The following is a 288,358-nucleotide window of genomic DNA, read 5'->3' on the forward strand; positions in this document are numbered from 1 at the left end:
TTGTAGTCAGATTTATACATTTGTGAGAGCGAGGACAGGTCCATGATCTCATAATGAACACTTTTCTGCAGGTTGCGCACGTCATCTCCACACCATCTTAAATTGAAAGAGTGGATTTGCCAGACAGGTTTCAGATTTGCCAGAGAATTGTCACATCATTCATCCGTGGAAATGAGGGCGTTGCTGTAGGTGCCATTCGTGGCTGTGGTTAAACGGCATCAAAGGAATTCCAATACAGACGGTCACACTTTCAAAAGTCTGTCTATGCAGCGAGGCACTAAACGAAGCCACAGAGCCTATTGTTAATATTATCTTGTTGTACTGCATATGGAACTCTTAAAAGGATAACACAAAAAAAACACATACAATGATCCATTTCAATTGACAAAGACGATTAAAGTGAGCAGAAATAAAGAGGCAAAACTGAACATTGCTCAAAAGTACTTATTCGCCAGGATTATGAAATCACCGTCTCTTATTGTTACTCACCAGCGTCTTCTCTTGACAATTACCTCGGTCGTTAGTCAGTATTAGCAGTCGCTACAACAGGACGTGTGGCTCGACGCGGACCCATTAAAATGTTTATTTGTATAAAAGCCAGTAATCGAGACTAGCAGCCCAGCCCACCAGGTCATTATTAGACCAATTGAGTGCATTAGGCTCACACAAAACTTCCTGCACCATCCATTTACAGTGTGTTGATGGGGCCTTGATGGTTTACTCCCAGGCTCTTACGGTGGATCTTGGTCTCTTGTTTGCCTCACGTCATACTGAACCTTGTCTCCTAGAAATGACGCTTATTTATTACGAGTATACTGCAAGAACAAACCTGCTTTATGTGAAATATTAGTTGTGTATCTGTCGGTCCACTTTGTCAAAGTATTTGCAGATTTATTTATTCATTTATTTGCGTGACGTTGACAAAGACGAGTATCAGTATCACTGACAGGAAGTAAAGGGTCCTGCTCTCTGCGTCTGACCGATGTGGCAGTTTTCCCTTAAGTGAAGCATCGCTGCAGCTTAAGCCTGAACATGCCTCTCATTAAATCCCACTGGGATTCAACAGCGCTATGCAGTTTAAGTTGATTTTGTTTTTTTTCTCCCCTTATTTGCTTTGCTTCCTTTGTGTGTCATAAGTCAAACGTATTCTGCGTCATTGCTGCTTTAAAAGTACATTCAGTGTCTTAACCTTAACCTTCTCGTGCACATGGTTCGAGCATGTGTCCATGCTGGTGATCCTGCTCAACTGTGTGACTCTGGGGATGTTCCAGCCCTGCGAGGACGTCGCCTGCCAGTCGGAGTGGTGCCGCATCCTGCTGGTCAGTGTTCCTGAATGCTATGCTGTATAATGTGTTATGAATATGTGGGTATTCATGAAGATGATGTGACTAATGATACGCAGAACATTTCACTTTCAGTCTTAGGTTGATGTGAGGCGACTGAAAGTACAGAACATTTATTAAGTCCAGTTTGTAAATAAATGATGTTTATTTAGATTTTAAATTGATGTTTCACTGAAAATGTTTAAGTCTGGGCTCACATATGTTCTTTTTGCTTTGGTAAATGTCTAAATTATTAAAACATGCTAAGACCAAGCTATTTCCTGCAGGAATAAAACATTAAAGTAATGGAGACAGGAACAGCCTCCGCCCACACTTGCTCAGTTTAAAATATGAATGACTGAAACTTAACACCAAAGTGAATTCTAACCTATTTTTCCTTATCTTTATTTTGTTGTCATGCGTTATCAGGCACTGGACGACTGCATCTTTGCTTTCTTTGCTATGGAAATGGTCATCAAGATGGTGGCCTTGGGAATTTTCGGCCCCAACTGTTACCTTGGTGACAAGTGGAACCAGCTTGACTTTGTCATTGTCATGGCAGGGTTAGTATCCCACAATGCTTTGTTGGCTCAATTTTTTTTTTTTATCCATCTACTTATCCACTGATAATAACTGTTTAGCCTGAAATAACGTTTCATTTATCCTTGTTACGCTGATGCTGAACATGAAGCTCAACAATCAGACAAGCATGGAAGCAATTTCTTTCTCATACACTCAGACACACACACACACACACATAGTTACCGGCCTGGGGAGCTGTGGCTGACGTATGACAGAGATGTATGATAGAAGTGCTTAGTTTGTACCTGTGGGTGTGTTCATGAATACAAGAATAGAAATGTCCTTTACATTTTGTAGGTGGTCTGTGCTTTCAGTTTCTTGGGGAATAAGGAACATCGTGCTGCCTCAGAGCAGAACGCTGCAGATGTACATTTACATTGCAAATCCAGTCTTTAATGACATCTGTTTTGAGCAGCTTTTACCTCTGGAATAAACCAGTGGCCTAGAATTATAAATTGAAAAACATCAGTTCATCTCTGTCAACCCTCATGTGGGAGGATACAGTGGTAGAAGATGAATGAATGAATGCTCATTTCTGTGCATATCATACTATTCATTCGTCTGTAGAACTAGCAGTGTCAAAGAAAGCCCTGAAAATTTGAATCTAGTTATATTATTACTACTATATTATCTACCAATACTGTCACCTTTATTTTAAAAACAAGATCCATTTGTCCTCAAACTCTCTCAAAGCACATTATATGTTGGTAACTCCCAGGTCCACACAAAGCTTAGGAAAGAAGCTTTTATCTTTTATTTTGCACCAAACAAGTAGAACAAAGCACAAATCAAAATGAAATTATAGAGAGTTGTGGTTTTAGAAACATTTTGATGATTTGTTTGTTGCTCACGGCTCCTGCTGCTTTTAAGTAGCTTATTTTAGACATACACCTGTCTCTATGTTGTCTTTTATTGTTTTTTTTAACTCACTGTTTCACCAGACCTGTCTGGCCTGTCTCCCCTTGTTTGTCATTTGGATTGTCCTTTTTTTTAATGATGTATTACCTTGTTTTGCATCTTCTTTCCCCTGAATAAACAATGGCGTGTATTTTTAACTGCAGAGTCTCAAAATACAGCTGTCAGCAACCATTCTAGTGCTATGTCAGAAACTAGCGGACTAAATGCTGCTACTGCTGTGGGTTGGAAAAACATGAAGGTGCACTGACACTCTCTCTCTCTCTCTCTGCTTTTCTCTGACTGAAACTGTGGCTTCAGGATGATGGAGTACTCTGTGGATGGCCATAATGCCAGTCTGTCAGCCATCCGTACCGTCCGTGTGCTCAGGCCACTGCGAGCCATCAACAGAGTTCCAAGTAAGTCCATATTAAGCACTTTTTCTTTTACTTTTTTTGTATTGTTTTTGTGAACGGCAGAGTATCTCCCACTTGATTAAATAAGCATGTTTACTTTTTTGCTTGTGTCTGACACCAATGAGGACCAGAATATACAATTTATTCATAAAGAAACAATATAAGCATGGACTAAAAAAAAAACGCCGGAAGATTTAATGAAAGTAGCTGGTGTTTGACCAGAGAGCCAATAATTATGCAGATTTTTATCACAATATTTAACATTTAAATACTAATGCAACTTTATAAAATCCTCTACAGACTACTGGGACTTCCTGAAAGTCTAACCTTTAACTTAACATCATGTCAAGTTTGCGTAGCCTTGTCAAACATAAACCTACAGGTAAATATTATATTTTGCCCTGTGTATTCTTCCCACTTAACAGTCAGTTGACCGATTAACTCGGACTCGCCGGTCGCCTTTAATCTCACTTCCAGAGGTTCGGCTGTGCCAATGCTGTGAGTGAGAACTCGCACATGATTTGTCATTTTCCTAAAAGCTCAGTGACAGCGCTGGCAATGAATCCACAGCTAAAGAGAATCACGAGACAATGGTGTCATAACAACGTGCAATATTACTAACCAGCATACATTAGGCAAGAGGCCAAGCTGTTTTCCAGACTCGCGCTCGCGACCCACCGCAGTCATTGTCTTCGGCACACCTCTCAAACAGGTCCATAAACAGGGATTTCTGTTTGTTTTAGTCTAATATCAACCGGCTAGAAATGAATCAAACGCAGTTTATGTTGTGCGCACTTGACCCCACTTTCTTAGATTAAGACATTTTATAGGAACATAAAATAGCACTGATTTACCTGTCTATATAATGTGTTTTTAACTTGGTTCATCATTTTCAGAGCATTTTGACCAGTTCTCACAACTTTAAAGGGCTGTTTGGAGAATTAGGACTTTACAACTATGGGATGTGTGCGTGCTGGGGGTGGCTTTGGGTGCTGCAGACAACCCAAACACAATCACAAAGCACAGCAGCAAACCACAGTCTCACACAGAGGGACACACACACACACGAAAACTGATTGTTTACGTCTATGAGGACAAAAGACAACAATTTCACATTAGCTTTGACCTTATTGCTAAACTAACAGCACCCCTGAGAAAACAATCTTCACAGCCGTGGACAAGGTGAAGCAAAACTTAAATTATTGTAACAAGTTTTCAGTCACTCCCCGAAGCGAGGTAGATGGAGAGAAGGACGAGGGAGAGAGAAGCAGCAGCGATGGTGACAATGGGTGGTGTTACCTTAGGCTACGTATTCAAGGTTACAGACGAGCACAAACACACCTCAAAGCCTTCACGCCAAAGTAATCACAGGTACACACAACTAGAGAGACCTGGTGGGCGTTTAAGACTGGCTTTCTTCCTTTGTTGTCCCCCTCTCGAATATTTTACCTCTTCTTTTTGTTTTATTTATTATTATTTATCAGAGATTGCATTTATGGAGGTCACAAGCCAGCTCAACTAACCAGGAGACCGGTTCAAGTTTTTCCTCCCAGCTGCTTAACATCTCTGTTTGTCTCTGACCAGTCCGCGACCACTCTGCCCTCTCTGTTTGTCTTTGTGCTTAAGTGGTTAGGAAATATTTGTTGGACAGAAGTGAAGTGCATTTCTTTGCTGTAGCCTAGATACTATAAGCAGAACTTTTTGTTTATTTCATGTGTGTAAGGCTGCTTCTTGAAGGAGTTCTGCTAAACGTCTGCCAACTGACTAATGTACACACACAGTCTTGCACATATTTTCCACCGGGGGTAAAAAAAAAAACACATATTTTTTCACTTTTTACTGGGTAAAAATAATGTTTATTGTTTTGGATATACTGTATGTAGGTAAATCAATTGTCCCAGTGTATGACTTCCTCAATAGATGATCCTCCTCCATTGAGCCTGTCACTTGTGTGCCATTCGATTGAATTAGTTTAATTAAGCCTAACTTGATGGAGTGCACTGTCACTGTGGGAGTAAATGTCATGCCGCTCTATGTTTGTTTTAAATCCCTCTTTTTGTGTTGTTCAAAGCAGTGGATTTGAGCGTATCGTTTTTACTCAGCTTCATACTGCGCTACTGCTTTTAGTTTGAGATGTCTGTGTCTTACCTTGATGTAAAAACATGCAGATCTGCCACTTTATTTTAAAAGTACAGAAGACGAACATAAAAAAAGAGCATAATCCTGCTGTGAGGCTGCGGGTACCACTGATGTAGAGAAAGAGGTCAGGGTCTATACTTGTGTATAGTGTGTCATTTAACTGTGAACAAAATCAGGAAAATGTCACTTCTCCACACGTTTGTTGATATCTTAGCGTTTACGGACGGACTCAGACTCATATTCACGCTACCAAAGCAGGTGATCATTGAATGTTTGAGTGCATTTATGTTCATAGTCTGTACAAACACTGATGAACAGTGACATTCGTGGACTTTGGTCTTAGCCAAAGCGTGCAGGTCAGTGTGTGTATATGAGAGCGCGTATAAAGCGCTCTCGTATAAAGTATAAAGTACCTTAAAGGGATACTTGAGTAAAAGTACAACTATCTTACCAGAAAATGACTTTTGTAGGAGTTGAAGTCACTTAGTATGTCTTTCAACTGGAAGGTTGTGGGTTCAAGTCCTGGCTCTGCAGGCACGTGAATGAGTCTGAAAGCTGTGTGAATGGGTGAATGGCAGAACTGTAGTGTAGTGTAGTGCACACACAGTGAAGACTACGTGCATATTTCCTGCTACATCACTGTGTAGAAACGATGTCGTTAATTATATCTATATTAATGATCTGCATTTAAAAGCTATATGCTTTTATGCATGCTGACTTACTGGAATTGTGTCGTAATAACGTTCAATTTCAAGGTCAAAATCGACTAACAGCACATTGAGCTTAGTGCCGATTGTGCCTGCAAATCCTTCAAACTATCGCTATCAATACTCTACTGTATGTGTGTGGGTCAATGTGACCAGGCTGTGATGTCCTGTATGTGAAGGCGAACAGAACACACGTTGATGACTCCAGGGACTGGATCCTCTGACTCTGCTGATGCTAAACACATGTGACAACTGGAGATGAACGCTGAACACATGTGGTTAGATAACACTAGCCACGGGAAAGTTCAAATCAGGCAGGTTCAAATCCCAGAGGATGAAATAATGTCAAACTGTCACCTTCAGTATTGTCTTCCCCTGTAATTCTATTGGCTGTGGGCATAATTTAGTGGGTTCCAAGCTCACAACACATCAGTGCCGGTTTTTGTGAGGATGTGCAATATGCAAAGGAATGGTAAGACTTCCTGCTGCATCATCTGGGGCTGAACAATTCAAAATTGCAATTTGAAACAAAGTGATTAGCAAATAGCCAAGGCTACAATTTGTTTTATTGTTGATTGTTCAGTGTTCTGTGCTAAAAAAAATACATGTTAGAAACACTTCATACCTCTAACTTCTTATCCTCGCGTGCCATCCCATCTTGATTTAAATCTATACAAAAAAACATATTAAACTGAAGCTTGACTGTAAGTCAGAAAAGTTGCAATTAGATACTTTCCCAACAAAACATTCAGTAAGGAGGGAGAAAGAATTGTTAAAATAATGATGACTGATTTCAGTTTTATTCTGTGTCCCTCTGTGTAGGTATGCGGATCTTGGTAACACTGCTGTTGGACACCCTGCCCATGTTAGGAAATGTCCTCCTCCTCTGCTTCTTTGTCTTTTTCATCTTTGGCATCGTGGGAGTCCAGCTGTGGGCAGGACTTCTGCGCAACCGCTGCTTCCTGGGAGAGAATATCATAACGTAAGTAATCCGGTCCTATGTGATGCAGTGTTTTTCGACGTCCTTCAGGTTGGGAGTAGTTCCCAGGTCATTTCCAATGCACAAACTTGAGCAAGAGATGACTGAAACAAAGTATTGAAAAAGAAATTTGCTATCAAATTTGAACCGCCTTTGATTCTGCCCTTCTTCTCCCTCTTGTATCTGTGCTGATTTAGCTCAGTTGCCTTTAACTAAAATACAGAAATTACTCAAATACATACACATAGATATTACATACCAATGTTATTTGATAAATCTCATATTGAACTTTAATTTGGAACAGACGAATACTTGACATTTTTCCATCAGCTAAACTAAGATATTAAATTCCTCCTTTTTTGCCAAGGATGTGACATTCAGAATGAAACATTTATTAAGTAAATGGTCCATGAACCTGGAGGTTAAGAACTAATTAAAGATACAGCCTAAAATGTATCAGCAAAACAAGAAATGACTACATCCTAGGTAACACTTCACACTTTGTGAAATGAAGTGAGTTTAAAAGCTTATCCTGCTCAGACCAGACAAAACCACTGAGACCCAGAATTGTTGTTCAGTGAACAGGGTAAACACGCTCTGTCAACAAGTGAGTAGAAAGTGTTTGGTACGGACTGAACTGTCGCTTAAAGAGGACGTACTGCATTCATGCAGAGAGCTTGAGACATATGGAGGTTTTTATTGGATTTTAATATTTTAAACCCACAGAAAAAAGCACATATGATAACTGCATAGCGGCATTTGTTGTAGGAAAAAGGTTGCGCTTCCTTCATTTTCTTCGCAAGTGATCTGATTTGGTCTTAGGGTTGAAAATAATGAGAAGAAATGTAGATCAGAGACAAACATGAACAGTCGCTGCAACCAGACACAAGAATACTTGCACAAACAAGCATAAAAACACTCAGAGATCGAGAACATCACACTCTGACTGACACGTGGGGGGTGAACTTGTACAATTGTTGTGCTTTTGATGGAATGGTACAAATTGTGCAAAACCCTTTTCTGTGATTAAAAATAAACAATAAACAGAAAGAGAGCTGTAACTTAATAGTTCATAGCCAGGTTTAAAACGTTTATAGTGTCACTCGCCTCACATACTGTAGGCAAGGAAGGCACAAACCAGAGCAACTTTAAAAAAAAAAAAAAAAGGCACTTAACTTTGAGCAAAAATAAGGCCACTACAGGAAGTCAGAAGTCAGACAAAACAAACAAACACTGGAGAGTAGAGACATAAACATATTGGCAGCAGGTCAACAGGATACAAGAATAGCAAGAATGGCCGTGGAACAGCGTGGGGTTGAGGGTACAGACAATCTGACAGTCTGAGTTTGTCCCTTAAAAAAAAAACTAAACAACACTGGTCGCTTCCCACTGGCACTTCACTCCATATAAAGGAACACTTACCGCTGTGGAGGGCTCTTTAGTCCAAGAGGAACTTATAAATAAGCAACTGTGGGATGTATTTACCCGCTCTATAGAAAACAGCTGTCACCATGGATACTGGCAGATGCCTTGTTCACAGAAGGAGTGCATTTTGTGATTTTTTTTTTTTGAAAGCAAAATGTAAGCAAGGTATTATGAAGTGGATAATTCTGCTTAAGGCAAACTGTATATTACTGTATATTGTGGAGGAATATGAGGACAGAGTCTTTCTCCTAGTGATATTTGTCACACTGATGTTCACGTCATCACCCCCCTGAAAGAGAATATAGTATAATATATAATATATGACTCTGAAGACAGATATTCTGCTCTTTCATCTGTACTTTCTTTGAACCAGCACTCTTTGAGGTAATGCATAAAGAGAGGCAGTGAAAAGGATGATAAAGCAGTGGCGGAAATTGGATCTAGCCAAATAATGTAAAATAAAATGTATGAGTTTTGGGTGAAGAAAATAACCTGAGTGTGACCTTAAAAGGGCGACTCAAATGAAAGCATGAGATGCTCGAGATGACAAAGTTACCTCAAACCTCAGCTCAGTGTCTCACACTTTTGTGACGATTCTTTCTCCTTCCAGAATGTACAACTTGTCCCTGAATTCTTACTACATGTCTGAGGAGGGTGAAGACAGTCCATTCATCTGCTCAGCCGCCCGCGAGAATGGGATGCTGCGCTGCCACGACGTGCCGCCCTACTCCGAGGGCGGCGCCGAGTGTTCACTGGAAGCGCCGCATCAAAGCTCTTCGCCTCTAATTGGATCGCTCCCCGTGGTGGGAGGAGCCAGCGTAAATGGCTGCGTTAACTGGAACCAGTACTATAATGTGTGTCAACCTGGAAGCCTCAACCCTCACAAAGGAGCTGTTAACTTTGACAATATTGGCTACGCCTGGATAGCCATATTCCAGGTAAGCGGCACGTGAGCGTAGCGTTGCGTGTGGGAACATGTCCAGTGTGTATGTTCCATTTTTTTACTGACAAAATATTTCTCATCCATGCAAAAAAAACAACTATTTAATTCGTCCTGTCAGAAATTTCTCCATTTAGAGGTCACGAGTCATGATCTGAAGCCTTTTCCTCTCCACACACTGGCTTTGAAAATGTATTCCCCCACCCCCCCCCCCCCTTGCTGATTGCCGCTCCCTTGGAGACCATGGCGATCTTTGTACTGCTGCAATATGAATTCTTAATAGATTTGGCCGGAACTGGCTGATAGATCTGTCTCTGTGTGTGTAATGGGCTTTGATTTGCACAACATGACTTGCTCCAAAGGGTCTTACCTACATTTCCCCCAAAAGCACAAACACTGACACACTAACAAATATACGCACACACACAAGGGACAAGCAGGGACACACAGCTTTTCACTATATACCTATATATATATATGTATATGTACAAGTTGCTTGTGTTTGAATCCCAGGAGACAAAGGTCTGAGCAAAATGTACACACATTTCCATTGTCAGTAAACGACCACCAGCAGCATAAACATTTAAAAACATTTGACTTAACTTTCAGAATAGTTTTTAACATGGAATCAGGGATGGAAACTGAGAAACAGACGTGATGGAGATACAGTTGCTGTGCCATATGTAATGTTAAATTACTTATTTGGCTTGTTGTTCCACTCTACAGCTTCATTCCCTCTGGATCTGTAAATATAAAAAACATGAATTATACATTTCAGATCAGGGCTTTGGAAAAATGTTTCAACCCGTGGCTCCAAATTGAGCTAATCCAGAGTTACCCTGGGACTCGAACTGCGGAGAACAACAAGCCGTTAAAGTGGCACTGCAGTTAGCAGGTTCATTTAGGGTCAGTGTGAGCGCAGCAAATAGGGTCGTTGGAAACCTGATCATTGGCTTACTAAGGTTTCTGATTGATTGATTGATTTTTTTTCTTGACTGCGGGACTAAAATTCTAAAATGATTACCTTTGTAATAACTTTTGTGTTCCAGCTCCACCCCTTAGACTCCGGCTGGAGCTCCGCAGCCTCCTGCTGGGAAAGGGAAAGCAAAAGTATTGCGAGGGAATGCAAAAGTTTCTCAAGGGAGAGCAACATTTTTACGAGGGAAATCAAAGGTTTATTCTAAAAATGTTCCCATCCTTTCCCTGGATGGATTATTTGGAATAATAAGACATATAGGAGTTAAAATAAAGAAAGACGAAGGAATGGCACATGAAGGAGGACGTAAAGAATGACTTGAGGACTCAATGCATCCAAAGGTTATCTGGCTAATGTTTCCATTAGACCCGTGGTTAATGACCACTGAGCCAGAGGCACATGTCGTCCATTAGAGTTCAAGAACAGCGTGTCGGTCAAATCGTTCACCAATGACACATGAGGACATGCTCTTCCTGCATGTCACTGAACATCAATTACCAGTCTAAATGCTTTACTAGCTTTCTGTGATCCTCGAGGTGGGTCAGGAGCAGAGGACAGAGGGGGTTAGCCTGGCCTCAGCTCGTCATTTGTTCAGGTTATCGGCTCGGTTCTCCCTCTTTGCCTGGTTGAAGAATAACCACAGTGAACACTGTCCTCCTGTTCTTCATTTACATTTTATCGACTTGCGAATGCGGTGTGTGTCCTCAACGACCTCAGCCACACCAGGATGGAGTAGCGTCCCGAGCTGTGAGCGTTTTATTGGCCGAGCGAAGCCTCTGCTCTCGGGGGTCAGCATCTCGACTGCTCATCAGTAACAGCATGAAATAATTGCATCAGTCCCCTCACACACACACACACACACACACACTGTGGGTGTTCGTCCCATGTTTTTGAAGAGGTAGCAATGGTACGTTTTTTTTCTCTTCCTGTTCATTATCATTTTTGTCTTTGCCACCAGGTCATCACACTGGAAGGATGGGTCGATATCATGTACTATGTCATGGATGCACACTCCTTCTACAATTTTATATATTTTATACTGCTCATTATTGTAAGTACAACCGTTGTTTGCTTAATTAAACTTCATGATATTCTAATATGTTGGAGCATAACTCTTATCATGTATAGTTTCTCAAAGATCCCAGTTGAGGCTGTATTTTACAGTGAGCTCTGTTCCTGCTTGTCATTCAATGCAAAATAACTTATTATGCAGCTCTGCAGGAAGGAAACTGGCCGACTTCACATGAAAATGTCAGAGAATTCTTTTAGATGATGGAGCCTGTCCAATTTCCTTTTGCTTATTAAAGTTTTGAGATGTTGAATAGATATTTCATCAGGTTTTTATAACTTCCTGGTAAGGCTCTCTCATCAGATTATGATGAAAATCTTATAATTTGAAAGTAAATGTAGAAAAAAGCTTTGTCATCATAGGATCTGGGCTGCATCTTAGAAATGCATAATGTTTCTTCTGTTATTACACTTTAAGGCCTTCAAGTAAACAGTGAATTCTCCCTCATGTAAAATATTGATGGAACAGCCTTTGTGTTGCTTTTCTACCCACCACACATTGTGTTGGGTCACTTTTAAGATAGTTAATGCTGCTTTGGTGCAATTGAATCATTTTACCAGGTGGGCTCTTTCTTCATGATCAACTTGTGCCTCGTGGTCATCGCCACCCAGTTCTCGGAGACAAAGCAGCGGGAAAATGCCCTGATGAGGGAGCAGCGTGCGCGCTACATGTCCAACGACTCAACGCTCGCCAGTTACAGCGAACCGGGTTCCTGCTATGAAGAGATGCTACGCTACATCAGTCACCTTTATCGCAAGTTTACACGCAGGGTGCAGAGGATATACTCTGGGTGGCACAGGTGAGATATGAGCTTCTTGACATGACACGGCAGTAGATTTCACCCCTTATGGTTTGTTGAAGTTAGTTGTTGACTAGTTCTTTAGTCTTCTTGTCTTCTTTTAATATAACCCAGCAATACAAAGTCAAATATGACTTGAACCTTGCACACTAATGAATAAGAGAGGAAACAGTGCTTTCTTCTGTGCAAGATATCAGATTTTTGTTTCTATGGTACCTCAGTAAGTTGTGTTGATTTATTTATCCAGACCCGCATCCACAAGACTTGGAACTGCATGCACAGTAGCAGTTGTGACACACGCAGGCATGAAAGCATGAAGTAGTTGTTTAGGGAGCACTTGATTTGATCATCATTTGATCAAGCAATCTATTGGTGGAATGTGCATTTTCAATATCAGGCTATCATGGTAGGTAAATTGGACACACTAAATTGACCGTGAGAGTGAATGGTTGAATGGTTGTTTGTCTCTATGTGGCCCTGTGATGGACTGGTGAACGGCCTTTGTCAGCTGAGATTGGCACAGCACCTCCCGTGACCCTTCTGTGGAGGATAAAGCAGTAGAAAATAGATGGATGATGGATGGATGCACGCTATCACGTTCGTGAGAAGCCAAAATTGTGATCGTGATTAAAGTATGATATGTGTAGCCCTACTTAAAGTCCCGGTTTGATTTTAGCAGTAGAATCCATTTCTGAATATTTTCCTTGGTGCCTCTTGACATTTTTAGCAATAGTCCATCTTGCATCTGACTCGCTTCACTCGCACTTGCCTCCATGAGTCGAGACATAAAATATGTCACTCAACAAAAACAAAACACTGCTATACTGAGAAACACAGACTCGTGTGGAAGTCATAGGCATTATCAGCGATGCTTGAACTCATCTGCACCTCTGTTGTAGTTTTGCAAAGCATTGCATATATGTTTGTACATTTTCTTACATTATAAGAACATCAAAACTATGGGGACATTTTTTTCCTTTATTGAAATTATACAGATAAATGTTCCACCAGGTTAAAATAATCATGGCCAAAAACACACACCAGAAAGTAACAACTTCTTTATTCTCTTCTATTTTTCCTGTCACCAGTAAACGACGTAAAAAGGTGAATCCCAATGGCAGTGGTGGAGGCAGTAATGGTGGGGGTAACGGACATGGCCACGGCTCCAGCAGGGGCTGTGGAGGATCAGGCCCAAATAGTGCATTTTGGCTGAGGCCGATCCATAACCTACTGCAGCACCATCAGCACCAGCACTGTCGCCTCAGCAACGGCAGCCAGCACGCCATTAGTGTGGAAGGTACTGAGGACATGGACAGAGAGGGAGGCATTGGAGGAGGAGGAGGAGGAGGAGAGGAGCTGGAGATGAAGTCACTTTCTGCCCAGAGAGGAAGTACAAATGAGAATAACAGCGGTAGCGGGGGAGCCGGCAACTCATCTGTTGTTACCCATGGCGTGGGTGTACTGCTCGGGCGGCTGAATGGGGGGATGAACTACCCGACCATCCTGCCATCGTTTGTGTGCAGCTACAGCAGCAAGACGCCACCACCTCACTCGCAGCAGTGCAGACCCAGTCCAGAGCAGCACCCACCGAGTCACACAGCGTCTGACCACACAGAGACGCTGAACAAGCTCTACCAGCTCATGGGACAGCACAGTAAGTGTGTGACATTTCATATAATCCCGCAACTAAAGTACATGCGTGAAGTTTGTTTTACTTTTTCCCCTCGTCACATTCTCTTCTGTCACCTGTTTTCTTTCTCACTTATCGCCGCTCTTTTTGTACCCGTCCTCGGTTTGACCTGAGGTGTCAGTGTGTGTTGTCTGCCTGTATTGAAGCATTGAGAGTCCTGACAGGAAATCCATGCCTCAAGTGTCACTGTTATTATTGCAGAGAAGGTGGATTAAGGGGAGAACCATGGGAAAAATCATACAGGGGTAGAGTAGTGTGTGGAACTACAGCGGCAAGAAAAGGAGTCAGTTGTAAAGTGACCTGAACAAAAAGACAAAAAAGTATGTGGTGGTCTTCAGAAAAGACGTGGACGATGAAAGGCAGGAACGGACGACATTGTGAAAAGTCGGCAAATATATGAAAATCCTCGACTCCGGAGGGAGAGGCTGAGAAAGGCCTTACATAGAGGAAAAATAAATGACATCAATAGAGCTAAACAATCGAATGAGCAGACAGAGAGGAAGAAAAGGAGGAGGTTATCTCAGGGGAAGACGGGAGGCAAAGAAAGGAAATGACACAGAGGAGACAAAATGCAAATGAATGAAAATTAAAAAGGCAGTGGCAGTGTTGTAGCCTTGTCTATTTAGTCTTAAAGTTTTTACAGTAAGTCATTTGATATCCGTAAGGAGATGTAACAGTGTGTTTAAAAGCCCGAAAACCATATCCTTGAAAACTTTCCTATCTCTTCACACTTTGCTGTAGAAAGAACACTGAAGAGTCTGCAGTCTGAGGAGCGCTATCCCTTAACTGTGCACGACAGTACATCATCGCTGTACTGCGGCGCAGTGCATGAGGATAAACTGTGAACACTTTCAGTGATCAATCACTGTAATCAGTTGTCATTAACACACACACACACACACCAGTGTATGCGATCCAGCTGTAAGAGAACTGTACTGTCAAACTGAGAAGGGGCAAAGTTCCATCTGTCGACCTCAGAGCATTATAGAGCCTCTCCACTTTCAGACTCCACCCCTCCCCGATGTAAACATCCCGCTACAATCAATCAAGAAAGACGACTTTAGGGTAAAATCTCATCTTGCCACAACGAGAAAACGCTCTCATTATAACGAGAAACAGCTCAGATATTTGTTCCTCCTTTTATATATATGTCTGTGTTTTCTGTTTTAAAACTGTATCTTAGTGATATGTTGACGGCTTGAAGTTTAATTGTTCATAAAGTTGAAAGAACAAAAGGAAGAATGGACAGTGGGTCCAGGTGCAAAGGACTGACATTGTGAGTATACGTCTGAGGGCACTGTATATTTGTCCCAATTGTGTCTTTTAGGACACAGCTTCTGAGTACAATCTCGAAGAATTCCGATGTGGATTAAGAGTTTGATACTGAAACTATAAACGCATCATAGAAATCTCACTGTCCTCTATAAGGGACCGTTAATGCGGCATCACTGCCAGCACTTGCACACACTCCATATATAATTGAGCAGAGGAGTGAATTAGTTTCTTACTAGAGTGAGGAGTAAGTGTTTGTCTGTGTGTGTCTTTGTGATAAATGCATTAAAGACAGTGTTGAGGACGATTGCCAAGAAAGAAAAAAGGCTTAAGAACACCACACGAGTGTGTTCAATACACACAGTCAATACACCTCTGGCCTGAACACAGTCACCTGAGAGACTAATGTATACTGAGGATTGGACAAATGAAATCTTCCATTTGTATCAAAGCTAAAATCTCATCTATAATTGTGTATTGCTGCTTTTGGTCCAGATTTTGTGGATGTTGTGAGAATTGTGTCAAAGTTTAGTCCAAATGCTTAGATGTATATGCTGTTCTAGGAAATTATAAAAGACCATGAAATATGAGAGCACATTTAAAGGATAGCTTGAGGTGTTACAGTAGACGTGATGTGCTGTTTGAAGTTGATTTTGAAGGGCTGATGTTACCGTGTTGTTTCTGCAGCAGTTTTCAGCCGTGCTCTGCGTTTGCTTCACATTGATTCTTTTTTTAATGCTTCATACCGATTTTTAAGAGGATGTAGTCAGAGAGCAGAGGGTGAGAGGAGTCAGCCAGGCTCCCTTTGGCGTGAGTGAGCGCTTAGTGCTCGCTGCAGAAATTACTTTTGGCTCTCTACTGAGACAGCACCTCCCGTGAGGATTGTCATTGTACAATAATGTCTTACCACTTCATATGTATCTGTCTTTATTATCCTCTTGTGTGATTTTTTATATATATATACAGCAGTATGTTTACAAAAACAAATCAAACAGTCCAGGTGATAAGTCCAGTTTAATAAGAAAGAGTAAATGCTTTGCAGTGAAATGTTTTCAGGCATTTTTGCTCTATGTTTTGCCTCTTGGGCTGCATCTGTACATCCTGTCCTACTTAGTTAGTAGAGAGTGTTTGAGACTGTGTGCAGCTCATGTAGAAATCCTCAGGCACAACTCGGCGCTGAAAAAGTAGACAGTGAAATCTAACATAAAACTTAACATAAAAAGCACAGTGTTTTTTGTGTATAAAGATGCAAATAATTACTGAAAGCAGATTTCCAGTGTACTCATAGTGCATAGATTAAAATACACATAAAACCTAAAAATGGGTAGCAGGTTTTAGTTTTGTATACGTCATACATGCATACATCGCTGGCTGAAAATGTACCTTTAAGTCTGCATCAAACGACTGTCCAGCAAGTCAAAGGCTGACCAACAACACACGAGCACATGAGGTGAGGCAAACAATCCTTCTGCAACATGTGACCGTCTCCACCCGTTTCTCCACTCAGGTCGCCAGCGGCTGCTGTACCAGCTGGCCGGCGTGGTGCCCAGCCCTCTGCTCCTGGAGCTGCTCAGCTGCCCTCTATGTGCGCGCAGCCTTGAGACCTTAGAGCTGGAGCTGGGAGACCTTGAGGGTGGCAGAGGAGAGGCGGACGGACTGCACGACTTCCCCCAGGTCAGAATGAATATTGGATCACGGATGACGTTAAAGCTCGCGGAGCTTGTATGTGTGTGGTTTGATCAAAATTCAGCTTATGTCATTTAAATAAGTGAAGCCTTGCAGTAGGTCGTGCGGGACACTCAATCTATGAGTCACAGTCCAATCACAGCCGCTCTCACACCAAGGTGGACAATGAAATAACACTCCACCCATTTCTTGCTACACCAATGCTGCTCCACTCTGCTGCATCTGTTTGCTAGAGGCATGCAAACATCAGGAATATAAAAAATAAAGTACACAAACTGCTAAATAAAAGAGTTGTTGCATTCAGAATCATCACAATGCACAATAGGCTTTATTATTTGTATTTTATTTTCATTCTTGGAAGCCTCATTTTAAATGTATCCTTTCTTCAGGTGGGACATCTGAGAGGTGGAAGAGGTCGAGGCCGTCGGCAAGGGGTGGTGGATTATAAAAACGGAGTGGTCCGCGCCTGGGTAGGGTTCAGGGAAAAACTGAAGAGGATTGTGGAGAGCAAATACTTTAACCGGGGGATCATGATCGCTATCCTCGTCAATACTCTCAGCATGGGGATAGAGTACCACGAGCAGGTAAGAAATGGCCAAATCAAAGCTTGAATCGGTTAAGATCAAGGGTTCAATCATAAAAGGGACTGACTGAACGTTGATACGTGAATTGGTCGACAAGTGTTGCCTCGGGGTAGTGAAACTAAGCACGGTGCGCTCACTTAATGGCAAATTCTCTTTTATGGAAACAGTTGCACACATTCATGACCTGACTCTGCCCGGTGCAGCCAAGACATTTGTGGAAATGTCATTTAGCTGTCAGAGAATCTGCACGAGAGGAAATTAGGACACCAGTGGTGGAGGACGTGGGGGTCGTCACCTGAAGAACACACTCACACAGAAATGGCAATGCACAGTAGACGCTGTCACATTATTATGATAATAATAATAATAATAATAATAATAATAATACTGATGATAATAACACATACAATACCGTGTTCCACTCGCTTCCTCTGCTACCACACATTTTGTGTAATTGCACAGAAACATTGATTTGTGGTGTTTTCACGCCCGAGTGAGGGTGTTGTATATGGACATAGAGGCATGTGGTTTTTTTCATTTCCTACCTGGAAGGCAAACGGATAAGACCTCCAAAAGAGGATTCTTCTGTGTGCGATCCACTCGCTCCCCTCCTCTCTGTATCGCTCATATTTTCTCTCCAGGGTGCAGTGTGTGTGTGTGTGTGCATGTGAGCCTGTGTGTGTGTGTTCTTTACTTTGTGGTATAAACATAGGGAACAACTGGGAGAGTCATGGCCTTATTGGGCCAACAGTACACACACACACACACACACACACAGAGAAAAAGAGTGAGAGACTGAAGTGTTATGTAAGTGTTCCTCATCCCATTTTTGTGACACCTAGTCAAACTTTATGAGACTACAAGTGCAAATGTGTTAAGCGTTGCATGAATGTAGGAGTGAAGACTGAGTGAGAGAAGAGAGAAAGACTAGGTGGGTGAGAGAGAATGAGGGAGAGAGAGAGACATTTGGAGAAAGAGGGAAATGATTGATGTTTATTTTAGCTGTGCTTATACTCGTTCCAGATTGGAAGTAGATTGTTTAAATCAACACAGAACTAAAAGCCCATGTGTGAACTGATTGAAACAAACTAAATTGTTTAGACCACGTCGTCGTCTATAATTCAGATTATTAGCTCATTAAAGCTTGAGTTTGTCTTTTCTTTCCAAACACTGCAGTGTTTATTTTCATTGTCATAAATCCTCTTCATGTCTGGATAGCCATCAGTTAATAAAAGTTGGCATAAAGACATAGAGAACACGACTACATCGTGTAAGAAAACACTGAACATTAACATTATTGTCCATGTGGATTAGGAAAACATGTTTGAGAACAATACATAAAACAAATACGAATAAAAATAAGAGATATAAGGAATTAGGCCGGTCAGTGAGTGACAAATGCCTTTGAATCGATCTTTTTGGTCCAAGCACTGATTATTTGGTCCTTATTTCATTACTTTTTCTTCTTTTCTTATTTATGGCTCTCAGGAAATTAAGAGCATTTCAACAAACAAGATTTTACAAACTATGTATATGAACTATAGATTTAACTGTATCAACTGTAACATAAAAATGTGAATCTAAGTTCATAAATGCAACTATATACGTTGTTTATGTAATTTAACAGTGGCTGATGCTTGTCCGAGTTGATCATTCACAAATAAAAGTATTGGTTAATCCTAACTTAACTTAACTTTTATGTGTTCAAAAGTTGAAAATTCTTTCTTTAAGTTTAGTATTGAGCCCACACATAAACACAGAAATAAGTCGAGGTAGAGAATTGAAGTGTTATTGTGTTTTATGCATGATTAACCGATCCAACACGTTAACTTAACAGTGAAATTGCACAGTAAATATAAAGATCGTACTGTAATAGTGTGCTTTGTGTGTGTGTGTGTGTGTGTGTGTGTGTGTCTCTTGTGGCTTTGTTCTTGATATTCTTGAGTGCAAGGTCAAGTTATGCAGTGTTTTGTTCACATATACAACATCAGAGAGCGTCTTTTGTTTATTCTTTTGAGACCACAGTGGATTACATTATTTTTTGCCCATATGGTTAAGGACTTAGTTTGGAAAGAGTAGAGCTGCTACAACAACTGGGATACGGATGACATTTATTAATATCTTTTCATTTTCCCCCAATATTTCATAGTGACAGTATAAGGTTTGGAGAGAACCTGCTTCTTCAGCGCTTGGTGTTTTGTGGCTAAGCCAGAATTTACCTTCAGCCCATGCCAAGTTTTTTTGTTTTTTTATTACTTCAAACCTTCAGCTCCAAGGTCCATTCCCTCCAGCTATGGCTCTATTTTAATTTGGATTATTTTAACATATCAGCAGTATAGAACAGTAAGTAAGGATGATGTGAATTTATGAGGCATAAAATGGCTCCGGCGGTTCAAAGAGGTAATGGAAATCCCACCAGTCCACTGGTATATAATAATATACTCTTTCTGAGTTCAGTTCTGTGTGTGTTTAGAATACAACGAGTGGTTGAGAGCTCTATTAAAGCTTTGTTGGAGTGCTTTTAAGTTTTTATGTGCTGCCTCGCCAGTCAACAGGTGGCCTTTCTATTGTCTGCCCAGCTTTTTCCTTTTTTCTTCTTCTTCTTTGCAGTACAGTAGTGGTTGCACTTGAGTCTGCTGCCATTACATTGTGTCCTTTTTGATTTTTGCACAGGTCTGTCCACTTCACAACAATCCCACTTAATTCAAAATCACATCAGGCAAAACATACAAAACAGAGATGTTGCATGCGTTGGATTGCAAACCCTGTGTTTCACTGTATACTAGATAGACTTCACAAACAGCAATAGCAGGAAAAAGTGATGTTTGATGTTTTATACACTTGAAAGGCAGCATTAAGAAGCACTCTGCCTCTCTGAGGTGGTGTAAGGTGAGGAGTACTGTGTAGCATGGCGCCCTCTATCTGTCGTCATCATCATGTTCCTCAGGAAGAAGCATCAGTGTCCTGAATGGGTTATGAAAGTATTATATAAGTGTTTGATGATGCAAACTGCAGGACTCATACGAGGTATGGAAGACACCATATGCCAATGCACACGCGCTGCAAATTGTGCAGTAGAAGTGGAAAAGGAAACATGATAAATGATCTAGTCATTTGATTGATTAACACAGATTAAATTAAAACAGTGGTGACAAGATGAACACAGAGCCGCGTTTAATCGTGTTCCTGTTCATTATACAATATTTAATACATAACTGTCATTTATCATTGCAGAGAAGTGGCCTGAAGGTTAATACTGAAAAAAAACAAAAGTAGCAATGATGAAATGAGAGTTAAATCAAGTGATACATTGTCAAATGACTGGATCAACTTGACTGTAATTTTGTTTTGAAATACAGCGTTGCTGATAATCAGCTGGCCTTAGTTTCCCTGTACTGTCGACCGGCCGTCATTCACAATACTCAGCAGACAATTTGTTGTTTACGACAAAGCAACTCTTGGGTTTTTTTTGGCCAAAATGTCAGTCAAAAACTGCACCCACTGCAATCAAAAAGCCAAAAAGGCAATCCGTTGTCGATGGAATCAGCTCAAGCTCCAAATGAATTAAAATCACCTGATAATTTACTCCAATTCACCTTAGGTTTTACTTTTATTGGTTAATATTTACTTCCAACCCCTGATGCATTGACTGTATATAGGATCATTGATTCCAGCTTCATTATTTGATTTTATGTGGTCACAAAGGCAACACTTGGCGTAAAATAACCCAGGAGGAAGGTTAACTCCATCGCTATAATCATGTCAGTGTGTTTATTAGTCCAGAATATGGTCTGCCTGCTTTTATATCCACCATGGGCCACAATACAAAATGGGCTTTAGGCCTGTTCTCAAACACACACACACATATACACACACAATTAGATTTAATGGCTCTGTGTAATTGTGCAATATGAGACAAAGTTTTCCAATCATTTGGCAGAATACAGTCAGTCATTCATTGTTTGAAGTGAGTGAGACATCTGGGCATCGTAATTGTAAATTTGGTGTAAATAACAAGGAAGAATAGCATTGTATAAAAGAGTAAATGGAAGTAAATGAGAGGATAATGTCCGGACACATCTAAGAGCATATGGTGAAGGTTCTTGTTCTTATTCTACTGCATTTGGCACAAATGAATGGATCATTTAATGCTTTGATTTATAAGTGTAAACTAAGTTGTTGTACATTGAGACACTTCACACAGTGAGTACTCATGTGTAGGGCTAATCAAAATATTATCCAAATTGTAATACAGCCTCCTGCAACTTTTAAATCGCATGAGGCACGATATTTGTTAACCCTTTAAGACCTAAGTCTCAAAATGTCCGTCTGGACTTTTTTTTTGGGGCTTATTTTAACCATAAAAGAGCCAGAAAATGTCCTTTGAGTAAGGGCTTTTGCCCATTTTTCCAGAATAACTTTCAATACCTGGCAGTTAATTACAATTTACTGCATGTTAAAGTAGTGCACTAACAATTTAAGTTTTATTTAGGAAAAAACACTGTAGTAAATTTGAGATTTCAACAGTATAAAGTTTTGTCTCAAAGTTCAAAAACTGCTTGATCACGAAAATGTTATTTTATTCTACCGACTGAAGGGAACATCTTTGTTTCTCACAGATCTGCACAAAATCAGACAGTAATCGTTTTAAATATGTTTTTCAAATGGAAATGAGAATAATGATATTCCCTCTGATATCGCAAATCATATCACAGTCGCAATTCCTGTCATTAGAATATTAAAATCGTTGGGCCCTAGTCTTGTGTGTGGACTGTATTTGCCGCATGAAACAATGTCGATATGTTCAGGAAACACAGGTAGAGTCACATTTAGATGATAAAAATATGTCGTGTAAGGAAAGGCTGTGGCTGCATCATGTATTCACCCGAGCACAAAGCTGCTGCCTTTTCCATAAAAGACTTGACTGTATGCTTTCTCAGGGGGTCTCCATTAAATCACTGACTGTGCTGTGAAGTAAGTGGAGTGGGTCAGCACTGATAGATGGGGGCTGTTGGTGCCTTCTGATTGATTGGCCGTGACTACAGCTCTGAACTTGATTGATCTCAGCTCTCGGCACAAAGTCCAGAAGGGTGTTTTTTAACAATTCTGGAATAATGGAGATATTTACTCTCTTGTTCTTATTCTGTTTTCCTTCTCTATTTTCTCTCCTTCTATCTCTTCTCTTCTCTTTTGTCCCCTTCCTTTCTTCTTGCCTCTGTCCTTGCAGCCTGAGGAGCTGACTGACGTGTTGGAGATCAGTAACATCGTCTTCACCAGCATGTTTGTCTTGGAGATGGGCTTCATGCTGCTGGCTTTCGGCTTGTTTGGATACATCAGGAACCCATACAACATTTTTGATAGCATCATTGTTATCATCAGGTAATATGACGTCCAGACTTACAGGGCTGACAACTCTCACGCATTTCTAGGAATTCAGCCAAGCACACGCCCTAGTTTCCTCCGATTGGATGATTTCCAAAATTGACACGCACCACACGGGTGCACCACCAACCGGCATTATTACGGCATACTACTTCTTTTGCGTCTTTTATTCTCTTTGTAATCTGCGGGCGAAAACACGTAATCAATTGAAATTGTGTCATTTTCTTGTGACACGGACTATAAGTGAGCATCATTGGTGACCAGGTGGTTAAGGAAGTGGATTTGTGTCCCTAAAGTCGCACGATCAAATCCCTCTGCATGTCATGTTCTTTGTTTTGCCTCTGTGTACTGTAAGTACATTATTTACAGTATTATTATTTGTATTATTGTATAAAGCATTACGAGTATTAAGCATTAATAATAGATAAAGCATACTCTATAAAGTATTCATGAGTGCTTACAACTAATTATTGTTTTTAAAGTAGATTATAATGCATTATAAGCTTTGGATGCATAAATAAATATATTGGGCACCTTAAATTTGCTTACAAGATCTGGCAGCCCTGTACTTACTTCTGATTGTCTTTGTGTAAACATGCTTTAAACATTGATTATATAGTGTATTTATACATATTAATGACTCCTCGTGGAGCTGTAGTGGTAATTCGTTAAAACCTAAAGATCTACAATTCCTGCAAGGTGACCACCATTTTAATTGTGCGCAGAAACAAATAGTTTCACACTGAAGCGTCCCAAACAGCACGGGACGCTTCAGCTTTGATTGATCTCTTCTTCGGCTTGTCAGTCATTAACCTGAACGTCAGATTCACTGCTGCCCCAAATCCATCTCGACAAGAATGTGAGATTGTCAAAGTCGTGATGGATCACACGGGAGCTGCATTTGCTTGCTGCCACAGCAGATTCCCGGGGCTGTCGGGAGTCGAGTTCTGCTGTCTGACTGTTATTTTTGTTGATGTGTCTCGAATTGGATCAGGGGACCTTGAAATGTGTGGTTACGTAACTCGTGTTACATCTGTACCATTTGGGTAAAAAGTCTAATCGGGAATTTACTGACATTTAATGTGATTTGAGTTGCAATATAATTATTTAAATTAAGCTTCAGAACAATAATGACTGTATTATAGATATAAAACAAGATTTAGCATTGTGACATGACATGCCCTCAAAATATTAGCTACTTTCTCCAGTGCAAGAATGAGAACATGAACATGTGAATAGTTTCTATGATTTTTTTTTAAACTCATTCATTAAATTGAAGAGTGTGTTTGTTTGTGGTTGTCAGTGTGTGGGAGATCATTGGCCAGTCAGACGGCGGGCTCTCAGTGCTGCGGACGTTTCGTCTGCTGCGGGTTCTGAAGCTGGTTCGCTTTCTGCCCGCGCTGAGGAGACAGTTGGTGGTGCTGATGAAGACCATGGACAACGTGGCCACCTTCTGCATGCTGCTCATGCTTTTCATCTTCACCTTCAGGTCTGTATGCACGCACATACAACATCACTATGAGACGGTTATCACCCATATAAATGCTATAACGGTTGCTTCTGATGTCTCTGCAGTATACTGGGCATGCATCTGTTTGGCTGTAAATTCAGCATCCAAATGAAGAATGGAGACACAATTCCTGACCGCAAGAACTTTGACTCTTTACTCTGGGCCATTGTTACTGTGTTTCAGGTAAGTCCTTGTCATAGAGACTGTCCCTGTTTTACCAGTTGGTTTCAAATTTGAAGTGAAATCTGACAAAACTAGAATTATATTTTGCCCAATAAGTTAATTTGCTTTTAAGCTATGTTATGATGAAACCACTGTTATGTGTGTTGAATAATGAATAATGACGTGTTACCAGCCACAGGTTGTGTAAAAAGTTACAAGCTGTGGTTTTATGATTGTTTTACATTGTTACGTCTTTAAATTCCAGTTTTTGTTGCCTGGCAACGTCACAGAAAATAACAATCTTGACACCAAAGACAGTGGTTTTGTATTCTTCTCACTTAACTCATGAAAAAGAGTGCATTGTTCAAAATGTCACAAAATTCCCCAATTTCCTAGTTTTTGTCACATATAACCAGCACTATTTGATGTTTCTTTAAGGTTAAGTTCTTCCACTCTTTCTCTGTGCTGTGCACTTGTAATTATCACAAGCTTTGGTTGAGTTTTTATTCATCGTTCTTTTTAATTGATTCATATATTTTTAAATGTGTCCTCTTTTTTTAATCATCAGCAGTACAGGTGATCTTCTTACTGTCATTCGTGCAAACATCAAAGAAAAGGTTTTCTGCAGTTAGACGCCCAAAATTCCCTTCAAATAGAGACTTAAACTCGCTCAAAAAAAGTAGAAAAATGACAGTTGGAGCGTCGTGTCCTCAGTACTTGCAGTTGCAGACTTACTGGGCACGTTTTACCTACTATATAGGCCATGTGTGCATCTCCACTATCTCAAATCAAAACTACGCCCTGAGCCCAGACGTAACTGCACATCTCTGCTCATTAGTCAACTGTTGTTGTGAGGAAAGAAATTCTGCCTCTGCTCCCCCACTATATCTCTTTATTGTTCTTTCTATTTTTTTTTTCTCTCTCTCCTATGTGGAGATATTGTTAAGTTGCCTCAGATACAGTAGATTGTCCTCTTTTCTTTACTGGATGTGTCAGCAGAAAGGTGGACCACAGAATGCAGCGGACTGCCTCACTAGAGATGCTGAAGAGGCATTTTATCCAGAACTTACTCTCATATAAGGGCAAAGTGTTCCATATATTTTTATCTTATTTCTGGGGCAGTAGTTGCAGCACACAAAGACCTATGCGCACAGACACACACATGGCCTGGTCAGAAAGAGGCCTTTCATGGTACCACACAAAATGTTTTCATCACTCACACTGGTTTTAACACCCACACACACACACACATACACACACACACACACACACACACACACAGTGCTGTAAAGGCTGATATTGCCCAATATCTTTCATTACTCTCCCATCTGTGTCTCTTTTGCTCTGTGCCTCCCTTTTATGTCCTGTTGCTCACACGTCTGTACATCTGTGGACCCTCACTCTCTCTGTCTCTGATGTCTTTTCATTGGTCACATAGATTCTGACCCAGGAGGACTGGAACGTAGTGCTGTATAACGGCATGGCTTCTACCTCTCCGTGGGCAGCGCTCTACTTTGTTGCTCTCATGACGTTTGGCAACTATGTGCTTTTCAATTTACTTGTGGCCATCTTGGTCGAGGGCTTCCAGGCCGAGGTGAGAACGACCGACTGCATAGATTTCTGATTTCTGCATTGTTCCATGTTTGACGTAAAACCATCCTCTCCACCACACAAAGAACGATCTTTATGAATATTGTAGAATGAACGGAAACTGGGTCATTTGAAGACTCACATTGTTTTATGTTGCTTGCATCTTCTCAGCCCTTGAAATGGTGCTCTTATATTCTTACTGAAGGATGAGCCCCATAGACTTTCCCCAGATTTGTTTCACTTTAGTTATTCACGCTCTAACCATTAAAGTGATAATAGCACTGTTTCCAGGAGAGACGAGCTAAGATAATTGTCTGATTCTTAATGGCGTCTCGAAGCCATGTGTATTCACGTTGTATGAGGACGTTCACTAGCTGTTAATTAGCTCCCAGTGGAGACATCTGAGGGTTGTAAGTCTGGACCCTAATCAGACTGTCACATCGTGAAAGGCATGACTGCTTTTAAAGAGGGAGGAGAAGATGAAAAATATTTAGTTTTTGCGGTTACACAAATGCACTCACTCTTTCAGATAATCAATCCTCCCTCGTGCGGCCTTGTTATCGAGTCGTGCACCTGGTGCACAATCCAAATCCATCTGTGCAAAATCTCCTCTGCTCTCTGTGCCTGTGATTAAACAATGACCAGCTGTCGTCACCTGCGTGACACACAACCGTGGAAAAATGACGGAAAAGGAATGCGACAAATGTGCGCGTGTGTTGCAGGGTGATGCCAATCGGTCGGAGTCGGACGATGAGAAGAAATCAGACAACTTTGAGGAGGACGAAAAGGTGGAACAGCTCAGAGACACCGGTAGGTCAAACAACAGATAACACATTCTGTTTATTTGATTATCCGCTCTATATTTCATATTGTTTCCTCCGGCAAGGAGGTTATGATTATGGCCACATTTGTCTTCCTGACTGTGAGCAGGGAAACTCAAATTGTAAAGGACTTTTTCTGTTGGTGAATGGGTGAATTTTAGCCTTGAGAGAAAATGAATGGCTGTTTGAATGAAGATGGTAACAGTTACACCTTCTATTCCTGTACAGAGCTAAAGATGTACTCTCTAATGATGACAGCCAACGGTCACGTAGACCCACACAGCTCCATGGCTCCTCCTATAATCATGCGGACGGCAGCGACGCCCATGCCCACTCCTAAGAGCTCCCTGGGCCCCGAGTCGTTCCTTGGGGACGAGCTTGTCAGAGGCGAGGTGGGCTTTTCGGAGACAATATGTGGTCACGCGGAGTCTCGCCGTGGAAGTTCCGCCTCCATGGATCCTTTAGCCTACGACCAGCACTCTTTGGTGAGCAATGGAGCAAACAAACACCAGTGGAAAACAAAAAATGACTACCCTAAACCTGTTTATTTGTTACTTTGTAAAACAACAATAACTATAATTATAAGACTGTTAGCATCCCAGTTCCACAGAAACAATATCCCTGATTGGGTGTGTGCAAATATAGGAAATTATAATTCAATTCAAGTGCTTTTCCCAAGGAAATCCAGCTACAGAGTGAACTTTATTCCTCTACTTTTTCCCTTCAAGCATTTTAGTCTTTTTTTTCTTCATTGCTGTGATAAGGAAAATGTCTTTAGGCAATGCATAAAGCTCATACCTATATTGTGTCTCTCCAGTGTCTCTCAAGTCCAGGCCGGCGCTCCCCTCTTCCTCCCCGTGGCTCCGGCAGCTCCTGGGGAAGTCGCCGCTCGAGTTGGAACAGCCTGGGAAGAGCGCCAAGCCTGAAAAGGCGCGACACCAGCGGAGAGAGGGAGAGCCTTCTGTCCGGGGAGGGAGGGGAAGAGGAAGATGGTGGGGAGGATACACTGGAGCCTGCTGGAAACAACAGATTGCGGCCTGGGTCCTTGGAGGTGCTACAGGCGTCCACTCTCATGCCTTCCATAATAGCTGAGTATGGCGACTGTAACGGGAGGACCAGGACTTACGACCCCAACATGAACTCGACAGATAGCAAGGACGACTCATTGCCCGAAGATGACATAGACGATGATGTAAGCTGTAGCCTCTAACATCTACAGAAAGGTCTCTCTGTGGGTTTTTTTAAGGGTCAACATTGTGATGAGTTGCTTGTGTTGCATGAATTACTCAAACGAGCCTCAGTAGCAGCTCTCTCACAATCAGTCAACAGCACAGACAGAAATAATACGGATACTGGTGTTGAATAATTAGACCAAATTGTGACATACACAAACAATTAGAAGGCTGAGTGTTATCAATACTGTCTTCATGGTGACAATGTTGCCACTAAAGGAAAGAGGAACGTTTTAATAAAATCATGTTATCAGATAAATATGAAATTAAAATGAATTTTTAAGAAAGGTTAAGTAGAAATGAATTGAACATTAACAAAATGAGTGTTTTTCTATTTGAGCCGCAGCAATATTAGGTGGTTATGCTCGAGTATGTGCTATCGATGCAGATTTGTCCGTGATCCATCTTCAAAACAGTCATTTTCTACATCCCAACCGTTTCACAACTCAGCAGTTCATGTGGAAGATGATCCTTGCTCGTGTAGAGGCCTAGAGACAGCTTTCCAGAGTAGGGCTGAAGAAATGACTTGATACATTTTCACTGTTTTTTAAGGAATCGAAACACGTTTCAATATTAACATCATATTAACAAAGAAATCATTCAAACTGAATGATTTTGGTTTGAGGAAAAAAAAACAAGACATTTGAAAACATCATCATGTCCAGGTTTGAAAAACACTAATCAACATTTTATGGACCAAACTCAATTCATCATGAACATTTTTGACAGGTTAATCAATTATGAAAATAATTGGTAGTTGCAACCCTACAGCTGATTTTATTTTCTTATGTTCATTCCTAATCTTTTAATCCCACCTCTTTGTCTCCGGTTGCATATCTAATGATTTTATTTTTTATTTTTTTTGCCTCATTCTTTCTCTTTGTCTTCCTCTAACACTGAGACATTACAGTGTGCGTTGTTTTGTGTTCCAACTCTAAGACCCTTGGGGACACAAACTGTCATGCTGTCATTGTTTTCTCATTGGGACCAAAGCAGGTTATGTACAGTCCCTATGGTTGTGTATTTATTTGTGTTGGGGTTTAAGACTTGGTTTTAGGGTTAGGGTTAGGATTGAGTTGAGGTTAGGGTTAGGTAAAGGGCATTTAGTTGTGATGGTTACGGTTAAGGTAAGGGGGTTAGGGAGTGTCGTGAATACAAATACCATGCGAGAGAGTGTGTGTGTATGAACTTCTTCCACCGGGGGGGTGGTTTTGGGTGACCTCTGTTATGACAGTGTTGATGGTTTTATTGGCTCCAAATTGAGTTTATGAAACAAAATAAGTCTCCTGGGCTCACTGTATATGGGAGGCTTAATACAGACCTACCACCAGTGTGTGTGTGTGTGTGTGTGTGATATGCAAGCTGAGACGTGTATGTTGATGCCTGTGATTCTCTGTGTGTGTCTGTGTCAAGGATTATGGATTTCAGCTGCAAGGATATCTGCGCAGGAAGTTCTTTTCATCCACACACTCACACTTGTACACACACACACACACACACAGATAAATACACCCTCACACAAGCAGCTGCCTGCCAAATAATCAGTGTCTCTGAGCTGCTCAGCATTAGGCTCTTTTAATTAGAAGCTGGGCACCTCAGCTCTCTTCAGTTTGTTTTTATGACACACTTAAATGATCTTCACCAAACTTGTCGTTATAAAATTGCTCATTGTGGTCGTCAAGCAACAATAAAGAGAAAAGGACAATGGTAACACATCTATGATCAGTATGATATATGTAATATTATGCACCTTTTTCACCCTTTGTGGCTGCAGGTGCATTAATAACGTCTTCTGAGACTTGATAAATACAGCTTGAAATGTAGAGTAATTCTTTAAAAGATTCAACGTTTGTTTCCTCTTTGCCAGCACTCTTAGTAAAGCTTATAGACATTAGACTATTAGACTTCACTTTGTTGCCTGCAAGATAAGAAAAATATATATATCTTAAAACTGCTGATTATGGTTTGCTGCTGAAACTGATGTGTGACCTTTCACCTTTCCCTACAGAGCTCCTTTTGCCTCTGGATCAAGAAGGAGCTCCTTAACCTGAAGCCCCGCTGGTGCAAAGAGCATGAAGACTGGGGGCTGTATTTGTTCTCCCCAGAAAACCAGTGAGTCCCCCACACATGTGCACGCGTGTGTGCACGTGTCAGATCCGATCACATGTGGTCTTTGCAGGCACATATGTAGATACGTTCTAATCCCAGGTGTAATCTGAGCTGTCCACTGGTTTCTTCTCTTTCCTACTGTTGTTTTATTAGATTATCGAGGTTCCCTTTTCTCATCTATCTTTATGTTTACAGCGTTCTCACTGATAATCATTTGATCAATAGCTTTGATTTTCTAAATAACTGCTTATGTGTGTGTGTGTGTGTGTGTGTGTGTTTTCAGATTCCGTGTTTGGTGCCAAGCTGTAATCTCCCACAGACTGTTTGACCACATAGTTCTTGTTTTCATCTTCCTCAACTGCATCACCATCGCTCTGGAAAGACCAAACATCCAGCCGCACAGCACGGTGAGACGCACACGCAACCCTGCAATTGCGAGGTGTCCGCATGCGCGCCACAGCTAAGTGTGTTTCCACACCAGCTACTGTATGGGATGGTTCAATGGTTCGTGCCTACAACTGAAAGTCAAGTAAATAAATAAAAGCTTCCCTCTACACTGAACTGACAGGAGATGCTGCTTAGCAACACCAAGACTAACAACTCTGCTTCCTACAATAGTTTCCCAAACACCAGGCTTGTAACATCTTGTTACACAAACTGATTCATTTGGAGAAACTGTTTTGATTGTCATTATATGAATGTCATCCTCTTCTGTAGGAGCGAGTCTTTCTGAGTGTGTCCAACTACGTTTTCACTGTGATCTTCTTTGCAGAAATGGCCATTAAGGTAAAAAAAGTCAAAGTTTGTGTGTGAGGTAATACTGCATGTTTTAATGATTCCATTGTGTTTGCAGTTTTGGCTCAGTGTTTTGTGCTTGACCTCCAGGTTTCTGCTCTCGGCTTCTGCTTTGGGAAGCAGAGCTACCTCCAGTCCAGCTGGAATGTTCTGGACGGTTTGTTGGTCTTTGTGTCTCTGGTGGATATTCTGGTCTCTATGGCCTCTAGTGGAGGAAACAGGATCCTGGGCATCCTCAGAGTCCTGCGCCTGCTACGAACACTACGCCCACTCAGGTAAATGCTCCATTCCATTACGTATGTAGTTGTTGTACACATGCACTGAACACAATGTAAACTATACTGGAAAACATCCTGCCCTATTTCATTTTTTTTTTACCACTTGTTTTTCTGTTTTCCAGGGTTATTAGTCGAGCCCCTGGGTTGAAGCTGGTTGTGGAAACTCTCATTACTTCTCTCAGACCTATCGGGAACATCGTTCTTATCTGCTGCGCCTTCTTCATTGTCTTTGGCATCCTGGGGGTTCAGGTAGTTTGCATTCACATGCCGTAAAACACCTTGCTGCTGCTCACATTCATCAAGTCACAATTTAACAACATGCTGTGTTTTTTTTTTTAGCACAATTGCAATTTTTTCTTTTTCTTTTTTTTTTTAGCTGTCATGGCTTCAATCAGTATGTTGACATGATGTTATGTTAGTCTGACTAAAACCAGACTTGCATGACAGCATGTCAATATATTATTCAGACTGAAACTGTACTAAAACCCAGATAATGTGATTGCTGTCCAACAACAGTGACAAAAAACATAGGGAAATCCAGACCGGTCGATTTTTGGACTGACAAGGAGACTAAATGTATGCTCTCTTAGCTTAAAAAATAAACTATTTTGAAGTTTACGTATGGTTGGAAGATGTAATGACAATTGATGTGTTGTTTTGGTTTGCAATGTAACACCGACAAGCTGAAAGGGGGCATTTTGCCACCTAGTATATAGTGGAGGCAGTCACACTTCAGTCAATAAATCAATTGCTAATGCTCGTATACCTGGACAAAGACAGTTCTCTAGTTAAACAGCATTACTATGCATGGAAACAGTGAATATCATGAATATCCAAAGTGTGAAAAGGCACAACATGACCTCCAGCGTCTTCCATGTTAGCACTAAATAATCAATAATAATAATAATACAGAAAAAATACTCAAAAAAAGCACATGCTCTATGAAAGTCAGTTTATTCCTGATATTTATAGCTGTCGGTACAATTATGATCATGTGTAAATTATCTCTTCCTCTGTGTCTCACACTCTAGCTATTCAAAGGCAAGTTCTACCATTGTGAAGGTCTGGACACGAAAAACGTCACAAACAAGTCCGACTGTCTGCAGGCAAATTACCGCTGGATACGAAGGAAGTACAACTTTGACAACCTGGTCCAGGTATAAATCAACAGACTAATAAAATACTAATCAGAACACAACAAGTTTGTCTCTCTCAGCGTGACTGTTTTTATTTCTTCATCTTGATTTTAAAGAAACACTTTGATCTACTTGAATAAAAGTATATACAGTATATATATATATATATATATATATACACGCAACTAAACCTATCTTTTGTTTCCAAACCAGGCGCTGATGTCCCTGTTTGTGCTGTCGTGTAAGGATGGCTGGGTGAACATCATGTATGATGGGCTGGATGCAGTGGGAGTGGACCAGCAGGTAAATAATACGTGTGCGTTTTTGTGTAGTGTGACTCAGATAATATTTGTTAATTAATATTATCCGCAAAACAAATCACTTAACCCTAACCTCAGCCTTTGAATTAAGCTCAAAATATGAGTGTTAAAGCAGCCTTCTGGGAGTGAACAATGGAATTATGATTTCATTCAAAAAAAAAAAAATAAGCCAGGTTTAATCACATTGTATTAATTTGATATTGCTGTCCTCGGTTGCAGGAGCCTGTGGTGTAATTGAATGAAACAGTGTGTCCTCAGATAGTCAGTGATTTGCAGAGTGAGAAAGAAACCCTATTAAAACTATTAAAAGAAAGACATAACTCTTGATGCTTAATTGCTGCACTGGCATTTATATCGTCTTTTTTTAAAACTTACCCAGAAGGGGAACTTTTAAACAATGGCCCCATTTATTATGTGTGTTGCTTTTGTGTCTTTGCAAAGAATCAGGGGAAACAAACTTCTCTTTTCCTACTTAACTCTACTAATCTCTACTCGTCTTTCCAGCCTGTGAGAAACCACAATCCCTGGATGCTGCTCTACTTCATCTCCTTCCTGCTCATTGTCAGCTTCTTCGTCCTGAACATGTTCGTCGGCGTCGTGGTGGAGAACTTCCACAAGTGCCGGCAGGACCAGGAAGAGGAGGAGGCTCGCTTACGGGAGGAGAAGAGGCTCAAAATGATAGAGAAAAAGCGCAGGAGTAAGGAGAATGGAGGGGCTGGTCGGTAGACTATTTTTCTGAGCACTGCCTGCTTTCAGAGCCTGACGAAAAAGAAAAAAAGAAGGGGAATGGAAAAAATGTTGAAAATCATTGAAAATTAACCTTAAAAAAAGAGGTTAAAATGATTGGCTAGCTCATACAAACAGTGACTGATCACTGAAAGACAGTGTGGGCTACGCCAATCTGATGCATGTAACTGCATGACTGCGGCCCTCCCACAACACTTCACTAACAATGCATGGAAAACCCAACAGGGCCGAGCCCATTCTAACCAACCTATAAACCATACATTTCATATTAATCTACTGAAAATGTATACACTCATATTTCAAAAAAAGTAGAACTGCTGCCAATTAAGAGACTTTTCTCTCATTATTTTGTCCTCATTCTCTCCCCATGAGTGCATGTACAACCCTCATCCCAAGTTTTCTCTAAACAGGAACAGACGATTCTTCCAAACGCGCTTTGACGGGCAGACTCAGAAACATATTTGTAAAGATCTCGGGTTACATGGCTGTTAGATGTTAAGTTGCTTACATAAAGAAGACTTTTAAGCACAGTGGCTACAGCCCACCTATTGCAAAGGACGTCCAATGGAGGAGGTCTCGCAATGGGGTTTTTGATTGAAGTTTTCCTTCACTGTGGTAATTCATGATGTGGACCTGAGGGTCAAAAATGTAAAATATGTCATTTTTATTGACAGACTCTGGCAATGCAGAGCTCCACAGCTTGGCCACAACACAACATGATACCTGTTAATTAGAGAATTACACTAGAAGGCTGTAAATGGGGTGATCTCACTTGTCTAAAACGACTGAAACTCAAAACACAAATTTGAATCTTACCATTGTCACTGACAAATTAAAAAAACTCTACCTCCAGCACACAGCCTTTTCCAAACTCACTTTATAAGATAAAGTTTTAGACGATTGAGATATGACTTAAAATACATGCAGTGATGCAAGTAAAGGGGCTTCAGGGTTTGTTCAACATCACTGTCATTTCTAATGGTGAAATATAACTACAGTCATCAAATCAAATGCAAGTTGTTGTTGAATATACCCTGCACTGCTTCTTTCCAACTGTAGATGTTGGATTAAAGGCATGACAGCATGCAGCAGATAGACAGGGCATGGTAAACATGGGAGGGGGTATTGACACATGCACGTGTACGAACATTAAAAATCCTCAACATGGACATGTGAGTACACAGACAAAAAAACTGACGCGTGACGTCATACGTACATATGTTTAAATAATTAGTTTTCTTATGATAACTAACTCTACTTAAAGGAGTACTTCACTGATTAGCATTTAGCTTTGTTTTACTAGAATAGGGGTAGTATTTTTGAAAAATGGTGCCTCCCAACCTCAGTTTCCCCTGAGTCGAGAAATATCTTCATTCTTTTCTTTGTTACGTGCTCATTTCAGCAGAAAGTGAGGTTGGGAAGTACCATTTTTCAAAGATGCTACCCCTATTCTAGTAATACAAAGCTAAATGGAAAGTATTCCTTCCTTCCTTCCTTCCTTCCGTGTTTTTAAGAATGCATGGCCTGTAGTCTGGATTTTAATGGAATCACAGCAGAGATGTCCTAACCAGAGAGGAAATAACATAATCAAGCAGTAATGGATTTAATAATAATGCTCCACTCAAAGAATTCTTTACAGAATAGAAATATAACTGTTTGGCTTTATGATTGGAGCCAGAACAATAGATATAGAGGTCGCGTATAGAGGCCTTTTATTAGCTACCACACTAAATATCTTGTTGATTTACATTTAATTTGTGCAACATTGTGGGTTAAGGTCAGCAAAAAAAAAAAAAAATAAATAACAAACTACTTGAGCTCATGAACTGTAGCCTGTCTTAACATTTTATCTAAAATTACAAAATATTTAATGTAGCAAACCTGTGACTCTCATGTCCTCTCCCATTTGAACATTCCATACAGGCGGTGGTGTGCACACAGGGCTTAAACGGACTTGTAATAACTTAATTATTGATACACTTGATATAATAATTCCCGGATCTATGATGTAATGTGACCTGGAAATAAAAAAAAATGAAGCTTTCATTGTCCAAATATACTGTACACGATATACTGATTTAATGAAATACTTGAGTATCGTGCTGCTCCTTTTTCCTTGTGCACACCATCGGGTACATGTCATATTTAAAATTCAGAGCACAGTTCCTCACACTGGCACGACTCCTGTCTCTGTGTCGCAACTGTTTCTTCTTACCTAGTTTGTCTCTTCTCGTGTTTGTGTTTATCTGTGTGTGTGTGTGTGTGTGTGTGCTTTTCTTCTCCAGAGGCCAAGCAGAGACCTTACTATGCAGACTACTCTCCCCTGCGACTGTCCATACACACACTGTGTACCAGCCACTACCTGGACCTCTTCATCACCTTCATCATCTGCATCAACGTCGTCACCATGAGCATCGAGCACTACAACCAGCCGCAGGTATTGTGTTCAAATACAGGCGCACACATCACTCAGATTATAATAAGAATTCTGCTATAAACATATATAATGTTTGTTATTAATTGGCATTATTTAAATCAAATTGATTGCCCGCATCAGCATTAACACTGATTTATGGTCCTGTAGATTCTCCCTCAGAAAGCTGATGTGTTTTTTTAATAGAAAACCACTGATGCATCTAAAGGCCCAGAGGTTGAGAATTTCCACTGTACAGTTCTAGCACGGCTCGGCTCAACTCGTTTTCTTTCTCTTTACTTTTCCATTAGCGATATTACCTAGTACCTGCTCTGCCGAGGTTGCAAGTGAGCTGAGCCGATACTAAAATTTGACCGGCCACTGAACCGAACAATGCCAAACTGTAGATCAAAAGAGTCGCCATAAGTGACACCTCCTCAAAAATGATGTTGTTATTCTTTGATTGCATAGCAAGACTCTGGCATATAAAACTTATTCTAAGGCTACAAAATGTATTTGAAAGGGATTATAATCTTAACAAACATACTTTTTTGGTAGTTTCCTGCAAATAAACCCTATTATGTTGAAGTATCACAATCCTTCTTGTTGAATGTTGCTTTTAAATCATGCATTTTTCGTCTACTATGAATTGAAAAGGTAAAATGAGTCTAGTCTGTGTTGTGTTGATGACACGGATATGCTTGTGTCTGTGTGTGTTTGTGTGTGTGTGTGCAGTATTTAGAGGAGGTTCTGAAGTACTGTAACTACGTGTTTACCATCATCTTCGTCATCGAGGCCCTGCTCAAACTTGTGGCCTTTGGCATACACAGGTTCTTCAAAGACAGGTAACACAGTGGGACGGGCGATGGTGTTATTTCACTATGCACACAATGCTGTCATATCTAATATTCTTATACCTGTATTTGTATTTATTTCTTTATATTTATTCCATTTCTTGCATAAAAAAAAATAAGGAGTGGAATGAAAATTCCTCTAGAAGCTTAAAAATCGTCATTCGTCATTCAAAAAAGTGCATGTATTCAAGTATAATGTAAATTATCCCCAATTAAATTATGAGTTAAGCATTTGTAAACAGCCCTTTGTTACTTCCTGAACAAACTAAGTTCAGAGATTTGTTGGGGAGTGAGTTTACAAACAAATGGCAGATTAGATTATCTGGTGGGCGACCCTGTAATCTAAACTACCTGCTCACTAATCACCACCGGCAGCTCGGCATCATGACTTCTTCCTCTCCTTTGCCTCTGTTCTTCTTTTGTCTAACTCACAATAAGACCGAAAAATAAATAGGTTTTCAAGAGAGTAGTGTGCAGTGCTCTGTTTATTTTACAAACAGAAAAGTCTATAAGGACAGAGACAATTATTTCTATGACAGACATTATGAAAGACACAAATGAAGGTCCATCGCACAATATAATGTATAAAGAAAAGAAAAAGGTCAGGCTTGAATAGTAATATTTTCCGAAGCTGTCGTCTTGCACATAAAATGATAGATGAAATGACTTATTATCGCTTAACAAATCTGGCACTAAACCATCGTGGGCTACTGAAGAAGTCGTCTCATGCCATTATTATAAGCCACATTAAGTCTCTGCATGTTACTCTTAATAAATGTGTTCATGTTAAGGTGGAATCAGCTGGATATAGCGATCGTGGCCTTGTCCATCATGGGCATCACACTGGAGGAGCTGAAAATGAGTGCAGCCCTGCCCATAAACCCGACCATCATCAGGATTATGAGAGTACTCCGAATAGCCAGAGGTACAGTATGTCTTTTATTTTAATACACAATAACAGAACGCAGAGTAAGTTGTGTTTGTGTCAGTTTCATGACTACAGACAGACAACATAAACTTTATTTTTTGATGGACTTTTTTTTTTTTTTATGAACACGTCTTGTTCCTGTATTTTCTTTTAAATACCAAACATTAAAAGTAATATCTCACAGGTGCCTCCTGGCTCATAGACGTTAAATACAAATCCCCGCTGCGTGTGCAGTAATACAGCAGTGCCACGCTGTGACGTTGTAAATACTGCTTTTCTCTGCAAGCAGCGACAGCTCCGTGTTTTTAAAAACTGCTCCTGTGTGTCTCTCTGCAGTGCTGAAACTTCTTAAGATGGCCACGGGGATGAGAGCTCTGCTGGATACTGTCATGCAAGCGCTGCCACAGGTAAACACAGACTCTGCGGGTTGTAAGACACAAAAGTGCAAGGTTTTTTTGTTTTATCAACTTGTTTTTTTTTTTTGGTGTGGGGGATTAATGATCAGTGTAAAGGTTTTCTTTGGAAATAGAAAGATCTCTGAAAAATTCATGCCAGATGATGAATATTTAATACGTGACGTATTCGTCTACATTGCAAAATTCATATTCTGACCCTGTTATGTCTCATTTTTTTATATACCTCTCTACAGCTTTAACCCTGCACGCCATTTGTTGGTATTTATAGCGTATGACACACTAACAACTGCCTGAACCATGACATAAGACAATAGTTGTTCCTGTCATACAAACATAAAAATCCATAATTTAGAAGTGGTTGACGGACAGATTATGCAGCCGACTTTTCTGATGTTACTTAATGTGTTTTTCTATCCAGTGAACAAATTTTTTTTATTTTTAGAGGCAAAGAGCAGCCACATCACAGATTATGATGCACATGTTATAATAGTCACCTCTGTTATTATTTCTTACATGTTAAGAGTAGTTTTAGGATATTGGATAAAACACAGATGTAGTAACAGGAGGTACACAAAGTTCCCAGAATCCTACATTATGACTTTTAAATAATAATAAAAAAATTCTCTGTTTAAATTTGATCAAATTAGTCATATACGTACATCTTTAACTGTTAATACATCTAATAGATTCATAAATTAAATGTGAGAATATTCAGACTCTTAGGATTTAGTCTTAATGAAACCAACTGTCAGCAAACAAACAGCATATATCAAGACGTAAATTATTATGATAAAAAACAAAATACATACAAACAGAATACTGCACATTACACTGCAGAGGTAAAGGTGCAACATTTACACTGTGGTGTTCGGTGTGTTCAAGGATCTGATGTGCATTTTTATTTTGTTTTTCTTCTTAGGTGGGAAACCTTGGTCTCCTCTTCATGCTGCTCTTCTTCATCTATGCTGCGCTGGGAGTGGAGCTCTTTGGCAAACTGGGTCAGTCACACGACTGGCAAACACACACACACACATACACCACACAGCTTCAGCAAAGAAAAAAAAAAAGGGGGGGGGTTTGAATCCAATCATTACCACCACAGTCACGACATACATCAAAATTCCCTGCCCGAACTGTCTCTGTCGAATCCATGGTCTCTACTCCCATCTGTCTCCTCTTCTCTCTTCCCCACATTTTCACATTAAAGGCCTGTTCTGAACAAGAGATCACATTTGCATGATCACGTTTATTTACATATTGCTTTCCCGAGAGGCCGCCTCCATCCAAGTCGTTTTCTCTGTGAGTGCTACAATGTGTTTGGGAAGAGGGATTAACCAAAAAAATGCATCCGAGGGGACAAAATGAAAAGTTGGTGACGAGGAAGTCGCCATCTGTGAAATGCTATTATCATTTTACTCGACACACATGGGGAAATGCTTTCCAGTATGCACAAAGCAAAGGTCCCACTCCATTTTGGGCTATGATTCAGTCGAAGCGGCTCGCGATGCGTGCGTCACATTAAACGCCGCGTCAAGGCTTTCAAAGCTGAGAAAGTGCAATTCACGGTGTGTTTACAGTCATATGGAGAAGTGCGGTGGAAGAATGTGCAGTACACTGTACTTTACATCCACAGTAAAAGACACGGCTTATATTTGAACAGAAGATTAATATGTGATCATTTATATGCTGCTAGATAACAGGGTGAAAAGGGGTTTCTGGGAGTTTTACACTGTATTTCTGTAAGATTTTGTCCTTCCTCTTGCCACAAAAAATCTGAATAAACTGTCACCCACTTCTTCCAATGACAGACTTAATTGGCTCATGACATTTGTCTGTCCTCAGACTAAGACGGCAGAGATCTGAAACTCCTTTGGGAGACTTAATTCATGGGTGCCGCTCTCGGGGAGTCTTAACTCTTTTGCCTCTGGTGTCAGCACAAGGATGAACAGATAAGAGAAGGTCATAAGCAAAGGGAGTAGGAAAGGAAACGGGATGAGGGTTTTGATTTTGAAAGTCTTTCATTTTTAATCTGCATCTAAATCAAATGACTGATCACTGAAGATGAAATGTACAGACGAGTCCATCATATTTCTGCATGAAAGCTGCTGATATCACATGTGCATTTTTAGTTTTACTTTCAAACACCTATTTTTTTTAATTATTTATTATTGCATCTAGTTACTTTTAATGGATCAGTTCCAACATTTTGCCCGCGATCATATTTCACAACAATCTCAAGGACCGTCTCAATCCTCTCAAAAAGATCGATATGGTTCCATGTTCTTGTCAATAAACAAACAACCCGTCCTTCTTTTCCCTCGTAAATCTTTTCAATTTCTTCTGAATTATGAGAAACAAGGTGCGTAATACCCGAAGGAGTGTCTTACTCCTCTCTCGCGTCCTCTTGCAAAAGAGGATTACCGTCTGGTGAATGTTCTGAGAGGAGGTTTGACACGTCTCTGTCCTCCAGAAGACATCTGTCTCCTCGACTGTGTCATGTCCACATTAACACGCTGCTCAGCACCTGTTCAGATGTTCAGTATCTGCTATTTTCTTCCAGGACTTCACTACACTTCACCGCTGTTGTTTCAACATGTCCACAATGTGCTTTGTGTTTTGATCAGATTGCGATGACAACAACCCGTGTGAGGGCCTGAGTCGCCATGCAACGTTTAAGAATTTTGGGATGGCCTTCCTCACGCTGTTCCGAGTGTCCACCGGAGACAACTGGAATGGGATTATGAAAGTATGGACACACACACACACACACACACACACACACACACACACATGCACGTCTGTGTCTCTCTGTAGCTGTGAGGACACTCGCAGACACGAGGCTTTAACCTAACCTTTAACCGTCTCAACAAAATACCAAATCCTAAACTGTCTCATAGTCATAAGCCTGGAAAAAAATGCTTTGAAGTTGTGAGGACCTGCTAAAAATGTCATTGCAATGTCAACATGTCCTCACAACTATGGCTTTGAGCCAAAATATGTCCTCTGAACCTAACAAAGACACGCATTATCTCATAACAGAGATAATCATGGCCCCCAAAACCAATTACTGAATCATAAATTAGCTTAGAGCTGGGCTCTGTTGACCTGATGTCAACATTTCTTGTCTCTGCAGTAACTTATCCAAAAATCCCAAACTAGATTTAAGACACTCATAGAGAGAACAATTCTATTCTATTCTTTTAACAAAAGGGATTTATGTGTTACCACTTTTGCATACAACACAAATAACCGTTTTCTGATCATTTCCCTCCCCAATGTTTGTGTGTTTGCAGGATACTTTAAGGGAGTGTCCTCCGGATGACGACCGCTGTCTCACCTACCTGCCCCTGGTCTCTCCGATGTACTTTGTCACCTTTGTTCTCATGGCCCAGTTTGTGCTGGTCAACGTGGTGGTGGCTGTTTTGATGAAACATCTGGAGGAAAGCAACAAGGTACAGTAACTCTTAAGGGATGTAACGATATAAATATGTGTGATCCATAACTTGAAAGCAATGGTCCCGACATCAGCAGGTTTTACTAAGCAAGATAAGATCCTCCTGTTTCTATTATTACTTTAGTTTTCAAGTGCCTGTTTGTCTTGTTGTTTGTATGTTTACATTTCCTTGTGTGTGTTTTCTTAATATTTTCATGTATTATGCTTTTAAGTTTTTGCAAATGTTCATCCTGTGAAAGGTGCTATACTTATATGTAAATGTATTGTTATTATTATTATTATTATTAAATGAGCATCTTTGTTTGCAGGAGGCTAAAGAGGATGCAGAGATGGATGCAGAGATTGCCTTGGAAATGGCTATGGAGAGGGAACGCAAATTAAGCATCACCTCTAACAGCAGCTCGGTGGATGGAGCCTATGTTGGACCATGTCCACAGTCACCTGGACAGGTGAGACTGATATTACTTTGTAACCCTGATACTTAACTAATAAAACGGGATAAAGTAGTGTTGCTAACTCGAAGTATATCATGGTTCGGAAATACATTATGTGTGGCAGCAACAGTTCAAACTGAATGTCAACATTTTCGCTATGTGGTCTCTGTCTCCCCCTGCAGGAGGAGGAAGTCCAATACAAGGACCAAGACCTGCTGTCATCAAGGAAGATGTCTGTATCCAGGATGCACTCACTGCCCAATGACAGCTACATGTTCCGACCTGTGCGACCCGCCAGCGCTCCCTACCCTTTGGAGGAGGTTGATCCCCAGCAGCAGCATTCAGGTGCCTCATCTGTTCAGGAGATAAAAGTTTTTACATGACAGACATTGCACTTCCTTTTATATTTTTATTATTCTGAAATAATTAAACAAACAGATCTTATGATGAACTAATGCTTTGTACTAATGCTTGACTCTTAACTTGATGCTGCTTTTAGATTAAGGAATGAATAATCTCACGTGAGCCCCAATATGGGGTTTTATAGCGTTTTGCTGCTTTAGAACCAAATAGTGACGGAAAAATGTATGTTTTTGTGCACACATTTATGATTAAAAATCCAATATTTAATACGGTATATATGCTTTCAGATATAAGTATGTTATTAAGTACACCATGCACAGTAAAGCGAGGGAGTAATGCTGTCGTTGTTGAATCTGTGAACACTGAAGAACATCAAACTCGGGCGAGAACACAACTGTTAGCACTGACGAGCGCTGTTTTACTGTATCTGCAGTCAGAATCTAATGGCATGTTGTGGCCAGGCTCTGGACAGGCTCAGCTCTGTCCCCAGGTACTCACTGCAGTGGATGAGCTCACACATGTGAACCCGTGCAACCTTCTCACAGGCTCATCTGCTCAGCTGCGGAATGATTCAATCCTGAGAATGATGCATAACTTCATGGCCAAGCTGCAAAGTTAATAAAAAAACAAACAAAAAAATATTGTTAATGTTTAAAAAAAAAAAAAAAAAAAGTGGTTAAACACATTTTAAGATCACGATTCGTTGACTTTTCAGCTTGGACTTTTAGAACTGACTTGAAGAGAAGTTGTTTGATATGTAAATCTGACCGTCTTGACATGTTTTTACTTTAATTGCATCTTTTGCACCTGAGTCTTAAGCATTCTGCACACACAGGTGCTCAAAATGTGTTCAAAATGCTTAAGACCCCGGTTACACAGCTTCACTGCAGTCAACATAGATTGAGTTCAACACCCAACATTTTGCAACATTAGTCTGATCTATCTGAATAAAGTCAAAGGGAAGTGTTCATGTAGCCAGGGTTTAATGAACACCCAGACAGAGAGCTGCCTTTATTCTCAACTCTATGACTCAATCCCTGTTTTACTAATAACCGTTTTTATGTTTCTGTTCCAAAAACATTATAATTTGACAGCAGACTCAGATTAAAGGGCAAGACTGATTGAAAATTAAAACTTTAAATTGGATTTTTAATTGAATTGTTTATCTTTTTCTATCTTTTGTTTTTTTTTCCACAATTACTGCTTTAATACAATGACTTCCTACACTGGATTATAGTGAATCTAATATGAATATGCATGTTGTTCTTTGCAGAGATAGCTGCATGTGTTTGCATTAAAAGTGCGCACAGATGATTGTGTCGCACGTGTGATTTACACACGTCACGTTTGAACCCTCAGGCTCGGTGACCTCGGTTCACTCCCAGCCGTGTGAGAGTCGCACTCTGCTGCAGGTGCCGGACGTCTCCCCCGCTCACCCTCGGTCTCCGCCCACCCTGACTCTGCCCCGCATTGCCCCGCCCACACCAAGTCCTTCTCCCCGTGCCCTGCGCAGACAGGTGAGAGCTGCTCACACACACACACAGCCCAACCTGTTATGGACAAGTCTCCTGTATTTATTTATTATTATTTATTTTTATTCTCTCCACTGCCGACCTGTGCGTTTTAGAATTGATTCCAAACTTTTAATGTTTGTTTTTTAAAGCCTTTAATGGCCTCGCCCCAGCCTATTCAACAGAAATTCTAACTGTTCGCAAGCACGGCAGAGATTTGTGGTCATTCAACCAGCTTATGCTTGACGTGCCCAGGTCTGGATATAAACAGTGGGGTAACTGAGCCTTTTCAGTTGCCGCCCCCAGACTCTGGAATAAGCTCCTCCCCCTGAGATTTGTGTTGTCACTGACCTGGCCCTTTTTTAAATCCAGACTTAAAACATATTTACTCACAATGGCTTTTAATACCCAGTAGTGTGGTGACAGTTTTTATTATTTTTTATTCTTTTAGTTCACTTTTTATTTTTGTGTCTTTTAAACTGGTATTTTCATGCTTTGATTTATGTTTCATGAATTTGAGTTTGTACCGTCTGATTTTAATGCTGTGTGTCTGTAATGCTTTTATTTTGAAAAGCACTTTGGTCACCTGTGGGTTATTGTAAAGGGCTATAGAAAGTACATTACATATGTGTGTATGTTAAAGGTCATGTGATGTTAGTGCTGACATGTGGATGTAGCCTCAGATTCACTGATTTTCTACTTCAATGTTGCAGGTGGCAATGAAAGTGGATTCAGTGGAGTCACATAGTTGTGAACAGCAGGAGAGGCCAAACCCCGCCCATCTGTCCTCCTCGTCCACCCCTCCTCATACCTCCTCCCCATCTCCCCTTCCTCCTCCTCCTCCTCCCTCGTCCCCTTCAGCCCTCTCTCTCCCACCCAGCTCTCCCTCTGCCTTCCCACTTCCACCCGCGTCTCCCACTCCGCTGCCTGTTCTACTGTCTTCCCCCTCTCCCCTCCCTCCACCACCATCTTCACCTACACTTCTTCTGCCTCCTCCACCTCCCTCCCCCCGTGTCCCCCTGCGCCCGCCCAGCCTTCGGAGACCTAGACCACCCTCTGCTGCCTCCTTCTGTGACCCCGCTGATGAGGAGGTGTACCACATCACCAGCTCAGCCAGCCACAGGTGGAAAGAAGAGCAGGGAGGTGGGCAGGAGAGCCGAGGAAGGGCCAGTCGCAGCCACTCCCTCTCCCCTTACGCCTCCCCGTACTCCCTCGACTCCCCAACTGCCCCTCGCCCACTGCCGCCGACCTCCTCTCAGAGCACACTCAGTCTGCTTCAGGCAGGATTGAAGGACCGCGACTTCACCAAAGGCTTCGGTGTCGACAACCAGGGCTTCCTGGACAAGCCGTCGTCGTTGTCTGTTGGGTTTCCTGACGAGCAGCGTCGCCACTCCATTGAAGTTTGTCTCCCACAGGCCGCCGTCACAAGCGACCAGCGGGCCTTCGTGCACGACGGCCACCGATTAGAAAAAGGAGGCCAAGCATTTCCTGTACGGGTGCAGTCAGTCGGAGGCGGCCACAGGAAGAAGAAGATGAGTCCGCCCTGCATATCCATTCACCCTCCCTCAGAGAAGGAGCACGCCCAGATGGGATCGCCCCCAAAACTGGCCGACTGCAGCACGATGCTGCGACGCAGGACGCCCTCCTACGACTTGACCCCTCACACGCAGTCGAAAACTCACACCCAAGACGTCGCCGCGGACTCGCCGATGCCCTCCCCGATGCACACAGCGCTAACACCTATACTCGTGCCAATACAAGCACACTCGCCCACTCACACACTGACACCCTCTCAGGCGCCCACCCCGACACACACTCCGCCGTTCCCGTCCACACCCACACATCCACACATCCCCATCAGCCCGAACATCTTCATCCAGCCTCATGCGCCGCTCCTCCCGAGCGCTATGCCTTTCTCACAGACGCGCTCCCTCTCCCCTGCGGCGAGGCACTCCTCGCTCACCGGAGACTGCATTCCTCACTCCCAGTTCACCTTCGACCAGCCACAGTCCAGATACGTGAGCGGCCTGTCAGCTGGACTGTCAGACACGGACACGGCCACCTGCTCTTCCCCTTTCGACAGCAGGATGGGAAGTGGTGCAGGATTCAGTGCAAAGAACAGGAGGACCGCGCAGTGAACGGGGAGCTTTGCCTTCAGGAAGTGATTTATTTGGTCCGAAATCTCTGGATTAGTGGATCCTCAACTCTGATCTCAGCAGTTATTAGCGCTGGGGGTTGAATCAGAGACGTTTACTGGGAAAGGAACGTTTTTGTTCTGATGGAGACATTGATTACTCTATAAGGAGAGACAGCTGGTGCAGTCCTGTCCTATAATAATGTACAATGGATCGATCACTCTGGACCCAGTGTGAGGAACAGCAGATCCGCCGTGGCTGTACCGTACCGTGTTCAGACTAATGCGAACAACACGCCGGGACTGAAGCCACCTAACTCTGTAGCCAAAGTTTTTTTTTTGACACACTGTCCCTTCCCATGTAAGCCAATCAGGAAGCAGCGTCTGGCTGACAACCTCTGACCTTTAAAGGAAGCGGGTTTGTGAAATGCGAGCGTGGGGGGGGAATTGTGGGATATGCAACTTCAGGTTTTCTACAGAAGTTCTACTTGCCCCTCCTCTGCTCCTCGATCACATTGATCAGAGCAGTGTGTGTGTGCGTGTGTGCGTGTGTGTGTGTGTGAGAGTGAGTGAGTGTGTGTCTGTTTTCCTGTGTGTGAGTATTGTCAAATCTGTTGTCATGGAAGTTGGCCATGTTATATCTCACGCCTGCAACAACAGAGAGAGGAGGGAGCAGGGCAGAGCCGTAGTGTATGTGTTTCTGTGCAGTGTAAATAAAGGAAAATACTGTATTTGCTGAGATTAAAAATAGCTCTATCCATATGCACATATTTTTATAGAAATCTAAAATGTTTTTGCACACAAATTTGAATATCAAGTTGCTTGTTTTCCCTCTGTTGTCCTCTTGTGAATGTATGTTTCTTTTCAAAGCGGAGAGAGCGCAGTAGAAGGGGGATCGACCCTCCCCTCAACAGGCTCGCTGTGGCTGAGGGGGTGATTTTATTTTTCTATTTTGAAAAAGAGGAAGATGGGAACAGGAGTTTGATGTGTTTCTGTAGCTGTGTCTCAGATGTCCATGTTTTTTGGTGTCTAAATAACAGTCTTAAGGTGCGGGCTCAGCGATGCAAACCAAATTAGCGATCGGCGATTTCACCACATTGGCAGTTTTGAGTTTGTGCAGAGGTGGGTTTTTATTTTTTTTGGGGGGGGGGGGGGTCGTCTCTTCACAAATGGAAATCCAACTGTGTCTGTTACTCTGTTGTGATCCAACTTTATGCAACGCACAAAGAAACTGGCCCGGATAAATGAAAAAAAAGAAAAAAGAAATGCTGTCTGTAACACAATATACAGTATTATTAGTATTATATGGCATCACTGAGCTGCTCTTCTATCACTGTTTTCAAGCTGAATCAGCTGTGACACCGTGTAGTGTTTGTGTACATCTAAAGACAACCAAACTAACTATCTTACTAAATATGTGTAGCCAGAGTGCAATAATAATAATAATAATAATAATAATATATACTTGTGGAAAATATAGTGACATCTACACTATATAAAACAACCACGTTCTTGTGTTTCGTACATACTGTAGAACTATTACATATGATATAAACCCATTTTATATGACGAGTAAGAGTGTTATCTAGTGTTCATGCTACTGTACTGTAGGTTACGCTACTGTAGATCTGTCCCAGAAGCTCAGGCACATCCGCTGAATCAGAAGAGTGACATGCTTTTCCTCGCTGGGGACTCAATAATCCATTCATCACTCCTTTAATTTCTTCTGTAGCGTCTGCTCGCCTGAAACATGAGTCAAAACTTCACATGAGTTGATTTCAACTGTCCGCAGGTGAACATCTACACGTGTGAACGCTATCTTCTCCTGTGAAGTCCTTCTTTTATTCAGACACAGCACAATGCAGTACGGATTTTCGCGCTTTTAACATGACATTATCGTGTTGATTTTCTTATTTATTGTCTTCATCGGCATGTTACATGCACAAGTCCTCAGTTACTCTGAGTGGAAACCAAAGTGCTTTGATGCTGTTCCATCACTTCAGGCTTCAGTCTTTCACACATTTCTGTGCGAGGCGACGACGATTCGGCGTCTCTGTAGGTGTCTGCCAACCGAAAGGCGATTTTAACACGCCTGTGAAGGACCAAGGTCACGGAGCGGAAAAAGGTTTGCCGGTTTGTTTGTTTGTGAATCCGCGCTGAAACAGACATTAAGAGGCCAAAGGAGTTGGAGCTGATACCTGCAGAGATTATTCTTCAGATTTCCATCTTCCCTTCTACACTCTCATTAGTTTTATCTCCCGAGCAGCGAGCATTTAGGTGGCAGCATTTTGGAGATAAAAAAAACAAAGGAAGGAAAGCAAGCGAAAAGAAGCACGCTGTTATAATTGTATGTTAGGTTCATGTTAGGTTTGTTTGGCAAAACACACCCACACCTTTGACCTGTGTGTGCTACGGCGCAGCCCTTTGATTGGTCAGATGAGATCACGTGATCACGTGCAGTGCCGCAGCGATGAGAAATAATGGCTCAAGTCAGGCGAACGATCCTGGACTTTTGAAAACCACAAACTGAAACCATTGCTGCTTCACAGCTGGTGTTGGATTCTGAGATGTTGTCCTCCCTCCTGAACTTGGCACAAATGTCCGATTTAAAGTCTTTTTTTTTAATACAGTATGTATTTGAACACACTGTTATTGTGCTACTGCTGCGTCCTGTTTCATGTTCTCTTCCAGCACAGACTGTCAGTAATGGGAGGTTTTAACAGGAGTCTGGAGACGCCCTCTTTCTGTCTCCTTCTCCTTCTTTGACGTGGTGCAGACAAAGCTGGGTTTTGAGCGTAGCGCCATAATAATCAACACATTTTGGTAGAGTGACTGCATACGTGTTCTTACGATTTACAGATCTTTGGATCTCAGTATTTAAATCCTGTTTTTGAGGAAACAGTTTTAACTATTGCATGTTCCGATTTAAGAAAAGAAAAAAAAAAACCTTTTGGGAAAGAATAATCTGGATGTTTTAGAGATTTTGATATTTGCATTTTCAGATGTTTCCATTTGTAGACTGACTACCTAATTGCACTTGGCTCCGATTAATTAGTATCTGTTAAAATACTGATTAAATGACCCTATTCTTTATTGTCCAATGCAATTCTGGGTGGTTATTTCCTGTATGAGGACTGAGTTCCTCTTTATACAGATTTATAGAGAGAAATGGAAACCCAGTTGGTTCTCTTTTGCTTGGAACCAATGTTATTTAATGTTATGCTCCTTTTTTTCACTTCTTCTAAACATGATAGAACTCTGGTTATGGTGAAACTAATTAACTGACGTATATTTTCAGTAGGAGTAGCCTTGGCCCTGATGCTTTGTAACCGACAGATCAGGATAGTAATACGTTTTTATTTGGGTTTTTTTTATGGGTTGTCACTGAGCTGGTGTTCGGCAGATCCAGAGGTTCAAACTGTGATTAGAAATTGACTCAAAAGCCTTCTGTTTTCTTTCTTACGTTTCTTATTTCATTTGTATAACCCTTCAGAGATTGGCCCAGACACCCCTGCCCCAAAAAAAGCCCCTAAGCCTTACAAGGAGGGGAGGAGGTGTGTTCTGTTTGTCAGAGGAGAGGCGATGTGTTTGCAATAATAAGCCCTCCATTATTCCCCGAGAAGAAAAAAAGAGGAGAAAGGAGACAGGGGAGGTTTTTATAGGCTCGGCACACAGTCGGACTCTCATTGTATTGTTGCTGATTATTGTGTGATGACCAACTGTTGTCCTGAAGGATGTTTCCCTGTCAATTAAAAAAAAAAAAAACAAGATTTTTTTTTATTATTATTCCTGAAATGTGTTGTCTGCTTGGTCTCTTCATCCAGTGCTCGAGTTATTTGAACTATGAACCACATCTAACCGTTCTAATGTCACAGCAGTTGAGATGAGGTTAAAGCAGATGCCCTCAAATCTCACACATCACAATACTCTACGAGACACACACAAACACACACACACACACCATGTCTGTGTGACCCGGAGGCCACTTTAACCAATACACTGGGTTTTTATTTTTATTTATTCATTTATTTGACCTTTTTTTTAACCAGGTAAGTCAGTGGAGAACCAATTCTCATTAACATTGACAAACCTGGATGAAATCATGTTGTTAAAAATTCAACAAGGTTTCTAACTCTACTGTCGACTACTAACGTCTTACAAAAGCTGGGTTTTTAATAAGCTGTACATTGTTATGTCGATCTGGATTAGAATATCTGGAATAGAATATTAGAATATAGGAGACCTGTAACCCCCCCAAACATTTCATAGAATTTGGAAAGAGCATGTCAAAGTGTCAGAATTCAAAACTCCCCAAATACATTCTTAGATACTCTAAGATATAAATGCAGTAGTTTAAGGGGCGTGTCAAGCTTTTGTTATTGATAAGGGTTTGGGAACAGCCTACAATCAAGGGTATGAACAACATTAAACTTCTTGTTGTTTGTCATAACTTTCCTTTATTTTACTCATGCTTTCTAACTGTCTAACAATGTTTTATATTTCTATACAGGAAACAAAGCTTCACACAGTTTTACAGTACGTCTTTTTTCCCCCCTTTTCTTTGGAGAAATCACAATCTCTTCACCAGTGTTTGCAGAGAACACGAGGTGTGTCCACACTCTGAGATCTGATCGGTCATGTCGCTGTCTAAACACGCAAAGGTTGAGTCACATAAAGCTCATTTTGATTCCAGTTTTATTGTGAAAATGTGATTTTCTCCATTTGTGTCCCAAGAATCATTCATTATTTTTTATTGAGCATATTTTGCAAACCACTAAAATAATCTCAAGTCACAAACACAGGCGACAAACTGTTTTATTTGACTCTGTAGGGAAACAGCTCCTCCACTAGATGGCAATGTTTGAATGTCATTTGAGTGTGGCGAAAATGTGGAAATATTGCAGTACAGTACTGTAAAATTCATGTCTAACAATATTGGAATTTACAGTTTTACATTGCAAGTAATTGCAGTGTTTTATCAGTAGTTCAACCTTACAATTAAATCCTTTTGCCCCTCGCTTATTTTACCTAATTCACTTCTTTCACTTAATTCTGTGACAGCGTTTCAATATGTTTATATTGCACATATCACATATCCAGTCATATGTCAAGATTTCATAACATTCAGCTTCTTAACATTATCTATAAATACATAAAATGAAACTTATTTGACTTGTTTTACTAACATTTTAGTGAAATGATGTGTTTTTGCAGCTCACTTTTGCCTCGGGGCAGTGAATGTGTGTGTACTTGTGTTCAGTCAGCAGATGGTGCTGTTGAACACTAAATACTAAATAATGGAACATGATGATAGCCTGTGTGTGCGTGTGTTTGTTAGTGAAACAATGTCACTTGTAATATGTTCCTGTGAGAAGAAAAAGGTCAAGATAACACGTGAAGAAAAAAAAGAGGCTGCCTCCTCCTCCTCCTCCTCCTCCTCCTCCTCTGATACAAGCAGCAGTTACATGCAAACATCTTCTTCTAACCCTAAAAAGCCAATTATTGTCTATTTGGAACAAGAGTCAGTCATTTTAAACAGTGGTGCATTCTTTGATGTGTGGGTTAAAATGCTGTGCTACTCGTCTGGAATTATTCAAATTCAAAGTCTGTCTTTTGCACCTGACCATTAAACGAAATGTCTCTCTTTTCCGGCTTATATTCTCTCTGAAGCCTGTTTAAAGACGCCGATCCACTCACATCCACCTACATATGTCTTTGTGCTTATCTGCTCTTCAGATATCCCTGCTATAGGTTTTCCATCTGTACGGTGCCACGAAACATCCACTGTTGGGTTTTAATTAGATATGCACACGGACGGCTCACTCTTTGAGATGTTGCTGAAGGAGGAAAAATGGTAAATGGTAGAAAAAAAAAGAATCCGGTATGTCAGTGGGTAAACCTCAGCTGGAAACTGTGGAGCTGCTCTGACATCACTTGTTTTGCTCCAAGTCGAGTGGATGTGTGTTACACCCCCCCACAGCCAAGAAAGCATCGTGTTTTATAGAAGCGAGATGACCTGACGTGATTGGTTAGTGGATTTTAGGACCATTTCCAGACATAATGAAGTATCACAAATACTACCTTTAAAAGAACTTGGATCACAGCGTCAGAGAAGCAATTTGTTAAAGTTGCTGCATCAGCAAATACCCCATTTGAGCAATGAGTGTGTCTGAGTGAGGAGGACACACATTAGCAAACAAGAGAAATAATAAAAAAAAAAAAATGTTTTAAACAAGGTTACAAAATGCTTTGCAGATGCACAGAAATAAAATAACCTGACAAACGACGTATGTCGTGAGACAGAGAAAGGGAGGCTTAGTTCTTCAGGAGACCCTATTTAGACACCACGAACTGCCAAAAGGCCAATATAATTAAACAAGCAGTTATAAAGTGCCACAAAGACATTATTCAAAGTGCTCCTTTGTTGCAAAACGTTTTCCTTCAGCCTCAGGTGATCGGTTTTAGACTGATGCTCACATTAAAAGAGAGAGAGAGAGAGAAAAAAATCAGAAACCATTTACCTGCACAGAAAGACTCATGGCTTAAGGCTCCATCGGGAAATCAAGCTTATGGTCACTGCAATAGTTCCATTATTATGATGAAAGTATGAATGCGCCACTTTTCACCCCTTGTGTATCCAAATGCTATGAGAAGGTGTTGTGTATAAGTGCACTGCATCAACTCGAAATATCATCTGTCCTGTGGGTGAGCATTATCTTCTCCTCATATTCCTCTGCTTTCACTATTAAGTGGTGTATACTTTTCTTTTCTTTTTTTTTAATTTACCGCCTTATTAGTTTAATGTGTGTGTGTTGTGTCTTCGGTACGACCGTCTAAATAGATGAAGTGTTTGCTGTCAAATGCCAAAGAAGCTGGCTGCAGAGGAGGAGCGTGCACCTGCTGGAGGGAATCAGACTCATGATGAAGCTGTTTTTCACTCTGCAGGTGTGGGTTCAGTCCACACTTTATGTAGTGTGTCTCACCTGGTCACAATTGAACTGAATTTTATGATTTTAAAGTGGAATCACGACATCATTGACACTCAGTCAAAGTGACAGTTCTTGGCTGCTCACATGAGACTCAATGAACGTAACAGTCTGTGGCCTCTCGGGATTTTACTGTTGTGTCTGCTTCACACAGGGTGAAGTGTCGCCTCCTTCTTCTTCTTCTTCTTCTTCTTCTTTATAAAAGAGGAGACTAATTTTCGCCGGTTTGCTTGGAGACTTCGCTGTGCCTCCCCATGCAGCTTTTCTTTTGCTTCAGGCTGCTGGCAGTTCTCCAAAGCAGCGCCAGCGTGAGCTTCAACTTGAAGGAGAGCTTCTGAAGCTCGGTTGCTTCTCTCCTGCTGCTTGAATACTAGACTGTGGCGGCACAAGGGAAGGAAAGCACACAGGACACTTGCTAGACCTCCAGTGGGAGTGGCTACTCGCGGAAGTTGAGGTCCACCTTTTTGTCCGTTTGTCCACAGCAACAACAAGTTTGAGATTACCAATTTATGGTATGTGTGGTAATAATGTTTGGTTTGGAAGACCCGGGGTCGCGACACGGCCGCGACACGGCCTTTCTGTATGGAGTTTGCATGTGTGTGTGTGTGCGTTTCCTCCCACAGTCCAAAAACATGCAATATGGGGATTAGGTAAATTGGACATAGGTGTGAGTGTGAGAGTGGGTGGTTGTTTGTCTCTATGTGTGGCCCTGTGATGGACTGGCAGACTGTCCAGGATGTGACCCTGCCTACTGCCCTTCATTATGCCAGCTGAGATTGGCACAGCTCCCCCCGCGACCCTCATGTAGAGGATAATGTGGTAGTTTGGTGAGTGACACCAGCTGAATTAAATATAGTTGGTGAAAATGAAAACAATAATAGTTTCATCAGATTGTCTACAGGTTGTTCTGAGAAAAAAAAGGATAACAGACACTTTCTCACATTCTTATAACCTCTGTAAATATGTTTTAATATAGAAATGGAAAAAAAGTGTATACTTGTGTTTGAATAAAGAAAAGAATAAAACATGTAATGCTTGAAAACTAATTCCAAGCACTAATGGTTTACATGATGGGGAAGCCAACTTCTATTTTGTTAACTGATGCAGATCAAATAAAGGGAATTGAAAGCTGTACGGGACTAAGTGTAAGTCTGATCTTACATCATCTCTGTCCCTGATTATTGAACAAAGGTTGAGCAGGTAATTTTCCCCACAAAATGATAAACCACTCATATCCATCCCTCTGCAGGAAACTGAGGAAACGGGTCAAACATGTGTGGTACTTCATGAAGGAACAGTAACAATTAAATCACCATGCGCAGGCAAGGGGAACAGCTTCTGATCTCCTCATAGTATTCCATTGGTAGCTAATGAACCTTTAAGGTGCTTAGTCTGGAAATGGTCATGGAAAAGTGTGGGTGGGCTCCGAAAATCCTGACATCTCGCACTAATGAGTGCAACGCAGAATAAAAACGGGAGCAGTCGTTTCACGCCAGTGATTACTTTGGCAATGAGATTCCAAATGAACTCCTAATATCTGTACCTGATTAGCTTTACAGTCACTTTCAGGGGCTTGTTTCTGCAGTTTCACTTTTTTTGAAATGTGGAGTTTTGTCAAAAAAACTCCACAACCCCCCCCCCCTCCTGCATGCACACCGCCTTAGATCCAGGCTGTTTGGTGACCTGGTAACAGCCCTCTTTTCCCTATCACAGCATGTTCCTCACAAATTAGGTTGTGCCTCATTAGGACCAAGTTTTGGTCTTTACTGGTTCTGACAAGGGCAGTGTTCATGCCAGAAAAAATATCCTTATGAGTGCTGTGGGATGGCATCTCATTCTTCAACCAGCAGGCAGCTTCAGTCAGCAGCAGCAGAGTGGTTGTGTTGGTCACTCCGTCATCTTCTCTACTCTCAAATTCTGGAGGTAGCCTCTGACAAACCCTGCTCTGTGGGGGACGGAGTTCGGTCCCAGACTGTGGAGATATGAGATTGCCACTGGTTGCAGGATCTCATCCCGATATCTCTCTGAGATTCCCCTTCAGTGATGACAAGTCTTGTTTATCCAGTGAGGGAGATGCCGCATGCAATCAGCATTGCGTTCCCCACGTCTTCTCCACACGCAGAATCTGGAATCATCGCTGGACATAACGTGCGTCCACATGTTCAGGTTCAAGAGGTACCTGACTGTCAGCAGCACCTGGGGTTCCAGAAGCTCGAAACAAGAGTCAGTAACAGAATAAGCTGTTTGGCATTGGCAGAGAAGATTTGGCAGGTTTTTCATGGGCGAAAACTACATATACTCAACTCTCTCTGCTGCTCATCGCACAAATGCATTTTACCTTACAAATGTGGCACCGTTTAAATGGGAAATAAACAGGCTGTGAGTGAGTATATCTATATATATGTACTATATATATGTGTGTGTATATATATATATATACACACCCCTGGTCCCACACACTTGGCAGCCCAGTGTGTCTGACTCCACTGGATTCTCATGCACCTTCAGTTCCACCCACTCTCTGCTCTGATAGTCCAGCGTCGTCCATGGCTGGAACAGTTTTGATTACATCAAGTTTTGGCTTTTTTTTGTTGTTTTGTTTGGTGATCAACAATGGAAATGAAAAGGATGAGGGGTTCCAACTGCAGAAGTGAGATCTGGGGATTTGAAACTTTGATAACTCAGCCCAAAAAAAAAAAAAAACACTATCATGCAGAGTTGAGTTTACAAAGATTGAGATTGAGGGCAGAGAGTACATGTTATTGTAAAGTTGATGTTAAAAAGAGTTACAGTGTGGTTTCCCAAGTTATCAAAACTAGGAAATATTAAACGTCATTCATCCATCTGCATATCCTTAGGATCTCAATGGAATGTTGCCATACTCATAAGTTGCCATTAAAGTGTTAAATTGTTGCTGCTGGCAGGGCTTGTGATGATCTTGCTGCAGGAGTTGTGTGATCTTATTTGGCATTTTGTCAAAGGCATTCAGGTTAAGCACTAGACTTCAATGAGGGTGTGTCATGTCCCTATTCCTAATTGTGACATTCACATCTCAGAAGGTGCAGCCAAAGAGTCTGGAGAGTGTCCAGTATGAAGGCACTGGGGTGCAATCTGACATTGTCCTTCTTGCTTCAGTGGACCATGATCACCATGATCACTGATTTGTGCAGGCGCAGTTTACAGCTGAGTGTGACGCGGTCCTTCTGAGAATGATGATAAATGTTCCCGCTTAGCTACAGTTTAGATTACCGGGGATTTATGGATTGTTTATCCTGACCTTTGTGGACACGATAAGCATTGACCAAAAGGGGTTACACTGAATAGATCAAACCATCAGAGTATTATATCTCCTCTTTATCTAAACGTGATGTTCTTTAACACTCTACCTGCTTCTGACCTTATGTCATAGATGAAAGTGTGACTCATGGCTTTGCTTATATATCTGTCACTCGGCCTGATAAGGTATGAAAGTGGACAGTCATTAATGTCATAGCAGTTAAAAGAAAGAATAGTGTGCTGGTAGCATGGTGGTTCAGTCGTTTCACTGTTAAAGAAAAAAGGTCAATTTGAAGCGTTCATCTTCCATAGATCATGGTTAACTGGCGGCCTGACCAGTATTGTTCTTTTATCATCCTATGCAGCCTCCCTTTGACCCTCAACAGGACTAAAAGTCATTAGAGTGTGTGTAACCACAAGCTGACCAACAAACTGAAACTGACAAACGGGTCACTTGTCAAATGTAGGCTATTGTATCTCCTTTTATGTGTCAAATCAATATTGAAATAGGATACAGTAGACTTTGTAATCACACAGGCTGGAATACACTGTGGGGACCTTTCACATTATAGACCAGTACTGAAATACTTTAACACAATACAATGTCACGTAATGAGATTATTGGTATTTTATTCGCACAAGAAGAACGGGATATGTTATGATTTCAAATTGGCATTCAGGTCCCTCCCTGCAGTCTTTTGGCGTGTACTGTAGCAGGAAGCTTCATCTGTTTGATTCCTGTCTTTATGCTACACACTGTGCTTTGAATCACGATAGAGCATTTGATATGATTATGATTAACATTAGCACTCATGCACCATTTTAATGTCTTGAAGTCTCTCTCCGGGAATGCATACGTTCTGCTCAATATCCAGATGATGTGACCTTTTGCCTCTTTTTGCTGTAATTGTATCTCAAATGGCATCACAGTGATAATCCTGCAGGGGGAACGCCGCCATGTGTTTGTGATTTCCCAATAATACGCTTCTTTATGGCATTTTTAATGTCACGATGGCACTCCGAAACATTTGCACTGCTGAAGATGTTTAGCAGACATTTAGAGCATTTCCATTTTCTGAAAAAGGAATATATGAGCTGCAAGTAAACACACTCGCATGCACATCACACACACAAGTGCACACGCCGCCTATCCAGTCGTTTGATAGTCGTTTGCTCAGTCAGATGAGAATTGTAACTCTGCGCCCATTTGTGAAATCCGTATTATTGCATGTAAACCCCACCCCCCCAACCCCCGCACACTTGCCTTTTCTCTGATGCTCTCTCTCTCCTCCTCGCTCCTCGCAGCAGAAAGAACGAGAGGGGAGATAATGACAGACAAGGGGAGAGAACCAGCGAGGGAGCTTTACAACAGAGATGTGAAATTCCACTTGACACTTGACATAGTCGTGAGGAGATAACGATTCACTGATGCTGGACGGACGATAGATAGATAGATAGATAGATAGATAGATAGATAGATAGATAGATAGATTGATAGGTAGATAGGTAGATAGATAGATAGATAGATAGATAGATAGATAGATAGATAGATAGATAGGGATTTGTTTTGCGCTGACCTTCTCTGATTGGGTGGTTAAGTGGAAGTGACATCTGGCATTTGGCCTGACATTTCCTGAGACCCTCTCATCGTCCCACCTATAGGTGCTCCTCCCTCTCACGAACTGACTATACTACTATGCTCGGTTAAAAATGTAGACATGATCAATGACCGAGTGAAGATCGAATCAGAACGAGCCAGGGCGGCGACTTGCGGTTTTTAGTGTCTGAGCATTTCAGAACATTTTTACATTTTTATCTAGGGTTTTACAGGAGATGGTACGTGAAAGAGAAGACATGGAAGTGAACATGAGTTGAAAATAATCTTGTTGATGCCACAGGTCACGGGTGAACGGTTTGAGGTTATAACAATAACTCAGATTACTAAACCTTGATGCAGATGGACTGCAGCAGCAGCAGAAGACCACACCAGATGCCACTGCTGACATTATATTAGGAGTTGTGTGTACCTAATATAGCGAAAGGGGTTAAGAGTACAACATTAATCTTGTAATCTTTCTAATTTATAGTCAATATCAATTCAGATATCATGGGCAGGGATTACTACTGTGCATCTGCAGATCTTGATCCATCGGGATCAGGATCAGGATATCTCGCTCCTTCTCCCAAGATTTCAAGATTTCAACAGAAGGAACAGAAGAAGACTCGTGACCGGAAGCTGGTTGAGCCGCCGTTTTTTCAACCAGGATAATCTATACCACGCGAAATACAAAACTAATGAGCGAAACAGCGACGACAGAAACTTTCGCAGGTGTGATACAGCGGTTCTCTCCTCCTTCCCAAACACGAGTTCAAGATGTGAGTAGAAGAGCGACACTGCAGTGGCACGCGCAGCGTGGAGCGGACTGATTCACGGGATTTAATGTCACGTGTGCATATAAGTGCGTGGTTTGTGTCGATGTTTGGACACACAGGTGCAGCTGAAGGAGGGAACAAAGTGACTCTCTGATGTTGGGAGTATAGACTTTACATAGACACCATGGACTGACTGTATCAAAGTCCCATAAGGCATGAATGGATGAATGAATGAATGAATGAATAAATGAATGGAGGGAGGGAGTCGGGCAGCTGTTGCCAAAGTAAGAGAGAGAGAAAGAGAGGGGGAGAGATGGAGGAATGTAGACTGAGAGGAGGGTGCGATTGTTGCCTGAATCATTTGTGATTTAGCTTAACTCAGCCTCTATTAATCTGTCTTTGACTGAGCCACTTCCTGAAGGCGCTTTAGCGCAGAGAGAGAGAGAGAGAGAGAGAGCGCGCGAGAGAGAGAGAGGAGAGAGGAGAGAGAGTTTATCTATCTATCCAGTTGCTCCAGCCTCTGCAGAAGCGCACAGGCATAGACAAAAATCACACGCACGCGTGCACATTCAGCACACTGTCTCACACATCCACGTGAGAGAGAGAGAGAGAGAGAGAGCGAGGGTGAGAGAAAGGGAGAGAGAGAGACACATTGACAGCGTGTCCCGCACGGTTCGCAGGATGCCGGAGCCTCTAGTGTAGTAAGTCAATGTGCGTGTGCGCCTCTACGTGTGCGTCCGGCGTCCGCTCGCCTGCCTTTTCTTTTCTCCTCCAGGAATAACGGGACACCGGGAGCTCTAATCACACAGAGGCAGGTTGAGCTCCCCACCATGCGCGGGGCCAGCAGATATTGCAGTGGAGAATCCGCGGTATAGGCGCGCGCGCGCGCGCACACACACACACACACACGCGCACACACTGAAGACTGGATTACAACAACAGTGATTTGATTCGCAGCCGCGCGCCCGTGAAGTGTTAAAAACGGGGGATTTCATTCAGTATTTTTTTTTTTTTTTGGAGCCGGTGGAAATACTTGAGTGCCAGAGGTTGGGGGTGATTTTTCTTTCTCGTGTTGGTGCAGGGTTTGAAAGAGTGATAACCACCACAGGCTGCATGGTTCCTCGGAGGAGAGAAGCGGCTGTTACTATGTCATCTCACACCACTGTTTTGGAGCTCCGTGGAAGGGAGATGCTGTAAGTACTTTGCTGTATCTTGTTCTTTTTTTCTCGGGGTGATCATGCTCGTCTCCGTCTTCTTTCCCCATCAGTGCGGGCGCTGTGTGGGTTTGTACCCACTGGCGTGCCTTATCCAAAGTGCGGCACCTGCACCACAGAGAGCACATCTGTCCTTAAAACACCCCTAATGGGATTTAAACGATGTGAACGAGCCACTGTGAGATGCAGCAAAGAGCAGAAATACTCCTCGTGTCAAATTCCTCTGAATTTCTAAAGCTGCATGGCGCAGTGAGCGGAGCGCAGGCTGCTGCTGCTGCTGCTTCAAAGCGCATCAGTATGTAACATATCTCTGAGGCGGACAGACCGAGCTGAACATGTTTATTCCAGTGACATGAATTCGTGCACCTGCATAAACTGACAGAACAGGTGAAACACTCACATTTGCCTCCTTTGCCAGTTGTGCACATGCACCAAGAATCCGCCGAATGAAGCCCTAAACGCTGCGTTATTCCTCCCCCAAACAGAACGGATCGCAGCGGAGCGTATACGACATATAGGTAATCTATAATAAATGGCCGTGCTTTCATGGTGATGTTATCCAGATGTTGGTCAACACAATGCGGTTTTTTGGCTGGCACAACTTCCAGCTCCTCTCCATCCCACACCAGGACGAACAAGCAGTGTTACATCTATGGAGATCTTATAGAACACAACAATCTGTTTGCTTGTTTTTTTTAAATCACTGAACAGAATTCTTATTTTTTTAGCCAATTCTTTGCGTCTATGGCAGCTTCCAAAAAGTGAACCCAGGCTTAGCCCTAAATGAGGAGGAAGAAAAAAAAAACCCGTTTTATCATGTTAGACGTGTCTTGGCGGAGGATTCAGGTCTGTGTTGCACCAATAGGGGTCGTACTTGTATTGTGTTGGCTCTATTGAACATAATAGGGAGATCCAAATGAATTTACACCCCCGTTCTTAGGACTCAGTCACGTTGTTGAAACGCAGTTTTCCTATCAGAGAATCTCTCTCTCTCTTTCTCTGTAAAGGCGTCAACCTCAGTCCATGGAGGGGCAGTCCATATTTGTATGACAGCAACAGGAAACATTATATTAACCCCCCCAAATGTAGATTGAGGCCACAACAGTTCCACCTCACAGTTCCCCCCCCCTTTTTTTTTGACCATGCTACACTGTGCATGTGTGTCTTTTTGCCTTTGTGACAGAAGACATTGCTTTTAAAGCACTGTTGCACCCATTATTGCTAATTATACAGAGTATGAGAGAGATGGAAAAACTGCAGAGTCAAGAAGAGTCTGTTGTTGGGATTGACTTGACTAACCGCAGCTTTAGAGGATCGCAGCCTCAAAGTTCTTCATTCACAAAGAATTACGAGTTAAAATTCAAATTTCCATCAGGTGCAGGAGAGGTTGCTCCTGCAAAGCAGTTCCCATTGTGTTTTATATTCATCAGCGCTGTATGTGGACCCGAAATAAAACGAAAGACTCCCTTTGGGCAAAGACACAAACACTGCAGGTGTGGCAGAAGCCTAAAAACCTAGAACCCTAACCTGAAACCAAAATAAGACAACTCTGAATCACCACATTTGCTTTCATAACTAATATTCCTCTATTCATCATCATTACTTCACACTGTATGCCTTGGCAACAAAAGAGTATTTGCCTGCCTGTAAAGCTAATTAAAATTCATAAAGAGAGTCAGCAGTCTGATATGGGCCTCCCGCATGCTAATCATGCAGAAAGTGAGTGATGCACCAAAAGAGGTGAAGACAAAGGAGTGCAGAGAACCCGGAGTGTAATCTCCCGGTATAACATGCAGACATGGGTCGTGATTTCTTTCTCTCTGTCTCTCTCAACGTGCATTTAGGAGGCTAAAGATGTACGTGTAGTGGACAGACAACATGTTGAAGCCTGAATGGTAACAGACGATTACTTCCACTGAGCTTCTCATGGGCGCTCATGCACAAGTCAGGGCACACACACCAGATGGCATGGGCCAGAGAGAGATGGAGAGAGCGGCTGGAAGAAAACGGATAGAGCGCTGAGGTGACAAAGGAGAGGGATGTTAGCAGAAATGGAGGAGTGTAGTTTTTGTGTCGAGGGGATACTCCGGTGAAGTTTGGGGGAAATAGGCCTGAACTTTTTTGTCCTTGAGAGTCAAACCTCAACAACAACAAATGCTATGTTTTCTCGTAGGGCTGGGGAATAATTCAACAACTATACTGTGATATAATTTCCATTCAATATTATTATAATACAGGCTCGCTCCATGCCGCTAACACATAATTAATATAATTGTTTTGCCTCAGATCTGTGAAATGTGTCTGTGTTTAGCGGGTGTTTGTTGTCTGCTGCAGTGCCAGTTCGTAAGCCTTCTTTCACAAAGTTGTAATCATACAGTCCAGTCCAAAGTCCGCCCCATATTAAATCACTGGTGTTATTTTCTCAGACTCTCCTTTAGAGCCACTGGGGACGTGCAACGGTTACTGTGGGGTGTGTTTAACTCTCCATGACTAATGGCCTGATCTTGCTGTGTAAAATCAGTGGAGTGCCCCTTTAATTTAGACAACCACTGTGGACCAACACACTATTTGCTGTAGTGCTTCAGATTTGATTATCTGTGTCACAAATCAGTGTAGGATGGGTTCAGCCCTGGGATAAATGTAGTTTATTTTTATTTATTTTTTGTTTATCTGTTTTGATGAAGCATCTGTCACTAAGTATCACTTTTCTGTTTATGTAAACATTAAAAAAAACAAACAAAGAATATAGAATGTGTCACGTCCTGTGCAGGAGGGAGAGAAAAGACACATTAAATGCTTTTTTTTTTTTTTTTTTTTTACATCAAACTCATTTTTTAGGCTAAATTTAAACCATTATATATTCTCTTCAATAAAACTCCTTTATTACTTTGTATGCAAATGCCTGAAGACAAGTCCTAACATAAGCGGAACATATTTGCATATGCTGTAAATTCTCTTTTCTTGGTGTGTGCGTGGTGTCAGAATTAAAAATCCTCTGCATAAAAAAGGATGGATGGATGGATGGATGCACAACCTGGGGAATGAAAGAAGCTGAGAGGAGGAAGAATGTGAGAGAAGTTATTTTCACATTTAGTTGTTTGTTTGTTTTTTTGTTAAGACTTTGTGTACTTGGTCACACGCTGACTGAAATGTAGGAGCAGGAGGACAAAAGTCATGGAGCAAGTATGAATATGATGACGCGTGCAAGTGGCAGTGGAGCAAATCGTCACCTACGTGTTGTCAAAGTCTGCCGAGGGAAGGAGGAACAGCTGACAATGTGAAGATGAGAGAAGTGTAGAAGGAAATAATTGTTTGGACTTGCTGATGCAGAGATACAGACCTGAGAGTGATGTTTGGAGATGGGATTATGTAAGGGGAAAAAAAAAAGAGAAAAACATGGGGCTTCAGCATTTCTGTGGCCATCGGGAGAGAGGGACTTGAAACATGGCTACAGTCAGCACTACTGTGAAGCTGCTTGTTGGCTCTTTGTTATTGTTGCTACTTACCAGGTGTACAGTTTAAGAGCTTCTTCTTTATCCTCATCACTTTTTTCCTCTTGAGACACAGCTCAGAGAACGGACCCCACTGCCTATGAAATGGCTACACCAAGCTAAATAATGTTTTTACCCGATGAGATCAGACTAGTGGTGCGTTTGTGAACTGCTACTTTTGGTGCATTACCGTTCACGCTTTTCTCAAATTGAAACCTAAACAAACAAATGAAGAAATAACACACTTGCAGCTGAAAGATAATAGGATGAAGAAAGGAGTGAAGAGATGAATGAGATGTAAATAATACCTCATGTACGAGCCAGTGTGATATGGAAAAATACATATAAAGGAGAAGGAAAATACACATACTTAACCTCTTGGCTGTGGCATAGTAAAACACACACACTTCTCATTCTCAGTATCAAACTGACTTTGTGAATAAATCATGTTCAAAGAGTGTGTACAGTGTGCAGATGGGGGGGGGGGAATAATTCTGACTGCAGCGGTAAATGTAATCATATTAATCATCATGTAAAGATAATGCGGCTGCATTATTGATGCACGTGAAACCTAGTTGTGTGTGGGCCAGACATGTGGGCTCTGTGGCAGTGAAGCCTTGTGGGAATTGTGGTAATGGTAATCGCAAGAGAGACTTCACTGCTCCCTCCGTGTCTCTCTCTGTGTGAAGTCCTAACTCATTTAGGTCCCCACAACTGCAATATGCATATTTGTGGGACATTAATCAGTTGATGCAGTGACAGTATGTGGACTTGAGGAAAGGAATTGGGCTCTTGCCCCTGAGCAAGGCACCCAATCCCCCCCAAGTGCTGCTCGCTGCTCCTGCACCTGGCTTGTGTGTGTTCACTACTGGTGGTAATAAGTGTGGGTTAAATTCACTAACAAAAAACAAAAATTCTTATTTAGATGAAAAGCAAGTTCCTATCATATCATTACTGTTTTAAGGCAGTGTTTTTCCCCAATCCTGGTCCTCGGTGACGCCCCGCCCCAACAACAACAACAACACCTGATTCAAATGAATGGCTCGTTATCAGGCTTGATGACGAGATTTGAATCAGGTGTGTTGGAGGAGGAGGAGGAGTCAGAGCAGGGTGTCCCCGAGGACCAGGATTGGGAAACACTGCCTTACAACATGTCATCGCCTTCAAATATAATGATATAGTATGCTGCTTTAAGGTAAGGTTAATGTTTAAAATAGTTATAAATACTTACATTAATTAAATAAAAAAAGACCAAAGAAGAGTCAAGTCATTGGAACGTCCTCTGAAGTAATGGAAACACACACGTGTGTGTGTGTGTGTACAGAATGTTTGTACGTCACTTTGTTGTTCACTGAGAGGGAAACATATTTTTTGAGTCTGTAGTTACATATACAGAGAATTTCGGTTTTGTGCTACATGTGAAGCATGAGGAAATTTGAAGCTGTGTGTGTGAGTGTGTGTGTGTGTGTGAGTGAAAGATAGCCAGTTGTATGGCTGTGCCTGCCAAACATCCTTTACTGTTGTGGTGCCAGAAAACATTAGCCTTTGTGTGACGACAAACTGCCCCAGTCCAATTTGGCTGGAGATGCTCTCTTTCTCTCTCTCCATCCCCTTTTTTTTTAATGTTTCGTCCCGTTTCGTCCGTTTTTACTCTTTTTTTTTTTATGTCTACATAGCTTTTCAAGATATTTCCTCGTCCCCTTTATTTCTCTGTTGTTCTGCACAGTTTTCCCTCATCCTTCTCTTCCTACAAATCCACCTGTGATGAGTTTGAGACAAGAAATATAAAAATGTCCACGCACGTTACTATAAATACCATAATATGCCAAAGTGGTGCCAGTTTGACCCTTCATATAAAGTTGGTTTTGCGACACACTGTAGGTGTACGTGTTTTTTTTTTTTTAAGGCGAGTACAGCATGTCCTGAAATGAAACAATCGCTTTCTGTCACCCTTGGTTTGAATAGAATTCGTGGGAACAGGATTATGCAACATAGAGAAACATTTCCCTGAGTTGGACAGTGTGTGTGTGTGTGTGTGTGTGTGTGTGTGTACAGTATATGAGGAAGGAATTTTGTCGAACACAATTGTTGCATCTTGGAACATTTATTTCTCAGCTCCTGTGTCTTGATTTTGCATAAAGTATGCGGTCTTCTGCAACCTTCAGAAACTGCTCATTAAAACCAATTAAAGATCCAGTGTGTAAGAATTAGCAACACTTAATGGTGAGACTGCAACTAACGATGACTTTCACTTCTCAATGAATCGAGTACTTGTTGTTTGGTGTTTGCCAAACCTGGAAATATTCATGTTCTCGAATGTCTAGTTGTGCCCATAAACCGAAATGATTCAGCTTTTAAGGATTTATTTGTTATATGGAGCAAAGAAACCAGGAAATATTCACATGTAAGAAGCTACAAAATCAGTAAGCTTGTTTTAATTATTAAAAAAACACTCAAATAATCGATTATCGCCTTCCCATACCAGGAAGGATATGAATGTGTCCAGTCTTCCACTTTCCCACTCTTTCTGCTGTTTTCTCCTTCTTCTTTGTTGGTTTATGTGGGTGGACTGTTCCTCATTTTTCCTTTTTTCTTTTCTTGTAAACTTGAGCTTTAAAACTCGAAATGCGCGCTCGGGCTGGTTTGTCTGTTCAGGCTGCCATAGAAACACGACGGTGCACGATGGCTCTGCTAAGCAAAGCCCTTAAACCCTCCTAAATGTTACACGTGGTCTGCAAGGCCCGTTGAGAATGTGAAAGGCAACATGCAGCATGTGTAAAGACTGGCAGTTATGACGGATCTTCAACTGGAAACCTTGGGTTTAAACTCCTTTTGTCTGTTTTTGTGCACTCGGGCAAGATCTTGCAGCACCGTGGCTGCTCTTCTCTAGTGAAGTGATTAGTGAGGTTGGCTGTCTCCTGCAGAGCTGCACCAGTGTGGAGATGTTTGCCGATGTTGTTATACTATAACATGTTACCTTAACTTAAATACTGTATTTTTACTTACAAAAATCAAGTATTTAATTGCTCCACTGAGAAATAGATATCAAATGGTGTAGAATTAAATGATTCATAAACTGTCAGATCAAGCTCTTGTGTAATCCCACAGCTTTTTGGGAAAAAGGAAGATGTGGACTTTCTGACAGACAATTGGAATCCAATAGGCGTCGGTGCTCTCTCTGCAGTGAATGGCCTGAGATTTGAATCATTCATTCACATCAGGTCTAATGCTGTTTATGCTTAGTTGGGCAGAGAAAGTACTTTGCTCACTTAAAATGCGGTATGACACGTCGAACGCTCATGCATTAATCTGCTCACAATAGAGTGTTTCACAGGAGTCTCAATTTCATTACAGACTCACAAGTTATTACAAATACTCCAGAAAATAATCTAAAATATCATTGCGCTGATGAACAGGCAATCCAGCAACACTTTTCAGTCTTTTCTGAGAGTGATAATAATGGGAAACGTCAAGTATTTACAGCAAAGCTTGCTGATAAGGATCCTTTATAAGGTTTTTTAGTTTACAACTGACAGACACAGCTTTTCTTTTAAATTTGAACGTGGACAAAATGACACACAGTTCACCCAGAGACGCAGTAATATGTAAGATCCATCCACTACATCTTTATCCTCCTCATGAGGGTTGTGGGTCACTGGAGCCAATCACAGCTGACACAGGGTAAAAGGCGCGGTCCATGGCAGGGCAAACGCACAGAGATGAAACAACCATTAAATCACACATTCACACCTACAGGCAATTTAGAGTGTTCAATTAACCTCTGCATGTTTTTGTGCCGTGTGAGGAAACTGGAGAACCGATGTAGACATTCTGTTGTCTTTTATAAGAACATTCCATCATGGAAAAACAGAAGAAAAACAAAACAATTCCCCAGTGTGCAATTATAAAAATCTCTTAAAGAATATTCAGTCTCTGACCTGAATTCACAAATGTGCCAAAAATGACTCAATTCTGGATTGAAAACACTTGTCACTTCTGAATTCTAGTGTAATCGTGACAGTACAAGTGGAGGTGTTGCTGTTTCAGGAATGCTTTGTAAACGAGACAAGTTTCTTCTGATCTGGCGACGCCCGACTTCCAACAGTGACACGATAATCAACAGCTCCGGTGAATCAATCATCCGCCAACAGGCTCTGCCTCCGATGCAAACAAACACACAAAAAAAACATGTGGCCCCGTCACTGAATCTATAAATCTTCACCCGTGCACATGGACACATTATGTGACCATATGTTTTATGCCCTTCTGGTTGCGTTCACGCTCTGCTGTTTAGCACACCTGCTCATATGTCTTATACTATGATGATAAACGTAGACACACACTCTCGCTCTATGTTTCATGCTCTCTGGGTACTGGGTTGAGAGGCCAGTGAGGGTTTTCTGTGTGTGTGTGTGTGTGTGTGGTGCTGTTGCCTGCTGTCACTTATAGATATTCTCAAATATACAAAAGCAAGATTTCTTTCTATTAAGCATCTTTCGCTCCCTCACTCAATCAGTCAATCCCCAAAGCAGCTGCCTCTCTGTCTGTGCCCAAAGTGCTACTTTAAAAATGCTAGACAGTGCTCTCTGGCACCCTATTTTATATAAATCTCTTCATTTCAGCATTAATGTCATTTGTAGCTGACTTATTTCTCAGGATAGAAACTGAACTGGGACAGTATAATTTAATAAATGCTCATCAAATGTCTGAATATATTGTACACATTATATATTCTTTTATTTTCTGGTTGCATCATATTTTTCCCAATATGAGGAATTAGTAAAGCATTTTTATCGCTGTAGTTGTATTTCCTAACACCACTATGACATCTCCACCTATTTTCATGGATTTAATGCAATAAGAACATGATTTTTGGGTATTTTCTTCCATCAACATTTGAAATATTGGTTATGTATAAACAATCTACTGCTGTACTGTCTGAAAACACACCAGTGCTTTAAACTTGATGCAAATATGAGAAATCTCCTCGTGACAATAATGTGAGCACACTGACGTTAGTGCCTGTACATACTGTCACCTGAGCAGGCTCCTTATAAGTTGTACATCAATCCATCATGTAGGTGCAGTGTTGTATCTGCCCGTTCCTGAATCATGTGATCTTATCTGTCGTGACCACAAAATAAAGACTTGCTCGTCACCTTTTCTTTCTCTCATCCCTCCGCAACGTCCTCTCAAGGCCATCTCCCTCCCCGCATGGTTTATGTGTTTAATATCGTTTCAGAGAGGAAGGTGAATAAAAAAAGATGCTACCTGAATTTCTCATCTGAAAAGAGTTGCGCATTAACTATTTATCCCTCTTGTCTCCCTCTCTTTCTCTCTCTCTCTGCCATCATCTTCCTCCCCTCATCTCCTCCTCTATTTTTGATCTCTCTTCATCGTTTCTGTTTCTCCCTCATCATTTCTCCATGCAGGGGATGAAGTGGTTCGGCAGTATGTCCCTCAGCAGCAAAGGGAGTAAGAGGAGGAGTAGAAGGAGCAGCTGGAGCAGCAGCAGCAGTGGCAGTAAAAATGCACTGCTCCCTTTGGCTCTGCTGCTGGTGGTGACAATGGTCACGGACCCCGCGGTCGCCCAGAAGCGAACAGGTGGCGCCTCCGAAAAAGTTCCCGTCCTGAACATTGCAGTGATCCTGGGACACACGCGCTACATCTCAGACCGGGACATCCGGGCGCTGTGGAGCAAGGAGGACCCCATCGACGTCAACGTGGTCACACTGCTGATCAACGAGACCGACCCGAAAAGCATCATCACTCACATGTGCGATCTGATGTCCGGGACCAAGATCCACGGCGTGGTGTTTGGGGATGGCACCGACCAGGAGGCCGTCGCCCAGATTTTGGATTTTATTTCCTCGCAGACGCTGATACCCATCCTTGGCATCCATGGAGGGTCTTCCATGATCATGGCTGATAAGGTATGTTGGAGTGCATGGAGAGGTTTCGGGTGGATGGATTGACTGCATTGATGGTGTCTCATTGGGTGAAGAGACTCATAGAGTTTTCAGCAGCACTTGTCTGTTTGTTTGCGAGCAGCATAAGAACGAAGGATGGTTTTTTGATTTAATATTCCCGGGGAGGGTTGTGGCCTCATAAAGAAAGGATTTGATTTTGACAGTGATCTGTACACAGATCTGGATTCACCTTGCAAGGTAGGAGCGTGTAAAAAAAATAATATCTCTATAATGATTGATAATTGTTTGAGTCAGTTATTGATGCTTATGGATTATATAAAGGGACACAATGTTTCAGGAAAATGACACATTTTCGATAAAATACTTTCAAAACACTTTTCAAAGTTGCTCCGTGTTTTCTCCACACATAACCACACACAGCAAACCTGTGTGGCAGGGAGGACGCAAGCGAGAGGTCATGTGATTGCATAGGCCCACTTGTGGTCATGTGACACTGAATGCTGCTCACTGCTGCAGGAAGGCGAACTTCTGCTGCCCACAATCAGCGAATGTGTGGAGTTTCAGTGCGTGTTTCATCGGTTTCTCCGAAGTCATTTAAATACTCTAATGTAAATGTTCACATCTTTTAAACAACAATCACAGTATTATCTTAGACACATGGATATATCTTGCCCACCTCTAGTACATTGACACTGTGGGAAAGTGAGCGGCCTTGTCGGAGATTTCTCGAGTTGTTATTGATTGCTTGGGTTTGGAATGATTTGCCAAAAGTTCTGGCTTTGTAAAGCCCACACCCACTTGTCAACATAGACACCTTTAGCTGCGCCTTCTGTCTGCAGCCTCTAAAATGATTATATCTTATCGCGCTAAGAGACTGAATGTGCGTGTCTGTTGCACCTTACAGATACCGTATCAGTGCAGCTGGTGTCTAGAGAAGGAAAACAGAAAGACAGCAGGATGGCTTTGGTGGGAAGAGATAATATGGTGGTGGTAAAGCAGGGTTAGAGGTACACCTGAGGAGTTGTGTTGGAGGAGTATAGGTGTAGAAGAGGAGTGAGGTGAGGAGAGCAGGGTGAGGAGGAGAGAGTAGGAAATATTAAAGGAGTGAGTGTTTTTAACAGTCTGGCCGCATACGGTCAACTAACATCAAGGAACCTTTAATTGTGGGGATTCCTTTTTGACAAAGTGCATGATTTGTGTTTGTGTTTCACACTTGAATGGGGTATTCTCTCGCCTGCAAATCACTTTGAACTTGCAGTAAGAATAGATGAACAGCACCAGATCGTGTGGAGCACTTAGCAGCTGGGATTCAGAGGCACAGAAGATCAAAACAGTTCACCAGAGACTGTGTTAGCCAGAGTACTCTCAAACATGCCATACATATAGTGATGATACAGTATTGTAGTGTAAATGAATGAAACCGACATTGGTTGCTCTTTTCTCTTGTGGCATTAATGGAGTTAGGGCCGGGTCATACTTTCTGTGCCTGTGTGCACAGAGGTCCACTGTGGTCCCCATGGCGTAAATGACATCATCCACCCATTTCCGTGTTGGTCTGCACACACCTTAAGCAGATGAAGCTGCAGACGCCTCCAGTTTGATTCCACACAGACCGTATGTGCTGATAATGCATGATTTCTGTAGCACAACACTTTCTAGTCTAGTTTGTGGTGTGCTCTTATTTAGGTCCAAAGAGACAACGGAGAAAATAGTAACCATGGAAACTTGCTTATGGTTCTATGAGGAGGTCTAGTACCCGCTAGTACCCACACACGTACAACTCAGGAATACAAGGAAACACAAATGAGGGCAATTTCCTGGTGAGAAATTGCTGCTACTGGAATTGAATATGAGATTGAGTGCGCATGCATGGAACACTAATGTGGACCCTTGTTTACGTATTAATGAAATCATGGGCTTGGATGCACATGTGGAAAAGCAAAGCGGCTCCCTATGGATGCTGAATGTGGTAAGTATGACCCGACCCCTACTCTATCCTAAAATTTGTCCATAGTTTCTTGAGGAAAATCCATTTTTCTATAAGCCTCTTTTTACCTAGAGGCCAGTGTAAGAAGATCTTAAGCTCCAGTCCCACTGGTGAATAGCCTCCTTTTTCCTTTTTTAATGCCACAAAGCAAACCCTCTCCTAAGAAGTCCTGCACATTTCCTACCACCCTTTGGCCCATGTCTGTCAACGCTCAGTGCAGGGGTTGGTGTAGACCCTCTGAGTGATTTTTATTCACACGTTAACAGTGAATGCATAAAGGTTTTGAACTGTATTGAGCCTATAATGCTACATATAGCACCCTGTGATAAAGGTGCAGAGGAGGGAAGAAGAGAAGGGCATAGGTGGTGGAGGAAAGGGCAGGAAATGTGGAAGAAGTTGATTGTTGGAAATAGATGTGAAGAGCAGCAAGAGATATGGTGAATGGAAAGAGGTGAGGCAAAGAACGAGCGGTGGAGAGTTAGAGAACATTGTGATCGGCACCTGCCTCACATCCTCAATTTTTACACAGACACACGCACACACTCACGTGCACCTCGTTCAGTGAGCGTCATTGAAGCACTGGTGATTCAGCTTCTTGACAGCAGGCGTGTTTCTTCTGCAGGAACAGATCAGGGCAAAATAATCCACTTTAAAGGGCTCGACCTGCCATTTGGTCTTGTTTCTCACGTTTTACATCTTACCTCACATCTGTCTTTCTCTACTAGGCTCAAATCCTCATGCTAAAGCACATGTGCACCCGTCTCTCACCTCCTGCACAAACTCTACAGCTACAGGCTGAGGAAACATCTCTAACCTCTCGGTCCTCTCTCTTGCGTCAAATCTGTAAAGTTGTTTCCAGTGTAAAAAAACCCCCTCCTCGTTCATCCATTCGTGAAAAGTGGATAAAAGATGCAAAGCTTGACACGAAAAGCTTCCTTTTGCAGTGCTTGAACTGAATCTTTAGAAACAGCTGATTATTGTTATTATTGACGTGTTATTAATTAAATTTGAATCATTGAAGGTCAGAAAATGTCCAGAATGTCCAACATCCAAATAGTTTCAATATTTGCTACATAGTCATACAGTTCATTATACAAGGCCAAGCATATAAAATGTGTCACTATCTAAAATACAACAGTTGCACAAACTGGTTACTAATCGTCACAGTGTGTTAACAAAATAAAGATTAGGATTCTTATGGCGTGTCATGCGTTGTATCCTCTCCTTGCGAAGTTGACATAGTCTTTCTTACCCTCCTTTGAAAGTTTATATAACTCTTCACCCTCTGTTGGTTAATGTTTATATGGTTATCCTCTGAAGTGTAAGTAGCAGAGTCTCTCTACCGCCTTGTTCTATGCAGATTTTTGCTAATCCCCATGTGAAATATGAGGAGAAGCTTGCCTCCAATGATAACGCCGTGTAAGACTCTCGGCGTATTTGTCTATTCATGCCTTCTTACTTGTGTGTACATGGACGTGTATGGAATTTTCTGCACATGTACCGTATATATGCTTTAATGCTTCCGCGAGCGCTGTGTGTGTGTTTCCTTTGCCTGTCACTTTGAGGCTAAATCTCTTGGTGCTGATGACTTCCAGTCAAAACCGCATCCACGTGAACCTCTAGAGAATACTATCTGAGAGCCTCCCCGTTTAAAAAGAAGAAGCGCTCCTCATGCCTCCTCCTCTCTCTGCTGTTTTTTTTTCTTTTATGTTTTGTGTCCCTCTACCCGTCTCTGTATCCTTCTCTCTGTCTTGCATTCTTAATTGTTAATAAGATAAACTTTGCTGTGTTAGCCCCTTCCATACATCGCTCATCCTTTTGTTGAATTATGCATCAAAAATAATACATTATTGATTATGGAAAGAAAGTTTTCTCTTTCTGCATTTGATGCAATTCAGCTCGAGGTAGCACTTTGGCAGCTCCCTCAATCTGAGAAAGTTGAAAAGAAGTTTTGGCTTCATTGCTCATTGTGCTCTCTCTCATTCCCTCATCTGGTGTAATGGGGTGGGCGGATGTCTGGTCTGGCTTGTTGATTGGCTTCATGTAATTCTCACGTTAAATGGTTATTGACTTTCTCGGAGGTCAGTAATGGCATCTGTATCATGTTGGTCACAAACACCATTCACTCTGGGCTTCTCCGGCCTGTTTGCAAGCCTAACTGACATGTCCTGTCTAATCTGTCCAAGGATCTCTCTGCTGCAGAGGTTTGTCTCTTTCTTACTTTTATGCCCCATGATGTGTTAAGAACAGCAATGGGAGATATCGAGGGTTCAAGGTAATTTTATTCATCTCCTCTGGGAGAAATTCGGCTCGGTTGAAGGGCAATACTGCACAGGATAACCAGAGGAAACAAGTATAACAGAGCAAAAACATAAAAGAATAAACAATAAAAAAAAGGGCAACACAATATGTGAGGTTGACAAGTGCAGATTATACAGTTCTTCATAATGAGCTGCACCTCATTCCATGTGCAAGTAGACACAACTCGCACTCTGTTTAAGAGTTTAACAGAATGAGCGATGAAAGAGTGTTTGTACCTGTTATGTCAGCACAGGGGAACCTTGTATCTCCTCCCTGAGTTCATCAGAGCACATTCAGGATACAACACATGCGTGCAAATTGGCTAAGATACTCCTTGCCTGTCGGATTGTAGCCTTTTCAAAGAGCGCTTGCAGGTTAAAAGAAGCCGGTGTCTCTATAATCTTGCCTGCTGTCTTAACAAAGCTGGAGATTTTCATTTGTCAGTAAGATTAGCAAACCAACTGGTGATGCCATACCTGAGAATTGATTCTATAGTTGCCCTGTAGAAAATTAGACACCAAACACCCTGCGCGTGTGCTGACAATGAAGAGGTTGATGGATTCTGGAGCAAACACTGGTCACTTGTGTGCACCAGCTCAAGGGATTCCACCTCTTTAATGTCATGACCATGACTGGCCACAGGCACGGGGTCTGACAGCATTTCAACCGTCTCACTTGTATTTATTTGAAGTAGATGAGCATCGCAGCAGTCCACAAAGTTGTCTACTGCAGCATGATGGATGTTTAAGCTGGATTTATTTAGTTTGCAGACTGTCCCTCTCTGTTTTGCCTATTGGAGAAAAACAAACTCTTTGCTTTTGAATTAAACAACATTTTGGAAAAATTAATGTGATGCTCTTTAATGTCTCTCAGCAGGGTATAACTGCAGATACACACATGCACGCGCACACACACACACCCACACACACCCCTGAGATGCTTAAAAAATAATGGCACTAATTATCACAATTATTCAGCAGTTAAAACAAATGAATGAATGTGCCAGATGCTGAGTGCATTTTGTATTTTATGTGTATTGGTACTGAAAGCAAACCCAAATAATAAAATAACAGACAGTTACATTCAGTTTCAGTTTGGTTTACATGGAACCAAATCACAGCAAACACATCAACGTCATCACTTAGTGGAGAGAGGAAATAACAGGAAGAATCCTCTAGCAGAGCTGTAGTCAGGATGGGCGGCCATTTGCCTTGACCTGGTGTTATTTGTTGGGTGGCTGCTGGTGGGGGATACTATCCAGTCAACATAAATGTGGTGGTTCAATCTCTGGGTTCCTCACATTAGTGTGTTTTGAAGCTGTAAAACACTTTTCATGATGATGGGGGCGGGGTGGGGAAGGCCTCGCCTGAGCATTTGCCGCTGTGTTCCTCTCACTGTTGTATTCTGATGGGTATTTTTATGGATTCCTTTGATTTAGCAGGCAGCTAACAGCAGTCTGTGGTCACAACCTTGCACACTCACCGGCTTTGGTCTCCACTAAAGTTTGAGTTTGTGTCCACTGGCAGAGTTTCTGTCCTCTCCTTCTTACGCAGTCCTCACACACATAGGCTCATACACTTTAGTGGGGACCAAAGTCGTCCGTGTATTATATTTTATAGTAGTCGTCAGAATATCAACGTTCTCTACTGTCCAGGGTGTGCCACACTTATCGCCCCATGTCGGCTGAGATTGGCACAGCAGCCCCCGTGACCCTCCGGTGGAGGATAAAGTGGTAGATGATGGATGGATGTACAGAGACATACCATTTTAAACAAACACAGACACACCCAGTGTTACTGCCAATATCAGTGTAGTCGTTGTAAATGTTTGTGTATGTGTGTGGTGTTATTGTGATCGAAGAACATTATTTATTCATCCTTGTTGTTGTGTCCCCCAGGCGGTATCATCTTACACACACACACACACACACACACACACACATGCACTGTGATGTTTGCTTCTCCCTGCTCATGTCAAACAACAAATCAGAGTGAATGATCACAGTTTAAATCAGAGTTTGTCCAATTACCGTGAGGGTATGTGTGTTTTTGTTTGGCTTAAATCGTATTGTTATTTTAACAAGAGCATCTTCAGTTTGCTGAATGTGCCATTGTTACACACCTGTGTCCAGTAAATGTTTTTTTCACACGTGTGTACCGTATCAATATCATGCCAATAAAGGCGTGTGTGTGTGTGTGTGTGTGTGTGTGTGTGTGTGTGTGTGTCTGTGTGTGTGTGTGTGTGTGTGTGTGTGTGAGTCCAGACTGCATAATAACATCACTTGGGTGTTGTCATATATCCTATTAACTGGGTAAGTTCAGAGAAATTCCCGGGGTGACACTTGTTAGCTGTGCTTGCTTTGTATGCTTGGAGTGCATAGTGCTTTTTGTGTGTAAAAGTGCCCGTGCGTGTATGTGTGTGTGTGTGTGCGTGTGTGTGCACATGTGAGCACATGTGAGCAGTGTTGTGTACGTGTAGATGCAGCTGTCGTGCAGATGAGAAATGGCCTCTTACTTCTGAGAGGGAATCGATTTGAATGGATTTGTGGGACCAGAGGAAAAATAGAGGTGTGAGCTCATTCTATGAGCACATTTTCCTCTCTTCCCCCCCTCCCTTCATCTCCCATCTTCTCTTGTATGCTTCCAAATGGCGGCCATTCCAAAGTATAGGAATACTTTACCACACACACACACATGCTGTCAGCTTGTTCTTCTCCTGATCCTCCCATTCTCTTGGACCAAATGAAGTTTGATTTTTTTTTCCCAAGTCCCTTCTCTCTTTATCTCTCTCTCTCTCTCTCACATCCACAGACAGGGAGAGAAAAGTGCATATTACACAAGCATCACACAAAAGGAGGGTGCATTTTAACAGGGACAGCTGTTGGCCAGGTATAGGCAAGTCGGGTCATAAGCCGTAGAAGCTTCTCTGTAATAAAACCCAATGAATGTGTTAGACTGGCATGGTAAAAGTAAAAGTTACGACCCATACCTTCCAAAGCATCTTCTCCACATTCAAGTTAATTGACAAAGGCTTGCGATAGCAGGACTAACATTGCCGAATGTCACAGCCTAATGGGAATTGAAATGGATTTTGATGTTGTACGCATGTAGGCGGTTACTCCAGTCTTTAATGTCCTTACGTACTTCCTCGTCTCCGGTCTCTGCGCTCCCTTTCACCGTCGTCTTGTTCCACGCTCCTTTTTTGCTGAAGCGGCTCCAGCCGAGAGCGATGCTTTAACGGCCGGTGCTTAGTGAGCATTTGATGCATCAGCAGTGAAACGCTGCTACGTTAACATCTCTACTATTTGTTTGGACCGAGTACCATTATTAGTGTACCGCTGTTTTTGTGTGCGTACTCTGCTCTGTGGTGTCGTTGCAAGGATAAACAAACAGTCTGGCCGTCATCAGAATAATCCTCTTTGGCTGTTGCACATTTTTCAGTCACAGAGTTTCAGTCAGACAAACGTGTGTATGTGCATTTTTTTTTTTATCTCTCCGTCCTAATTTGTGTTTCCTGTTGATCAACCCAAGTGTTTCAGCAGTAAATTGAATTTCTGATCTGCTTGACTTGGCTTTTATCAGCCACCATAAGCTGAAATAAATATCCTGCAATAAATATAACACAAGCCCAGCGACAGAGATACTGGAGAGCCACATCGAGAATAACAGAGCTATCACAGCTTTGGAGCAGAGAATTTTGTCATCTCAGCTTAAGTCTGACTAATATACAGATAACACATGCATGCATTTGCCGGGCTGCAAAAGCCCTTTCATTCCTCATCTTTGTGTCATGAGGCAATTGCACCAGTGTGAAGCCTTCCAGGACACATTGCTTCATTTTCTGAATGTTGAAGTCGCCTGATTAAATTGTCTACACTCAGGTTTTAAGCTGCAGAACCTCATTGGATCATAATTCCCTGGTAGATGCTGTGAACTGCTTCATTATGAGTGACAGCTACTTATTAACTGGCAGCTTCTTTCACGAGGACTTGTCCGTCACCGTTAGAGCAGAGGGGGAGAGGGAAAGATGTGAGTGAGAGGTTGATTTTTCAGACTGTACTGTTTCCATGGACCGCCGTACCCCCGAGATAAGCGCAGGTAAATATCAGCGAGCTTTGCCTGAGGGATGTTGGTTTGAGGGCTTATTTGTGTTGCCTTGATTCTGCATTTGTAACACAAAACACATTAGTCTTGTTTTCATACATCTCGACAACCAGACGGCGAGTTTAGATGAACGACTTGTTAAAGATGCTTTGTTAACGAAGCTGTTCTGATTCTATTATTTAAAAAAAAAAAGGTATTAAATAGCCCTGCAGATGATGCAGCCGTCTTCATGTATGTGAGTTTTATACTGCATAATTAATGCAGATATTTTTTTCAGCTACAACTGTTTTTATGTTGCTATACCTTTCCTATTGTCTGTTCCTTCCTTTGTTCATTTATATGCAGACTAACTAGTGTTAAAATGAAAGAGAACAATTACTTGCTGTTTTCATATTTTTATGAAAATTGCAACTCTAATACAGGGATCTAATATTTTTTTCAGGTACAGTTGAGATGTACAGTGGTTAGAATGTTACATGACGTTTATGCCCGTTTAAAGTTCACACATTAAATTCTGATTATACAAATAAAAACAATAACTCAGTGCAGACTGCAGCTCTTCCCTGCAACAGTGAAACATGCTTTAAAGCAGTTCTTCACTCAAATTTACGAGTTAAGTGGACATGAAGTCATGACATTTTTTTAACTGATGTCTAAGTGTTACATTGTACTTCCCTTCTTTTTTTTTATCGCTTTCTTTTCCAAGATTTTACGAGACACCTTGTTTGCCACATTGCCGTGTTTCCACTGAATGGAACAGTTCGGTACAGTACATACTGTATTTTTTTTGCATTTCTATTAGGAATAGTGCCAAAATAACCAACCCCGCTCCATCTTTCGGTACCCTTCCCTCGGGGTTTGCGAGTAATGGTACACTACGGGTGGAGCTAGACCCACGTCAGAAAAGCGTCACTCCCTTGCGACCGGTGTTTCTCCAATGCCCGCAGTCTATTCTCATACAAAGCCTCATGCATGCTAACCATCACGTCTGCGCTTCACTTTTCAGCTGCTGTGTTTGCACATTTTTTGTTGTTGCTCTGCAAGATTTTTATTTTATGTTGTACAATCTCCTTGATAGTTCCACAAACTTGAGAGGGATGTAAATTCAAAATGGCAGCCAAGGGAATGAGGCCAGCTAATCTATTTAGGGGCTTGGACCTCGGGCATCAGTAATAAGGAGGGGAAACGTGGGACCCTTTAATACAAGAGTTTAGTAATTAACAATTTGTTTGTAGGATATGCTGAGTGGACACTACTGTGTGTTGCTCTCATAGTTAACAATGTCTCCTCTCTGTGCAGTGAAGTGTCCATTTTGTGCTCATGAACTGCTTTCTGATTTGAATGAATACTGCGGGGATCAGACAACAATCACTCTCACTTGTAGTTTGATCTAATTTGATAAACCAAGGAAAGGAATACACAAGGGATACAGACCAGAAACACCATTACAAAGCTGCAGTGAAATTCAAAATCAGCTTGTGCTGCATATGAAAATGAAGAGGTCAAATTCGATATTAAATGAAGACGCTCACTCTTTCACTCACTTGATCCTTGTCTGCAGCTTTAACCTCAACATGAGGGTCACATAGGTACGAAAGGCGCAGTACACTCTGGACAGGTCCGTCGCAGGGCCAACATACGAGGCTAATGTAATAAAGACACGTTTATTAAATCATAGTGGAATAGAATAAATAAGTATAAGTAATATCTGCTTTCAGTTTGGGCCTTTAAATGCTGTTTTCAGTGCGGTTGTGCAATTTATATCTTTTTAGCACCAGATGTTTTTGCAGTGAACCGTTTTATCTTCTCGGATAAGGTCTTTGCGTTTCTCTCTCTCCCTGTCTGCTGTTATCTCCTTCACTCATCCACATTTCTCATTTAATCTTGAAATTCTATCTGCCCGCCCCCCCCCCTCTCTTTCCATCCGGCCTTGTTGTTAAGTGTTTGGAGATTGCAGTGAGAGATCTCTTCCCGTGTCAAAGCAGTGTCGAACGACGCGCACACACTTACAGGTCATTACAAATCTGACGTGAAGAAGTGGGAAACACATCTGAAGTGGGAAACACGGGTATCATACAGATAAGGGAGCGTACAGACACATTTATTGCAGTGACAATAAAGTGTCTCCTGTCCCCGTGCCAAACCTCAGAGCTCAAATGTTATTGTTCGCAGACATTCTGGTCCTAAATAGGTTGTAAAGAGACTCCTGACTATATAAAACTTAACTAACAGCTAAGAGCTTCAAGGCGCACGAAACTGGAAATAATTCCAAACCTAACACTGTGTTTTCCCCTTAAGCAGCCCTTTGAAGTTGTGGGATGTGAGCTCAGTCCATCATCGCAAATTGATTCTTACAAAGATAGAGGTACAAGTTCACGCATTTACACATGTCCACGCACATGCATGCACACACAGAGCACTTCTATGTCTTTAGGTTTCTGCAACAAAGTGATGCATCTCCCCTGTCTTTATATTCACCACTATTTTAAAATCTTCCTCCATTTCTTTCCCCTTCACTCCGTCCATTTCTGCCAGTAAAGAGCACACATAAGTATACAGCGAGTGCACACACAATCATGCAGAAATGTCGCGCCCGCATTAGTCCGGTCTTCACAGTGACCAAGCACAGTCACAGTGTTAGAATAGGGCCGCTTGCTTCTCTCACTACCTGCGTCCTGTGTCGAATCCTTCTAGCGTAGCAACACAAGTGGTGGACCATAGTTTCTCTCTTAGTGTGAGCGTTGTGCAGCCTTAGCCCAGCACTGCACCATGTTGGGGGCAGTGAGCTGTGCTAAAAGACAGGGAACGGAGCGATGCAGGCAGTGAGAGTGACATGAATTAAATATCCCCACCAACGAGCCTCTTCCTTGTTTCTCTCGTCTCCCTGTTATGATGGAAAGCCCTCTGGAGCGTGAAGTCAACCTTAATTGTTCTGAAGTAGCACAAGGTTGGGTGGATGGACTGGTGGAAAATAGGGAATCTTGTAAAAACGTCCTTGTGTGACAAGCAGTGAACAAGCTGTGAGCACCTTGGGGGGGCTCTCAGGAAAATGGCGTTACTCATGTTTTATTGGCACACTCTGTTTATTTGTATCTCTCTGTCTGCCTCTCTCCCCTCATTCTGTAATGTACATGCAGCACTTTCTCTTAAAACTTGAGCTTTAAAAAAGGACCCATCCATTAACATGAAAGAGTAAGTAACGGCAGCGTCCTTTTGTCTCGCTGTTGACCGAAAGTGCCTCACATCAAAGAGGGTTAAACAACATTTGACACCCGAAACATTTTATGTGTTAAATTATGGTATGAAATCTGTCCTATATGTTGTACATGAGAAATGTGCAGGGCATAATTTGCTAAGCGTCAGTGACGGCTACATGATTTGCAAGTATTCCACAGGAAACTGTGCAGTAGCTTATAATGAAGGCTTCATTGGCCATGAAATGTGTTCCTCCCCATTTTTTCCCAGTTTAACTTCTGCTGTGAATGATTTCTCTTCCTTTTTTTTTTTTGGAATAGAACTATTTTTAGTTTTCAGGTCATTTGCACTCACGTCTTTCAACTGGAGAGTTCTTAATATGTAGTCCTCGTGTTGTGTTGCATCCCGTGACTGACTTGGTGCAGTGAGCGCTTCGCCTTGTAGATTGCGGAATTCACTTGACTTCAAAGATGGAGGCAAGAGAACGGGGACAGCGAAAGAGTGACTCGACAGCTTTCTCCTCACGGAGGCAACGCGGTGGAAGAAAGAGAGATGGAATGAGCTCAAATGAGAGAGTTACAGATAGAGTGTGGAAGTACAGAGGAAGCCTGTGAGGGGCTGATGGGCTTTTAGAGACGCAGCTTTTAATTAACTTGATAGTGTGCGGTTATTAGTGATAAGGTTTCTTTTCCTGAGAAAAGTCTGTGCACAGGCTATTAAATCCCAACCCCTATACTGTAATTACTGTAGGCACCTTCTTTTAATGGCTGCACTTTGTGACCCTCAAATCAGTCTGCTACTCAAAGTGACACAGCTACTTCCAAAAATGTTTAAATAAATTTGCTGCGTCAACCATTATTTTCATTTTAATCGGGTTCGTTCTTATAATAAATTGAATGTGTTATCAACACTGTTCTGTTTATTAGTATTTGGAAGTGAAACAGCATAGACAAGAAGTAGCAGTCGTCAGTATGTGCTCAACACTCGACGAGAAAAGATGTTACACAGACACAGACTAATTGTTTTGTAGCCACATGGGCGATGCAACGCCAGTCCATCATCACTTTGTCCACTATTCAGAGCATAATTTGCACTCATGCACCTGCAACGCTGTTCAAACTCTACCAACTCTATTCATAAGCTATTAGCTAACTTTATTCAGAATAAACCTATTTTCTAGTGCAAATGAGCTGCATCCATTTCCCTGCAGTGGCTAGAATCTAAAATGAAAAGCGGATGCTAAAGTTCTCCATAAAAACTGAGGGCAGCTGCAGAGTCAGATGATAATTCTCTCAGGGCTTCTAAGCAACACCTTTTCATTTGGCATGTTTATTTAAGTCTGTGCGAAATATGGAACGTGCAGGCTTGTGAACCCTTAAATAATTTGATTAAAAAATAAGGAAAGTTTCAAAAGTACAGTATGTGCTATAGGTTGGTGTTTACTTTCCTCCTGCTGTAGCTTCAGTCTTATTCTGTTTCTCTCTGTCTTTTAGTCTGTCCTTCTCCCTTATCCTCCACTTTTCTGTCCAACTTATCCAGCCTTTGGTGCATTTATAGCCTTTTTGGGAGGATGGGCATACAGCAAGGCATGTGGGGAGAGTTTAAAAATAGCAGAATCACCAGAGGAAGAGAGAATGGGAAAGGAGAGAGAAGTAGGATGTAGAGGTCTGGAGAGAGAGGGAGAGAGAGGGGGAGAGTATTTCAGGGTCAACGTTGACAAATGGGTCTGTGGAGTTAGCTGGGGCTCCGGGGAGCACCGGCAGTTAGGTCAGTGCTCCCCAAGGGTTACAAGGAAATGGGGTTTTTACCTGCTGAAACACCTGAGAGAAAAACAGAGAGACTGTCTATAGTGTTTTTGTGAGTATTTTAGACTCACTCTTGTGTAATTTAAAAGTTTATCCTCAACATTTTGTGAGACACAGCAGTTTCTTTTGTAGTTCTTTGATATTTGACATTGTGTAGTTAATTATTTTGCCCAGGGCCATCTTTAAATACTAATGAAGGAAGCCTTATGATGATGGAGGCAACTGTTATTGTTCCTTTTACCTTAAATCTTTCAGTTGCTTTAAGTACCTTACATTTATTGAACTATCAACTTTTTTTAAATAAGCGGTGTAGCCATGTCACAGCTATGCCACCAGATTATATTTAACTTCATTGTCCTCTAATCTTTAATAATTTGGTGTAAAGTTTGCAGGGTTTTTGATATAACTCCAGTATTTTTTATGGCATTTAATATCTTAATATCTTACCCCTATAAATATAATAGTTAATCGGCAGAATTTTATTAGTGGCAGCATTTAGTAGATTTCTAAAAAGCGACAAACCAGAAAGTAAATCTCAAAAAGGAGAATAGTTCATCTTTCATGAAAATGTTCCAGATAATTGAAAAATAACTTAATACCTGCTTTTGGGCCTTGGCTTTATGTGAGTTTATGTGACACCTCAGTATTATACAATCGTGGATTTCTCAGCCCTGTGCTACAGTGACTTAAAACACAGCTTCACATTATTGTAAACTTTCAGGCGCTGACATGTTTAGATACTTTCCCTCTTCCGCTCGTCATCATTGTCGTATATTCAGTCAATTATTAAATACATTTTAATTCACTGTGCACTAGAATCTTAAGGATATAAGCCAGGTATTTAACTTTGACTTTTGAAAACATTAAATGTTACAAGAAGGCAGTCAGATACCCAATCACATTGAATTTTTCAGCCTTATCTTGTCTAATATTTTTCATTTCAGAATTACATTAACATACCTTTTGAAAGCACTTATTGTATTGTATGTATTGAACGACATAAAACCCATTTGAAATCTATTTTCTTTACAAAACTCCCTGAACAAACGAACTCCTTACTTTTCTCTAAACGTCCTTTCACAGCGTCATCTCTAGGTAACCATCACTTTGTGATAGCTTAGCTGTCCTTGATAAAAAGCGCTCCTTTATGCTCTTAACTGCAATAAACCCACGCTCTGCCTGGTCGACCCTGACTTTCTGTGCTTGAATTCTGAAGCCGCTGAATGAAAAGAGACTGAGGTCTGTTATTAAGCAATTTGAATTAATCAACAGCACGGACTTTTTTCGAAAACTTAATTTCGAGGGTTGACGAGGTGGCGTTTTTGTGTGGTTTGGCTTGTGCGTGCGTCTGTTAAAAAATGTTTCCACAGTGCAACCTTGACAAGGACGTTAGGGCATTGTTAGTGCAGATCTGCTGAGAAATATGTGGTGACAGGGAGAGTGAGAGACACGCACTTGCATAAGTACACTCAAACTTGCACAAAGAACAAAAAGGTATCACAATTTCTCAGTACTTTGTGTTTAATATGCCTGCATGTGTATGATGTATGATCTGCATGATGTGCACGTTAAACAGACACACACAAGATACTGATGAAGACTAAACGCTCCCTTATTGAACTATGGTCTCCCAACAGTACTTTTGTTTTAAATTGTTAATGCAGACACACACATACACAGGTTTGTGCAACTAAAAAAGTTGTTCTGCAGATTGGGATCAGTGCTTCTTGTCCCCTCCTGCCTCAGCGCTGCTGCAGTATACACACACTACACTCCCTCAGTCAGGTCCGATAGTATTGCCTGACAGAATGAGGGGGGGGCAACACATAAAATAATATCACATTCTTCTCATGAAGACTAAACAATAATCACCAAAATGCAGCTTCAAACATGAGAGTGAAACAAACACATTAACTCCAAAATGGCTCAATTGTCCTGTATTACCAAAAATAACTTTTCCTTTATCATCATGGTCTGGTTCACTTAAGTTTCCTGAAGTTTCCTGTGTCGCGTGTTCTTCGTCTCCCTCCTTTGCTACAGAAAATATAATTAGTGTAATTATTTGCATAAATGCAATTATTCACTTGTCGTGAAAACACCTACTGTCTTCTCCTCGTGTATCTATTGTTCCGGCGTGTTCATGTTTGAAATAGTGAGTGCCAGAGTGTGTTGCTGCATATGATCTTGTCATATAATATCTGTCAGATTGTCCATAATATTCTATTTCATTCTTTTTTCCCCCCGCTCCTATTTGTTATAAGTCTTGTCGTGTCAGTTGTGTTTGTTGGAGCCTTTTATAGTCTCTCTTTTATGCAGGAAATGAAGACAAAAGAGATGAGAGCTTAAAGTCTCGACAACACACTTATCCTGAGGAGGAAATTGGTCATTAATTCATAAAATAATGTTGTGACTGTATTAGACAAACCACAGGTTGGAGACACACACTCCAGCTGGAGACTTTCTCAGCACTTAATTAGCAACATTGTACCTGTCAACAACTGACAAATAATCAGAGGAGGTGCATCTCCTGTACCATCACAACAACAGTAATTGTTCTCTCTCTCGAAGCTCTTTATCTCATAAATGAGTAAACCTTGTGAATAAGAATTGAATGATTTACTGCAAAGCAGAGTGTAAGAGCTGCTCATCTTAAAAAAAACAACTCAACTTTTTTCACACAACACTCACTGAAACGCTCATTGAGGTAGCACATATAGCTGCAAACTAACCTTAACCAACACAATGAATAACCTGCCGTCGCTGTAAGTTGAACCTTAAAACCACGTTTGACCTCTCAGAAAGTTCTTGTGAATAGCTCACTTTTAAGTCCCATCGTGGGTTCAGTTGTGGTAATGTCCTCACTGCGGCATAAAGACGATCACACCCACAACACACGCTGAATCACAAAGAACGTTTGACGGCGAGCAGAGAAAGAAGGAACCTTGAAAACCTCGCATGGAGAGAAAGTGAATGCTGCTGCAAATGCCGCAGTAGGTGAAAATGTTAGGGGGGAGATTAGGACGTACAAAGTAGTACGAGGAGATTGTATTCCATCATAAATACACGTATGCACAATTAGATTAATTTGTTCAGTCATTATGTCCCTGCTGATGAGGAAAGGCCAAGAGGATACACTCTGATCCCAACAGGCTACTTCATCACCAGAGCCCCTGCAGTCATTTACTGATCACAAAACTGTCCAAGTAGTCTTACACCGTGTGTGTGTGTGTGTGTGAGAGAGGGAGAGAGAGGGAGAGCTGTGAGGTGTTCTTGTCCCTGTGGTGAATCTATGTGTCTGCTCCTCTGCAGATGTCTGCAGGTGCATTCTAAACAGGCCTCCTCCCTGTGGACATTTCTGTCCTCGTCTCTGTCCAAAAATACTCATATTCCTTAAACTCTCTGTCAAACGCGTGTGTGTGTGTGTGAGACTCTACCTGAGTGTTTAAACGGCTGACGCCGACTTGAATTATTTACAACATGAAAACTTAGTCAATTCATTTTGTATTAAAAACTATTGTTAAAACAATAGAAATTGAAAAAGGATCCTGTAGCATTTGCACATTTCCCCCTCAATTACACAGATTTGATTACCTCCAGCTTGTTGCCGATAAGCAAGGGTGAGGGAACATCTCGTGAAACCATGAACATGCAGTAATTTGCAGACATTTGGGACACCGCACACACTCTTCCTTTTAACATCAAACCAAAAATTACAAAATGCAAAACCAAAAAAATAGTTGAAAGTAGTTGTAGATATAAAACAGAAGGACAAATAGCAAATAAAACATTTTTTTATGTATGTTTTTGCAGAATAAAATGTCTTTATGAAGCCATGGCTTGTTATCCAGCAGCATCATAAGAGATATGTGCTGCATGTGCTCCACTGGTGTCTCTCCTGACCACAGCTTTAGAATTTTGCATTGTACGGCTGTTCCATGGGGATGGAGATCAATTCCACAGCATTGCTGGCAGTGGGGATAATGAGGCTTTTCCATTGATTAGAATTTAATTGAGAGGCATTGCGACTGAGGAGGGAGGAAAGGCTATTGAAGTTACTGAGTACTTCGAACCCCCTCCTCTATTCTTCTTTCTTTTCACCGTGTCTCCTGCTCCCTCTGTCCCTCATCTGCTCCTGTCTCCCGCTGCTCCTCCTCCTCCTCCTCTCTGTGTCTCTCACAACGACGGTGTATGGACACAATAGATTTACTCGTCACCTCTCACTCGTCACGATATGTCTGACTGAGGCGGCCGGAGATGATACAGCTGAATGATAACCGAGTCTCACAGCGCCCCAACGCTATCATTACTCTTCCAGTTTACAACTTAATTCGGCTCACTTTGCTCGCAGACACTTGAAATGGCACACGCACATACAATCAGACAAAAGCAATAGACCTTCCTCGCTGTGGCAAAATGGTGAACTCCACACAAACATCATCCATCTCTTACTTCTCCCATCTTTCGACTCATTTCTCTCTCTCTCTCTCTCTCTCTCTGTCTGTTTTTGTTTGTCTGACTTTACCTCAGTATAGTATGAAAACATCTCGTCTTGTACAACAAGTAATTGATTCCTTTTCTCTGGGGTTTTTATTTTCTTCAACTACCTTTCAGGGAACTGACAAAAGAGACAGTTTGACAGGTTGTTTTCTGTCTATTTTCCGTGTGTGAGTGTTTTTATTTGTTATCTCGTTAGAGCCTTTTTTGAGCATAAACACTGACCTTTTTAGGACCTGTTGTGCTCATGGAGACCAAAACCTCATCCTATGCAGACCTTTATTATATTACGGTCTAAGATGTGAATTGTGGTTGGAGTTATGCATTTAGGTTAAGGGATAGTGCTTTGCTTTGGCTGCCCGAATGAATGGAAGTCAATGCAGTGTCCTAAGAAGAATAGCTGTGCAAATCTATGCATTTGAATTACCCTTCAGATTTCAGTTTATATATATATATATATATATATATATATATATAAGTATGAAGTATAACACCTTTTCACATCTTGACATATGTGGTTGTTTTCCTGTGTCTCTTTCTTCACGTCGAAGTCTCGCTGAAAGGATGTTCACGTCGTCACACCTTTCACGGTCACCGCGTGACGCCGCTGCTGAAAAAAAGGTGATTTGCCTGAAGCAGAAACGAGCGACTGGAATGTTCTCAAGGACATGCAAACATTTTAGGAGCCGTGCACACATTCACTCATTCTTGTCTTTCAATTGCTGTGCGGATATCCATAGACCGAATGCATTCATCGCTTCTTACAATTATAATCAAACTAAATGCCTGGCCCCAGCCCAACGCTAACAGGTCGTTTTTACTTTAATGTAGGTAGAGAGAATAAGAGGAGTAGAGTTTTAGTATTATTATTATTTTGTTATTATTTCAGTATTATAATTACATGATTTTTTTTTAATACATTTTTACTTAATGTATTTCTCAATTTGAAATAGAAAAGAATAAGTGACACAGACTGAGTGAGAAGAGTCAGAGTAAGCTGGAGGATAGCCAAAAAGAGGGAGAACCGAAGAGAGGAGAAAAAAATTATATATCATATAATAATAATAATATTTTGACACACATTATGGCTTTAAAAAATATTGCGATCTGAAAATTGCAGTACAGTTTACAGTGTCACTGGATGACTTTCAGCTATTGGCACTGCTACTTATACCATAATCCATATTGTCCCCATCTACCTTTCTCTTTTTTTTTTTTCACTCTCTCTATGTGTGCGTGTGTGTGTGTGTGTGTGTGGGAGCAACAGAGATTGACCTGTAAGGGTCACACACCCTTAGGTAATGGCTCCATTAGGAAGACAAAGAGCTGCCCTCTTGGCTCAAACATGATCACTCTCTCTATTTCTGCTTCTCTTCCATCTTTTTATTTTCTGCTTACCCCAATCACTCACCTCTCTCGCTCTCTCTCTCTCTCTCTCTCTCTCTCTCTCTCTCTCTCTCTCTCTCTCTCGCTCTCTCTCTCTCTCTCTCTGAAATCGTGCACATATGACATAAAGAGGCTGAGAAAGACAAGAGGTAAAGCTTCAGTCAGCTCATCAATTTATCACGAGCAATTTCATCAAGCTATCAAGCTGACCTGTGTGTGTGTGTGTGTGTGTGTGTGTGTGTGTTTGGACACGCACAAACAAGAGCAATCTCTCTGGCCTTGTGTTGGAGACAGTCATTAACCCCTTTACCCTCTTCTCATTATCTTTCCCACCCCTCATCTATTTTTTTCTGACTCACAGTGTGTGTGTTTGTGCGTGTGTGTGTGTGTGTGTGTGTGTGTGTGTGCGAGAACGTTCATGTTGGTAAATCAACGTTCACTCTTCAATCTTAAAGAGATTGGTTTCGGATTTGAACCTATGGCACATCAAATGATGATTAGTGCGGGCCTTTAACCAGTTGTGTCTGTTCGGTGTCAGGAACCAGAATGAGTGTGTGGTGAAATTAAAAATTACAGTGTGCTGTACTTGCTCTTTAAATTCATGTCTTCAATCATATTGTAGTTTATAATAAATAAAGTGGGTCTTTCTGATATTTTCTATATAATCTATTAAAATGACTCATCATAAAACTGAAGTCAGGTTTGATGGTTCAATTAGTTTTATTGCTCCAAATACTAATTGGTGAAGTGACTTTTCTCCTGTGTAGACATATATGATGTACATTCAACTGTGTATATATATAGCACATATTAACCTAAAAGTACTGTAGAATAATAGATATTAGGACTGAATGATGTGGCCAAAACATGATTATGATAAAGCATTTTCCACTCGATAACAATCATCGTAAATGTCCCCTGATTAATGAGTTATTCTAATGAGTCATTCTGAAAAGTGAAAGTTGAATTACAACCTGCAAATAGTGATTTTTGTAAGGTCTTGACCTCACTTAGTGCCTTGAGATAATGTGTGTTATGAATTGGCACTATGCAAATACAATTAAATTGATTTTTACGTGTTTTTATGTAGAGAAAAGAAACTTCCAAAGTGTTTTAACATGTTTTACACATGTTGTGTTTATGCAATGCATAAGCATTTTATATATATACTTAAACTTTGTTATATTGAGATCAAAGAAAGTTAATTTGTTGGTATTTAATTATTGCCCAACCCTGCTATATATACTGTATGTGAAGGGTAATATGTCATGTAAAATGTCATACATATTTATTTGTTACTGCCATCAGAGCACATACTGTATGTGTGAATGTGAATATGTATATATCATAACAGAGTCAGAAAACTTCCAGCCTCATTAAGCAACTTCAATACTGTTTGTCTTCTTGGGCCATTGTTTTCTGCTGCATATTCACCTCCTGTACGTGAATCAACAGACGCAGTGTGTAGCTTTATCCGCGGCGCGTCTCCCTTATGTCATACAACATTAGCGGAAATATCAACTTTGTTTCCACTTGATGCAGTTTTGCTACATTTGTGACTCCCCGTGTAGCAGATTCCATTGAGCTAAACTAACGTTACACTGTAAAGAGCGGCATCAGTCATTACGTCCATTCACGCTTCATTCACATGTTGTGTAACCTCAACACAGCAGCTCCATCAATCATCAATATTTCCTAGTACAGGCTGTACCGCCACACTGCTGGCTATATTATGTCACTTAATGAGCCAACAGATCAGGGGATAACAAGGTTAAATTGCAGAATTGAGTGAGGTCAGGTTTTCTGCCTTGTGCTACTCTACTATGTATGTATGTTTTTTTAACTTTTTCCCAGTTTTGGACAGACTGCAATCATGGTTTAAGTACAATGTGAATAGGGCTGAACAATTAACATTTTTTGAAACAATGCAGTTAGCAAATTGCAAAGTCATATTTTGTATTATTAAACTATGGTAAACTAAGAGTATTAGGGCATTCTGACTTTAATCTCATTATTTATTTTTCTTTTTTTTTTTAAATGTGGCCCTAATACTCTTCTGTAGTAAAAATTAAACTGAACCTTGACTTTTTTTCAGAGATATTACAATTAGATAATTTGCCCAAGTTGTTAATGGCTCACATGTACAGGAATGATACTTTTTTAGGGTCAAAGAATAATGGTGTGAGAGGCGGGGAAGAAGAAATGGATGAAGAAATTAAGAAAAGTCCTTCAGTCCATGTAAACTGAAGACAAACTAAAGTGATGCAGCTAACATGCTTATCAGCCACAAAGATAAGACAAGTAATGGACCATGTAAGGGTTTATTTGAGTTTACAATTCTCCACCGCCATCATCTCTAAAGTGAAAGTGAATTTTGAACTTCGGCTCTGGGTTGGATCCTCAGAGAACAAATGGAGAGAGGGAGAAACAGAGAGAGAGGATGGAGCGATGACCACACCTCCATCTGTGTCTATATACAGCAGTGGAAAGAGGAGTGAGTCACAGAAAGTGATGGCAGAAGAAGCGACTGCGCTCTGACCTGCGAGCATGTGTGCGCATATGTACGCCATCTTCCACATAACCCGCCCCCCCCCCCCCCCGCATGCCAGCTTAGACTTTTCTGCTGACTCATCATTCTAAATACAATTACGTGAAGGCGAGCAAAGTGTGTGAGTGTGTATGTGTCAGGATGACGGTAAATGGGTGAATGAAAGAAAAAAAAGAATCTTCTAATCCCACTGTGTGTGTGTGTGTGTGTGTGTGTGTATAGGTTTATGCTGCAGACTCTAAGCCCGTGTGAGGGCGTGCGTGCGTGTGTGACGTCATTGTAGTGTTTGGTCACAAATCTATATAAAGAAAACCAGGTGCTATATAGAGGGCATCAGACATCAAAGCACAAGTGGAAAATATAGGAACTAATGAGATCGCTCTTTTGTTTGAGGGAGATTTAACCTGCAGTTGGCAGCACGCAGCTACACTTGACAGTGTCTGTCGCAATACAAGGCAGAATCAGTAGGTCTTGGTATTTTTAATGCTGGACTTGGACACGATTTCTTTCCTCTGTTGAAAAAAAGAAAAGTCTGCTGCAGCCTGAATAAGGGATTGGTACTGCAGCAGAAAATTCAAATGTTGAGGATGTACAGTATGTGTTTTAGGGCCTGGAGACGTAGCCTAAAAATAAAATCTCCCAATTTCTTTCTTTTTTTACACCAAACTTTTTTTATTACTGTTGGGGGTGGGAGGGGTGCCTGATGCCTCATGCAATTGCGTTTACACAAAGTTTGCTGTAGATGGTGGTTTGGTCGATGTCTGCAAAAACCAAAACCAGTTTCATGCGACTGAAGACACAAACTCAGATTTTGTGTCTTCAGTGTTGTCGTCCCTTTCAAAACTAATCGTTTGAGTGAACAAACTGAACCGAGTCACTTACTGAAACGACTCGTTGGTCTCACGGTGCAGCTGAGCTGAGCTCTGTTGCAAACGGAGTGAGGCAGCGGCCAACGGGCGGGGCGAGCACTGAGACTGCTGCGAACGAACGTGAGTCATTCCCTGCACGAGTCACACACTCTGAAGCAGTGTGTCCTCACTCCCTCACGAGCGAGTGAAGGAGAGAAGGCGAGCAGAAGAGGCTGCAGTGAACAAAAGTGTTATTCCGAGTGAAATCTCACGGCTTCAACTCATCAGCCTCAGCAAATTCCCAGAAACATGCGTTAATCTCCAACATTGAGAAAGGAAATTGATAAAAGCTCATGATTTAACCCAGGAGACTGGTGTATTTAGCGATGGCAGTGACAAAAGCCGGTGATCACGAGCCGAACCCGATCGTGGACTATTCTTTTTAATTAACTGATTCTCATGATTCACTTGCACAGAAAAAAATCACTTACACATTGAACAGTGTTTTCTTCTCCTAAGATTTAGGTGACATTATTTTCATTCAGAAGAAATTTAATTTAAAATAATCTTACAGATTTGTTTTCTTTGAGTGTCAAATCACCTGAATTATTATGATTATAGATATATATGATTATTATAATTAATATGAATTATTTACTCTTTTCATCCCCACAGAATGAGCCTTTCACATGTACATCAGGGGCGTGTCTTCTCGCCAGAGGTTGGACCACCATGTGTTTAATAGATAAAATAAGCACGTCTTAAGTTTTAATGATAACTGACGGCTACTATAGGTTCACCTACATGTTTGGAAGGAAAGGATGAGATGAGAGATGTTCAGCTGCAGCTTCGCCAGTACATTTTACACACTGTACCTTTATTGAGCAGCTACCTTTTTTCTTACCAACCATGTGATGAACAGAAGTTGTGGTTCACTGTGAAGCTTATTTTGGTCACAAATTTTCAAATTTCACAAATGCATTTTTCAGTTTACCATGTAAAACAACACCGAAGCCTTTTCATTATTATTTTAATTACATAATCTTTTCCCCTCTGTTGGTAAAAGTTTTGGATTTCGCTTGATGAACGCCAGAAACTGAAATCTGAATTGCACAACACAGTAACATAAGGGTGTGTTATTGTCAGTTGATGGCTACTGTTTAAAAGATTGCCATATAAAGACAGTGGGTCTGTAAAACACCATATTGCCAGTGTAATTACTATTTTTGCCAACTGGCAAACACAAGATTATTTTATTTTTAGTGTTTTCCACCAAATCCTGCAGAGTGTTTTGTGGTGAGCTGCTGCTCATGACTCGGAGCAGGGTGAGTTGGAACATGAAGACTGTGTGTGCCAACAAACCAAAGCAATAAAAATGAATGCTGCATCGAGGTGTGAGCGCTTTTGAAGAGGCATACAAAGTTCAACTGAGAAAATGAAAGTGTTGCGAAAGAGATGGGATGCCAATAATATCCAGTTTTATTGTGTGGTATATCCGTAATCATGTGGTTATTCAGCAGGTCAGTGTCAGCCTGTGGACTCACACAAACACACACACACACACATACAGCTAAATGACTGACACACGCATACATGGCAGCACCAAGCTAACAACATGATTTTTCTGTCTTGTTGTTGTAAGGAAGGTGACTGATGCAAGTTCCCCCACCTTCTATTACAAGCACTTGCCTAAACCTCAACTCCATCCTTAATGGCCCTGGCAATTTTAAGTGTAAATGCACTTTACAATGTGCTGCACAAACAAAATCAATCAATACAGCACATTCATATTAGCTACATGCCCACGTGAAGGCCTGGGAGAATTTGTACATTTTAATTTGACTCTGAAATGTGATGGATCTCGGGTCTTCTGGGCCGTTTCTTCCAGAGTGAAAGATAATGGTAACTAAAGGCATCTTTGCATATTATTGATCTAATTCTGGGGACAGTGAGAAGAAAGCTGTCCAATGACCTGAGATTGATGAGGCTGTAGTTTGTGTGCGTGTGAGCAAGTTAGAGATTATTGGTTCATAGTGATTCTATATTGACCTGGAAGTGACTTTAACACTAACGTTTTTAAGCAAATGTTAAACAGCTCTTGTTATTATATACCCACAGAAAGAACAGTGCATTTGCTTGAGTCATTTTCATAACAAATTGAATAGTAGCTCTTGGAGGCTGTAAATACGCACAAATACAGACACATACTGAAGAAAGGAAGTATGTGTAGGTTGTGGTTATGACCAAAAATTATTTTTAATCCCTGAGCATGAGTGAGTGCTCCAGTGAGAGGAGGAGTGGTGCAGTTGAGTGTGTGTGTGTGCGTGTGTGTGTGTGTGAGTGAGTGAACTGCATACATTGCTGTACCCTGAGACGTGTTTCCTGCTAAGGTGGTGGAGTAAAACGCTCATTGCTGCTTTTACCACCACACACTCATTTCTTCAGCTAAGCCCTTAGCACGGGTGGTGCAGCAGTGAAAAGGTTCCCCCTGTCAAACAGCGTTTTGCTGCGTCACGTATAGTACCGCCCAGCACTAGTTGTGATATATTATCTCTCACACACACATTTTTCAACTTGAGTCTTTTTTATTAACGTCGTAAACACGCACCAGCATTAGCAATCACTGCATGATTTTATTTGGTTGTTTTTCCCCCCACCACAGCAGCAAATCAAAGTGTCCCCCCTGTAAAAGACACACCCACTCGTACACAGTATTTACACCGATCTGTGTAATTCATAACAGCACAGCATGAGGTCGGAACAGCAGCTCTAGGTGTCATAGCTGACACAGAACAGGGTGGAAAGATGGGTGGATGTTGGCAAAGGTTTAGGAAAACCACAAAGATGGAAAGTCTGCATCCATGTACTCAATTAATACTGTTCACTTTTGGACTTTCTGAACACAAACACTAATTTCGGTGAGCTAAAAATAGAGCTAAATGTACAGAATGTGATGATTTTAAAGATTTCTTACTGTCAATTAAAATAAACGGCAATTACAGTAACAAGTGAAGCTGCCCACTTCACCTGCTGGCCGCTGTGTTGTCAGGCCAAGAAACTACTGCTTTGTCAGAAAACCCCCCAGGGAGCAGAGGTGACGGATGACATTTTCCGACATGATGTCCTCCAAAGGTCTCTTTCTCACATTCAGTTTAGAGGTCTCGACTTTACCATCTGCCACACAATTGTCCAGGATTTCACAAGCCTTTTCAAGTGCTGCGCTGGAAGCACCAAGCACTATGTACTGTATTTGTGTTGAGGATGAGACTTTTAATCGGTTTTAGTCTTATACTTATGTTCTCAGCTATTTTGACGTGTCAGTCACCTATTTTTTTTTCCTGAATATTGGGTTGAGGAAAAGCATGTATGTTTTACAAACACAGAAAGTTGACCTTTACATTTCACTCATCAGTAAGCAGTAAACTTACACCCTCAGAGGAGTGAGCAGCTGCAGCTGTAGAGCCTTGGGGAGCAGTTGGAGGTTAGGTGTCTTACTCAAGGGCATCCAAGCTATGGTTATTGAGAGAGGGCTAAATGCTGTTCATTCACTCCCCCTGGCCCCCCGAAGCAGAAAAGAAAACATGCAGACACAACTACTTCTCCACCTTAGGCCCTCAAACGATCAGGTCAAATAAAGGTTGGCTAACGTCTTATTGAATAAGCAGTTATCAGTTTAAACCTGGGTCGTGAGAAAGTGCATTCTGTGGAGCTCTCCATGGTCCTGAAGGCAAGTATCCACTGGCAGCTCTCATGCTGCTGAGGAAGTCAGATGCAGTGGAGCTGTCTCTGGTGCTGACTCTGTCTCGAGTTCCTTCCAGCTTTGATGACTGGGATGTCTAACTTTAATTACAGTTTTCTTTTTGGCTAAAGTTACTGTGTCTGTGCTGGTTTGTCCTATTATATCTTATGTATCTCTCTTTAAATCAAAGTTTTCTTCTTATAATTGCTACTAAACATTTCAGACTCAGTTTTACTTGAAGATAAGAATAATCCAAAGCATTATTCTAAGGGCTAAGGACCAGTTTAATAGTCACAGTGAGTATTTTTACTCCCAGAATAACTTGGATGTCGTCACTGTGCTTATCTCAGGTGGAGATTATACTATATTATAACAGAAAAGCTGCCTCCTGCATTGTTTGAAAGTCAAGTTACTTCACTAGAAAGATGGCCAGACAAAATACAGTACTCACTCACTCACTCACTCACTCACACACTGCAGTTTCATTTCTATCAGAGCAAAGATGAGGGCTACTTAATTCATTCCTCGGCATGCCTAAGCCAGAGGTCCAGGTGTCATCCTAAATATTGGCATGTGGTAGATTTAAAGTGTATTGGAGTCAGCACTCCTCTCGTCTTGGCGTTCTGCATTAACACACATAATGCTAAATCAACAGCTCTCTGTGAGACTGAAGGAAAGAGAGGAACCTGAGAGGTGGGGGTAAGGTGGTGTAGGAAGGGTCACATTTCTGCACTAAACCCTCTTTTTTTCCTCCCCGTTTTTCCTCATCATTCTTATCTTGTTTTCATCCCTTGTTAAATTTAGAGCAGGGGAAGTGAGGCCTCAACGGCATGTCACTGTGTAGGAGCCTGATGGCTAATCATCGCAGGCTGGAACAATAACGGCCAAAGACTGTCCTGGGACTCGCCTCAGCTCTGGGCTTTTAAGGCCATGAAGCCATGGGAATCTTTACAGGTCATAAAGACAGACACAACTGGCAACAGCCTGGACAATTCTTATATGCTGGGTTATTCCGTATGTCTTGTCAAGGTTAAGCTTCTTTGGGGGTACAAACTTAGCATTCAGATATACTGTAAATAATTCAATGACGGATTAAAATGGGTTAATACGAAGGCCCATTTTTCTATTTTTGAGCTGATGTTTTCAGATATTTAACGTTTTTATCTTGTGGTTTTGAAGCACTAACCCTGTGAACTAGCTGCTGACATAATGGGGTGTTAGTTCTTGCCATCCCACAGATTTCCACTGTTGTGCATGAACTGAACTTGCAAGTGTAACAATACTAATTAACACCGATGTTCTGTACAGGCAGCAAGCAGCTGAGGCTGTTTGATTTGACTGGTGAGTCAGCAGAATCACATGAAGGCTGATTTTAACACCAAGTTCAATCAAACAAATCAACAGATGAACAGGAGGCTACAGCTCTTTGTGAACATCTTTCCGCACATGGACAGTTAGGTTTTGCTTATGTGACAACTGTCTTAGCTGTTGGATACAAAGAGGAAACTAATTCCTGTCTTTTTTTTAAAATACACATTTCAAGGTGAGCGGTGAACTAGATGAACTCTGTTGGCTTCTGCTACTGCTGCATGCTGTGCCACTTTAGTTTTAGGTTTAACTTGCATGCACCAGACTGGGTCTACACTAGCCTTCAGCGAGTGTTTAAAGGCGTGAAATGTTGGTGCTCTCTGTACTTGACTCTTTGGGCTTGTGTGTGTTAAAACACCTGGTGCTTATCTGTGTGTGTGTGTGTGGGGTGATGTTACAGTGGGTGCTAATGGATTCACTGAGAGAAACACTGCTGGCCATGATGTCAGCAGGGGTGTGAAGGCATCGGCAGGACAGTGTGTGTGTGTGTGTGCCTTAGGGTGTGAATGTTGTGTCTGGGGAACACCTACAGGATGCGTACACTTTCATCAATTTAGACCATCAGGGGTGTGAAAGAGACAAGGGAACGATTAAAAGGTGTGGGGTAGAGGGTTGGGGTGGGTGTTGGGGAAAGATTTGGGCCACACTGAGAGAAAGAAACCAAAAAACAACAGAAACAACAGACAGCAGAGGAGAACAGATATCAGCCTAGAGAATTGAGGACACGTCTTTGTTGGAGTGATACAGAGATACGGGCTGATTAAATGCACAAAACATGCCAGAGGGAATCGAGAGCAGGAAAAAGAATAGAGACACGGGTTAACAGTACACGGAGAAGCAATTAGATGGAGAAACTGTAAGAATAATTATCAATATGAAATCATAGAGCCACTCCGCGGCTTGGTAAGCATTCCAGAAAAAAACAACGTTGAATGTTGATTCGATTGAAGCTGAGGAATGAGATCAGGAAATTGACTCATTTTCTGTTGCTTAACTTAAACGGCTCTCCTAGGTACTGAGCCAGGAGACGTGGTGTCAAAATGAGAGAATGGTGTCGAGGGGTGCAGTAGGCTCAAATTAGGTAACAATTGAAAATCAGTTTTACGTATTTAGCTGTACATTTTGTTAGCTGTTGTTCAGTAAGAGACACATATTACATTTTTGTCAGGCTGTCCAGTGTTTTAGTGTTCCAGTGAAATTCCTAATTCCTTGAATTGGTACAAAACAGTACAAATCTTCGATAATATTGTGATTGCTGTTTTAAAGCTGTTCAAATTGACATTTTAGAGATTATACTCTATAGAATTTGCAGAAATCGATGAAACAGACACTGAAACTCCACAGTTTGTGTGTTTGTGCTGTGACGGCCTCGCCCACGTTGAGCAGGGTGGAAAACGACGTGCCTGATACCAAACCGAGTACAGTTGAGCCCAGTAGTGCCAGAACTGTAATATAGTAAATAATTGTATTATTTGCTCTTGCTTGTGCGCTGCACAATTAACCTTACAGCAGATCATGTAAATGTTTTCCCAGGCTGATTATACGTTAAATTTCATGGCTATCACACACATCTGAGGATGCTTTCACAAAGCATCACATGCACATATAAAACAAGAGACAAAAACGGCACCAAATGGAAAACAAAATCTATCCAACACCAATTCAGTAGTTGTCTTTCCTTATGAGACCAAATAAATAATGAGGACGAGACATAATGTACCCAGTGAGCATAGAGGCGAGAAAAACAGACTCGCAGCTCATGATACATGACCAGCTGGTGATAAGGTTGTTCATATTATATCGTTATTATTATTATTATTATTATTGTGTTAAACTGTGTTGTCACAGTGTAAGTGCTTGTACAGCCAGTGGTTTAAGATTCACCAAATGAAATGGAAATAAAAATGTTGCCATGATCCTCCTGCCAACAGAAATGTCTTGTTATTGGGTTTATCAGAGCATTTGGCTGTCATGCTGAGCTGACTAAGTACAGAGCAACAGTGATGTAGTGAAAACCATGAATCACCGGCTGCTGTTGCACGGAACCGTCGCTCCCCACAGATGTAATCAGCCTCATTGACAAATCCCATGGAAGTATTTACATGAGTGCTGAGTAAAATGATGGGATCTGGTGTCTCGTGGTCGTGCTCCACAGCAAGTGATCAGAATTAGCAGCTCTAACAAGTGCCATATGCTGAATATGACTCTCCAACGCATACGGGTAAAGTAAAAGGACTGCTGAGACTTTGGCCCTATTACAGACTTTCTGCTGTGCTTTAACTGAAGGAGTAATTTCATCAGAATAGCTCATGACCAGTGTCTTAAAATACACAACAAATTAACATGAGTCTAAAAAAAACAACAGTTTTTATTCACATTTTCCTCAAGCCTGCCCTTTCTCCGTTCCCTCTTCTTTCTCCCTTCTTCATCTGTCGCGTGTACAACCTTAACGCATCCGCCTTCGTTGGTTTCATTTTATTATGCTGTCAACAATCAGCTCCTCCCTTCCTGTTCCTCTTCTTTGTTCAGCACAGTTGATCTACATTTAAGAATGTTCCATACAATTTAGCAAATTCTATGATCCAAAAATGTAATTTTTTTCCCTGCAGCATTTTAAACGGATGATTCAAAGGGAACGTTTTGGTTCGTTAGGCTGCTTTGTGTTTTGCAATCAAGTTGTGTTGTCTGACTATAATGTGTACTTCTGGATCTCGATAAGATAGAAATAATCAGTTGTCGTTGTGCTGTGCATAATGGGAGCAACCTGAGCTGAACTGGGCCAAACTGGGCTATTTACAGCTGAGCTGTACTGAGCAGAGCTGTTTTGAGATGTAGAATACAGGTTAACTATACGACAAACAGTGCCAAACTAGGCCATGCTGTGCTGGGATCAAATGGAAATGGAGGCGCGCCACAGTGGTAATGCCCAAGAGGACGTCCAAGGTGACAGTGATATACATTGAGAAAGAGGCAACTGCGACTTTAATGCAGTCGTTAAGCAAGCCTCTGCCCTAATTGAGTATTTTGCATTAAATAAATTAGCATATATGAAAATGACAATCGAAAGAACACGAAAAAGGTCACAAACTAGCGGTGCTTACTGGGAGAGTTGTCATAGCAACCACTGAGAATACAGCTAGTGCTATGGGAGTGATCGGCACACTTTGAGTCTCAAACTACACGTTGTATAATTTACAGTCATATCTTTTACTCTGTGCCAGTGTGTGGTTTACTTGGCTGAGGCCAAGTGAAGAAGAGATGGTGTGTTACTTTACAACTGCAGCCAATTTGAAGTGAGGGAATGAGCCCTCTTTATTTATTCAGCATTTTTTATTTTTTTTTATTTGAGTTGCATAAGTTGGCTTTACGCATTTTGTGTGCGTAAGAGAGTTTTCCTGCCAGCCAATCAGGAGAAAATTCCATCTTTGGCTCTGAAGGAAGAATGACGTTTATTTTGTAGGAGCTCTGTTGCAGCAGTGACTGAGATTTGAAATACTGTACTTTCATCAAAACTGAACACAAAATGTGTCTTTCTGACACGTGAGACCCTGTGTGCACCATCTAACACCACTATGACTGTTTGAGTCTCAGGGAAAATGCATGAGACAGTTGCAACCGTTGCAGAAGCCCCGGTGTATCTCAGTGTATCAAGAATAGAAGTAATGTACAACCTGTTCTAGTACAGCTGCAGTATCCCATCCTCTCTCTTGCTCAGTGTGTGAATGATAGTGGACATAGTCGGGTTGTGTAGATAGTAATCCCGGATAGTTTTATCAGTGTGCATTTATCATTGAACACGGGTGGGAGTGTGCACGATTTGCCACGCTGCACTGTGCTGTTGATCTATTTAGTGCAATGCTAGGCCTTTTTTTTGGAACATGTGCTACTCTGCTGCTCCAGTGTAATGTGTGCAGTGTGTGGCTCTGAGTCTATAATTCATAGACATATGCACTCTTCCCTTTGAAATCTATCCATAATTGATTCTGTCAGTCCCACTGTAGAGATGGTTAGGGGGCTATCTATCTGTATGACTCACAACTGAGCACGTGCATGTGTGTGTGTGTGTGTGTGCTTTTGAGCATCTGTGTGTGTATGCTCGTGAAAAAGAGTCTTGAAAGAGGCTGGGGAAAGACTCCTAAGAGCGGAGAGCGGAGCATGGCGCAGTGCAGTGTAAAGCGTGGCTTCTCTCTCCCTCTCCCTCTCCCTCTCTCTGTCTCTGTCTCTCTCTCTCTCTGTGCCCGTCTCCCTCTCTCTTTTTCAAATACTTACCTCACGGGTTTCCGAGGGAAACAAAGGAGCTTTACTCCTCTCTCCCTCACTCATTTGCTCCCCTCCCATTCCCCCCCCCCCCCCCTCTCTCTCTCTCTCTTTATTTCTCTGGCTGTAGTTCTGTCATTTTCCATTCTTTTTGCTCTCCCTCCCTCCCCGTCTCCCTCTCTTCTCTTGCTCCCTAGCTGTTTTGCTGTGTAGCTAAAATGGGTCCTCAGTCAGTGGCTCTGGAGCCATTAAATTGCTCTGAATGGCCTCGCCAATATGCTCATTTGATTTATCCTTTTTTCTTTCTTTCTTTTTTTTGCATTACACCTGGCAGTGAACAAAGCAGTTGTACCGCAACGCCGGGTGCATCTGGTGACATCGGCCGCCTTAGGCCCGTGTCATAAACGTTACTCAGTCTGTGATGCAACTTGTGGTAACTCACAAGAGGTCGGTCATGCAGTAAGTGTAACACGGTAATACTAGTGAGTAAGGGAATTTAAGGGAATAAGGAATTCATACTTAAGGTCTTTGGCCTGTTTCTTTTGGATTTCTACAAAAACATTAGCTTATTTTGGAAGTTAAATGAAATTCACGTCGAGCTGTAACTGATAAAAGATGAGGACGTAAGCCGTAGCCGTATTAGAAAATGCATGATATCAGTATTAGTATCATCACACGATCTGATTAAGTATGTTTGAATAAGCAGGTATATTGTTTTTTTTTATCATTTCCTGAAGACTTTTTAGGGAATCAAAATCCAAGATTCAGAGTTTTTGTTATGCCTCTTCCCCATCTATTCTCAAGCCTTTGCTGCTATACTGTACCTGTCTCACACACAGACACAAACAGGTTTACACAGCTATTCTTCTGAAACACTGCATTGAATTTTATTCATTTGGACAACCTAAACAAAATGTTGTCCCCTAACCTGAACCAAACCAGTTAATGCTTTACCCGAACCTTAACCATAAACTGTTTATGCTAATAAGAGGTAACAAATACACACACACACACACACATACAGCAGACAGAGACCCTGCAGTTTTTCTGCTGACTTTGGCGTTATTGAAACATCTGAATAATTCACTGCACACACACACACACACACACACACACATATATATATAAGCTTAGTATATTTCCATTTATTGGCACATGTTACTTATGCCCACACAATCTGTCTGACACACACACACACACACACAAAGGGAACTGCAGTGTTTTCCATTTTTCTTTGCAAAATGGGACAATGGGGAGATTTCATTACCCTGTGTAAAACGCATGACATTTTAACAGTCTCTCAGTACATCGATCCTTTCATCCACCCTCTTCTCCCCTGCCACCTTTGGAATCGCCTGTTTATCATCATTGTAAGTTAATTACCCCATGGAGTCACTCATTTCCACATGTGGGGATCCGTGTGTTTGTACTCGTGTGTTTATGTGTGTTTTTCGTGAATTGCATTTGTTTGCACACGTCTGTCTTGTAGCGGTTTTCGGCAGTACTGACTCTGGCTGTCATACTTTAGGAGTTATGGGTGCAATATTATAATGTTTCACTGCTTATTACCAAGAAATTGGGGTGGTAATGTGTTGTAGCTCCATTCCCTTCAGGTTCTCTCTGTCCTTTTAATTTCCCAAATTTGGGAAATTCCCAGAAAGCGTAAAGGATCAAACATGTTTCATGTGTACAGATTAACAACACAGCCACTCTTGTCCTTTGTTTCTCTGGTCGCCTTTCATTTCAATTGCTGCTCTGTTTGTCGCTCCCTCCCTTTATCTGTCATTGTCGAGCGTCTCTCTGTCTCTGTCTCTCTCAAACCCGTCCTCTGTAACTGTGGTTGAAGCCACTGCAAGACCCTGAATGTGTTCCAAATGAAATTGCCTAAGCAGCAGCATAAGATATCTATGGAGGCTCACCAGCATCGCAGGAGTAAAGAGAGCTTCTTATTAAATCACATTAGCTACATTGATTTCACTGTTGGCTCACTCGACTTTTTGTCTCTTTCACCAAATGAGCTTTTAACTCCTGGCTGGCCACGGCATTACTTACTTATATTACTGGAGACGGACATTAATGGTATTGTACTGTAAAGTAAGACAGGGGCAGCAGGTGAAGCCACAGTAAAGCCTCTACTTCTTCTGTCTTTTGAATTGATTTGTTTTTCAAAAGATTAAATGTTATTGAAGTCGCAGGTACCCAGTGTGGACCTGCAGGCTTTTTTTATTGTTCATCTGGAATTAAATCTTGACTACTTTTGATAAAGCACCTATCACACAACAGCCTGTTTTCTAGCTGCAGCATCTTAATAGCAACACACACACACACACACAGGGGCCCGTGTCAAGGGATCAGAGCTTAACTCACTGTGTGATAGTTGAGTGGATTATAGATGGTGTCAAGTTGATGTTTGGGTGAAATGAGAGTTTGATTCGGTATTTAGTGCTGAGTTGGGTCATTGCACAGTGGCTGAGCTGATTCATCTTTCGTCTTTGGAGCCATTTTCTTTGTAAACTTGTATATTAATATTTGGGATGTTCCAGCCCTGATCTGAGTATTGGATCGGAGCCAATCTCTGCATTTTCTAACGATCATTTACGCCGGTGGAATTTATTTTACATGACCTGTGTCTGATATAATTGGTCGATGTGGTACACACTCTCAAATATGCTTGTGGGGACGTTGCTGTATCTCACTCGTCAGTGTTTGTACAGAATATAAACATAAACGTTGCAGTATCAAACCACCTGCTCAACAAACCTGTAGAGAAATGATATTTTTGCCGTTTTGATCACAGTTTATGGCATGTTGTACCCAAATACAGTGCTGGTTTGGTTAACAGAGAAGTGGCGACACCTTTGGCCTCTCTCTCTCTCTCCATCTTTCTCTGCCAGTGATACCTGCAGCCTGACAACAAAAACAAAACAAACTGTTGATAAACTAGTGTTTTCCTTTTTCTCTCTCTAAACTTCAGTCAGGAATGATACTCAACAGTAAAAAGATTGGATGGGGGCGGGACAAAAAAGCTGGATGGAGACTTTCCTACACCTGCGTTTATCTGCATGTGTGGCCCCAGCTATTTGCATTCAGGCAACCAGCCCGTCAGGTGGGACACACTGTGTGACAGATGTACAAGTCTTGTTGTATTGTCAGGCACATCACCGAGCAACCTGGCTGCGCTATTCCCAATGATGTGGAAGTCGATTGGAGTGTAATCGATAGGCGTTGTGTATTGACAAAACCAGCCAGGCCAGCAGTCCCAAGCTGACCTTGTGAACTAATGTGAATGGAGGGAGGCAACACTGTTATCAAATACACTGTACTGTATGTTACTTATGAGATAATTAATAAGTCCTTTTACCACAGACATAATGGAGAGCTATTCTTCTCCTTTCATCCCTGTCAAGACCTTGAATCTGTGTCAGAAATAGATTTAATTAGCCATTACAAATGAAGGTGTCCTTGTTTGTGTAGTTCATCTCTGGGTCGCCCCCGGCTCTATCAGTGCTGCTTTATTCAAATATCCTGAACAGAAAAACAAGCCTACGTTGTATGATAAGTATGATAATCTTGCAGTATTCTCCTTTGGTTTATTGAGCTCCTGACAGCCTCAGAGCCTCTCAACTGTGGTGTAATCATGCTGAAATAATTGCCATATGTGAACTAGGGCTGCAGCTAATGATTATTTTTTTGATGAATTGATTAGTTGTTTGGTCCATAAAATGTCAGAAAACGTTGATGGGTGTTCCCCAAATCTTGAAATTATGATGTTCACTATTGTCTTGTGTTGTCCATAAACCTAAATGATCAGGTTTTAATATGGAGCAAAGTCGCCCAAACAAATATTCACATTTAAGAAGCTGCAAAATCAGAAAACATTGAAATAAACACTCTTTAACCAATTCATAAAAAACAGTTCATGCTTCATTTAGTAATGGATTAATAATCGATCCAGCGATTAATGATGGCAAACGCAACAGCATTTTATTTAAATGTGATTTATGAGTTTAAGTAGCAAAAGTGATGGAAGTCAAGGCAACATGGGCGGCGTTAGTAGTTATGCAGATGCAGTCATTCCATATACGATCATGTTAAGTCTAAGAATCATGTGCATTCACTGAAGTGTTAAAGACTGCACATGCAGAGCTGTGGGTTTGAACTTTTGCACATGATGCTCATGTGTACATGCATGCCTAAGTGGCTCCATCCCATGTCTTCAGTGCTTTGTGGAGACTGTTATAGGGAAGTCAGAGGAGCCATGTGTTTACCTTTGAATAATACTTGCAACTGAATACTGACCTACACACTCAGAATGCAGTTTCTTTATTCACATGCACATGATTCCTGTAATGATACATATCAAACAGGAGCAGTATAGTCCCCACTTCTTACCTCCTTATGGGAAGAGGCTTCTCTCTTGCACTGACATCCCCTCCCCCATTGCTGCTTCCTGCTCCCCACCCATCATCATCATCCTCCCCCAGTCATTAGATTGGCCTTTTTCCCTCCACTGCTTTCTTGTTCTCCTTTCTCCCCCACCCCAACTATTGTGACCCCCCCTTTTCTCCTCACCTGTTCCCCTAAACCCACTGTTCCTCCCCTAGTCAGCCCTCTCTCCACCTCATTTTACATGACCTCCCATCTGCATCTCCCTCCTGGAGGCTGGAGTTGGGGGATGATAGTCGGAAAGAAAAAAACACCAAACAGAATGAGAAGTAACAGAAGATAGAGAGAGACAGCAGTAGGGATGGGCGAGAACGTAGGGAATGTAGGTCTCTACTTGTGTCTTCATTAATTATGCACATGTCGTACAACATGCCAGGGGATGTTTTTGCTGATGGTTAGGTTTACATGGATGTATATGGTTCATATAACATGGCCAATATCCATGATGCTGGTTTAGAAAAATACTATCTGTAAAATATATGAAATGTGCAAATAATTTGAGTTATCCAGCTCATCTGAGTTAAGTTGAAGACATTTCACCTTTCATCCATTAAGGATGTTTCAGTTCTGACTGAATGGTGGGTATAGACAAACTGGGCCCTCATTAAAACCTCCAGACGAAGACCATCAGACGAGAGTAAAAGCAATGAACGGATCATGATTCGGTATATTAGCGGAGTCTCTGAGAAACTTAGGAGGATTTTCAGAATCTCTGAGGCAAAAACGGAGCAAGGTGGTTTTTGCAGTGCAATGCAATTTAGATTTTCCTGAACTTTACTGAAGTTTACACTTTCCAAACCAAATAGCCATTATAACTCATGACACAGCACATAAGAGCCAGGTCATCTGGACTGTACCCAGCTGTCCACCTACATCTAAGTGATGATAATGAGATTGTTTGCATTCTGGCCAGGGAAGAGGGATGGTTTAAGATGGTTTAAGAGGGAAAACCTTCACTGAAGAGAGGAGGTGGCCTAAGACGCCACTGATCAGCCACCAACAATGCTGTCCAACACTAAAACACGGAACAACGCAGGTGAGCACTCACACAATAGCAGACTGTGACCCCAATGACCCTCTTTCACACCTTGACGTGGATGAAACGAACAACCTGAAACTGGGTCATGGAGTGAACAACTTGTATTGTCTCACATAATGACTCTCTAGAGAGGTTTCCAGCCCACAGAGGCTAAATACCTGGATTTGTCCATCAGTTAGTCAAAACTGAAGTAGTTTCTTGGATGAGAGGTGAGATGTCTTTAATTTAACTGGAGCAACTCCTCAAGATCTGAAACCATTGAGGTACAAGTAAAAAAAGGCACAAACTATTTGAAAATCCATTCATGATAGAGTGAAAATAAGTGGCATGCAGCTAATGCCGGTCACTGTATATACAATTTAAACAGTTTCATGGTTTAAAACTGTTATTTCGCCATGAGTGAGTGAGCGCTCCAGAGAGAGAGGCAGAGCTGAGTGTGTGTGTGTGTGTGTGTGTATCTTCATATTGAGCGAGAGAGGGAGCAGTGCACTTGTGTCTGTTAACATCATCGGGTACGTTCTTGGTGCTCTAGCCCATTTTCTACTAAGGTGGTGGAGTAAAGTGTTACTTATTCAGCTAAGCCCTTGGTATGTGTGGTGCAGCAGTGAAAATGACCCCCCCCCAAAAAAAAAAAAAACAAAAACAAAAGGTTTTGCTGCACTACGTTACATTTTTCATATACTGGTTTTGGGTATGAACTGATATACTGCCCGGCACTACATGCAGCATTGCCTTTTACTTATCTCTCAGCAGTAAAAACCACTATAAGAAACGTGCAAAGTGTAAATGACCACAGTCTGCCAGGAACAATTTGGGTTGCCTCACAGTCACTGAACATGTTCACTCGTCACCTGGCTCATATCGCTTACAGAGTCATCAAATCAAGTGAACAAGCTCGGTGAGCGCCTCATCTTATGCACCGATGCTCTGCCACTGTTCTGTCCACACATACTCGGAGAGAATCAAAGTTCTCATATTACTCTTGACACTTCATATCATGATAGAAGTAGGAGGATGTACTTTTCTCTTTTCTTAATTTCGGCATACGTGGGTGATGCTGTAGTGCAGCCAACAGACAGCGACACCTCGCAGGAGTAATGCGTCAGAACCAGAGCAGCAGGATGATGCTCTTTGATTTTGGCTCCTTAAGACTGTAATGTTGCATGATGAGAAAGTGCACATTTCCACTGTATATTTTCAGGTGTCAAATGTATCCTGTAGTTGTGTGTGTGTGTGTGTGTTATTGCTAATAAAGTCTAAACTGAGGCAGAAGTGCTGTGGGTGTTACAGTTCTAAAGAAACTGAGAACTCAACTAACTAGGTCATCTCCTTTTCTTCACACACACACGTGCACACGCACACACACACACGTGCACACGCACACACATGCACCTTTAATACTGCAGGATAAAGCAGATTTAGACTCTCAGCCTTCTCCTTTATATAGCCCTCTCTGGGTGCTCCTCTTCTCTTTTTGAAGATGGAAGAGCAACTAAAACGAAGCCTCTACTTCTCCACCAGACTCATCATTATTATAAAAGGTGGGCAAAATGGCCTTGTGTGTGTCTGTGTGTGTGTGTGTGTGTGTGTGTGTGTCACGGTGCCATTTGAACACAATGGACTGAAAAATGTCATCAAAAATCTTAGCAGCTGTCACTGTCACATTGCTGCTGCTGGTTTGGCAGCAGCTACACTTGGTCATTTGTTGAGAGGGACAAAAATGATAAATGCTTAGCCAAACTGTTTTTTGTTCATCAATTCATTTTAAACTTCGCAAATAACATTTAAGCAACACAAAACAACAACTGGTGTGAGAACATGAACAATTTATTTTATTATTTCATCTCTCTTGAGTCAGTTCACCTGAGAATTGTATCCCTTTCCACCGAAGACATTTTGACTAATGATGTAACACAAAATAACTGCACTGCTGAGAACACATTATGATACTGTGTGTGACTGCACACACAAGTACTTCATGTTGTTGTTTTCATCACTTAAAAATCCAAAAAGAATCACATTTAAACTACCCAGTGCTAAGCATTTTGTGAAACAATTAAGCTGTAATTTAACCTTTAGACCGTCACAAAAAGCCTGCCATTATCACTGTGTAAGTCCTCAACAAGGTGTGTAGTTACCCTATTGACCACTAGAGGCTCCCTATTACTCACATATGCTGTACACTGTGGTACTTGCATCACCCTGCTGATGCAGTTTACTCAAGTAGTTCATGATCTTTTTTAAGCTCGGCCCTGATTTCATTTCCATAGTTAAGTCATAGTTGAACACAGTGTCTCATAACATAAAGTGCAAGCAAGATGAATCAGACATGAGCATGACAATAGGTTTCTGTAAGTCAGCGGTGCATGAAAGTACCTCAGGTGACGGGATCAGTTTAATCTTTAAGCGGAGGAGCACACCACACAGAATCTATATTTTCAATTTGACCAGAATAAAAAGCCACATGCGTAAAATATACTTGTATTTTTATCCCAATTACATTTCTGTTTGCTTGTTGTGAGTTTTCAATGTATAGGAAATCAAATAAATCACATTGATTTACATCAGAGTGAAGTGGATTTTGACTCCCATCTGCTTAAACACATGCCAAACAGTGCTAGTCAATATTTGAGGGTTCCATTCTTCCATTAAGTGACTGATATTGAATTAAAGACGGACTCTGCCGTCTGACGAGCGCCGATGCTTCAGTGCCTCCGTGCAGCACTTACATAAGCTCTCACTGATCCCTCACCACGGCAAGTTAACTGTTAAGTTTATAAGCAGCCGCCTCATTGATTCATTGGATAGTTTAACTTAATCTAAGTGTTTGAAACTTTTGTGGTAGATTTGAAATTACATTACATTTAATGTCATCCCATCTTTAAATGTTTTTAAGGTGTCTTCACGTGGAGGACTGTGATTGTGATGCAGCAGAACCATTTTTTTGTCAGATAATTTGGAACATACTTGTAGCAAGTGCCTGTTCAGTAACCTGTATAATATCAATGGTGTTTATTTGGCACATTCATGTAAACACCAAACTCATGGGCTGTCATAACTTTCTAGTATGTGTATCTTTAGCTAAGCCTGATGAACTTTTCTGTGCCTTTTGCTATGTCTCTGGACTTCATTCCAGTTTTCTAAGCACTGATTTTGACCTAATCTCAAGTGAATCTGAATAATCCTGCTGCAGTTGTTCCATTACTCATATTTTTTTGCTCTGACTGATCTCTTGTTCTTTTGTCTTTGAGTGAGGGGCCATGTAAGACATTATGATACATCAGTAAAACCACAGGAGAAAAGTACTGATGGATTTTTTTTTTGCACAAGAGCAGATCTAGAAAATAAATATTAGTGATCATATAATGGTTCCCTACAGATTATTATTATTGGTGGTTCTTTTTTCCTTTAACCATTTTTCGTCCGATATAAGTTGGTTCAAATAACTGCATAGTGTTTTGGATCAGTCGGTGTCAAATCAAACACTAATGCATGTGGGACAGCACATTGGAGCAAACCAAGCCTGAGATGCTGCTTGATTTCAGGGAGTATCCAGGTTCTATGGCTCTGCAGTGTTCCTGCGTACGGACTTTCAAACCCTTAGCAGATGTTATCAGTGTGTTGTCGATGTTTTGATTATTTGTGTGTGTGTGTCAGAGTCGATAATGCAAAGTAATGATTTGTGCTTTTTATCCCATCGGCTACAGCTTCATTGTGGTGTTTTATGAGATTATGACGGATGCATGATCTTCCTGACAGCGCTGGTGTGTGTCATAAATGTATCCATCGCTCGTATATTTGCGTCTCCATGAGTGTGTGTGTGCGTGTGTGTGTGTGCGCGAGTGAGAGAGTGAGAGAGAGACTGCGGGTGCCTGTGTGTTGGTTGTGCTGCTCTCTGTGTCGCTGTGCTCAGAATGCTGATGTGTCACGCTGCAGCACTCCTCCACTTATCTAGCTAACCTCTCTTCCTTTCCTTCCTTACACTCTTTTTAACCCCTGCTTCTTCCTTTTGTTCCCTTTCTTCTCCACCCCCCTGTTGTTTCTTTCTTCCTACTCCATATCCCTTTCTCCCTTAAATGAATCTTATATTTTCTGCCTCGTTTGTTTTCTTTTCAACAGTGAATTCAAACTCTGTTTCCTTACATTGGCTTCCAACAGTTTTTGCATCTGTGTGTGTGTGTGTGCACACATGTTTTGGGTATTTGTTGGTTAAATGCAGTGCCATTGCTAGTTTACAGCCTAAATAAAACATCATCCCTAACGTTAACTACAACCACTTTGTGTCTAACCCAAAGCTTAACCTAACCACAAGTCAAATCTTAGCCTAAATCTGCCTCATTAAGACCATGTTTTGGTCTTCATGAGTACTGCTGGTTCTGATAAGGTTAGTGTTTATTCCAGAAAACGTCCTAAAGAGTGTAAGAAATAAAAGAACACACACACACACACACACAGCTCACGAAACGGCTCTGTTCTTATCATCCAATCACATCGACCCCATCCGCTCGCATCAGCTTGCTCTGAGAAGAGCTACAGCCTGTGACAGCCACAGCCCCCGGCAACCCACATATGTCCATGCCAGAAAGCGGAGGCTAGCGCTGCAAAGCTGTCTCTGTGTTGGCAGCATCTGTCCCTGTGCCAGATCCCTGATAATGAAATCTGACCGCGGTATCGCGAGATGTAAATGCAGAATATCATACACTAATGAAGATTTTCCTTGCAATGCCTGTGATTTGTGATGAAATATTGTCAGCGAACATCTGCCTTTGGTCACATGGATCCATGGCTGTGTGATAATGAATTTATTAGATGGGATAATGAGCCCTGATTGACTAGAAGATGAATAAGACTGTCCATGCATAACACATGCAGCTCAGATTAGGGGCTTCTTCAGTTGGAATTTTCCACACAGTTCCGAGTAGTTGGATTAGATGAGAGATGCTTAAACTTGAGACGGAGATGTTTTCACTTCATTTATTCTGTTTCCTCCCAAATTATGATTTTTTTAATTTATATTACAAGTGAATGAAAATCATATCCTGATGCATTAATAGTTCTTAATGAGCACATTGTGTTGTGGCCTTGGAGCGGTGTTGGTTCAGTTTTCTGCATTAAGGGCTCTTCATGTGGCTGATTTTAATTCAGCAGTGGTACTGATTAGTGATGGTAACAAATTGGACGAGCAACCTTTCTTATGCATCAGGTTCAGTCTTGTGACAGCCTTATTTTCTAACACGTGTTAAGTCACCTTAAATATATTTTATGATGCGGAATGTTGGGGAAGATTGAAGGCTTTTTCTTTTAGAAGTATCCATCTGTCTTCTGTTGTGTCATTTGGGTTTTGGTTGACATTACAGGGAAAGAAGCAAAGTAGCCCAGCCATGTACCGCAGCTCCTCCTGGGGGATTTTAAGGCTTTTTTCCAGGCCAGATGAGATATGGAGCCAGTGTGTTATGCCTGCCCTGGGGTTGCTTTCCAATTGGACGTGTACATGATGCCTCCACTGGGATGAGTCCTGTCGGGTGCTACGCCTGTCTTTTGTGAAACTTGCACACAAATCTTCATAGCAACAGATTTCCCTTTTGTCTTCATGGTCCAAGAGACCTGGGCCTTAGCGCCAAACTGTAAAGATGTATTTTGTCCAGACAAAATGGTTCCTGTCAAGTGTACAGACACTCACTTGCAGTGGCAAACGTGGAACAGGAACTTGGAATTCTCAGCTTTCCTGTGGAGAAAAAAACAGCTGTTTTCAGTCATATGTGTGTCTGTGTACGATGCTTATCACCAAACAAAGGAAATTGTGTTTTATTTCGGGCAGAATCACAGCAACATTCTACCGATAGCGGCAAAGTTGCTTGGGCGCCGCAAGGCTGCATTACTGGGGATCATCGTTGTTAAGATAAGTGTATTAGATGCGCCTGTGTGTGTGCGTGTGTGCGTGTGTGTGTGTGTGTGTGTGTGTGTGTGTGTGCGTGCATGGCAAAGTTGTACTTGAACATGAGGTGATCGTAAGAACATCCGAAGAAAACATCCCACAAACAGACACACACACACACATTCTTGCTCCTTTGTTGTGATGTTTACTAGTGGCAGAAGCACCATGACGGTGTTTGGTATCAACCAGGGAGAGATGTGTAATCCACTCCATGAGAGTGTGTTTGTGTTGTGCCTGTTGTGTTTCCTTGTGTGTCCTGTGGTTGTTTCTTGAGTGATTGTGGCGTGTTAAGTAACTCGGACAACAAATCCTCTGTCTGTGTGTGTGTGTGTGTGTGTGTGTGTGTGTGTGTGTGTGTGTGTGTTACATTGTTTGCCTGTTTGTGAGCACTCTTCATTTTGACAAAGAAACTTGAGCAGTAATGATGGGTTCCTTGATAATATAGCTATCAACACTACTATGCCACAGTCTTTTTGAAAATGATTTGTCAGAGTAGGATCAATGATGCAATGTCTCTCTCCTCTGTATTTTGCAAAAAGGAAGAAAAAGAAATTCTGCTGCCATAATAGTACCATAATAATATGACCACTAACTGCATGACTTAACCTTAACAACACTTATTTACCTACCTAGAAAGCCCTCTACAAAAAGGGCTTTCAAAGAGAGCTGTGAGGTTTTGACATGGCCATAGATGGACTGTAATCAAAACGGTGTATAGGAAGGGCCCAGCATACTGTATTAATTACTCGTATGTACATTTTAGTTACTGAAGGTTTCACAGGAGCAGTTTTCACATGTCATACAGTTGCAAAAAAAGTCAGTGGTCTCACGAAAAACATCGCTTTGCCATGGTGTTCATGCAAAAATGTATGAATTATAAGTTTGTGTACACACCGTTGCAAAGTAGTGGAACACATTTCACGATACAATGTCACATATTCTTGTCTTTCTTCACTATTTCAAAATGAAACAATTTCTAGGAGATCATTAGGATATCCTTTCATTGCACAGTATGTGAACTTTCAAAGCTATTATTTATTTAAAGGCTTCACTAAAGGCTGCTTCCCTTTTATTTTAAATTATACAAACACATGAGGTGCACAGCAACCAGAGTTTGCAACAAGTAAAAGCTCCATGTTGTTACAACAGCCTCACACCTTTTTCCACCAGTGAACACAGCATGACATTTAGTGAATACCAGGTATTAGTGATGAAAAATCTTAGCTTAGTGTATGACAACGAAGGGCCTCTCTAACTTTACCCTGATTATGGAAGCATGCAGTCAGATAACAAGGTTGGAAAAAACATATCAAATGTGTCAGTTTCTGTTTTCATGGAGGTTTTCCTGCCAGAGAGATTATGGTGTGGAAAAACACGGAAAATGAGCTTCACATCTGAAAGGGAAGTGAGAAACAAGGGAGGAAATGCTGTACGAACAGCAGCAGTGAGCAAACTGGGATGAACTGCCTGCAGACAACCTGACCTTGGTCATGAGAGACAGGCACACATTTAACCCATGGCACGATAACATATGCATATTGTCAGAGTCCATCTTGTTTGTCTCTTTAGGTCCTTTCAGTTTTGTTAACAGTTTTCCCTCCTCTCCATCCACCTTTCTCTCAGTCTATCTGTACCATCTCTGTGTCTCTCAAGCACAGGATGGATGTAGTGGGTCGTCAGGATTCGATAACACTAACCTTTATCTCCTCCATCCACATTAGTGACAGGCTCTTCATCCTCCCCTTCTGTCCCAGGCTCCCCTGTCCTACGGACAATTAGCCTGTTACAGCTAATGACAGCAACGTGTTTGTTTGTGTATGTGTGTGTAAGATGTGTAACGAGCATGAAATAAGCCTCAGCCATCCAGCCTGTCAGGAGAGGACAGCGATGTAACCCAAAGGGGGAGATGGAAAAATGCCTGAATGGGCTGAGCTGGAATAATCAATAGTTTGGATGACTCCTCAAACGTTTATGACAAGGGGGAACTTTTGATATCAAACCTAAGATTCAAACTGGTTATGTAGTGTTTTACAAGGTCAGAAATACTCTATCCAGTTCTTGTAATGCATCCATGGTCTCTGTGAATTTGATATCTCTATATAGTCTCAGTTCTGTGGTGTGCCCTTCAGTGGAATACTCCAGTAACATGCACAATAACAGACTTTGCTCAAGATTTATGTTGTTTGTACACATTTGGTACAGCTACACTATTTATATTTATTTATATATATATATATATATATATATATATATATATATATATATATATATATATCTGATCCTTTTTATTGCTCATCACAGCAATGTTCAGTATTAACAGTTAACTGTGAGCGAGTGCAATATGGTGAGCGAAGCACTTTCTTTTACAGTTTACAATTAGCTTAAATGGGACAGGGAGAAGAGTGTTGAAATATTTTTTTTTATATAATGAAATCAGATATGACATCGCCCAAAGGAATTTGGAGGCTTAGTTTATGGGATAAAGCAGGTGCATTTGGTGTTGCACAACCAAAGCAGTATTTGTAAGTATCCTGGAAACTATTGGAAGAAACATTGAACAGATGAGGCAAAAAGAGGAAAAAATAACGGTGAACCTCAAATGGGTTGGACCGCAGTTAAGAGAAGCAATCAGGTATTTGTGGCAGTGGCAGAAACAGTGGCATCACTATGGTACACGGATCCTATGGGACAAAGTTTGAGAGTGTGCATGTTGGATTAAAGTAGGTCAATTTTGTGCCTTTTCAACAGTTGATCTACATCTTTTTCTTAATTGTATACAATGTATAGATAAATGTATTGTGCAAGTACACAGTAACTATTACTGCTCTGAAGCTCTCGCAGCCCACATGCACTTGTGGCAATGCTATCATCATGCAAGCAAGAGAGGGCGAGTTTGGTGTGTAGCCATTACCCATCACGCACGCACACATGCACGCACACACACACACACACACGCACTGGGAGCAATTGCTGCAGGTTCCGTGGCCATTTCTCAACTGTAAGTGACTGAAAGAGAAATGGAGAGAGGGATGCTGGAGAAAAGAGGAATGGGAGGATGTGATGTGCTCCATTGCATTCAATATGACTCCAACACTAACCCGCCCCTTTGTGGCCCAGCTCTGTTCAAGTGGATTTATAGCTCCTCTACTTTTAATTTACCTTCTTTGACTTCCTTTTAACCTTCTTTTGCCAAGTTGGCACTCTTTAAACTACCTGATCACAAATGTTATACAATATATTATATATGTTCTCTAATGCTTTGCAGACTTTTGTCTGTGTCTGTGTGAATGTGACAAAAAGACAGTAAAAGTGACAGTAAGAGCACACGTGAGATGTTGGACGTAAATTTGTATTTATGTTTCCAGAGCTCTGCAATTTGAAAACAATTGGCTTCTCTCTCTTGGTTTTATTTTTCACATTACTGCAAGTCCTAATCGTTCACTTGTGTAATTGATGCAGTATTTCTGCACTCTAAGCAATTTCCTCTTCTCATTACAGTTGACTGTGCTCATTCAACATGTGAGAGCATTACTTTAGGTTGTGTACGCTGTCAAATTTCCAGTATCTCTGGAGTTTTGCGATTAATTATGATTCACTTTGTTTCCACCATTGACTTGTAGATGTAACGAAACCAAATCTGCCCTGTGAATATCAGGATTCTAAGTTCTAAGTACTTTTAGCTGCTGCGTCTTTTAAAAAGTAAAATAATAAACTCTCACTTCATCAGAATATGTAAATTCCGTGTCATTACTCCAAGGGAATAAGCTTCCTTCTCTGCTGACCTTCCCCAGAGACTTAACCATTCAACCATAAGGTGGCAAAAATGAGCGGCGGGGGGGGATAAATGTCCCTGACACAGACAGGATTAGTACCGTACATGTCGGCTGCAGTCGAGCAGCGTTCCCCTTTCCCACCTCCTCAGACTTTTTTAGTGCTGTCATCTCCGGAGGAAGACAGAACTGTAACAGAAGGCAGAGAGAGTGCGACGAGGGTGAAGGAGAAAAGCAGCAGGGCAAGAGGAGAGGAGGACCTCATTAGTGAAAGAGTTTAAGTGGAATGATGAGAAGAAGCTGGAGGGAAGGACAACATGAGATAAGACAGGGTGAAGAGAGAGATGAGATAGAACAGGAGAAGTGTCACTTTTAACATTCTGGGAATATCATCCAAAACTTAATCCTGGTGTAGGATGCATGCAGATGAAACCTAAAATAACATCATCTTGTCAATCATTCAACGTATTAAATGTGAGATAACATCTATTTACCACACATTAAAACAAAGTATTAGCTAAACTGTAAAAATTGCCATGTTCTTCATCATGTGACTTTACAGTTAGGTTCTAAATGTTTTATCGTGGGTCTGGAAATGTCCTGAGCAGTATATTTTCTCACACACACTCGCACACACACAGATAAACTGGTTTACATGACTTGAGGGGACATTACACTGAGTTATACTCATTTCCTGGAGAGTTATTCTAACCTTAACTGTAAGTATTACTGGCCTAATCCTGACACTAACCTTATCCTAACCAAACATGTAATAATTAACACTATGGGAACTTGCCTTTTGTCCCCCCCCACACACACACACACACACACACACACACACACACACACCTGGTCCCTTGAGAGTCTGCTGCCTGAAGACTTCCTGAAAATGCAGTGCGATTATCCTCCCATGGGCCTTTGGAAGCATGGTGATGTGATTTTCTCAGCTTACTCCCACCTTGTGTCACTTTAACACACACACACACACACACACACATGCACCAACACATCGATGGACAAATAGGATGAAAGGAGCATCAACATCCCTCTTGCCGTCAAGTGTGTGTGTGTGTGTGCTGCAGGCCGCCTCAGACTGTGCGAATCAATCACGATTCTTTTTATTTAATAATGTTTCGAGGAATGTTGTGACTGTGACTGCGTGTTCAGGTTTGTATCTACGTCTCGATCTTTCACTCGTTCTATACAGTCTATACATTTATAAAGACCCTCTTTTGCAGATTAGTTTTCTACTTTCTTAGAAAACCTCATCACGTCTGCCACGCATTGCAATCACACTGCTCCTGCTGTATGCCTGAGGGGCTTGTTTACCAGATACAGATGTAACTGTCATCAAAATCCCACGTCCTCACACTCACGCTTCCCTGCTGCTTCGGCTGCTGCTGTGTGTGTTTATGCGTCAGATTTGTGCTGCCGGTGAGCTTCAGTGCAGTGATGCTCCTAAGGATCCCTCGTGTTCTCTCTTCCAGTGTGATTGAAAGGCTTGACGTGCAGTTTTAACGTCATTATGACTGTTATGTCTCGAGTCATTCCAGGCCATGGGCAGATCAGATGAGATCAGAAGGAGCATAACGACCATCATTTGATAATTAAGAGTTGGCTTTTGTTAATGTATTTCCCTGTTTTATCTTTGTAGGTGTGGATTTCTCACCATCAGTATCAGGGAGTTAAGAACTCTTTCAATGAATAGGTGATTGGATGTATTCTGAATTCATGCTTACTCCATAGTTTCCATATATTGCTATTTCCAGATATACATATATATATATATATATATATATATATACATACAAAATAAAGTGTTTCTTGTAATAATGTACGTTTCACTGCTGAGCTCCTATAACTTTTAAATAAAACAAAACAAAAAAACTTGAGCAGTGCAGGTCAAGCTGTGGAGAGTGATGTCCCAGGTGACAGCATCAAAAGGTTATGTGTCAGGACCAAGTTGTGGTTACCATGGCAACAACTGGCGCAGTTTAGGCTTTAAATTTGAATGCAGTTATTTTAGCACTTGTATCCTCAACAATGTGCCTGCCAAGTTTTATACTGTAGTGTGATCCCAACAGATCCCAGCCTTATGTCGTAAATAACATTTGTCATCAAATGTAAATTGTAATGCCTTATTGTGCTGTTCACTGTTCTGTTATACACTCACTTTAGTGTGTTTGATAGTTTAAGAAATAGACATACATTGACAAAAATAGGAGGAGTGGCTGAGGAAAGAGAAAATGGAGAGGATTTGAGCTGAGGGTTGTTGTGGATCCTGAAGCATTGAGGATTTGTTGTTTTTTCTTCTCCCTGCAGAACAATCCCCTCCCTCATTCGTCTCCTGCTCTCACCAACACTTGAAACAGTCTCTCCGGCACACATTCCCACAGTTACAGTCACAGCTTCACTGACGCAAAGCTGCTTAATCGCAGAGTGATGAGGGTGAATTGGCTTATGTAGTGGAGGGAGGGAGAGAAGACATAATGGTGTCAATCTGTCTGCTTCACACAAGAACATCTCTCCAACACCAGACTCTCTTCTGAAAGTGGTTGTTGTCAATTTATGTGGCTTTCACCTGTTTCTGCTCGCAGGTTGCTCTGTAGTTATTGGTTTGTCCTTCATCAGTTCTTGGCAGGCTCTTCTGGACATCATGTTTTGGATATACCGGTTTGTTGTTGGCATCTGTGTGAGGCTTTAGAAATTCAACCCAGTGCAGCCTCAGCAAATCTCTATTCAGCTAAATTAGACTTCCCTTAACCAAACGGTGACACCGTTGGTTAACCTGTACCTGACAAGGGCCTTCTTTTATTTGAGTTGTCTCCCAGAGGCGAAGGTTGCGTGACGTTGGACTCTAAAGACTGCTGCTCATGCCTAACTCGAGTGTCTATGTAACTACGTGATTGTGGTCATTGAGCTCTGTCTTTCAACTAAGTTTTCTTTGCAGTCACTCCCCGAGTTTCTTAAACCAGTTACCGTCAATTTTGAACACTTTTTGCAGTGCTCACATAGTTGTTTTGGAATCAGTGTTGTTTCCAGAGAATGGCCTGTTCGTATGAAGGAACTGTGAGAGAAAGAGAGAGAAAAGTTGAAGTGTCTAGTAATGATGAGATGGGAGGAAAGAGATGGAAAAGGAGAAAAGTGGCAGTTAGCAAGGTGAGGAGAGGACAGGAGGGAGTGTGCAGCTTAGTAAAAGCTGTTCTCATCCTTTAAATGGAGGGTGTGATGGTGATACTCTAATAGGATACAGAACGGTTAGATAAAGAGATCAGCTCTTGCTTTCTCCCCGGGAGCATTCCAGTCTGCCATCAGGTCCCCCATGCAGGTCAAATAAAAGCTCTGCTTTATTCAGAGCCCTTCTCATCAGCAGGGATGACTCTGGTTCTCTGCCAAGCTACCTAGCACCTGACAGAGGGATAGTGTAGTGTTGGGGGGGGGGGGGGGGGGGGGGGGGGGGATACGCTGTAGATCCAACAAAGAGGAGTAATATCGATGAATCTTCAGCTCAATTATCTTCTTTCTGATTTGAGATATCTCCTATGTTTATTTCTGCCAACAAAACTAAGGCTAAACACTCCAAAAGCATCGACGCATAAATATCTTGACGAACCTTTCTGCTATTTTATCTCATCTTTTCATCACTGAAATAAAGTATACGTTGAATTTTTGAAGGTCTTTGCAACCAGCACTAAACATACTAACTATACAAAGACACAAATGAGTTAAATTGCAAAGGGCCGTTAACAAACTGCAGTTTGCGCGTTTCAGTTTTGACGTGGCTGAGACGTCGTAAACCCGTTAAATTAATGAAAGCGTGAGTGTACGGCCGTGTCTCTGACCGCGTCACTGACTTCAAAAGAAAAGTGTGGAATCGTCTCCAGTCACCACCGTCTTAATTAAATAGACTGCACACATGCTGCTGTGCCACCTTTTTACACTTTTGACACTGTCATTCTTGTCCGTGCGAGCAGCTTATGATGGACCATAATGGCTTTTTAATGTTTGGCATCTTCTAGTGGTTGTATTAATTATGACCTAAGCAAAGAAGGGAGACAGGTGATGTGGTAAAAAGAGCAACAAATTATACATTACGAGAAGGCCGGGGCTGAACGGGCCTGACAAAATATAGGATACCGACGCAGGAACTGCTGTATGTTTCCTGTGTGAAACCAATAATCATTGTTGTTTCTTTCATCCCTGACCTTTTCACAACGCGTTTATTATCACTTCCAAGGTGATGAATCCGCAGTGTGCCTGGCATAGATATGCTGTCATAGGGCATATTCACAGGTAATGAAAAACAACCTGTGCGGTCATTTAGATTGTAGGACTCATTAAAATCATAAAGCGGGTGTCTATAGCAGCAGTTAACGGCGTCTTCTACATGCAGTTTTTCTCGTTAATTGAAATTTCTGCTGCCTATTGGCCATGTTTTTATCCTCTTGCCTGAAGCGTGATTTAGCTTCTGGGCTTTTTTTTTTTTTTCTTTCTAAAAATAACACCGTTTGCTCTTAACGTCTATGAAGAAAACAGACGCGTAGACAATTATTGTTCAAGCTTATCCTCAACCATTAGTTTTGGCAGCAACACAAAAGCAGTCCACTGTGGTCGACATCAGCAAATAGCTGGTGAGCAGACGGATAAACAGTTAGCATTCATGTGTCATAGACAGACAGGTGCATGCTGCAGAACAAAGAGGAAGAGAAAGTGCCTGGGAAAACTATCAATGGGAGGAAAACATGGAGCAAGGAGACGCAAGACTTGTATAATGGGTGGGAAAATGTATTCATTGGTGAATTGACTGTTCAAAGCAAGAGGGGACGGTCGGGTAGGGAGGGAGGGAGGGAGAACTGGGATGGTCATGAGGAGTTGGGTGCTAAGTAATGTGTACTGCCAGTTTTCATTGTGTCTACGACTGAAACCGCTCCACAGAAGCAAGGAAGCTGTAATAGGATAACGATTTATCTGCAGAATCAGAGGGAAAGAGGCAAAGTATATATGGCAGAAGAGATGGGGGGGGGGGGGACATGCATGAACACAGTCAGGAATCAGTTAGTGGTTGTGTAACCAGGTTTTAACACTCCACTGATTACTGATATTGGGTTTGCCACTTCACTACCCTGTTGTAACTTCAGAACGGCGAGTCTGTCGCTCTCGCTGCTGTATAAAAGCCTTTAATGCCTTTTTTATGTACAAGGCTCCATGTTTCATTTGCATCAGAGGCAACATTTGTGGCGAGGGTTTGAAATACGACTTCACTGTGTTGTCTAAGCAGAATAGACGGCGTTTTCTACTAAGAGAAGACGGCTTAATGTTTAAAGTGGATGAAGGACAGTGCACTCAAATCGCTGTGCGATGTGAAAGAGACCCGCGACTTGGAAAATGGAGGAGATGCTCTACATGTTTTCCAGAGGGAATGGAGGGGTCACAGTTGATGTACACGCTGCTGTCAGCACCGGGGTTGGTCGTGTCCACAAACGTGGTGGATTTTATTCCCACCATGATGTATCTTATCAGACAGGACAACAACAAACCTCGCAGCTGCATGCTGCGGCAGCAGGTGGGATGTTTCCTCAACAACAAGCAGCGAAGGCCATCTAATACAGCCCGTGATTTCCAGCACACACCCTGGACCAAAACAACAAGCGATTTAGAGATTATCGGCTGTTAATGGCACCGTGAGTGTTCACTGTGTTGTGGTACATAGTGCTTCATAGCCTGTGAGACTTATTGCATGCAGAGACATGGTTGCATGTGTAGTGTCGAGCCTCCAGACATCTGGGAGGGAGAATAGACGTGCACACTGTGGTCTGTGTGCAGAAAGTCTTAGCATTTCAAGCTGTCAGTTTTTGTTTGTTTTTTCCCTTTTTATCTGTCTTTTTCCTCTGTTTGTCATACATTGTGCAGCATTGTGCAGAGTAGGTACTACTGCCACTGATTGGTCAGAGGGCCGTCCCAGGAAGAGACGTCCGACACAGAAACCAAACAATGCCGAACTGTAGATCAAGTAAAACAACTACCAGGGAAATGTGCTGTGCTGTGCCGAGGCGAGGCAAGGCGAGCCGGGACCATTAGACACTTTAACCTAAACCTAATTCTAACCCAAACCCCCCCCCCCCCCCCAAAAAAAAAACAGTTATTAATACCCCGGAAAGCCCTTTAAAGTTCTGTGAACCAGACAAAATGTCCTCGCTCCCTATTGCTTATATACCGTTTTTGGTCCTCACAAAGATACACATTCAAGAATAGACCGGACAGGTAGATTACTCTTTGCAACCCAACACAGAGCCAACAAGTTCATTGCAGGTACATGTTCCAAATAAGCCACATGATGCAGGCATAAAAAAAAAAAACCCTCAGGAAAAGTTAAAGTAAGAGGAGAGACGGAAGGAGAGAGAAAGTATTTACCCTTTGGCTGAGTTGGCTATAAATATGTGACTCATTATATCTTTGATTTGCAAATGAGGGTGACTGTTTTCCCCAACCATATCCCATCTTCCTTTCGTTCCCTCCTTCCTTTTTCTTCTTTGTGAGTGTACATGTGTACATCATGTGTATTCGTGTCTACAATAATATCGCTGCAGTCAACGGGGGAGTAATGAGAAGAGAAAAGCTTCCTAAACACATCACAGTCTTATCTTCAGTATTATCTGGCGCAGCCAATCATCACGCTGATCATATCAACAAAATGCACAGACAGAGAGGGGGTGGGTGCAATGAGTGGGAGAAAGGAATAAAGGAACAAAGTAGAGGAATGAGGCTGAAGAAAATGAAAGATAAAAGGAGAGACAAGTGAATTAGGAGGAATTGGAAAGAGGGTTTTTCAGGACTAAAATTGCACATCTATCACTGGTGCATGTGTGTGTTTGTTCGCGTTTGACGCAATTATTAAGTGACGTAAAGAGCTGAAGTGTTGCTCAACAAGAGCAGCCAGTCTTGCTGTACAAATTTGTTTGTGACCCAGTTGAGTCCTTTTGCCTGTGTTGTGTGAGCACTAACGCACAGATGCTCCTCCTCACTCACGACTCAAGTCAAATATTATTACTGCTCGCACAGAAAGGCTGCACGAGGACGACCCTGATCCTCTAAGATGTTTGTCAGCCTCTAACCAGCGTCAAAGATGACTCATTTTTGTTTTTCTGTCACCGCTCAGGACGTGACTGTTTGCTATACAATTAAGTCAATCGTTGCTTCTTTTATTCTGCATTCATCCATGTCTCTTCTGCAGATCAACAGGCGACATGCATGCCCACACTGACAAGCCATTTGAGTAGCTCTAATGGACAAATGTGTAGTTATACGTGCTCTGAGTTGCAAGGAAATAGCTGACAAATGCATGCTTTTCAATGGAGAAATGTCAAGAGACTGACAAACTGAACCAAAATCTCCCCATCGTCCTCAGACACTCAGCTAACTGAGCATCAAACGTGTGTTTTTAGTTCAAGTTCACCAAAGGACCAGGTGTTTCCTCTGCTCTGTGTACAGAACCACTGCAACTCATACATTATGAATGAATCTGACACTTTAGATTTGTGTTGATTTTTATCCACACTCTATACACAGTGCTGAACAAATTTATTATTATTATTATTATTATTATTATTAACAGCATTGGTAATTATCAAAATCATTTTTTTTTTTATGTTTCTGTAATGGTTAATACACCAATATGCAGACGCCCTTTAACCAAAATGATATTTGTAATGCTAAAATGTAATTATTATTATATTATATGTATTGTTTTACAAAAAAACAGAGTTATATAGTCATAGTTATTTACTAATGTGCTATAACATACATTTTAGTTTGAGTGACTGAATGTTATGCTTGATTAATTCCTGACCTCTGAGAGAAGAAGCCCAGTGAGCTCAAATGTGGGTATAAAAAGGTGAATTCAGTTTGTTATTTGCCAAATAAATAACAATAATATATTTAGTTTTAGTTTACCCATTTGTACACGTCACGCTCAAAGACACAAAATATGACAGAAGCTTCTCAGATCTCCTGAGTTCACCTTCCTTTGCTTTTTTTTCTGTGACATGTTGGTGGCAAGCCTCACAGCAGGAAGATTGCCAGTGTGCGTCCCAGTTCGGGGAGTTTACATGTTCTCCCCGGGGTTTACTTGACTCTTTAAATTGACTGTTGGTGTAAATGTGAGAATCAATGGTTGTTTTTCTCTGTATTTTCACCCTGTGGTGGACTGACCACGTGTCCAGGATGTACCCAACCTTTTACCCTATGTCAGCTGGGATTGGCTCCAGTGGCCCTAAAACGCTCCTGTGGATGATAAAGCAGTAGACAATGAATGAATGAATGAATGAAGTAATGTTGGTGTCATCTCCTCAAACCACTTTTTATGAGTTGAAATACTACATTTCATTTTTCCTTTCTTATGGTATTTCAACATTTCTCTTGTTGTCCCCTCTTCTCGAATCTTTTCCACTCCACGTTTTGTTCATCTCTCTCTCTCTCTCTCCCTCTCTCTCCCTCTCTCTCTCTCTCTCTCTCTCTCTCTCTCATATCACTCTTGTGCCCGAAATGTTAAGTGACCCATCTGTGATACCAAAAGGTACATTAGGCATTAGGGAGTTCCCCTCCAGCCCGTGTGTGTGTGTGTGTGTGTGCGTGTGCGTGTGCGTGTGCGTGTGCGTGTGCATGCGTGTGTGTGTGTGTGTGCGTAAATTTGTGCATCTGTGCATGTAGTTAACAGACATCGTCCGATGGATTCCTCCCAGCACTTCTGTGGCCAATGAAATGCAGCCAATTGCTCTGCAGGCCTCGCTGGCAGCCAATCAAAAAAGAAATGGGGGGAAAAGCTTAGTTATGATGACCGGGTTTGAAGCTCAGCACTTACAGAATAATTCACTTTGTTAATGTAAAGGGAAACAATTCTGCATGTGCATAAGCACATGAAACAACTGATGTCTTTTTCTCTCCTCTTTCCTGGTTCCTTATTGTTATATATTATTAATGATGAATTTATGAAGGTGAATGTGAGCAGATTGTTGCTGGACAGTGTAGCTTTACAGCAGTTAAAATATACTACATGTCCTTTTTTTGTTAGGATTTAAATTATTATTATTTAACAAAATATCTGGATCTAAAAATTCAGTTTTTTCTCTAAAAAAAATAAATATTTTTTACTAGTAAAGCATGTCTTAAAATGTGATGGTATAAAAGCCAACACAATAAGAAAAAAAATAAATACAACACATTGCATGATTGTATCACATGCTTTAAATTCATACATGAATTGTGCTTTGTAGAGGCATGCTGTTTCTCCTTGTTCTTCTTATGAGCTGAGGATAAGTGGACGTCACTTGTATCAACTGACTCCGCTCGGAATTTTAGATACATTTTTGTATTTCGCAGCTATTTAGATGTCGAGTTTGTCTCAGATGGCTTCTTAGACAAACTAACCCACACGCATAAACTACCCGCCTGTCTCTGTCTCTGCAAAAGGTTCCGACCGCTCTGAAAAAACTACATTCCAGACAAATAGTGACGCATTTAACAGTTGACGGAGACATGAAGAAACAGCTACAAGTCTTTTTGTTGCCCCGTTTGTATTTAGGCCAACAGAATGTGTCCACACCTGTGCTCAAAACACACCATAGATGGAAACCGCTGTTCATCAAAGAAGTCCTTAACATGCAACTCCATTAAACGCCACTGAAAGTCATTTATTTTTGTCAGAACCAGATGAGTTGGTATTTTCGCTGCATCCTGACTTTATACAAAGTTATGCTTAACACGTACTCATTCAAGTACATAACACAAAGACAGCAGATTGATGAAAATGATTCTCCTATGAAGTGAGCTTCTCTAATATGTCCACATATCTTGTTTTCTCTTTTTATTTTTTTGCCTTGAATGGAAGCAAAAGAGCTTCTTTAATATATCTGTATATCATTTGTTTTTCCAGCAGTCTTTTCAGTCCCCCGTCTCCACCTCTTTATCTTCTTTATCCTTCTTCTTTTTTGCTTGCACTTGCCCGCCTTCTCCTCATCTATCTTCCCACCACTCAGTCCATCCATCCCTCGCGCCTGCCCTACTTTGTTTCATCCTCTTCAAAGTGGGTCTCTTGTTGTCAATGTCTGTCCGTCGGTGGCAGTGGTGATGAATCACTGATACTGCCAGTGTAGTTAGTGAAGACCGTAACTGCTGACTGATGCATCTCTATGGGGGAAACTATCAGCCCATTATGCAGTATTGATTTGCCCTCTCGTACTTGTATGTCAGAGTTAGAGCAGTGGGTAATATGAGGGGATTTGCAGTGTCTTTTGTACTGTATGTGTTATCGTATGGCGTCAGTCGGACGCTAAACTGGAAAAATTGTTTACTGTAGTTGACAAAAAAAAAATCCAACGTTTATAACTTTTTACCGAATTTAAATTATTTTAAATTCATATGAACTGTAGTGCTTAAAGGTTTGTGTTTAGAGAAATACCATGGCAATAATTGCTGGGTTCAGGGTGAGGTAAATGTGTTTTGCACCTCCAGTTATTATTAGTTATTGCAGGAAGTCGAGGCGCGACGGTTCATACTGAATAGATAAACAACTGAAAAGAATTTATCCTCTTAATCCCCTTCCAAAAAGAATAAAAAAGAAGTAGATTTTCCAAAAAGAAGTGTTTGTAGTTACATAAAGGATATGATTAATGCAAGATGCTGTTGGATTGTTTCTGAAATAATTATTCATGCATGTTCACATTTGGAGAATTGCACCAGTGGCTACTAATCATATACTAACAATGATTTGATTGCTGGCGCACCGGGTCAAAGTCTTCATGCATATCTGTGAAAAACTTGTATTTAACTTCTCGACAGCTCAAGCTAAATTTAAATGTGCGCAGGATACTGTGAAGAAACGTCTTTTTTTGAGTCTGACTGTGCAGTTATGTCAATGACATGCCGGAGTGGATTCGGATTACATTAAATCCTGTTTGTGTGACCTAAAGTGACAGTAAACACACATATCCAGGACAATAATGAGTAACCTCTTCCATCAAGGGAATTACAGTTATCAGAAACATAATTAAAGTCAGCTTCTAACTACAGGTGAAAAAGTCACGTAAACTTTTGATTTGGAACAAATGCTTGACATCATTTCCGACAATCTGAACTATCTGCACTGGATTTGACCTTATTTTCACTGAACTGCAGTCATAGTGTTAGCAGTCATTTTTCTTTCGTTTCCTTTTTCTCTTTTTGTTCTACTTGTAAGGTAAAGACTAATCTCCTGTATGATGTCGAAACTTAAACCATATAACTCTGATCATGTCCCTGAAAACACGACATCAAGATCACAGTGAATAATGACATTGTGATGGATGATGTCATTGGTTTGAGGCCATAGTTTACTATCATCTGCCGTGTACTAGTGCAGTAGCTGTTCCACGTGTGCCTATATCTCTTGCATTTCTTATTCAAACAATGTAAAAGTTGCACTGCACACACTGGTGCTCTTCAAGTTTGAAGCCTGTCAAGATTGAATTCTGTCAAGTGACCCGTTTGACAGATATGTGAGGGACAGGGACAGGGACAGGGACAGACGAGACGGCAAAACTCATCAGCATCAACTGTGCGGTTCAACTTTTACCTGATATGCAGGGTCCTTGCTTTAAATAGCTTACATGCTGGTGACTTATTAATATGTGTGTCAGGCCTAAATTAAACTTGCCTGTTTGTATTTGTCAAAGATAGTTTTTTATAAGAAATTACAACCAATCTACTGAACAAACATGTATAGACTGAGTGTTTCTGCCATTCTTGAAGTGAGATATCTTAGCTTTTCAGTTCTTGTCACTGTCAATGACGGCATTGTTCAAAATTAGCTTTGGTGTCACGGTAACTTTGGTGTCAATTGTCTCATTGGTGTTGCATCAATAAATTAAGATCTGCAGCTTTTTGAACCACAACTCTCTGTGTTTGGAACAACTGTGTGTGGCTCAGGGTGCACGAGACTTGGTTTTAGCAGATATTCAACATGAAAAGACTTGGATCAGGTTAAAAAAAACTTGGACATGACATATAATGTATGAGAGTTAGTAATACATATACCTTTGTAATGTTGCAGGGACACAGGGATGATGGTGAGTGTTGTGTGTGTGTTGTGTGTGTGCCTGGCTGTCTGTGTTTTGGCTGGTGTTTATTCAGTAACGTAATGATTGTCCCAACCTAATTTCTCATGTCCCACTGCCACTCATGCTCGCTCACACGGGCTCACTCTGTGTTCTGGGCGTTTCTTTACGACTCCATAAAGGCAGGTCAGGTGTTTTGTTTTGAGTAAATCTGGCCTTTGAGGCCTTTGATTGCCTTGTTTTTTTTTGTTGTCCTGGGCAGTGGGTGTTCTTGTATTCTGTTTGAGTGGAGGTTAATATTATGTTGTTTGTCTTTGGAATAAACTCAGCATGGTGCACAGCCCTCTTGCACACACACACACACACATTTAAAAATCCCTTTCATTTGGAGCCGAGTGTGTGTGTTTACGTATATGGGTTAATTGTGCCTTGATGTTTGACTCGCTGTGTTTGTGCGCCTCTTTTCCTGTGCGCTATCTAACAAACAGTTGCTTGGATTAGGTTCACGATTTCATCTCTCTATATCCTGTTACCTTTCACTGAACGATCTTATCTACAGATCGTCAATTCCGTAAAACCTTGCACATGAAGTGCCTCCATACAGGATTAATTCAGTACATGTTCCAACATGTAATCCTGACAGAGAGGTTTCATGTTGAAATAATGCTTATGTATTCAATAAAACACCACCGTATTGAGGATCAGGCTGTGCAGCAACATCTAATTCAAATTTTCTATTATGATTACTTCCTCATCCAGTGGGATTTTGTCGATCTCGCTCTTTGGTGTTCACTTAAAACCGATGAGAGGTTCGACAGATCATCACTGAGGAAGTCTGAAGAGATAATGTACAGTTACAAAAATAATGAAAGATATAATGATAATGATAATTATGAGTGATAAAGATATATATAGAATTAGAGAACCCTGATAGGCAGGAAAGCTGAGATCCTATGAATAATCATGATGGTTATGTCTGTATTGACAGTGATGATCATTTTCATAATAAAGACTGTGTGATGACAAGGTTCTGTGCATGTGACTGGTGTGAAATGTACATCATGTGGACATGTGGTGTGAGCAGCCATAATAATGCAAAGATGCATAACGAGCAGGGCCGAGGAGGGAGAGTGAAGCGATCAGATAATGTCATTTAAAGAGAACTCACAACTTCACCTTTTGGTGACCCCTTCAAATGAAAAAGCAATTTGTCACTGGTTGTGACCGTTTAACTACAGGCTGGATCTGACTTCATGCTTAAAACAAAGGGGACAAAGAGAAATGAGGCATGACTTTGTGAAGATGAAATCTCTTGACCCCTCAGGTTTATTGTCTCCTCCCTTGTGGGGTCCTGACCCTTAGGTTGGGGACCTAATGTGTCAAATTTGAATATCAGTTTGACTAGCTAGTTATCATTATGATTTTCTTTCGAGATAAGTTGTTAGTTATTCTCTCAGCACTGATAACAGCTGTTCCTCTTAGGTGTAAGGTTAGGTCCCAGAGGTATGTAGCAGAATATTGGCCTTATTAGAAGAGATAGCGAGTGGGTGGGAGAGGGCAAGATGGATAGAGGGAGGCGGGAAAAGACAGAGCCCCCGGACAGAGAGTTAACGAAAAGAAAGGAAGACACTGAGAGAAAGATGCTGGACTTATTAGAGAAGAGAGCGAGTGGGAGAAGAGGGCAAACGCAGGGAGACAATGAGAGGGGGAGAGAGAGGGATGATGTTATTTTGTCAGTGTTTCCCCGTGGGGGCTCGGCTGCTTGTTAAAAAGTCCTGACAGTGGAAACACACACTTACTCACATGAACATAGACAGTGCTCCTCATAAACTTAGGTCTCCTCCTGCCTTTCTATGGGTTCTCTGAAATGGACTACGTTAATGCCAAAAATATTCTTCAATGACGTCAAGTGCTGCCTTCTTTGATAACCATTGTTTGTGTGTGTTTGTCACTGTGTGTGTGTGTGTGTGTGTGTGTCGTCGACAGTTACCCTATCATTATCCAACACAAACAAAGGATATATGCTCTCCTCTCTGTTCACACCGAGCAGTTTAATGACTTTAATGTTTAATGACACTTCAAAAACAGACACTCATATTCACAAATTTGCCATAAGAGGTTTTTCGAGTCTGTAACATAGTTAAAAACAAATAAGCCTCACACTTTGATTACACTCTGACAGAACAATTTATAGAGCCGTAAGTAAAAGACAATGCTGAAGTAACGTTGTTTGTGTGAGGATGTTTTTTTGTGGTCATTTCCAATTAAAGAAAAAAGGACAAAATCTTAACATTTCCATTTATTTTATTTTCTCTTTGTCTCCTGTGCGGGTCATGGAGAGAGCTGGAGCTAAATGTAAGTGGCAGTGGGCAACAGACAGGCAGTTAGCCAGCCTATCAAATAGGGCTGAAACAGTTACTCAATGAATCGATTATTAATCGATTACTAAATGAATCAACTAATTTGATATTCGATTCATCGGTTTGAGTGTTTTTCTGATTATTCAGCTTCTTAAATGTGAATATTTTCTGGTTTCATTACTCCATATAACAAAGAAATCATTAAAACTGAACCGGTTAGCTTTGTGGACAAAACAAGACATTTGAGAACATCATTTCCAGGTTTGGGAAATACTGTGCCAATCGATTTATTGAGAAAATAATCGACAGATTCAGGAATTATGAATCGTTAGTTGCAGCCCTACTGTCAAAGGGCCAATATTCAGAGACAAACAACCGTTCACACTTATATTCACACGTTTGTGTATTTGAGGGAAGAGCACAGACGAGGAGACATGAGGAGAGCTTGCAAACTCCACGCAGAAAGGCTCAGATAGAAGTGGGATTCGACTGGGGACCTTCTTGTTGTATGGCACCAGTGTTAGAACCACCAGTGTTAGAATCACTGCATCACTGTCACCCATCTACATATTTGGATCATGTCAGTTCCATACAGATATAGCAGGGAGTACGTTTGTACATATTACATTGTGTTTGTAATGTAAGAAATGCATCTGGGGCCTTTTACATGAAAGTAGAAGAAAAAGTGTGCTTAACTTATGCTTCTAAATTCATCCTGGCTTGGTGTGTTGCACAAGCGTCAAGCCAGGATGAGAAGGCACAGCTTGGTCAAGCCAGGTGTAACTTATCCCGGTAAGTGCACATTCTGGGCTCGCTGCAGTAGAGCCTGGGCTCGATCACAGATTTACTGATGCAGAAAGACGTGTGTCGCCAAGCGAGCAACAGCTTATAATGGAAATGAAAATTATGAAGAGTTCAAACACTTGATACGTAAAAAAGGCAAAACAGTCACTTACAGAGCTCATCTGAGCAAAAGAACTGCTTTTATACTGTTCTATACAGTTTTATACCATAAACTGAAACATTTCATGAAACAAAACAGAGGTATCCTGAATGTTTTCATCTCTTTGCTGTGCGATGTTTAATTTTGGATGCCCTCACCAGATGCCGGTACTTGAGAGGAAATGCTCTCGTCAGAAAGCCGTCCAAGTATCAGAGCTTCATCATTTTGATCATCGTTGTGACAGAAACACAGATGACATGAACGAGTATTTGATATCATTGTCATCGTCGCTGAACACCTTCACAACCTCAGCTGTTTCTAATCATCTCAACAACTGCAATGATATTAACAACAAAACAACGTTTTGATCAAATTCAAACATCAGTCGTCATTAAATCCGTAGACTGTCAGAATTAAAATAGTAATTGCGTAATATTTGAATGCAGGTTAATAAAACATGCTTATTTCTGACCTGGACCAGGCTAAAAGCACAGGATAAATCGCCATGGTAACTTATGCGCCACTGATTTTGTGCAACCGACTTGAGGCTAAATTCAACCGTGATAATTGACATAGTCCGGCCTAATCCCTTATCTTAGTTTCGTGCAACAGGCCCCTGGTCATCATAGAATTGTGCCTTAAATCCTGTTTGTTTTTCCACTGAGCACAGGTGTGAGATAAAGTCTTCTTCAGTGTGATGTTAAGTAGAGGTCGACTAAGAGATAGGACTGTTGCTGATGCTCATCTTTTAGAAATCAGTGGGTTTGCCCGTGGCAATGAAAGATGCCAATTTATTTTGTTTGGCTGTTTTTTCAGCATTTGATAAAATATAACAGTTTAATGATGATAATGATAATATTTTCTTGTATTGCTGCTATGTCGAACCAATTTCCCCTTGGGGATAAATAAAGTATTTCTATTCTATTCTATTCTAATAAAAACAAATAATCCACAAAATTATAAAAAAATAAATATTTGTTGAATAACAGTTATGTTTATAACTACTAACTATATATATACATATATATATATATACTACTTCAGATGGAGAGAAAGTCTTCTTCTTATAAATGCAGCAGAAAGACGTCTGCCTCTGTGCACATGCACATCTGTCTGTTGATGTTGCCGTTAATGTGTTTTGATTGTTTGATTGATGTCACTGCAGCGAGCTGATTGCAAAGATGGTTTAATGACTATTAATGCAGTTTTGCAATTATTGAATTAAGCAATTTAAAGAGCCCCCCCACAAACACACTGTGATCCTCATTCGTTATTCTTTATTCATCACAATGTTCATAGTAAGACGCATCTTGGTTTCAGGTCAAGTGGAAAGTTACGGTTACTGTATCCTCTTCACGATCTTAAGATGTTATAATATTACACATCTATGCCACTAGACACCTTGACAAATGAATATCAAAGCAAATCATGTTCTTGAATCTATAAATCAAATACAGCTTCATTCTTTTTAAATTTAAGATTCAGTTGAACATTTAAGTCATACTCACTTTCATCAGCGCTCTAACTCATGAGCTCAGCATATTTAAGAATAACTTTCTAAATATTACTTGTGCATCTTCTCTTGTTGGAAATATCTCTCGATCTCGGTGCCAACCGTGGGCTGTTTTCACTTTTGCTTAATATATGTGATGTTACCACCTCCTCCTGCTGCTGCGGAGAGTTGTCAGTTTAATGATGTCTTGCTTATTTGGCACACGGACAGAACATACCTCGGAAAAGACACAAGTATGGCTCATTTTTTTTAATTTGGTATACATTCGGCACTTACTTCAGCAAAGTTTCAACCTGCCTGTAAATTGGGCTGCTTGTTATTCTTTATTCTCTCTTTTAATTACACCGAGGGTGGTAGAACGTGCTCGTGCCAGACGAAAAGCTGACACGTGTTGCACATTTGGAGTTTTGTGTACATTTCCCTACGCTCACCAGATCTGTTTGGTACTCGTCACTCTGCTATTGTGTGAGTGCCAAACAAGCCCACAGATATAGACCTATTTAAAAATGCTAAACCTCTACTATAGATTGTCAAAACCCCCATTTGATTCTTTACAGAATAACCACAGTTCAATGCTAGACACATGATACAGTATGTGCAGTATATATTCTTGCCTTTTTTTTTTTATACACGGGGAAACTTATCTTCTTGGTGATCAAAATTGGCAGAAAATATATTCATGAAGTTAAATTACATTTTTTTTTTCCTTTCTATCCGCCACAAACCGGAATAGCACTCACCCATTCTTGATCATGCCACGGCAGACTTGGGGCCTTTGTCGAAAGGGTTTGTTTCGTCATTCGTTATTTTTTTTGTGTCTGTTTATTTTTGGTTGCATCTGTGTTTTGTTTATATGGTTAATGCTGTGTGCGCTTGACATTTTGATTAGTTTCCACAGACTGCTGCTACTTTCATGCCTGTCTGCTTCTGCTGTATTTAGTAACTGGCCACCAAGGAATTTTTGTCATTTCACTGTTTCTCCTCCAGTGGACACTGTGGAGCCGTCACACTCGGCACATAACAGAGTATCTTTGGCAGACAGAAGTGATATGTAGATGAATATGATGCACTGTATGACAAATATAAGCAGGTTTTATTATTTATGTGTGTGTGTGTGTGTGTGTGTGTGTGTGTGTCATCAGACCAGACAGTACATGATGTTATCAGCAGCAGAGGATATGAGGATTGCTATTTATAACTCCCCTCTATCTCAACTTAGACACATTGTCCTGCCCCTGTGCACGCGTGCGCACGTGTGTGTGTGTGTCTGCGTGTGTGCGTGCGTGCGTTGTACGCAACAGAGTGCGAAATTTGGGAGACTGTGAACATGAGAGACAGTGCTAGAGGGAAAGAGATGTGAATGAGAGACTTTGTTTGTATGTGTGTGTGGGTGCCGCGAGCTCAAGGTGTGAGTGAAAGGCAGAGACATGTCACACTTGACAAGGGTGAAATGAGAGGATATGATTGGCTGTTTTCTGATGTCACGGATTGTGAGTCGTCCCAATTAGAAACAATCACACACTGCTTCGTCGCCGTCAGTTGCGTCTTCACTAAAACATCACGACACATTGCTTCTCTCTCTGTCCCGTGTCCGTATTCCCTCTGTCTCTGTTTAATGTCTCTAAAGGAACCTTACTTGTCTGCCACTCTTGGGATAATTACAGATAGTTGTTACGGTTGCAAGCATGCATGTACATTCTTTTTACGTTTCAGCTCTTATTTTACAATTTATTTACCATATCCATTCTTTGTAATGTCTCATTCCCATCTTTTAGGACTCAAAGACATTCCCAAAACATTGGAACTAAAAACAACAAACACTCCCTTTGCTACATTTTTGCAAGAAGAGAATCAAGAATTCAGATGATGAGAACAAGAAAGGAGTTTGCGATTGTCTTCTCATTCTGGGTAGTAGAGCAGGATGTTTTATTCAGTGCTTTGTTGTCAGCGTCTTAAGAGATGGCACCTCTGTTGTAGTCAAGTGTGCAATAGAGGCGTCTCTTGTCAGGGAATTATAGGTTAGAACAACCTACACTACGCAGCTTTGAGAAAATAAACTAAAGTCTGACTTCCATTTTCTCATTTTCTCTTTTTAAGAATCGTTGCGGTGTTCATGCGGCTCACTGTCTGAATTCAGCCCGGCCTAAATCAAATCTCTTAAGCCCAGTCCAGTTTGATATGATGAGATGCAGTGAAAATAAAGAGACATGGAATGGCCTGAAGGAATGAGCACAGACAAACACCCACTATCATTTGAGATGAGAAAAGAGCCAATATTTTTGGTAAAGGGATAGTTTTCTGTTTTGGTCTGTGAAGGAATATGGTGTCCTCCCCTGTAAAGCCTGGAACTTGAGGTGGATGCACACTCTTACACGCTAAATACAAGCAAAATATGACTTTTACGTTCTTTTGAGATCATTTACTTTTGACATATTAATTGTGCATCCATGGAAAAGCACATCCAGTAACTAGCTTTACTGTGGTTTGCTTGTGGTTCATTGGGGAATGTGTGTGTGTCCTGGTGTACATGAGAATCAGCGATGAATCATCACTAATGAGGTGATACTTGATGATGAAATGATTTCCCATGTCTTTATGGATGAGTAGTTCAAAATTACTCAGATCTGCCACAACAGTACCACCTGTTTTAATTTTTTGAACTAGATTGGTCTGGTTGTTTGGTGGTGACATTTACTGGCATTTGGCATCCATAATGTTGCTTTACCACATTTGTCTGAATGCCTCCCAAAGGCAATGAGGTAAAGGAGCGTATTTATCTTAAGCAGTATACAGTTTAGAGCAGTGGTGGTGTGCTCTCTTTGGCCTCGTGCTGGTCACAGTCCTCTGTATATTGGAGCAAATGTGGGATTCTCAGCTGCTGCAGTGACGAGGACAGGAAGTGACATGTCTTATAGCATGGCCTGCCTACTGTCCCACCATGCTCAAGCATTGCTGCAGTTTGTTACCCATTAGAACACACACACACACACACACACACACACACACACGGCCTCTAAGTGAGCCTCTAAAGATCACTTGAGTCAGAATCTCTAACCAGCCATCCTCACATACAGATACAGTACCATTAAAGAGCACTCATGTTATACACGGAAAATGATGCACACTCATTCACACACAAATAATGCAAACAGTGAAGACCCCCGCATTATTCCGAGACTATCAGCTTAATGGAAAAGGAAATGCTAGGTCATACGTGCAGCAATGCAATTACATAAAGCACACTGATACAGTTCAAATATCATCGTCTTGGACACTCAGTCCCTGCTTTCTACTCTCTATTTTCATTCTCCCTCAACACCCTCTTCACTCAGTGGTTTGACATACTTTGAATTGTAGTTCCGGAAATCTGCCTATATAGTAATAGACCTGCAGAGATATATGTAGCTGTATGTAACCAACAAAAAACACCGGAACAATTATTTAACCTAGTAATTTAAGTGGAAAAATACTCAATTTCCTTGTCTTTACTGACTCATTAAATTTCAATGTAGTGTGCTTTCTGCATTAATGTAACATCAGAGGCAGAATCTTCATTTGTCTCTGATCTCCACTTTCAACCTTTGGTTTTGTGTCTCTTAGCCCTTGTTTTTTCGTTTTCTGTCAGGTTACAACTTCACACACACACACACACACACACACACACGCACGCACGCAGAGACACAGAGTGAGGACACATTCACACTCCAGCCTTCAAGTCATGTATCATCATATTTATAGTGTAGAGGACAAGTGATATCAAGACAATATACCATGTGTGAACTCTCTGTAATTTCAAGGTGACACATGTACAGCGAATCATACAATACACAAAGTCAAGCTTTGTGGTTTTTAATGCGTTTTTCTTCCTGCTGTTTTTGTCTCATCTCACTTCATTCAATAGCCCATGCTATAACGAGTCGTTTAAAACAAATTATCCAACACAAATGGAAATAGTTAATTTGTCCACCTGTAATAGCACTTGTCTGCTCTGTCCAAGCCAATGTCGCAGTTTGCCAGAATGAAGTGGCAAATGATTCTCAGTCAGGTTTAATGGAGTGGATATGACTAACTCTGAGTTCCCCCAGAACCAGGCCCACAGAGTTCTGCAGCCCGCCTGTACTGCACCAATCCAATTTGGGCTTAATTGAATTGTTCTGAGCCCCTCATCCATATATTTCATCCCACAGGAAGCTTATTACTCTGGATCTGTGATATGTATGTCTCTGCGAGTGTGTCTGCCTACTTACGATTGCCAAATTGCATTGCTTTGCTGTAGATGGAGATGCTGCTGTTGGAAAAATGTGTCAATAAAACCCAAATAACTCTCTAACTAAGTCTCTTCTTCCCCTCCCTTCATCCTTCATCCCTCCGTTTTCACCCTCCCTCCATTCCTCTTCCCTGTGCTCTTTTCTCAGGATGTAAAGTCGACATTCTTCCAGTTTGGCGCCTCCATCCAGCAGGAGGCTCTGCTGATGCTGAACATTATGGAGGAGTACGACTGGCACATCTTCTCCATCGTCACGTCAAAGTTCCCGGGCTACCAAGAGTTCATCAACATCCTGAAAACTACCGTGGACAACAGGTAGGATCAACTACCTGCAACTCGGCACTCTTCTCCACAGTTCCACCTTCTTTTTTTGTAAAAGCTTGGTCCTCTTGAACCATCAAATATGTTTAGTTTAGTTTATTAGGATTAAGGATTAGGATTTATAGAGAGATTTACTGATACAATACCAGGAAAAAACTGTAAAAGCAACTGTCATGCTGGCTGCGTTAAAGCAATACTTTAGTGATTAGCATTTGGCTTAGTATTTTTGAAAAAGTGTGCATCCCAAACTCTGAGTGTTTCCCCTGAGTCGAGAAATATCTTCATTCTTCTCTTTGTTACGTGCCCACCAGTGACACTTGGTCCGAGGCTTGAAACTGCAACGCTAATTCTGCACGTTTAAGATGTAAACAGTGTCCGCCATCTTTGCTATAATAGGACCAAGTGTCACTGGTGGACACGTAACAAAGAGAAGAATGAGAATATTTCTCAACTCAGGGGAAACTGAGGTTTCAAATCGGCGAAGTATTCCTTTAAGAAATGAACTGTGGGTAATGCCTGGAGATCTGAGTCCAGACATTCTATGTTTTGGATTTTGCATTCACATATGATGAGCGCAGCAGGAGATAATCTGGGTCAGATGCACTGTCAACAGCAGAGAGTCTCCCGAGGATCAGGGCATGCATGCTGGAAGCAGTACGATCACCTATTCACTCGCTGTGGATCATCTAGACCTTTTTCCTGCTGTGTTCTCACGTGACCTCACTCGGATTAGACTATGGGATCTGTCAGGAGAATGGACCAACTTCTGTGGATATTTGCTTTCATATATAAACCAGTCTGCACAATCGCCAGAGAATCGCTGTGATCAAAAAGGTACATTTGAGGAATAGAACTGATGTGGAAACAATGTAAACACATTAAAGTTATGTAGCCATAACTCTGGAGAACTCTGGAGAACACTTATAGTGGGCAGACTATCACCTTTCAAAAACAACAGTTTGCAGAAACAAAAATTGAAGACAACAGGAACTGTAGGTAGGTTTTATTAGGAGTTATATTAAGGGCATTTCTCCGTGCCAGTTTTTCTGCCCGTCTGTAATCTTCTCCATTATCACGACAAATTTCCCCAGAGAACGGGCAAGTTTACTTTTCCAGAAGAGTTACTGAATGCAGGGTTGTTGGCCCTGTATTTGTTTCCTCCTCCACTCAGTGCAGTGGGCACTTCAAACACAGAAAGCTTGAAAGGATTTCATCAGCATACTTAAAATGAATTTGGATGACAGGTGACTTTACTACATACGCAGTTTGGCTGCCTGCTGCAACATTAGGTCATTTTGACTGATGCTTTAGCTCTTTAGCTCTCTGCAGAGAGCGAGGCAGACCAGACAATAAAAGCCACACAAGAGAACAGCAAGCCATAACTTTTGGCAAAAATGAATGATACATGTACAGCCATGTTGAGACGGTGCCTGCACTTGTGATATATAGAAGCCCAGTTGAAGAAGGTCTTTTCTATTAGCAGTTACTCTTCATGTCAAACACACAAGTGCTGTGAAACACTCAGTATTAATTACAACAGATTGTTGAATAGCTAAGGAAATGTAGCGTGTGAGTTACTTAAAGTAAAGATTCTGTATGTCTTTAATCTACTCACATCATTTGTATGCTTCTCTTACATACATGCTGCTAATGTGCTAATTTGCACACTGAATTATATTACAAAGAAATTGGTCATTGGCGAGAAGAATGTACTCACACTGTGTGCTTTTTCTGACTTGCCTGCTCAGTCATGATATAAAATGCGTCATTTGTGCCATAAAAAAGACATGACAAAAAAATTAATTACAAATTACAGCTTTAACTTTATTTCAGACACACCAGTCCTCCCATAATTGTTGTCTCTACTGGTGTTTTTCTCTGATTCTCTCAGTAAAGTGTCTCTGTGTGCATCATTGTCTCTCTCTACGACTTTTGCCACCTGGGACTTGTAGACCATAATCACTTTGGACAGCAAAATGAGGACAGCAAGTCCCCGATCACTCTCATGTTACATTATCTGTCCATTGTGAGATTCTTACATGATGGTTGACGGCTCCCACCTTTCCCCCAGTGCTAATTGCACCATGTAAGACACCAGTGTGTATGTGATCCTTCTTTGTCCCTAACTCTGGCAGTTCCCCCATGAAGGCTTCTTACACCACAGCACGCTTAACCAGTTTATGGTGTATTGTGTTTTTTAAATTACCAACACAACTGCCGTTTCCTCGTGCTATTTTTCCTTATACATTGAGTGCTGGTGAAAATGATCACTGTGGACATTGTGAAAAAGAGCAATCGTTCCCAACGGATAAAAAGAGAAACTACTTGACAAAATGTTTTATCTTTTTAATGAGCATTTGATGCCCTCTTGAGCTAACTGGCTACAGAGCTGATCTAAAAAAATCTGTTTTCCCTCACATTTGCTTTGAACATTACAAATTCAACATCAAGCTGTATCTCCCTGTTAATAATCTCATCAGTCAAATGCTTGTCCAGATGCAAAATGATATTCATGAGCCTATTTTCGCTGAAAGGTATCACAGAAGCTGACATTCACTGGCGTCCATGCACATGACTTTTCTGATGTCAGAAAAGAAACTTTTCTGACATCAATTAACTCACTGACTCATTGGCTCTCGCATATTAATCGACGACTGTTTGATTTTAGCTGCAACCTACTGAGCATGATTACACGGGAGCAGCTTTAGCATTTTCATTCCATTTAACCTTAATGTGTTTCCCCTGACAATAAGCACTTTGCACTTATTAGTATTCACATCGCACTTAACTGGGATATTAATTGTAGCAGATAATTATGTGATCTTGTCAGGAACGGAGCAATGTTAATAGTTTATTAGTCCTACATTAACTCTTCTTTCTTGTCCTCTTTATCCCTTCAGTTTTGTGGGGTGGGACCTGCAGAATATGATCACGTTGGACGCGGTGGAGGAGGACAGTCGGTCTCAGATCATGCTCAAGAAGGTCCAGTCTCCAGTGATCCTGCTCTACTGTTCCAAGGATGAGGCGGTCTACATCCTCGAGGAGGCACGTTCTCTGGGCCTCACTGGATTTGGATACATATGGATTGTGCCGTCGCTCACCACTGGGAACCCGGAAATAACACCCGGCGAGTTTCCGTCGGGAATGATTTCCGTGTCCTACGACGACTGGGACTACCCACTAGAGGCGCGAGTTCGTGACGGTCTAGGGATCATAACCTCAGCGGCAGCAGCCATGTTGGAGGAGTTCGGCGACATCCCCGAAGCCAAAACCTCCTGTTATGGCCAGATGGAAAAAACAAACAAGCTCCCACCCAGCGCACTACACAAGTAAGTAAAGAAAAAGTGTGTCAATGTGTCTAGGACGTATTATGCATGTCCATAATGATGAGTAAAAAAAAAAAACCAGGCGGCAACAGAGATCAAGGATCGAAGAGAGCAGCTGCGTTAATGTGGCTTTGTGCTCCAGTCTGTTTGTTTGCATCTATGTTTTCAGTAATTGGAGACTTCCTCCAAGTTTGGGTTAAGGATTGCGATTGAAGAACGAGGCAATTAGTGGATGAAGGACCAGTGTGTTGAGCTGGAGCTAAAGAGAGTAGAGGAAGTGTCGGAGTCAGAGAGAAAGATGGGGATGAATGGGAGCCATCGAGGAAGTTTGTGATTTAGGCAATATAGGACGAGGAAAGGGAAGAAATTTTGACTGGGTTAACAGTGGGGAGCTGCTACAAATGAATGCTCTCCAAAATTGAAGAACTCCTTGATGAGTCCTTCTGTTGCTCTCCTCATTTATTCCTCCATCTCTTGTTCACTCTCCCCTGCTCTCCTTCTCATCGAGAGCTCGCTCACCAGCAGCCAGTGGGGATGATGCCGGTCTTGCCAGCTCTGTCTTGCTTTCCATCTGGCAGAGAAGCGAGAGAGAGACACATACAACCCGTGTTTACATCGCCGTGTTTTATTTCAATAGTGATGTGTGAAATCAAAATGATTCAGTTTTTTTATGGAAAAAAATTTGGATTCCAAAGACTCTAAACCAGAAAATGACAGAAACGAAGAGAAGGATCAACCCGAGGAAGTTTATTAAAATGTACATGTTATATAGGAATTCATCTTTGTGTCATCTTTCTTAAGTTTACTTCAGTATTAGAATTTAAAATAACGGGTTTTACCCATCTTGTTTGCAAAACACATTCTAGACACTATCTCAGACGACGGTGAAAGGCTGAGGGAAAACAGCCGAGGAACAGACAGAGGGTTATTAAAAAATAAAAGACAGGGGCACTTAAAGTGTTTTAGCATAAATGTAACAATACATTTTTTAGATCAGATAAGTGCCAGCTATTTCCTCTGTTACATTAATATCATCTTAAAAATGAAAGTCGTCGTCTAACATTTTCCTCTGACGTCAGTACACAGCTATTGTCTATACATTTAAAAAGCCTAATACATTTTCATGTAAATAAATCAAAACTCTTTTGGCTTCATGTGTTGAACGTTACATCACTAGTTACTTATCTTTATATATATATACAGTCTGCTTTGCATCATCAAAGATGCTTTTTTTTTAGTTTGAAACTCCCTCTGGCATTTAAACAATTTTGATTTTGATTTTGCAGAAACGGAACAAAATGCTCCGTGCACCGTGTGGAGTTCAAGAATCCTGGGAGATTAGAGCTGCAAAAATGAGGCTTGGCTTATGTGGTCTGTTTCGAGACCTTCCAAATTGCAGTAGAGGCTCCAGGGAGGCAACAGAGCATTTTTCAGCAACATTTACGGGCTAAATTATTTATATTGTTGAACGAGACAGCAGAAATTTGACTGATTGAACTTTTAAGTCATTCAGAGGAATTCATAAATCAACCGCGCACTAGCACGTCTCTTATTTTGTCAGTGAACACAAGTTCACCATTGAGGATTACCAAATATCCAGAGACAGCTGACTTTGTTCCAAGCATGCTCCGCTGCCTCAGGTTGTTACCCAGGTGATGAGTATCCACAGATGGCTGTTTTGTGGGTGAGAGAGCTCAGCCAATTGGGCTTCAGGGCCAGGACATGAGATACATGATTGGTCACGGCTAGGTCGCGGCGAGTGTGGGTTGTTAGATGATCAACGGCTGTCGGGGGAGATGAGTGAACGTGGTTAGTGCTCACAAACACACAAACACACAAACACACACATGGGCTCTGTGTTCAAATATTGCGCACCAGTGTGACATGTTGCATTACTCAGAATGTGTAAGTAATGCAACATGTCACTATATTAGTCTTTTCTTCTCCTGTGGATTCACTGTCTTACAGCATCCTCTTACAAATGTAGGTTTGAAGTGTTGATTTGTTTGAGTTCTTTCAGACTCGGCTGTGATTTGTCGTGGGTGCTGCTTTTGCCTTTTAGTCGGCCCAAAATATGTCACAATGGAACAGAATTTGTTTTGATCAGAACAATATTAATCGTCAGTGCTGAAATGGCATGAAAGTGTGCAGTGTGGGCTTTTACTGAAGTTGCACTTCCCCCACTTTGTCTGTGACGGCCGTGATTATCAATCCACCGTGACAAGTCTAAGATAAAGTAATAGGGAAATAAAATTAAAATAAAAACTGGAGACAAATGGCCAACTAAGAGCACCGGCCAGTGCAGCAGTCGGACCAAGTGACAAGTTGTGCTCCATGTAAAATATGGTATGTGCATGTGCATGTGCATGTGCATGTGCGTGTGGGTGTGGGTGTGTGAGCTTGAGCGTGTGCATGTTAGAAACAAGAGAAATATCTCCCCCCTTAAGAGAATGTTCTGTCATGACCGATTTACAGTGTACCTCTCACCTCGCAGTGGTGAACAGTGTGTCTTAAAAGACTTAAGCACTTATTTATCTCCCCCTGTCTTTGTGTGCGTGTGTGTGTGTGTGGTTCGTCTGACAGGTAATTTCAGGATCTGTAGCGTTGATATATGAGGGTTAGAATCACATGTGCACACACACACACACACACACACGTCACAGTCATATGTGCTGTGTCCTGAAGCAGCTGTCATGTGAGCAGTGCAAAGACATGTATTACACACTACACAATGCAAGTGAGAGTTTAAAGCGCGGCATATCTGCACACAGTTTGTTAAAAAATTAACTCCCTCCATTTAAAAAACCTGACCTGTCTTTATATATTTAGTAAAACTACACGGTCAGAAAACCTATAAATACCAGTTGCTCATAAATATTACATTGCTGCATGACTACCTCCTAACTACAGTACATCGGTTTGTATTTATTATTCCCATTTGTAAATTTCTGCAATTTACTTTGCCGATTTCGAATTTAATTGTTTTCTTTATTTTCTTTTTCTGTTACTGTAACTTGCCGATATTGATTTAGCATATTCCAATTTTATTTCTTAGAACTGTAGCAAACAAATGCTCTTCTATAATTCAAAATATTCACTTCCGTTATAGAATAAATCATTAAACGCGTGTTATCAAATTTGCTGTCTACATGTATGCAGTTGCTGTTGATATTCACGTGTGTTAGCTCTCTCTCTCTCTCTCTCTCTCTCTCTCTCCCTCCCTCCCTCGCTCTCTCAATAATAAACATATCTATCCGGGAAAACCCCAGTATAAACTTTAATACTTAATACTTAATAAAACAATACTTTATACTATATGACCCCACTTCCTCCCTTGCCACTATTATAATTATGGCCTCTACAAATCTCCTACATAGACAATGCCACTATGTGAGGAAACATAGGCGCTTTGACGTTAGGCAGGATATTGTAACAGCTGTGTAAAAATCATCACCTTTTAGAATCTTCTCTCACTTTTAACATCACATCCTGGTTCACCTCCATTCCTGTCAAAAGTAAATCAAACCTTTACCAGATCAATCGTCAATCAAGCAAGTAAAATAGTTGTCAAAACCCCAACTCAACTATCAATACTCCACAGGTCCTTGCAGCGCTTACCTTCAGGCTGCCAATACAAAGAAAAACACCTGCAAGAACTCATTCATCCCGACTGCAATAAACATCTTAAACAAACTAATTAACCCGAATGAGCTCTGATGCACGATGCCACTTTACATAATATTGTTTTTTATGCTGGTTTTACACTTGTTCTATGAATATGCATGCACTGTGCGTTGTGTGCATTTAGGAACTGCCCTGAATGTCTTTTAGTCCGAGTGCTAATAACATCAAAGAGAATGTTCTGTTATCTGAGCTGATAACAATGCTCAGTATGTGTAAGAATATAAACCCTAAACACACATAATAGTACAAAGCACAGGCCGCGTAACATTAATGCTTCGTGACCAGAATGTGAGTGAACGTTGGCACGCTGCAGTGACCATGTCACTTGACATGTATATACCAGGGTGCTTTGTTTCAGAACAGCAATACAGTGGTAGATATAAAGACATCAAGTTACACCTGCAGGCCTGGCATGATCCGAAATATTCTCATGACCGTGTATAGAGAGATATGGACAAACTAGGTGTATTGTGTTCTGATATGAACACATTTAAACACACCGCCTGTGTGGAAACCTCTCCCTGTAAAGACAAAGAGGAAAAGAAACACATTTCTACACACCGACCTTCTGAAGACACAGTGTTATTGTTCCAAACAGGAACAGAAAGTGACAAGAAGGACAAAGAAACTCACAAGAGGAGTGAGAGTTGCTGAAAGGCTACGTAGGAGGTTCTCTGTTAACTAGTTTTCATAGTGGGCAGACACTCTATTTAACAGGCTGAATCCTCCAATTCAGTGACAGACTTGTCTGTGTGAGATTGTATTTTATTTTATTTATTTTGTTTTGATGTTGTTGACATAGAAAGGTGAAAACTGTGTTCTACTTTCTTGTAGAACAGGTAGTATTTAAAGTGAAGTTTAAAGGATTAACAGCTTCTATACGGCAAAGGAAAAGTTTTTACTTGTAAGGATCTATTTTTGATTATTTATCTCCAAATTCAGTTGCATCAAAACTGATTTCACTTATTGGAAACAAGTTGGGGAAAAGTGAAATGACTACAAATGTGTTTGAGAAGGTGTTCGATCAAGTCTCAGGCGCATTTACTTTTAAAGGAAACCGCAAAGTGTGGTTTTCACTGAAGGCCACAACAGTTGTCCTGTTTATGAGGAAAAGAATGTGATTGACAGCTCATGCACAAGACTGCCTTTGGTTAAAAGGAGAGTGGAGAGAGAGAGGGAGACGGGAGATAATTTAGTCAGTCGAAATGTGAACATCCTGCAAATCCCTTGTCACAAGATGATTATGAATTTTTCATCAGAGGGAAGGGTACCAAATAAAAGGTGCTCCTCTGTGGTGCTGGGATTCTTTTTTTTCTTTTTTTTATTCTGCATTTGGATTTGCATATTGAAGAAAAACACATGATATTCAAACTGAGCCGCGGAATAAACGATCCCAAGCCGGTACAAGCACAAATCGTATTTTATGCAACAACAGAAATATTGCAGGGGAAGCTGTGTGAACATGTGCAGCATTTTATGGGCGCAATAGCAACCTTTATAAAGACCATATGTAATGGTTAGCATTAATCTTGTGCTGCTGAAAGCCAGAAAAAAACACACAAAACACACACACACACTCACACAGAGGACAGCGCTAAGCTAACATCCACTTCACCTTGTAGTATCATCATTCATATCACACTGAACGATGCCACCCAAGGCTCAGTGTGCATTTCAAGTGACTTGCCACCCATTGTTCCAAAGAAAGCTAATTCAGCACTGATAACATCCCCCTTCCCTCGTCTCTGTCACAGTTGCAGTTTGTGTGTAATAGATCACGAGTGCTCTGACACTGTACATCATTGTTTTGACTCGTCCTTGTCTTGACAAAGGATTAATGTCTCCATCCTTAACATCCACACGGAATTATAGCTCATTCTCACATCTTTGTGGAGACCATCTTCCCCTGCAGTGAAGCCTCGTCGGATAAAATGCAGGTTGCATATCGCAAAGTAGCACGGCTGTAATCACCGCGAGAGCCGGGGCAACTTAGGATAAGTGAGCACTTGAGATGTTATATCTCTTGTGTCGAGAGCATTTTGACAGGGCAGGACGTAGTGCTTCCAGCGGAGGCTGTGGTCAAAGTCTGGTCTGCGTTAAAACCAAACGACCAAGTACATTTGGAAAAAGTCATTTACTTTTATTATAGGCGTCGTTAATGCGCTGTCACTGCTCACCAGAGAAATTAAGACGACGGCACAAATGAGGAGCAACTGGCACTTGCTGCTGCTGTAATGCAGTGTGCCGTATGTGTGTGCTCTTACTTGCGTGCTGCAGTGAACGTGCAGTGCTGCTCAACTCTGGTGCAGTGCCCCCTCCTCCCTCCTCCCATCGCAACCCCTTTTACCCAAAAATAAGAGGAGGGAAGGAAAAAATAACACGGAGGATATTTTTATCTACACTTTGTCGAGGCTTAGTCCTCCTCTCTCATCACACTTCTCTTTCCATCTCGCTCACTCACAATCTCTTTTATCTTTATGCTCTAAATCACTTTGTTTAGGTGCCCATTCTCTACTGTCTGCTCCCTCTCCTTACCCCATGCCCAGCCCTAATGAATAGAGAGATTACTGATATAATGGAGGCTGGGAAGTGAGAGAAATTGGATTGCTTTACTATGATGTCAGTGCTACAAGGAAGGGTGAACGTTGCATGGGGAAGTGTTGAGGTGTGCAAAGTAATTTAAGTCTATGTTTCTCTCTCTCTTTCACTGTGTGTGTGATGTTCATTCAGGGTTCTTTAGGGTCATCTTCAAGCGCATATACACTCCAGTCTGTGTCCGTATCCTAGCAACGCCCAGTTCAGGTCCACCTGTTCAATGGGCGTCAGCCCAAACATACTGGCAGACACACACACACACACACACACACACACACACACACACACAATCTGGCTGTCCTGTCTGCATCCTGTTCTTGCTTTCAAACACCAATTTGTGTACAGTTGTATTGTAATAATATACATTTGCAGTAAACTATAAACGGCCCTCAGTCGTTTCCTGGAAATGTTTTTTACCCATGAATTGTCGATCACTTTCAAGTTGCAGATATTCCCGATTAATACCCAGCCTATAGGTCTCTGTGTTCTGTTAACACCGGCTTAATTGCTGGTCTGAGTCAAACTCTGGTACAAGTGAGAAAATAAATCACATAAACAAAGAGGAGTGTGCATGTGTATGTGGTGTGTCAAAGTGCAGATTGGGCCGCTGTCTTAGCGAGCAGCCCGGGCGCTTTTATTGATTCTAGCACCTCTTTCTCTGCTCCTAGTCACACATAATTGGGTTGAGTGCTGCGTCCCCCTGTCCAGTCAAATACCTTAATAATACCAAGTTGCTTGCAAGTCAATTAGATTATTTTCATCACGGAACCCATCAGTGTCCCTGTCGCTGGCTGATTTAATCTGATTGGTTGTGTATGTGTCACTGGCAGCAGGTTAAAGGACGACGCGGGTGTCGCGCAGCGCTCTCTGTATTATCTCCGTCAACATTCTTCTGACTGTGTTTAAGTTGCCATTCTGTGTGACATTACTGTGAAGGCAGCGGGTAGCAAAAATGTTACTCTATCACTACGTTGCAGCTACAGCCCTGAAATGTCACTCCCTCTGGCCGTCATATCATCGTCATATCATCACAAACACAGCTGACCTGGAGGCGTGACTCAAGCCCTCGCACAACCTTAGTGATTTTTGCACTGATGAGTTATTAGAAAGAGCTCATACCTTTGTCGTGGTACAACAGGATTTGACTGACTTGACACCTTGACTTTTTAAATACCGCGATGATACCTTGAGGCCAGTTATCGGCCCGTCCTCTGTCGTATATATGTGCAGCTGTATGTTTGTGATTAAGGCCTTTGCATATCAGTCGTGACACAAATAAACACTTGCAGAAGAAGGACAGTTATGGAAATGTATGGAAATACATTCTGACACAAATGATAAGACGAAGACCGTGCTTCAGATTACTCATTCTCTGCACAATGTCCTCTCCGGTGCAAATCAGCTCACTTTTGTGCCTTTTAAAAGACACGTTGCATGGGTTACGCGTCCCCTGTCGTCACACACGCACCCCCAGAGTGGAAAGGAAGAGGACGAGGAGAGGGGCCGTCTCCCCTGTGTTGTACATAAGCGCTGACAGTGGAGGGAGTGAGGGGGACAGAGTGGAGAGGGACAGCCATGATTAATGTTGAGGTTATGTGGACCCAAGAATATCTTCCCACTGCCCTCCATCTTAGTTAATGTGACCTGCCATATAGGTCACTCATTACTGTGGATGTGTGTGTGTGTGTTTTAGTGTCATTTGTAAGGAACTATTCACGCTCACTATGTCTTCCAGTAGTAGCGTGCACACACATGCTTTAATAATGTAATATTTGCATTTGAATCAAGTATGACGATCAAGCATGTAGTAATATTTTAGGATTGTAAATTGACTTTTTCTCATGCTAATGATTTTCAATATCCCTTTTCCTCTGTTTTTTATCCCCTCTATTTCTTTTCATTAATTTCCTCATGCTCACATTTCTCTTTTTTCATTTTTTTTTCTTATCACCCTCGTCTTCCTACTCCTTCATTCCACTCGCTCTCAGGTACATGATGAACGTGACATGGGATGGCAGAGATTTGTCATTCACAGAAGATGGCTACCAGGAAAACCCAAAGCTGGTGGTCATTGTTCTCAACAAAGAAAGAGAGTGGGAGAAGGTAGGTTGTAAAAGTTGTGTGTTCGTGGCTGGGTTGGTACGTATTTTGAAAAAAAAAAAAAGGTATTAACCACATATTCCTGTGTGTCGTTAAGGGCAGTACTGAGAACACATGGTTAGTTTTCAATGTTTTACACAAAAAACTAATATAAATATATGGTATTCTAAAAGTTGAAGAATGCAGAAATGTGACAATTGCAGGTAAAAAGGTTGGTATTTTTACAGTAGTATTCTGCTGCCAAACTCATAACTAGAGTAAAAAAACCTTGTGTTTATATTGCTTGTATCGCTTGTGTTGCTTTTTCATGAGTCCAATATTTACAGTTTCTGCACTGATCTGTGACGTGTGACTGGCAGATGATAACAACCCACATGTGTTGCTTTTGTCTTTTTCTGTTACTGACCGTCACGTTGGTATTTCTTTTCTTTTTCTTTTTACCAAAATGCTACCTCATACATTGCAAACAAACATCTGTGTATGCAGCAGTGCTAACCAATGTCAACGGATACAAATGTGTCTTTGAGAAAATGATGACACAATATTCAGAAAAGAGAATATTCAGATTTCTGCGTGAGGAAGCTTATATGAAGAATGGACTCTTAAGTATTCCTGGACTTGAAATGGCAGCCATGTGTCTCTACACCTTACAGGCCTTAATATCACATACAATGAACTAAACTAAAAGAGGAAAAAAAAGAAAATAAAAGAAAGAGGTGTGGTTAAAGAAAAGATTTGGATAAGGAAGAAAGAGATACGTTCTCTGCGTTGTGTTTCATCTTCAACCACACACACTCCTTTCATGTCATCTTGTGTTTTCCCTCATCATTCCACTCTTCCTGTTTCCCTCTTCCCTCCATGTCACTTATCCTTTGTGTTTGCATCTTTTCATCCGCCCTTCCATTTTCCCCTTCATCTCTTTGCCTTCACGTCTCCCCTCTTCTTCTTTGCAAGTCAGATAATGTGTGCACTCTAGCCTTTAGCGCTGTCTTTAGCTGTGATTGCTGTTGTGGTCTCTGATGGGGCCTCAAACAACAGTTAATCAAAACCTGAGACCTCAGTTATTGGGGTGGCAAGGGATCACTAGGGATCACTGCTAGTGTGTGTGTGTGTGTGTGTGTGTGTGTGTGTGTGTGTGTGTGTGTGTGTGTGTGTGTGTGTGTGTGCGAGCAATCATGTGTGAATGTGTGTGAATGTGTGTGCATGCACATGCACATGCACACACATGTAGGTGAGTGTGTATGTTTACCCTTCCACACTGGTTATTGACACAAGCCCTACTCATTCAACCAGACCAATCTGGTTTTGATTCAGGTCACATCTCTCTGTGTTACAGTATTCCGTTTAGTTTGCCGCAATCCGCACACTCTCCACCCAATCTTTGAGACTCGCCTTTTCATATTTCATACTCACACACACCTACACACACACACACACACACGTACACAAAAGACCCTTTGTCTGCGTGCTGAGAGGAGGTAGTGTGTTGTTGTTGTAAACAAAAAGCCTGTGAAATTGATCAGTACCGCTTCACTGTGGTGCAGAGAAAGAGAGTGAAGGCAAGGGAGACGCGGAGACCCAAAGTGGAAATATAATTGGGAGCCTCTCTCTCCCTCCCTCTCCCTCTCTCTCCCTCTCTCTCTCTCTCTCTCTCTCTCTCTCTCTCACACACAGTCAATCTGATGCAGCCGTCCCACCCATGCACCAGAAATCAGCAGCATATACACACACACACACACACACGCTGAAGGAGACAGAGATTTCCATGACGATCAAGAGATAAAAATTCAGTAACTGCACTAAAATATAGATATGTGCTAAAAATATAAAATGTGTCCCCTTGGGGCACAGGAGAGACAGAAGAGACAAGCAGAGGAGAGCAAGCAATATGGAGCGATCTCAAGACGAGCGCGCGATAGAGACAGATGGACCGAGATGGAGAGGGAGCAAATGAGCATGAGAAAAGAAACAGATAGAGAGGGAGGTGAAGGGAACTGAGCAAGTGTACACTTTCCTCTCTCTCTCTCTGTCTCTCTCTCTCTCTCTCTCTCTCTCTCCCTGTCTCTCTCTCTAGCTCTCTCTCTCTCTCTCTCCCAGTTTTTTCCAGGTGTGCACTCCACACCTGCCGACATGAAGTCGGTCATGGAGCCACTTCTCCACATGTCAATGGTGTGTGGACATGTTTTTGAGGATTAAAAGCAGCATAAACTGCATCCAGCCATGCTGGTTTATTTATTCCAGTGTGTGGTTTTGGGAAATTTGTACAACATGAGTCCACAAACAGCAAGAAAGAGTAGTGATTGAGATCCGTGCTGTCATGCCTGGAGCTTAATTACTCGTCATACATATTAGTAATACTGTCATTGAATTCAACTTGATTAAGTGTCAAAGAAAAGGTTTTGAAAGTAAGTTTAAGTGCACATGCTACACACACACACACACACACACACACACACACTCTCTAGAATTTTATTTTAATTTACTATTTAACTCCATAACTTTTTATCTGCAAATAAACACATTAGGGCTGAAACAATTACTCAATTATTTGTTTATTAATCGATTACTAAATCAATCAACTATTTTAAGATTTTAATAATTGGTTTGAGTGTAAAGAATTGCAAGTTTTCTTATTTTTCAGGGTTAGGTTTAGATTCTGAATTATTTTCTGGTTTTTGATCCATATAACAAAGAAATCATTCAAATTGAATCATTTTGGTTTGTGGACAAATCATCATTTCCAGGCTTAAAACACTGATCAACATTTTTCTTGAAAATGAAAATAATCCTTAGTTGCAGCTCTAAATCACATACACATATGTGTATTTGTAACTCTCCAAGCTTTAAAAGCACATGTGTGGTTGTCCAGTAAATCTGCAGCACCGCGTCATAGTTGGTGAAATGTGGAAATGGACGGCGAATGATGTTTCTCACTGTCGTCGGTGTTACAGTACAGCGTCAACGTGGTTGAATGAGAAAAGTGTATTTACCGATCAGAACCAGGATGTTATGCTTTAATCCCGCTGAGTAGATGGAGTATGTAAATTGCTTTAGGAACTGCTGCCGTGTTAGCAGCCAGTTCACAAAATAATTATTACAGACAGCATGGGATTTGTGCTTGGGAGAATCACAACATGGAGAGCAGAAACACACAAAAGCCCGTATACTTACACACAAACACACACCTTTATGTGCATATTCTATCAAGGCATCACTATCTCCATCTTAATAAAAATGCTTTACTTCAAGGAAATACAGTCCTCTCTTGCACTTCCACCCTGTCATCATCTCTCTCTCTCTCTTTCTCTCCCTCCCTCCCTCCCTCCCTCCCTCCGCGCACATGCATGCACACACTTACACACTCACACATATAAACAGAGCAAGTGCGGAGGAGGGGAGGGCACAATCCATTTTACTGACATAATTTTGTCTGACAGGAGTGACAGATACTGTTTTATGACTGAATGGGTTTCTCCGCACTATTAGGAACTCATTCTCCCATAATGCAATGTGCCACAGCGATACCTCCCCCTGTGAGGGTGGCACAGAGAAGGTGCTTGGTGTAAGAGCCCTCGCCCTTCTCTGTTTTTGTGTGACTTCTGATTTAGTTTCAGTATATGTGTGTGTGTGTGTGGGTACGGGGTGTTAGGGTCAAAGACAATATGACGTATAATGTGTCCAATAGATGAACGAAAGACCAAGATTTGCTGGAACAAAGAGTAGAGAGAATGCACAGATGAGATTTGAGACGATAAAAGAAAGAGTTGTACTTGAGATAATACAAAGCTCTTGCAGGGCCAAGTGTCATCTCATCACCAAGTGGCTCTAAATCCACCATGAGATGATGATGTGATAGGATGCTGCCGTGGGATCTTACAGTATGATGCAGTAATCCCACAGGCCCCATCATCATTACCTCCCACTGGCCTCTCTGTCCAATTACACGCACACATCTACTTTCTATGCATTAGCCGCGCGCGTGTGTAGTATCTTGAATCTCATGAGGGGAGATTCAGCATTCTGTTGCGTATCCAGTCGATACAGAGAATACTCTCTCCTCTCTGGGCATTAATTTATAACCCCTCTTTCTTTAATTAGAGAGAGGGAGACTTAGAGGAGGGGGGAGGGAAGAGTAAAGCAAATCTGCTGAAGTCAGCTTCTCCTCTTCCTTCGTCTTAACTATCTCCTTTTCCACTCTTCTTTCAAAAATGTTCTTACGCGAGCCGTTATTTGTCCTGAGAGTACATTGACTCTGGCAGTTTGCAGGTTAATATTGTGGTTTATTAAACCGATGACTTAAGGCGCAGCAAATACTGAAAACTTAAATATGAAAAGAAGAAGAAAAATAAAATGGGGGGACCAAAAATATAATTTTGTCAAAATGTAAATGATATTTTCATCATTCAAACACCAGAGAAAACTGATATCAGTGTGACGCACACAGGAAGGAAATGCTTTGGGTTTTACAGAGACCAGCAAATGAATCTAAACCACCAGTGGAGCATGATGCAAATTCTGAATTTTAACTCATTTCTTTGTGTTGTTTTTTTTTTTTTTAAGGATATTTCACTATTATCTTACTTATTATGCACCAATTCACCCTCACTGTTACATTACCAATCCCATTTCCTACATTATACCCCCCACCTCCCCACCCCCACCTCTTTGAAACACACTTACACGTGTGTGTGTGTGTGTGTGTGTGTGCGCGCTGCACTCACTCACTTGTGAAATGCAGAACAGCTGGGGTTAGACAGATAGACAAATGTGGCTGCTCCCCGGAGAGTGAAGGTGACACAAAAGAAACCCATACACATGCCACCTCAGCGTACTGTCCTGCAAACACAACTCACATACTGAGAGATACAGAGTGAGCTTTTGACAGTGGCGCCGTCTGTGAGCAGAAGAAAGATGCTAATCCCTCTCATACGCTGAAAGCAAAACAATTAAAATGCAAATTTCACTTCCTTGCTTATTGCCTGTTAATCACCCGCATGCAGGCTAAGCATAATCATGTGTGATTGCTTATATTGTATTTGTGTGTCAAGGTAATAACCACTGTACTTTGACATTAGGGTCAGCAGGGTTGCAGATTAGAACGGACGTATTGCTGCATATTTATTGTGTGTTTGCATGATGCAGTAACTTAACTGTGCTCGATTTCTTCAAATACTATTTTAATCCCCACGAAAAAACAACACGGCTCACATGGTTCTTAACCTTCCCCTGTTTTGTCACAGGTTAATAAATCGACATTTCTGCCCAAAAAAACTTTTGTATTAAGTGACGATCAATCCACTTCACTTACCACTGCAGCTATGTTGATGTTTTAGGCTGCAAGAGTATGTAAGATTATTAGGGCTATGTGTAAAAAAAATGGAAACAAAGAGCAAATAATAAAACAGCATGAATTCTGAGAAGAAAAGTCAGAATTCTGAGAAAAATGGTCAGAATTTAGACTTTTTTTCTCAGAATTCTGACTTTAATATCAGGATTCTGACTTTAATCTCAGAATTCATGCTGTTTTATTTCTTTTATTTATGTGGCCCTAATACTCTATTCTGTACAAGAGAGCGAGAGAGTAGAGAGAAGAAAGAAAAACTTTTGAAGTGACAATCAATCCACTTCACTTACCACTGCAGCTATGTTGTTGTTTTAGGCTGCAAGAGTACGGAAGATTATTAGGGCTACGTGTAAAAAAATGGAAACAAAGAGCAAATAATAAAACAGCATGAATTCTGAGAAAAAAAAAGTCAGAATTCTGAGAAAAATGGTCAGAATTTAGACTTTTTTTCTCAGAATTCTGACTTTAATCTCAGGATTCTGACTTTAATCTTAGAATTCATGCTGTTTTATTTCTTTATTTCTTTTATTTATGTGGCCCTAATACTCTATTCTGTACAAGAGAGCGAGAGAGTAGAGAGAAGAAAGAAAAACTTTTGAAAAGGAGGTAAAAAGTGAGTGAGCGTTTGCCATGTTTTTCTTTGCCCCTGTAACATTAATAATTTAGAGCAAAGCCTTGCTGCTTGCTGCTGGTCTATATCTTTCTCCCTAACTCCCCATGTCTGACAACAACATGTGAAAATAGCTAGCGCAAGCACACACACACATACATTTACAGACAGGTGTTGGCAGGTGGAGAGCAGGAATCTGTGGCATCAACGCTCTGAAAACTTTCTGAATTATTAACAGCGTCACAGCATCGTCCTCATGCTGTCTCTCTCTCTGTGTCTTTGTCTCTTTCTCATATATGTCTGCATTCAGAGCCATGCTGTATATTCCTCTGTGTGCACTCTGTCATGCATTCTTACACGCCATGCGTTCAGTCTGTGATGTTGTACCTACAGTCCCATTTATTATGGACTGGCAACAACATGTATTCTGATTTGTATGTTTTTGTGTCAAAAGAGGCAGCATATGTAACATTAAAGGGAAATGTTGACTTGTGTCTGCATCCGTAATCATCTCCACTTCCTGTCTGCTTTGAGTTATCATGCATCTGACTACAGCAGGTAAAGTAAAGTAAACTCACTCTGTTTCTCAAAATGTTAACATGTGATGATCACTGACTTGTGGACGTCGTACCGTCGTTTGAGCTCATGGGTATAAGGAAGTGTCTTCTGGCAGATACTGACAACCTGCTAACTATTTCTAAAGTATAAGATACATTTCTTTTTAAATGTAAATTAAATCAGTTTGAATGACTTGACAGCCTTGGTGAGGTACCGACATGGGCGCTCATTCAACAGTTCACCCTCTTTCTCCTCCTTTCCTTCCTTCCAGATGGGAAAACTGGATAACCGCAGCCTGACACTGAAGTACCCAGTGTGGCCGCGCTTCAACTCCTTTGGTGACGCTGAGCTTGATGACAACCACCTGTCCATTGTCACCTTGGAAGAGAAACCCTTCGTTATTGTGGAGGATGTAGAAAGGCTCACCGGCACCTGCATGAGAAACTCCGTCCCCTGTCGAAAGCATATCAAAGAGTAGGTTTGCTTTCTTCTCCCTCTCTTAACGTGTCCTAATATTTCCCTCAATGTAACGGCTTTGGACAAACCGTTTTATCACTGGATTGTGGTGGTTCACCTGACAGCTCTTTATAGCATTTGTCACTATCCACTGTAGGTTAACATTGTGCCTCATAGAAAGTATTTATTTTCTGTAGAATCTTTCTGTGTGGAGTTTTTATGTTCTCCTGTGTGTGTGTGTGTGGGTTTTCTCTGGGTCTCTATCCCCCTCCCCACAGTCCAGAGGCATGCAGATTGAGTTTGGGTTGCTTGGGTACTCTAAGGTTTTCTCTGGCATGAGCGTATAAGTGAGGGGTTGTTTGTCTCTCGATGTTGGCCTGGTTATGGGTTGGTAATTTGCCTCTTGCTTGGCTCCAGCTCCTTCTGCAACCTTTTAAAGATAAATGTATTAATTATCCAGCTTATTATCAGTTACACCATGAAACTTAGGATGGAGTTACTTCAACCTTGGCTAAGTGTAGTCAGCAACTAATGACCTCCAAATATGTTATTCAGTGTGATGGAATAAGTAATTAACTAATGTAAGCTTTAAAAAGGAATAATTACAGAAACGTTGTCTTTATTGTCCTGTGTGTGTGTGTGTGTGTGCTGTCTTGTGAGCATGGCAGGAGGTGCAGTGTGCGATCTATGCTGCAACTTCTTTCCTCCCCCTGAAAATGGAGGTGACTGCTGTACTCAGCAGTTTACTTCCTTTCTTTCACCGATGTTCACTCTAATGGCCACATTTTCAAGCCTATTGTTTCAGTATATTCATTGAATGCACACACACAGTGAGAGTGACTCAGACTTTCTGGGTTGAGTGAAGTGCTGCTAACCAAACCATGTAATTGGTTTGTAGATAATTAAATATAATTTTTCCACACAGTATACATGCAAGCACTGTATACAACAACTACACATACAGTGCATATGAGCACAGACATGCACATACATTCCTTAAGCAGGAATACGGTCCCAGGGAAGAGGCCAACAGATATTTTCAACCAGAATCACTGTGAAGTAGGGCGGAGGATAAAGCATCTCCAAGGAGGAACACAAATACACAAGCTCATACACACTCTCTGTTGCCACATGCCCACTCACTCACAGGCCAATGCATTCGGTTGGCTTTCCTCCCTCCCACAGCACAATTCCCACTCAAGCATCCGTAGTGTCCATTTGGAGAAAGAGGACTAGATGGAAGGAAGGGAAGAGGCACATATATGGAGGGAAGTGGATGGTGGAGTTGGACTGGGGGTTGGAGGGACTATCCATGCATGCAGAACCACAAATTCACTCATCTAGGCTGGGCCTACCTACAGTGGCCTCTCTGGAGACCCCTCAGGCCCTGTAGTGTTTCTATACCAAGTTGGCCTGGCAACTTCACAACAGCCTTTATAACATCACATGCTCTCACTGCCTGAACCTTACCATGGTCTTCCTGAGTGGGGAACACGGTGTTCAGGAGTGCAGCTATTATAGTTCTGACCTGTATGCTTGCTCTGCCAGCTGAACCTGCCACAGAGTTGACTTTGCTGTCCTCCTTTCCATTATTACCGTCCCAAATCCCATTCCCTGCACAGTCACAGTCTCCTCCGCCCTTCCTGTATGACTTTATCATATACTGTAGATGTGGCACCACAATGCTGCACTTTTCTTATCAGTAAATATATACAATACTCTGCTTGTATTATGATGCATGTGTGAACAACCAGTCAAGTCAGTCAGCTTAATTGGTTTATGTTTGTCAGAACATTCAGATGCAAATTAATGGTATTTATTCAATTCATTTTTCTCAAACAGCTGCTGCACATAATCTCCGACTCTATCTGTAAAAAATACTGTGGGTGTTTGCACAACATTTCACAAATGTCACCATTTTTGTCTCGCATGAAACCACTAGACCATAAAGAGTCCCTTTCTGAGACAGAAAACAATTGAACTAAAAAAAACAACTTAATATCATCTCTGCAAGCTGCAAAGGAAGTTCGTGTCTCAGTTTTTGAACTAAAGGGAGAGACTATCCTCTACAAAATTATCACACATCTAAAAAGTGAAATGGTGGCTGGATGTCGATATGTGCGTGCTTGTGTGAACTCTTCAGCTCTCAAATTCATACACACAGATGTGATATAAGGTTCTCTTATGCAGGGTCATCATAAACCCCATCCTTTAAAGAGACAGAGGAGAATGGAGGAAAGAAAGAAAAAAAGGCGCTTATTTTGACTCAAAAGTGTTTTTTAACCGAAAGGAAACCTAGTTTGTCATAACTTTGTGCATGTGCTTTTTTAGTCCAACTATTGTGTGTTTATTGTGGTCTGTTTGAAACTTGCTACAGAAAATGAGAGCAAATTTCAAGCTATTGAAGCGAAGGGAAGGGAAGGGAAGCTAGAGCCAATCCAGCAGGTTACCAGTCCATCACAGGACCAACATACAGAGACAAACAACCATTCTCTCTCACACTCACACCTACAGTCAGTTTAGAGTGTCAAATTTACCTAATCCCCAATTGTACATGTCTTGAGACAGTGGGAGGATGGCGGATGTACCCGAAAGCGACCTTTTCTGTAACTCGTTCTGTCTCTTGTTCTTGTTTGTGTCTCTGCAGCAACACAACCGAGGCTGGGGGGACATACATCAAGAAGTGCTGTAAAGGCTTCTGCATTGATATTCTCAAGAAAATCGCCAAATATGTCAAGTTCACCTATGACCTGTACCTGGTAACCAATGGCAAGCATGGAAAGAAGATCAACAATGTCTGGAATGGGATGGTGGGAGAGGTAAGACAAACGGATATATGAGAATTTATACTGAACATATAGAAATGTGGACCTTCAGTCTCAAATGTTCCTGCTCAGTGACCGTGGAGCTCATTATGAAAGATGGATGTACTCCATCACAGATATGGAATAGGTATCAAGTTTGAGCTGATTTTCTTTTCTGACATGTACGGTGTGTGAGACTAATGATCAAGTCTCACTTTCACTTTAAGACATGTAGTTAAGTTATACAAGACAAAGGTGAAAGGAAATGAGGGATGTCTCTATGAAGCACGCTGTAGGTGACGACTTAAACGTTTGCACTTACTGTTCTGTAAATGCTGAGACTGTAAAGTAATCATTGCCATCGCTGCAGAAAACACCTCTGCATAACTTTAATTACCAGCTTCAACTTGGAGGTAAAAATCCCAGAGTTCATTTGAAGGCGATAAACTTTATAGCTGTCTGTTCACAAAGTTGAAGTTAATCATAATTTATCTTCTTAGATGCTGATTTGCATTTTGATTTTGATTATTATATTAAATAAGTTTCAATATAATATTAATGCATCATAAATAAAATTCCCACCCTGGTGCATGGATTTGAGCAATTTTCTTCATTCTGTTTGTTTTATTATTATTATCATGAAGGATTCATATGCAGAGACTACATGGAGTTAGTGGACTACTGAGGCACATAACTAAACAGATGTTATTATGATCATCTCGGCTTCTTGTGCATTTCTTAGTGCGTAGGTGTAGGAACCACTGCCAGATTCACTGCTTGTCTGTCTGCTCGCTGTATCAGCTAAAGACTGAACTGGGATTTGAACAAACACAGTAATGAGGAATAGTGCATCTTCATCAGGCTGCTGTGTCTTTCAGTTTTTGTTTATTGCACCGATTGCTTGTTGAATTTTAGGATCTCTCACTGAACTGTGAATGCTACAGGTAGTGAACAATATCATGTAAATTCTCCCCTTTTCTTTTCTCTTATTCCCTTCATGTCTTTCTCCACCTACTGTGCACCCATCCATCCTTATCTCCCCGCCCTGATTTGTTGCTCTCCCCTCATCCCAAATACTCACGGTTGTCATCCATCATCTGTCTTTTCCTCCCCCTCCCTTTCCCCCCACCTTCCTCCCTCTGCTCCTCCCCTAAAAGGTGGTCTATAAGAAAGCCGTCATGGCCGTCGGATCTCTGACGATCAATGAGGAGCGTTCTGAGGTCATCGATTTCTCCGTCCCGTTCGTGGAAACCGGGATCAGCGTCATGGTCTCCCGTAGTAATGGAACTGTGTCCCCCTCAGCCTTCCTTGGTAACTGTCAATGAATAACTGTTGCTTTATTGTTGGACTTGGGAGTGAGCGGCAGAGAGATCTGTCTTGTTTGCTGTTCAGTTTGTGTGAGCATTGGTATTTGTTTTGTGTGTTTGAGAGTGTTTTCTCCGAGATACAAAGAGGACAATTCATTTCCTAGTACGCAGCTGTCAATACTTGGTCTTTTATCTGTGGGATTTAACGCAACTTCTGCTACTTGCCAATGACTCTCTCTTACCTGGGTGGGACTTAGCCGAGTGACTGGGGATCTATGTCACTGTCATGGCTGCTCAGTCACATTCTCATGTTGCGTCAACACAGAAATAGACACTGGCGCAAGATACACACTCACACAGACAGTCACATGTGCAGGTATGCACACTAACACGTATGCAGCATGCTGTGAAAGTGGCAATTATGAAAAGCTTAGCCGGAAAACCCAAAAATGGCTGCCTGCCAGCATGCACGCAAGCGCACGCACACACACACACACACACACACACACACACACACACACACATAGCGGCAGCAGTGTTCTCCCATACATTAGAGCAGGGTTTAATCTCTGCAGTAGGCTTGTGAACTCAGAGGGAGGACAGGAGTGCTGACACCAGGGCTTCCTATACTGTACACGTCGTCACACTGTCAAATAGGAGGTTTGGCTGCCTGGGTATATGCAAGTGTGTGTGTGTGTGTGTGTGTGTGTGTCCCTCTGTGTGTGAATGGTGTGTGTGTGATGGTGGTGGGAGGTGTGTAGGAGCGCTGTGAACATGCGAGAGTCAGCTTGTTATCCATGCAGTCCTTTCCTAAGTGTGCGTGTGTGTGTGTGTGTGTGTCCATATGTGAGTGATTTATCTGATCATTTCAGTAACGGAGTATAATTCAGAAAAAAAAGTGTTGTACAATATATAACCATGTTGCCAACATGTGTTAATACTTAATATATGTCCTCACCTCCATATCTGTCTCTCTCTCTTTCTTTCTCTCTCTCAGAGCCATTCAGTGCATCAGTGTGGGTGATGATGTTTGTGATGCTCTTACTGGTGACTGCAATGGCTGTCTTTATGTTTGAGTACATCAGTCCTCTGGGCTTTAACAGAAACCTGGCACAGGGAAAAGGTGAGCGTGAAGTCTAACAAGACAGAGAGAACAAAGTCATGCAAAATATTAAAAACCATCGGTTTTCATTGGAATCTCATTTTTTTCCTCCCCTCTCTCTGTGAACCCCGTCACCAACCCCATCTCCAGACCCCCATGGTCCTTCTTTCACCATGGGTAAGGCCGTGTGGCTGCTGTGGGGTCTGGTCTTTAACAACTCTGTGCCAGTGCAAAACCCGAAAGGAACCACCAGTAAGTTCATAGTGTCTGTGTGGGCCTTCTTCGCTGTCATCTTCCTGGCCTCCTACACTGCCAACCTGGCCGCCTTCATGATCCAGGAGGAGTTTGTTGACCAAGTCACTGGGCTCTCTGACAACAAGGTAATGAAAGGAAAGTGGAGGCTGAATTGACCAGCTCCAAAGTTTCGTTTGCAGCCAATTCATTGCAAACCTCTCAGCCTTGTGAAGTTTGGTCACCTTGGGGTGATTTGGAGGCTTAGTTCATCAAACTTAAAGGGCTCAAGCTTCAAAGTGTAACAGTCTAAAATATAGCTTCTAGTCATTTTCACAAAATGTATTTTTAGTGTAGGCTTTTTTGAATCCAAATATGCATATGCTGCAACAGCAATATACATGTGTGAGTTATAGGATAATGTAAGTGCTGTTTATGCATTATAACAACATGTTTCTTATGAATAACTACTGCGATAGTGTTGGATAAATGTTGCATATCCACTCAAATTTATCAAACACAAGAAATTCCTCACACATTTGGATCCACAAATCAGTTTTCATGCAAAATGCTCAGGTCATGTTAAGGTGATATATTCCACATCCATGCATGCAGGTATTTACAAAACCTAATTATCCGAGATAAAGATAAAGAGAAGGTGAGCCCATGAGGGAGAACGAAACCATCTCAAATATTGCTCGAGCCAAATGTGCAGAAGAAAAGAAAAGGACAGAACATTTCTGTGGATAGAGACACAGATTTAAGAGATGAGAAGATTTGAAAATTGTTAGGACGGTTTTATTCAAATAGAGTGCATCAATAATTCACCAGTAAAATACATCAGAGCTTTGGTGTTCTCCTTAATGATTGACTTGCTGCACTTTTTTTACGTTTATGAAGAAAGACTAATGGATGTGTGCTGAGCTGCCCCCCCCCAAGTGGACTGTCACATGCACAAAAGCAGCCCTCCAATCCATTGCATGCAGCCCACCACTTAAAATCACGTTATTTTCTAATATAGAGTTATTTCTGTATGTTTTTTTTTAATAGATTCATTTTCATAATCATAAATATGGTTATATTGTGAGCAATTTATTTTACCATATTAAAACAAATACTTTTATTTTGAAATGATGTGAAATATCATCATAAATATTATTAATTTTAACTTTTTCTCAAAAAGTTGACTTATTTTTCATCTGACCAGCCCCCTACTGACCAAACTAGACACTCTGTTGCCCCCAGGTCATTTGAGTTTGATACCCCTGCTCTAAATAGAGCATGTGTGTGGTGCACACCTAGGTTGCTTTTACTGACATATTAAGTATTCATTCCAAAATGTCAAATAGAACCACCAAAAGAACTACTCATTAAATTCTCTAAGCTGCTCATTTAGGCAGGATGATGCACTGCTGTTGTAGTTTGTCTGACATGACAGGTCCTCTAATAACTCATACAGGTGTCATTTCTAAATTGTCCCTGTTCTATGACTATAACTACATCAGTCTACAGTGTGGTGTCTCTAATTATCCACAAAGACACAAAGCCTGTCTTAGAAGTGAATTTAAAGTGCTTTTAGTATCTGCAGTGTGAATGATGCACCGGAAGTTACATGGAATCAATCATAAGCACTGTTGGATGCAGTTGCCCTTGAGAGTAGATGCACCTGTCTGAACACAACAACAGACATAATGAGACATTCAGTGGCACCGCGACCTTTGGAGCAACAATGGTATTGCTTTAAAGATTAGCTCTTAAATAGTCTTCACATTTAATAGGTTCTGTGTATACAAATAAAAGTTTAGTTGAACAACATTGACCCCTGTTGCAGATTACCAACTCTATTTTTTTTTATCCTGGGACTTTAAGTTTTTAGTTTTGCATGGTTCACAGTTAAAAAATAAAAATGAATTATTTATCTAAAAATGGCCTGTTTTGCAGCCAATATATAATGTTTTTAATTGTGCACCTTCTTCAAATTTGTTTTTGATTGGTTGAACATATAGAATCTATCCCACCAATCTGGTAATCATTTTACATTTGGGAAATTAGCTAATATATAATATTCAAGAATATAATATTATTATAATTAATATATTTTTCAGTCACTAAACTTGAAATAGCAAGAATATGATATAGCTATAATGCAAATGTAGAGCGACAGAGAAATACATAACCTTTCCAATAAGACTTGCCGTCTGAGCTCTTTATTCATAAAGGTTACTTGGCCACTTCACATTTACGACTATAACGACTATAACGTAAAATAAATCATGATAGCTTCATGTCATAGTTGTGAAAATAAACCATACTCATGGATAGAACAGATGTAAAATGCTGAGTGGCATGTGTGAGAGATGGAAGGACAGGAGCAGGAGACCTCAACACAAACACACATACACTCAACAAAGAGAAATAAAACCGTTAGACATACGTACAATAGGGAGTCCATCTCTTATGTAATGGCAGAATAATAAGGGACCAGAGCAGTTTACAGAGGAGGAGGAGAAAGGCAGCGGAAGGGGAATAACAAAGGAGATATGAGACAAATGACTTGAGGAGGCGAGAGGAGGATAAGTAGCTGGAAGTGGAGGCTGGGTGAGCAGAGGCAACCGTACATAACAGACAATGGTAAGTCTTAAGATAATGTGATCCCACTCAGGGTCACACAACTACCTCCTAATGCTGCGAGAGGATTCTCAGCTGATTTTATGATGTCACAAATTTTATATCTTTCAACAAAATCCCAAGAATTTATGAACCTGTGAAAAATGGAAAAAACAATGAATGTTTTAATCCAAGAAAGGTTTTTACTTTAAGTTTATATAACCCTTTTTTTGTAACCACAAATACTTTAATGAGTAACTGTGATAATGTCTTCGATTAAGCTTTTGATTATAATTACATTTATTTTGCAACCTTATTACATACATTACATTACACTCCCCAGCTCTTATTGTATCTCCAACTATACCCTCGTTGGCCTCCGCGCCTTCATTTTCTCATCATCTCTACATCAAGCTTTCATTAGCAGCTGCTGTTCGCGTTCTCCAAAGCCCTTCACTGGTAATTATCCAGCAAGACGAGTTTGCTCTGCCAATCTGCATTTCCCCCAACTGGCCAGCGATGGCCCTTCCCTTGTCACATGTACCCTGTTCTGACCTTAACACCACCGTTGCACGTCAAATTAGCTGCAGAGAAAGGAAAGATGAGGGAGGGAGTTAGAAGAGACAGGGAAGGAGGAGGAAGAGTCTCCCGAGGGCTATTGTTCGTGATGCTGACACACACACTGCATGACATCACCACTTACACATGCACAGAGGAGTTTGACGTCTCAGCGCACCCTCACCCTGACCTGATTACACAAGAGATACTCCCATGTATACAGGCAGATTGAATACTCATAAATACCTGTAAATATTCACACATACTGTTATTTGTTTCATACAGAGGGATCACCAAGGACACCATTATTAATCTCGCTTGAACAGACGACAGTGATAAACTGCTGTGTTGCACGTGAGCGCTACAGAACACAGACGTGTATATGAAGATGGAAATAGGAATTTCCACAGCCTGTTTCAATACCGTGTAGTAAAACCACTTGTCCACGCTCACACACACACTCTCTCCATGTGGTTGGAGTGGAGCTCATAACGCACTCATCTAATTGATAGGGTTCATCTGTTTCTGACACTGAGGGCAGATTGTTACCGCAGTGCTTGAGGGGTAGGCTGTTACCGCAGCGACAAGCACACTACTACAAAACCCTTGACCTGTACACTGACTAGATTATACCTGAGAGAGAAAGAAAAAGAGAGAATTAAAAGAAAGAGAAGAAATCCGTTACTATACATGTCAGTATAGACATTCAGTTATTGACAGAAAAGTAAAAGGAAATTGGTAGATAAGTTTAAAAACAGTTAAGGGGGGGCAGAGGCAAGCTACAGTGAATGGATGTAAAGAGATGACATACACACTAAAGCTTTAAATTACTTATTAAAATACAGCAAGTGAGAAAAACTATGTATATTTTATATGGTCTTTCACATCTGCGATATGTGTTCATTTAAGATTTAGACTTCTACCTTGTAAATATTTATTTTTATCTTTTATTTAACCTTTATTTTATCAGGATAATCCCATTGAGATTGCAAATCTCTTTTCCAAGGGCATCCTGGCCAAGTGGCAGCAGCAACAAGCACACACATCAACAACTCATCCAAAATACGACTAGACAATAACAGACCTTAGAGAGCCTAACAACAGAAACCTAAAAGCAGTGACAGACCAATGATTTAGATTCTTAGTCCTTCAGAATGAATTTGAAATGATCCTGAGGTGTTTTTCGATTGCTCCAGTCTGAATGCCTTTTTTCCCACCTTCTGTTCGTACGTTGGAGGATGGTAGTGTAGAGTCCATCACTTTTTTGGTGAAAATACACACACAGTTAATGAGGAAGCAGACTGATGAGACCCTTGTATACAAGTTTTTACCAATGAGAGCTTTGACGGGTTTAAAGACCCTGTTGAAACTATTGTCTGATGTTGGCAAAGTGTGTTCAAATACAGTAGCATGCACCTGCGCCGGTGACAGCTGTGGCCAAAAGAATTATGTTTACAGGTCGTCTCCATATGTTTGTGCTATTTTTGTGAACATAGAAAGTGTGAGAGATTTTGGTGGCTAAGTTCAAGTTCACTCTAATGTCATGAAACAAATTACTGGCCATTACTCAAGTGTTAATTATGACACTTTTAGGACAAATGTCTAATTAAACAAATGAGTGCGGTAATAACATTTTATCGTCAAAAGGTCAAACATCAACTCCGCACTAAAATCATGAAAAAATAATTATACAACTTCATCACTGAAGAACAGAAGGGTAGATTGTGATACTTTGGATTTAGATTTACAGGCATACAATCATGGGGTCCTAATTTTAACTACAGTTAAACTAATCAACAATTTAGACAGATTCCATTGCGTCTTTCAGTATTGGTTTATACCTACACCAGGTATAACACATTCACAGAAAAATACGTCATCTTCCTCGTTAACTTGCATTAATGTTCAACATCTCTTCCCTTTTGATTTTCCTCTCTCTATTTCCCCTTGCATTATTCTTCTTCTTTCCTCCACCACAGTTTCAGAACCCGTATGCGTACTCTCCTCCGTTCCGCTTTGGAACAGTTCCAAACGGATCCACAGAAAGGAACATCAGGAAGAACTACCCTGCCATGCACCAGTACATGGTGAAATATCATCAAACTGGGGTCCAGGATGCACTGGTCAGCCTTAAATCAGGGTAAGGACAAACTGTGTGAGAGCAAACACCCTCTGCCACAGATTCATGGTGAAATATTAGCAGTGCCCATATTTTAAAACTTGATTTTGTGTGTGTGTGTGTGTGTGTGTGTGTGACAGACCCTCTGAGACATGGAATGAATAGGCTTCCTCATTGGGAACAGCAGGTGTTATTTTTAGCACTGGTCTCTATAATGGGACTGGTGGTGTGTGTGTGTGTGTGTGTGTGGGTGTGTGTGGGTGTAAAAAGAGAGGGAATGAGGAGAGGTAGAGGGGTTACTCTCATCAGACACCATCACACGGAGAAAAGGGGAGGGGTAGGAGTCTAAGGGCAAGTGATTGCAGGAAATGATGGAAGGGTGGAGGGCTGGAGGAAGAGACTTAAGAGAGGTGAAACGAGAGGACAAAAGTGTTATTGAGATGGAAAAATATGGCAACTTAAGAGTGCGGGAAATTGAGGGTAAGAGTAGAAAATGGAACGGGAAGGAACGCAAAGAAGGGGACAGGAAAATAATGGTGATTTCTCCAGGAATGGAGAGATGGAAAAGGAGAAGGCAACGACGGTAAAGGACAGAAGGTTGATGAGATGATACGACGAGAAATTATTTCTGATTGGTTAATGGCTAGGGGTGGTTTTCAGTGGTCTCAGCTCAAATGGAGCGCACACACACACACACACACACACACACACACACACACACACGCACACACACACACACACACATACACAGGTTTGATCAGCTATTCTTCTTCACTGACTGCAACTCATTTGGTCTGCCCAAACACAGAATTATCCCTAACCATAACCATAAACTAACGCTAAATTTAGCCATAATCTTAACCAGTTCCTTGGAAATTATGTTCTGCCTCATTTAGACCAGGATTTGGTCTCCAAGAGGGCTTTATTGGTCCTGATAAGGACAGTGTTTATGCCAGAAAAGGTCCAAAAGTACACACACAAAATAGATAAGAGAGAATAATGTAGTTTTTCATCGTCTCCCATTTGCAAATGAATAATCTCATGTTCACCTTTTCTGTTACTTACATGTGTGTAAACATGTAAACGCACAAATCCCTCTGTAAACTAATACTTGATGTGAGAAACCACACACTTACAAAATAAAACATATGTGTATCTGTGCACATACACAGATGCCTGAAGGTGTGAGCAGTATACACCTTCCCTCACTGTTCACTCACTGTTCACTCACTGATAATTCTGATCTGTGGTATTAGCAGATGAGCAGCTGTATGAGGCTCAATGGCTGCATTAGCTCTCATCACACATTAATGCTGACAGGCTTTACACGCAAAATCTGTTACAGCTACGGGAACCCAAACCATGCACGGGGGAGTAGATGAATGACAAAACAGCTTAATGATATTAAACATATCTATAGAGAATATGTTGCCATGTGCCAACAAGCTGTAGTGATGAAACCAACTGAAAAACAAGCCTTTTCATTCGCGGTTGCTGTGTTGACACAGTGAACATTGCGTTGCAAAGGGCAGTGGCAAAGAAAGGCAGAAAAAAAGTTGTTCATACTATCTAACATCTAACATCTATACACTGGTCAAACAAATGCAAATGTATACACACTTGAAAAAGTTATTCCGTGAACCATATGGCACTCAACAAATTAAAAATGTCATCATCATATAAATGTGGATACATTTAACAGAGGATTTATTGCTGTTGTGATAACTTTCAGAATTGTAAAGTCTGTCTTGGCATCTCCTGAGCATTCAGCCTGAACTCTTTGCATTTCACTTTCTTTGAGTTGATGTCACCACATCAATGAAGCCTCTGAAGGTTTTATGACACACTATTGTCATCAGTTAGTTGTCAGCCTTGCCTGTTTTAACAAAAACTGGATTCTAGTCATAAAATGTCAAGTCTGGTGACTCCATAAAAGTGTCTTTTGTTCACATAGAAATGTAAACGATGTAATATTTGTCAAAGAACTGAATTGGTTAAGTCATATTTGAAAAACGTTTAGTTCTGTTAAAATGTTCTATTTGGGACTGTGATGTTATTTGCATAGTAGTCAAAGTGAGTTTAGTTTATTCATACTCAAACCAACAGTAACAACTCAATAAACGTGGAATTCACATTTAAAAATAGGCCTATCCATTATTCTGTATATAGAAATAAAAAAATATGGTCATGCACACTGTGCAACACGTTTTTGCTCACATTTACATAAATGGCTGTATAATACATGCTGACCAAAAAGCCATAAAACCACTAAATGACACAAAAACACACACAAACAATTAATTTAACCACCTTTAGGGGTGTTACATAAGATTGGGGGTCAGACTAAATGGTCATTCACTTGAGTTAAAGTTGACATTCAAATGTATAGAAGGAAAAAGTGGCAACAGAAATATGTGTTGCTACTTTCTGTTCACCCATTTAAAGGTGTGACACAACAGTGATCGCTGAATCCCTCTCCAAGCCATTAACGCTACAGTATGGCTGTCCGGCATCTACAAATGTGCACACACTAAATCCATGCTCACAGCACTGGAGCACAGACACATTTGCACACACACACGCAGAAGTATACACGCACACACATACACATGCCTGGTTCATCCAAAGTTTGGACGTACAGTTTGTGTGTGGATGGAGCCAGTGCTGGGTTAAGCTAATTACACAGCTAAACTATCGGCTATGAGCCTCCGTTAGAGGGTTGGATCTGACATTCTGCAAATGCCAGCCAGTCTCTGCACTATTAGCAGGACTGTGTGTGTGTGTGTGTGTGTGCATGCACGCACGCACGCACACACACAAACTCTGAGTGAATGAGAGTGCGGCGCTTAGTGACGGCATCAGTTACATTGAAAATGTCAGTCTGAGTCTGGGATCTTTTACGTAACACTTTGCAACCTGCTTATTTGTGTGTGTGTGTGTGTGTGTGTGTGGACTGAGGCGCAGACTGAGAGAGAGAGAGAGAGAGTCAATGTTTGCGTCCGTCTGAAGTTTGTTTAGGTCGTGCCTCCAAGGTCCTATGATCAGTGAAGCGTGCTGTGTTGAACCATAGCCACTCCCCACTGTGCTCTCAGAGTTTGGGTGCACATGGGTCGCAGTTCTACTAGAGATGATTTAACACAATTAATCCGCAAACACGAGTATCTGAAACACGTTTTTTTTCCGGCCTACTCACGTGCGTCTCCTGGCATCACTCTGTGAAACCCCTATGCTTTGTGTTCATCCCCTCACTCTGTGTTTTCCTCTCTTGCTCTTCTGTTGTTTCTCCTCCTCTTTCTCAGTAAACTGGACGCCTTCATCTACGATGCTGCAGTGTTAAATTACATGGCCGGCAGAGATGAGGGGTGTAAGCTGGTGACCATTGGCAGTGGGTAAGCTTTAATTCCTTGAAAGTACCCTTTTGGTGTGGATTGTCTATAAAGCAACATGTATTCCTGGGCCACTGTTCATGTTAATATATACAGGAATAGCTTTTATTAGCTATTATAGATAAGCAGTTTATTTAAATGGGTTTTATGCTGTCATACATACATGAAATGAAGAAAATATTACTATTTTATGAAACTTCTTTGTCATAAAGTTACTGTACCTGAACAGAAACAGTCCCACTTTGGTATTTATGCAGCATAAACATCTTGTTTCCTATTGATACAACATGTCGATGAATGCTGGTAAGATGGTTTGTTATCTGTGCAGCTTTTGTGCTAAAACTATGCTAACCAGCTGCTAATATTTCCATTACAATAAGATGTGATACGATACCATTATCATCCCCATAGGGAAATTTATTTTGGGCTCAGGGGTGCTGCGTACATCACTAACCAATGAATACAATCTATTAACTGATAGTTATTGATATCTATTCTCTTCAAGATAGCTGCTAAATGTAAGACTGTTCTCTCAAGTGGTGTACAACAGGGTGTTACTGTGATTTGAATTAAGATTTTTTTGTGTTTATTTATTTTACTGGCTAACTAAATGTATGTCAATAGAGGAGGAGGAAAGACATATCATATGGGACTCCATCTCACGCCCGATGCAAAGTTTCCAGCCGACACAGTTGTCATTTTAATTCCACACGCCCACATCATGTAGGTAGCAAATGCACTTGAGCTTATCAGTGTGCCCGTGGGTGTGTTGGTCTTAAAATAAGGTGCAATGTTGGCACATTGTTATCTAGAAGCAGCTGAAAGCCACTGCGCCATTGACCGGCACAACACGGCACGCACTTCAGCTCCTCCTCCTCCTCATCATCACTTAAATGCAGGTTGAATGTCGGTGCAATTCCTTATTCCTATGGAGTTGCTGGTGTGACGGAGGATCAGTAGATGGTGGAGGCAGAAGGTCCACCGGCCAAGGACTACATATTCATCATCACTGTACTTCTGTCTCTTCCTCCCCTGTCGTGTAAACCCGTTATACTGCTGATTCAGCCGAAAATCGAAATACGAACAAGCAAAGTGTCTCAGACATTAGTGCTGACGGCAGAGATGGGTGTAAGTCACACATATGCAAGTCACGAGCAAGTCTCAAGTCTTAACCTTCAAGTCTCAAGCAAGTCATTCTTGCAAGAATGAAGCAAGTGCTGTTGTATGTATAGAATATAAAGATGATTTACCAGATATTCCACATTTAAATGTGTTAAAAAGACGTGCTAGAGTTTTATCTGTAACAGAAACACTGTTTATTGCTCATACAATGTAAGGACTGCTTCATGGTCTCATATAACCAAATTGTTAATAAAAAAAACAAAACAACTATAATTAACATCAATAATAGGAAAATAAACAAAACTACAGAGTCTCGAGATTTGCGACTTAAGTCAGACTCGAGTCCCCCACGCTATGTGTTATCTTAAATGTAAAACCACAATTATTTGTATCGCAGCTGCAGATCATGTGACACCTTGCGCTCCTATCTCATCACCATTGACCTCTGGACTGATTTTCCTCTTTCATTTTTTGTATTATGCATTTATCCTCCTCGTGCACCTTCACCTCACACGCGAAGCGGAGCCATCTCGCCATTTAAATAACACCGGGCCAGACACAGGCGCACCTGGCTTTTAAAGGGAATGACAAGAGTAACTCTTGATTGGGTGAATTGATGTTACGCCCAAAACACATCCATGAATAATTCGGACACTGAATACAACCTCTTTGCACCTTGCACCTCACTTTGTGCTGTCTAAATTGCAAAATTGGAGAAGGACACACCCTTATGTACATATTATCCTGCAGGCCGAATACAAGTGGTTTAGTGACCGAATATCTTAACCTTCCGGATATGTCCAGTTCATTGACACGTGTCATTGTGCATGATTATGCATCATCTTGAAGATGTTCTTAATCAGAGTGACACCATATAAAGTTTAAAATACGTGTGTGTGTGTGTGTGTGTGTGTGTGTGTGTGCGCGTGTGCTTGTGGTCAGGTACATCTTTGCCACCACCGGTTATGGCATTGCTCTACAGAAAGGCTCCTACTGGAAACGTCAGGTGGACTTGGCCATCCTGGCCATCATCGGAGATGGTGAGGAACACACTTTCACATTGTTCTCGTATACAAACTCAAAGTTCAAGATGCTAACCATGAAGTCAAAAGGTTACAGTATCCCTTGCCAGTATTGTATTTTCATGCACAGGTACTACACACTCTCTCTCTCATACACACACACACACACACACACACACACAGAGGCACATCCCTACTGCCGGGTCTGCTGACAGCACAAAAGGAAAGCAGTGAAGTATAAATAGCCCTTTGATGTTATTCTGGACACAAAAGCCTGCTCTAAACAGGGGGCAAAGTGTGTAAGTTATTCTAATGTATTCCTCTCCGCAGAGCCAGATCTGTGTATGTGTGTGTGTACTTGTTTTTGTTGCCTCTTTAGGATCTTTTCCGGCATAAACAACGACCTTGTCAGGACAAGTAGTCTTCATGGAGATCAAAATCTGGCCCTAATGAGGCATTTCTGAGGAGTTGGTTAAGTTTGTGGTTAGGATACGTTTGACTAGGTATGGTTAAGGTTAGAAATAATGCTTTTGGGTTAGGCTGCCCCAAATGAATGGAAGTCAATGATGTGTGTGTGTGTGTGTGAATTTGCTTTGCTCTATCTGAATCCACACATTCCTTTATTACAGCAGCGTCAGAAGTTCTTACATAAACAGTTTCCTTGAGGGAGAAAGGAAGGCAGCTCAAGCTCTTTGTGGCAGATTCATTTACATTTTACATCAAAGCCATTTTGCTGATTCAAGTGTTCACAACCACTCACATTAAGTGCACTGAAGTTGATCAAGTGAACATTAGTGTCATAAGAATCTTCTCGAACAGAAACTTATTGGCGCTGCAGAGCATGTAGGCCGCATGCCACCGTATTTCATAACCGAATAATCTTTGACAAAATTCACACTCAATGATTTTAGCCTCGCTTTGGCTTTGTCTCTTGATCATTACCTTATATGAGCTTATTAGCTTATACAAGTACACAGTGCAAGGATGTTAATGTTGTTAAGTTGGATGTAAGGAGGTTAAGTATCACCTCTGCATTACGCTAAGAACGCTATTATTGTATTTGGGAAAACAGGGTCATAAAAAAGAGTAGAAGAGATAGCACGAGAGATTGAGAGAAAAGGAAGAGTAAACAGTGACAGAGGGACAGAGATAAAGTTTGGACGAGAAAGTGATAAAAGAGCGACACGGAGAATACAGGAACAGTGTGAGTGTGTGATAGTGAGAAGATGAGGCAGGAGAGAAGGATGAGGAAAGAAAGTGAGAGAGAAGTCCGGGGAGTGAGAGGAGGGCAGGTCCTTGATAGATGACAGTGACTCTTTGTGGATGCTGCTTGATCAGACAGGCACAATGTGGGTGGGGAGTATGTGGCTTTTCACACACACAGAGGAGACAGGGAGAGGGTGTGTTTGGGGAAGATTGGAGGAAGGAGACAAACAGACAGACAGAAACAAAACAGGCTGTCTGGAAACACCGGTTGGTGCACACATGCCTGAACCAGCGGCAGGTCACATTTTGGTCTTTGAAAGATTAAAAATAAATAAATAAACTGTTTCCATTTTGTTTTTCATGTACATTTAGTAGCTTTAATCAAAAATCTGGTTTTAGTTGTGAAAATCATTAGCTGTTTCAAAGTGCAGATAAGCATTCTGTAGATACTAGGAAGAATTCCATGTTTGGGGCTCATAAAAAGGTAAGAATTTTGTAGTGTTATTACTGCACTGGTATGATTTTAAAATGCTTTATTTTTTTTTCAGTGGTAGGTGCTTCAACAAAAAGCCCTGAGAATGTGGATTAAACTTGAAACTTGTGTTTCTGTGTTACAGCTGACTAGTCACCAGACAATTGCCTGAGCCGTCAGGCCATTGAAAAGAGAGCAAAATTTGAATTTCAGCAATACTCCCCCCTGGAGTTACAGAAAGAGTGCAGACACTTTCTCTCTCCCTCGAGTGCACTCTATTGGGTGGGAAAAAAACAGTCACAATTATCTACTGCTACCTTAGAATGTCATTTATCCTAATTCTTCTGTGTCGACATTCTCAAGCATGTCATCTAAAACAAAGAGACACAATGTCTACATCTATTAATTTCGATTCTATTATTCCAACCGGAGACACATTCTCCTCACTTGTCCTTAAGGGTTAATGATGTCTTAGTGAGTCGGCATCCCAAAGACGTCTCGCTGAACACCACCATGATATTTGTCTTTCACCACGAGCAGCCTTAGTTATCCAGTTCTGAATGGCACAGATTGGATTAGCCACGCACCAAATGTCACAGAAGAAGCCAGAGAGGGAGGGGGATTAGAGAGAAGGGGGCACAGAGTGAGGGATGGGAAAAGATAAGGTCTTTGTTGCTCTCCACATTTCTTCCATTAACAATGAAGAGACGATTTCTTTGCCCCATCAGCCAACACAGAGGGTAGCCCAGAGAAGTTTATTTTAAGCCCACAGCCCATTTCAAATCTGTTAAGTATAGCCTGAGAAGCACACAAAGATTGTATGGCTTACTATGATACGATGACTTAGATCTTACCATGATACTTTATTGGGAAAACTACTGAAATACAAATTGAAACACCATATTCAACTTCCCATATCCAGATGAAGTAATTCTAACTCAGATAATATGAAACACTTACCACCAACATAAGCAAAACAAATAAAACTATTTCACTGAGGCTAAGAATATATTATAGCAGTTTTTACAGGATGTTTTATGAACATGCACACTTACTTAAATACTAATTCCAGCTGTGAATTCCTACCTCCTATATTAATAAGGGAATATACTTGGATATTATGTCTAGGCTAAACTTAATTGATTTCAAACCCCAGAGAGACAATTTAGTAAAGGATTTAAATCTCTCTCTCTCTCTCTTTCTTTCTCTCTCTCTCTCTGTCTCTCCTTTCAGGTGAAATGGAGGAACTAGAAGCCCAGTGGCTGACTGGGATTTGCCACAATGAGAAGAACGAGGTCATGTCCAGTCAGCTGGATGTGGACAACATGGCCGGGGTCTTCTACATGCTGGCCACGGCCATGGGGCTCTCCCTCATCACCTTCGTCTCCGAGCATCTCTTCTACTGGAGACTCAGATACTGTTTCACTGGAGTCTGCACCGGCACGCCAGGTCTTCTGTTCAGCATCAGTCGGGTAAGCACTGGGTTTTAGGCGTGTACCGCGAGCAGCGCTTATGCTGTTTTGTGCTTTGGGAGAACAAACGGCTGCTACAGCCTGCCATAGAAAATTAATATTTAATGGAAACAGGACACACATTTGCAGCAACAATCTTGAAACTGGCCCAGCAGTTACTTCTCAGAAAGCAGGCCATCGAATGTGTTCACACATAAGAGGACGTGTGATTATCTGGATGTGGACTGGTCTCACTGGGTTCACAGTGGTCCTGTTAAAAACACATGCAGAGAAATGGAGCTACTGCTAAAGTAAGAAACTGAGTAAAACCAGGGAAGGGGGGGGGGGGGGCGAATGGGGATAGAAGCAAAAGGGTGATCACAAGGCAACCCTGAATATAGACAAAAATAGCTTTTAATTGCAGCATGATTTTGGGGGGTAAAATCACATCAACCCACACGAAATCAATCTGTTCTCTCATTCTACTAAAAGGTCAGCATTCTTCCTTGTTGTGCATGTGAACCAAAGACATGGATGGACATGCATCCCTGAAAGCACTGCAGTGTCTCTGCATTATTTTTGAGGAAGAGTGTGACTGTTTAACAGAGCAGGATGGTGAAGAGCAAAACAATGAGCATCTTTAATTGCCTTTTCTTGTGTTGATAAGGGCCACAAAATGTGGGCTAAGCCAAAACGCACTTTGGATTCATGAGCATGATTAATGCTGTTTATTTGGGAACAGGGACACAGTTGCAGTGAGGAAAGAATCAGAGTCTTTATCCAAAGACTGTGTGTTCTATTGCATTACTCTCAGACTTTAGAATTCTGAAAGCAATTGCTGTTAAGTTCCTAGCACCTAATTATTGAATTGACGTCATAGTCAAAGTGATGTAACACACAGTGTAACCAGCCTCTTCTATTTTCAGAGCATTGTTAATTCAAGCCACTTAGTGTGACTAAATGCTGCTTCCTATAATACATCTGTGCATCTAGCAAAATAGATGGTTTCAGATTATATAGTTGTACTGTAAAATTGACAAAACTGCTGAAATACTTTTTTCATTGCAGTGCATTACATCACATTTTTCCCAGTGTGTCCCCTTTATAAGATATAGGACACGAGTGGCTCTTGTGGTGAAGATACAGTAGATATGTTTTTGCTGGCAGTGGAGATTGTCTTGGTTGCCTGGTTTGATTATTTTCCTCAGCAACATTTTTTGTGTGGTTTTCACAGGATTAGCACATTAACTAATCTAAGTATTTCCTCAATTCCTCATGTTCTTTCTATGGCATCCTATAAAATCAGTCATGTAGTTGTTTTGTAGTATTGACATTGTAAACTAATTTGACAAAGTAGCAGCCCTTTTCAGAAAAGCCTTCTACAATACAAATTCAAGTTTGTGTTAAGACTGACGATTCAACTTTATGAGTGACTACAAATTTCACTTACAGAAAACATAACACACATAAATATGTATGGCCAGAGTGGACAAATAATGATTATTCTCTTTTTCCTCTCATCATTTCTCTGTAAATTCCTCATTATACTTGATTTTCCGTCTCGTATTCCATTCGTCTTTTTCCACGCCACACCGTTCTCTTCCTCTACTTTTAACCTGTTACATTTCATCTTTATTTGTCTTTCCCACCTTCTTGCCCCCACTCCATTTGCACATCCATATGCCTTCATGCAGGGGATCTGGAGTTGCATCCATGGAGTCCATATTGACATGAAGAAAAAGACAGATCTGGACTTTAGCCCTCAGGACAAAATGCTTAAACTCATTAAGTCAGCCAAACAGATGACCAACATGTCTAACCTGAGTGGCTCCCGGATGAATTCGCCTAAACGTGAGTTCATGCACTCAGCTGGCCCAATGATCATGGACATGATGGCAGAGAAGGGCAACTTCATCTATGCTGACAACCGAAGCTATGCTCCCAAAGATATGATCTATGGGGACACTAGTGACCTGCAGTCTTATCTGGCTAATCGCCATAAAGACCACCTCAACAACTACATCTTCCAGGGTGGTCAGCATCCTCTGACCCTAAATGATGCCAATCCCAACACAGTCGAGGTGGCAGTGAGTGCTGATGCAGTCCAAACTAATGCCAAGCCACCCCGGACCCTGTGGAAGAAGTCAGTTGACACTCTCCGTTCTGTTCCACCTGGCCCCCCTCCAATGCCTGACATGCTGATGCCTGATCCACGGATGTCGATGAAGACACAGCGCTACCTCCCCGAGGAGACGGCCCACTCTGACATCTCTGACTGCTCTAGCAGGGCAGCCTCCTACAAGGACCCAGAAAACAACAAGCACATGAAGCCCAAGGACAACTTAAAAAAAAGACAGGTGACGTCAAAATACCCAAGAGACTGCAGTGAGGTGGAGCTGTCCTACTTAAAGACTAAGCAGGTCAGTGGTGGAACCAACCAAACTGGGAGAGGAGGAGGAGGAGTAGGAGTAGGAGGAGAAAAAATTTATACTATCGACTCAGACCGAGAAATGAGCCTGCACTCAGACCCCGTTCACTACCGTGAGAGCCGCGGTCTTGCTGCAGACGATTTGGATTACCCCGAGATCTACTCTGACCACAGTGACAACTATAGGAAGTGTGAGCAGCCCATCATTCATCTTAACTCCTCACCTTTGCATCACATAGACTCTGATCTTCTGCCAGACCCAGCTTACTCGAAACACTATAGTCTGAAAGAGAAAAACATTTCCTTGTCTCCACATGAAACCATTGATCGCTACAAACAGACTCACTGCCGTTCTTGCTTGTCCAAAGTGACCCCTGGCTACCCATCTGCAGGGCAGTTTACGCCAACTGGATCTGCTTCAGCCTCTGCCACACGTTCACCTTATAATCGGTGTGAAGCATGCCTCCACATGGCCAATCTGTACGACATTAGTGAGGACCAGCTCCTCACAGACCCTTTAGTCAGCCCCACCCTGCACCATCAACAGCAGCAGGAACCAGACGACATGTTTGGTCTGTACTGGCCACAGACGGATGGGCCACATGTTCAAAAGAGAAACCGCTTGAGGCTGAGCCGTCAGCACTCCTTTGATAACATCATGTTAGAAAAGCCTAAAGATGTAGACTTAGGCCGACCAGCGCGTAGTGTCAGCCTCAAAGAGAAGGATCGTTTCCTGGACTCCTCATCTGATTCGCACTATGCGAACCTCTTTGGAATGCGTCCTTACTCTGGCAGACTGTTTGGCACTGGGTCCAAATCAATGTTTAACCACAACTTGGAGGAGAGCAAGAGGAGCAAGTCCCTGTACCCTACCCATGGCTCGGAAAACCCTTTCCTCAGCCACTCGCTCAGGGATGACACCAGCAGCAGACTGGTTCATGGGCGTAGCTCCTCTGATATTTACAAACAGCTGGCAGTTGCTTCGCCTGCAGCGGTCCTTGGGGCGGCCCCCATCAAAACACGCAACGATGCGAACAATCTCCGCTCTTCTGTTAAATCCACCACTTCATACTGCTCACGGGACGGGCGGATAACTAATGACATGTACAATAAAGAGCATGTAATGCCTTACTCAGCCAATAAGACTAGTGCATACCAAGCCCCACGAGGCGTCCTAAACTCAGCCCAGTTCAGCAATAGACGGGTGTATAAAAAAATCCCCAGTCTGGAGTCAGATGTTTAGTTGATAGAAAAATGTGTTTTCTCCTCCTTACTCCTCTCTGGGTTTGTATTATAATTTATCAACTATGTTATCCAGTAAGGGATTCCATAGCCACACGACATTTTTCTTCTTCTCTTCGACACCGTAGCCCAAAAGAACTTGTGCCCACTCTGGTATGACACTACTACTATTCTCATTGCAGATGATATCACCATTTATATCCATTATCTGCCATGTACCAATGAGTTGGATGCATGGCCGACATTCTGCCATGAGGTATGCAGGTGTAAAGCAAAGGGGATTTATTAAACCCTTAGTTTTAGGAAAGAAGTAGGAAGTGGAATAGTCCCAATAGCGGGACCAAGAAGACTTATGTAACAGTAAGGGAGTACTCCTAAGAGAGTTGTTCAGCAAGAAACATTTGATTTGTGATTTAAATTAGGGAGGAAATGGTAGGATAGAAAAGGGAATTTTTACAAGGGGAGAATGTGAAGGAAGAAGGAAGATAACCTCCCGTTCAGCCACTCCTCATTCTTATCTTTTTCCCTTTCCACCACTGTCAAGCAAAGGCTCGCTACATGAGGAAAAGGGGCCTGACAGGGGGACCAGATGGGCATGTTTGATGTTGTGGCCAGACGTGGAGGTGTCCCAGGAGGGCAGGGACGTCACAGTGACCTGGTCCAACAATCTGCTTCTTGTTACTGTGACAAATATGGCCACTGAGACACCTGGCAGTGCAAAGGGAGAGACAGGGCGAAAGGAGATGAGTGGCTTAACAACACTGGGTGGAGCATTCAGTCCTTTTTTGGCAATTTGGTAACGTGCGTATGGTCAGAAATTGCTAAGCCTGTGCAAAGGGATGTGGTAGTAATGAAAAATGGAGAGTAATGTAGGTTCCGTCAATGTTTACAGACTGATAGATGGAAATGGCAGACTGACATGAAAACAGAAAAGCAGAGAAACTCTGTGTTGTTGGTGGGCATTTCATTCGTGACACTGCACATAGAAAAAAATAGCAAAGTATTGCTTTTTATTATATTAAACTATAAGGTTTTTAAGGGATTCTGGCATCTGAATTCCCCCATGTAAGATTTTAGTGTTTGCTTATTTGGTAGCACAATAGCCATTAGTTTGAAAACCTCTCCTCCCACCTTTGCTTTTAAAAAAAAAAAAAAATCATAGCTTTTTAAAAGATACCATAAAATGTAGATTGTTTTGCATGTGCTAATTTTTTTCTGTGTCAGAAGTGAGAAAACACACACACACACACTCTCGGACACATATTTTACATGTTTTTAAAAGGGTCTGTGTCTTGCTAGATATGGTGAATGGATACTTGTACAATCGAAACCCTGATCCTTGACATTTGTGCTTAGTAAAACAGTGTCATGCTGTGGCTCATACTTGAAAAGAGCAAGAGTATGCTGAAGGGAAGAGAGCAAAGAGGAGATAACCAGGGAGAAAATGATAAAATGACAACTGGGTCCACCACCTTATTTAAGTATGGGAAACGATGGGCACTACGTTGTTTTTTGTTTGTTTTTTGTCTTCTGACCTCCCTGCCACTGAGAAACAGGGTATTGACTGTAAACAAAAACAAAACAAAACCAGGATTTGTTCCCTCTTTTCTTCTTTCCTTTCTCAATCAACTGAGTGTTGGACTATGATTGAACCATTTTTATTTATTTGGATTTTTGTAATGTTGAGCTTTGTTTTTGTTGGTTGGTACAGCAGTAGCAGTGCTATAAAGTATCTAACTACTGAATTACCAAGGATTGTGTTAAACGTTGATCAATTATTGTTGATCCACATTCAACCAGGTTCTGGAGGAGGATCAGAACCCTACTTGAGATGGATCCTTGTTTACATACCTTCATACTGTTGTTGGGTGAGATGTGGGATTGGGTGGGTGGGAAAAGACAGATGGATGGAGCTGAGGAGGCTCCACTGTTATACGCTCATTAATCATGGATCCATCTTAGTGTGGATTAAGTCATGTGTGTGCATGGCAGAACTTGGGTAAGCTTGAAGACTTTACCAAAAGATTTGGTTCCTAAACTGATTGTTTATGCATTTGTTTGTTTGGTTGTTTTCATTCTTTTTCACAACACTTGGCAGAAGGGACTTGCACATGCACATACTTCCATGTACACAAGTGTCCACAGAAACATTTTTGTAGCATTATACTGTACAAATTGTACAGTCAAGAGAAAAATTGTATATCCATATTAACTGATTTGCTTGATTGGATTCAAATAGCCAAATTGTATCATATAAAGTACCTCAGGATAATTCTGTGCGTTTTGGGGGGGGGGTGGGGGGGCTTCAAATGTCACAACAGATGATGCGGTGCATATTTTTTTGTAGAAAATAAGTAAGAAAAAGAAAGAAAAACACACAGGATCAAAATTTTGCCCTTTTAGTCTTTACTAGTCCAAGGTCTTCCAGTTCGGCGCTGTCTGAACTCATGCAACCCAAGTAAAGAGAACATGAAAGGAGGAGGAGGAGGGTAAAGGACGGAAGGCAATACAGTTGGAGATTTAAGATTGTTTTACACTCCTTCACAGAACGTTACTCTTTACTCCTTTGCAGAATGGAGGAAATTCCTTAATTGTCCAAAATATGAAAAGCTATCCTTCTACGGCATACTCAAAGAGGAATGACTGCATTAGCCACTGTGTTTCAGTTGAAGCTCTTATCTTTCACAACCAAGGTCATATCACCCTTTTGTACTCTTGGAATACTGCAGAGAATCTTCCCATTCAGCTTACCCAATGTTGTCTGACAAGCTAGGTCTGTCATATATATATATATATAAATATTTTTTTGCATCTGTTCTGCATATTTATTATGATTATTATTATGATTATTATTATTATTCTGTCCACATGCTGCTTGTGCGAGCTGACAAGTGAACAATATGCACATGTAAAAATATCAAATGGCACCCTTGCATTTTATGATTTCTTTTTATTTGTTCTACTTTTACGGAACTGTCATGTTAACTTATGCTGTTTTAATGTGGGACACATTCAAATACAGACACACCCTTGTGATGACAACCCTGCTCTTTTTAATGGCAAAAAAATGTATTTTAATTACATTTAATGATAAATAATGAGGTGATGGCATGCAACCCCAGATGTAACGATTTTAATGTTTTCTGTTTTTTTTCGTTTGTTCTTTTTGTTATGATGTTATGATCACTAATGCGTTGTAACCAGGTGTGAGTATATACATATTTGAGAGAAAAATGATCAATGTTGAACATGATGAAGTTGCTGCTGCTGTGGAGAAGGCAAGAACTTGACCCTAGAGCAACTCCCTCATTAATGGATGGGCCGTTATCAGGCCACGTTTTGCCCGGTTTGGTAGCGGGTCAGGGGTCAGGGATGGCTTGGTATGGTGGGACATCCTTGCTCTTCCTCCAATGACAGGTGAGAATTACTGTATCACCAGCTCTGCTTCTCCTTCATGTGTAGTCAGGACTTCAACTGTAAAGAAGATAAAAGGAAAGAAAAAGCAACCCTCAACTTTGAGTCTGCTATCCCTCCAAAGATACGAGACCTCTTTCTTTATGGTTTGCTGTAAGAATAGAGCTTTTTAAAAAAAGAAAAGAAAAATAATACGACAACTAATACTTCCTCAAAGACTTTTAAGGAACTATTTTGAATATATTTAGAAATGACACCTGTATACATCGCTTGTAAATTCATACTGGAATACATCATCATGGAGAATTATAAATGATAAAGAGTAAAAACAATATTTTTTGTGTGAATTTCACAGAAGCTCTTCTGTACAGTGGCACTGTTTCTTTATCTCTCTTTCTATCTTTCTCTCTCTCTTTCTCTCTCTTTCTCTCTCTCTCTCTCTCTGTAGAGCGACTAGAATAAAACTTCACCATTCACAAGGTTTGCTGTCCTGTCAAAATTCACATTGTGCACACAAGGCCAGGCGTCTTAACTACTTTTGTCAATCAACGCAGGTGAATTATTCTGTGGGGGGGGGGGGGGGGGGGGGGTTCATCCTCTGGGTCGCTATTTAAGGTGGGTTAAGCAATGTTTGGTAATGCCTGTTCATATTTGAACTCACAAGTAAAACAAATAAACCCCTTCTTTATCTGAGGTCCCCTTTTTTAGGTCCTCCATTCATCTCTCTATAGTTGAAGACAGAGATAATTACACGATCTTGTGGAACATGTGAAGCTCCCACATTTGTAATGAATGAAGAAAGATAATGAGTGTACTGTTGGTATATATACTGTTCCCATGGAAATTGCTGTTTCCGCTGCACATTGCTTGCACTGATAGGTCATTTGTTGTGGCAATGTATGTGTGTGTACTGTTGTTAGTTTCTGCTATGCCCACACATTAATGTAATGATCTAAGACTACCATATGGTATATGTATAACACAACATTACCATCACACTGTCATGGTGTAGTCATAGTGATGACAATGGTTACGTTCACTCTCTCACAGTCTACTCTCTGGGAAAAGGGGAGAAATCTACTTCCTATTTTGTATGTGTTTTTGTACTTGCGTACGGGTGAGAGTTGTGAACTCTTGCCCGTTGGAGCATCAGGCTAACACTACATTTACCATCTGGCACATTCCTTCTTTCCCTTCCTCATGCCTTTCACCTCGATTCTCCTTCAATGTATCCAATTATGTTCCGTCTGTTTCCCCGTTTGCATCATTTTGGACTCACAAAAACATCCCAGTGTTTTCGTTCCATCCGTTCTTCCTCGCCGTGGGGTTTCCATTCATAATTTACTGTGTTGTGGCTAAAGATCGTTGCCTCGTATTTTTAGATATCACAAGTGCTTTCAAGCTTAAATCAGGAGAGCTTCCAGCTCATCATCTGGCAAAGTGACTCAACATGATGACAAGTGATACTCGTGTGGGATATTCCCCTTTAGCTGCTTACTTTGTTTTGCTGAAGGAAATTTATTTATACATTTATTTCGAGTTCTTGTCAGACCCGTAACACATCGAAACAAAAAGATGCCCAGCACACACACACAGTGAAGGAATGAGAAGGAATTCAGCACCCTGTTCACAGGCAGGTTTCAGAGTGGCTTTCGTTGCATTATCTGATTGGTGAAGGATGAGCGTGGCCAAATGTCAGAAGTCTTTCTCTTCATCCTATCTAACCACATCTATCCATCCTCTCATCCCCAAACCCTGTGGCCTTCATATTTGCCTTTCTCATTGTCATCAACACCAATGTTCTATTTCAAGTGGTTTTCGGATGTGGCTGTGTGTGAGAATGTCATTGATCAGGTTTGGCGGTGGTGGTGGTGAGAGCATGTTCATGGAATCTGAGGCAGATCATTCTTCTTCTGCTAAAGAAAGTGTGAGAAAAGAGTACTTGTATATTTACTGTTCTTCCACTACCGACTTTACCTCCCCCTGACCCTCCTCGCTTCTGTGTGTGTCTGTCCAGCCAGACTGTTTCCTTTGTGTTTGCCCATAGTTTTTTTTTCCATCAAAATCTCTTCTACACCTAATCTTTAACACCATTTAATCTCTTCTTACCCCCAAAGCAACTATAATTTATAATCATTGTCATGCACTTTAAAGAAGCCCAGAGAATAAAGCCTCTTTCTCACTAAACTGAGCAGGTATACATGGGAGTTTTAAACCTCGGTGAAGCCGCTAAAGTAAGGCGATAAAACAACATTCTGCCATTGAGCAACCTCCCAAGTTTTAAAAGGTGTTGATTAATGCTGACACCTATGCTAATGGCCTGAAAACGAATGTGCATAGTCGCTTGTGGTTGACATGGTGCGTTCCCAGTGATGCTAATCAGAGCAGAAGGTGATGAAAACCTGTGTGAATTGTAGTCATTTGAACCAAAAGTAAAAACACATTGGTGGGATTTAGCAGGTTTTTCGACCAGTTCCAATAAGATAAGAACTATAAGCTCACACAAAATAGTCAAACCTTATTAGAAGACTGAATACTTTCACACTTATTTATAAAATTATGCATTGGTTCAATCCACAACATAGTATGGTGGTTACCACAGTTGTCTCACAGCAAGAAGTTCACCTGTTCAAATCTCACTTTGACTAAAGCCTGGCCCACAATAGAGGCTTGTCAAATTTCACTTGATTTTAAAAATGTGGGAGATCACAGACGCAACGGACTTTGCAACCAATTTTCAATGTTTTCATCCTGAGGAAGCACAGACTAGATCTAGGCAAGACGCAGGACCACACACTTGGTTGTGTTTTTGGATCTCACAGAATCTCACGTGATTTATTGTGCCTTCAGAATATAAACAGACTTGGAGGCGGACTGTCGTCCGTTCATAGCTGTTGTGTGTGAGAAATGCAAAAACACTGGATGATGTCATGGCTGAGAAGACGGAATCAACTTGGCTTCAAGTTACGGTTTGACGCAAAAGTACGCAACATCCGTTTCCTGATCAACTCACTCTGGTTATTGTTGGTTATAAATATCAAATATGTTTCATACTTGCGATTTGAAATTGGGAAGACTCTGATGATGTTAAAATCGCGTCTGTTAATCCCTCACACTACAGGATTATTTGGCTAGATAATCTGTTCAAACCAGCCTAAAATTGGAACGCACCCACTATTTTTGGATGGGCCAAATAGGCCTCTAGTGTGGGGCGGGCTTAAAGGCCTTTCTTCTGTGGTGTGCGTGTGCTTTCCGTGAGTGTGCATGTTTGTGGGTTTTCAAAAGAGCACCCTGGCTTCCTTCCACAGTCTGAAGACATTCCAATGGGGTTGGTCTGACTGGAGACTCCAAACTGAGTGCCAAAGCAGTGGGAATGGTCATTTCATGAAATTTCACCAGCACGCAAAACAAATTGAAATCCCCAAACAATATCTGCGGAGCTACGGTAAACTGGTACAAACCCAAAATAGATTGCTACGTTTACTGAGCAGCTTAATGTTAATATTGTCACACTTGTGATGACGCCTCACATCGCCGAGTGACACTGATGGTTCCCAAAGCCTCAAACCAAGAAGGAAATAAAGGGTAGTCAAATCAGCTGCTGTTTGTGGTCCTGATGTCTCGGCTGACACTGGCAGTGACGACTGACACTGATCTAATGAGAAAATTGTAGTGATGAAATCCCAAACCAGCGTAACAGGAGGAACTGTATAATTACTGATGTAAAATATAGACTGAACAGCATCTGCTATTTTAAAGACACTGTACAAATATTTAATTATAGTTTTGAGCTATTTTACTCTTTATCAGAGGCAGTACATACTGGATACTATTTATGTAATATTCCATTTTATCACTGCACCACATCACTCTGTATTACATGGATTTCCATTATAGTATATTCAATAGAGAGGACAATGAGTTTTCTTCTTTGCTTTAACACTGTCACTCTCTCTTTTACCAGAAGAACAGTAGACAGAAGCCACACAAGTGGTGATTATATTTAGATGGTTATGTAATTCAGTCTTAATAATGAACCAAGCTCACACGATTGTCACACTGATAGGGTTACCAGTCCACATGAAGAATTAGAATGGACAATCCACCACGATCCAGTGAGAGGTTACAACCATGAAAGAGTGATTGTTTGACTTTGAAATACTTTGTTGGCTCTGCGTATGTGTCTTCAGTTGCCCTCCAGTGGCGTTGACGGTGGCTGCCCATGTTTTGCTATGAGGACAGTAATGTGATCTGATACATGACTAAGTTCAGAGTGACGAGACGAGAAGCAGAAAGACGGACAGCTGCAGATGACGGAGAGAGAGACCAACAGAGAGGGAAAGAGATGAATGGATGCAAGGGCAAATTGTTTTGCATTGTTTAGGTTAATGGATTTGTGATGCCATTCACTCTAGACTGATGGAAACTTGCTGATGTCTGCTAATGTAGGAGGAACGGCTGAAAAGAGGGACTATATAGGCTGAATAGAGAAGATAGGGGAGAAAAGGGAAAAGAGTCATCAGAGCTTTCCCACTGTCCTGGAAGAAGTTAGTCCATTAGGAGGATTTAATGTCTTTGACTACATGTATAACATATTTGCATCTGTCGTCAGGGCTTATTGAGGATTCAGTTGGAAAAAGTTAAGAAATAACTTGCAGTAGCTACAGAGTCTTTGTTTAAAATGAAGACAAATTGTATTTAAGCCAATTATTTTATAAAACGTAAGCCTGTGTGTGCTTGTATGTGTTTGTTAATGAAGACAATTCACAACGATTAACCTGATTGTGTCTGACAACTTGATGACACCGCCAATAGACTGCTGTGGGGAATTACCTACATGCTGAAAGTTAAATGTCAGGTGAGCGTATGAGGCTCCTTTACTCCTGCGATTTTTAAGTGGAGGCTTCTGGCGTTTGTTTGCTAATTAATACAAGCTATTATCCCTGAATGAGGCTCTGTGCCTTCAATTTGCTCATCTTAATTGTCACTGTTGTTTGAAGTAGGAATGTGATTGAGGTCTCAGTTGTTAAGTACAAGACATCTTCTTAATGAGTGAGTGGTTTGTGAAATCATGATGTTTCCTCACAAAGTGTTACCCTACATTCTTGAATTACTTTTTTGTAAGGAACATGTTTTTGCCCAGACATGTCAAAATAGTATAGTTATTAAAGTATTTGAGGTAAAATTATTATCCAGGAGGTGGAGAGTTAACCGATGTGTCAAAATGTGAGTGACAGCAAGATGTCACTTAAAAAAAACAATGGAAGACCTGGTTGCAAAAAATGTGTGTTTTAATGCTGCTATGAGGACGTATTTGGTGTGTTTTGACCAAGTATATTTTTTAATAGGATATGAATACTATGAGAGAGAGAAAAAATCCTATTTTCTCAACTCTAACAACGTGCTTTTTGTTCGTAAACCTTCCACATTCATAACAAGAAAGTGGTTACTCGTTTCTGCCCAAAACACCACAAGCAGTTAAAACACTTACCATTATATGCACATTTGTGGACATGTCAATTATAACTCAAATTTTGTTTCAGAAAATGTGCTCTTTATTAAATGTAGCCGAGTGGGTTAAGCCTGCCCCACACAAGAGGATAATTGGCCTGATTTGATCTGGTCCTTATTTTAGGATGATTGGAACAGATCATCTGAACAAATGATCCTGTAGTGTGAGGAGTTAACAGATGCAATCAGTTATCTCGATTTTAAATTGTAATCGTTAGACATTTTGTGACATTATTTACGACTGAACAGCAATTGGGGCGTGAGCAGAACCCCGCCAAGACCAGTGAGAGCGAGTTGACTGAGAAACGGATGTTGTGTACTTTTGTTTAGAACCGTAACTCGTACAAGCCAAGTTAATTCTGTCTTCTCAGCCAAGACTTCATCCGTAGCCTTTTGCCTTTCTCAGCACGAAACATCGCGCATACAAGTGACAACGCCGACAGTCCGCCTCCATGTCTGTTTATATTCTGTAGTCACGTTAAATCACGTGGGCTTCTGTGAGAGCCTGAATCCCTGGAATCTCATCCCTAAAATTTTTAAGTCTGTGCTTTCTCAGGATTAAAACGTTGAAAATCGGTTACAAAGGTCATTGTATCTGTGTTTAAAATCAAGTTGGATTGAAAATCCTCTAGTGTGGGCCCTTAAATGGTCCAATATTGTGAGTATAGCTGTCTGTGTCTTAAGAGAGATGAGACAATAGAAAATTACAAGTGCGACTCTGGCAAACGTGAAATGTCAACTCACTAATGTAGTGAAGGGGAAATGGTTTGCTCCATCGGAAACATGTTTATACTCCAGAAGAGGTGAACGGCTCTTGCAATCACGTGTTCATTAAATCATATTTAATCCATCACAAGAAAAGAAGCCTATTTAAATCTTTACCAAAAAAGCATTTAACCTCCAGCCTGACTGGCATATAAAAGGAGAGCATTAATTGCTGTCTCAAACACTTTGTGGACATGATGTGATTGTATTGATCGCCGTGGTTGTCCTAGTACAGCCCTCTGGGTATAATATCTCTAAGAGCTTTAAAGCTTTACCGTTTGACTTCCACCTTCTCACCGTCACCTCCAGCACAATAACACACATGTCCCTTTGATGTACTCAGCAACATCCATTGAGATTTCATTAAATGGTAATAGGAACAAATCGGGAATTTGGTTCTCCTTTTTCACTCTATCGATTTCACCTTTATTCAACCTCTTTATTCAGCCCTGTTGCACTCTAAAATCAATTCCTTTTTTTTTCCTAAAGGTAACATGAAATTCAAGATGGTCCTGCTATGTCTGTATTTCGCTTAAGCCAAGAAGAGATTTTTTTTTCAATTTGTTTACGAAAGTAATATCCAACTCAAAAATTCCCTTTAGAAAGCACACACCCCTGACATGAGCTGTGGCCCGTACACATCTATCCGTCATGCAGTCCATTAAACAACTCGCCAAAATATCATCCCTCTGGCAGGGTGATATTAGCCTGGGGAAGAATGTCCTGAGTGACAGGAACAGGCTCGTTCCCCTCAGCAGCAACTGTTTCCACCTACATCCTTGTGTCCTTCTTTACATGTCCTTGAGCAACACACTGACACATAGCTACCCTGTTCTAGTTTCCTCTGTGTGTGCAAGAGCCTGGGTGAAAAAAAAAAGAAAAGCCAAATCAAGTACATGCTTTTTAAAATTACAGATACCTTTTTTTCTTTTATACTGTTTGGTAGACAAAATCTCTCATACAGGCGTGACAGATGAAGTGGAGTTCTGCTCAATAGAAAAATAATGAAGATGTGTGTTTTTTTCTCTATCTCTGGTGAGGATGAAGAGGGGGGGAAAAAAAGAGCCCATGGGCACAAGCAACAAAACACGCAACAACAAACCCAATAGGCTGGCATCTGTGTGTGTGTGTGTGTGTGTGTGTGAGATTGAGAGGGAGAGATTTGGAGCTATGTACAGCTGCTTAACACACATTTAACAAAAATACATTTCTGTCGCTTGGGGATTGTGTTTTTGTTTTGTTTTTTTCAGAATGGGGCAAAAATCGACTCAGTTCCTCTGTTGTATGCTGATCTTGACCTATCACTGCTGTGCAGCTCCATAAAGGCCCCCATAAATCATTGCAGGTGTCCATGATGAGCCTGCAGATAATTAATTGTTGTTCTCTTTGAGCCAAGCTGATCTGAGGCTGCAGGGATGAAAACAAAAACACACTTTTTATTTCTCCCTCTCTCTCTCTCTCTCTCTCTATCTCTCGCTTTTGATATTTTATTCCCATCTATCCTTTCTGCCCTTGGTTTTCCTGTCCAGTTTTTGTCTCTCTGATTGTCAGTGTGCAGATACTAAACACAGTGCTGGAATGGAACATTCATTGCAGATTTCTTTTGGGGGGAGTGTCCAGTTGGAAGCTGAATAGAAACAACTCAGGGTCTTGGTCCTTCTCCATATCAACCCCTTCATAAAGGACATCCCAATCCGCGTAAGAAGAGTTACGGAAACAAAAAAGGACATTTTGGTTTGAAGATTTTGTTCAGTGGTGAAACGTTTGTGATTTTAAAGGGTAAAGTTACACTTAACACAAATTGGATACTCTAAATTGGTTGTTCGTCTCTATGTGTGGCCCTGTGATGGACTGGCCACCTGTCCAGGGTGTGACGCCGCATATCGCCTTATGTCAGCTGAGATTGACACAGCACCCCCTGCGACCCTCATGTGGAGGATAAAGCGGTAGAAGATGGATGTATGTGTGGATGGTGGTGAGTCATATCGTTGGAAAACCTGATTAGTTACCTTTAACAACAACAACAAGGTAGAACTTGAAAGGATTGTCCTTCTGTGCAATGAGCAACACAGCTCAACGTGTGGGTAGCGCTCCACTCCAAAAAGTTCTGCAATATTCTCCTGTTGGTATTCACTCTTGTTTTTAGTATTTTTTTTTTTTTTTTTACACTTTATTCATTTTACACTGTCAGGCACACCTGTGACTCGCACACACCTGGCAGCACTTGAAGCCCAAAACAAGAGTGAATTCCAACAGGAGATTATTTCAGGGGTTTTTGTAAAAGTTTTTTGGGAGGGTGCTACCCACACGTTGAGCTGTGTTACTCATTCCAAAAATGCACAACCCTCATGAAGTTGTACCTCGTTGCAAAGGTGACTTATCATGCTTTCAAATACAATACTAATTGCTGCTATTAATGGGTAGAAGTATCTGACTGAAATAACGTTTCCAAACATTTGTTGAGTTCAGATAGAAAGCGCTTATTCTGAGGTAACAACACAATTTATAAGTGATTCTACACTGATGATAGTCCTGTATTCATTTTATTTTAAATGAGAAACCAGAGACAAGGATGTGAATTGAGAGGTCACACTGAAGAGCAGGTAGAACGTGAATTGCCCCTTAGCCATTCTTAACCTTTCTGTTTCCAGCCCATTCCCCACATTGTCCTCACATGGTGATAAAGCGGCACACGCTAGAGGCCGGCTGATCGTGTATCAGGCTAATCACTAACATAAACTAATTACTTGTTGCTGAACTTGCAGCTCATATGATTTCATACCACCGAAACTGTGTGCGTGTATGTGTGTCTCTGTGTGTACATGTTTGTGTTGCATGTGATTATGAGTGGGTGCAGGCAGGTGTGCAGCTATGTGAGCACTCATGTTTGATTAAAGATATCTAGCGTGATTGCAGTGTACCAGAGGGATAGTGAAGTGTTAATTGGCTGTGTGTGTGTGTGTGTGTGTGTGTGTGTGTAAATTGTTTGCAACATGCTGCTTAAATAACACAATCAAAGAACACCTGCTGTGGATCAATATGTCTTGAAAAGCTACATGCACACACACACACACACACACACACACACAGGAAGCACACACTGTAAATCATAAGTTTCTTGGGAACAATATCCTGATATCTAATTTGTGTTATTGTGTGTGTTATTGTGTGTGTGTGTGCAGCATCCTGTCGAGGCATCGTAGCTCACCCACCTAACCATGTTATAGGCAGTGATACAGCAGCAGAGGAGATGTACTGTGGGTGAGAGGAGAGAGTGACAAATAATGAGGCTGAGGTGATCGTGACGTATTTTGTGTATTTTTTTGTGCACACGTCTCTTCCCTGCTGACTTAAAAAAAAAAAACATGACGTAGAATTATGTGAGCACTTATTTGGGTATCTGGGACAGCCAATCAGATATATTGCCTCCTGGCTAACACACACACAGGCTTGCACAGCTATTCTTAGGACCATATTGACTTCCATTAATTTGGACAGGTTAAACAAATTGTTATCCCTCACCTTAACCACGGCTAGTTAATGCCAAACCCTAACCTTAACCTAACCACAATTTAAATCTTAGTCCTGAACTGAAGTTCCTCACAAATGACATTATGTCTTGTTTTGGTCTTCATGTGTCCTAAATAGGTAACAAATACAATTACACACACTTAAACCCCTCCTCTATTTCTTTACTTCTCATCCCTCTTTTCCCCGCAGTTCTCCTGTGATGTTATATATAAACATGGGCCATCTCCCCAGCGATAAAACCAGTCTATATAATGAAGTTTACTATAATCTCCTTTGCTCCCATCATAATTACTACAACTACGGAAGGTTGCCTGAAAATAAAGTGTAATTTAATCCGGGCTAGTTATTACCCAGATGTGGAGGAAGGAAACTGTAAACCATGCGTACAAACGTTCAAAACAAAATAATTGTCTCGGAACCAGATTGTAGAAATTAAAATGTGATAGGTATCCTGACGTAAGGGTGCCTGTCACACATTATTTTCACTTATTACCAAGTGTTTTTGTGCTTGTAACAATTAATTCTCCTAAAAAAAGAAGAAAAAACTTTCTTTGGTCAATCACATGTCATAGAGCCCAGAGGAGAGGGTGGGGCTTGTATGCCACTGACACTCATGATCAGTCTCTGAGCACAACACAGCTGTTGAAGGGCAATTACACTTGGCAGGTGGCAGAAATCAGGAAAGACTCGCTTAAACCATTACCTGATTTTATTGAGTTCAATTCACCTTAACCTTATTAACTAACCAAACTGATTAAATTACGCGAGGTAATGGCCAAAAGCATCGGGATATTACAGAAGAGTAGTTTTTAATTATATCTTATGTCTATGTGCATTTCAGTGAACATCACTGTGAGGTTCAGGCTGACAGAGTGCACTGGAGACACCGCTGACACACACACACACACACACACATATGCGCTATTATTAGAAGTCACCTCCTTTACTTCATCTCTTGTAGTTTTGGACTATGAAGTTAAGTGAGGTCTGGAAAAAGCGAGGGCAAATCTTGCACAATCAGAAACCTTGATTTCTTCCGACAAATTACTTTTCTTCCTTTTCCCCATCTGTCTTTCTTTTTTTTTTTCTCCATAATTCACCATAGCAAACCACTGATGAGGAGACTCATCTCTGTGCAGCTCTTTTATAAGTGTGGTCTCTAGTGAGCTGGGAGTCACTGAAGTTGTAATGTTATATTAAAGACAACTTTTGCTATGTGACATGCAGCATCATCACACTGAAACAGCCGATAGAGTGGTCAATTATTTTCCCCAAGGGGTCATTTAAGAAACGGACCGAATGGGCTGAACTAAATTCTGCTGACTATTAATTTCATCTCTTCATACAAGGCAGTAAATTGTATCGTTTTGGTCTATATACGGCAGCATGTCTATTGAAAAATGCCATGGACATCGTTCTTAGTGTTATCATTTGATATAGGATGCATGCAGTGTCTGTGGAGAGAAGGAAAAAAAACAAATCAGGTGTTAGTTTGAGAGAGAGAGAAAGAGAGAGAGAGAGAGAGCTGCAGGGCACGGGGACAAATGAACGGAATGATGCAAGAGTGTTGATTCTGTTGCCATGCATCGATCAATGTATGAGAAACTCTGGAAATGTTAGGTGCACCAGTGCGACCAAAAGAGGCCAGCCACGGATGTGGCCCGGGGGACGTATCATGCCCAGGTCTGCAATAGAGGATGATCATTTGTGGTCATGAATAGCCATTAAGGGATCCACGTGGTCAGCATGTGAATGACGCCCAGTGACATTCCTGTGCTGCACACAGGAAGTGTTTTATGTCAAGACAGACAAAGCAAACAGCAACCAGCATTGCACCAGAAGAGTGACATGACTGAAAACACAAATAAGCACAGATGAAAACTTTCAGAAGGGAACGGTGACACATCGGTAATACAAATCACTTAAAATTAGACACTGGAGCTTTATGGACTTCCTTAGAAAGAAACACCAAGCCTATACTGAAGTAGCTGTGATCAGAAAGCTAAATCACTGTTACACACACGCAGGCAATGTCCTGTCACTGTGGTACGTCCTCTGACCTATGATTGTAAGGAGAAATATCTTCACATAATTCCCTCTGAGCATCAATAGAGAGTATTTTATTATTGAGCCAAAAAAATGGCTGTTGTCTTGACAAATAAAATCCACTCAGGACAAGAAACAACAATATGAAATCAAAGCACTTGAGAACTTGGAGAAACATTGATTTAATTCTAGAATAGAGAATACTTAATGGACAGAGGAAAGAAGATAAGGGAACTTGGTGATGAAATGAGCAAGTCCAGGACAGTATCCAAAGAAAAAGTGGGACAACCATGGAGATGAAGAAAAGTGGGAAGGAGGACGAGTCTAGGTGTGCAGCAAAGACAGAGCTGGAAAGGGTTAGAGTGATTAAGGACAGAGAAGGAAATGTCCTAACAAGTGAACAGATTGTGTTGAGAAGATGGAAGGAGTATTATGAGGAGCTGACGAGTGAGGAAAAGGGGAGAGAGTGGAGAGATCGTGCCTCAAAAAGTGCAGATGATAAGTAAGTATGAGTGGAGGTATGGAGATGTCTAAGAGAGAGCGAGAGAGCAGACTTTCAGACCAGACACAATCTTGGAGAGCAAGAACATGCCTGAGGAATGAAGAAGTGTCGTGTTACCAATTTCCAAGAATAAGGGTGATGTGCAGGACTGTAGTAGTTACAGAGGCATACAGTTGATCTGTCACACCATGAAGGTGTGGAGAAGAGCTGTTGAATCCCAGTTAAAGAAAGAAGTGAAGATCAGTATGGATGGAGAAGTATAAAGAAGACCAGAAGGAGGTGCACTTTGTCCATGTGGATCAAGAGAAAGCTTATGATCGTGTGCCAAGAGAGGAACTGTGGTATTCTATGAGGAAGTGGCAGAGAAGTATGTGAGGGTGGTGTAGGACATGTATGAGGACAGTGAGACAGTGGTGAGGTGTCCAGTGATGGATGGGTTCAAAGTGAAGGCGGGATTACATCGAAATGACCTCTGAGCCCCTTCTTCTTTGCAATGGCGATGGTGATGTTGACAGATGAGTTCAGACAGGAGTCTCCATGGACTATATTGTTATCAGATGATAATGTGATTTGTAGTGAGAGTGGTTGACAGGTAGAAGAGAACCTGGAGAGTAGAGGTAGCGGAAGTGGACAGAAGGACAACAGCAAAAGTGAAGGTCTACAACACAGTAGTGAGTATGGCCTGGAGACAGTGGCACTGTAAAAGCTGGAGGTGGCAGAGCTGAAGACTGAGATTTTTCATTGGAAGTGACCAGGATGGACAGGATTAGAAATTAGAAGTAGACAGTTCAGGTCGACCTGTTTGGAAAATAACGTGCAAAGGAGGGGAAGTGGTTATATTGGACAAAGGATGTTGAAGTTGGAGCTGCCTGGTAGGAGGACAAGAGGAAGACCACAGAGACGGTTCATGGATGTTGTGAAGGAGGAAATGAGGATAGATTCTGTAACAGATAAGAACACAAGGGATAGGGCAACATGGAGTCAGATGATCCCCTGTGGATCCACATAAAAGGAGGAGCCAAAAGAAGAACAAAATAGAGAATACTTAATTATAAGAGAGATCCATTTATGCATCACTCAATATCTACCGTAGAAGTACATGAACTTGCATGTGTGTGTGTGTGTGTGTGTATTTGTTTTGAAATGGGTTTGCTGCCTGCAGGATTTGTCTGAGTGCTTTAGTTTCCAACGTCCATCATTGCCCACTCTACTGATTGGATCAGGTACATGAATCACATCTGACATGTTGAGAGGAAGAGAAGGCAAAACGAGTCGTGAAAGTGAAATGAGTATCAAGTTGCACCTCTTTGTCTTCTTCTGTCTCATCTTCTTTTCAGTGCAGCCTTGGGAAATGATTATAGGGTGCCCGAGGAGACGCGATGGATTGACATCGGCAGATGTCATGACTGCTCAGTGGGCTAATGCAGAATAAATGGGGATTTTCTGTAATGACTACCATTGTACACAGGGATTCATCTTCACTACCTGTTAAAAAAATATAATATGCCACCTCATTTTCTTTACACAGGGATTAAAATGGAACAGCACTTGATTTTTCACTGTTTAGATAGCAAGAAAGAGATAAGATGTGTGTCACACAAGTGGAAAAATCTGATTTGAGCAGTCACAGTAAATCCTGTCAGTCAGGGGATGAGTTTCATTACAGATTCCCTCCGGCAGTTTTGTCCTGCATGGTGACACATGCAGTTCTTGTGCCGCACACATTCCCTTCCATGGAAGGTAGTATGTAAAAAAAAAAAAAAACATATGTAGGGATAAACAAAATGAGTCTATTTTGTATCACAGTTTTGCTGGTTCTTTTTAATCATAATTTGTCATGCTCATAAAACATCTATGTACCTGTGCAGGCTAGAGATATTACCCTGATCACAACCTCTCACCTTTGCCTTTATAACTGCTATCTTAATACAATTTAAAGTTTCTAAAGGTTTAGTTTTAAAGCATTTTTAAAAGCAAGTATAGATTAATAGATGCACACATGCCATGTATATAATTATTATATAATTATATAATGTACTGTAGATGGAAGTTTTGGTTTGATGTCAGATATTCTTAAATATGGATATGATGTGACAATGAATGTCTGAAATGACATGATTTCAAGGACTTGTTGCTTGACTTTTACATCTTTCTGTGGCTGAGGTAAAGAAAAAGTTCTTTTTAAGATGAAGAATAAAAAAATTTAGCACCTATACGATAAAAAAGCACGTTTTTATCTTCAGTCTTCAGAAATGAATAGCAAAGTGCTTCGTCTGAGGGGTGGAAATTAATCCTTTAATCTCCAATTACTATTATTTTACATTGATATTCCATTTGTCTATTTGTGGGGAAAGCATAAAATTCAAATGACACAAATTGGCACTCATAAAATCCCCAGTATTATTATCCATTTAAAACTCTATTTCATGTGACATCTAGAAAATAGTTCTTGCTTTAAAAGGCAGTGAGCAGCAGGATAAGTGTCCTTCTGCTGGCTGCTACTGTGATGAAGGACAGAAAGAGGGAAAAACATGAAAGTGTATGAATTAGAAAAAATATGACAGAAATGCCCAGGACTAGGTTTCAATTACGTATTTTGTGGGGGGAAAGTGGACAGTGCTACTTCAGCTCTGAGACCCAAGTGTCCTCACCTGCCTTTCACACCTCTGTTTGAATATTTAGGGGATGTATGCACATCTATCTCTGCTCAAAAGTAACCCTACGGACATGTTAGTGATATTGGATGAGAAAGATTAAAGGTAGAAGAAACTCCAGACTGTGGTGTGTGAGATACTCCTGGAAGAGTAAGAAATACTGAAATATTGAAAACTTCAAATATATTCTGCACAATGTGACAAAAGTGTAGATCAATAGGTGGCATGACACGGAGAGAGAGAACATCTTCTCACATAGTCATCCCATGTGGTAAGGTATTAATTCTTCAGTACCAGTTGACCTGTATTGGGTTATTAAGACTTTTAGAGAGTAATGATACCACAAAGCCCTTAATAAGACACACAAGGAGCCACAACAGTGGAATAATGAAGATAAAGATTAAGATAAAGCTTTCCTCATCATTATAGCTGCAGCAGGTAGGATTGCTACAAAGATGGATGGATAGATGTTTTCACTCTGAACTGCCCTGTGTTTGGTCAAAGGGCAGAATTCCCCAAGGCCTGTAAACAGAAGTGCAGGATTCTATTTCCCTCTCAGATCTCTTGTTTTTTTTTTATTATTCAAAAAGGTTATTGTGGAATTATTCCTCAGTTATACCAAAATATGCTCAGCCTCAGCCTCAGGAATGTTTGAAGCCACACAGGTGAGGACGAAATGCCTGTTAGAATAATTAAACGTGGAGAACAAATGTTTCACCTAACCACACCTGTTACATTAACTTTTAATTTGATCTGACCTGATTATAATGTGCAGTTTTATATTTAACACCCATAAAACCCAGTGCGAGACGGAAGGTCTAAATGCATCGCCCTCATTACCACATCGTGACCTACGACCGCTGTCCCATCTGCCAGTTACCAATTCAAAGTGAAATTCCAGCATCTTTAATTAATTCAGCTGTGATCTGTCCAAGGTCAAATGCCCATACTCCAGTTGCTCATATGGATTTTAGGAGAAGAAATAAATGAACCAGGAGAATTATCAGTAGTGTGCCAGACGTTACTTTCCTGCAACATAATTCATTAAACCTTTTTTTCCTTTAACTGACAACAAAAGTTGTTACAGTATGAGATCATGAGCTCCGCCTCATTTCCTGATTAAGTGAATGATCCTTTTCCCGAAGTCACTTTTTTTAAATTTGTGTCACTTAATCCAATACAGATTTATCCATGTCTGTGTTTCTATAACAATTTTAAACTTTTGACAATGTCACAAACACTCTATAGAGGGGACCAATTAAATGCCTCCAAAACAAAACAAAGGAAGAAAGGATCAGTTTGGTTCAGCTTCTCTCATTTTGATGATTAAAAGAAAGCACGATGTTCAGCATCGTCTGGAAGATTCTTTTTTCCAATGACTGTATAACAGGAACCGCAGGGGACTGCCATTTCATGAAGTCTCAGCTTTTTAGCTGTACTCTGTCCCACGCAACTACCATAAGTGGACTCGCTAGTGAAAGACTCTCAGACAAACAGAAAAAAGGACTCCTCTGCTCCTCTGTGTGGAAGAAATTCTTTGAAGGGAACAGAGTAATTAGAAGTGGATTGGCCATCTCAGCTAGGACAGTCCCGTCAACTTCTGCTACTTTTGTCAGTGTTACTTTGCTCAGAGGCCATCATCACTACCTCAGATGACATTACTTTTTCATAAGACTGTGATGCACTGTAACTGTTTTACATCGTGAGTGCAATCTATTACATTGCACACACACACACACACAGTGGCCCAGGTGGAAGAAGGATGTCTGTGAAATGAATAAATCAAATGGAGAAAGTAAAGTGCCTTACAAACCGATGATGTTCTTGCAAGAGGCAAATGTTCCTATTCATAGAATTATATGTGTTTCAGTTATAGCAAAAGATGCAACTGGAACTTTGTATGGAAATGATACTGTGCATTTTAAATGTTAAACAGGGTGTTTATGATTGAAATAGCCTCTGTGTTTAACAGTTTCATACAACCACAGGGTTCACAGTGCCATACCCAATCATGATTTTATCCCACCTACTGATCAGCATTGATCTCATACAGGGTACAGTACAATAGATTGCCATCCATCCATTTTCTACCACTTTATCCTCCACATGAGGGTTGCTGTACCAATCTCAGCTGACATAGGGCAATAGGCAGGGTACACCCTGGACAGTTCGCCAGTCACAATTGCCATAATAAAAAAAAAAAATAATAATAATTCAGCTTGAGGCTAGGGTAGCATGCTCTTTTCTTTATTAATATTTTATTTGCATGGCTTACTTTTCATACAAAAAAAGACTATATAACATACTGTTTATTCTATAGAAGCTGCAATCTGCACTCCTACAATCATTCACATGCTGAAGGCTGAACCAAAGTAGACAGACACTGTTAGAATGTGAAACAATCTTCTATCCAATGACATGTTGCCTTTAACCTCGCTTCAGGGAGAGATTTGTTTAATGTTATGTGTGTGTGTGTGTGCGTGTGTAAGCGGTGTCTCTGATCTGACTTAACTTAAGAGCTGGAAAGAGGACAGGGTAAGCACATAGCCAGTAGCTACAGTATGTCAGCATTAATAACAGCCCAAAAGAAGAGCGGGAGAGAGAAACATGCGTACACAGTTACGTGTTCTGCAGACAGGACACTGTGTGTGTGTGTGTGTGTGCGTGTTGCAGATAATCAACCCACATAAGGTTCACTCGTAGAGTGTTGACCCTATTTCACCTGGCCTTCTCTCGCGCCCGCACCCGCTACCACCCCCTTCCCTCTCTGCCTCAGAAGAGCTTACGCAGGTCTTTTGTAACACTTGAGGGATACTTGTTCCTGCTGGATCTCAGTTTCCTTGTCACTTAGCCAACACTTTGCTCCTGAGCTGAATTTTGATCAGCAACAGAATTTTCTCTGCAAACAGAAAATGCTGGCTCACACTTTTGAACTAGGCAGATGTTCACTCACAATATCTGCCTGACAAAATTAACTCGGACTGTGTGTGTGGATGCCAAGTGGTGTTTTGCCACATGACATCCGTTCATGTTTAATTAGATGAATAACGTTATTCCGTTGGACACATTGTTTCCCTCCTTAAAGAAATTGTTAACTTGTAATGTTCTGTGTCACTGGATTTAAATATCACCTCTTAAACTGTTCTTTCCTTGCATTTTAATAACAACACCCCCGGTCACTTTAGTCTTAAAGCTTTGCAGATTACTGCTGTTTCAAAAACACACTAACTGATATTACCCAAATCAGTTTTCATACCTTACATCTACTACTGTAATTGGATCTCCATAATTTGCTATTGTTTTTCCAAAGCTATTCAGCCACAATAAAAGGTGCACCGACATTACAAGTGTGACCTGCAGCCTGTCTTTCAGTTCTTACCATGGATGTAACCACTGACCCTTATTCACTGTTTAATTTGCTATTGTCCCTGTACCCTCTTCTTCCATCGTAACTGTCCTCTCCTTCTTACAGTATAATCCTTAAAGGAACTGTCACTGAAACCCTTAAAATAGCTCTGTGTTCCAACAGCTGTCACTAATAATGACAGGTTGGTCAGTGACATGGCCTGAGTAGTAAATGTTGAAGAAACTTGTCCCAGTATCCCACAACACTCAATCCAATCAGGAGCCAGAACTCCCCAGCCAAAAGATGAAGTCACTGACTGCCATGTTTCTATATTCTCTAAATACCATTACAGCCATTCACTAACTTTCAGGTTTACCCATGCATTACTCTCTTTTCCTATAATGCATGTTGTTGCTTTCCTCTTCCATTCATCTGTTTGTCAGTCTCTCTCTCAGGGGCCTTTACACCCTCTGCCTGACAGAAAATGTCTGCCCATGCCCTCTTCTCTCCGTCTCTCTCCTGCTCCCCATGTCATTACATTTGTATCTATTTCATTCCTCTGCCTTCCCTTGTGTCCCCTTCTCTTTTCCCCTTTCTCTCTCTTGTGCTCCCTGTTTTTTTTCAAATGTATGATTCATGGTTCCAGTGCTGTATCTGAGATATGAATATTTTACTGGAACCAAATATAAATTTTCATGGAAAAAGAAAGTGTATGTGTGTGTGTGGGGGTGTGTCTGTGTTGGGGGATGGAAAGACGGATGGGAGTGAAAGCAGATTTGTGCAAAGCCAGTATAAAGACTCTGTTAATAACTGACAGGACACCAAGGTTGTTTTTTCCTGTCTATCCAGAATACAATGGGAGGAATCAATCCGAAGGTGATGAATGGTGTTAATGGTATCTTTCTCCGAATAGCAATGTAGTTATTATGTGTTAGTGGGACAGCTGGCACCAGCAGCGGAGGAAAGATGTGAAAAGTGTGTGTTTGTCCTCAGTAATTTAAAATTCTCAAGATTTGACATGTGTCCTTGTTGAATAGTTTAGTAATAGGTAGTTTTGGTATGACAAAGCTCACACAAAAAGGTTTCAGTAGTGAGTTCTTCCACTCAAGAAACCCAGTCATTCAACAACTTCATTTCCCCTCACAAACACACCCTCAGCCAACCAAACAGAGCCAGAAAATAATAATATAAATTAACTTTTCATTGACAGCAATTCCAGTTTTGCCAATTTTCAGTAAAGCAATGGTTTATCTGCTTTGACAAAGAGTTGAATACGATCTTATGTGCTATAGTATTTTTTATCAACACCACCATGGTGTCTGGTACAGTGAGGTATAAAGTGAAGATGACAACTATCATTCATGCCCTGCAGTGCAAAGGCAGAGTTATACAGTTATATACAGTGTCCAGTATTGGACGGCTGAAGACACAGAAGACACTACGTTCTTGTTATGGATCCTGCCTCTGTAATGGTGTAGTGTTGTTGCTTCAATTTGATGTCAACAGGGAACAGTGATACAGACAGCTATTGGGGAGATAGATGATCATCAGCCTATAGAAAACAGATGGTGGAAGGGCATAACTACACACACACACACACACACACACACACACACACACGAGCCTGCCCCCGACGCTTATACACACACAACCATGGTATAAAATGATTGCTCAGTCAAGGGCACTTTGTCTGACACTGAGAAATACAAGAATGTGTACGCACAAGCACACACACACTCACCTATTCACTTGCTAACTCACTCACTCACACACATACACGCACATTCACACACAGATTTGAACAGCTATTCTTTTTAGGGTACTGCATTGACTTCCATCCTTTTTGTAAAGCCTAAACAAAGCACTATCCCTAACCTTGACCATAACCAATTCATCCCTAACCTTAACCATAACGCTATGGTTATGATCTGGTCTCTGCAGAATGGTAGCAGATGTAGACCTTAGTCCAAAGTTTCACCAGAGTTATTGGAACTCATCCATTGTGTTACTTTTACTCCTTGCATCTTCATCGTACCACCTGTTTCACTGTCACAGGTATTCTGTCTTGCTCCCACTAACCTTCATTCCTCTTCTCTCTAGTGCATACTTCCACCTCTCCAGGCTCTCTTCTAGCTGAGCCCTGCTATCACGATACAATATCATCTGTGAACAACATGTCCATCACCATTGCAACCAAGGAGGGGCTCAGAGCTGATCCATGGTGTAATCCCACCTTCACCTTGGACCCATCTGTCACTCCACCAGCATACCTCACCTCTGTCTCACTGTCCTCATACATGCCCTGCACCACCCTCACCTACTTCTCTGCCACTCCTGACTTCCTCATACAATACCACAGTTCCTCTCTTGGCACGCGATCATAAGCTTTCTCTAGATCCACATGGACACAGTGCACCTCCTTCTGGCCCTACTCTTTCTTGGTATGAACCCATGCTGTTGCTCGCTGATTTTCCCTTCTTTCCTCAACTGAACCTTTACAACTTTGTGGATGATCACTCTTTCTTTCTCTCCAAGATTCTGTTAAATAATCTGGTCAGAAAGCCCACTGCTCTCTGTCCTAGACATCTCCATACCTCCACATGTATGCAATCTGGACCAAATGCTCTTCCACTACTTATCCTCTTGATAGGTGCCCTCCTTACTAATCCGTTGCACTTCCTGGGGCATGATCTCCCATCATCTGTCCTTATTCTCCCATTATCCACTCTTTAGTGTGTACTCCTAGTACCCCTTCCTACTTTCTTCACCTAACTTAGGCTCACAACTCCTCCCTGAAATCCTCTCAACATTCTTTCTTTTTCAGCTTCTACCATTTGATCATTGGCTCTGCCTTCCCTAGCTTCCTCTTCTTGGTTTTCAAAGTCATCCTGCAGACTACCATCCAATGCCGCCTAGCCACGTTCTCCTCTGGCATCACGTTGCAGTCTCCCATCTCCTTCAGATAGATTGCAACGTCTGCATAGTATGTAGTCTACCTGTGAGCATATTCCTCCACTCTTATAGGTCACCCTATGTGCCTCCCTCTTCCTGAAATATGTATTCACCACAGTCATTTCCATCCTTTTTGCAAAATGGATGACCATCTGTCCTTCCACATTCCTGTACTATACCCCATACCTACCGAACACCTCCTCATCACCCCTGTTCCCTTCACCAACATGCACATTGAAGATCGCTCCAATTACCACCCTCTCTCCCCTGGGAACACTCTCTACCACTTCATCCAACCTTCTTTCAAACTCCTCTGTCTCTTTTAACTTCATAAGCACCGACAACATTCAACATCACACCTTTCATTTCAAGCTTGAAACTCACCTCCAGAACACTCTTCACAAACTCTTACTTGAAGATAACCCCTACACCATTTCACTTTCTATCTAAACCATGGTACAAAAGTCTGAATCCGCCTCCGATGCTCCTGGCCTTGCTGCCTTCCCACCTGGTCTTTTGCACACACAATATATCTACCTTCCGTCACATGCCTTCCCTCTCTCATCTTCCTTTGTGTATGGCCAACAGTAGTGCAGTTTCCATCAACATCCTGTTGGTCTATAGCACCAATGGCAGTCCTCATTAACCCGGGACTGGACCGATCTGGTGTGACAGAACTGCTTACAGTGATATGCATATTTGATGTGAAGGTTTTACACAACCCTTCCCATTTATCTAAGCTTGGGACCGGCACCAGGAGTACACGGAGGCTGGGTTACAAGTAGCATTGCAACAGGACACACCTTTGGCCATTTATTTTGTTTGGTATGTTGAGTACCATTGATACTGTAAATCGGTAAATGGATGAGAAATTGACTGATGGTTGACTGATGGTTTTTGAAGGAAATCAACAGAAAACTGTGATTTTTCATTTTTTTTGGAAGGTTTCTTTCAATGCTAGACTTGGCTTCTTTGTGTGTACAGTAAGTAGCAAGTCATTACTGTGACCAGATTATATTTGCTTTGAGAAAAACCTCCTGCCTTTAGTCTAACTGATTTCAGCTGGACCAGATGGCAATCTGCCTAACTCTGTATTTATGTCTCCTCATTATACGCTCTGCATCACTCACTCAACCACACATTCTCACACAGACACACACAGAGAGTGAGAGTATGCCGGTCTGTACCCATGCAACCCTATACATTTCCCTCACCTTCATTTCTACCTTTTCTGCAGCTACTCTGACCACAGAGTTAGGTGTATAAAAATTAAATGAGGTAGTGGAAGGCAAAGGGGGAGAAGGGGGTGCCAGAGAGGAAGAGATTATATAAATAGACAGAATGATAAGATGTGGAGGGGAAACCAGATTTCAGTGAAAGAAGGAAGGATGGTAGGAAGAAGACAGAGAAATATAACACAGTTAAAAGAAGCAAAGGGTGGTGTAAAGATTCCTTTTGCACATAAAATATATGTGACTCTATTGTCTATTAATTGTGACATGTTGATCTTTGGTATACTATATGATTGTGTCTCTGTTTAACCAAAGTGGTTGGTTGAGGTGAAGGAGTCAAGCAAGATAGGATTTTTTACTGTGAAGGTCAGCAATGATCAAAGAGGGAAAAAGACCCCAAGGGAGAAAGTGAGTGAGACAAGGATGGAAAAGGTGAGGGATGACTAGTGTGATGGAAAAATGACAGGAGATTAACAGGAGTAAAAGCAAGGTGAGAGGGGAATATGGGGAGATGTGAAAACAAAGTATGGGAGGATAAAGTGATATAACATAAGAGAGAATGGGAGTGATGGGGCCACGAAGGTGAGGCAATGTGTTTACAGAGAGAGAGAGAGAACACAGGAGAGGGGGAAAAGTCAGGGATAAGACAAAAGGAGAGACAAGAAAAGGCCAGCGAGACAAGGAGGGCACACAGAGAGAAACAGACAGCAAAAAGAAAGAAAAAAAAACAAGGAAGAAATGTTTAACATTAAATCAGTTTTTGGCACGAATAGCCATAATCCGTCTTTTTGGCATCTGAATTATGCCAGAATCACAAGATTCCATTTTACTACCCATAATCTGTCTTCAACCAAATAATAAACTGTCAGTCAGTACAGGTTCACATTTGCAGCGTCGTGCACTGTCTTGTGTTAGATAAGGCCGCACAATAGGCTTGACAAATAGGACTTTCTTTATATGTAGTCACACAGCATAATATAAAACTGAATTCTGCTTAGTTTGTATCACATCCTTGCAGCCTGATATCCAATCCAATCCAATCCATTTTTAGTTATATAGCATATTTTAAAAACACATGGTTGCCCAAGTGTTGTACATAGATAAAACAACTAATACACCCCCAGAGATTCAGACCACAAAGTTAAAATACATAAAACAACTCTAATAATGACTAAAAAACCAAAACACTGAAAGCCTAAATTAACATTAACAGACACCAGAGACCACACAATTCTCATGCTGGATTTTATAGCCAAGGAGTAAAAGTGAGTTTTAAGACGACATTTAAAAGTTTCCAAGGTGGTGGCCTGTTTGACTTGGGTGGGTAATTTATTCCAAAGTTTAGGTGGCTCTCAGAGGTCTGAGATATAATGTGGTGCCAAACCATTCAAAGACTTAAAAACGAAGAGTAACATTTGAAAATGTATCCTTAAATCAACAGGAAGCCAGTGGAGAGAGGCCAGATTGGGAGTGATGTGGTCATGTTTACATGCTCCTGTTAAAAGTCAAGCAGCTGCATTTTGAACAAACTGTAAGCGTGCCATGGACCCTTGGTTGACACCTGCATACAGCACGTTACAGTAGTCCAGACGATTTGTAATAAAAGCCTGAGTCACACACTCAAAGTTTTTGAAATATAAAACTGGTTTAATTTTAGATAAAAGCCGTAGCTGATAAAAAAAAACTGGACTTAACGACAGAATTTATCTGTTTATCGAGTTTAAAATCAGTGTCCATATTAAAACCAAGGCTTTTGACATAGGGTTTTGCAAAAGGTTGCAAGGGACCCAGCTCAAGAGAGCAAAAAATTACAAGCCATCCAATCCTTGATGTCTTTAAGGCATTGCAGTAGAGGTGTCAGGGAGCCTTGATTTTTCACAGACTTCAATTGAGGCTTCCTGGCTAGTGGATTGGGTAGGGTTTAAAATCAAATCAATAGGACTTTAGGTTTGTTCAGATTATTGGATATTATATTATCCACCTGCGCTCAGCTCTCCTGCACTCCTGCTTTGCACGGGTGACGTCACTGACCCACAGCCTGGGTTTAGATCTGGGACGCATACTTTTTAATGGAGCAACAGTATCAAGTGCTGGCACATGTAGACACAAAGAAAGAAGTCAACTTTTCTGTGTCCAAGCTAGTAATAGAGTTGAAATAAGACAATGTTGCACCAAATGACAAATGAAAACTCTGCAGCAAGACATACAAGACATGCGAGCAGGAGATGACGGTTTACAACTAAGATAAGGCAAGTTAAAATCCAATAAAACAGGCATGTGATCAGAGAACACAGCATCATATAGCTGGATATTAAAAATGGGCAATCCATATGATAAAACCAGATCGATCTGTGTTGGGAGAAATTAAAAAATAAAAAAAGTCAATAACATTTAAAAAAATGTCTCTTGCGAGCGGCTGGGAACGACAACACATGCACGTTAAAATCACCAACAATTAAAATCTGGTCATAATCCATCCCGATTCCATTTAAAAATGTTTTGTCATATTTGGGTGGCCTGTAAATCATCAACAGCAACCTTTAGTGTTTAAAATAATTGGTAATTGCTATTTGGAGAAGCATGGTTGCTTAATTTCCCAAGACACCGCATTTGACCACATTCATAACTGTCCTGGATTCATTATTATATACATCAAACCTGTGTGTGTGTGAGACAGACAGACAGACAGACAGACAGATGGTCCATGTGTCTTGCAGCACATGGATGATCTTTATATACGCGACATGATCGGTGGTTAACACAAAGGTGACACAGTGACTTAGCCTGCGTCTGCACTGTGACCCTGGTAAACCATGCTAACTGTAATGGCTGCTAACCACGACAGGCCAGCTGCCTGCTCCATTCAATGCTTTTACTTTTTGTGCGTCAACTTTCTCTCACTCCCTCAAATGCACTTTTTGCAATCTCGCAACACTTGCTCTCTCACTCTTTACTTACCACAGTCGGGTTTTTTTCCTCTGCACCACATCCTATTTCCTATAAACAGTCTGTCTCACGTTGTCTTTACCTCTCATTCACCTCTCTCTCTGTTCCCATTCGCTGCATCTCCATCCTTTTCTCCCCTCCTTTTCCCCTACCAGCAGGAGTGTCATGCTTTCTCTGGCACGTGAGCTGAAGCCCAGATGTCTCCTTTGGCTGCTGCTGGAAACTAGGTCATGTTGAGAGCGCGAGAGAGAGAGAGAGAAATAGAGGAAGAGACAGGGCAATAAGAAGATGGTGGCAAAGGGGTAGAAAAGTAAAAAGAAATAGAGAATGACAAAGGAAAAGAGCAGGTGCAAAGGAGGAAAGAGGGGGAGAGGAGCACTGGACACGAGGAAAGTGCACGTAATACTTGAAAGGGAGATAGAGTGCTCACCCTCTACCCCTGGGACTGCTAGAAGAGGAGAGACCTTGCTCTCCTCTCCTGAGTCCATCTTTACTTAAGAGGAAAACGGGGGAAAATGAGAGAGAGACCAAGATGAAGAGGGAACCTTAATCTGGGCTCATGGATGATGTCTGTCTGTATACTAGCACATTAGCTCCGAGGCTCATAAATCTATTGTTGACTCTTTTGTCTCTCCTTGCAAAAGAGCAATTAGTTCTGCTGCAAAGGGCTCCCCATTCTGCACAGTCTGCACAGCATTGACCTGTGGTGCTAATGTACAGTAACCGATGCTGACTGTAATGAATGTAAGGCAGATTATCTTGTTAATTAATGTTGTGGAGAAAGCTTTTTCTGCATTGTACATATATATACACACTGTATATGTATGTATGTAGTGTCACTGATAAACGCAAGAACTATTTTTCCATTTGCCATGTCGTACAACTCTCAACCCAAGATGTAAACTGCTGATCGTGGGATAATCCCTTTTTTTTTCATTTACTCATCTCTAATTGCCGTAAATCTCCCTCCAACACAAACACATATTTAATCAACACCCTGCATTAAGTTGTCACTGGTTATCAGAAAGAGAGATGAAACAAATTATCTTGTAGTTTTCATTACAGGACATGGCTGAGCATACGCTCACCTTCCCTAGCTGAACATACAATCATGCCTGTGACAGGAAACGAAATTAAGTCATTTATTTGCCTCAATTGTTCGTAATATGTGCTGTAAAACAGTCATTCATGGCAGTAACATCTGGAGGGCATGGTGCATGGCAGACATGCAATTATAGCTTCAGTTATCAAACATTCACTGCTTACAAAGGTCCAATATTTTGTTGTCTTTGTGATTAAATGGGAATTGTAAAATTGCAATCTCAAAGACTTCTGCAGCCACATACGCACACAGACATGTAGCACACAGACACACATTTAAGCGAGCCATTACACTGATTGATCACAGTAGCAGTGAGGATTTCTTAATGCATCCTCAGGCTTTATTCAGCATAGCACTGACTCTGAAGATGCACACACTTCATCATCACAACCACTTATATACAGCAATGACTACAAACACACACTCACACACTTGTGAGCAGCAAACATATGATGAATACTTGATATTTGGCCATTCATCAGGCTAAATGACGGTCATCAGGTACATTACAGAAAGATGTGTGCACTTAAGTGCACTTGAAGATTTGAATACAATCTAATTGCCGTCTACTTGAGCCAACTATCAATTACCATGTCAAGTGTCTCTAATGCAGGATAACACTGAACTGTGTTACTTTGCTTTTGATTAATCTCAATGTTTTACATTATCTCGGCCCTCTTTCTTTTCATTTCCCCCCTCCTGATGTTACAACCATACGCTTTGAAAAACGTGTAACTCAGGGTTTCTCAATCCTGGTCCTAGGGACCCACTCGTCTGCATGTTTTAGATGTTTCCATGCTCCAACACACCTGATTCACATGTCAGCTCATCAGCAAGCTCTGCAGAAGCCTGATAACGACCCATTTATTGATTTATTTGAATCAGCTGTGTTGGAGCAGGGAAACATCTAAAACATGCAGGGCAGTGGGTCCCCAGCACCAGGATTGAGAAACCTTGGCATAATTTATGTTTAGATCTTGCAACATTCTGGCAACAATCTAGCACTGGGCACAGGAAGTGATTTCTTTTTTTATGTCAAGATAAACAGGCAACAGCATCATTGAAGTTGGAGTATTACTCGCTCAGCTTCTTCAAATCCCTCACTTCTCTCCATCTTAAGCTACTATCTCTCAGTCTGTCCTCTCTGACTGACTGCAAGCAAGTGACTGTTTTGTGCAGATCATTTCCGGCTTTCATGTCAGAGGTCAGCGCACACCAGAAGTAAACAAACTTGCGTTAATCGCATCGATGAACCCGTTAACTTTGACAGCCCTATACTGCAAACATAAAAAAAGTGCCCACACAGAGTTGTACAGCTAAAAAAGAAAACTGTCGTTTTGCAATTTAATTGGATAATGCTTCTTGCTTAAGTTTTGCACTGTGGCTTTATTTATTCCTTATCAGAGCGAGGGACTGGATAAGAACAAGCTGACCATTTTTACCATGTCAAGGAATGTATTGCCCTTATTAGTGCTCCTTCCTTCCTTCCTTCAATAATACAATTCCTTCAATCGCCTAGTCAGCCTCGCTTATTGTCATCATCATCATCATCATCATCATCCTCCTGGATACAAATTCACTCTGCTCTCTCATCTGATAAAATATTCTCCCTCTCAATATGAAAAAAAGTTAAAGATAAAAGAAACACAGTTGAGTAGAAATGATAATTTGGGGTAAACGCGTTGAAGGGGAGGAGCAGATTATGAAAATGGGTTGTGAGGAGGAAAACATGAGTTACAAAGATGATACTTTAGGCAAAAAGAGGGAAAGAGTATGAAAAATGGCATATGAAAATGAAAGAGCAGACAATCGGGGTGGTGGTGTTAGAAAGACTGTGACAATAAATAATGACCAGTCTCAGAGACAGAAGGAGGGAGAATCAGGGCAATTAATGACAGAAGAAGAGAGAGAAGGTTGGGGGTACAGAGTAGATAAATCACACTAAAGAGAGGGAAAGAGGAGCAGCATCAACAAGCATTAGTTCTGGTCTACACATGATCATTGTATCCGGATCCCAACTCCCTCAAACCCTTCCAGAACTGAAAGTAAGCACTTTACTTTCACAGTTTGTTCTACTGCAAACTTGACAGGGAAAGACGTTTGTCACCATCATTCATAGACTGTGGTGAATAGACTCAACTGACTGACCTTTACAGTGCTTTGATAAAGGTGTAGTTAATTAGGTGGTGTAGTTTGCCTCTGCAGCTTAATCACAGAACTCAATATCAACGTTGCTTTTCGAGGCACTATACGTCTCAAAAGATAATAAGATATTAAAATAAAACGATGATGTTGTTAAATTGGTTGTTGGAGTCAAAACATTCAAGAATCTATCATATATGAAATCAAGACTGTGCTCTGCTTAAGTCCTGTCTTGCTGATTTATGTTGTGCCACTTTAAGGACAGTATATTTAGGCCTTTAGGAATAGGGGGGTAGTATAATTTTATTCCTGAGCTGTTAAATGAGAGCGAGAGAGTTTGTCAAGCTGACTCAAACTAACATTGAAGTTCAGTCTTTCGGAGGATCCATGGACAGGGAATTCTACTATATTGTGTTTGAAAAGACAAAATGCTTTTGCAAACATTAACATGCTCCTTTAATGGGCTTTTGGACAATTCAAATACAATAATGTAGGATTTGCTACAGGTCAAATGACTGTGTGCGTATATACTTTTGCTGAGCAGGTGACCTGGGGCTGCTCCCTCATTGGTTCCGTCCAGATCCTCAAGCTCAAAATCACTCCCCTGTTGCCCAAACTAAAAGAGAGATAACATAAGGGCCTATGTTTACATGCACATGTCCTCCAGTAATGCTCGCCTGTCACTGATGTAAATAGCTTTCTTTTTTTCTTCAACCTCAGTGAGTGACATATGCCAGAAAGCAGACTTTTTGTTCTTCTTTGCATGGACCTGAAACCAGAAGTTACTTTCTGCCAATGCAGACACTGCAGACCTGCTCATGCTTTGACAGAGGTGACATTCACCTTGTTGTAAGTTGATTTACCATCATTCACAACATCATCTTGGAGACATTATTTGTTTCTGTGGCTGATTATCCCTCTGCTAAACCTCTACTAAACCTGAGCAGGCAGCGTCACTGTCAGTGCTCCTGAGGTCGTGGCCTTCTGCAGTGGCCTATCATCAGTGGCTCTTGCTGCTCCCTCTTACCTTTTCAGACTTGTTACTTTCTATCCAATTAAAGCAAAACATTAGCCTAAAAAACACTTGCTCCCAAATGATTAAAGCCACAGTGTGAAACTTTTGGTCTTTTTGAACAGAAAAAATGTTGTTTCAATGCTGTGTCCTTCATCTGAAAACCTGACTGAAGATGCCATGCACCAGGATATGTCTTGTATTTTGTGGACAAAATTGAATGAGCTGAACGTTTTTTAACCACAGAAACACAAACTTCCATAAATAATCTTTGTGCAAAGTCCTGAATAATCGTGTTAATCCTTTCAATGTTAGAAAATAAATAGCACATGTTACATAATCCCAAAACAAATGAACAAAGCTTGAGACACATTCACTTCATTTTTTAAGTTATGTGCAAATCCTGAAACAAATTTACAAAAGCCGATATGTGTTTCACATATTCTAAATTTGTTTTCGAAAATGTAATTATTATTTTTTTTTTTATTCCAATCAAACCTGATAACAAGATTGTGATATGAAATACAGTAGTTATTTACTGATTTTTAAAACTCAAATGTAATGCAGAAGATCAAAAACCAGAGAAAAAATTGGGGCATTTCTTTTTTTTTTTTATGATGATTAAGACTTAGAAACCATAAAAGCTTGTGGCATATGGAGAGTGATTATTTTAAGACAGTATATCTGTACCCGGGAGCTGGGCAGTCAAATGACGGCAACATCAGCACAGCTGTTATCTTGTGTGTGTGTGTGTGTGATTTTTCATGCATAGTACGCCTGCAGTGCTACCCCTGAGTCCCATCAACACATAATCAACTTCTCACTTTCATTCCCAAATGCTTCCCATGCACATACAACATAACATGCCATGGGGGGAGTGTTACAGATAGGAGAGAGAAATGTACAGGAGAAAGGAGAACTCTCCCACTCTCTCTCTCTCTCTCTCCCCCTCTCTCTCTCTCTCTCTCACCAGGCCCACTTGCATGGCCCACTCAACAGTGTGGGCCATGCACTTAAGTATCAAGGTCATTAAAACCTATTTTGGTTTTGATGGAAATGCACTTTATACCCTAATATCACTAAATTTGAAGACAGTAATTGATGTTTTTTTGTAACATAGCTAGCAATTAGAGGGTAACTATTCATTCATAGAAGTATAACAGGCTTTTTTTGTCAGGACATTGAATGGCAGTATAAAGCCTGCAGGAATATAGTATTTAATCATTTCTAGGGCTGTACTTTTCCCTTAGAGGATGATTTGATACGTATCAAGAAATACAGAATTCAATTTAGGGAAAATCAGTTTTTTTTACAGAAGGATTTGATACTTTCTGCATGGAGTTTACATGTTCTCCCCGTGTGTATGTGTCCAAAAACATGCAATATGAGGATGAGGCAAATTGGACACTCTAAATTGGCCACAGGTATGAGTGTGGATGGTTGTTTTTCTTTGCAAGCACTTTTCTTCTGAATGAGATCTGAATGTGAATCGGTAAGATCATGTTTTATATATGTGTGTCGCCATGCATTTACAGCATTCGGATTGGATTCAGTGTTTCGCGTGTGAGAGCATGTGCATGTATGTGTGCGTGTGAGTGTGTGAGTGTGCCTTTCTTTGGCTAAATGTAAAGACAATGGCACCGTTGAGGGCTTTTCTTGGCAGACTGACAGGAACACTGATGACGATTGATTGTATAAACCATGCCTGCAGGAGACACGCACACGCACAAACACACACTTGGAAGAATATCGAGAAACACACACACACACACACACACACACACACCTATTACATGAGCCATGCTCACCAATACAGCAGTGTTTTTCACTGACCCTGATTTTATGTTTTGCTCTGATTGGATGCTGGGTTTATCATTCTGGCGATGCAAATTTCTGATTGGCTCACTGTAAGGATTGTTTGTTCTATGGTAAAGGGTAAAGGGTATGTGGGGGGGCATAGAGATTGATGCGTGTTAGAGCCCAGGGTGTGACGAGCATGATGTATGGCGTCATAGTTGACCTCTCACACACACACGCACACACACACACACAGAAAGTGAAATAAGTGAATGTGCATTTCAGTGGAATTGACTCACTGCACATTTCCCACCTCCTTCTATGTAATTAATGTATTGACAGAGATGCTGATATACTGTGTGTATTACTGTGTCTATACCATAAATACACGTGTGTGTGTGTGTGTGTGTGTGTGTGCATGTGTGCATTCTTGGATCAATAGTTCAGGCCAAATGTGAATGGCAGCAATGATGAGGTCTTACACTGTTCCAGTCTGCAGCGGGTCTATTTTTCATCACACATCACATGTACACACTAATGTCATGAAAACATTGCAAAAAAAAAACAACACAATCAGACAAAAAATAATGAAATGCATTCAGCTATCATCTTACTTTTGCTGCTAAACATTCCGGAACACACTTGTGGGGCCACAGAGACGCAGTGTGCAGGCTCGTGCAGCCATAAAAACACAAGTGGTACTCATTAAGAAATCATTAAAATGCCTGCACATCAACAACATGACGACTCATACCCTCCACATTATCAGTGATGTAAATAATCATTGACATTACCACACACGCATCATTTATCAAGCTTAGTGTGTCTGATGACTGACTGCTGGGGGCATTGAAGAGCACACACACACACACACACACACACACGTATTTTTTTTGAGTAATCTTTAAACTTAAATCCTTTTTATTGACCATGGAAATCATTAGACAGTGAGGGGACCCAAGGGCTCATGTCTGTGCACGTGCCAGCTATATTAATCTGCTTTTTACCTCCCAGTGTCCCCTGCTCCATTCTGTGAGTGTGTTGGTGATGTAAACATGCTTCAATGACATCACTGTGAACTTTGAGCTGAAAATCAAACACGGATGAGCGTCGGATCTCGGCCATTGTTCTATGGCTGGACTCCAAAAATCAGTTATTTTTCAACTTGCAGGCAGGGTTTACTGATCCTGTTCCCCCTCGATCTCCTTTTCCTCTCGTCTACTCTCCCCTCTCTCACCTCCATCCATTCCTTCCTTTAACCCTCCTAACCCCTTTCTTCCTCAAGCCCTCCTTCCTTCTCCCCTCTGATCTCCTTGCACCACTCGATCTGCCCTTTTCACTCAATCTCCTCTTTCTTGCAGCTGACTTTTACACTTTACATTGGAATGCTAGTATGGAAAGCGTCAAACACACAAATAAAATAAAATGAATCATAGTTCATTTTATTTTATTTTTCTTCTTTTTTGGACACAAAAGACATATTCGGGGATATTCTACTCTAGTAATCTTTTAACTTTAAAAAACAACAACATGTGCATATATTTTTCTTTCTTATTAGTTTGTGTAGTTTAGTAGCAGATAAATCACCAAAAATGACAAACATTCAACACCGACAAACCAAAAAGAGGCAGAATATCGTTATACCGCTGTGGCAGACCTGTGTATTTCTGACTTAATAACTGCATCTGCACATTAAGATTCACATCATTTTATAGATGGATTTACAGTACTTTCTTTCATAACAGGACATATATTTTCACCAGAACATTAAAGCCAAAAATGTTGAGATTAATCTGTGTTTTACAAGAGGAAAGTGACTCAAGTGAGAGCCAAAAGAACACAAAAATGCAAGTCAACAAATAAACAACCACTTAGAAATGAAATATGAGTCAAAGGAGACACAAAATGTATTTGTGCAGTGCCGTTGGTTGTATATTGTCCTTTTGACTGAGGGTATACTTGTGTTCTCAAAACATCCCATTCCTAAATAATACATTAATGCAGTTTACTTTTCTTTTTTTTTCCATTTTGTCATCTTATATTCTGCAGTGCACTGCAATATTTTCTGATCTCAGTAGTTTTCCTTATGACAGGAGAGGTGAATTGTTTCTTCTTGCATTCACTTCTCAGCTGAAGAGTTTTGTGTTCAAGTGACATCGTCAAGGTAACAAAGACATACAGCGAAAGAGAAGAAGAAGAAGAAGAAGAAGAAGAAGAAGAAGAAATGCCTCTGCTCCACCTGAGATGTTCTCCTCTAATTTAAAAGGTTAAAGCAGCACATTTTTCTGGTATATCTCTCTTAAACAACAGAACAACACCATGTAATCACGTGATTTACAGCTTCTCTGATCCACTTGCCTCAGCCTAAGTTCTTACATGTTTTCATGTGTGCGTAACGTGTTTGCATGAGCACTTTCATGTTTGTTAGTAGAGCGCCATTTGAGCGGGAGGCGCTTGAAGCAGCGTGACTCCTGTACACGCGGCTCATTTTCTCGACTCCGCAGGGATGATCACCTACATGCCTGTTTCTTTTCCTCCTTTGATGGTAATTTAATTGATCTTAAATGGTTTTTAAATGTGCAGAGAGACGACTGAATATTCTATGAGTCGGGAGGACACGCGTGCGACTCACAGTGGAATGAACACAACGTTAGGGATCATGGATTGTCCATGTTTATATGATTCCTGAAACCTCTGATTTACCTTAACTCATAGTAGTTCTGCAGCCATCAAAAGAGGCCATGGCTTGAAATTTGTAATGGTATATAACTGTGATAGAAGCTGTGTTTGACAGTGAGAAAGTAAAAAGGTGTTTGTTTGCGTCCCTATTCAATTATCTTGATGAGATCAATAATGAGCTGTTTAATGATTATCTGCTCAATATGCTCATCAATACTGTCTTAGCTCTGACCCCTGAGTGTGGCCACACACAGATATAAAGACCCATTCACATCATTTGCATGTACAAGATCCGTCCCACACATGGATTTTACCACTAATGCCTGAACACGCACGTGGACATAACAATCACTCATACTCAGATTTACATGTGAATAGTGTGAACACTTTAACCTTCACACATGGTGCCAACAAAAGATCAATTCTGAATAAAGTGTCAGCTTTCAGTTTGACAGATTGTGTACAGAGTCTGTGAGTTTTAATATATAATTATGTTCACATTTGTTGACAATACTCACCGTAGTACTCACTTGATTACAGAAACACATGCACACACACACACACACTGTGGCTGAGATTGGAAACAATGTCACCTCTAAAAGACGAGCATGTGTGGTGTTGCCTCGAGGGCTGCTCACGTGCAGCGTCTTTTGGGCGCTCAAATACGTGATTATCAATCCAGACGCGCGTCAGACACGCACACCAATGAGAGCAATGTGGCTGTTACGCACATCCGTCTGCCTGTTCTTTGGATAAAGATAAAATTTGTCTACATTTTGGAATTCAGTGAGTGTTTTCAGCACATGTTTTCACACTCTGGCCAAAAAAGAAGGTCAAACTGGTCTTTGTTGACTTTGAAAAAGAACTTCATCATTGAAGAAGAAACACCTGAATCAGTTGATGAAGTTGAAGATGAAGTTTTTTTTTATTATTGCATTAATTATTTCAATGAAGCTGCAGCAGCTTCAGTCATCTCAGCAGCTCCCAGGTTCTGGTTGCTTAGTAACGATAGATGTGACTGAAACTCCATGAGCACCTCTAGTGTCTTCCATGTATGGAAGCTGTGGGATTGTGTGTGTCTGCTGTTACACAACATCTAATGGCTTGAATTGACGCAGAAGGTACAAACAGCTTTTTTTAAATTTTTGATCAGTAAAGCTAGGCTAACCTTTATTTTGTTGCACTTTTAAAATCCCATCCCTTTTATGCACTTTCCTAAATGTGTGCATAATGAAACAGGAACAAAAAACACAGCAAATGTAAAAAGTGCAATAGGGTGAAAGCATTTTAATTTTCTCCATCTTTTGCTTTGTCTGTGCGTTCAACCCTGACTTCTGTGTTTGTCCCTAATGGAGCTACTTAGCATGTGTACTGTGTTAGCAGTGCGGAGAGGAGTTGACTTTGTACTCAATTAACCCCGTCTGCTCCAGAGCAGGTGAACCAGCCCAATACTGTCTGTCTGTCTGTCTGTCTGTCTGTCTGTCCACAGAGAGGAAACGATTGTGGGTTAATTACCAAATCAGTCCTGAGTATAGAGTCTTATGTCATTATTCTAAAATTATATCTTGTTCTTTTTATATCAACCAAACTGTTTTTCTGTTTACGTGTGTGTGTGTGTGTGTGCGCCCGCCTCAGTGTGTGTGCCAAGAAGAGGAATGGATAACTTGTCTAAATCACTATTATCTGTGATTAATTACACTCCAACCCTGCTCATTCCGTATAGCAAACACAATACCCCCTCTATTTATCTATTCTACTCTCTTCCTTGGTGCCTCTCCTTCATTCTTCATTTATTTTAGTATCGCTCTCCTCATCTCCACCTCATTCATCCTTTGTTTCCACCTTTTTCTCTCACAGGTTTTTGTCAGGATTGCAGATCAGGTGTGGATTTCTGTGCACTTGAAACTTATCACCCTTTTCTCATGCTGGCTGTTGAATCACATTATTGACTCACAGATATAGTGCTATCAAACAGACATGGTTCTGGTTCTGGCTCCGTTCTGGAGTCTCAGAACTTCTGGCGAACCAGCCTGTGTTCACTCAGGCGGACGTAAACACAACACCAGCACTTTTTCTTCATACTTTCCTCTACTTCCCGCTCATCTTCACAACCCAGAACATGACCCGCCCACTGATGATGTCATGGTTCGTGAGGAAGGACCAATCTTTCAGGTTCTGAGACAATTTCTTTCTCGGTTTGAACACGTCGGCTGGTTCAATATTAGGTTTGGGAACCGGCACGCAGCCCTGCCAGTGTGAACGGGCTGGAGACAGCCAGATTTCTGAACAAATATTGGTCCACAATGTGGAGCACAATGCATCATCTGCTATTGAGCAGCATTGTTTTGAGAAATCAACAGAGAGTGCAAGGGAATTCCACAGACCAGAAGAATGAAGGTCAGTTTATTTGTAACTGTGAGAAAACAGCCTGTGAAAACAGTTGTAAAATGTCCTGCGTGGTTCGAGAAGAACTCGCCGAGAGGTCTTGAGTTTTTCTGCAATTGTCATTCACTCCCGGGTCAAATGACTTTGCAATAGACAGTTTGTTTCTCTTGGAATCCTTCAGTTGCCACAGGGTTTCAGGGAAACATAAATATGTAACCACTGTAACGCCGGCACTTATCTTCATGGCACTTCCCTCTGTTGTGTCTTGGTTTACGGCACATTTGTGACATTGAACGTGACTCAGTGGGCGTAAAAATGAACAGCAAAGTCTACTTTGCAATGGGAGAGAAGTCAAACGCTGTTTAAGCTTTTAGTGTTATAGCCAGTGAATGATACAGTTTCAGGAGCTTGACCTATAACAGGCACTAAAACTCTAAATACTCTGTAAACACAGATTTTAATCAACCCAGGTGCAACGCCACGTCCCTATTAAAATTCTAAATGGGTTGTAAAGAGCTATTTATTATTTTCAAAGCAACGTATCATAATTTATAATGATTTTAAATGTATAATTTTGAATTAAATGGGTTTCTGGACAGGGAAAATGTGCTATAGATGCAAACTTCTCCACTTATTCCTGCGACTTTAGTCTATAAGTCTAATATATATTCTGTACAGTCAGCTTTGTATTATTTATGCCTCTTTACCAGGTGTTTTAGGAGATAACCAGACCTTGCGTTGTACCCCATGGTCACATAGCTTCCTAACCTTCTTTCTTCCATCGCTTCATTGCTCTCTCCATGCTGTACAAACTCTCCTCTGTTAATCTCTTTCGCTACAGATGCAGCTTCTTCCACCTGCTTCATATTTTTTGCTAACCCTCTTTCCATTAATCCTTATCCGTCCATGTTTTGCCAATTAGGAATTTGCATAGTCATGGCACACATCACTCACAAACAGGGCCCTAAGGTTGCCCCAAACCGTTTGAATCAAAGTTGCAGCGGTTCTACTGTGCTGCAGCCTTTTCAGACGTTTCAAAATTGACATGTAAATAAGTTCACTGTAAAGGCTCATTTTTTGATGAATCGTTGGTTTTCAGCGACAAAGTAAGAAAACAGGAACACTGTTGGAAATGCTGACTCAGCATCACCAACTATTATGACATATAATAATATTATGACTTCCTTAGAACACATTCTCTCTCACTTGTTTACTTCATTAGCGCAGCTCGCGACCGTCCAACCTGAGAAGAGAACACATTAACACAATAATTACCCCCTTCTTTTCTTTAGTTTTTTTGTTTTTTAGAAGGTTGCTGTGAACCAAACGTGAAGATATGAAGTGATATACAGCATAAAACTGAGATTAAATGTAATGCATTAAACTGAGTGATTGGCATTTTGCAACCGACTGCATAATATACATTCATACTATTCATCATTATTGCAAGTTACAGTTCAAGGTTTACATTAACCCCAAATGATGATTTTTCCATTTGATAACATAGAGTGGTAGCTTTTCATTACTTTCTAATGAACATAACGATATCCGTTTTGAATTATTCTCTTTTTAAAAAATGTACGCAATGTAAATGACATTGCATATACTAGGGCACATAATTAAAAAAAAATAATTTTCTTTTCTGTGATGTTCTTGTATCGTTTTGTTCAAGGCAAACTCTCTGTGAATGAATTAATGAAGGCCATAATGCTTTTCAGCTCACAGCCACCTCAATATTCTCTCTCTTCTATCTTACATCTCTCCTCTCTCCTCTCTCCTCATGCACATCACCTCTAACGGGTGCTTTGGGAGATAACTAACCTTGTATGGTCTGGCTTCACCTCCTCATTTCCCTGGCTTTAAGTTTTCCCTCTCCTCATCGTCTCTCTCTATCATTACCCGCCTTCCCTCCCTGCCCCCAGGCCTTCTCTGTCTCTCTGTTGCTCTCTTTTTCCTCTCCAGATTTGCTGTTTTTCTTTTCTCCATCATTCCTTTGCTCCGCTGCACGGTTTCCTCCTGTGTTTAAACAGTAATGGCGCCACGTGCTTCATCCGACAGAAGCTGAGCATTTGCAGTGGTGGCCTGCTTTCCATATCAAAGGGAGTGATGGCGCGATAAGGCTGCTTAGATTAAGCGAGGTATCTTTCCGAGAAATGGAGAACGCGTGCGTGCGAGCGTACGTGCGCGTATACTAACGCAATAATAAAAAAATTAACAGCTGCTAGAAGAAAAAAAATCCCCTTGTCTGCTTATATGCACCTCACATTTTGTCATCAGCATTACGGCCTATCACCAGAATGGTTGTGGAACCTCGGAGGTCATTTTAAAAGGTCCTTTTTTATAAAATGTAGGTGAAATAGTTCTTATGTGGCAGAAATTGGGGATAAAATGTGTTTTTTCATTACATATTAGCCCGTCAGCTTTATTGAGACTGACATTTTGGACCCCCGTGAATTTACAGTAGCCCACAATGGACAAACTAAACATCTTTTGAGTCTTGACGCTAATTGAAGGCTACATACTGTAGGTTCTCCAACGTACTTAGACAGGAAAGGTGAGTTGAGGGACATTCAGCTGCAACATGCAACTTCACCAGTAACATTTTACAGATTCTGGCTTCATCTCAGTCTGTGTAACGCTGTCAGTTTCAGCAGTCCTCTCTGCTTCAGCGCCTGCCATCCAAAATGCTTCACTGTCACTTGGCACTGCTCAGTTAGTCATTGTATGAAACCCGACCCATTTTAGATTAACAATGAATGTCTCAGTCAGTTTGAGGACAGGAGGGAATTAGTCTGTCGGGGAACATGTTGCAGTCACTTAATCATTTTTTAGCATTAAAAATGACTGTAAAGCATGAACAACTGGTAAATAAACTTTACAAACAGCATGTGCAACTTTTGTAATTTGTATTAGCAGTCACAGAAATGCACTCAAACTTTATGTGTGTGACAGCAGTTTTTTTTTTAACTTTAACTTTAACTTTAACTTTAGCAATTGCTTTTTTATTTTCCTTATTCTGTTAGATCGTGTCTGAGCTTACTCTTTCTAATTACAGTATTTTAGGTCAGTACCTGTGTTGAGCACAAGACAGCAAAGCAATAATAACCTGTCATCACCGTAACTGCATAAAAACAACACTCACTGTGTGAATTATTGCCTTGAAAACTTTCACGACTTTCACAAGTGTGTGATGCCTGAGCTGAGAACAGCACCACCAGTTCAGCACAGGATGTTTTGTCATGAGATAAAGGCTCAGTGTGTGTGCACATTTGTGGGTTTAGGTATTAGTAATATTGTTTGGAGCAAAATCTATTTCAAAGTTACACTACAGGGGACTTGCACAGTGTAGCTATTTTTATGTTTTAAGGGTCAGAAATGTCAGGAATCACATACATGGACATATCTGGACGTTTTATTCGTCTTATTCACACATGCCTTTAAACTAAGGAGATGCAGATCAATCAGCTGCATAATGTGTTGTAACTTTATAACAGATTTCCCCCCTCGTTATGGATCTTGGATGCTGCAAAGGACACATTAATGTTCTCCCTGGTATCCAGGCACAATAGTGATTACAAAGCTTTCAAGCAGGTCCAACATGTACCTTTTTATTACATTTATCCACAGTTTCATGTGCTCGTTGTTTTGGTTCTCATTCAAATGTGGTCGTGTTTCCCTTCTATGCCAAGCATGCCAAGACAGTGGAGAGAACACACTCTGAATCATCCTCTGCTACAATACTAAGCATATCATCCATATTTTATTCTTCTAAAACACATTTGCTGTAAAGCAGAGCCATGTCTTTCCCCGACACTCAAAGGTCAGACATGTTTAAAACTAAATATCATGACCTTTCTCTAAAATGTGAGTGAGTGTAGCTGTGTCTGTATGAAAGTGACTGTACAGGTGCATGTGTGTGATATACTTGTGTTTTCTGGCACACACGCACACACACATTCACACACACATATATGTATGTATATATATATATATATATATATATACATATATATAGATATGTAGAGAGAGAGAGAGATTTGCATTCACTAAGCCCTCAGTCACAATCTACACACATACAACAAGATCCTTTACCTGTAACAGCAGCAATAATCAATGTAATTACTGGACTTCTCAGGGGACAGTTAAAGTGGAGATGGACAGAGTTAGTAAAAGTGCATGTTAAAGAGTCGAAAAACACTGTCCAGAATGTGCCTGAAAACAATCAAATCAAAAATTGCATTTTTTTTCTGATCGTCTGTGTGCAAAAAAACATTGATGATCTTCATATAATGAAATTAATCTTGGTCATTTATGTTTATGTTGAGTGTCCACTACCCTGCTGTTGTTTGTGCTCTTTTACACCAAGCCTGTCTTAGTCAGCAAATGAAATACACACCAGGAGACCTGAAAGCATTTATACTGAGCTGAAATACTGATATTGATAAGAGCTGAGAGAAAAAGTAAGTGAGAGATGTTGTTTTGAGTCATTCATGTTCTGGCGCTGACACATTTAGCAGCAGAATTTACAAGCTCAACTAGATTTGGTCAAGAAAGGACCATTACACCAATGTGTGTGTGTGTTTGTGGGTCTGTATTTCTGTGACATTGAAAGAAAGAAGAAGGAAGCAATAAAGTCTCTGTGATAGAGTCTGTCAGTTTGATTTCTAATGACTTAATCATTTTTCGAGCTGTTACTGCCTTCTCCCAGAAGCAGTGAACTGATAAGCAGCATAATCATTGCTCTTAGTGTGCATGTGTGTGTGTGTGTGTGTGCGTGCGTGCGCGCGGAAGCATCTGTGCGCATCGTTTCGTTTGATATCTCTATTTTGTGTCACAGTGATAAAAGCCAACTGCTGCATTCGCCATAGTGTCTTTTACTAACTCTTCAATTATTTCCAATTATCTGCCTTCTTCACATGCCCATATACTGTGGATTAAAACCTGAACACCATACAGCTCACGACTGGAGCATCGCTGGCAAACAAGCAAGCTCCAGCGTAATGAGAGTCCTGGCAGTCGTGTAAGAAAACTAAAATGGTATAAAAAAAAAGAAAGAAATTAAAATGATGTGGGTTTTAGATATGAGGAGGGAGAGATTTCAGAGATTTATCTTCTTTTATTGTTACGGTCAAAATGCTAAAACAATTTATGGACAATGCAACTGCTGTGCAGCAACTTTTACAGATAAGCAGGACCTTTCTGCTCTCCTTTCAAATAAATGTGTCAATGTGATGCAGGGAAATACAGACTCCTGTCCAGAATAGAATAGAATAGAATAGAAAGCTTTATTTGTGGGTGTATTGGACACAGTGAGTTCATGTTGTGCAATGCTGGTCAGTGCATAATGAAAAAGCAAAACATGCTTCATTAAAAACATCTGTAAAACAAAGTAAACAAGGGTCCTTGGCAACAGTGGACAGATTCAGCATAAAACTGTCATCTACAAAGGCCATATATGTAATAATTATGACAGATATAAACATGATGGATGCCATCTGTTTGTTTTTGAGTGCATGTGCACAAGGAGAGCAAACTAGTCTGCCCAATATGTCAGGAAGAGCTCATTCATGTAAATTAGTGTTAAGTTAAAGTTAAGAACTTTACGTGTTGGGAGATTGAAGGACAGACTCATTTTGGCAGTGTCAGCAGTGACATTAAGTTACGGTGAACCATGGTTAAGGTGACTGAGAACAGTATGAACAGCACCTCTTAAGGCACTAAAACAGCTGTTAACGCTGTGTCACTTGTGAGTCACACCGTCACTGAAATAAAAAGAAATGATTTGCCACAGGAAAGTGATCAGTGTCACTTATATGGATGAAAAATGTGGCTCTGTCAGTCATTTCAAGTGATTTATCCTGTCCTGTCTGTCACCTGGAGTACGAGACGTGAGCCAAATGCAGCATCGAGGAAATGTCTTCAAAGTCATGACATACTGTATGTCCTCCATTAGTAGAATAATAACCGGATTTTTCACAACAGCACATTAACTTCATGTGACTTGTATGAAAGGTTTGGGCCACTGGTATATTCTCTTTAGAACTTACAGAAACGTTGAAATGCAAGAGTTATATCACATATACTGAAAGAATTCTGCAAATCTCTTTGAAGGCTTTGAATCAAGTGTAATTTGCACCTTTAAAGAGTTAAGTACAGGGAACTTGAATAAGTTGGTATTGCTCCTCACTGCAAGTAACTTTACTGGCTGCAGAAACCACGGTGGCTCAGATTAGAAAAGAAATCACATCATCCTTCAGAGAGCACCAGCAAACACTCCATTATAGGTACAATATTCCGTGGCTTAATGCAATTTTAACTAGAGTAGCAGCCAACAGATGTCATTATAACTCAGAAGCTTAGACAGTAAAAGATCATCGTAATGTGATATTACAAAGTGCAGTGTGTGCACGGAGGCAGCAAACAGCTAATATCTGACACTGAAAAGACAAATGAGGGTTTCACTTCATTTAGTTATAAAACAAGATGGGAGCTCAACATAAATACTTCAAGGATGAGGGTATTATTCATTGTACATTCCGTTTCGGACACAGCATGACACGCACAACATGGCACCTTCTCTCTGCTTGTGTCCGTCCTCTGTCATCACATCTGTTTGGACAGGATCAAAGTACAGTAGTAGATACAGTCGTATCTTTTGTCCCTAAGGCAACCAGTCAAGATGACAACAGTGTCACTCAGAACGTTTGCATGTAGAGTTTAATCGAGCTAAGGCCGTAGTCTGACTAAGACAGGCAATTGGAGAGCATGCGGAGGAGCAAATCGATTTATTAGCCATATACGTCTGACTCCGCCTCCGTAGGTGGCGCTGTATCTCTCTATGAGCTAGTGTGTATTGAATCAGTTTACTGTTGACCTTTACATCACGGAAAAGCAAGCAGTGAGATGGATCGTGCTGTGGTTCTGTATGTTGGCACTGTATGATTTCCGCCAACAGTACTGCAGTTTATATGTCGTCACCTTCTCTTCACCAGGTAGGTGCGTGCGCAGAATGCTACGTGTATACATGCAGGAGTAATCAGACTATGAATCACATTATCCAGGTACGTTAGTCCTACTAAGTCTAACTTGTTTACATAGCATTAAGAAAACCAAATTATTGTCTTAGTATAATACCAATTATACTTCTACAATGCAATGTGACATACACATATACATATATATACATATACATATATATATATATATATACATACATACATATAAAATGATGATATGTTGATAAATCTGTAACTGCCATTAATGTAGTGAATGTGCAGGCACAATTCTGTGCACCCTCTGTGCTGCTGTCACTGTCAGCAGCACAGAGTTAAACTGATGACATTAGGTAGTGACCTCCCATTACTGATAGACGTACAGTACATTATGAATTGCCAAATTAGGCCGTGAAGTAGGCGACAGCTCCAACACCTGTCACATTTCAATAATTCAAGAGCTGTGTCATGTACCAATATGACGTAACTTAACTGTCAACCTAACTCAACTGTCTCGATCCTCATGTAAGGCATACACTCACATAAAGACACAGCTCCCCCCTGACTTCCCAGGCATTGTTGTAATAAAGAAACGCTAAAAACAATGACAGATAAAAGCAAATAGATTAAATTGTACATTCTTATGGGAGCTGCATTCAAAGTCGTGTGTACTGTGATGAGATGCCACCGCAGCAGCAGCAGCGACGGCAGCTTGCCTACTTCCACTAGCTTTCCAGATTTGTCTGTTGCTCAGGGCTTTCCACAGCATCGGGGACCACTCCCTTCACTGCAGAGCTATCCACAGGGAGCATGGTGGTTTTCGCTGGATTATCCACTTTGTCTGCCATACTGTATATTACAGCGTATAGTCTATACTGTACAGAGTTTGTGTGGAGTAGAATCAACAGGATCTAAATATAGACCTTTAGTTGGCGGCACATCAGTGCAGAAGATGCACAGGCAAGCAGGATATTATGACAGTCCTGTGACACATTGTACTGCATGTGTGTGTGTGTGTGTGTGTGAGTGAGAGAGAGAGAGAGAGAGTGTGAGAGAGAGAGCTTGACTGTGTATACATGTCACATCACAACTATACCATATGAAGTTTCACATCATGACTCTGCCATTTCCCTACAGCCTGCTGTGTCATTGGCAATTATGTCTCTCTCACACACACACACACACACATACAGACGCATACGGAATGCAACATTCAAGGTGAAGCACATAGACACACACACACACACACGTGGACTCAGAAAGCAGATGCAGTCCTTCGCATACATACGCACACACACACCAGATGTTGAATGACTCAGTTCTTTGCTGGTGAATGAGTAAATAAGTTCCTTTAAATGTTAAAAGTCAATACTCCACGCTGATGCTCTCACTCTGACAAAGTGCCAGCCAAACACAAACATCACTGACACCAATTTCAAGACGGATGAGTCATGTTTCAGCACATCGTTTAATTGTGCAGAAACACACATCTTAGCACACCGTGTATAAACAGGACGAGGTGTTTCACAGAGCTCTTCCCTAAAGTGTGACTTAAGTACATGTTGTGCTGTAAAGGAGAACAAAAAGTACTTAGCCCCAGTGGGACGGACGTGGATGAAATGCTAATATATAGTAAATGCTCCTTCTGTTTTTGGATGCACTTCAAACCTAATTTCTTTGCAGACATGGTTTGATAGATGAGTCTGAAGACACGACCCTACTGTGAAAATCGCTAACTCACTGTGTAATAGTGGAAAAAAAGCGAAAAAGATTTAAGGTTCCTTGAAAAGTTTGCCTTGAGCTGCAGTTAGGGTGTTTTTCCAAGTTAGTTGACTGTCTATGTACGTACCTCTGTTTTCAATAAATATGTGTTATTTCTAACCAGCGACCAGTCAACGCTATAAAGACGGCTATAAAAAGTCATCATGTCACTAGGTGCTTGGTATCTGTTCTCCTATGTTCAAAGGACGATGTATGTTAACCCTCTTCATAACATCATGATAACCAGGCCGCCTGGATTTATTTTGACTTTGTCGCCGTAGAATTATCAAAAAGATAACTTTCACTTTTGATATCTGGCAATTATTCAACCGTTTTGGAATATGGTAATGAGAAGTGGACGCCACAACGTTGTGACGTGCTGATGAGTCGCACGGGGTCACACCCTGGATAGATCGCCAGTCCATAGTTTTTTAATTTTCTGAGTTACAGTAATGAGAACCACGCATGTAACAGAAGGCTTAAATATGTACAACGACAACCTATAGCAGGGAGAATATTGCATGAGCGTGGTTGCCAGATTCTCACAGAATATGGAAATAAGATGCTTGCACAAACACATACACATACATAACGTACATACACACAGCGGATTAGTGGCTAGCACTGTTGCCTTGCTGCAAAAAGACCCACGTTTATGACCCAGTCCGACTGAGGGCCTCTCTGCATGGAGTTTGCATGTTCTTCACATGTGTGCGTGGGTTCTCCAGCTCCCTCCCACAGTCCAAAAACATGCAGGGTATGTTTTACCCGGCGATGAAATGCTCTTTTTTGCTCTATATCAGGTGGGATTGGTTCCAGTAGACCCCGCCACCCTCATGTGGAGGATAAAGTGTTAGGTAATGAATGAATGAATGAATGAACTGTTCCTCTTTTCATTTTTACAAAACATATTATATTATTAAACATTTTTATCAGTGAAGCCAGTATTTCAATGATTGTGTGAAATACTATAACATGTTTTTGAGCACCACACAGTGAACTCTACAAACACAGTACTGTAGACAGAGTACTATATCCAGCCTTCAATCTTTATTTTCTCTGCACTGGTGCAAAGGGTTTGCTCGTTGTGTGTCGCTGAGTTTCTAATGAGAAATGTTTTTTTTTGTCTCCCAGTATGATGTTTGTGCTCTCACTCTCTCTCTCAGCTGCGATGTAATTTGATGGCCAGCTCATATATCGGATTGAAGACTAGTGCTGGTCATTTTACAGCCCTCTAAATCTATCCATCCATGGGCTCTGTGTGCATGTGTGTGTGTGTGTGTGTGAAGGCAACTGCAAAGGTTTGATTTGGCCCTTAGAGCACACACACAGAACCTTGGCTGGAGATGGTAAATAGTTTATTTGACAAAACAGTCGAATGAGCAAAGGGCAGGCAGGCAGGCAGGCAGGTAAGTGGCAGTGGGAGGAGTGGAAGTCGATCAGGTGGCTGGATATCCGTGCTGGTGTGGAGTCAGTGATGGAGCGAACACTGGAGAGGAAAAGGGTCAGCTGATCAAAAAAAAAAACACGTAAACGACTTATGCAAAGACTTACAGAGCTGCCGAGAGAGTGACTACCACCGAGCTGACAGTGAGTGTAGGAGGGGCTGAGGTGATTAGGGATGATTGGACCCAGGTGTGGAGACTAATCAGGCCAGGTGAGGAGCAGCCACACACACACACACACACACACACACACACACACATCCCTGTGTGGGGAAATGGAGAAACACAAAACCTGGATATACATCAGAGGCTGTGACATACAACGACATGGGAGGTATGTACAGACAAAGCACAGAGTCAAGCTATATATAAAGCGCAGCAATTTTTCAACTTAAATCAGCAGCAATGGAGCACTCTCTTCCCGTGTGTCTTTCTCTTTTCATGGCTGTACTACGTCCAATACTAGGATATAAAAATATCTCAATACCACAAGGAAGCGGGCACAGAGCAGTGAAAGGATGTTGAAAACACACTCACAATAGAATAGATCACAGTTGCTTAAGGAGGAAGTAGGAAGATGAAAAGAAACTAACAAGAGTGTGAAAGAGGGCGAGGTATATAGGCAGAGGTGAGGGGGAGATGAATGAAGGGAAAAGAAAGATGGGGAGAGAGTTACCTGGGTGAAAGATTAATGAGTCTGCGAGGGAGGATGTAGAGATGGATAAAAAGGGAAAACAGAAAGAGGAATCAGACAATGCAGCCCAGTCATTTAGCACGACCATGTGTCAAAGACACATACATGCATATCATAGAATCTTTCAAGTCATCTTCTTGTTTGTATTACAGTAGGTTAGAGGAAATAAAAAAGAGAGAATGTTATGGGAGAATCATAAAAGCTGATTTCAGGGTTTGACTGAAGGCTTTGGTTGGTTTAGTCAGATGTTTTAGCTGCAATGTTAAGTTTAGGGTAAAGTAGATGTTAGTTTCCTTTTTTGTATGTTTTTTTTTTTTTTATCACTTTTGATTCTGATTTGTTCTATTACTAGCAGATGGTTTAATTCTTTAAAACAGTAGCTTATTCCTTTCTGGAAACTGACTAAGTGCAGACTTCGGCTGTTTTGAATGAGCACAGTGATACACAGTGCAGAGAAAACTTGGACAATATTGGTCTGTGTCAGTAACACCCACCCAATCCTCCCTATAAGCCTTTCTTTCGTTTGGATCCCTCGTTCATTGATTCATTTAACCACCATCCAATATTTAATCAAGTCATTAATTCTGCTACTCTGCCTGATTGTACAGCAAAAGCATGATTAGTGAAATTGGCTTTAGTGATTGTCCTCGTAGAATTTAAATCAAAGTTATGTGTTCAAGTTATTATCTTGTTTTCGCCCCTTTTTTCACTCTCTCTCTTCTAATTTTCTTTCATTTCAGTCCTTTATCGCCGCTGCCACCTTCCTCTCACCTTGGATAAGTTGAAAGTAAAGGCTGGAGAGTTTTCTGCTGGCGTGTCCGTGTCCAAAGGCCTCTGACAAAGGTATGATAAGGTTGTGAGTGCATGTATGATCATGTATTGTGTATATGCCAAGGCCACACGCATATAGCTGCAGTAGATGGGTTGTATTATTTGTACATTACATTGCTAGATTCCCAAAAACATAGTACATGTTTCACTGTCAAATTAGAGAAACCAATCTTTCTTAATTGGACCAGAATTCAATGTAAGATGAATAAATTTCGGCTTAGATTAGAATGAGTTACAGTTTGAGACACAGCCTGTGTGCATGTCAACACTTAAACCCCTGTAACTCATAATGGCTTCTCAGGAACAGGGTTGTGCTGCAGTGAGCATGACTGAAGCAAGTCCTGTTTTTTTTCTTTCTTTCACAACTTCAATCACTATTCAGCTTTTTGTTCTAAACTTTCAAAGATATGTTAGTCACTGTTCTCCAGACTCTTGCGTTAAAAGGTTCCATTTTTTGCAGAGAGTGAGATTTCCATGTCTTTTCAATTATAAATCAGGTCTGTCTGCCATAAAACACTGTCTGCACATAAAATACTATATTTGGTTTCCTAGAAGGCTCACCTGAAAGTTCCAACACTGTATTTGCATTTGTTAAATAAGTATAATAATTAAAAAAAGGACTTGTGTGTAATGATGTCACAGCAGTACAGTGAGGAACATGGTTATAGCAGCAGTACTGTCTGTAGGATTGACCCAACATAATAGTTTATGCCATTTATGTTTGCGTTGAGTGAATTCTGCTGATCATTGGATTCCAATTGTTTTGCTGTTGTCTTGTATAGTTAGTCGTGTGGTGTCATGAGTAACACTCGGACTGATTGTGTATCGCTCCTCTGATTTTTAAGTATTTTTAAGTATTTCTAGTATCACTTTCAATTAAGTACTTTTCCTGTCCTATTTTTCCTCCTCTGTACGATTGTCTGTCCTGCCTTGCTTTAATTCACCTGTGAGTATTTTTGCATTTGGATCCTTCATTTTGTAAAACCTGCCACTAACAGTACTAAAATGTGAGAGTACATAGATCACAGAGATATCGAATATAAGACATAAAACATTATGATAAACAAATAAATACATTTGCAAACAAATGAATAAAATAAAACCACACACTATAAATGCATGAATAAAAACACCTCAATGGGAGAGAGGACTGATTAACTTAACCAGGCGGTGAGGCACAACCAAGACACTCATTTCATTACATTCAGAGAAGAGTTTCCCGCATGAGTGACTAATCACTGGCTTCCAAGAGAATTTATCAGTGGACGTTCTGAGTGTGTATTGAAATGCTTTTTTTGAAGTTTGTGGAGCTGTTTTTACTGAGAGATTCTACTGAACCAAAAAATTCAAGGCAGGTAGTGCTACAATAAAGAGAGAGAGAGAGATAGTCTTGAGAGATAAACCTAAGTGACCTGTGGCTCATTCTGTCAAAGCCCCAGAAGGGGAAAGAACTCATTGGAGTTAATACATTTTTGACGTATAGTGACCTCCTCCTCCTTCTACTGCTGCTTCTTTACAAATTGGGAAACACAGTTTCAATCAGTCTGTCAATGTAACCCACGACTGTTCTTTGTCCTTTGTGGTGTATTCTTGCTCCCGTCCCCTAGTTTTCCCTCCTCCTCACCGTTCTCCCTTCCATTCATTCCCAGAGACTGGGTCAGGACCCACAGATGGGTGGCTGGAGATAACCTCTTGATTGACCACATACATTTGTAAAAAGTGATCTGGCCTTTAGGCTGGTTTTATAATATATCCACAAATGTGCTGTTGTCACGATGTTTATTCTTAATTGATTGCATTAGTTTGTCCTCTTCAAAAAGTGCATCCTCATACAACGTTTGGGAAACGCCGCTTTGTGTTCAGGTTTGTGTGTGCGCGCGTGCATCGGTGTGACACGCGGCAGTCGGTGTCAGATGCATCTTTACCCTGGCTAAAAAAAACCAAACGTGAGGCAAATTGACAAATATGTGACATTTTCTGTGTGTGCACCTTCCACCTCCTGGAGAAATGCAATGTCAGTAGGTTATGTTAAAACAAATGTTCCGTTGTTCAGTGGAACTCAAATTAAATTCTCCCTGAGAAGGTTATGAAGACGGGAGTTAATCAAATGTTCTTCTGTCCTTTTTGTTGGAAGAATCAATACTATATTCAAACAGTATATTAAGTTATTAATATTTAAACATTGTTTAATATTAATATTAATGATATGGCTGAACTTGAACAAAAATGTGAAGAGAGTGCATTGGATGCTGTCTATTACATTCAGTTTTGCTAAGCACCCCGTGGATCCTCCTCAAGGAGCCCTAAAGGGTATCTAGAGTCTTTGTGTCATAGATAACACTGACAGACTCAGAGCCACTGCTGCTGTTGCTGATGCTGCTGCTGATGCTGCTGCTGATGCTGCTGCTGCTGTTACCAAGAGTCTTGTCACACAAGGACAGAGAAAGAGAAAAGCAGGCACAACAGATGGGAAATGCACAGTATTGGTATTCACTGTCCGATTGTGGTTTAAGTTCAATCAGCGCTGCCGTACCCCCCTTTAACACTTGTGTGCACGTACACACACAGACTGATGTTAAACCCAAAAGAGAATGCCAAGTAGGGCTGGATGGCATTTCATATGTGTGTGAGGGCATGCATCTTTCAGGCCATTTTATTCTTGTTAAATTCCCTTGATTGCTTTTCCATCAGTGTGCTTTCTTTTCATGAAATTGGCATGTACAGCCATCAGCTCCCTACATTTGCTATGATTTAAGGACATTTCCTTCAAATGTAACAGTAAGTATACTGCTCCTTTTTTTTATATGAATGAAAATGTAACAGACAGTTGCATGTCAGACATGTATTTATTTGCAACCCATATTGATTTAAATGCTGCTGAAACATGATCTGAAGGGTTGTAGGTAGGACTTGAAATGTTGCATTACACTTTAATGCTTAAGGGAGGTGGAAATGTTGGCAAACAGATAAAAGTTAAACGCGAACAAGTGCAATAAAAGCAAATGAAAAAGAACGTTCAGACCGAAACGTCCACCTTCTTCCAAATTTCACTGTACTAGCAGAAACTGCAGATGCAGTGGGTGAGAGGAGGAATGTGTGTGGACTGGTTAGAAAAAAACAATATTCCTCCATGCAGAGCAAAATGCGAGTATTTCTTCAATAATAGATGGAAGCAGAAAGCAAAACTTCACCGTGTATCAAGAGCTACTGATGTTGTACCTTCTTACCCGTGTGTGGTGACACACGGGTAAACAACTCACATTCTTCACTTTACTGCATACAAATTTGCATTTTGAAAATTCTGTTGAAATGTACGATACATTTTAATGGAATCCTAGCTTGGGGTTGGGGTTGTAGGCCCAGTGGCTGCTGATGGACCTTCAGCAGGCTGAATGTCGCTGAAACACGGCACCGTTACACGGCAGCATTAATTGCGGTGTTGTCACAAAATAGCTGGCAAGTGGCTCGACAGGGCACAAAGGGAGGGCTATAATGTCAGGGAATGAAACGGTGCTTTTTTCAAAGGCGAGTGTTTATCTTTGTATGTTCGCAATTCATAGTGTCATCATGTATTTTTAAATAAAGCCTCTGCGTCACACCACAGGTATGTGTGTATGTGATGAGGAGTGACAGCGGAGCTAACATGGTAACAGCCTGCTGTGTAGGTGAGAGGAAGCCATCTGCATGCTCCAGCTTTTTTTTAATTTATTTTTTTACGCTGTTTAAGATGCAGAAAGGCTTTGTCTTTTTCGGAAGGTCACTCTCCCACTTGCTCTCCTTCCTTCTAAGCGGCTAAGTAATGTGACAAACTATTCTTGATGCATGGTGATATAAAAGTGGTTTGTGGGTGCAGGGGATGGATGATACAGAGAGGAAGGGAAGAGGTTGAGAAATAAGAAAACAAAACGAGGTACAGTAGAAGAAGTTTTACATTATTTTATATTTTTAATACATAATTACTTGTACAAGTCTTGTTCTCTCTTTGGGTCTGTTTTTAACCATGTCATAATGTTGAACTCTACACTTCTACACTCGAACTGTTGAACGCTTCAGTGCACACTTGACTGCCAAATAAAAGCATGCGTTTCCTTCTATCTCATTGCATTTTCTTTCTTAGCTCACCCGATTCTCATCTTTCCTGTTTTTTCCCCCCCTTAATTTTGTATTACACATAAATTAAACTTTCCATAAACCCATTGAAAACGAGCCCTGGCAGATCCAGATGCATGATCACTGCTGAATTAACTTGTAAAAGAAGGAGAATGACAGGAAGGAAAAAGGCCATTAGCATAAAAGTTGTGAATTACTTGAGGTGATTGTTTCCCTGTCAGCGGCTGAACTTTCCTTTTTTTCCCCTTCTTTTCTTTTTGTATAAAATGGACAAGGAATGTGATCTGGCTTTGCAAACTCCCCCTTGAACACTCTCACACATCAACTGACAAAAGTCTTTGTTGATTTTAATTGGATTATCAGAACCAGTTGAGTGACAGCTGATTAAATTAAATTAAATTAAATTGATAAAAGCAGCATCTGAGCCTAGAATTGTAGAACATTTTATCTTAGGCAAGAACTAAGCCATTATCAGCCAACAAAACAATTTGTACAAGCATTTATTTTTCACATTTTTATGTTATTTGAATAGATACGAAACAAACCTCTTGCCATATATAGCATAGTTTGCAAATTAAATGGATATACTTAAATATGTGTATTTGTACATTTGTTTTCTAATGATTGTAATCCATTAAGGTCAGATTTTTACTTTAAGTTCATGTTTCATTTAAGGCCTTTATGTCTAAAGGGTGATAAAAAGAAGTGAGAATGGCATGTGGACAAAGCATTTTTGATGAGTTTCCTGCTAAAGAAGAAGAGTATGTGCATATATTCAGTCTGATCAGAAGCACAAAGTAAGCAAATGTGTCATTTCATGTACATTGTTGGTAACATTTAATGAGGAAATCAATTTGTGGATACATCATCCTGTTTCCTGTTAAACAAATTAAACACAAGTCTGTGTGAGTGCTGACATTTTCGGGATTTGGGTGCAAAACCTGATTTTATTTAATCTGGTTGTTTGTCTGATGTCATGGTTGATTTACAGAGGCAGCGAGCAAACACTTCTTTTCCCAAAGAGGAGATTTAGATTCAGGGATGTATTTAGGCACATGGGCCTTTCCCTTCTGCCTCCTTTGCTCTTGTCTGTCATCTTCACTCATGTGCTCCATATCATACTCTATACTTGAATGTGTTTGTGTTTGGCAAGCTTGAGCTCCTGTTTTCTGTAGGCTGTTTATATGTTGTGATATATGTAATATAGCCTCAAAGGCAAATGTGCTTATTGTGAGGGTTTGTGTGTGTGTGTGTGTGTGTGCTGCGTTAGTGCTTGAGAGCTTAAAGAAGATGCTGATTGGCGATAACCAGTGTGAATGGCTAATTAGAGCTGGTGGCAGGCAGAGAGACTGCCTCTGCCACTTGACAGTGAATGGGCCTTTGATGCTGAATCCAGGCTCTCAGTGCAGTGTCACAAGTGTTTTTGGGACACTGCACTGACTTCCATTCACTTGGACAGCCGAAACAAACCTTAACCATCAAGATATCGAACCCCTAACTTTAACCTAACCACACATTTTCCCACAAACTTGACCCGTTCCTCAAATGAGATTCTGCTTCATTAGGATCAGGTTTTAGTCTCCCTACGGCCTACAGGTCCTGACGAGGTTAGTGTTTATGCAGAAAAGGTCATAAAATGGTAAAAAAAAAAAAGCATAGTTTCTATTCAAATTTTCCTTCAGTTCCTTTATTTGAAAAAATGAGAAAACACTACATGACTACATTTTCTTCATACCCTTCCGCCCATCACGAGGTTCCAGAAGCTCTGTCAAACCCGTTATATCATGTTCACCATGCTGTCAGAGTTGAAAACTGACAAAAGCTGCCACCACCAGCTGCCGCTATCCATTTTTTTCCCCCCTTTTGTTGCTTGGAAATCAAGGCAGAGATTTGAATCTGTATCACTGAGTCACCGGGGAGCTCCTTTGACCTCAGCGCTGCCATCACTTGCACCATGTGTATGTCATCTTTTTTCCTGACACTTGTGCAGAGAGCAAATGACAAATAATGACTCTTTAAATATATAATCACTGATGAATCTTTCTCTCGGGGTGACTTGTGTATCTTGAATGACATGCCGGTCCACGCTAATTATAGATTGACTGAATTGATTGACTGTGATATTAAACTCATGTTATGTGGGCAGCAGTTGAAGCGGAGCAGATCACACTGAGGGGTTACGCGGGGAGAACTTGGCAAGCACTCATGAGACGCCCTGCGGTTGCTCGGCACTTTGCCAAGATGGGGAATTCTAATAACCGCTTGGCCAGTGTGTACAATAAAAGCACACATGTAAAGTACTCTGATACACAAAGAACAAAGGCATCCAAGCAAAAACTATGGGTCAACTCGTATTTATTATTAATATATTGTACAGTATACCAGTAACTATAATTATTAATTAATAGGGATTACTGGGATTACAACAAAATGAGTTGTTTGCTTTACAGGATGAAAGCAAATGCACTCATTTATTTGGGAACACACACACACACAAACAGCAAACACCCTGCTGTTGCCTTGGCTGCTCCACAGCAGCATGCAATGCATGGCTCACACTGCCCCCGGTAGGCTGCAGGGAGTATTGCATCTCAGCTTGACAAGACCAGCTGCTGCTGCTGCAGCACTCGTGACTTCCCTGCTGTGAGATGACGCAATGTAAGGCTAGACAAAAGATATGCAAACAGTAACTTCTCATAAAAGGGATTATGACGGCGATGTAGTTTAGTTAGGAAGTAAAGACTTGTAAATGTACTGATGCCACAGTCCCACAGATAGATGGATGATTCTCACAGCCGTAATTTGAAACACACATGCACTCCTGTGGGCGCACACACTCTCAAACATTTAGAGCACTTGCCGTCTTGATCTGAGTGCAATTCAGGAGCGGTTGCCAGAAGGAAAGGTCGGACTGCAATCACTCATAACGCGCACACACACACACACAGACACACAAAGAGCACACCGGCATGCACCTGCTCCTCAGCATGTATTGAACAGTTCCCACACAACATTCTTGAATTGCTCAAGACTTAGCTAGACCGTTTCAAATGACCCGGTGTGTTTCTAACAACATGTTGATAAAAAGAAAAACCATCTGATCTTTTTCTCGCCCTAACCTAAAAAGTGTACTTTGTGCCGAAACTTAACCACGTGTCACTTACTGTGTCTCTAAACCTAGTCCTATTCAGAACCAGAAAATGCTAATTATAATTTCCCTCATTTCTAAACATTTGAGCACCTCAAGTCTTTAGAAACGATTATCGTGGATCTGCACATCTGTAGACATGTAAATGAGCGACGTAATTATGGTTTCCAAACGAGGCTGCATATGTAATTGAGAATGCTGCTTAGTTGTGTATGAAGGTAATTTTTAGGAGATACAATTGCTAAAAGCACACACTTAAATTAGACCACGGTCTGCATACACACACGTTCTGTATTGTATACAAAGTCTTAAAAAGATAGATGCAGAAACATGCTATGATTAACAGCCATGCCATTATGAGGGATTGCTAATGTTATTATTCTAGATAATTGGATGTGGTTGGGTAAGATGGATAACAAAGTCAACAATTCATCTGCATAAACAGAAAATTAAGAGAAGGGACGTCAAAGCCAGTGTTTCCACCCTGACGTTAGCCTCAGAAAACATTGTCAGGTTTCCCCACGTGTTCAGAGGCTTGAATGTTTTAATGGAATTTATGCCGTAGAAATAGAAATTAGATATATGTTATGTTTGTGTTCGTCAAAAGTCCGTAATTGAATTTAGTGTAAGAAGCTGTTCTTTCCAAACTCTAATAATTAAAATAATCATACCATCCCCAAAGAGTAATTAATTAGTTAGTAAGTAATAATTGTACACCTTTTCTCAATTTCAAAATCCACCACAACTTTCAGCTGTTATACAAAATTAAATAAATTGTTTATTGTCAAGACTAGCATTTGTTAACTTGCCATCGGCTAAGTGTCTCATGTGGCTCCTCCCCCTTAGCTTTTCTCTCGCCTGTTACTTTTTAACTACCAGACTTGTAAACTACAGTATGTCAATGTCAAGTTTGGAAGACATACACTTTCACAACGGTCATATGTCTTTTACTGTTTTTAGTTGCCTTTTTTTTGGAAGCTCTTTTATTGCTTGCCTCCTCCTCTCGTGCAACCAAAACAAGTTCCCCAAAAACACTATTTTCTAAGGGCAATGTTGCTGCAATGTGGGCTGAAGGAAAGATAATTGGTTTAAAGAAAAACAAATAAGCTAGAGTGTTTTTCCCCTATAGGAAAATGATTCTCAGTGCAGCCAGACATTCTCCAGCGCTGACACAGTGCTGTGTTGATAGTTTTGGCTATGAGAGGAAAATGCAGGGAGTTGCGTTGCCAAGAAAGTGTGCATATTTCCCTGTACAATAAGCTCCAGCCAGAAGATTAATGTATCCCTCAAAATGTTTAACTGTTCTTTTAATCTCCGTCCTTTGGGACTTAACTTAATTCTATTTAGACAATTGGTTGGATGTTATAAGAAAAGAAACCATTCATGGCTGCTTTAAGCTGCATTGATTTCAAAAAAGCAGCAGTCTCCACTCTGAAGGGCCCCAGAGCTGAACGGAGAACATGTTCTGTGGTTGAACTTCCCTTTTGACCTTTCTGTGTTGGAGCAAAATAACATCTTATGGGGATCAAGAAAACCTATCTGGGTATTCGATTCAAAAGAAAGCTTGTTGAAAAAGAAGCATGTACATTTCAACTCTAATTCAACACAGTTTATCGTAATTTTTTTTAATGCAAAGTCACCAAATGTTTTGGTTTTTTTAAATATAAACAAATGTATGTTTAAATTCAAATGAGTTCACACAATGTTGATTAAACCTTTCAGCTCCACTTAGTGTAGCAGGGTGTTTACATCTTGTGTCGCCTGGTGCACACTGCACACAGGAAGTGATGCGCTTGATGTCAAGACAGCCTCAGTAAACACACAAACTCAAACTCAGGTCTGATAGTATTGCATGACGGGGTCCGTTTACCATAAGTGAGCAGACAGATGGCATAAAAAAGATGATGGATACATTAAGAGACTGACGTAGGTGGTAAACATTGAAGAGGAAGGGCTGAAGACGGAGGTGAAAATACCAAGATAGTTAGGGTTATTGTGTAGTTACAGTATGTGTGGGCTCATGTAAGAGTGTGTGACTGTTCGCTGAGTCCTCTTATTTGAGAGTGATTAGTCAAAGCCCTGAGTTTGACACAATGAGATCAGCCCAGCTGAGGAGATGGCATACATTATTGTTCTAGGCCATCTCTCTCTCTCTATCTCTCTCTCTCTCTCTCTATCTCACCCCCCCCCCCCCCCCCCCCCCCCCCACCCACAGAGGGAGAAATGTGACAATGATGCTCAACCACACAGATATGCAATTGTTTTTGTTTGATCACACACATGCAACAAATTCTGCAGAAACACATGCAGACTCTTGTTTTATGTTTGTGTATTTGATTCAATCTCTTCTCTGATTCTGATATCTGGATTCTGTTTCCCAGCTCCATGGCCTCTCCCTCTCTCTCTCTCTTTTTCTCTCTCTTTCCACTTCTACCTCAATTTCAACTTCACTGTATTTCTCTGTTCATTTTCTACTACACAGATTCACTCAGCTACCGCTCCTTCTCTCTGTTGTCTTTTACCTGGCATGAGCCGCCTCTTACAAACTCGTGTCATCCTTTTTGTTTCATCTGGGAGCATCATTTATCCTCTTGACCCTCCCTCTTTTCTTCTCCACCGCTTTCCAAATGCCTTGTCTCATACTTCCCCATCCTCCTCCTCCTCCTCCTCCTCCTCCTCATGCTGCCCATGGTTTTCCAAGTTAGTTCACTAACGGTCTGCCTTTCTGTATTACTCTGTGGAATTCAGTGAAAAATTAAATGTCTATCTTGGCTGCCCATCTCTTTGTCTTCTTCCGTGTCTCATCTCCCCCTCTCTTTACTTTCAAGTAAAGGTCACCGTAGTGTGTGAAGTTCAGAAGAAGTTCAAACCCTGCAGGAGTAAGTGATTTGATGGTGTGTGAAACTGTGTAGTGGCACGTTTTCTGCATCTTTACAATGGTATATAAACTGATCCTACATTCGCCAGCTGTCAAAACAGCTTGACAACAAATTGTGACGTGTCCGTTTGACTATTGCTCATGCTCATTTCTGTGCGTGGATTTTTTCTTAAAGGGATACTTGAAATAAAAAATGCTGGCTACAAGGTCAAGTACGTTAGTTAAAGGGTCAACACTATTGATTGCTGCATCATTGGACATGAGCAAATGATGATGCAAAAACTGAAATGGAGTCAAAATGAATATAATGTACATGTTTTTGTATGTGTCTCACTGCTGCATACGTTTGTAGAGATTTTCGCAGCCTCACTGATTAAGTGGGACGCCAAAAATAGCTCCTTAGGCCTCACATCAAGGACACAGTGTATTGTAAATTACCATGTGACCATGTGTTTGCACAGTGGTGCATTAGCTCTTTACATTACACACCTATGGTTGTGTGCTTTAAAGCCAAACCCCGCGCCCCCCCCCCCCCCCCCTTTTTTTTTGCGTCAGGTATCGCTCACTATCTAATGTCACTCCAGTCTTGCTGAAGTAATGTCTCGGTATTTAACAAGCAGAAGTGACTTCATTAGGCATAAATCAAGTGGAGAAACTAACAGACTGTCCAAAACGTTTTCTCATTATATAAAGAACAAATGAACACAGGGTTACAGCAGCACTGCACCAAGCATGGGGAGAAAAGGGAAATGAGAACAATCTTTATTATTTATAGTTTTAGCCTGAGGTAGGGAGTGAAGACAACATAGTACACACAGTCACACCTGGGAGAGGCCCTGTGTGGTCACACTGTGTTCCTGCAGCATACAGAGCAAAGGCAGTGCAGTGGTCCGTCCCACTCCTACAGTACATTACCACTACAGGAAAGTGACATTTGAAAAAATGGAATTTTAGTCATTTGCATTGACTGTCTACACTGATTTATGGTCAATTTATGTTGAAGGCCATACTGGAGTTTAAATAGTCTTTGATTTTCAGTGGCATATATTATACATTAGGGCTGTCAATAGATTTAAAAAATGTCACATTTTGAAAATCGTTAATCTAGATTAATCGGATTAAAAGTTTGCTTTTCTTCTAATGACTAAATTAATGAGTAATCAGACAGTATGCATTTCAGACACCATTGTATCTTTCTTTTTACACATAAAAGTCCACATATAACTATCTCATTTTTATCCTATTAACAACCAGGAACTCAACTTGAGTCAAAAATCAACAGTTGGCCTCTATGACTGGGAATGAGGCTAAGGTGAACTAAACAGCATTTAAACTTGTTGGTGAATGGATTGACTCTAAATTTCTTAATGAAGGTTATAGATTTTGCCCATTCCTGTTGTGGGTCTGGTCCAAAGCGCGTGTGCTGTTGCCTTGGTCCAAAAACTTTTCTTCATACACCATTGCTTGAAAGTAGAGAACCTCAAACAGCTTCCATTGTCAGACACAATTAGTAAACTATTTCACTTGCCCCGGCAGAACAGCAGGACAAACAGCCTGGCTCTTCAATTCATCCCACCTTCGACAAATCACACTGATTTATGTCCTCTATCTCACGCTTGACCACTCCAACCCACTGTGTGTGGGTGGGTGGGTGAGAGAGAGAGAGAGAGAGAGAGAGGGAGAGAGAGACTGCATCAGACAGTACGTCTGGAAAACTTTTAGTCAGCCATCAGCGAAAGCTAATAGAAAATACAACAAAATACAAGAGACGAGAGGGAGGGAAATAAATAAAAACAGTCAGCATTTGTTGGTTGAGGGCTTATGTTTCATATGTGCAAAATTAGCAATGTAGGCACAATTTACATTTACAGTTTTTAATAAAGGCACGACTGAGCTGGCCCAACTGCACTCCTGTGTGTATGTGTGTATATATATATATGTATATATAAATATATATATATATATATATATATATATATATATATATATATATATATATATTTATACTTATATTTATATTTATATATGTAAATAATTTCCTTCCTACTTGTATTACTTACTTGTTTATTGTTTGTTTGTTTGTTTATTATCTATTGTTGAGCTGCTGTAACGCCGTTTTCTCTCCACTGTGAGATAAATAAATCTATCTTATCTTATCATATATATATATATATATATATATATATATATATATATATATATGTGTATGTATATGTATGTGTATATATGTGTATATATGTATGTATATGTATGTGTATATATATATATATATATATATATATATATATATATATATATATATATATATATGTGTTGTCCCTTATATGTCACACACAGTTGGATGAATTTGAAAAATGTCATGTCACTGACATACAAACACACACATCCATCCATCCATGGTATACCCTCGGCCACAAAGCCTATCAGGGCCATCGAAGAGAGAATACATCTCCATTTGACCCTCACCCCATTCTGCATGTTTTAATATTGTGAGAGGAAGCTGGACTCACTGGAAGAACATGCAATCAATAGCAAGCAATGCAATCATTTGTTTAACCCTTAAGATTTCCTTTTAAAAATGTACTAATTTGTTCCTAGTGGCTGAAAAGGCACCCTCCCTAAAACTGCTGCAACAATATTATATATTAATATTTCTTTTCCACATTGAATGAGTCAATCTTTTAAAACAACTTCATTCAACAGCCTTATATATACACATGTCATGTTTTGAAATGTTAACCGTTTAAAGGCCAGTATGTTAAAAAACAAAACTATACAATAATTTCCAGAAAATGCATTTCAAGGAGAATTTGATAATACTTATTATTAGACCCTGAGATGGTTCAATGAGCAGAAACATTGATTTTGGTGCATATTTTGTATTCATTTATTTATTTTTTAATCTGACACTGTAATAAAAAAACAGACAAATTTGTTCCACGAGCAGAAAATGTCACCTACCCAAAAACTGCTGTAAAGATATTATTTATAAATATTTTTTTCCACTTTTAAATTAGTCAATGTTGTCCCAAGGAACTCTTAAGGGTTAATGTGTAAGGGTAATTAGTTCATCAGAGGTTGGTGACAAAATCCATTAAAATCTTGTTTTAAGAGCAAACGATCACTAAGCTATGTTTAATACATGACACATTGGCAGACATGCCAACAAAATTATAACTTAGAAAAAAAAAACATCCACCCATCCATCCATCCAAGGAAACACAGTGGCAGTATAGTAGATGTAAACATGAAACAGGATACCGAAAGTGAAAGCAAGCTATTGTGAAGTGCTTTGAGGCATGGATATTGTTGTGTCATTGTGTTTGTGTGTGTGTGTGCGTGCGTGTGTGTCACAGTGGGACACAGGGTTCAGTGACTAATGCATGCTGTGTTGTGTGAGCAGTCAGGTGTCAACTCTACTTACTATGACGGGAATACAAACAGGAAACACAAGGCAAGCTAACAGCACAGGGAGATTGATTGTTGTTGGGAGGAAATAATTCATACAACCCTTCACTGTGATATTTATTTAATTCAGTGTGGGTTATTTTTACTGTAACAGACAATAGTTTTGACAAGTTGTTTTTGCTTTCAATGCTAATCAGTACGTTTAATACTGTCTAATACGCTTATTCTATATTTGTGGTCACCAGCAGACCATGCTGACTTGACTCTATGATGAAATATCCATCAGTTATGAATATACCCCTGAAATTTGACTTTGAAGTATGCAATTGTATGCTCAATATTCAGCAGAAAAAAGCAAATTATACTAGCACCCACATCCTTGTGAAATCGTATGTCATACTGTGTTGATGAGGCTGATATAAATGATGTCTACAGTTGTTTTTGTTTTTCCCTTTGACTCCATTAATGTAGACATGACATAGTATAAACAGAGTAAATATTAACTCTCTAAACTTAATGGCCACTGTTTTTAAGTGAGATAAACGTAAAAGGATATTCTAGGGCTCAATAAATAACCCCAATTATAGCACATTTTGATATTTGTGAGAAAATAAAAGCTCATGTCACATTTTTAAATGCCCCATATATATACAGTATTTTACACTTGTCTGGTGATTTTTTTCCTGTGAAGTTTTTATTTCCAGCAGATATATGTATGTTTTTAAGACCAAAACCATCTGAGTAAAGTTTTATTTCTCAATATAGTTTTATCTCTTTTCCCCAAAGCGCTAGCAAGGACGAGGTGTTCTGTATCAATCAGAGTCGGGTAATGGTTTACAACTACAACTGTAGTATTGTAAAACTGACTGGCAAATGCAAATTTTGAGGGTCAGTCACTGATGAAATAAAACAAAACACATGAATATTTCAGAAAAAAAATAACGTCTGGTCTCTAATGTGAGTGAAAAGCCATATTTCTCTTTCATTAAAATAGCTACTGTACTTTATTAATAATCAGAAACAACAGGAAATTGTCACTTTCAATAATATGAGACCTTTAAGTTCATCCCAGTGTGTGAGATGAATCATACACAGTAGTGTGTGGACTGAGCTGTCGTTGTTAAACTTTGAACCATGACGTCCAACTGAAATAGATTAATAATGTGTTCTTGAAACTCAATTTTCCAACATGTTTGCTTTGCCGTCCAAACCCGAAATGATTTTTTTTTTTAAGTCCAAACAAAATACAATCTAGTATCAACATATTTCACCATTATACAATAGAAAATTAAAGAGAACTGATCTGTATTAAGTAAATTGTTAGCCTGGCTAGTGCATATTTAAACAAATATGCACCAATGGGCACTGGACGGAAAGGCAAGTGAGAAATAAGTACAACAACAAAGTGTGACTTTTATAAACCTTTTATGAATAAATTCCCACATAAACCCATCAGAGATTCAATAAACTTGCTTTCACAGCTACTTCATTATTCATCTTGAAATTCTACATTAACTCTGTGACATTATGCAACGAGACAGTCCCTGTCTGTCATCAATCCAAACAACTGATGCTCAGTATGAAATCTTTATGAGTGAGTGTGATATTATCCCCTGTGACCCTTACACAGTAATCGCCCATAGTTGGTGCATTTCAATGGACAGTTCATTTGAACTATAGTTGTAGCTTGACCACCATATTGAATTGGACGTCTGTCCCTGACACAGTATATAAGTACTAGCAGGGTTTTGATTTCTTAAATGAATACTCCACTACACTAGGTGGTGACAATGCTCCTCTTTAGGTTATTAGCCTTCTTAGCTTATAGCTAATCACTAAACTCAACTTGTCTAACTCCCAAGTGACTATAGCTGAAAAATCATGTAGGGATATTATCTATTTTTTGGTATATTAACAAAGAAGAATGAATTATTGTAACGCATTGCTCTGTTATTTATACAAATGATAAGTGACTCTTGTATGTATCCTTCATTTAACCAGGAAGGTCCCATTGAGATACAAGATGTCTTCTGGTCAAGATAGCAGCATAGATACAATAGTAGTTGGAGACAAGACAATTCCATATATAAAACTGACAACAGAATGGAAAAGTTAAAAGGAGGTAATTGAAATAGCGTAAAGAAGAGAGATACTATAATAAAGTAAAGTGTAAAAATATGAAGGCCATGTCAACAAAAAGGTTATTTTTAAAATGTGTTTCTTTCATGACGGTCCTTAAAATGCCTTTGAATGTGTTTAAAGAAGGCTCATTCCATGTCAATGGTGCAGTTTTACCAAATTCTGAGTTAATTCTGGGAGCATTTTAAAAAAAAAAAAAAAGTTGAGTGGTAGACTTGGTGCTATAGTTGCTCATGCAGTATGATAAGAGGCTAGAAATATACATAGGTGGTTTACCTAACAAGTCCTTGATAGTAATAAAGCAGCATATACATTTTCCTCATCGTTCTCCGGTTTCCACCCACAGTCCAAACACATGCAGATTTTGGGATTAAGCAAATTGGTCACTCTAAATTGACCATAGGTGTGAGAGTGAGAGTGGACGGTTGTTTGTCTCTATGTGGCCCTGTGATGGACTGGCCACCTGTCCAGGGTGTGACCCCGCCTTTCACCCCATGTCAGCTGGGATTGGCACCAGCGCCCCTCATGTGGATGGATGGATAAGTGACATCATTGGCTTTAATCTTATTCTATGTCATGCTGTCGTGCTTTGTATGCTTGCACGCTTGCAGGCAAAGAAGCAGCAAATGTTGTTAGTGTGTCTCTTCCAGGCTAAACACCACTGCCACTGAAATAAGATGTTTTGACATTGGCTGAGGATTGTTTCTGTTTTTGTTGAAAAACAACAACAACACCACTAACTAGGCCCAAAGAACATGTCACCGCTGAGTCAAGAGGCCCCAATGAGAATACCACCAACATTATTAGTGGGTCACAGTATCGCTGCTGATGTTCATGTCAGCATCTTAGTCTGGGCTGTTACTGGTCACTGTGAGACACCTGGAAATAACAAGTCGCTTTCATCTTTATTATGCAGCATGTTTTTAGTATTGCATATGTGGAAGTCTGGTTTTTTAGTGTAATTATTTCCAACTAAATAAAATTGTTGTGTATCCAGACTATTAAGCGTAAACACTAAACACATTATATTGCCTCTTAGTTAATTTCATTTTATTTTTATTTGTATGTTTGCCTGTGTGCCAAAAAGTCCTATTGTAATATTAATTGGGATTCGTAACGTCTTGTTGTGAAGATTTATTTCACGTCCCAGCTGAAGTCTCTGTGATGACAGCGTCTGCCATAAGCTGGAGGAACTTTCCTTTTTGCAGCCTTCACATACAGCTTTCTCTCACAGGCCTGGCTGTCCTCTCCTCCTCCTCCTCCTCCTCCTCCCACGTCCTCCTCTATTCATTTTAACATTTGACACATGCACGCAACAGAAAAGCAATTTCGACTTGGGTGTGAGACTCTCAAACACAGAGGGTTTCTTTTGTTAAGACCAGTGATCTGCAACAAAAATCAGCATGTCACACACGTAAGCTCAACGCATTCATCACTGCTGTAAATGTATAATGCTGCAGTCAGAAGGAAGCAATAGGCTACAAACGTGAGGAAACTAATCCAATAAAAAGTATTATAGTCACAGTTATCTGTACATGTATACACATATTTTATATTTTTATTTTCTTGCACTTTGCATAACATTCATATGACTTTATTGTGATTGGGGAACTATTTATACACTGCCTGGCCAAAAAAAGAGTCACCACCTGGACCTAGTGCCTACTGTACAAGCCTGTGGGGGCAGTGCTATGATCTGGCGTTGCTGCAGTTGGTCAGGTCTAGGTTCAGCAACAAAATGAGGTCAGCTGACTACCTGAATATACTGAATGACCAGATTATTCCATCAATGGACTTTTTTTCTTCCCTGATGGAACGGGGCATATTCCAAGGTGACAATGCCAGGATTCATCGGGCTCAAGTTGTGTCAAGAGAGGTTCAGGGAGCATGAGACGACATTTTCACACATGAATTGGCCATCACAGAGTCCAGACCTTGACCCCATTGAGCATCTTTGGGATGTGCTGGAGAAGGCTTTGCGCAGTGGTCCGACTCTCCCATCATCAATACAAGATCTTGGTGAAAAACTGATGCAACACTGGATGGAAATAAATCTTGTGACATTGCAGAAGCTTATCGAAACAATGCCACAGCGAATGAGTGCCGTAATCAAAGCTAAAGGCGCTCCAATGAAATATCAGAGTGTGTGACCCTTTTTCTAAGGTGGCGACTTTATTTTTTTTGGCCAGGCAGTGTACGTACTTCTACATCATTAGAAACCACAATCGGAGAGTCTATACGTGCTAAATTGTTTACTATTTAGCAACCACTTTGTTTCCTCCTTTGACTCTTTAGTCTAAATGATGGCGTCTCAGTGTCGTGTTTGACTGTGTGCATGTACAGTTTAAGGAGAAAGTCTCATCCCATCTAATATTCAGTAGCAAAACGGTCACTATTAAATGATGTAGTGAAAGAAGACCGATAGGTCTTGACATAACGCGGAGCGTGGAATTCACATTTCCCCCCTTTATTACTTCACAAATGGCCATCCCGTGTCATTGCCGCTCACAATAGATTTATAAAGTCTGGTATAATCACAGCTTATCGAAAATGACGTCCATTTTCCTCACGCTTGTATCTTAATCATGCACACGTGAATACACAAACAATCACACGGTGATCTCCAAGTCATGGTGTTTCACTTTAGCCCGTCTTGTTCTTGTCATATTGCTGCACCTTCAGTCTCTCCTGTCATGTGGAGGCCACACTGACTGCACACACATATGTGTCTGTGTGTGTGCGCACTTCTATGGTTGTGTGTGTCTTCCAGGACGGGCGAGCAGAACTGCCTCAAAGTGACAACTGTGTCCAGGATGTCAAGCAAACTGATGCAGGAACAAAACCTCAGGGTCACTCAGCCATCTGCTGTTGTTTCTCATGTATATGTATATGTATAGGCGTGTGTGTGTGTGTGTGTGTGTGTGTGTGTGTGTGTGTGTGTGTGTGTGTGTGTGTGTGTGTGTGTGTGTGTGTGTGTGTGTGTGTGTGTGTGTGTGTGTGTGTGTGTGTGTGTGTGTGTGTGTGTGTGTGTGTGTGTGTGTGTGTGTGTGTGTGTGTGTGTGTGTGTGTGTGTGTGTGTGTGCATTGTGTTGCAGTACACGCCATCTTCCCAGTGTATATTTGAACAAAGTAATGTGTTAGCATGTGTGTGCGTGAGGCTGAATGTGTCTTTACTCTCTCTTTTTGTCCTGTGTGTGTGTGTGACATTGTGTATTTGCACACATAAAAGCCATGTGCAAATGAATTATGAAGACAGTTTTATTTGTTCACCATTACTGTGTAATCTGCTCTTACAGCATAATGGCCAATCATTCTGAATAGGCTCTAAATGTGTTGGGACTGTGGATGAATGCTTGTGAGAGAGAAAGAGAGGGAGAGGAAGAGAGAAACTGTTTAAAAGAAAGATAAAAAAGAAAAAAGGAATGAATATATTAAGTTGCCTTGACTCTTCATGTTTTTGCTGTGTTGCTCACTGTGGGGATGAGGTTTGTGTCTTGGTAAAAAAAGAAATGGTGACAGTGTTTTGGTCACGTTAACCAGTTTATGTTGACTGCTTACCAAAGATGAATGTGAAGCAAAAGCAAACTACTAAACCATTAGTGTTGTTTTGTCACTCGTCCACTGACACATGACCATCATTGTCTTCATGTAGGAGCCTCTGACGACCAAAATTCAGTGGAAGGTATACTTGTGTGAATTTATAAATCTTTTCCCTCAGCTGCATCTTTTATGTAGAGGCCACTTTGCTGCTTGTTTCATGTCCTTCCCTGACCAAGTCAAACTCTTCTTTTTTCTCTCTCTCTCTTGCCTGTCCTCATCTTTATTGCCACCCCCCCAAGTGTAAGTTAATGACCTTGCTGGAGAACAGACACAAAAACAGCAACAGGGAAAGAGGGCAGAGGAGGAATATCAGTGATGCAGAGACCTCAGACTTTCGAGAACCCTCTCTGTCTCTTTCATTCAGTTCCATATTTTGCCGCTTTCATCTTAAGCACAGTATTCACTGATTTCCCCCTTTTTTTAATGAGCAAAGAACACAAGCTAATCCAATTCAAAGAACTGCAGAGTGAGTGGGTTGTGAAGATGTACTGTACGGAAGTGTGGAGCTATTTGCAGTTAATGTCAAAGAGGTGAACCACAAACCCTTTTAAGTGTGTTTGAATGAAATTAAGACGGAGAGGAGAATCTATCTTGTATTTTTTATTAAATATCAACCTGAGCCAATGACCTCCCTGAAAGAAACGGCAGTTTGTGCATTAGAATTCAGAGTGGACAGAATCAATAATACTAAATAATCATAACGACAGCGGAACATGAACCTTTTACCCGCACAGAGCAACAGAACTGGTCTGCAGAGACATACAGTACAGTGTTGTACAGCATACTGAGAGAAGACTGCAGTGTTGAAATGGATGAGATGCATGCAGCAAATCCACAGTGGTGTGGTGTTTGGGAAACGGTTCAAACAGCGGTGGAAAGGCGGGAAAGGGGGGCAGGACACCAGTGTAAGTCCCAGTGTAAAATAAAAGACACAATGCATGAGAAGAAACAAGGCAACATCAGCTGCAAGAGAGGAGAAGCACTTCCTGTTTGAGGAAAGTCTAGAATAAGAGGGAGGCACTGATTGGTGGAGGAAGAGCAGAGGAGATTTTCTCTCGTTCTCCCCCTCCTTCCCCTTCTCCTTGAGATGCTTCAGAAGATAACCGGGTCAGGGATGGGAGGATGCACAGTTGGAAGACGAGAGAAGAAGAGAAACATGATTGAGGAGGAGAAGCCGGGACAAACAATAGTTGACATGCACAACTGTGCGAGGCTGATCTTGCATTTCCCTGCGCGAGGACGCTTCAGAGTGTGTGCATGAGTCTCATTACTGTAAACATGTTTGTTTATGTTTGTGTGACCTATACATGTCTGACTGTGGCTTGCACGCACAATGACTGTACCTGTGTGCGTCGGCATGTGTGAGATTGTGTATGTGCATGCGTGTGTTGGTGGAACTGTACAGTCTCTACGTGCGTGTGTGTGTGTGTTTTTCTCAAGTTATTTTTAACCACATGTCGCAGAAGGAGATTCACTCCAAGTAGGTCACATGTAATGATCGCACAGACGAACAAAACATAAATAACCCAACAACAAGATGTTAATTCCTTCCTCTCTTTTTACTGATTTACTGTTATTACTATTATTATGTTGAAAATAAAGGGGGAAAAGAGGCTGAAAAAATATAGTGAGTACACATCGTTTACATCCTCTGCAGTGATTCAAGTGTGTTTCTTTCAGGCATTCGACTCCAGCAGATCTGGTGTCTAATTTCGATTTTCACGGTCAGAATCTTGAGGCCTTGCAGAGCTTTTTTGCTGATGATGCATTTCTGTGAGCTTCATCAGGCTGTGACCACCATTTTGGTTTGCAGCATAAAGTCAAGTGTGAAGCACTTTAGTAGTAACCCAAAGCTACAGAATGAGTTGATACATGGATGAGATATGATTTTCAACAGCAGAACTGTAGAAGAAATGTACCTAACTGAGCTCACCTGGAAATCTGCTGCACTTTCCCACCATCGCAGTCTTGCAGTGCAGTCTAGTTTGTGCATTTATTTTTGTTTCCTTGCATTGGACTGTAACATTTAAACTGTGAACCTTGTTTTATCTGACTTTACTCCTTCTCCTTTTGACTTATCTCTAGTAGCTGACAATTGCAGACAACAAAGGTGTTAAGAAAACGAACTTTCAGTCATATCAGTCAGATGTATTAATGGTCCCAGGAAAGTAAGATGCAAAGTTACCTTGTACTGACCCACTTCTTGGTGAGGTAATAAAAGCTGAATCAGCATCAGGTTGGGGTGCTGTGAGTGGACCATGTAAATGTCACGGATATTCTAAAACACTGAGAGAAAAAAAAATAGTCTCAATGCTGAAAAGATCAGGATAAGTGTACGCAGGGCATACGATGGCATTTATTAGGAACATACCCATACCACTACACACATTTCTGCGAATATGTGAAGCCACCAGAAGAAAAGTGCATGTGCAATTCTTCAATTTTAAACTTAAAACTAAACTAAATTAGTGCAAAGCCAAATTTGTATGGGAGTCTGGAGAATTCAAGCAGAATAGGACACTGCTACACTCTAGCTGTTCCACTTCAAATGCCTCAAATTAAACTTACTTACATGTTCTCCTCTAACCTGAAAGGTGTAGTTTTTAGAGTTTTATGCTTGGATTTTACAGTTAACCAGGATTTATATAACTGGAGGGGGGTTTCTGTTTGGTTGCCCCATCTCTCTCTCTCTCTCGTCTCTCTTCTGTCTTTTATTTTTCTGTCTACCATTTTCTGGAAGTGTGATCATCAGAAGCATGTCACTCCTCACTAAATACACACCGGTGCATTTGATTCCTATTTAAAGTTAAGCACAGGCTTGTGTGTTAAACTGAGTTTGCACATTTTCCTTTTGGGACGAGGACAAAAATCCCCACAGGGTGTGAATACATCATGTTACTCTTTCAACTGAAACCGAGTTTGACATCCTCACACACCTATGCAAAACCTAATCCAACCCTGAATCCTAAAACCAAGTCTTAAACCCCAGATCCAGTGTCCTACCCTGCTCAATTTTTGTCCCCACGGGTGACATGAGTCTCCCCGAGTTAGTCTGCAGTCAGGTTGAAGTCCCCACCAGGGTACAAAAACAATCAGACACACAGACTCACTTAGACACATGTAGCATGTCAGAAAATTGACCACACTGACAGGAGGACTGACGGCAGAAGACAACAAGGATGACAGTGAAAGAGAAAGATGGAGTGTGAAAGACAAAGGGACGACTGAGGGAAAGACACTGATGCAGAGCAGAGGCACGGTGATATAAGCAAGTTCTTGCTGTTGCTACACATCATGAGCATTAACAGCTGTTTACTTAGCAGTGGTGTATTGTTACATTATGCACTGTAAACAAAATCTAGAATTATACATTTAAAGACACAAGTCAAAGACCAGGCCGTACTATACGAGAAACATACCATTTATTTTATAAATATAGCAAACAACTAGGTTCTATAACCACAATCATAGTGTTAACTGTAAAAGTGGGGAGGGTTTATCCCCATTTATTCACGTCAGCTCTGGTTTCGAGTGCGAGCGGTTTTGCTCTCATCTGAATCAAAGCACTAATGACTTTTTAGTCGTCGTCAATAAACCCATATAGATGCAAATGTGGCAGCAACGAGGTCATTTGAGGGAGGAAAAATGTAATCAATATAAAATCTAAGCAGGGATCAAATCTGATTTGCGTTGTCACTATTGACGTGTATGATTTTAAAGAAAGAAAAACACCCCGATCAGAACAAATCTAAAATGCAGCTCTTTTAAAACTGATTCTCTTAGATCTTAGAATATCAGGGGATGTAAAGAGGGATGCATGCATGTAACATGTAACAACAACTTACATTAAACCAGTTTTACAGATTTTAAGCATCTATTAATTCCTGTGCCTGTTACTAAACTGTGTGTGAACCGTTTAAAACAGCAAACTGTTGCATCCCGGCATAATTCAGTCTGAAGTGCCTCACAAATCAAACCATCATAAACCAGAAGATGTTCACTTGGTGAGGTCAGACTCGCTGCTTAAATGAATGATGTTGATTGTGTGTATGCAGTTAAGTGCTGTCTCAGTAATGTGTTATTTATGAAGGTGAGAAAGCTTTTAATATGGAGCAGCCAAATACAATACCACCACTAACACCATCTGTTACCTCTTCATCAAAACCTCTTATTCTTCTCATAGTGCCACACGTGATGATTAATGGAGGATTGATGTACTGGAGATCATATACAGTACACTATGTGTGCAGAATAGGCGGGTAAATTAGATTCATGTACATATTTTGATCATTTGAATCCATGTGTTTCTTCTAATTTAAAGTCTTTACCTCTGAGGAGTGTCTGTGCTGAATTATGTGCTAAAGAAAACAGCAACTTTGCTTGAGAAAAACATGAATTAAAAGAAGCAGGCACCAACTCAGTGATCTCAGTAATTTTGTATCTGCCAGATGAATTATCTTTGATGTAATGACTTGACTAGATGAAGGAAATTCAGTGGCAATAACAGGAACGGTCATCTAAGTAAAGAGGGGAAATTAAACTTTTTGTTTCTTCCTTTTTTTTTGCCCACCTTTTCACCTCCTCTCTTTTCCTTCAGCCTGTGTTATTCTCAAAATGTGCCTTTCCCCAAACCTCATGCTCCCCTCGCTTTATCATCTCAGCCCGCTCTCTCCTTATGTCTCCTCTCCTTTCTCTCCCTCCAAGCACTGTTTCCACCGTAGATATCTCCTGCATCTTTCCCCAGATTTCTGTCTCATCCTTTCATCTCTGTTGTTCTCCCACCTCCTTCCCCATCATCCCCTCCCTCTCTCCCGCTGCTTAAACAAAGTTTCTTTTTTTTTTTTGGTGAAAGTTGAGAAGTTAAGACGATTGGTCACCCCGCCTCAACACACACACACACACACACAGAGAGAGAGCTCTGCTGTGTTCTGCTTTGATTCCCCAAAACAAAACAAGAACAAAATATAGCCATGGGCAAGTAGCTGAGCCTGATGTTATTAGTATTATGTACAGATGGAGAACAAACAACATTGTAAACATTTTCTCTTCAGGGTGTTTACATGCAAAGTTTTAGTCGGACTAAGACAATCATTTGGTTTAATCGGAGTAATCGGACTATGAATCCCATTCTCCAAGTATGTGATTCATAGTCCGATTACTCCTGCATGTATACACTTAGTCAGACTGAAGTTGGTATTGGCGCTCTGCGCATGCACTTTCAAATGAAAGTATATGGACGGTCAGCGCTCCATCTCACTGTTCGCTGTTTCTTTCTCTGCGACGTAAAGGTCGACAGGAAATTCAATACACACTAACTTATAGAGAGATGCAGCAACACCTATGGAGGCGGAGTCAGACGTACATGGCCAATACATATTCTCGTCTGCATGTATACTTGGACTTGGCAAGTCAGAGGGTGCATTCACACCAGCCCTTCTTCATCGAACCCTAGTTTGTTTGCTTGGAAAGTCCGGTTGGTTTGGGGAGGTGTGAATGCGCAACCAAGCTCTGATGCGCATCGTAGAAGCAGACTCTGGTCCGCCTAAAAACGTAGCTTCAAGTGAACCAAATGCCATACACACGTGCGTATATGTGTGTACTATGTTCGCATAAAACAAAATTAAATCTTATGTGGCAGAAACAGAAGTCGCCCTGCATTAACCAACAGATGAGCGAGTTTTCTTGTTCATTGTTTGTCTTGTCTTCTTTTTCAATCATTCTTGATGCAGCGCCACCTCAGGCGAGGAGGGGAATACGTTTCGAGTCCCCAATTATCTGAGCACAAAACAACCTTAGTTGGACTGTGGCCTTAGCTCGAATAAACTGTGCATGTAAATGTACTGATTCTCACAGTCATCATGGCCACAAAGAAATGTAATGGTGTTACCCCAAAAAAGGCTGAAAATGAGTATGACAATATACTTGAGTATACAACGAGTAAAGGAAAAGGGCAACAATGAAGGATGTGCAGTAGGGAGAAGGTTGCTCTGCACTCCCTGCTACACCCTCCTCATCTCATCTCCACCTCTCTGTTTTCTCTTTCCCTCCACCTTCTTGTCTTCTACCACAACCCTGATAAGATGCTTTCTGACACCAACACTGGCTGCCAGTTCCTCTGGCCATCTCTAACACACACACACACACACACGTGCATGCAAGCACATGCACATGCTCTTTATCAACACTTGCATAAACATATATTCACACAGTCAGCACAACAAAAAATGCATTCCAGCGCGAGACAAATATAATCATCACTCCTTAGTTTAAAAAACAACAACAAAGCACACACACACACACACACACTTATGCACTTATTTTATGGTTTGTCACTAATTGCACACACACAGTTGGATCTAATAGTTTCACCCAGAGTAATAGTTTGTTATTTCTTGATGCATTTTTGTTACCTGGTGCTTGTCACTGTCACACTGGATCAGTATGCTTTTTGGTTTTCAGTAATAATGAAGATTGACACTCCACAGTATGGAAACACACAGGGACACTGATGCAAAAAGGCAAGAGAAATATAAAACCTAAAAAAAACAGGAACACAGAAAACATTTTTTGCTTCTGCTTATGATGCAACGTCAGTGCGGGAGCTGAGTGGCATCACGTCTTTTGTAGAGTAACGCTGTTAGTCATGTACATACTGTGAATTTGCCACTGATTAGGCGAGAGCTGTCTGGGATCACAAATGACATGTCATTAGTTAGGGTAGCTATCAACTGTGAGACACCTTAAACACAGCTGTACCAGTCTCCACTGGTGAAACTGTCAAGTGTTTGTCGAGACAAATCCTCTGATACTTCAACAACCATTTCATAATGAAGGAATACATTTTTCACACTTCAACTTCTGTCAAGTGCTTGGCATTTCTACAAGAGCTATTTTAAAGTCCATAAGTCATTTGAACCTGTTTTTATTCATTGTGAAATTTTTCAAAAAGGGGTTCAAAAGAATATCAATTTGTTTTTGAATGATATTCAGTCAGGTACACTCTCGTCATAATCGAAGCATTTATAGCAACGTAAGGAGTAGACAGTTAGACTTGCAACTGATGGCTCCAACATGTAAAACATTTAGAGCCCCCAAACAAAGGCAAACTGAAACAATATTCTGAAGTTTAGAGCCTGTGATGTAGAGACTGTGATCTACAAAGCTGGAGTGGATGCAGCAAAGCTTTTTCCAGCAGCAGCAGCAGCAGCAGCAGCAGCAGCAGCAGCAGCAGCAGCAGCAGCAGCAGCAGCAGCAGCAGCAGCAGCAGCAGCAGCAGCAGCAGCAGCAGCAGCAGCAGCAGCAGTGGTGTGAAGCAACATTGGTGAGAGAGGAGTGTTATTTACATGGACAGGTCTCACCTGGTGCGAGAGTTGCTGTTATTGGAGCTTGACTGTCAAAGCTGCTTTACTCTACAGTTTTGCCATTCACCCATTCACTCACACTTTCGCATTTGTCTGTCACTCATCTTTCTCACAGCCATCATGTAGACTAGCGAAGCCGGGAATAAAACCTACAACCTTCAAGTTGAAAGAGGAGTCGCTGAGCTACCGTCGCCCGTGATCTAATGCTAAGCAAAATGTAAACGTTTACTTATTTTGCAGCTGAGACGATATACAATGTTTGTTTAGTACCATTGAGGAAAAAAAGAATCTGAGTGAAAATGAATGAATGAATGAATGAATGAATGGATGGAGTTGCAGAACTTTCATCGACTTCATTATTCAGTGGTTAGGACATGTGGGAACAAGTTGAGAGCAGAATACAAAAGTCATCCCTCATATGTTTCTCTTAAAGTAAAGGCTTGAGCTGAACTCCAGCAGGAAACATGATTTCAGAATACTTTTATTAGGGAAATTGTTTTGTTACAGTTGCTCCATATCAGACTCAGTAAGTACCAGGAAAAAAAAAAGAGCACACAAGTTAAAATTAAAAAAATTAAAAAAAGATTAAAATTAAATAAAAATAGCACAAAGCCCTTGTTTGAACAAGAATAACAAAATCACAAAATGTACAACGTGTACAGGATAAACATTATCAATGTGATAATTAATAAATGAACTGGATACATCTACAGATGGGAGTTGTAAAGTCTGATGGCCACAGGCAGGAATGATTTCCTGTGCCGTTCAGTGGTGCATCTTGGTGGAATCAGTCTCTCACTGAACGAGCTCCTGTGGCCAGCAGATCAAATGATCTGCTGGCTCTGTCCAATTAAATACAGTCATACGTAATCGGATCAGAGTCTGTTGCCTTCTTTTTTTCTTCCTGCTGGAGTATAAATATCTTACTGTTCTGACTCTCCCAGAGTAACTGTTGGCTTTTTTTATATATATCTGCAAAATCCAGCTTTATCACTTTCTAGCTTTATCACTCAACTCTGCAGTTTCCCAGTAAATTGCATCTGCACACCCTCGCAACTTATTCGAGTTGGTTAGTTATTATGGAGGTCACAGGTGTGAGCAGAACATTGTGACTTTAAAATCACACCGCAGACGGTGAAGCCGCTGGTCTTTATGGAAACAAACCTTTGTTTTAAAAGCAGCAATGATTTTGTGACCACAGCCATTTCTCCGTGGAGGAGCTTCCCTTCACGAGTTCAAATTGTGTCGAAGCAGCTGCTTCTTTTTTTAGCGCAGAACTTGGAACATCAGGATGACATGCGGGGCGATGGTTGGCACAGTCGCCTCACAGTCAGAGGGTTCAGGGTTCAAATCCAGTTCAGCTCCTCCTGCAACTTTCAAATGATAGATAAAGCATGAATGGATAGATGTGGGGAAATCATAGAGTTGGATGTAGGTTCAATTCAAAATGATGCTTTGTGTTAGTCATGCAGGACATGACAGTTATTTCTCTGTAATGAGCTGACAGCACTTCCTCGTTCATTTCTTGCTCTACTAATTGTTTCACTTTCAATATCTGGCAGTTATTCAAATGTTTAGGAATACGGTACTGAGAAGCTGATGTCATAAACATGTGACAGACACTTGTCTGTGATTGGACGGTCGTTCTGCGGAAATCCGAAAGGCTACCGTAATGACAAGTATATGGACGCAAGCTCTATTTCTCTGCTTTCTGGTATCCATCCATCTTCTACCGGAGGGCGGGGTCAAACCCTGGGCAGATCGCCAGGATTGGTAACAAAAGGGTTACCCAAAACCAGTTAATGCCTAATCTTAACCTTAACCTAACCATAATTTAAATCTGAGCCCTAAACTTAACCAGTTCCTCGGAAACAAAGTTCTGCCTTTAAGCCCAGGTTTTGGTCTCCATGAGGACCACCGGCCGTGACAAGGTCAATATTTATGACAGAAAAGGTCCTAAAGAGGCAACAACTACAAGCACACACACAGGCCAAGTTTATTATGCATGACCTCTCCAAATACCAGCTGCATGCATGTTAAGAACACACAGGACACTCTATTTTAGGCTGCTATACGACGCCATGTCTGTGAGATTTGAGGAACAAAAAAAAACACTCAAACTTACTGAGGCTGTCGAAATGATTGGAAATCAATGAATATCCTTAAAAACATAGCTGCATGAACATGAGTATTGTGTTTGCATATAGTTATGTATGTCTTTCAATGTATGTTTGCTTGTGTAGATGTGTGCAAGGGAGAAATGGAGGGACACAGCCGGAGGTAAAAGGAAAAGAGCATTAATTAACTGCCGCTGACATCTGCAAGCTTTTTCTTATTAGGACCTGATTAGGGAAGAAAACGGGATTTACAGGTGCTATGAGATAGATGAGTGTTACAGCGCAGAGAAAAATGAGGGAGAGATTAAAAAGAAAGGGCAATAAGAGGATGAGAGTGAATGAGGAGGGAGATTGTCAGAGTGTGGGAGCTGAAAAGGAACAATATCCACTCAGTTTCCAGCTTTAGAACAAGAATATTTCCCTGGGGAAAATGGACAGCGCCGGGCTTTTGCCCTTCAACACACACAGAGAAGGTAACTGTCAAAGTGGACAACCGTCCCCCCCCCTCCACAGAGACACAGACACACACAGGTTTGCTCAACTATCCTTTTAAGGACTCTCACTGATTTACATTCATTAGGACAACCAAGCCTAACCTTAACCTAACCACAGATCTTAAGCCTTAAACAGTTCCTGGGAATGAGATTCTGCCTCACTGGGACCAGGTTTTGTTCTCCATGAGGAATAAATACAAACACATACAGACAGTATATTTAACTTGTAGTTAGAAAATTACAGGATTATCATATGGTGAGATTCTTCAGTAGTGAAGAATCCTCTTGGATGAGAGGTGAAATGTCTTCAACTCACGCAGATTATGACCTGGATGACTGAGAACCTTCACTGACATTTGTTGAGATGTTTCAAAATAATGGTATACAAATTGACAAATGTGCTTATATTCAGCTAAACAAAACCATATATTATTACTGGAGCAAAGTATTACATGTTTCATTTTTGGAAAGATGAATGTGTTCACTGCGGTGCGACTGCAAAAGATTGTAATACTTTAGCAAATGAGACATTATCATTTTGAATTTAAATGTCGGTCACACAGTTGGTGTAGTGGTTGGCAGTGCTTTGCAGCAAGAAGACCCAGGTTGCGCGACCAAGGGTCCTTCTGCATGTTCTCTCCGTGTGTGTGCGTGGGTTTTCTACGAGCTCTGCAGTTTTGGGGATCAGGTAAATTGGACACAGTAAATTGTCTATAGGTGTGACAGTGAATGGTTGTTTGTCTCTGTATGTAGCCCTGTGATGCACTGGCCAACTGTCCAGAGTGTACCCTGCCTATTGCCCCATGATAGCTGAGATTGGCACAGCTCCCCCTGCCACCCTCATGTGGAGGATAAAGTGGTAGAAGACTGATGGATGGATACATAAATGTAACTTTCTACTAAATTCAAAATGTGTTTAGTTCATCCACTTATAGTATTTGGATTATTGCAGTTTTTTACAAACTGAGCCATAATATTTAAATATCTGAATGCTAAACTCAGCGGGAGAAGTTTAACTCGGGTGAAGTGCAAACAGAAATTGTTGGTGCTTGTAAGCTATTGTCTGGGGAAACTAATCTGTCCCATAATTCAAACACTCGGTATGGAAATATTGGAACCCAGACACGATGCATGCATGCACGCGCACGCACACACACGCACACACACACACACACCAAACTCTATGATTTATGCACAGATGCACTCACACAAGACGAAATCTGACAAAATCGTGGAGGCCCCTCTTCAAAAACATGTTTCCTGAAGTGATTTGAGGTTGTTTTATGGAGCGGTGGAAGCAGATTGCTGTGATGTAGGGCTCATTCATCAATGTCAACACACACACACACACACAAACATCCAATACTCATACAAACACAAAACGGCAAACACTCTCACACGCATACACACATACAGTATCATTTTGATTACTCCTGAGTAATCCTTACTTTCTGCTCTTTTCTCACAACAGAGAGGTCAGAGGTGTGACGAGGGTTATCTCTCCCTAAAGCTAGTAGGAGCAGAGTCTGGCTCAGCAGTGCATTTGTTTGAACCCGAGACCTTGAACCTTGTGTGTGAAAGCAAATCTCTCGACTCACAGTTTCTTTGTATTAAAGATACCAGTGACACAGTGCTACAGTAAATACACTCAACAAAATACCAATGCATGCAAAAAAGGCTTATTTATCTCAAATTTGGTTCAGAAATGTGTAAAAATTATTCCCATATTCAGTCTTGGATTATTAACAGGATTTTGTTTATGGTACATGTATTGAGTTATGCCTAAATGTATGTTACACTGCAAAATTACACTTTCACGTCATTACAGTAGAATAAGAATGACAGGAAAAAGTCCCAGTGGTAATTTCATGATAATTTATTTCACTTTAATCACATCATTTTTAATTTAATCCTAAAGAAGTTGTAAGTACCAGTGAAGCGTTTCCAGCGAACAGGTTTAAACCACCCATTTGCTGACATACATTTGCATCAGATTCAAGAATTAGAATTCTGAAAGGCTGACGGAATAAAAAGACTCCTTTTTAATTATGGTTCCAATTATGTGTCGTAACATAAAGGAACAATAAAAAAGATGTTGAGAAATGTGGCACGAGATGACTATTTCTATTATTAAGACTGTCCATCAGCAAACATGCATCAGGTCAACAAGACGAGACGAGATTTTATTTTCTCTCACGTGTCGAGATGCAGCAGCGACACAACACTGTCTCTCCAAATAACATTCTAATTTTGGGAGCCGACAGGCTGACTTTGGGTTTGTTGTATGATGACACCAATAGAAAACACACTAATAGTCTCCAGTTAGTGTCGCAGTTGAGCGCAACCACCTGTTCCAGCATATGGTGGTATGCCATATTAACTCGCAGTGTGTGTGTGTGTGTGTGCACATATTTCTCATGTTTAACATGACAAAGACAGAGTTCTAGCTCTTCCTTACATTTATTTCACATCGTTCAGTTACAATAGTTACAAAGTTACACATTTTTAATTAACATAAGTGTCTATGTAACTTGCTGTTATAATCACACTTTTTTTTATCTGCTCTAAATGTCCCTATTTTTCAAGTTTTTAAGACTCTATCTAAGCCACGCAGGAGAGAACAAATGAAAAAACTCTGCCTGTCTTTCACATCTGGAGTCAAAATAACATAGTAGGAGGTGAATGGATGTATCTGTCTGTCACAGCTGGGTTTCAAAGCAACTCCTTACCAGCTGAGCTATGTTTTAATATATTATTGGACAAGCAAATTGTCATTCACGGTTAAAAAAAACTATTTACAGGCTGTGTGTTTCAACCCCTTGTCAATAGGGGGCGCTGCAGCACCCTCAGGGCCCCACTTCCCGTGGCCCTGTGGGCGTGGTTGGGCAGATGAATGAAGTCACAATTAATAAAATGATAACAAATAAATGATGTATATCAAATGTGTAAATATAAACATGTTCTACTGAATACTGCCTGCCTTTTTATTTTGTTTACTCTCTCCCAGTTGTATAAAACGCACGCACACACACACACAAACACACACAGTGAGACGGTCATCGCCTTTGATTTGGTGTGACAGGGCTGTAATTTTAGCTGCGCTGACTCTCAGGGCTTCTTTCTCACTCCACCCCTTTTGGCTTATGATCACAGAGTGGTGTACATTGACTGCTGCCTCCAGCAATGTCTGTTTATTTGTTTGTTTGTTTGTTTGTGTGTGTTTGCCATTTTACCACGCAGTCTCAATCTCACAGGGGTTAAGTCACAGAGTCATGTTAAGGGTAAAACCCGAAATCTGCTTCCAACACAAACCTGCACGGACACTGTGCCGTGTCACAACACATCTAAATCCCTCTGCTACACGGTTACTTTCTCTCTGTGTGTGTGAGTGTGTGTTTGTGCACTTTTTAAATCAGATCACCTTTCGACTGAACCTTTTTCAGTCACTGTTATAGAAACAGACACACATTTCTCTTTAATTGATTACTGCTGTCAGCTAGTCCTTCAACCCAAATGACGTAGGTCATCGTTCGCTGCCCTTTGATACGACCCGCAGTGTTTCCTGAATATTCGATGACTCTTTTCAATAAAACTTCACTGCGGCCTGTAATAAGCTGCCTCCACAAATAAGCTATAGAACCATTATTTATGGGAGGACAGGCTCTGCATATGTTATGAAGCCAACAACCGTGTCTCCTTGAAATTACATTCATGTTTTACTTAATTGTTTTCCCGATTGTGCTGTGGTAATCACTGGCAAGTGAAATGACGCTCGGAGGTAATATTTTACTGCAGGCAAATGAAAGGCCACATTTATGTACTGTGATGGCGTCACCTGGAGGTCAGGATGAAAGGAAAAGATTTGAGAAGGACTGTGTCCTTTTTTTATTAAGGTATGAAAGGATTAATATAGAAATATGAAATCATTTGCCTTTATACGTTACAAATCCAGTTAATATAAGAGAAGGTTTGCGTGCACTTGATTGGAAGGGTTTTTATGGTTGAAAATGGTTTTACATCCTCATCCTCAAAATGTTTTATTTTCATTTGTTACAAAAAAAATCTGTAATTTCTATTTAGGTTGGAAAAAAAGGAGTAGGCGATGCCTTTGAAATCTAACATCTATTAATTATCATCCCTGAGTCTATACATTTACGACGGTAGCTCAGTGCTAGAAGGTTGCGGGTTTGATTCTTGGCTCCGCTAGTCTACATGCCAATGGGTGAATGACTAGAAAAGTGCTGTTTAAATGTAGCCCATTTACTTTGACCTCTCATTATGATCAGAAATCATGCTGAGGAAATGATGTATAATATTTATTTATATATATTTTACTCCTATCTCTTGTATTTCTTATCCAAACAACATCAGAGTCGGCACTGCACACACTGGTGCCAAGTTTGATCTGGGTAGTTATGCAATTAACAGGCAGAACGATTGAAAAGACAGACGTTCCTTGCATTGTTTCTTGTTTCACAGTGCAACAGCTCGGCCCCGTGTTTCAAACAGTACGTTTGGTTTCACTTCCAGTGTTTAAACGTGATTTCCCCTCATATCCTGCCATGTGTGATCAATATTTATGTCCGACTAATGGAGGCAGAACGGTGAGCTACTAACGGCCTGTTTCATTACAGGCTGGTGTAGCTGATAGGTGTATATACATTTTTCATGAAGCTATAGGAAAGACCACTAAAGGAATTAATTCACGTCCCAGTGGCATATACTGGAAACGTAACCTTGCCTCAGTGTTTGTTAAAGCCACTGGAGCTTTTCACGGGTCATCGGCCCCCGTAACAATGTCTGTCAAGGACATCGAAGGTATTCGCAATTTAATGCTGTAAAATGGAGTGACCTTTTGTGAGGTTTCTGCACACAATCAATAATTAAATCTTTGTATTTGTATGCCACAGGTATGTCACAACCTTGGGGACAGTTGGGATCCATCAGATATTTTTGATCAACGGCCAGGTGCATGAAAATCGCCGCACACCAGACAAATGATTATGTGCTTATATTTATCCATATTTTTAGTTAAATAGGACATGCTTGGCATAAATCGGTGGTACAAATGGACTGCATAAGTTTTCTTGGATTTGGCACTGAATGCAGGGAACATCTGGCTTTAATGATTAGCTTAATATTAATTCTGCAGGTGCTCTTTGATGAGCAGAGAGCAGAGAGGAAACGGGTAACATTACAGATGTTTCTCATTAAAATCCTGACACCTCAGGCTTTATAGTTATAATGTTTGAGCGTGTGTGTGTGTGTGTGTGTGTGTGACTTGTGTACATTTGCAGTCCCTGTTAAGGCCACACCGTCGTCTGCATGTCACTAAATAATGACTCTGTCTGAGTTGCATGCCCTCTGGGTACTCCTGCCTGCCCACAAATTCACACACACACACACTAGTCTGGGTGGCTATGGCTGGCTGATCCTTAAATGTCAGATGACTTCACTCCTGGAACAATACTTATTGAGCCAGATTCTTTCTTTCTGTTTTCCTTTTTTGTTTTCTCTCTCTTTCTCTTCCTCCTGTGGTATGTTATCAGAGGTTGCTACTGCTTATAAGAATGAAGAGAAAAAACAGCGGACATATGCAAGGATGCCACTCATTCTATAAAGCAGGGGCGTTAAACTCGTAAGTCGGACGAGTAAAATAATAGCATAATAACCTATAAACAACAAGAACTCCAATGTTTTCCCTTTGTTTTACATTTAATCAATGTTTTCACAAAACGTGTTCTGAAAATGTTATGCATAAGTTTACCATTCACACACGTGCATTGCAACTTACAGATCACAGTGGATTTAAAGGAACAAAACATTTAGTCCCAGGTATGTGGAACTAAAAATTCTAGTATTCCACATATGATTACAACATTTTGCTACACATCTATGGGAACTAATAAAAATGTGACCCTAGTGGACAAATTAGGAATTGCTGTATGTATAATGACATAATCGTAGTTGATTATCTTCAATGTGGTGTTAACTTCCCTGCTGGAGCTGTGGCTGCTCCCAGTGAACACCCTTGCTTCTACAGATAGGGGATGAACAGGTGGACACTCTGCTGATGTGGAAGAGTCTAGAGTGTATATTTATTTCAACAGGCTTGGAACACAACACATATTTACCCCACTTCATAGTGACTAATGCTGCTCGCTCACGCTCTCTCTCCCTGCACGTATACAGTACATGCCCGGCTCTTAAAGGGGCTGCGGCATTCTTACAACAGTAGTTTACACAGATTCATCTTGCTTGATAAACTTGAATCTAACTAGTAATTTCTCTGATTAACCTTTATTTCCTGCCTGCCGTGCTTGCCACAAAACACTCTTCTCCAGAACCAGCTTGTCTCCTCCGGGGTCCAGCCTCACTCACGCCACTACATCATCCGTCTGCTCCCCAGCTCATTCCCCTGCTGACTGACCAGTCCTCCAGCTCTGCTCACAGCTCAGCTTTCTTTACTCTGCCCTGCTAACAGACACTGCCCCCTTTGCCCTCAGCCTTCACCTGCCAGATCCCTTATCTCCCCAGATCAATCTTCAGTTTATCACCTGCAACTGTGGTCTGCATTCACGTTCAGCCATTCAAACTTAATATTCCATGATGCTTTTTGACTGAGCTGGTCCAAAGATGCCACTGTCGTAAACCTCCATCGTGCAGTTGTGTATTGCACTTTGAAGTTTACTACACGCTTTTGTCTTCCTCAGCATTGCCTTTTGTCGTTCATACGTAGGAGATGACAGTGAACTCCATTACCTAAAGGGCTATTCCACACCCACAGTCTGCTCGCTGCTGTGAGATAACATTATGGTCACTAGATTGCTTTCTTTATAGAGCCTCTCAGCCACCGCTGTACCTCATGCTTTGCAGAGTCAGATAATAACTGTTGATAAATCTTATATTAAAGCTGCACTGGGACACTTCACATCTTGGTGCAGTCATCATATTGGTACTGTCCAACTGTACAGTGAAGCAGCTTTTGTGGACTTCAGGTTTACTGCTGGGTTTTCAGGGTTAGGTTATGGTAACTGACCTGCCACAGAGATGGTTAACCCCAATGCATATTACTTTGAGTCGTGGTGTCTTTCACCAGGAGGAGGAACAGATTGTTTTGTCTCATCTTAAAAACTTTTCTGGTCACAAGAACACAAATGCTTAACCCTTCTGTTAACATCCTATTGTCGCTGACAGAATGCAGCATGCATACTTCTCATCACCTTATCTCCATCTTATGGACTGGCAACCTGTCCACAGTGCGACCCGACCATGTCAGCTGAGAAATAGAGCTTTGCGCCCATAGACTTGTCATTACGTTTGTGACGTCAGCATCTCAGTACCATATTCCTAAACTGTTGAAAAACTGACAGATATTGGAAGAAGTAGCAGAAAGGGGCAGAAGCTCATTGCACATTTTTGGACAATTCTATAGCCATAAATCCAGGCGCCCTGAATATCATGATTGTCATAAGAGGGTTAACTTAGTTTAGTTTCATGTCAACAAGTTAACCATTAAATATCTGTAGTGCTGTCTGTGACCTCTCTCTGTCTCTGTGTCTCTGACTTCTTCCCCTGGTTCTCTCTCATGAACTGCTATAGATCAACTTTAATAACACAAGATAAATGACACAGGGAATAACTGGCGAAAGCAGGCTTAATTTAGCTTGGTTTTATGTCTACAGGACTTTGCTTAATACTGTAATAATACTATAATAGTGTTGTCACTGTGAGCCCAGATTTGATGTTGCTTTTCTCTTTTCTTCCTCCCTCTTCTCCTCTCTGATAAACCGCTGTAGTTTTCTGTATACAGTAGATCTCAGTGACTGTCATCCCCTTCCTGATTGGCTGAAGTGGCAAGTCACATAGGACTGTGACTTATTACTATATTACGCACTTACGACTGATGACTGCTTGCGACAAAATTTTAACATTGTCGAATACTAAAAAACCTCTTTCGTTGCCCAAGTACCTCATTAATTGCTGTTTCTCATCACCTTTATTCAGAGATATTGCACTTCATGAAAGAGTTCCATCAAACAGACAATGAGAATTGTTTATGTCTTGATTGATGTTAATTACTACTTTAAAACACTGTGTTATGAGGACCATCATGCTGGGATACTTCAGGAGACACGTTGCACCATTAAATTAACCACAGGAATTAAGTACAGTAGTAGATATAAATGGCTCACGACTCTTCTTGAACAGGAGCCTTTAGGCCCCACTCTAAACCAAATTGATCTGCTGCCCTGTTGTAGCACTGCCCCCTATGTTTTTGAGTACTAGGTCAGGTCTCAGTACAGCATTTACAACAGTCCATAAAGTGCCTCTGCAGTTGTGTTCGATGTCTCATAAATTCCAACAATGTTCCTGAGGCTTTAGCTGTTCAATTTCAAAATAGGAACATGGAGAAACTTGCTCCCTGACTATTGTGTCAGCAGTTTCGTCAGCAAAGTCAGAGTTATCATGACTTCATTTCTGGGATCTCTAGATCTTTCCCAGATGGTTATGATAGTGGTCATATCCGTAAAGGTGAATAGTCGTGTGGAAAACAATCCACAGAAGAAGCACAACAGGAACACAAACTGTGGCCAAGCTTTCGACAATTACCTCTTGAAGAACAACAAGTGTGTGTATTTGTTACTCCTGTAGGACCTTCTCTGGCATAAACACTGACCTTGTCAGGACTAGTAGTTCTCATGGAGCCCAATGCCAGGTCCTAATCAGGCAGGACTTCACTTCCAAGGAACTGGTTAAGTTGAGTGTTAAGATTTTATTTTGAATTGTGGTTAGGTTAGGGTTTAATGCAATGTCCTGATAAGAATAGCTGTGCAAACCTGGTTGAGTGTGTGTGTACGTGCATGTGTGTGCATGGTAGGGAATTGTTGTGTCAAATGCCAGTCGTCTGTCAATCTTTGCTGCCGCAGGTCATTACAGCATCACACCGGAGGACAAGAGAGGAGTAAAACTGACAAATGAACCCATCTATCTGAACATACACACACACACACTCACACACTCACACACACACACACACACACACACTCATACACACAGACGGCTGGAAACAGACTCGTACGTCAGAGACCTGATGGAGATCTAGTGCAGGCTAACCAGCTGGAAAAGTGACCCTCTGGTTAATGGAGTGGCCGAGGGAATGAAAGGATGAGAGGTAGAGAAGTAGAAGATAAGTGAGCAAAAGTTGTAGGGGCAGAGGAAGGGAAAAAGGGGGCGTGTGTGAGTGAGGTTGGTTTGGCGAGACGGGTGTGTGGAATTTCTGACGAGGAGAGAAAGGGAAAATAAACAAGTGGTCAGGTAACTAAACAAGTTGTGTTTGCCAAATCAGATCTATGGGTTTTCTGTGAAGTGGAATCTGTTCTTCATTTCTAACTACATAAATAATCCAAGAGCTGAGCATGAAATCATATCACCTGGTTTTTACTGGACCAAAAGAGGTAGTGCTGGGGATACGGGGTGGAGAGGATGATTGAAAAGGGGGGAGGAAGTTAAAGAGATGAAGAGGGGGAGGGAAAGACAGACGGATTTGATATCAAGATTACATATGAACACGGACACCACCTCACCATCTCTCTATCTGGTAGGGAAACGCCTGTTTGTGCATCTCTGGGGCATGTGCACACATGTATACAGTATATTGTGAACGATATACTGAAATGATGAATGAAACCCCATATGACTAGGCTCAATGTGATATTTAGTGCAGAATGTGATTAGGATGTATAACTCGTGCAATCAGCAATATGAGCCTGTACTGGCTGTTGTAAATGTTATTATAATAATATGTGCATGTGTGGAGGGTACACATGAAGGACACTGGTGTGTGACAGGAGTTCAAGAAACAGTTGAGCAAAGTAAAGAAAGGAAAGGTGAAACATTTGTTTTGTCAGCACTTTGCCGACCATCGGCTCATGTCACCTTGGACACAAACACACACACACACACACACACACACACACACACACACACACACACACACACACATGCAGGTACTTTAACAGTCAGTCAGAGATGCACAACACTTTGTTCACGGCAAACCTGTCACTACAGGGACCAACACACATTCATACACAACAAAGTATCACTTGGGCAGAAATGGTGAAGCGTGCAAGTGGGTAAGGTATATAAATACAACAGAAGATTTAAAAATAGCCATTTACAAAGCAGTCCCGTGTGTTTACCTTTGTACCCAAGGTCAGACTTTTCAATGAGATATCCCGCCATGTGACAGCAGGGGAGAAAAACTCTCAGTGTGGCCAGTGACAGTGTTTCCCCAGGGCACCTGAGGTTTGAGGTGAACTTGTCTGCTGGAGAGCTGTGTTTACACACATTTCTGACAAAGTCATTTTTAAATCATAAACTACCACGTTTAGTCATTTTAAAACCACCTTTAAATCAATGCTGCTGACTGTTTGACTGAGTCTTTATCACCTCCCAGCCATCATCACCATGTGTGCCCAAAACAATTGTCTCCCTATGTGTGCATGGGTTTTCTCCGGTTTCCTCCCACAATCCAAAAACATGCAATACGGGGATTAGGTAAATTGGTCACTCTAAATTGACAGTAAGTGTGATAGTGAATGGTTGTTTGTGTCTATGTGGCCCTGTGATGGACTGGCTAACTGTCCAGGGTGTACCCTGCCTATCGCCCTAACTCAGCTGAGATTGGTACAGCGCCCCCATGAACCTCATGTGGAGGATAAAGCGGTAGAAGATGGATGGATGGGGCCCACATGGACATGCTGGCTGGGCTACTTCATATGATTGCACACATCCTTTCCTTGGTGGTTCATAAGCTCCCTTTTGTTGTTGCAAATGGACAATGGCAAAAACCAGAGTCCAGTCAAAGGCCAGGTTGTTCTGTTATCAGCTGCAGGTCCTGAAGGGTGCATACCCGGGTGATTCTGTAGAGAAAAGGTGATAAATGCAGTGGTGGCTGGTGAGATTTTTTTGTTTGGGGGTGGGGGGGACCATGTATCAACAGTAGGACGCACAAAATCAATGCATTCTGGTGCATCAAACCAGGGTATTTACTTTCAGTACTCTGCTTGAAACAATTTGTCTGATATTGCTTTTTTGCAATAAAAGCCTAGTTTCTGATCCTGATCTGAAGGCAAGAATCTGTTTGAGCCCAAGCTGTCAAACCCTACAGAATCTTCATTTACTATCACATATGACAGTGTTTCCCAAGTCTTTTATACAGAATCCACGTTTTCAACATCACAAACTCCCTGACCCAATAAATAAATATAAATTGTTGACTACAGAACATTTGTGCAAATATATATATAATTCCTGACTGTAACGCTTAATATTATTAAGTTGAATATTATTTTTGACATTTTCAAAAGATAGATGTTTGATAAATTAAATTCTTCAGAAAAAGTCTGAAAAAAAATATCCAGCAAATGTATTTGCCGACCCACCTGTGTGTCTCAGTCCGTGGGAATGACTGATATATAACCCTGAATGCAGCAAAACTCACATTTAAGACGCTTGAAACAGCAAATGTTTGATGTCTGAGTGGTTGGGTCTGACCTCTTTTTTTCTGTCTTTCACACGCTTACGTGTCTTGCGCAACTTAAAACTTAACTTAAAAAAATTGAATTGAGAGTAGTGAACTGCAGAAGTCCACTTTATGACAAAAATCTATGGCCACAGATTTCTGTGCCCCACACAGGAAGTACATTTACTGTGCTCATTTGAAAAATATGTATCTTAGTCTGTCAGACAGGAAGGGCAGTGCCAGATTGGCCTCTATTGATGAACTCTGATGGTCATGGACCGTTATTCAAGCCCTAAATGTTTTTCCTCTTTAGACAGGTATCATGGTTTCAGCAGTCATTGATTATACAGAATTTTATTTTCTAACTTTTAATCGTTTTATTCTGAAAAGTGGAAATATTGTTTTTGATGTTGTCAGTTTTTGCAGACCAAATGCACAAAAAGTAAACGAATCATATGGCGCTTTTCCACTATACAGTCCCAGCACGCCTCGTCTTGCCTTGGCACGGCTCGACTCTACGCGGTTTGGTTCATTTTTGATTATTGTAGTATCTCCTCAACGTAGGCGGAGTCATCATAGCACGGCTGCATGAAACTGCGCTTCGTTTTATACACGACACACACAAACTAGTGACTTGTAAAGCTGGTCAGACCACTGGTGGGCACGTAACAAAAAAGAATGAAGACTCAGGGGAAACTGAGGTTGTGAAGCACAATGTTTCTTCCCCTATTCCAGTAATACAAAGCTAAATAACCCAAATGTTTCCTCTGCTGCCACGCAGACAGCAAACAATCTACAATACAAACCATTTTGTATTGTCCCAAGAGATGCATGTATTACACTTTTTCCTCCGAAATGCATCCACCTGCATATAATGTGCCACGGTTCCAGGATCAACAACAATTTGTTTAAGTTCAGCATTTGCAACTTTTTTTATTCATGAGGAAGTCTGCAGACATAGGGAATGATAGTTTTGTTACTCGTACACAAAACCGTGCCCCTGCACTCATCCACTGCTATACAAGTGATTTTGGCTCAGTGCATTCAATCACATGCGTGATCAACAGCCATTAGCCAGTGTTTCAACATGACTTTGTCTGTGGCCCAAAAGCAGATCATTCTCACTCCCTGCAGAAACACTGACTGGTACATTCAGTGGATGACGCACACAGAGCTCCAGTGCACTTCACCACATCTGAAATCGAAGAACTACAGGGGATTCATGACAAACAGCTGCACAAAAAAATTGTCTGGATTACAATATAGAGATAATGAAAGAAGATAGAGAAGTTGATTGACAGCAACAAGAACAATATTTTGTGCAAGAAGGTACACACAGAGACTTTAATGGATACTGAAGCATAACGAAAACGAGCAAGCTCCCAGCAGGGAAAACACTCGTACGTCGAGAGATTTTTATTCAACTGTAGATAGGTCACATTTAATTTAATGTTCTTTGCTTCTAAAACTTTTTTTTTTTCTCCACCTCCTCCAATTTTCTGCTTTCTTTTCCTCGCCGTCCTTCCTTGTCTGTACGTTTTTCACACCCTCACATATCACACATCTACTCGCACAATGAGTGATGGAAGAAAGGCCAGGGAAGCGGGTGGCACAGAAGGAGGGAACAAGAAAAGGAGAGGGCTACAGAGCAGCAGCACTGTGTCTTTTTTTTTTTTTTTCTTTTTTTTTTGGAAACAGGACAGGAGAGTATAAATAGATGGTCAGTGCGAACACAGCCTGCACCACGCACACACCTAAATGCTATTCTTACACATACATACTGCAGCAGACTGAGGTTATGGGTGAGGCACTGTGCATGGTGTGACCTAGTTGGTAGAAAATGGGATACAAAGACAGAGGAGAGAACACACGCACAAAATAAATCGGCTGCTGTTTTGTTCCCACCATGTGAGCAGCATCATGTGGCCTGATCTCCGTGGGTTTACCTGCAACATTTTATGGAATTAATGCCCAATTATGTCTGTCATAATACTTTTGTAAATGGGCACAGTGCACATGAATATTACATTACCACACAAAGGGAGTGCTCATCCTGTCAAAACACTTTTATTATGTCATGTGTGACTGTGGAGGAGCCGCCCATAGAAAGACAAAATAACCGCCTGTGTCATTCGGGTTTGGGGGTTTGTAATGACTGATTACTGTGAATTGAAAAATAGATATCAAATAAAGCAGTTTTGGGTCACACGGCGAAACACTGTTAGTGTTAGGTTAGCGGTTTGAGTCCCATTTCGACCAACAGCTTTCAGGGTCTTTCTGTGTGGAGTTTGCGTGTTCTCCCCGTGTTCTCCCTGTGTTCTCCCCGTGTTCTCCCCGTGTTCTCCGGTTTCCTCCCACAGTCCAGACATGTAGATTTGGGTATTAGGCAAATTGGACACTCTAAATTGACCGTAGGTGCGAGAGTGAATGGTTGTTTGTCGTTATGTGGCCCTGTGATGGACTGGCGGCCCGCCCAGGGTGAGGCCCCGCCTTTCACCAAACCCTTCAGAGCATGGATGCCAGAGCTGAGAGAAAATGATCAAACGCAGCATGTCTGTCGTCAATTTCTTCTCAACTTTCAAGGTATCACACTGCAGACCCTCATTTTCCTTCACTGATCTAGACATCTTTGAGAGGAGTGGTGAGGCTTTTACCTTTTTGGTAAAGTTTTGCACCTTTTGATCTATAGCTGCAGCTTGCTGCTCACAGCCCATGTGTTGACATGCTACAAATGTCATTATTGGGTGGATAGCAGTGGGTAAACAAACAGTATGCAAATGAAAATGTAAGATCAGTTAAGCATGCATGCAAGTCCTTAATCTCTGGTGATATATCAAGGACTTATTGTTATTATACGTGTCTTACATATAGTCCCTTTAATAGGAGCAGGTTTGTTCTATAAAAAGCAGAGGTAGCCTGATTTATTAGTCCACTTGTGCGTACAGGTTGGAAGCTGCTTGCCTTTCAGGTCTGCCAGTTTGTCTAAATTGCTGTCTTTTACTTTCAGACTGTTCCACAAACATGCTCACTCACTGTCACATAGACGTACACTGTCACGCTTGTTGTTGTTGTTTCTTTTTTAACTTTTTTTTTTAACTTTCAATCAGCCTAGTTGGACAGTCGACCTTGAAGAAAACCTTTGGTTCTGACCACGCCAGTATTTCTTCTCTGCTGGGGGACTTTGATTGAGTGGGTTTTTTTCTCTGTCTCGCTTCTGATGTACTGTAGTCACTTTCCTCCTTCACTGCAGTGCCTCACTCCCTCCTCTTCAAAGAAGCAGTGACGCCAACTGCCATCTACTGTGTAAAATGCGGCACTGCACCCCTGCACTCTGCAGCTTTTTGCTCCTTAATCCTGCTCAGTGAACTGTTTATGTTTCTGGAGAAAGGTTGTGACTGATAAAATGTTTCATGCCTCTGGGTTTTACTCCACCTCACGCAGCTGATAATGAAGTTTCAAATAAAACCTTCTGACTCAGTTAGTCGCCGTTTCTTTTCAAAATTGTTTGACTAAATCAATGCCAGTGTGCATTCATCATTCATCCAATCTGCTGTGATGTGATGTTGAAATACTCAAAGGCATCTGGTTGGAAGACGAGAAACGGGCTACGTTTGCAGATCACACGTGTGTCTGTACAAAGACTTTTAAAGAATCACTCCAGTTAGTGTATGGCTTGACATACATGCATATCCTCTGTCATTTCCCACAATAGGACTATGAACCCACATGAGCCCTCATGAATAATAATGAATATTATAATACAGTACATCATCTCTCTGCACAGAGAGGCCACGGAGGCTCAGCTGGACACCAGCATCCATCCATGTAGCTGACAGGGGGAACAGTGTCTTGTGCAAGGACAGAGCAGACGTTCACTATCGTGAGACTGACTTGAACCAAAATCCCCCTTGAGTGCAAACATTCCACCCTGCTGCCTGATGAAGAAATAGATTTTTTTTTGTGCTGCCCGCAGCAAAAAAAACAGGGAAGATACAGCTGTTCAGTTTGGGATTGAGTCAGTTTCAAGGGTTCAAGAGTGCAACACTCACTCACACAACTCTCTGACTCAAACTCACTCAGACTTGAATGCCCTTTCTAATTCACAAGCGCTGGTGGATTATAGCCATTGAAAGATGTGCAGCTATTATTGCAGGGATTCAAGTATTATGAGAAGCATTCATTGATTTATTTATTTTTTTTACTTGTGAAACTGTGGAACAGAGCTGGTACATGTGACCTAAACTTTGCTGAGGAATCGAAACTTAGCATTATGTATGTGCTGGTGAGTGAGTCGTGCGTTACACCTTTTCTCTTCAAAGGCGACTCTGGCTCATGAGGCTCATTAAAAAGTTGACGGTTCAATCCCTGGTTCCCCTAGTCTGCATATCTAAGTTTCCTTGGCCAAGATACTGAAGCCCAGTTGTCCCCCGATCATTGTTTGAGTGAATCAGTGCTAAATTAGACCTGAGAGCTTGATGAGCCAAGAGCAGTGCTGCATTAAATAAGTATTTTTTTTTTTTACAACTTCCGCAGAAAGATTCAATGTGTGCTAGTCATCTCTAAAAAGTGAAACAGCTGCCCAAAGTGGCATTTTGTCTTATTGTAAATAGCACACTTACAAATAAGAGTATGTGTCGTTGGTAACTGTAAAGAATAAGCTCTGCCTTTAGGGAGGTCGAGGCAATTGATGCTTTTTATGTGAGTGAAAGTTGGAGGAGGCTGCAGAAAAATACTGTTGAGCCCTGGGGGTGAGTCTGATTAAAAGAATCCTCTGGGATTGCTGGATGTATGGATAGATGGATGGATGAAAGCATGGATGGATAATATGATGTCATGCGAGACCTCTTAAACATTTGTATTAGGGAGAGCAGTGTGGGCTACCAACGTCCATCGAAATATTTGAAATAGCTAAAACGTCTAATTTTAATATCTGGAATTCTGTCAAACATTTGAATCATATATGTTTATATTTAAACACAACATAGGGCTTCTTAATGGTTTCCTTCACCGATGTGTCACATTCTTGCTAATGTACAAATCAGAGCCAATTTCTTTTCAAACCTGTGAGATTTGGGAAGCACTGAGGTAGAAGATAATTATGTTGCAGCCTGTCAAAAAGATTTGATGTGCTGTGCAGGAAAGTCTCGCCCTGTCGGTAGTTACGACTTAAATATAGCTGTACATATACAGTTACAACACACTCCAGAAAACGTCCCAAGGGAACATGTGACGACTTGGGCTTTTAAGGCTATTACAAGCAAAAGCTCATTGATCCATTATCTATGAACAATTGTGTTTTTGTTATTAACTTTGACGGGGTTTCTCATGGATGAATGCACGGGACTATGCAGCCGCTTTGTGCTACGCTGAACTACAGCTGTACATCAGAGAGATGCTGTGTCACTAACGCAATGCATCTCTGCTGAAATGACAGAATGTGTGTGTAATTCCATTTTTCTCATCTGCAGAAAGTAGATACACTCTGTTCTTATGCAGCAGAGGGAAACATCCAAAATCTGCCAATGTTTGGAAGAGTGGATGGAAGTGTCGTTCCTTGCTTCTCCTCACTTCCACGTTTGCATTTTGTCATACAAGGAGAATGACATAATTGACCAGAACAATGGTCAACTGACAATGTGGGATGAAGCAGTGATATTACAGCTGCAGAAAACAAATTAAAGTAAACCTAAAAGTAACTTTAATCATCTAACTTTGTATAGCTTGGAGTGACAAGAAACGGCAGCCAAATGTTTGCTTTTACGTACAACTGCTTTACAGACAAGGAAACGATAGGATCAATAAAATGAATTATGAATGCGTTTAAGGAGGAAATGGGTGATGCATCATCTAATAATCTGTCTATATATACTATAGAAATAGTTTAATAGATAACACTTCATCTCTTCAGGTCTAACATGGTGAGGCTTTAAGGCACTGACAGCAAAGGCCCGATCATCCCTGGGTTTTCAGCTGGACTTTTATATGCCTGGGAGGGATGAGCGGAATGACCAGCACGGCTCTGCCTATAAGCCCTAACTTGACATACAGGCAAAGAGTGAAGTAAATAGAGAAAGCTGGGGCAGCTCTCACTCTCTGAGAGAAACACAGATTCATACACTGTCCCAAATGAGTTTCTGCTTTGCAGAACAAACATGTTATGCACACGTCATGTCTTTGCTCACTGAAACTACTCACTGTTGCAGAAACATCTATAGTGCGCGTGTGTGCATGCCTTTCCATCTCTTATCTGTGGCACTGAGAGCTCTGTGCATCGTAAAAACCCACAAGTAAAAATAACAGGGGAAAAAAGTACATTTCACATCACATGCTCTGCAAATGCCAGATAAACCCAGCTGAGTCATGCTCGTTGATCATGTAATGTTCTGTGACTGAGTTACTGTTTTTCTACTTGATTACTGAGCATTTTATTTCTGTTGTGACTGTTTGCTTTGCATGTGTTGTCAGTGTTATGGAGCCATGCTTTAACAATTTATAATCTGATGTTAAAGAACTCATTAACAATTAATAATCCAGAAATGATTCTTATGCTGTGCTGTGCAGACTAATGTTGAAGTCACATTTAAGTGGATCTGCTTGCTCAGAAACAGCTTGCTAGACGGTGTGGCACTGATGGAGGTCTGGAGGCATGTGGTCTGCAGATAAAGGAGCAGTTGGAGAACTGTCGCTGAACTAAATCCATTTATTTTTTTTATTTTTTTTCAATTTAAATGTCGAGTTCTTGGAAGTATTGATAAAACAAAGGTTCTGAGACTGGTCTGTAAATGAATTTGTTGTGTTGGTTCAATCAGTTTTCATTTACATCCAAACCTCCGTCTCATCGTGTGTCTGACTGTCTCTGCTTATTCAGTGTCATCACTGTCACACTGAGGCTGAGAGAAAGAGACAAGCTGAGTCAGAGACTGAAACAAATGGAGGGCGACAAGTCGCCCAATTAAGGCAAGAAGGGGATTTAAAAATTAAGTTCAAGTGCACAGATTTCTTCACTCAATGATCACACATACGGACACACAGTCTTATGCTCAAGTATCCCTTTTAGGTACATTATACAAGTACAAATGACAGTTTTTATAATTTATATTCCTTACTTTACTTTGTCATTTTCTGCTTTAAAATGTACTTAAGTTTTAGAAGTAACTGTAGTGTAAAGCAGCTCATCAAGACTATAAATACAGACCATTACCAATTGTTCTTCTTCTGGTTTTATTTGGTAGTAACAAGTCAAAAAAATAATTAGAGGAAATGTAGTGGAGTAAAAGTAAAAGTTGCTAGAAATATTAATAAAGTAGAGTACAGATATGTGAATTTTGTTCTTAAGTAGAGTAACAAAGTATTTGTACTTTGTTACTGTACTGCACTGCATACATATACACATGAAGTGACAGATGAAGAGCATCCAGGGCCTCTCGTTACAGCTCATGTATGATATTTGTCTCAGTAAATATCGACAGAGATATTGCGTATAGGGCTCATGATCATTGCAGCTCACCAAAGAGAAGTGGAACTTTTGTGCCTGGACTGTGAAGTGTAAAAAAAACAAAGTTCTCACAGCAAACTTCCACACCCACACTCTGTCTGTCCATTTCAATCTCCTCGCACCTTTGTTTGAGCAATTAGAGAACTGTGCAGGAGTGCACTTTCCAATAAGTAAGGACTACATTCTCGTCGTGTCTAGTCATTCCCAGAGGTCAGGCTCAGTGGAGGAAGCGAGAGAGAGCGTGTGCTTGTTTGTGAGGTAAACATGTGCCCTCCTCGCAGAGTCACAGTCGGAAATTGCTGGCTTGGTGCTTCTGAAGGAGAGAGGAGATAGTGAGGAGGCGCAAAAGAAGCAAGACAATATAACAACTTCACCCAACGCATACAGCACCAGGGGTCAGTCAATTTTCACCGCCTCTTCTGCAATTTACCTCCTTGATACTTTCACTGTCCGACTTGGCGTCTGCATTTTTTTTCCCGAAACTTTTAACCCCGCCGAAAGTCGACATTAGTCTGCGATTTAAGTAGCTGACTGTGTTAGCTAATCAGACTGGAAACGATCTCCAACAAGGCCACCACAGCAGCAGAAACAAGTAATTAGAGCTGGGAATAATAAATGTTCACATGTACACAACTGTATACAATTAAGCGAAACACACACACACAAGCAGACGAGCCCGTACCTGAACACAAGCAACTACTCTCTGAGGAGAAAAACAGCTAATTCATGCAGAACGGGGAGTTGTTACCAGGAACACTTACTTAAACAAGGAGGAGGAGGAGAGAGAGAGTTTGTGAATGCAATAACGTCTCTTATTACTGAGGAGAATATTAACAGGGTGTGGAGGCAGTCTCAAGGGCATATGCAAATTGAATTCAAAATGCAACTGTAGGTGGCAAGGTGTGATGTGTGGCTATGCCCCCCTGTGTGAGAGCCGCGTTGCCGTTGAGAGACCGAGTTAAGCATGATGCACATTTCCATGCATGCTGGGTCAGGGCATAATGAATCACCTTGAGAACACTTTGTAACGTATTTCATTTTACAGTCTGTTGACTTTTCACAATAAGTCAATTGAAATATAAAGCACACCAAAGCATAAAGTGCAATGTTAATGAGCAGGTCCAAAAGTATGCAGAAGGTATTGCGATGTCCTTCTGGGGCAAAGATAATGATTTGTCTTTCAGTTTTGCCATTACTTTCCAGAGCTTCAAGCTGCAGTGAGTAACTTTTGTTTGTTCTTGTTGTTGGTGTTATTATTATTATTATTCTGCCTCTGTGCAGTCGTCATGAGCAGAAGTGATTTGTGTAATAAGAGGATCTGTCAAGCAAAACTATCAGACCTGACTCATGGGAGCGTTTTGTTGCAAGATGCATTTATCCCATCAGACTGCTGAACAACCATTTTTTGAGCACTAGAATGCACTCCTGAAACTTTTAACAGGTTTTCAGTCCTACTTTCTTCCTGTGTGCAGCATGTTAATGTCGCTAAGCAAAAACAAGACTGAAAAACACTGCTGCTGCACTGAGAAACACAGAAAGAGTGATGTTTAGCTGATCATCATTGTGTGACAATAGTCTGAATGCAAAGGATGCTTGTTTATATTGACCCTTAGTGCTCAGCGCACCCTTGATAATTTGCCGTGGGAAAAATACACTCCTTATATGGTTGTGTGTTTATAGGTCACATATTCAGGCTTTAAAAAATGCATTTTTTTGTTGAGTCAAATTTACGATTCATTTTATATCACATTTTTAGTAGTGATATAATTGTGCAGAAGTCTCAAAATACACTGTTTTTCTTTCATTTTTTTTCATAAAAATGAGCCAAGTGAACTTTGAACTGTGGCCTTTTCTCCACATTTCAAAACTCCAATCCAATTTAAAAACATTTTAAGTACGTTTTGCTCAGGTGTGTTTATAAAGTTGGTGAAAATTAAATGTTTTCTTTCATCAGAATGCCTAAGTTGTGCTGAAAAAAAGGATATACGACACTCTTTATTGCACATTCTTATACCCTCCGTATATACTGTACAAAATGCTCTGTGTTCTAAGGGTTAAAAGAGTTATGCTCTACAGCTTTAAACACAACCTTGGTTATGTATCCAAAAGGTTAAACAAAGCAAACCAAACACAGAAAGCGCAAATAATAATAACACTGTTGTGGCATCTATTTTTGGGCAAATTTGATTTGTTTGTGATTGCATTTTATGTGTACGAGCACATCTGCATGTATGTGTTCGGGGAGGTTGCGCGTGTGCTTCAGTAGACAATATTAGGACACTGTCCTCCTCCTTTTTGCTATCAGAGGAGAGTGTGTGTGTGTGTGTGTGTGTGTGTTGTTTTTGATTGGTGGATTAAACTTTTATAAGCCTTCATGGGAGCCTGGATGCAGCGTCTTGATGATCAATAAATATTGATAGAGGGATCATTCATGATTTATTACAGCCTTGAGAAGTGACAGACAAGACTGTGAGGTTCAAAGGACATACCATAATCCTTTGTTTCCATTATATGTCTGGGTTGGTTTTTTTAATCCATTCTAGTCATTTTGATCAATCTCATCTAAATGCAGCACGTCATTATATTATGTGTTATAAGATACAATTGATTTTTTTACACACTGAAGCAGCATAGTATAATGAGCATATCCGATACTTTGTTTTCATATTTAATAAAAACAACAATCTCTTGAAGCAATCTGCCATGAAGAAAGGGTTACTAGTCAAAACAATGTATAGAAATGCCGCTACATTCCCTCGTATATTACTTTTTTTATTAACTGATTGAGATGAGAAGCTGCGGAGAGTGATTAACAACTGAACAGACACTTTAATTATGGAGTCACACATGACCATGGCAGTTTTAGCAAACACATCATTTATCTGGACAGTTTATTACACTCACCCTTTTCGGCTTGATACCGACAGCGACAGGCAGCGCAATACACAGATCCTCTGTCGTCTTTGTTTTACGGCAACAACGCGTGGAAAACTAAAACATAAAACGCATTATTTTAATTGCCACGTCTGCAGCTAATGTGGCTATATCATTAAATATCATCACCCGGGAGCCTTGTTTTGTGGTGCGGACTGGTCGTGTGGCAGTGTGTGATATTAGTTTACTTCTGTGCTGACAAATTTATCATCCTGTTGCTGTCAGCAGTATGTCACTGTCTTTACACCTCTAAACCTGCAGCCACCACACAGGGATTTGACAGATATGTGAGAGATACGAGAGAGAGTGAGGGAGAATGATGGCTCTTCCCAAGGCAGCCTCACCTTAAATGACCTTATACCAAAGTGATGCAGTGACTCAGAAGATTGATGGTGCACGGTGACAATGTGAACACTTACCTGTGCTTCCTTATGCTCCTTATGCACTATGTGACCATTCTGTAATGAGATTTACAACATCTATTTATTGAAAAGATAGGGGGATCTGGGCGAACAAATAAATATATCTCTTCCAACTCGTTCACTCTTTCTATAAAAGACACTCAATAGTTTACTTAATGTTAAACAGTAACTCAGACTCAGTCTTCTATGAAGCACTTTAAAGGGATACTTCAGTAAAGGTATCTTACCAGAAAATGACTTTGGTAGAAGTTGAAGTCAGACTTTTTTATAATATTACTTAAGTAAAAGTCTTAAAGTATATGACATTCACTGTACTTAAGTATTAAAAGTAACTTTCTGATATAAAATTGAGTTTTAGAAGTAAAAGTATTAAAAAAGTGAGGATTAAGGGTTGAGCCATGGTGGCTCAGTGGTAGAGCGAGTTGTCTTTCAATTGGAAGGTTGTGGGTTTAATTCCTGGCTCTGCTAGTCTATATGTGTCCTTGAGCAAAGACACTGAACCCCATGTTGTAGCATGTGAATGGCAACACTGTAGTGTAAAGCAGCTCATCAAGACAAGAAAAGCTCTATATGAATACTGTCTTCTTCTTCTACTGATTTTGAAGTATTTGTACTTGTATTACAACAACACTGCTCATTTGTGATTATTGAGTATAATGCGTGTCACACATTTAGCATTTTCACTGACAGTCCAATAAAATGTTGGACAGTAAATGCACTGAATTATAATGTGGAGACATAACTCTGGTCACTACACACGTAATGGGGCACCTGCGCAGTGGAAATGACGCATGAGTGGCTTGCAGCGCCATCTGTTTGTGTCATAAAAGTGGATATAATTTGATTAGATTTACATGAGGTGTCGCATGCTGTAGGTCAGTCCTGTAGACACCGCCACCTCCAAAGTGAAGCTTTGATCAGTCCGCTCAGGTCTCACCAGGTTAACAGAAGGTGCGCGTGAGGAATAAATCACAACCTGATGATGTCACAGGGGCTCACAGATCAGTCTGAGAGGAGGTAAGACAGTTAAAGGCACGAGAAAAGCTGAATGTGTCATGTAAATTAACTTTACGGTTGTTAATTTCAGCTTTTAACTGTTTTAACGTCACGTTTGAGTACAAATTACATAAAGAAAGTGTAGACACGTTTTAAAAGACTGATGATAGTGACTTACTACTTTTCCATAAAAATAATCTCTCCAGTTGTGCAGTTAGTCTCAGAGTAACGACAAAGAGGTCACTTATGAGACCAAAGCTGCAAGTGAGTTTTTTCTTTTTCTTACAGCTGATAGTTAAGTTGCAGCCTGTAACCAATCAGGAAGTGCACGTGGATAAGTGCATTATTGTTTCTAAATATCTCTGCTTCTGCACATCTTTTCAGTTTTCTATCACTTATTGCTGTTTGTGCAAATACAAAAATAATTCTAAGTGTCCGGAGAAGAATTTATCCATTTCTAAACATACAGAATATGCAGAATGGCTGCCTCATATATCCTGCATGGATGCATAGCACAGTAATGTGATAATGTGATCACATAAGTGGCAGTATAGCCTTTATCACAGCATCTTGGATTTAGGTAACTCACAAATGATCTGTGATAGAACCATCATAGCTTTTATACTGTAACTTTAGAAATAACCGCAATTATTTTATTCACAAAATGCAAATGTGGTAGTTCCCTGAGAGAACACACGTTAGGGCCAGGAATTTCGTACTAACTAGTGTTTCAATCCACGTCACCCACTGGCTTTATTACACACTGCACCTTTGGGAATGTTTTTTTTCTCAAGACTACTATCACAGCATGTGCTGCTATATTGGTTCAGCATCTGAATCGATATACACACCAGCAAAGCAATTGTTTAGCACACACCGCCTACCAAGTAAAGCTACTACACAGCTAATATACAATATCTCCAGCCCAAATGCAATGTGAACTAAACTTATCTAAAAAATTCCGTCTCGACACAAGAAGGTAATTCTGTTTAGATGAGTTCTTCTCCATGGTGTCGGTGCTCGGCCGTACACCACCAGCGTTATTTTAAACCAAATGTAGAATTTCGCTGCAATGAATCATCCCTTGTTTGTGTATGAGCGTGTCGCTATCCATTTACTGCATCTCTGTCTCTGCCTGAGGTGGAGTAGCAGGAGTGACAGTCTGGTTTGAAAATGAAATCAGGTTTACTGTAGCTGTTGACAGTTGAGCTTATTCTGCATAATGGTCTAGAATAGTTCACTGTGAGTAATTTGAGCGGTGAGTGTGAGCCTGGCAGGTGGACTCGATGAGCACTAAATCTGCAGTGTAGTGACACATCTTGCACAGTGGAAATTTGGACTTAATGAAAGCACGAGCATATGAAGACAGAAGGATAGCGATTCACACATCGCCGATAAATGTAATTGTGGGGGAGAGTTCAAATGCTGCTTCTAAAATAGGACATTTTGACTACACCGGTGAACATTAACAAGCATATAACACTTGACAAGTTATTAACTCTCACTCTCCCTCCCTACTTTTTTTATTTCCTTGACTATTTTACTCTCATTCCCTATACTTGAACCAAGTTAACAGATTTTACATGAATCCAATAACTGTTTCATTACTTGCTCTCAGCTACTCACAAACAATAATATGTTTTAAGTGTTCCTTAGGTGTTCTGCCCTTTTCAAAATTGTAATCGATGGGCAATTCATTTATAGACAGGGAGGGCTAGGTCACAGGTTGAGGGATAAATGAACAGCAAGACTCTGGACTGTGTTGATCAAAGGGACAGAAAGAGAAAACCAAAGAGTGTGTCATTCTGGCCTTGTCCCACCGTCTCCATCTCTGGCTCACATGGTTGTCACAGTGATTAATAGAGACCTAATATCCACAGTGGGGTCCAAAGTGGGTGATTAGAGGAGATGTTTGCTCCAGTCAAACACACACAAAAACGGCACGGCTTTTTCCGAGGTGACCCGAACATGGGTCTGGCCATAATTCTTCCCAGATTAACTGGGAGGCTCCGGTCGTTAATCGAGCATTGACAGCAGCCTCAGTGAGGGGAGAACTCTGCGAATGTCCCAGCAGGACTTCACTCTGATTCTCACCCGAGCAAAGTCGGGGTTTCCGAGGAGGGTCAGAATGATCAACTCTGCAGCAAGTTTGTTTTGTGCTGCTGGGAATTTTCATAGTAACAGTGGATGAGCACATTTCACATTTGATGCACAACTAAACTAAACATTTGCAAGGTCAAGGATTTAAAACAGACATTAGAGAAAGAAAATGCTGACATTAGAAAAAGTGTTCTTATTATACAGTGTTGTAATGTAACAAAGTACAAATACTTTGTTACTGTACAAAATTCACGTATCTGTACTTTTATATTTCTAGCAACTTTTACTTTTACTCCACTACATTTCCTCTAACTATCTTTGATACTACTTAACAAATAAAATCAGAAGAAGAAAAGTTGGTAATGTTCTGTATTTATATACTCATGTACATGCTGCACCGTGAGGTTAAGTGTCTTGTATCTTGAAAGACAACTCACCCTACCCCTCTATCCTCCTCACTTTTTTAATACTTATATGAGAATTACTTTTAAATCTTAAGTACAGTAAATGTCATATACTGTAAGACTTTTACTTAAATATTATAAAAAGTTACTTCAACTTCTATCGAAGTCATTTTCACATAAGATACTTGTACTTTTACTCAAGTATAAGGTAATTTAAGGTACTTTATACAAGACTGGTGCCTCACTTAGTTGCAGAAATATTAAAATAATAGAAAATGTGTAAAATAAGTAAAAGGTGTGGTGTGAATGATTTACTGATCTGGTGAGGGGGAAAAACAACAAAGTAAACCAATTATTTTTGGAGTATATTTTCATTCTTACATTATTTAAAGGTTTGCTATTCAGTGTTCAAAATGATAGAATGAGTGCCTGCAGTGAGGCATGGAAAATATCTAAGACTTGATTGAGTTTACTGTCACTCACTCGAGTTTGGACTCTAACAGAGATCGTTGTTTTTTTGTGAACATGTCGTAGGCTACACTGAAATACACAACAACTTAGAGGTGGTTAAGTTTCAGGAAAACAAAACTTTGTATGATATAAGGGCCAGTATGACCTTGTTTCTCTCCTAAGCCCTGGATAATTGTAAGCATCGTGTTTGCTGTCCGAGTGTAGTAATGGCTGGAAACTCTTGCATTATAGAAATAAACCATTCAAAAAGCAAAGTGTAAATCACTGCCTACAGCGAGCAAGTTTATTTATGGAGCATCTTTCATGGACAAGAGCCACAAAGTGCTTCACATAAATCTGCAGCCTAATCTACTTCTCCCTATTGATCCTATATGTTCAGAACATTCCCACAAATCTGCAAAAATATAAATGATTTACTGCTGCATGCTACTTTTGGAAAAGGAAAGTGGTCGGACCAGAGGAGCTAACTGCTTTAGAGAGCATACATTTGAATATGCAAATCAACAGCTGAGAGAGTGTATTTGCTGCAGTGGTTTGAGCCGACTTTTCAAACATTAATGCCATTTATGCCGTCGCAACTGCAACACATTGTTATTGCTGGGAATTCACAAAGGTGAAAATGGCCACTTGCTAGAGGCACACGTATTATATTATTACATAATGTGTTCAAAAAGTCTTTTTCCAATGCTTGTGCTTTTCACATCGTGGTTGCACTGACGGGTAACATATCTAACAAGTCAAAAAGTGACCTTAATCAAATATTATTCTATAAATTATTATAAACAATAAGCTTTTTCACAACCACTGTTAGCAGTGTGTTGGTGAAGTGCATTCCCTATATTCTTCGGTTTGTGTGGTTTCATGTTCTGACTGTCCTTCGTGTGTGTGTTTCTTTCTAATTACAGTATATGTGAGTGAGTGCATGTATGACAGGTGTTTCACTGCACAGAGAATGTCAAAATAAAGCATTGCGCCTCCGTTCGTTCAAGGTTAATCTCTGTGAGGCACAGGATCCTATAAGTCTCCACTATAATGAGCCATCAGCTGCCACGCTCCTCATATTCCCTGTCAGAGCCAGGACACATGTGCAATTGTGCATCCATTTCTACTGCGCGTCTTTTGCAATTAGGATCATGCAGATTTATGTCGGGATTCAATTTGAGTTCACTTAGGGTTAGTTTACATACAAACGCAGCGGAAAGCTAATTGAAGAAAGAAATCTGTTAAAATACTAG

General features: G+C 41.0%; 2 protein-coding genes across 3 annotated transcripts; both read left to right on the forward strand.

Annotated features, from left to right (window-relative positions):
* The first annotated feature begins 1,212 nt into the window (after window positions 1–1,212).
* On the forward strand, window positions 1,213–43,323 carry cacna1ha (calcium channel, voltage-dependent, T type, alpha 1H subunit a). Its single transcript, XM_058652968.1, has 35 exons — window positions 1,213–1,319; window positions 1,752–1,885; window positions 3,120–3,217; window positions 6,883–7,042; window positions 9,075–9,402; window positions 11,339–11,431; window positions 12,010–12,248; window positions 13,337–13,902; window positions 16,718–16,884; window positions 17,286–17,480; window positions 22,708–22,859; window positions 24,166–24,351; window positions 24,438–24,555; window positions 25,973–26,128; window positions 26,847–26,934; window positions 27,174–27,430; window positions 27,763–28,137; window positions 30,186–30,289; window positions 30,570–30,693; window positions 31,004–31,072; window positions 31,172–31,356; window positions 31,482–31,608; window positions 32,391–32,516; window positions 32,709–32,798; window positions 33,320–33,533; window positions 35,848–35,999; window positions 36,711–36,820; window positions 37,621–37,754; window positions 38,094–38,164; window positions 39,093–39,171; window positions 40,798–40,919; window positions 41,467–41,625; window positions 41,936–42,076; window positions 42,244–42,406; window positions 42,858–43,323. The coding sequence occupies exons 1-35, from the start codon at window positions 1,227–1,229 to the stop codon at window positions 42,866–42,868; spliced, it is 5,586 nt and encodes a 1,861-aa protein (XP_058508951.1). The 5' UTR covers window positions 1,213–1,226; the 3' UTR covers window positions 42,869–43,323.
* Window positions 43,324–59,248: 15,925 nt separating this feature from the next.
* Window positions 59,249–180,806, forward strand: grin2aa (glutamate receptor, ionotropic, N-methyl D-aspartate 2A, a). 2 transcript variants are annotated; one of them, XM_058653091.1, is made up of 15 exons: window positions 59,249–59,897; window positions 68,842–69,342; window positions 137,878–138,044; window positions 140,951–141,379; window positions 149,644–149,758; window positions 156,539–156,741; window positions 159,371–159,542; window positions 160,685–160,838; window positions 161,832–161,957; window positions 162,087–162,316; window positions 167,312–167,472; window positions 170,751–170,840; window positions 172,902–172,999; window positions 175,893–176,131; window positions 177,805–180,806. In XM_058653091.1, the coding sequence occupies exons 2-15, from the start codon at window positions 68,845–68,847 to the stop codon at window positions 179,779–179,781; spliced, it is 4,659 nt and encodes a 1,552-aa protein (XP_058509074.1). In that variant the 5' UTR covers window positions 59,249–59,897; window positions 68,842–68,844; the 3' UTR covers window positions 179,782–180,806. The 2 variants fall into 2 exon arrangements, with proteins under 2 accessions (XP_058509074.1, XP_058509073.1); XM_058653090.1 differs by lacking the exon at window positions 59,249–59,897 and having other exon boundaries at window positions 68,836–69,342.
* The last annotated feature ends 107,552 nt before the right edge of the window (window positions 180,807–288,358 follow it).

This window comes from Solea solea, chromosome 16 (assembly GCF_958295425.1).
Source record: "Solea solea chromosome 16, fSolSol10.1, whole genome shotgun sequence".
NCBI classification, from domain to species: domain Eukaryota; kingdom Metazoa; phylum Chordata; class Actinopteri; order Pleuronectiformes; family Soleidae; genus Solea; species Solea solea.

Bases quoted from the DNA above. Each gene is read 5' to 3' on its own strand.
- cacna1ha (XM_058652968.1), top strand. From the start codon at position 1,227: ATGCTGGTGATCCTGCTCAACTGTGTGACTCTGGGGATGTTCCAGCCC. The intron at 31,073-31,171 runs GTAAAAAAAGTC...CTTGACCTCCAG, and splicing joins TTGCAGAAATGGCCATTAAG to GTTTCTGCTCTCGGCTTCTG. The intron at 42,077-42,243 runs GTGAGACTGATA...CTCCCCCTGCAG, and splicing joins GTCCACAGTCACCTGGACAG to GAGGAGGAAGTCCAATACAA.
- grin2aa (XM_058653090.1), top strand. From the start codon at position 68,836: ATGCAGGGGATGAAGTGGTTCGGCAGTATGTCCCTCAGCAGCAAAGGG. The intron at 138,045-140,950 runs GTAGGATCAACT...TTATCCCTTCAG, and splicing joins AAAACTACCGTGGACAACAG to TTTTGTGGGGTGGGACCTGC. The intron at 160,839-161,831 runs GTAACTGTCAAT...TCTCTCTCTCAG, and splicing joins GTCCCCCTCAGCCTTCCTTG to AGCCATTCAGTGCATCAGTG.